This window comes from Crotalus tigris, unplaced genomic scaffold (genome assembly GCF_016545835.1).
Source record: "Crotalus tigris isolate CLP2741 ecotype Arizona unplaced genomic scaffold, ASM1654583v1 scf7180000018599.1079084, whole genome shotgun sequence".
NCBI classification, from domain to species: domain Eukaryota; kingdom Metazoa; phylum Chordata; class Lepidosauria; order Squamata; family Viperidae; genus Crotalus; species Crotalus tigris.
This window is the reverse complement of record NW_024097097.1, coordinates 754,545-1,042,902: the sequence shown is the minus strand read 5'-3', so window position 1 is coordinate 1,042,902 and position 288,358 is coordinate 754,545. Positions and strand designations below refer to the sequence as shown.

Here is a 288,358-nt window from a genome sequence, read left to right as displayed (position 1 = left end):
CCAGTTTTCAAGCATCTGAATGTAAGTCACACGACCACGAGGATATGGCAATGGCACAATTGTGAAAAATGGTCATAAGTCACTTTTTTCAATTGCTGTTTTAACTTTGGTCATTAAATGAACTATTGTAAGTCAAGGACCACCTGTACTCAGCTTTTCCGGCTGCACATGAAGAAAACTCATACTGTGATGTTTCAGAGCAACCTGCTACTCTGCTTACCTGCTCAGGCTGCTGTGCTGAATTTAGAACAATTTTGATAAGCAGAGAACAAATTGTTATGAGAAGTATTTTTTTTTTTGAGCCTGAACTCATTAATATGCAGTCTTGGGCTCAGACACTAATCTAGCGGATGAAGTGCAGAGTGTATTTGCTATATCATTTTCCATATCTAGGATGTTGGAGGAGAGATTCTTGGCTGAGCACTGGCCTTTTTCTCCACTTGGCCTAATGGAGTGGCAACGTACAATTCTTTTTAGCGAAGACAAAGTATATCACCATTTATGGGGTGATCGCTAATTTGGGATTGGCCTTCTGGTAAATGGATTTTTCCTTATTCCAGAGCTGTTTTTCTTAGATTTTTTTAGTGGCTAACAGAACTGAAGTTACAACAACATTTTAATAAGCTATCCACCTACACCAGTGGTGGGATTCGAATATGTGAACAACCGCTTCACTCCATGTGGATGCAGCTTCCGGAAGTCCATTCTGGGCCTGTGCACCAAAAAATTAGCTACCGGTTCTGCCGAAGTGGTGCGAACCGGCTGAATTCCACCACTGACCTACACTCAATAGCAACTAAAAAGAGAAAGATGCAAAACCTCTTACTAAGCATCTGTGAGCGAACGATCAAAATCTGATCAATAATAGAGGTCAGATGGGGAAGAACTTGTTTTTAAATGCATAACTTAAAAGATTCATTTCCTTGTGAAAAAAGCAGTTGCTAGGATTGACAACAAGAGAAGGGCGTGTAGGAGGGCAAAGTTTGATCTGTTTTTTACTAGTCATTAAGGTAAGAGATAGATCAAAAGATACAAGAGGACTCAGACAGGTTTAGCCAGGATCTGAGTGTGTTTGTCTGTGTTTGTCTTTGTGAGCACACACACACACACACACACACACACACACACACACACACACACACGTTGTATGGACACACTTACAGCTAAATGGCTTAAATCATTCTTTGAAGCTCTTGTATGTAAATATAAAATGTCTGTTTCGGTGTTAGAGTGTTTTTTATGGCTTGGTCTACTTTGCTTTCTCCCTCCCTCCCTCTCTCCCTCCCCCCACCCTCCCTCTCTCTCAAATTTTTCCTATTTTAAACTGAAATAATATTTTAGGACTAATTCCTATAATAAAACAGTGCAAAATCAAAAGATTAGATACTGTAAAACAAACATTAAGTGAACTAGGATCTAAAATGCACTTTCTTCAATCTCAACGTGCTTCTCACCTAATGGAACAAGATATTGATGCAACCTTTACACCAGCTGTCCTTTTTACACACAGTAAGCAGGTGAGTATACAATCTTCCATTCTCCTAATTCTGTTTCCCTGTCATAAAACAGTAGGAATATTTTCTTCATTCCCGGTCAACTTGGGCTGTGCTTGTTCAGTTCCTTATCCAGCCATTCTTAGACATTCACACAATATCATTTTTCTCCTGGATCCGAACATGAAAATCATACAAAGATAAAACAGAAAAGCCCTTGACAAAAGGAACTGAACTTCATCTTCCATCTGAATTGCCTGTCGACATCAACTGCCTGTCATATGTAACAGGAAGGCTTGTACAATAGCACAATCCTAAGTGATCCCTAGGATCACACATCCAGGAACCTTTGGAGCAGCACCTGCGAAAGTCTCCTAAGTGTTCCCGGATGACAATCACCACATATCCATCCCTGCCCTGGAGTCTCAGCTAATGCCATATCTGAAACCCTGCTGGAAACTTCTCCCAAAAGGCCAGCTCTCCTTCCAGTCCCAGCCAGGTCTCAATAATACAGGCCAGGTTGGCCCTCTCATCTGTGATTAAATGGGAAATGAGGGAGGCCATCTTACAGACAAACCTTCCATTTAGAAGTAGCAGCTGAAATCCAAGTTTCTAAAGGTCTGCTGACTAAGTACATGAGCTGAGACTGAGGAGATGGGATGCAAAACCAGTATAAGACATCACCCCCCCCCCATTCCTCTGTTTTTCTATCAATGACATTCAGGACTTCAAACAATTCCTGGTATTCTGATTTATATGTTCAAGATCATATTGTGGAAACTGGCTTTTTTTTTCACTTTAGCTTAACTTCAAACTTGCACATGAACATTTCATGATCTATTCCAATCAGCACATCATTCCTGTTACAACTCAGCTCTTATACCTTTTTATACCAATACAGTAGTCAATTCAATTTCTTGAATATTCCATCTAGTAATATCCCTATTTATTGGAATAACTTTCATTGTCTGAAGATTGTGCTAGCAATGAAAAATAATTGGATTGGCAGACTGATAAGTCATCCTGCTACTTCATTGTGATTTCTTAGACATGTTCCAATGACATTTTTCTCCTTGATATATGTCATTTTTGACAATTTGACATTCTAATCTCCATCCACAAACAGAACATGTTACTTGCAAGTTCTGTTGATTTCAAATTAAAGTTGATCATAAAACTCATCAGTCTCCTCTTCTTCTGCATTAATGGTTGGAACATAAACTTGTATAATCATTGTATTAGAGAGTTGTCTACAAAGTCTAATTAACATTATTCAGTCATTAGTTGAATTGTAGTCAAGTACTATTCTTGCTATATCCTTCTTAGCTATGGAATCACCCGTGTTCATTCTTTATTTTTCATCTCCTGAACAATAAGCATTCTGATTTTCTTATTGAAAGTGTCCAATTCCAGTCCATCTCAATTCACTGATACCTAAGGGGTCAGTGTGTAACTGATTTACTTCCTCTTTCAGTGAGCTGAGCTTTCCCATGCTTATGCTTTTTATATTCCATATCTGCACTGCAATTGTACCTTTGCAGTTTTGGAATTTTTTTCCTGCATGGTAACATCAATCCCAAAGGCTTTAATCTAGTTATATCATAAACACTGTTAATATTTCAGAAAATCCTACTTCTTCCTCAGTCACATATTCTAACCTGAGAGGGCCAGCATCCAACACTATATCATCAATCATTTGTATTTTCCATCTTGTGATTTTCTTGGTAAAATATAGGAGTGGTTGTCTTCTCCCATTCAGTAAAAAAAATGGTGCCTGTTGTTGATGCTAAAATGATCTCCCCCTCTATCATCTTCCTTTATTCCAGCGCAAGTGTTTGTTTGCTTTAACTAGTCAGTTGGGATGACCTTCATCTCTTGGGTGAGCCTGCTAGGATTATATGCTCGTGGCATACACTCCCAGTATTCTTTGCCCTCCTGTCCCAGGTATTCCTTGTCTCCTTGCGAACACCTGCAAGCATAAGGCATCTCAGTATATCACGGGATCCAACTCACAGCACATTGGAGAGAAATTATGTAAAGGAGCTTGGGGTTCTATCTGTGGCTGGGTCAGCCTATCAGAAGGCTAATTGTCCAAAAGTGGAACAGCTTCAAAGCTAGTATAGTGGGAGAAGCCAGCAGAAGAAAAGGTCAGGTTCAAAACCAGTCTGAACTTGGTTTGAGGCTGCAGAGAAGAACATCCCAGAAAAAAAAAATATCTCCCCTTGCTTTTCCATGGAAGAGGAAATTGGACAGCAACTCAGATGTTGCTGACTACTTCATTCTAAGCCCCTCCCTCTTTTTTCCAAGTCATGTGATTTCAGCAGAACATTTTTAGAATTCCAGAATCTCTCCCTGGTTACTTAGTTTCTTCTTCTCTCCATGTTTTCAGCATGGAAGCAGTATCTTCATAAAGTGTGGAAGGTAGACAGATCAGAAGTTGACTACAGAAACTGAGCCATCATGGCAACTTTTATGTTGTGTCTGCTCTAAAGAGCTGCTACAACTCTTTCTTGGGCTGTTTTCAGTTGGAGACTCTGTGGCATGTCAGGCAGATTTGTTTTCTAAATAACCTTTCCCCAATCTGATGTTCTCCAGCTTCCAATCTGGCTAAGAATGATAGATATTTATAGATATCCCACTTGTGCAACAGAGGAGGCATGCTGAGGGTCCCATCAGCCCGATTATTCTGGCTGGCTGTCCTCTGATGTTGCTCCTGCTCTCTGGAACATCTTGCCCCCCCCTCCCGATATGAGGTTGGTTGGCCCCAACCCTCCTATCCTTTTATAACAGCTGAAAGACATGGCTCTGCCATTTGACATGGGGCCCCAGTGGAGGAACAGGGGAGCAGAGGTGATTGATCGAGTAACAACAGATCCCACCTCCCCCACTCAACTCCTGTCCTCCCCACATGTCCTTAAATTTTAATGTTTGATTTTAATTTATTTGTATTTTAATGTTTGTGTGTGTTTGTGTGCATATGTATGTGCGTGTGTGTATGTGTATGTGTATGTGTATATATCTCTATCTCTATGTCTGTCTCTGTCTCTATATGACTGTAAGCCACCCAGAGATATCCTATGGTAAGATGGGTGACCAATACATTAAATAAGTAAATAAAAGAAAGAAAGAAAGGAAGGAAGGAAGGAAGGAAGGAAGGAAGGAAGGAAGGAAGGAAGGAAGGAAGGAAGGAAGGAAGGAAGGAAGGACAATGAATTGGGGAAAGGCACCAGTTTCAAAAAGATTCTTCTAAAAGCAGAAACATTAGCTTTTAATAGCAATAGCTCTTAGACTTCTATACCACTTCGCAGTGCTTTACAGCTCTCTCTAAGCGGTTTACAGACTCAGCATATTGCCCCCAACAATCTATCTTTAAGACAGGGCTGATAGGCTGCATCGACGATACTTAATCATTTATATCTTCATCCCCTATAGTGAAGGCAGAGGATTGTTTTAATTGACATTTGAACCTTCACAATGTAGCTTGTATTAGTCAGATGACTATCAATTATTCCTATATAATAACCATATTTCTCACCCAACAACAAAACTATTCTTTTGCGATATTACAAATCTTTAGTCACCGGGCAAAGGACTCTCCACCCAGAAAGTGATAGATTGTTAGCTTTTGTTTAACCTAGCAGTTCTCAACCTGTGGATCGCGACCCCTTTGGGGGTTGAACAACCCTTTCATAGGGGTCACCTAAGACCATTGGAAAACACATATTTCCGGTGGACTTAGGAGCCTGTCTCGCTTTTAACTCCCCCTAAAATTCTTCATTCAGGCAGGCTTCCAGAGTTCAGCCAGCAGGATGCAGGTAACCCCTCCCCCTGTCCTGCCGCCTCCCACGGCACCGCGCCGCTCCACGTCCTGCATCTCAAGCCTCCATGGCACAGAACTGCTGCTGTGGTCCCCAATAGCCGCTGACATGCTCCCCGCCGACGGCGACCATGCAAGCCCTGGCAATTGCTCTAGCCAAAGAAGTGGGTGGCTGGGATGCCGCTGCAGTGCCGATCTTCTGTGCCCGTCAGCTGGCGACCCCCTGAATGTGTGCGTGTCAGCTGGGAGGTCTGGCAATGGAGCTAGCCGGTGTGGAAGGCGATGGGGAGGTGGCAGCTCAGTGGGCGGGTTCCCACCTGCCGGCGAATGTCGGGCCCACGGGGCTCGACACAGAGTCGACGGTCCAACATAATTTCCCTCCTCGGATGAGAAAGAAGGAATCTCTCCCGCCCACGTCCCTTCCCCCCCTCAAGCAACAACAGGAAGTTGCAGACAACTAAGTCAGCAGGTGCAGGAAGTCTGGGAATGGCCAGTCCAGGGCACCTGGTTGCAGTGCTGGATGTTTTTTGCTCCTCCTAGAAGCCGGTGGCAAGAGAAAGAAGTCGTTCAAACTTCAAGCTAGCTACTGGACACCTATTCGCACTTTTTTTTTCCTTTTTCCTTTTTTTTGAGTACTTGTCTGCCAACCCACCCCATCTGTAAAAGAAAAAGTCTTCCACCCAAGCATAACTTTTAAGGATTTTAAGGATCTTTGAGAGGAAGAGAGGTAGAGAGAAATAGAGAGGGAGAGAAAGAGGGAAAGAGAAATAGAGAGAGGGAGAGAGAGAAAGAGAGAGGGAGAGAGAGAGAGAAAGAGAGATTGACAGGGAGAGAGAGAAAGAGAAAGAGGGAGAAAGGGAGAGAGAAAGAAAGGGAGACAGAGGGAGAGAAAGAGGGAGAGAGAAAGAAAGGGAGAGAGAAATAGAGGGAGAGAGAGAGGGAGACAAAGAGAGAGGGGGGAGGGAGAGAGAGGGGGAGAGAAAAAGGGAGAAAGAGAGGGAGAGAGAAATAGAGGGAGAGAGAAAGGAGAGAGAGAAAGAGGGAGAGAGAAAGGGAGAGGGAGGGAGAGAGAAAGAAAGAGGGAGAGAGGGAGAGAGAAATAGGGGGAGAGAGGGAGAGAAAGAAAGAGAGGGAGAGAGAGAGAAAGAAAGAGCGAGACAGAGAGAGGGGGGAGAGAGAAAGAAAGAGGGAGAGAGAGATTAAATTAGTAACATGGTTGTTAAGTGAATCTGGTTTCCCCCATTAACGTTGCTTGTCAGAAGGTTGCAAAAGGCAATCACATGACCCTGGAACAATGTGACCATCATAAATATGAATCAGTTGCCAAGCATTGAAATGTAAATCCTGGGGATGCTGCAACGGTCGTAAGTGTGAAAAATGGTCATAAGTCAAGGACTACCTATACTTTATCACTTTTTTCCATTTGTAACAATGAAAATACACCCTGCATATCAGATATTTACATTACGATTCATAACAGTAGCAAAATTACAGTTATGAAGTAGCAACGAAAATAATTTTATGTTTGGGGGTCACCACAACATGAGGAACTGTATTAAAGGGTCGCGGCATTAGGAAGGTTGAGAACCACTGGTTTAACCCAAACAACAGCAACAATCTTTAAGCTGGCAGGAGTCCATATCAATTCCTAGGCAATAATGTCAGCTCCTAATTGATGTTAATTTGCAAATGGACACACAGTACAGAATGGGACAATTTGCCACAGCCCACTTGCCACAGTCAACTCGTCCATGGACAATTCCCCATGGCCAACTCATTACAGCCAGCTCACCGTGGGACAACTCACTGCAGGAGAAATCAACAATTCAATTTAATTATTTAAAATAATTAAATTTTAATTTTTGTCATTGACATTTTATTTTGCCCCTGCTTTGGCATCCTTTTTTTAATATTCCATTTCTTAAATATTAGTGTTACTCTTGTCCCCACAGCAAGTTGTCCTGTGATGAGTTGCCCACAGTGAGTTGGATGCAGCAAGTTGTGATAGACCCCACGCAGTATTTGTTAATGGGCTGCAGAGAAGCCCTTCTCACACAAAGATGGCTAGATGGTGGCCCATGAGCTGAGCAGAGAGGCAAAAGTAAAGGACCCAGTGCAAATTCTTTTTCAAATTGGGTTGGGGGGGAGCCCTGCATGATAACAAAAAAACAGAGTTTTAGTCAGGACAACAGGACTTTGTGGCACACCCTTCATAGGCTTTGGGCAAGACGGATTACAATCCTGTAAGTACGCCATCCATCATGAATGTTATATCAACAGATGTGACACAATTTTTGTCCAGTTCCACATGTTCCTGTCCTGAGTAACCCCAGTGGAGGGGCAGTTCCAGTGATCCAGCTCTTGAATCATTCCTGAATCTTCAGTCTTTGTTTCCGACAGCAATAACTCAGATGCAAGTGCAGAAAAAACTTTTTTTTTTCCAGCCCAAACTCTTTGGAAAAAATTCAGAGAAGAGCAACTAAGATGATCAAAGGCCTAAAGGCTAAAACATATGAAGAACGGCTGCCAGACTTGGGTTTGGATAGTCTAAACTCTAAAGAAAAGAAGAAATAGGGAAAACATGATAGCAGTATTCCAGTATGTGAGGGGCTGCCACAAGGCAGAGGGAGTCAGGTTGTTCACCAGAGCACCAGAGGGAAGGAGGAGAAACAATGGTTGGAAACTGATCAAAGAGAGAAGCAACCTGGAATTAAGGAGAAACTTCCTGACAGTGAGGACAATCAACCAGTGGAACAGCTTACCCCCAGAAATCGTGGGTGCTCCATCACTGGAGATTTTTAAGAAAAGACTGGAAAATTACCTGTCCAAGATGTGTAGGTTCTCCTGCTTGAGCAGGAGGCTGGACTAGAAGACCTCCAGGGTCCCTTCCAGCTCTATTCTATTCTTTGACTGCAGCCTTCTACAAATGAGTCCAATGCCTTTGGAAGTTCCGTGCAGAGTCTGGAGGAAGTATCTCATTAAGCATAAAGGATCTTCTCAGTTGCTTTCTAGTAGTGCAGAAAGCCTGCTGAGCTCCTGATCAATTATTCAGCAGCTGAGCTGTAAAGTCAAGCAAGCTGAGTGCTGTCTAATGGGCCTCTCCGGTGCACCCCATGCCACTGATCAAGCAAGCAATTACCCCCAGGCTGCCTGCAATTCTCAAATCTGCCATTGCTAGGCTGTAAGGCAGCACCTTTGTCTCAATTCCTGGTGCTTTCCATTTCCTTTACCAGTTCCAGTACCTGGTCATTAGCAACATGTTTTCTCCATAGCTGCTGATGGGCTATACTGTATTGTGTTCATGAGTACAGTATTGCAAAATACAGGCCATGTGTGGACTTGGAAATTTCAGTATTCATAAACTCTTTTCTCCAAACATAATTCCAATCTTACCCCCGACTACTGAATTATTGGACCAAGGAGGGAAGAGGGAGTGGAAACCAGATTGGGAGGAAAGGCAAATAATGGGGAACATGATAAAATCTCTGCGATCCCGGAGGAAAAAAAATGTCCTTTTCCCAGAAAACATTGGATATTCATATCAGTAGGAGTTGATGATTCCAGTAAGATTAACTATCAGGAAATTTGGGGCAAAGTGTACATGTTTACATGTAGCAGAATTAAATGACGGTGTTTATTATCCCAATTTGTGGCCATACGTTAGTGTAGATAACGTTAAAGGGGGTTTAAATAACTAATAAATAAGATTATCAATAGCTACGGCTTGGTATAGTGATTAAGGCGCCAAGCTAGAAAAGGGGAGACTGTGAATTCTAATTCCCCCGTTAGGCCCAAAGCCAACTGGTTGGGACCAGTCCCTCCCTCTCAGCCCTAGGAAGGAGGCAAGAATAAAGCACTAATAAAATCTTACCAAGGAGACTGCAGGGATTACTTCAGGCAGGAGTCAACCTTGTCTTGAAGGTGCACACACTCACACATGAGAGGGAGAGGGAGAGGGAGAGGGAGAGGGAGAGAGAGAGAGAGAGAGAGAGAGAGAGAGAGAGAGAGAGAGAGAGAGAGAGAGAGAGAGAGAGAGAATGAGAGAGAGAATAGCTCTTCTATTACCCCCAGGTTCAAAAACAGCCTCCCTCTCCACATCTCTTGTATAGATCTATGCACTCCTCTTTTCCCTGTTGTCATCCAGGAGGAATATTATTATTGGCCAGGAAAGAGAATGCCGGTCTAGGTGGTCCTTAGATCTACTTCAGCAAAGCTGCTCTTATTTTCTTATTCTTTTACTCCATTTTTATTTTTTTCTCCAGTATCCTTCATTCTCATACATGCCTATTCATCTCATTTCTTCTTATCTGTCTTTTCGTTTCAAAGTGTTGAACGTAATTAGTTCTTCACATTCAAGGGACTCTTTCTCCTGTACACTCACAGGAAAGTGCAGTGTCCTCCGGAGAGCCGATATTGGAAGAGCCATGGAGATGCAGCGAGGGAAATTTTGGATCATTAATCCAACATTCAACGGTGCTGTGCCCGAATGAACAGCAGTGCCCAACTAAGCAGCGCTCAGTTCAGGTGAAGGGGCCAGCAGAGAGAGCTTGCACAGCTGATGGAGATAACCCAATCAGCCTGACTGGCTGGGAGAGGCAATTACCAGAACAGCAGTGACAGTGCTGCACTAAGCTGATTTTTCATCAATTGAATTATAGGCTATGAATTGGCCTTAAGGAGATTAGGTCTTTTTTCAAGATGAACCATTTATCAGGCTACGGTTCTTGATCTTAAGAGCCGAGCAAGAATATACACATACGCATGAGCTCTTTTAGATTATGGATTCACAAGGCTAAAATGATAAACTAGAAAACAACATAGTGTTTAAGATGGGCTTAGCACAAAGGTTCACTTATTGCCTGCCTGTGTAAGATGCATTCCTGTTTGCTATTCTCTCGTTTCTCCACTCTAAACCTGAGTGGAACCTTGTATTAGCTTTTTGCTAACCTATTGTAGCTTGTTGTAAGAATGCCTAGGGTCATTTCCTCAGCTTCTCAAACATTCCTCCATTATTAAACAAGTATTACCTATGTATTTAATGTTAATTAGAAGAAGAGGAGATTATGGTCAAAGTATCCATTTTTCTCTCCCTGTGCTCTCTCATCCTACCAGTTCCTCCCTCCATCAGCTTCTTAGGGAAAAAAAAACTAAGGAGTTACCGTATTGTAACAATACACTAGCACCACCATGTGGCTTCAGAGAGAATTGACAGATATATTGGTGTAGTTCGGATAAGAGTAAGCTAGAGCAGCAGCTCCCAACCTGTTGGGAACCAGGGAGCGATTCTGTGGAAAGAGGTTTTTCTGCTGATTGAAGGGTGTGTGGTTTTGTGTGTTGACTGCATCCCATGGGTGGGACTTCACTTATTTGTCCAGATCAGTTTCTGGCATGCCCAATGACCGGGGGTTAGAGACCCCTGTTATATAGTATGACTATGGCTAAAGTGCCATAACATTGTGGAATCTGAAAAACAGATAAGACTTTGGACTGCACTCTACGCAGAAGATAGATAATGGCAATTGTGAGATGACTAAGATAACGCTATGCAATTTTGTTTACTGATTTTAGAGTCCATGTTGACTTTGATTACATATAATTGATTACTTGTTCAAATAAGTCAGTAATTAACTTATATGATTTGATGAACAGAACAAGGTCATTCAGCATTCAGATGTCACTTAACTCAGGAGTAACAGAATCACTTGAAACAAGAGCTGCAGAAGAAGACTAGTTAGATTCAGGTGGGGGAGAAATGAGTCTCACTTTTGGCATTCTCTCGGGGCCTTTTCTTTGAGTGGCGCTTTCCTGAACAAATCGTGCAGTCCATCCGGCCACATGCACAAGCAGAAGGCAGGAGTTACTTTACGCCAGAGGAGAATCCATGACCTTTCTGATAGATGCTTCCATAGCAAGCAAAATGGCTCTTGGTACTTCTCTGTACCCATAAAATCACTGTTGGCTATTAGGAAGACAAAAACAGACAAGCAAATAAATAGCCCCATCCTATCTTCTGTTTCCTAGAAGAACCAGCCAGAGGCCTCAAGGAAATCCCCAAGTAAGGTTTGAAAGGCAATGCTGCTCATTTGTCTTTGGGCATTTTATACTTTGGATGTAAGTCCACTTCTGCGCAATATTTAGCAATCGTGAAAATTTTCTTCTTCCAGTGGTCCTTACAATTATCACAAGTAATTAGACTCCATGCACATGTGTGTGTGTGTGTGTGTGTGTGTGTGTGTGAGAGAGAGAGAGAGAGAGAGAGAGAGAGATCTGTTAATTAGCACTGGAAAAGTGACTAGCAAACCGCTGGTCCATTACATCCATTTCAGACCTTTTTATTAAATAAACCTGTGTACACAATGTTTGCGTTTGCAGTAAATGTCCTACAGTTGGAAGGCTCACCATACCTTTTTAAAATAAAAAAGGAAGAATTTTTCCTTCCCTTTATTAAACTTCTTCAGAAGTTGAGTGGAATCCAGCTGGCCTCCTAGAAGAAAGACACTTCCCTAGCCTTATCTTGAGATGGGACTCTGGATTGCTGGTGCTGAATAAGATAGCATAAACTTTATGTTACCCTTACCGTGACTGCTACTCTTGTGGCATTATTCCCATTAGCTGACACAGACAGCACTTCTGGAAGGCAGAAGTGGGAAAATCAACACTCTAGACAAGGGGTGGGGAACTATGGCCCTTTATGACTTGTGGCTCAGGAATTGAAGTTTACAAGTCATAAAGGGGCCACAGTTGCCCATCTCTGCTCTAGACAGTATCTAAAATCACTGAGCAAGCTAGCTTTATGCTGAACAAAATGTTATCAATATGGATCTTAAAGAATTTATTTAACAAATATATGTGCCCACCCAATTCATATCTGGTAACACTGGGCAGTGTACAGCATTAAAAATCCACAACATAAAACTTTGCCTCCCTACCTCCTCCAAGGCAGCAACCTGTATAATCACACAAGCCACTTGATCAGCTCCGTAGTAGTCTGGGCTCCACAGGCCTGCTGACAAAACCACATCTTCAGGGCCTTCCAGAAAAGTAACAAAGTGGAGGCCAATCTTATCTTGAAGGGAATTGTATTTCATGGGGAGGAAGCCACCACTAAGAAGGCCTCTTTTCTTGGTTTCACAAGAGTTTTTTTTTTCAATAGTTGGGACTTGCAAACATATCCTGTTTTTTTTCCCCTTGGTGAACTGGAGAGAGGCTGTCCTTCAGATAACCTGTCCCCTAGCCACGTGGGGCATTAAAAGTGATAACTAGCACCTTGAATTGTACCCAGAAGCAAATCAGCAACCAATGCATCTCTGGAAACAAAGATGACACATGCATGAATCTAGGTTTGCACAGGCTCTTTGAAGAGAAATGTAAACATTGCTTTTATCCAGAAGGTAAGAAAGAGGGGAGAATTATGATCCAAGGTTGATTTCTCATGGAATTAATTTCAAAACCAGGCTTTGTGGGACACACTAGGTACATTAGATGGTGGGGAGAAATGGGAGAATTAGGCCTCTGTGCTACAAGATCAGATCAGAATTTCTAAGAACAGCTCATGAAGAACTGCAGATGCCCTTGGACTTTGGTGCACCATAGTAAAAAAATAAAAATGTAAAAAATATCCTGCTAGCTTGATATCAGGCAATGAAATAAAACAGCCACTCCAAAGCCACAATATCTCTCCTATCCCAGGGCCCCTTCTAAACTTAGCATTAGCAGCTTGTGCTCTCTAAGTGCATGCCGTATCTAGCATCATTTCAATGATCATCTTTGAATGTTTTGAAGAGTTGTGTTTCTTTGCAGATTTGGAAAAAAACCCTAATCTGAATACAATACTGTCTGTACCATGTAGCATCAACAAAAAAAAACTTGATTAATACCTTGTAGTGCCCATGGTATTTTGGACACTAATAAAATCTCCATATGAAATCTTGTTTTTTAGACCCAGCTTAATTTCTTAGTGTTTTTATGTCGTAAGCACTGTGGTCAAAAGATTATTCCTGCATTATTATTCATGTGAATCTTCAACAAAATCTTGCAGTTTTTCATAGCGGTACATGAAATCTTCAGGCAGGACTATGATTTGTAGGCTAATTGCTCTTACAGTTAATGTCATAGGTATATATTTTACTTGTCAAGTCAGAGAAGTTGATGTTGAATGGAAATTGGCAATTGGAGAATACAGCAAGAAGGAACACGACGTAATTCCCTTCTCTTGGCTTATAGCAGTTGTCAAATGTGAGAAACAAAATGCTCGGCTAGAGAGACTTTGGTCAGTTCTCATAGGACTCTCCTGATATTCATGCTACATTTTGCTGGTTTCCAGTCCTGTATCAAGTAGAGGAATAAAGATGTGTGGAGAAGATCCCATTTTTAAATTTTAGGGACATTTATCAAGAATCCTTGCTATCTATCACAGTGGTTCTTAACCTTTTTGAACGAATCGCCCCCTTGAGCCAATGAGGAAGTTGTCATCGCCCCCCTCCCCCAACACAACCTCTCAATCACAACATAGGAAATAATTCTTCAATTTATGCAAACACTTTTTTTGTTTTTTTCTTTAAAATTGTCATCAGGACATATCGATGCAAATAATTTATTTCCAGTCTTTTTCCCATATCTCCCATATTCTGGCCAATGGCGCACCACTGTATGGGAAGAGGCTGCTGTGCAACGCGCATGAAGATAAGCGATGCGTATTCACATATGTATGGCGTTCTGTACTGAAGCTAGCTGGAAGAACATTTGAAAACACAATTCAATCCACTAATAGCGAGCGATCTGATGTTTTTGTACGACAGATATACAGAGATTCACTGTACGAAAAAGTCTCAAAAGTGTCCCCAAAACTTCTCGCTCCATCGCCCCCATATCGCCCCCTTTTCGTTCCTTCGCCCCCGCATCGCCCCTTTTCATTCCATCACCCCCCTGAAAAATGAAATCGCCCCCTGGGGGGCAATATCGCCCAGGTTAAGAACCACTGATCTATCAGACCAAACCTTTTGACTTGGCTATTCAGTATGCTTCCAAGTGGCAACAGCCTGCACTTATAAAATTTTATAAGGGATACAAGCATGTTCTCCAGTATGGAGATAACCTTCTCCTATTAAAAGTGGAACATTTAGAAATCATACCCAGTTGTCTTTATCTCCACTTTTCTTTCCCCTCTTAAAAAAATAGTGCAGCAGGTTTTTGCTCCCCATGGAGCTAATAGTATTTATGGATATAGGGGACCGTGTCATTGCTGGAAAAACATACTTTCAGAAATTCTTCATCCTCCCAGAAGTCATTTGGGGTTTCATGTTTCTTCTTCAATTCAATTTTTAAAGATCTGGAAGATCCTAATTATATCTTTCTGACCCCAGTTCTAATTTAGTTCTTGGTGAACATTTGACATCCAGGTTACATATTCTGACTCATCAAATGATAACTTGCATCTTACCAAATATGAGAAACTTCAGGATTTCTAAAGGTATTTTCCATGTTCTCTTTAAGATGAAGCCCAGGATTTGTGGGTAATTCACATTTACAGTACTCTTACAGAATGTCTAAACTACTAGCCTTTACATCAGGGGTCTTCAAACTTGGCCCTTTTATGACTTGTGGACTTCAACTCCCAGAATTCCTCAGCCAGCATGCCTGGTTGAGGAATTCTGGGAGTTGAAATCCACAAGTCATAAAAGGGCCAAGTTTGAAGACCCCTGCTTTATATTATTGTTTTAAAAGGGCATGCATGGTATCGGAGAATCGGTATAAGATATTTGGCTTGGAATAACAGTTGTATATGTTGTATGAACTCATCAGTTTGTTTTTACTTTATTTTACAATTGAATATTTGCAATTCTAACCATAGCTGAACAATTCCTTAGGTCACCATGGCAACTTCATTTCAACATACATCACAAATATGACATTCATGTAAAAAGAAAAAGGGCTTCAATTGCCTAGTGGCACCTGCCATTATGATGCCAAGACACATGAACACTACAGTTCTGCAGCAGACTTCCCAAATCGGGTACCTCCTGATATACTAAGACTACAACTCCCAGGATTCCTAGTTAGTCTGGAGTTTGCCTGGTTGGGGAAAGCTGGCTTTGGAAATTATACATGTGATGTTCTTTCCACTGCCCATAAGGGGCACTTATTGACTGTATATTCAACTGAGATTCACAAGAAGGAATTCTTGCCTAGGCAAGTTAGGAAAGATTTTGGCAATATTAAGTTTTGGAATGAAGAAAAGACAATTTGGTAAAACTGCTCTTGAAAACTAAAGTAGACCATATATATGCGAAGGCTGCAGCCAAAATGGAATATTTTATTAATCTTAGTTATAACAACAATTATCAAAAGTAGAAAACAAAACTCAGAAGTTACAAAAAATAACATAAATTTGGCTTTAAAATATGACAATGACTAATACTTTGCACACGTAGTACAATAGTAGGTAGCCTACCACAGCATCAGAAGAGATCAATAGCAACACAGTATAGAATGCATCTAAATGGCTCTTGCTCAGACCTGGCTTAACAGCATCCCAGCTAGCCACATCTGCCTCACCTGCACTGTGGTTTTGCCTTGAGAACAGAATAAGCAAGTAGCAATTTCTATGCCCAGAACATAATGAAACATCTCGAAAGATCACTTCTGCCCAATTATATTTGTAGAAATTCAGGCCTTGCTAGTCTACAGGATAAAAATCCTGTTGAGTTAATATTGCAGAACTATGTGATGGGAGAGTTGGAATTTGAGTGGAATAAACTCAAAATTTTCCTTACTGTCTCATCTGCAATAAGCTTTTTTTGAGGATTTTTTATCTGATTACAGTGGAGGCTGAAATGAAAGGCAGAATTAATTTTTCAGTAGGCAAGAATAGTTTGTGAAAACAACCTCCCTGTGCACAGGAGTTCAAGCTGACCTCCAAAAGCAAATGGGATATAAAGAGTGTTGATAGGAAAGATTTCAATTCTGGAACAGCAAGGAATGTTGTTGGATAAACTTGAGAAATATTTCTATCTTTAATCTGATCTGACCTCATTGGGAATTGGAAAACTTTCATAAAGTTTTGAGCAACTCAGAGGAAGGACAGATAAGCATCTGCCATATAACTAAGACCGTGAATAATTGTCATCCTATGTCCTCCATCATCTCAACAACCTCCAAATAGATCAGATTACAATATCCATAATTACTAGCACAGCCATTAACCTGCTTCCTGGATGTCATGGAGTTGGAGACCAATACAATTAAACAAGACGATGCAATAGTAGTGGAAGCTATCTTAGTATAAGGATCAATCATTTCTCTTGGTGATCTTCCTTGCATCTCTAAAGTAAGGATACTATTAACCCTGACAAGGGAAGAATAACACAAATACCATTTTCTGCAATTCCCAGTTCCTCCATAGACTTCCCATCCATCTGGACCCTGCAAACATTTGGGCTTCCATACTGTAGATGTAGCGATGAGCAATTTTGATCATGGAATAGTCCTATCTTGGAAATGGAATGATTCATCCAACATATTACTCATTATTTCTCACAAGCAGAAGCCAAGGAAGTACAGCCCCCAACAGAGCAACAGCAGAGATAAGAAAAACAGCCATCATAATAGGTGACTGGAAGCAACCCATTCCAGGACATGTTTGTGACGCCTCTGAGTCAGGAGCTTCTCCGGTGCTGTGATCTTGAGCTATGGTAATATAGTCCTCTTCAATCAGTGGCATTCCATACTGAGTAATAATGAAGATATGAGATTCACGTTCCAGGCCAGTGGGCCGTACAACGGAGTCCATGGTAGGATACCTCTGCAGACATTGATGTCTGTCATAAGTGTGCAGTGGAAAGAGAAAATGGCCAGGAACCACCAAAGTATTTGCAGAGCTGGGTGGCACTCCACAGGTGAGTGGCAATAAGGAAGGTGAGAGAGGCAACTCCAAAGAGGGCGGACTCAGGTCTGGCTTGGAAGGCAGGCAGTCCCTTTTATTACAGAGAAAAGTCACAAAGCGACAGATGGGACATGTAAGGGTATTTTGTAGAGGGCCTTCTTCATGTGACAGTAGACACTTGACCAAACAGTCATGACAAAATGTGTGGCCACAGCTCAGCATCCGGCGTGAGACTTTTGGAGACTGAAATGTTTCGTAACAAACAGGACACTCACCCGGGGTGGCGGCGGGAGCTTCTTTGCTAGTGTTGTTCTGAGACATCCCTGCCCTCTAAGATCACTTCTGTGAAGCAAGCTGGATGAAAAGCAGAGCATACAGATCTGTAATCAAACAGCTACAAATTGAAGAAGAAGAATATGTAAATGTAACACAAGGCTTGATTCCAAGCAGCTGGGAGGAGCTGCTGTCCCAAACCCAGAAGCTCCCTGTTCTATCCATGTGTGGATCCAAAGAGATGCTATTTAGACAAGGCTGTACAACCTAATGTAACCTGGGACAATATTTGGTCCCACAAAGCCTTTTATATGGCCCTTACAGCCCCACCAAACTGGCAAAACAGGGAAGTCATTAAAATTCATGGGAAGAAATCACATCAACTGTATTTCATTAATCTAATTTTAAATCCTGTTTGTGATTGTTAGATACAACACCCACACAAACACAAACACACAAACTTTTCTAACTCACTTTCCAGCCAAAATAGTTTCACTTAACCCATCTCTTCCTATATCCAAGTTAGCTAACAATCAAAACCAAAACCATATAATATAAATTATCACCACCACCTTCCAAATTGCAGCAAAATAAAAAAAAAATGCAGGATACCTGCATATAGCTACCCCCAATATATTCCTGCATTATTTGGTTGGTATGACACCAATGTGTTACACAGTTATGTACATACATTATCATAAGATGCTCAGATGTGATTCATCCATGGAGGTCATTTAAAGGAGATGGTTTTCTGAGGCTCCGGTGCTGTCCCATGAAGAATGCCGTCAGAAGTGTCTTCTTCCCGGGCACCAACCCTTTCCCAAGCACCTTTCCATGCACTCAATCATTCTAGGTCTGGTCTTCCCAGCACCCTAGAAATCAGCTTGCCTATATAATGAGAGATGGTTGCTGGGTGGCACACACACTAGAACTATGCTCTGTCTCTTGCATCACATCTTTAAGAGCTTAAAGGGTGGCTCCCAAGGAGTGAATGTGGAGGAACTTGTTTGTGAACTGAAGTTTTCTCCTTCTCTATTTGGGACTTGGGGCGGAGTCACCAGGAAGAGACCTTTTTTGGAGCCCTTCTGTGCCATGCCTATTAGATGAAATATACTGAAACTAAGTTACTTAGATCTATTGTACCTTAAATTTGTTTATTTCTGACTTATTGGAATGCCAGGCAGATTTGTTACTCTGCTATAACAGAGTAAGACTACCATCTCTGGGGTGCAAAAATTCAGTTGGAAGCAGATAAATCATTAATTTAATGAATTAACATTCATTAACCAACCTTGGGATTGGCTGGTGCCTTGATGTCCCTCCTCCCACCTTTTAGTTTTTAATTTTAATCATTCTGTTCCTGTTTTAATTGCCTTCTGAAAGAATATAATATTTATATGATTTCTATCTTTTAATTGTACACTGCCCAGAGTTGCTCTGTTGAGTGGGATGGGCAGTCTCCACATTTAATATATAAATAGATTTTCAGGATGTCATTGCTATTGCTTATATTGCTCATGGTCTGATAGTCTGATAGCATGCCGAAGAGCCCAGATACAAAATCAGAGATTTTCTAGTAGAGTTTGAAAATCTGCATGAATCCTCTGAAAGTGTATGATTATCGGTGTCAGCAATTTGGGGTTCAATATAAAGCAGATTACTGCATCGTTATATTGCCAGCAACCGTTCTAAAGACACTGATGAAGTTCATATGTAATGTGTTGGACCTGGCTTGGTGGGATATTCCAATAGAGTAGACTATCTGTAGCTCAAGGTTGACCTGTGAAATTCTTGGTATTCTCTGAGCTTGGTTGTTTACTTGCACACTTTTCATTACCCAACTAGGTAATAAGTTCAGTGCAGTGCTGATATTATCTAGTTGAGTTAATGAAATGTCTGCAAGCAAATAACCAAGCTTAATAGAATATATATGAAAGTGTGTGTGTATGTGTGTGTGTAAACCATAGGTTTGGCTGGCTTACTATTTTATGTAAATGTAGCCAATTATGACTGTTCAGTATATCATGGTTAAATAAACCATAGTTTGTCATGATGTACTAAATTGCATATATAGTTCAGGAACTTCAGTTGGTCAAGAATGCAGCAGCTCTTTGCCCAATTGATTGATTGATTGGTTCTGTGTTTACATAAGTAACATAATTGCCTGCACTTTTGAGTCTTAATAAATCCTTCTAAGTTAAGGAAGAATTACTGATTGGGAAACTTGAAAAAGATTTCATATTCAAAACTATAGATAAATCGGTTGAAGATTAGGAGGGTATCCCCTCCCATCTTGACATTAAATGAGAGCTGGATTCAAGTACTAGGCCATCTAGGTTTAGATTGGCATGTTCTAAGATGCGGTAAACACTATCATTTTCTTGCCAAGACCAAAAAATAAATTTTGACGATCCTGTCAATAGGATATTGGGAAGAGCACAGAATCCCCATCAAATAAATGGAGGGAATTTTTACATGGCACTACTCCATGTGCTTTTTATTTTTAAATTTGGTACTTCGGACATCACAATAAATAAAAGTTAACAGGAGTTTTCTTGGTAGATAGTTAGTCTCCTGGCCATAATAAATATGCTTTACCAGATGTAAAATTAAGATATTTAAGAACTAAATCCTTTCAATATTTAATTTTAATATTTTTTTACCCAGAGTGGCATTTGTACAAGCAAGGTTAATCTATTAGAAAAAGCAAAATCCAAAATTAGCTTTCCAGTTTTCTGCAGCAGCTGACAACAGTAATTGAATCCATTATTTGTATTCCCTTATTTTTTATACTTAGGAAAATGAATCATAAAGCAATAGCAGGACTTGATTGTGAAAGTCTGTTGAGTGATTTTCTTGATTTCCTCGTGAAGGATTTTCCAGAAGGAAGAATTAAATGGGCATTGTGACCAAAGAGGGCAATAAGTATTCATGTGTTTACAATCCCGCCAACACAATCTAGCCATGATCTTTTTCATAGTATTGTGACACTGCTAGGATTTTATAAATGTGATTCAGAAATGAATGACAATGAGGTAACTCGTTTTCCTCAACTGTCACTCTTTTCTGTTTCTTTCTGCTGAAAAGAAACATTGTCCCAATTTCTGCCCTCTAGGAAGATTTTTAAAGTGGGACAATAGTTTCTATTAAGCACACGTATCTTTGTGTTGCAATATTACTAAAATCTAAAAGCAGGAAGGGTCCAAAACAGAGTAGCACTCTAGATAGTAAAGGAAAGCAAAGTTGAATGAAGTCTTGGCAAACATCATCTGGCTCTTTTGTGTGGGTAAGATGTTTGCACAATGACAGAACTGTTTGTTGCGTGGTAGTGCCATCCTTCATCTAAGAACCAAAGTATATGATTTGACTCTGGATTATATTCATAGTTATATTTTTCTAGCTGATCTATTTTGATTTGTTAATTTTAATTAAATACGGATTGCGATTACCACTATGATTTGAGCAATGATACATGTGGAAAAGATATGTTCCCTGTGCTAGTTTTTACAGGTCTTATTTGCCATACTTCCTACTACTTTTAATCCTATTGAATAAAAATACTGTATCCATTTCCCCAGACCATACACTGAACATAGTGTACGCAGTATGTTGTTGTTGTTAGTTGCGAAGTCGTATCTGACCCATCGCGACCCCACGGACAATGTTCTTCCAGGCCTTCCTGTCCTCTATCATCTTCTGGAGTCCATTTAAGCTCACGCCTACTGCTTCAGTGACTCCATCCAGCCACCTCATTCTCTGTTGTCCCATTCTTCTATTGCCCTCAATCTTTCCCAGCATTAAGCCCTTCTCCAGTGAGTCCTTCCTTCTCATTATGTGGCCAAAGTATTTGAGTTTCAACTTCAGGATCTCTAAAGAGCAGTCAGGGCTGATCTCTTCTAGGACTGACTGGTTTGATCGCCTTGCAGTCCAGGAGACTCGCAGGAGTCTTCTCCAGCACCATAGTTCAAAGGTCTCAATTCTTTGGCATTCAGCCTTTCTTATGGTCCAACTTTCACAGCCATACATTGCAACTGGAAAAACCATGGCCTTGACTATACATATTTTTGTTGGCAGGGTGATGTCTCTGCTTTTTAGTATGCTGTCTAGATTTACCATAGCTTTTCTCCCCAGGAGCAAACGTCTTTTAATTTCTTAGCTGCAGTCCCCATCTGTGGTAATCTTGGAGCCCAGGAAGATAAAATCTGTCACTACCTCCATTTCTTCCCCATCCATTTGCCAGGAATAAGAGGGCCGGATGCCATGATCTTGGTTTTCTTAATGTTGAATTTCAAGCCAACTTTTGTACTCTCCTTCTTCACCCGCATCAAGAGGCTCTTTAGTTCCTCTTCACTTTCTGCCATTAGAGTGGTATCATCTGCATATCTTAGGTTGTTGATATTTCTCCCAGCAATCTTAATTCCAACTTTTGATTCATCTAGCCCTGCCTTTCTCATGATGTGCTCTCCATATAAGTTAAATAGGCAGGGCGACAGAATACAGCCGGACTTCTTTCCCAATTTTGAACCAATCAGTGATTCCATGTCCAGTTCTCACTGTTGCTTCTTATATACACAGTATAAATCTATTTTATTTTCTCAGTGCTTGCAGGAATAATGTTCGGTGTTCCCTTAACCAATTTGATATGAAAATATATTTCAAGAACAGTTTATAGCTCTGAAATATGACCAGAATGTAGTTTACTGTTCTCACATGGAACAGAGAAGAAGTTCAAATTACAAATTCTCATAGAGAAGAATCCTTCTCAGCTAATAATGTTTTTATATGTGCCAAATGTACACTATCCAATCATATTTTCACCCAGTCTCATGCTCACTCCTTCATGTGTATTATTTGCTACAGAAACAGAAACCTTATATTCATGTAGTATATATACCGGTAGTTGATTTAAGGTCTATATGTTAAGAGGGTGGGGGTAAGGGTGATGTGTCATCCAAATACATTCAGCACCAGAGAGACTTAGTTATTACCCAAAATATTGTTGAGGTTGTGTTGGTTTAAATTAACCCAAATTGAGATCACCTAGTGGGGAGATTCCAGGAGTTGAAGTCCACACAGCTTAAAACTGCCAAGTTTGGGAAAGACTGGTTTAAACTAACCTCCTTGTGTCAACTGTGTTTTCCAGACATGAGAGGAAAGAGAATGAATCCTCTCTTCCTGATGTCAGGAAAAAAATAAGTTCTAAACTAGCACATTCCCACAAAATCTGGAGTTCTCTATGAACTCTCAGAGTGGGTATAAAAATGAAAAAAATGAAAACACTCCATGTAGCTGAAGGTGGGGGATGAATGTGGGATAGGAAGAAGTGGGGATGAACATTCCTTCCCAACTCTACTGTAGCTCTGATCCCAGTGGTGCCACCACAGGAAATGACAACTTCACAGGGCTCTTTGTGGTGGCTGAACTTCCTGTAAAGGTGACCACTGCACATAAGAGTGCCACATCATCTTACAATGATTACCCTGGAACAGTGACAAGCAAGGTCAACTCTGGAGTGTGAGTGTATTTATTCATGCTGTGATGTCAATGAGTCATGTGCCAAATATAACTTTTTGGACCAGACTGGACCTGCTATTGTGAGGAAACAATTTCTGGTTGTTTCCCAGCAGGGCCAAAAGAGGAGTTGCCCTGAAAAATAAGCTTCCTTAGCACCTCCCACTTGAGAGCCTACATATAAGTATTATATGTTTAAATGCAGCCCACATTAACAGCATCCTAAAAGCTAATATCTGGAAAGGAAGGGCAATGTGTAAGTCTAGTATGGATTTATTCTTTCTCTTCACACAACTCTATTTATTTATTTGCGTATGCATTAAACAAATTTATATGCCTGGCCAACTCACACACAGGTGGCAGCTTATAACATTTAAAAATCAACCACATAAAAATATGCAGTCCTCCATGGCAGCAACAACACAATCAAATCAATCATTTGATTGGTTCCTTCTCCAAGCCCACAAAAAAACATGTTTTTAGGGTATTTTGAAAAAGCAACAGGATGGGGGCCAATCATATGCAGAGGAAATGTCTCATAGAGAAATGGAACTACCGAGAAGTCCCTTTTTTATGATCCTATCAAATGCACATTATGTTTACATGCATGTGACATTTTTATACGAAAAGCTAACAGGCTATCTCTCATCTATTGCTTGAAGTGATAAAATCCAGAAATGCCTGGATTACTGTTTGGGAGGTATCAGAAGAGATACTGCATAATTCTCGACTCCATTTATAGGAGAAACTAAAATGCACAGAAAGAAAAAACTCTGTCCTATACCGGCTATCCTTAGGTGAGAAATTGGATCCATCATGGCCTACTAAAATTTCAAATAATGTACAGAGCCAAGAAAAAGGCATATTCTACCCTAGCAAGAACTACATTGCTAAGTCACCTCATATTATGAATGTAATTCTTAGGCACAGCCTACTTATAATTTAAACGCCACTCAATTAGTAATCCAACTTTCAACTTCCAACTTTAATCCTACAAATACATTGGCCTGTGATGCAGTTTTACTGAAATTACAAGCAGCTGCGTGAATTGTCCTAAGTTATAGGTTCAAAAATGATAACATTCTTTCACAGGGTGAAAGTTTTTGTATGCCAAATTACTAGAGTCAAGAAAGAATAGAGGTTGGACCTTCTTCTCTTTCATTTTAAATTTGAAAGTAACTGGGAAGTAGTTAAAAATGCTTCTCCCGTGGTATTTTTCCTATATAAATTCCTTCCCCCCACCTTTCCCAGTCTCCCAATTTGTGCCACATACATACATACATACCTGCATATATACAATATACATAATCTTAAGGTGACCAATCGTCCTCCTTTAGGGAGGACAGTCCTCCATTTGTAAGTTCTGTCCTCCCTCGAAAAGTGTCCTCCTACATGTCCTCCTTTTCGATATTTGAAAACTAATCTGCAGGGCTTTTTTTTTTTTTCATAGAATGCTCAGAACGGCGTTCCGGCACCTTTTTTGATGATTTTTTTTCAACTTTTGCATGAGCTGTGCTACTCCCCCTATTGGCTTTCGAAAGCCAATAGGATTTGCTGCTGAGCACGCCAAAGCACCCGGCTGGCAAACTTTGCACATGCAAGTTATCTGTATTATTGTTGCAATGAATAAAATGTTTTTTTTTAAATCTACAATATTTTTTTCTTCAATTTATTTGTGTCCTCCTTTTCATTGTAAAAAAGTTGGTCACCTTAATAATCTGGCTCATAGAGAGCAAGGTTAAGGAATAGATTAGGTTAGAAACTTCCTCCCCACATACCAATTTTATATATCACTGGAATTGTTTTATATGAACAGGGCCAATGGTGTTTTAGTTTAGTAAATATAACTTGCAGTCTAAAATAGTGCAGTCCAGCTAAAGAACTACAACCCCCAGTGAGAACTGGGTCATCTAGAAATAATGAACTCACCTTCACAGCTATATATAGATTCTGGCCAAACAGGCCAATCAGCTCCTGCTACTCTATCAACAGTGGAAGCCCAGATGCTTTAGCAGGTCAAGCATGTACCACCTTGATTCATCTGCCTAGATGGGTTATGTTTCCATTCTCAGCAGTACGAATGTGTAGGCTCCACCTCCTTGGTAGCTAGCACATTTGCAACTCTGAGGGATACAATTAAATCAGACAAACAAGTTACTAATAATTAATCAGCTGACGTTATATTAACATATTTGCTCCAGCTTTCCCAGCCTGATATTTTTTTCAGATATGTTGGGACTACAAGCCCCCAAATCTGTAGACAACAAGAATGGGGATGATAGGGCATGTAATAAAAATATCTCTAGGAGAAGCGGGTTAGGAAAAATTCAAAATACTGTGCCTGTTTATGTCTTGCTAGGCACATTGTTTCATGGCACTGTCCTTAGCACATTTTTATGAGAGAGTTTGAAACTTCTTGTTTGAGTCTTAGGCATCTATAAAATAATGAGGAATATTCTTTAGAATGAAGGGATCCCTCAGATAAGAGTGAAACCTACTTCGCATATATGATTTTTTATAGTAGGCTTTGATAATCAGTGGTTCTCCAAATATTCCTGAATTCCTGGCAGCCAAACCAAGCATGGATTGTGATGCGACATATTGGGAGCCTAACAACATATGGAGAGTCACCATTTCCCCAACCTTAATTTACAGAATTCAAATTATATATGTTATATAAACAGGGCATTCAGCCAAGTATTCTATATCTGAGCATGGTTGACCCTAGTTCAGTGGTTCTCAACCTGTGGTCTGCAGACCTCTGGGGGGGGCATGATGTCTTCACAGGGGGGTATTCCAAAGCTTGAAGAAATGTTATGATTTAAATCTGAGTTAAGTCTTGGGGTATCCGTGCCATGGTCCATGGCCACAAAATGTATTTAAAGAGAGTCTGTGATGAAGAGAAAGTTGAGAACTATTACCCTAGTTAATTTTAGTCAGGCCTTAAGATAAATTTGGGCCAATTTACATGAGAGTTCTTTTATCAATATAATAAGGCTCAGATGTTTCTTAAGGCAATGTAGAACAAGGACTGTGGGCCATCCTTGTGTCTGACACATTTACCATCATAGGATAGGGTAGGATAGGATAGGGTAGGGTAGAGTAGAGTATTAGTTGTTTAGGAGAGTGATGGCATGAGGGGAAAAACTGTCCTTGTGTCTAGTTGTTTTGGTGTGTAATGCCCTATAGCATTGTCTTCAGGGAAGAATTTGAAACAGTTTATGTCCAGGATGTGAGGGGTCTGTAGATATTTTCACAGCCCTCTTTCTGGCTTGTACAGTATACAGGTCCTCAATGGAAGGCAGGCTGGTAGCAATGGTTTTTTCTGCAGTTCTAATTATCCATTGAAGTCTGTATCTGTCTTGTTTGATTGCAGTGCCAAACCAGACAGTTATCAAGGTGCAAATGACAGACTAAAATAGCAATAGCACTTAGACTTATATATTGCTTCACAGTGCTTTACAGTCTTCTCTAAGTGGTTTACAGAGTCAGCATCTTGCCCCCAACAATCTTGGCCCTCATTTTACCGACCTCGGAAGGATGGAAGGCTGAGTCAACCTTAAGCTGGTGATTTTCTTTATAGAACTGTATCAGCAGCTCTTTGGGCAATCTGAGCTTTCTAAGTTGGTGCAGAAAGAACATTTTTTGTTATGCTTTTTTGATGACATTTTTGATGTTAGGTTTCCATTTTAAGTCTTGAGATATCATAGAACCTAGAAACTTGAAGGTCTCTACTGTTGATACTGTGTTGTCTAGTATTGTAAGAGGTGGTAGAATAGGAGGGTTTCTTCTAAAATCTACTATCATTTCTACAGTTTTGAGTGTATTCAGTTCAAGATTGTTCCAGCTGCACCACAAGGCTAGTTGTTCAACTTCCCATCTGTATGCAGATTCATCATTGTCTCAAATGAGACCAATCACTGTTGTATCATCTGCAAACTTCAGTACTTTGACAGAGTACAGTACTTTGAGATGCAGTAGTTGGTATAGAGAGAGAAGTTTTTTTTTTTAATAATTTTTTATTTTTCCAAATTCTCCCCCATACATATACCGTAATACTTATCAGATATTAACATACATTCCCTCCACACTCACATACAGATACTTTTAACAAAATAAAATAAATACATACACATAACTTTTGATGTTGCTCGCCCATTTCCCCTTTCACCGTATCCACACTCCTTCTTCTCTACCTTCTTTCTCCCTTTCTTCTCTTCCCTACTTCCCTCTTCTTCCTCTCCTCTCCTTCACCACTCTCCTCCCCTTTCCTCTTAGAGAGAAGAGAAATTGAGAGAGCATACGGCCTTGGGGCGCCCCTGTGCTAATTGTACAGGTATACAATGTGATTTTGCCTAGCTTCAACTGCTGCTTCCTGTCTATTAGAAAGCTTATTATCCACTTACAAGTGTGGTCAGGCACACCTAGCTGAATCAGTTTAGTTAGAAGAATATCTGGAATGCTGACCTGAAGTCTACAAAAGGATCTTTGCATAGGTCCTTGGAGATTCAAGATGTTGTAGGATGTAGTGCAGAGCAATATTAACAGCATCATCTGCTGTTCTATTTGCTCAGTAGGCAAATTGCAGGAGGGTTAGCATCGGATACATGATGGTTTTCAGGTCGGCTATCATTAACCTTTCAAAGGTTTCATAACTACAAATGTCAGAGCAACCGGTCTGTAGATGTTCAGCTCCTTGATGGAGGGTTTCTTCGGCACTGGGATGATAATAGAGTATTTGAAGCAAGAAGGAATCCCCATCTAGCTTTGTGCCTGAAAGACCAAAGAAATGCCAGGATGTAGATAGGAGTATCAAACTGCCAGCCTGCAGGCCTGGTGCATCATAGTGAAATTGCACCATTGCTGGCAATGGCAAAAAAGTCGTGATACATCGCGATACGTCACTTGACATTGCGAGTTTGACACCCCTGATGTAGATGATGCACTATAAGAAAACACAATTTGTAACACTAACACTAGTCATTGTTATATGATTGTGGGATATGTTTAATAAGGTAATTAGCCTTAACTTCTCATATTCTGGCATATAAAATCTGAGATAAAATTAGCTAGTCTTAACTTTGGTCTTAAGTCAGTGAAGGCTTTTAATTACTGAGTATTTGAATTTCTCTAAGTCTGCCCCATCTGGCAGAAAGGGGATATAAACAATTACAAACTATTTTCTTCCATCAAATGGTCATTATTGTTACTCTGGTTTTAATTACACTTACAATGCTTATTATAGCCTAGATATGGGCAGCTGTAATTTATCTAGGTCACAGTTGAGAAGTGTGGTTCTCTAGATACTGCTGAATTGCAAATAACAGCTTCCCTCGCCATTAGTCTAGGGAAGACTCCTAGACTGCAGCAGTTAAGTGGTAAAATCTAACAGAAGTGTTACACCATTTATCTTTCTAAATTCTATACAGTGAAATCTACTTTTTTGAATAAGCAATGTTCCGACCAGATTATTTATTTATGTGGTAAATTTATTCATTGGGTAAATTTATGTAGCCTCACCCCATTTCTACAGAGCAATTATATCTGGGCTGCAAAAAAGATCTTTAGATATCAGCAAAAAAAAAAAATATTTTTCCATCTTTCCTGCCTTCTAGTTGTCTTCCAAATTTTAACAGTGGTAGCCTTAATTAATGACCATACTGAAAATCACCTCTAGCCTTTTGCTTCCCACCATGACATGAAAAATAACCTTCTGGAAGAAAGTGGGTTATTTTGATCCAGGATATTTATTTCCTAGTTTATGATTTCCAAAACAGTTCAAAAATAGGCTTCATTTTCTAGCTGGCACTATTCTTTACTAATACACTGTCTGGGCAGATTCTGAATGTCTATATTACCTTGATACACTTGAGCATGCTAGTGTGTTGATTGTGCCAATAGATTGTTATATCCATCAGTAGGAACTTCATTGCAAAGACTATAATAAGGTTGTTCTTCCTACATTTTTCTTCTTGATATTTAGTCCCTTGCTACAGATAGAACAGAAATGCACTGAACTTGTGCATCAAAAGGAGAAAAAATGCCTACCTAGTATGCATTGGATTGCAGAAAGTCCTCAACTTACAAACACAAGTGAGCCTGGAATTACGGTTGTAAGTTCTGTGAGTGATTAAGTGGGTCACCACGTGACCCCACCTGATTTTATGACCTTTTTTGTGAATGTTCATTGAGTGAACAAGGCAGTCATTAAGCAAAAAAACATTTTAACCAATAGGTATTTTTCCCAGAAACCAGAAGTAAACACTGGTGTCCAGCATGCATTATAAAGTGCAGTCACATGATTCAGGATGCTGCAAATGGCCGTAAAAGCGGGCTGATTGCCAAGCACCCAGAATGAGATCACGGGAACCGTGTGTGTGTGTGTGTGTGTGTGTGTGTGTGTGTGTGTGTGTGTGTGGCTATCAGAACTACAAAACTGAATTGTAAGTAGGTCAGGAGAAGCCCACCATCATTTTGAATAGTCGTTAAGTGATAGATTATAAGTCAAGGACTAGCGGTATAGCACTCTGAATTCCCAGGCAGCATAGCCAATAGCCATTTTACTGTTCGCTTAAGGAGTTTGTTAAAGATTTGACACCAACTGCTCCATTACTGTGAGTGATTTTGATCTAAAACAGTATGCATGCAATATTTTAATTTACTGTATATTAAGATGCAGTTAAGTCTACCATATTGCTGGACAAAATATAACTGAAAAACACTGTCTTTTTAAAAAAAACTTACAGAATCATTTTAAAGACTCAGTTTAATATATCAGGCTACCTACAGCATATCTGGGTATTTTTGAAAAAATTCCCAGCTCTGTTAAGCCATCCTAGACTATGACTGATTAGTCATAATGCATACCAATATAGCAAGAGGCAAAACAGGTCAACACCAGAACTGATGTTATGACCGAATTTTTTTTAAAAAAAAATCTTCTTGTGCATTCTTATAAAATGGGCTGCAAGCCAACAATAGTTGTTTCAGTTTTGAAATGGAAACCTTTCTAATAACAGAAGCTCCATGGAATGCCCTTGGTCACCTGCTTTGTTTCTAGCTTCCCTTTCTCAGTGTCTGGAACCTCCTTTGTTTCACAGAAACCCAATTCTTTCATATGAATATAGAACCAGCCTGACTTGTGACAGAACATAGAATAATAGAGTTGGAAGTAACCTTAGAAGTCTTCTATCTAGTCCAACCACCGTTCAAGCAGGAGACCCTGTATCATTTCAGATAAATGGTCTTGCTTTAATTTTCTTCCCCCTGTTCTCTTTGATCCACCAAGCCACAGCCAGCAGTTTTAAAATTATATTCATTGATGACAACCCAACTAGCATTGGTTAATATGTGATTTCACAATCACGTTGTTTGTACACAGTTCATTGAATAAACACATTACTTCCATGGTGATATTAGTGTTTATTCATGCATTTTTGGCATGAATAAATCTTACATATTGCCCCCATTTCCTTAAGCAGGTAAATGGAAAATAGTAGAAGAAAATGATTCACTTCCTTTAGTCAAATAACAGATTTAATAAAGCAAAACACCGGAAAATTAAAATATACATTTCATTGGGTTTTGTTATCTGATTTATCATCCCATTAAGCTGTACCCCCTTTTGGGCTCAGTGTTTATACCCCCTTAATTATAGTCAACCCAACAGGTCAAAAACACAGTTTTCTTCTACAATCAAACTGACATCTTAAAAACTAAAACAAACCTATCAGGCATGTCTAGTTGGAAAGAAGATCCCAGTTTGAGGAAAGCAAGGCATCTTCAATAGCCACTGTATAGCAATTCTAGTATAGCAGCAGGAAATAAAAAAAAATGAAGGAAAATGATGTTAGAAACAACCCAAGAATGATCTTAATTAAGATTGGGCAGATATCTGTCTCAAGTCTACCATGCTGATGACTGGGTAAACCAAGGTCTGATATAGTAGAATGATACTTGCATACATAACATTGCCAAAGGCATGAACCCTGAGTCACTTCTTTTGAAGTCAGAGCAATAGTCATATGCTATTCCAGGTTTCATCCATTCTTTCACTAATTGAAAAAAAAAGCTTGGAAAGTTCTCAGCACTATCAAAACTTTTGCCAGAAAGAAAAGTATTATTTCAATGCAGTTAGCTGGCTCAGCCTTTCCCTCCTTTTAAAAATCTCTTTTGGGGATAAGGCTATGTCCCCAATGTTTCCAATTTGTCTGCAAAGTAGGTCTTCTTGGATTAGCAATACTTATATAAAAAAAAATAACTTTACCCATGTTGGAGGTTGAAGAGTTCTGAGTGTGGACATCAGCATATATGAGAGCTGGAAGCTAACCTGAGCAATAATTAGTGAAGCAAGTTTTATCATTATTACATAAAGGGTATTTATTTCCAGAAACACATGATAGGCAAAGCATTGCACCTAATGACATTGCATTTAGAAAAGAGTCAAAAGATATATACTCTGAAAGCAAATGTCTGGGAAGAAAAGCAAAAGGAAGAAATGTCAGATTAGCAGTTTCTTAGAAGCTAGCAGAGTGATGGACAAAGAGAGACACAGAATATATCCTTTACTCTCTCAACACCTTACTGCCCCCTTGTGGTCAGAAGATCATGAAGTGCTAAAGAGTCAGTGTCTTTGCATTCATGCCTCCAAGAACTCAGGATTCTCCTCTTTTTCTCTCCATCACTAACCGAATTCCCTCAGGATACTTGCAGAGAGGGACTGAGATTTACCTCTCACTTGCAGGTCTTTTGATTATCCCAAAGAGAAAATCTTTTGACTTGTTTGAAGCCAGACCTACTCATTCCATTGTAGACGGGTCTAGGTCAATTCACTGCTGCCAACTTGCCATGGCCATCTTGCCACAGTCAACTTGCCACGGCCAACTCACCTCATTGCGGGACAAGAGTCGCACTAATATTGAAGAAATAGTGAAATAGAATCATTTAAAAAAGGATGCTAAATGAGGGACAAAATGCAACATGAATAACAAAAAATAAAATAATGTTTTAATTATTTTAAATAATTGAATTGAATTATTGAATTATCCTGTGACGAGTTGTCCTGTGGCAAGATGGCCATGGCAAATTGCAGTGGCAAGTTGTCTGCAGAGAGTTGTCCCATTCCATCATAGACCAACCTTGAGCCCTGCTAGTAGGCCCACCACCAGGCAGAAGCCTATCAGCTACTATACTGGATTTGCAGTATGGCTGCAAGAAGGTTGCTAGGTCTTATAGAAATTAAACCAACTTCCCTCTAGTACAGTTTCACCTTAGAGATTACAAGCATGGCCTACCACAGACATGTCAAACAAAAGGCCTGGGGGCCGGATGTGGCCCACGAAGTGGTTTCATGTGGCCCATGAAGCCATCCTGGAAACAGTGAGGGAATGACGCCCGCTGCCTTGGCCCTGGAAACGGCCTTGTGGCACTAAGGAGGAACCAGCTAAGAAGGAACCACTAAGGAGGAACCAGCCCCTGCCGTGCCGCCCCCCCCCCCCGGGTGCATGCTGGGGAGGTGTCACCCTTTGTGAGGAATGATGAAATGCACCATTGCATGGAAGTGGCCAACAAATGGCCCTGGCCTATTTCACATATTCGGCTTGATGGGCTTTGGGGGAGGGGTTTTGGCAGGCAGCAGGACACTCTCCTCACAGTACCGAGAAACTGAGCTGGGTGGCATGAATCTGATGAGAAGTGCAGTGCTACCTAGCCCCCAGCCTGCCCAGTTTCAGCAGGCAGCAAGGTAGAAAACTGGTGAGCTTCGCACCGCCTGGCTCAATCTCTCGGCACTATGAGGAGAGCGTCCTGCTGCCTGCCAAAACCCCTCCCCCAAAGCCCATCAAGCCATCACGACTGGGGGCTGGGTGGCGTCACTCTTCATTTCAGATTCATGCCGCCTGGCTCAGCCTCTCAGTGCTGTGAGGAGAGCGACCCGCTGCCTGCTGAGACCAGACAGACTGGGGGCTGGGTGGCGTCACGCTTCATTTCGGATTCATGCCACCTGGCTCAGCCTCTCAGTGCTGTGAGGAGAGCGACCCGCTGCCTGCCGAGACCAGGCAGGTTGGGGGCTGGGCGGCATTGCACAGGTAATGTTGACTCTCATGCTGCTCGTGGCATCCCTTCCCCCAGAGCACACCAAGCCAGATATGTGAAGTAGGTGAGGGCCATGTGATGGCCGCTTCCAGGCGATGGTCCATTTCTTCATTCCTCACAAAGGGTGACACCTCCCCAGCTGCGTTTCTTGCCTGTTTTTCTCCCTCCCTCATCTCAAATATTTTCTCACCACTTTGTTCTTAGGAAGGAAGGAAGGAAAGAAGGAAAGAAGGAGAGGGAGGGTCTGAGGGAAGTCCTGCCTTAGTCCTGCCCTGCTGCCCTTTCACCATCCCCTTGCCCCCTCCTCCTGGCCTATCCTGGGGTCTCCCATCCTATTGCTAAGGAAGCTTTGGATACAAAGCCAGGTCTCCTCCCATGGAGAGGGAATGGGCCTCCCTCTAACTTTGCCCTCGTACCTATCATGAACAACCTGGCTAAGGAGATCAAGCACAGCAGCAGCAGCCTTGAGGAGGAGGTAAGTGCAGCTGTGTACCCCCTTGGGGAAGTGGGGCCGGGCTTGGTGCCACGCGTACTCGAGGGCCAGGCTGGGCATTTGATCTCTGCTGCCCATGGCTCTGGACAGCCCGCACCACCAGACAGCCCCCCCCCACATGGCCTGAGAGGAACAGTGAGGCTCCTCCAGTGGACCATGCCTTGGCACTTGTTCTGGTCCCACCCCCTTCTGCCAGAGACCCTCAGATCTGTCCAACTCCTGCCCAGGCCCCCACAGGCACCATTGATGCAAACAAATGTAGAGCTGGCCACACCCACCCAGTAAGCCACACCCACTCCATCCACGCCCACCCAATAGGCCTCACCCACCCTGGCCACACCCACCCGGCCCCCTGAGGGCAACCGCAATGCTGATGCGGCCCTCAATGAAATTGAGTTTGACACTCCTGGCCTACCAGGTTCCCTGAAATGGCCTTGTTGTCTTGGGTTTCACGGGCTGGAAGAGACAGCCAGCTTCACCTGACTACTGAAATGATAGATCAATATCGGTCTTCAAACTGGTCTCGAACCTCAGTTCCAGGAGAACTGCAGCTTTAGGATACTAAATAATATTCCAAACAGACCTAGTGAAAGAGCATTGGTAATAGCAATTGACCAGAACCCACGTCTTTTTTCACCTTTAACTGCTGGAGAAGCCTTGTAACACTGACCTTTAATGACCAAAATTTGGTGCCCAGGCTGCAAAGGAAGGTAGGTCATTTTCCCTTTGCTCTCTCCCTTTTATTCTTCAATCCAGAAATATTCTATTTTTTTGTTTTCTGTTCCCAAGTGAACTATTTTCTGTGCAAAAGGTCTCTCTCTCTCTCTCTCTCTCTCTCTCTCTCTCTCTCTCTCTCTATTTATATATATATATATATATATATATATATATATATATATATATATATATATATATATCCTCTCTGTGTGTGCATGTGTGTGTGTGTACATCATCTAGTAAAATGTACGGGGGGGGGAGCTGTCAGGCTTTCAAGATTCTCTTACTGTCCTCATAACAATAGAGTTCCAGTAGTTCATGCAGTGTCTGTTTCCTGAGCTGATCTCCTCAAAAGGTTGACAGCCACTCTCTTAATTGCTTGCCTTCTTCTCACTGAACTCATTGTATTCAATTCTCCATAAGTTATGTGGAGGCAGGGAAAAGAATGGAAAAAGGTAACAGTAGTTGACAGCTTATCTAATAAATGGAAGCTTGGGCCAAAAATAGTTTCTTATACTAAAAAACTTCCACCTTAAATAATTCATTATAAATTATTTTTATTAAGCAAAAAATCAAGAACATGGGGGCTGAACCTTAAACTGACACGGGAAAGGGAAGTTCAAAAGGAATGTTAGAAAGTATTACTTCACAGAAGGAGTAGTGGAAGTTTGGAACCAACTTCTAATGGAAGTACAGTAGTGGATCAGTCATCAGTAACTGAGTTTAAACATGCTTGGGATAAACATGTCCATCATGCAATTTAAAAAAATGAAAAAAAAACCATAAAAAAACCCCTCAAAGGGCAGATTCAATGGACCACTAGGTCTTTTTCTGCTGTCAGTTTTCCATGTTTCTATGAAACTGTGGAAATCCTATTACAGTGTCCAAGATTCTGTGTTTATTTCTGCCATCAGCCGCTATATCCATATTGGGAGCATTTGGTTACAAGTAATCCCCGAGTTACGAGCGTTCACTTAATGCTTGTTCGAAGTTACGTGATCAGTACCCCCTAGTGTTTACAAGTAAGTCCACAAAGTTACGAATATTGCAGCACCACAGCAGTCGTTCACCCTTACGAGTGACTTCAGTGGCACTGCAACATTCACCCTATTCCCCTCCACACTCCTCACAACTGCTTCCCCTTCCCTTCCTGCCACACCAGACTCACTTACCTTGCAAAAGTCCTCTCTGCCACAGTTTCTTTCCCTTTGAGGGAGAGGAGAGTCAGCTTGGAAATGTTTTTCGTGCTGAGAATGGAAGTTTCTGGAGTCCGTGATTTCAGGCGAGTGTTTGAAGTTGCGCCAAATCACAGACTTCAGAAATGTTCATTCTCTATGCGAAAGGTGCCTGTCTCTTGCTCCTGCCCACAACACCTTTCTGCCTGAAGCCTTCAATTGAGGGAGAAGGCCAGGCCCATTGCACCCGCATCCAGCCTGCCGGAGCTCGCTGTGCTGGGGGAGAAAGTGACCCTGCTGTCCCCGGAGCCTCGGAGGCCTCTTCCAAGTGGCCCAGAACAGAGGCCGGGGGAGGCTTCCGCTTGCCTCTGGAGGTTGGATCCAGCCCTCGGAGGACTGCTTCAAGCTGCTGCCACCTGGAACAGAACTTTGAAGGGCTGGATCCAAGCCTCGGAGGGATCTTCCAGGCTGTTTGCGCCAGGAAAGAGGTTGGGGGGGGGGACTTTGGAAGCTCCTTTCTAGGCACAAAAGGTTTGGAGCAGTCCTCTGAGGCCTGGATCCAGCCCTCAGAAGCTCTGTTCCAGGTGGCAGCCAAGTGGCTCTGGAATTGGGGGGAAGCAGGAGGCAGGCACCACAAACAGCACGAGAATTCAGGCACCCATTCTCTGCAAAAGAGGATCAGTGCCTGAATTTGCACAATAATACGGCATCCAGAGGCTTCCATCAATTCTCCTGTCCCTCAAAAGTAGGAACCATGGCAGAGAGGAGACGGATTTTTTCAAGGTAAGTAATTCCGGCATGGCAGGAAGGGAAGGGGAAGCATGAGGTATCTTAGTGGGTCGAGGAGGCCTTGGGGGCCTGTTCCATCACTAGGCCCCCATGGCCTTCCCCACCCTGAGATACCTCATGTGCACTTAACGAGCCACGTGCGTTTTAACAAGCAAGGGAGTGATCTCATTCGAGGTACGAGATTCACTCTATGAGTTTTTGAGTTTCAAGTGGAATGAGCAGCCTCCATTACACTTGTAACTCACGACTACCTGTAATTACAGTATACACCTAGGTTTTAGGAGATAACATTTACTATATTTATTGCTATAATAAGTTGCTATATTTCTACTTTGTAATTTTTTTTTTGTTTTGGTCATAGACTATATTGCCTTATGCTCTATTACTATGTGAGAAGCATTGTGGGAAAGGAAAACAGATATTAGGTCCACATGGCTGGCAATGGAAGGAATGTTGGCACTGTTATTGCCCCAGGGCTTACCATAGGTATACAAAGTGTATTTTTCCAGGCCCCTCCTAAACCAAGAAACTGGCACGAAGGCAACCATAGAAGATGGATTACACTGAAAGGCAGCAATTGGCCTAAACTTTTCGTAAGAGTTTTTGGACTGAATGGGTGTTAATTCAAATATTTTAGTAGTGGAACACCCTGAGAGCTAACACTGGATTTCAGTGGGTTGGCAAGTTATGGTTAAATAGGCACTTCCAGCGGTTAAAAATGTTACATTTCTGCTTGCCCATCAGTCTATTTGTCCTTGGAAAATTTTGGGAGAATAATTAAGAGATAATGGAGAATGCTCATGATTGCTGTGTGCTGTCTTCCTCAGAATAAATACCTACAGATATAATTCCTGTTTCAACCCCTATTTCACTCCCAATTCTCAGAAACCTGCCTTTAAGCTTTCCAGAATTCTGCACAACACAAAATCTAGATTTATTTATCTTGAAAATAGGCTGGCTTGGCTTGGTCTGGCCTGCTATCTGTATCACATCTGCAGCTTCAAATACACCGAGGATGTCCTTGGGTTGGAACATTTCAGGAGGTGAATGGCTGGCCCTGTTCAATTATAAGTTTTCTACTTCTTCTGAAGCCCAAGTTTTCCCCTTATTCAATGAACACTCTTTTCTAGGCTTTTACACAAGATCTGACAGATAAAGTTTGATTTTTGTATGACAAAGTAATGAATCTAATTATATAAAATGCCAGTGAAATAAATGAAAATGTGATTCTTGCTTCATTACACACAAAGCTGATTAATTATTAAATTGGGATTTGTACAAATCCAGTTTTTTTAATCTGTTCTCTACTATACAAATGATACCACTCTAATGGCAGAAAGTGAAGAGGAACTAAAGAGCCTCTTGATGCGGGTAAAGAAGGAGAGTACAAAAGTTGGCTTGAAACTCAACATTAAGAAAACCAAAATCATGGCATCCGGCCGTCTTAATTCCTGGCAAATAGATGGGGAAGAAATGGAGGTAGTGACAGATTTTATCTTCCTGGGCTCCAAGATCACCACAGATGGGGACTGCAGCCAAGAAATTAAAAGACGCTTGCTCCTGGGGAGGAAAGCTATGGCAAATCTAGACAGCATATTAAAAAGCAGAGACATCACCCTGCCAACAAAAATACGTATAGTCAAGGCCATGGTTTTCCCAGTTGCAATGTATGGCTGTGAAAGCTGGACCATAAGAAAGGCTGAGCGCCAAAGAATTGAAGCCTTTGAACTACGGTGCTGGAGAAGACTCCTGCGAGTCCCCTGGAATGCAAGGCGATCAAAGCAGCCAGTCCTAGAAGATATCAACCCTGACTGCTCTTTAGAAGGCCAGATTCTGAAGTTGAAACTCAAATACTTTGGCCACCTAATGAGAAGGAAGGATTCACTGGAGAAGGGCCTAATGCTGGGAAAGATTGAGGGCAATAGAAGAAGGGGACGACAGAGAATGAAGTGGCTGGATGGAGTCACTGAAGCAGTAGGCGTGAGCTTAAATGGACTCCAGAAGATGGTAGAGGACAGGAAGGCCTGGAGGAACGTTGTCCATGGGGTCGCGAAGGGTCGGACACGACTTCGCAACTAACAACAACTACTACTTTATGAATTTGCAGCCACCACCTTCTTTCACTTCACTTTATATTACAGACCACAAGATGGCGCCACAGATTATCTTTTCTTATCCAGTGTTCACTTTTGAGCCCTGACAAATCCAGGACTTTACACTTATTGTAAAAACATTTGATGTAAAAATATTCAGTTTTTTAGTGATATTCTACAGTAAATAACAGCAGCAAGAATAACAACAATTTTGACTATATTTGACTCTTAAAAACTACCAGATGTCATAACTACTTTCAGAAATGTCAGGAAAAAAAAATGGCTTTTGCTTGGTATTAATGAAGATCTCTTTGAGCATTCTACAATTGAGACCCCACCAAAAGAAGCCTTTTGCCCAGATTATAAGGACCGCTATAAGAGGCCACCCTTGAATATCTTTATATTCCATGAAGTAAAGTATGAAGCTTTTAATGGTCCCAAACTAATTGGAACAAGAAAGAACTAGTGCAGGCAACATAACAAATTTCAAGTACAATCAGTTAGCTGTTTAGCAGCTCTTTTCTTAGCATTATTTCTCAGATTTCCCTCATAAGTTAACCAGTATAGAAGTTCCACTCAAGAATCTATGAATAACCAGATTATAGATATGTGACTTTATTTTGCACCAGTTCATTTAGAAATTCCTCTGTTCTGTGCAGGTAATAAAAGGAAATATTCTGGAATGTGTTCCAGGGTAGATAAATGCAAAGAACAAAGGTTCAGATAATTTGGAATGGAGGATGGGACTGTTCTCTACTTTTAGGACGGTTGTCAAACAGCAAGTATGACACAAATGCTGAAGACACAAGAAAGAAGTGTGTTCCAATTTTAAATATAGAATGTATTGTGTCATGGCGACGTTTTCTCATGCTAAACATCCTAATTTTAATTCCTGGTAATTTGTAGTTTTTCTGGGTAGAAAACCAGTAGTTGGACTAGAAGGGAATTTACCCTTCAGCTTTACAGGACAAAAATAATAATAATTTTCTCACTGAAATGTTGCACTAGTGACTAACTACCAAGACTGAACATTCTACATTGTAAATGTATGTTCCCGAAGCTTAGTTTCAAATTTAGTCTAGAGCCAGTGTGGGGAACTATGGCCCTTTTATGACTTGTGGACTTTAACTCCCAGAATTCAGGAGCCAGCCATACTGGCTCAGGAATTCTAGGAATTGAAGTCCACAACTCATAAAGAGGCCATTGTTCCCACCTCTGATTTAGAGCATGTGCTAATGCAGGGGTGTCAAACTGCTAGCCCACGGGCTGAATGGGTCATGGCAAAATCGTGCCCACCCCATTGCCGGCAATGGGGAAAAAGTCACGATACATCGCGATACGTCACATGACATTGCGAGTTTGACACCCCTGTGCCAATGCTTACTGCCTTCTTGAAAGTTCTGCAGAGAAAATGGAGGTTAGAGCTGGACTGATGTATAGTCTAGCATGGACTTCAATTAGAAGTACAGCTTCTGATGTTAAGCTTCTACAGTTCTGTTTTTCCTCTTTTGGGCGAAAAGCTTGAGGTCCGGATATGATGTTTCGTAATGTGCTGACTGGGATATTAAGCCATGATTTGTTTTAATCATGGTTTGTTGTACAAGTCACAACTGATTTTTTAATCTCTTGCCAAGGTTCTCATAACACACTAAGCCGCACTTAAAAAAAAAAAAGAAACCCTTAAGGCTTAGCACAGAGGTCTTCAAACATGGTCCTTTTATGACTTATGGATTTCAACTCCCAGAATTCCTCAGCCAGCGTGCCTGGCTGAGGAATTCTGGGAGTTGAAGTCCACAAGTCATAAAAGGGCCATGTTTGAAGACCTCTGGTTAGCATGTTGCAAATCCAAATCATGTCTACCATACTTGCCCTAGATTTAATATGAGATAAGACTCTGTGCCTGCATTGTTCTTTGATATGTGCTAATCTTCAGAATACCCAAAACAGGAATTTAGGTCATAGTAAGCATTTGGTATTTGCTATTCACTATTCTCTGTAATAATGAAATCTTAGCTGTAGGCAGTTATTATCAATGAGAGGCTGGTTTGATGGCCAGCTGTAACTAGATTGCATCACTCCAGTTAACTGCAATAGTAGAGAGCAGGAAGAGAGTAAGAAAGATAAAGAAGGTAGGAAAGAATAAGAAAGATAAAGATAGGGAAGAAGCAAAAGAAAATGTGATCTTGACGGAAGTCTTGTTTAGATTATGTGGATTTTGCATGTAGGTAGATATTAGTTATAGAGCTGGTTAGTTTGGTTTGTTGTTGTTTTAGTTTGATTTTGGCTTATAGAAGAGGTGGGCTTCCTGTCCAATTTAGATTCAGTTCCAGTTTAGGCATTAACCAAATCTGGTGAGATGATCAGTTGAGCAACCTTGAATCACTTTTGAACAAGTTCATCAGATATATTTGAGTAAAAAAGGTAGCTATCCATTTGTAACCATGATGACAAAAGGATAGCATTGTGTCAGATGTTCTGTTCTACTATAGTTATGTTGCAATGTTACACACATATGCAAGGCACATAACATTTCATCACCTCTACCGCCACTCTGTCCTCTGGATGCCTGTGGTAAAGATTCACCCACAATGAAAAATATGGATAATCCAATACTTATCTTGAAACCTTTCTCTGCCTGCTTGGGTGTCCAGCTAATGGTAACTTCAAATATAGTGACAGCACTGGGGACTACGGTACATTAAAGTGGAAGTAAATAGGCCTGTGACACATGGTGAGTGACAGTATGTTTCTGTGTACAAGATGCCAAGGATAAAATAGGACCTGGCTACAGTATCATGCTAATTGGAGTTGGCAGTCCTAGCAAATTGGATTCTTGTTGAAAAGCCAATTTGACAGGCGTTGTCTTATATAGCAAGACCATTTTTATCATGTTGTTGTTGTTGTTGCATTGATAGTGGGTTTTTCTTGTTTCTTGTCTCTTGGAATCCTAATGATCAAAGAATAGCTTAAAATCGTAATTTGAAGTTGCAGGTCTCTAGAAAATATAGGTCTCTATATCAACGCTAGAAAAAGTGTGGTTGTATGTAGTTTACTAGCATCTCTGTTGTTGCCTGCTCCCTGAAACATTTGATACATTATTATTATTATTATGGATCATCGCACAGTCAGCCAGATGTTCAGACTGGATTTGGCGTTTTGTCTACCTATTGAGTCCTTACCCAGAATCTGGGATAGGCAGTTGTGGATGTTTGATGGTATTACAGATATCGTCGCAGGATGGAAGCAGTTCCTAGTAAGGCCGCCTTTTGCAATTGACTAATGGCGAATCTGTAAATGCCAATGGTGTTCAAGTAGTGCTCCAATTATTATTATTATCAATCATCGCACAGTCAGCCAGATGTTCAGACTGGATTTGGCATTTTGTCTACCTATCGAGTCCTTACCCAGGACCTGGGATAGGCAGAAGTAGATGTTTGATGGTATTACAGGTATCGTCGCAGGATGAAGCAGTTCCTAATAAGGCCGCCTTTTGCAATTGACTAATAGCAAATTTGTCAATGCCAATGGTGTTCAAGTGGTGCTCCAGTTGTTTTGGGATTGCGCCCAAAGCCTATGACTATTGGTACTACCCTTGCTTGCTTTTGCCACAGTCTTTCTATTTCTATTTGTAGGTCTTTGTATTTTGTTATCTTCTCCAGTTCTTTCTCGTCTATTCTGCTGTCTCCAGGCACTGCCACGTCCACTATCCAGACTTTTTTGTCTTTCTTATCGACAATTGTTAAGTCTGGGTGTTATGTTGCAGGTGCTTGTCTGTTTGAATTCTGAAGTCCCAGAGCAGTTTAATTTTATCATTTTCTATGACTTTCTCTATTTTATGATCCCACCAGTTTTTGCTTACAGGCAAATGATATTTTTTGCAGATCTTCCAATGCACCATTGTTGCTACTTTGTCATGCTGCTGCTTGTAATCAGTTCTGTGCAATCTTCTTGCAACAGCTTACCAAGTGGTCCACTGTTTCTTCAGCTTCTTTGCATAGTGCGGCACTTACTGTCTGTTGCTGTCTTCTCAATTTTGACTTTGTATGCATTTGTTCCTTAAGGCTTGGTCTTGTGCAGCCAGAATTAGTCCCTCGGTCTCTTTCTTCAATTTTCCTGCTCTTAGCCATTGCCAGGTTTTATTATTATCTGCTTTCCCAGCTATTTTTTTCATGTATTGGCCATGTAGTGCTTTGTCTTCCCATGCCTCTATTCTGTTCTTCATTTGGTCTTTCTTGTAGGCCAGTTTGGTCTCTCCAGTAGTCAGTAAGCCTTCCTGATATACTAATTTCAGTGCATCTTCATCATTGTTCTTCAGATATTCTTCCAAAGCCATTTTTTCTTCTTCAACCATCTGATGTACTTGTAGCATTCCACGCCCACCTATTTGCCTTGGTAGATAAAGTCTATCAATGTCACTGCGTGGATGAAGGGCGTGATTCATTGTCATTATTTTTCTGGTCTGCCTATCCATTGCTTTTAGTTCTGCTTGAGTCCAGTCCACTATTCCAGCTGTGTACCTAATTACTGGAATTGCCCAGGTGTTGATTGCCTTTATGGTATTTGCTCCATTGAGTTTGGACTTTAAGATCTTCTTCACTCTCTTGATGTATTCACCTCTAATCTTTTTCTTGACTTCAGTGTGCTTGATGTTGTCAGCTTGAAGGATACCCAAGTATTTGTAGTATTCTTCCTCATCCAAACTCTTAATGTTATTTTCGTGGGGCATCTTGATTCCTTCAGTTTTCACTATTTTTCCTTGTTTGATAGTAAGTGTGGCACATTTGTCCAAGCCAAACTCCATTACAATATCTTGGCTATATATACGGACAGTGTTGAGCAGCGATTCTATTTCAGATGATGTTTTTCCATACAGCTTCAGATCATCCATGTAAAGGAGGTGGGATAGTCTGGCAGATGTTTTTGATGTTTGATAGCCATGTCCTGAGTTATTCAGTATTGTTGACAGAGGAAACAGTGCAATAACAAATAGTAATGGTGATAATGAATCTCCTTGAAATATTCCTCTCTTGATATTAACCTCTCCCAGCCTCTCACCATTGATCTGCAACTGTGTCTTCCATTGTGCCATCGATCTTTGCACAAATTTTCTGATGTTTCTACTGACTCCTGTTATTTCTAGGCACTTGATTATCCAGTCATGTGGCAGAGAGTCAAATGCCTTTTTGTAGTCAATCCATGCCACATTCAGGTTGGTCTTCCTTCTCTTGCAGTTTTCCAAGATCATTTTGTCTATTAGGAGTTGATCTTTTGTTCCTCTGCTATTGGGGCGGTTTCCTTTCTGCTCAGGTGGAAAGAGATTGTTTTCAACTAGATGCTGTTGTACTGCATCAGCTACCACACCAGTTAGTAATTTGAAAGTTGTTGGTAAGCAGGTAATTGGCCTGTAGTTACCTGGTGTTGCCCCTTTTGCTGGATTTTTCATTATTAGGTAGGTTTTCCCAGTTGTTAGCCACTTTTCAATTTCTCCTCCTTGTAGTATATTGTTGAACTGTTTGGCAATGAGTGGGTGTATAACAGTTAGATGTTTCAACCAAAACCCATGCAGTTCATCTTCACCTGGTGCTGACCAATTTTTGATTTTTGTTATGTCCCGAGCCTTGCAACCGGCTCGGGCGTTTGCAGGCAGTCCCGGGCAGGTGCAAAGCTGCCCGGGACCAGACAGGCTGTCGCCAGCGCCGTGCGCATGCGCGGGTGCTGGCGCGGGAAAAGTAACCCATTTACCCGGGAGTTGCCTATATAAGAGGCTGTGAGGCGTTTGGGCTGAGCTGAAGCCATCTTCCTGTAAGCTGAACGCTGAATAAAAGAACCTGAGAACTCCAGCTGCTTCTCGTGTCTGTTTTCCCGCCAAGGACGCAACACTGGCGACGAAGGTGGGATGCCTTGCACTACCTGGAAAGGAAAAAGTGTAAGCTTACCCAAGGAGTCCTGAGCGGCGGAAGAGGAACGGTGTTGACTCAGCAGCTGCCCGCCAATCCAGTGCGCATTCGGGGGTAGGCTGGCTGATAGACCCGTCTCCTGAAGATCCGAAGATGGCGAAAATCGGAAGGCTTGCGGAATTCGACGTCTCACATCCAGAGCGGTGGGAGTCCTACGTATCCAGAATGGAGAACTACTTCAAGGCAAACCAAGTGAGGGAAGATAGCTTGAAGGCTGCCACCCTGCTTTGCGCTTGCGGCCAAGACGCCTTCGAAATCGCAGAAAACCTTGCAGCACCTGTTCCAGTAGAGTCTGTAAGCTACGCAGACCTGAAGAAGCTGCTGAAGGACCACTTCCACCCCAAGGTGTCCGGTATCTCATGGCGCCACACCTTCGAGCAGAGGGATCAACGGTCCGGGGAGTCAGCCAAGGAGTACATCGCCGCGTTACGGAAGGCCGCCAAGCCCTGCGAGTTCAAGGACCTCGAGGAACGACTGAGGGACCGATTCGTGTGCGGGTTGAGGCATCGAGAGCTACAACAGAGACTTTTCGCTAAGGAAGAATTATCCTTCCAAGACGCTTTAAGGGAAGCCACCGCGGAAGAAGCAGCAGGCGGCGCCGTCAAGAACATGCGGCCGATCAGAAGCAGTGCAGAGGGTGCGTCCGTGCACCAAGAAGACGTCCGACGAAACTCCGAGGAGGATCCGGACGAAGAAGTCGACCGTCTACACCCCGCGAAGGGAGAAAATCAGAAGGAAAGCTCTTCAGCTCCGCTCAAGTGCATCGGCTGTGGAGGTCGCCACAGGAGAACCGACTGCAAGTTCCGCTCCGCTACCTGCCGGGCATGCGGCAAACAAGGGCACATTGCAGCTGTGTGTCTGGGCCGACGAAAGGCACAACCTCAAGAAGAACGCCTGAAGGGTACCAGAGTCCCCAGCCAGAATAGGGTAGGTTTTTGCGCTTCGCGTAGAAACATTTGTAGGACAGGCACACACAAGCCCATGAAGAAAAAGCTGTCACTCAACGTGAAGCTACAAGGGGTTCCATTATCTATGGAACTAGACACAGGGTCCGCCCTTTCCATCATTTCATTGCATACATTTAGGAAGATTTGTTCCAGTAGTGGGACTAAGGCCAAGTTAAGGCCTTCTGATATTGTATTAACTGATTTTCAGAACTCAAGAGTGTGTGTTAAGGGGGAGGCCACCCTTAACGTGCAATACAAGAGTTTTGAAGGTCCACTAGACTTGTTAGTAGTAGGGGGTGAAAGAACGAGTCTCATAGGACTCGATTGGTTTGAGGCCCTGGGGATACACGTCACAGGACTCAACAGCTTACAAACACTCGACCTACAGGAAGTCTGCAAGGAATTTGCAGATGTTTTCAGCCCCCAGCTGGGCACATTCAAAGGACCACCTGTGTCCTTAAAGCTAGACCCCACTGTCACTCCCATTAGGATTAAAGCAAGAAGGGTCCCTTTTGCTTTAAAAAGTAAGATTGACACTGAATTAGACAAACTAATCCAACAAGGAATCCTAGAACCTGTTGATTCCAGCCCATGGGAGACCCCCATTGTCACGCCTCTAAAGGCAAATGGGGACATTCGCATTTGTGCTGATTACAAATGCACACTCAATAAGGCATTGCAGCAACATGCCTATCCTGTTCCTGTGGTCAGTCACATCCTGGCCTCTCTCAAGGGGGGGCGTGTTTTTGCAAAGCTTGACCTAGCTCAAGCATATCAACAGCTGCCTGTTGATAATGATGCTGCCATAGCTCAGACTATTGTGACCCACAGGGGAGCCTTTAAGGTAAAAAGGCTGCAGTTTGGAGTGAATGTCGCTCCTGGGATTTTCCAAAGCGTAATGGAAAACACACTACGAGGTATACCAGGGGTCTGCCCCTACTTTGACGATGTCTTGATTGCAGGAGACTCCACACACATTCTAGCTGAAAGGCTTAGGGCTGTCCTGTTAAGATTCAGGAAATCAGGCCTTAAGCTCAGAAAAGACAAATGCAAGATTGGGGTGCCTTCTACTGAATTTCTGGGATTCAAAATTGATGCTGCTGGGATTCATCCTGCTGAATCCAAACTAACTGCTATTTTAGAAGCACCCAGGCCAAAGTCTAAGGCCGAACTTCAGGCCTTCTTAGGCCTCCTGAATTTCTACAATTCTTTTCTTCCACATAAAGCTAGTGTAGCTGAGCCTCTTCACAGGCTACTAGACAAACAAGCTGTGTGGCTGTGGTCACAAGCACATGAGGCTTGCTTTAAAGAAGTCAAGGCCTTGCTCACTTCTAACAGTGTTCTTGCACATTTCAACGAGTCTCTTCCTGTGTGCATCGCTTGTGATGCATCCCCCTACGGGGTTGGAGCTGTCCTGAGTCACCTCAGGTCTGATGGAACTCAGGTTCCTATTGCATACTACTCCAGAACATTGTCTTCTGCCGAGCGCAACTACGCTCAGATAGACAGGGAGGCTCTGGCTGTTGTTGCTGGAATTAAAAAATTCCACGATTTTCTATATGGCAGGCATTTCACGGTCTTCACTGACCATAAGCCTCTGCTGGGACTGTTTACCACACGTAAGCAGACTCCCCACATCATTTCCCCTAGAATGCTTAGGTGGTCTATTTTTTTGTCTGCATATGATTTTTCATTACTCCACAAGCCTGGGAAAGAAATGGGCCATGCTGATGGCCTCAGTAGGTTGCCTCTGCCAGTAGTAGAAGCTGACCCCGCGCCAGCTGTCAACATTCTATCAATCCAAGCCTTACCCGAGCTTCCTCTTAGTGCCAGGGATGTTACCGCTGAAACAGGTACAGATCACACACTTTCACGTGTCCGCTCCTGGGTCCTGTCCGGGTGGCCTGAGCACTGCCCTAGTCCTGAGTTTCAGAGTTTCTGGTCCAAAAGGAACGAATTGTCCCTTTCTCAGGGTTGTTTGCTTTGGGGAAACAGAGTTGTCATTCCCACCTCAATGAGGGCTAGGGTCTTAGAATCCCTCCACGAGGGTCATCCTGGCATTGTTCGTATGAAGGCTCTTGCACGCAGCCACTTGTGGTGGCCTGCTTTAGATAAAGATATTGAGGCTAAGGTACACGCATGCCACATGTGCCAACGATCTCGCCCAGAGATGCCCCAAGCTCCTGTGCATAAATGGGAGGAAACACAGTCCCCATGGTCTAGGGTGCACATTGACTACGCTGGGCCCTTTCAGGGCCAGTTCTTCTTGGTCCTTGTTGACAGCCATTCAAAATGGCTTGAGGTTGTGCCTGTCTCGTCCACCACCACTGCAAAGACTATTCAGGTACTGAGGGGGATTTTTGCTGCACACGGGCTGCCAGATGTCATTGTGTCTGACAACGGCCCTCAATTCACCTCCTCCGAATTCCAAGCTTTCTTACAGGCAAACCTGATTCGTCATGCCACATCTGCGCCTTTTCACCCATCCACCAACGGTATGGCTGAACGCATGGTGCGCATCGCAAAGGACGCCTTGAAGAGACTCACCTACGGGGACTGGCATCACAGGTTGGCTGACTTTCTCCTTTCTTATCGCACCACACCGTCCACTTCTACAGGGAGAAGTCCAGCTGAACTTCGTTGGGGGCGCCAACTTACTACGAGACTTGACCGGTTGCATCCGGACAGACTGCCTTCATCTACCTCACATCCTAGGGCACCTAGACAACTACTTGTGGGTGCCCCGGTTTGGGCTCGCAATTACGGGCCTGGTCATACATGGGTCCCCGCTTCTGTGTCCAGGATCACAGGTCCTCTCTCCTACGAGGTTGCCCTGGACAACGGTCGTGTCCTGCGTCGGCACATCGACCAACTCCGCTCTAGGCGGGACTTTTCTGCTGAAACTCCTGGGTCTTTTCCAGGGGGGGAGGGGGACCCTTTGGAGCAAAGGGAAGGGCAAGAGCTACTGCCCATCGCCACTGAGGGAGCCACAAACGGCTCGTCCCAAGGTTCTGCAATTGCTCCGAAAAGGAAGTCTTGGAGCTTACCCACACAACAGGCACTCACGCCTACTCCAGCCAGGGAGTTACCCCGGGGGCATACTCACTTTCCACACACAGCACACAGCACTCCAGCAACGGAGGATACCCGGGGGCATCCCAACAAATCATTCCCCGCAAGAGAGCTGGCACACAATGCCCAAGGTTGGCCTGACCTTACCCCAAATCCTACAGGGGGTCAAACATACACAGAGCTAGTCGAGGAACCAAGTCCCGACTACAACACCCCTAGCACAAATCAGGGGACACCTGAGTTTTGGGAGAGTACAGAAACCCACACGAGCCCAAACACAGAATGGGGTTCAGGGAATAGACAGCCTCCTGACAGGTCTTGGACTGACCTAGGGGGTTCTACAGAGACGCCCAGCAGTGGCTATCACTTCAAGGGGCCTGAGGGTCTACAGCTAGGTAGGACAACCAGGTCACAAAGCAACAGAAGCCCTGGCCTGACGAGCCCGGTGGGCAAGCAAGCAGGCCAGGCATCGGGGCACAGTCCTTGGAAGACACCAGGGCACAGTAGAGAGAACAGGCTCATGCCTCCCTCCAGTCAGGGGACTTATGCCAGTAACCCAGAGCTAAGAAGGTCACAGAGAGCAAAGAAATCTCCTAAGTACCTAGAAGATTACATAACATTGTTGGCAAGACAGAAGCCAGTAAACAGTGGGAACACTGGGGAGCAAATTGTCGTGTAAAATAAATGTTGTATGTTGATAGTAGTTTTAGCCCGGGGGAAAGGGGTGTTATGTCCCGAGCCTTGCAAACGGCTCGGGCGTTTGCAGGCAGTCCCGGGCAGGTGCAAAGCTGCCCGGGACCAGACAGGCTGTCGCCAGCGCCGTGCGCATGCGCGGGTGCTGGCGCGGGAAAAGTAACCCATTTACCCGGGAGTTGCCTATATAAGAGGCTGCGAGGCGTTTGGGCGAGGCTGAAGCCATCTTCCTGTAAGCTGAACGCTGAATAAAAGAAACTGAGAACTCCAGCTGCTTCTCGTGTCTGTTTTCCCGCCAAGGACGCAACAATTTTCTTTGCTCTTTTTTCTACCATTTTTGTTGTTATTACTAGTTCTTTCATTTCAACTTCTGTTTTATTTGCATCCACCTCTTTTAACCAAGCTGCATCCTTGTTGTATTTCTTTGGGTTATCCCATATCTGCTTCCAGAACTGCACTGTTTCTTCCTTGTCAGGTACTGACTGATTCCTTGCAGTTTCTCCATTGATGGATTGGTAGAAACGTTTCTGATTGGATTGAAATTGGAGGTTCTGCCTATAGTTTGCAATTCGAGCTTCATATCTACTGATTTTCCTGGCTATAGCTGTTATTTGTTGCTTTATTATTTCCAGTGCTTCCTTGATCTTCCTTGTTTCTAAGTGGTATTTCTTGATTAGGTATTCTTTGGTCTTCTTGTTCTTCAGCTTCTTTTCTTTCATCTGTTCTAGCTTGCTTGCATGTGATCTTAACTTGCTGATCTTATTTTCTAGTCTAACCTTCCATTTTTGTGGTGCACTGTTTGTTTGTTTTTCTTTTTGTTGATTTTACATCCCAGGTATTCTGTTATAACTGCAGCTGTGCTGTACATTAATTGGTTTGTTTCTTGCAGTGAATTGGTGCTTATACTTGCTATTGCAGTATTTGCATCTTTTAATGCTTGTGCTAGCTGTTTCTTTGGAACAAGCTTCAATGCAGGCAGCCTTATTCTGTTGTTTTTGTGCTGTTCTAGATGCTCAGTTATTCTTTGTTTCAATTCTTTTATTTCTTTAGTTAGAGGGTTTTGTTCTTCCTGAGGAAGAGGTGCCTGGTTTCCAAATGAGAACAGTTGTATATCTCTGCTGGATTCCTTCACTGCCAACTCCCCCTGGTTTGCCTCTACATTCTGAATTACTTCTTGTAAGGCTTTGATTTCTTTGCCCTGGGTAAACCTTTGCAGTTCGTCCAATTCTGTTTCTGTAAATACTTTATTTCGTGTTATAAATCGGCGTTGATCTGCTAGTCTCTGTTCTGTTATTTCTGATTCTGGATGTTGTTCTTTCCAGAATTGGTGCATTCGTTTTAGATATCCTCGCCTTGTTGGACTTGATCTGTAGTAACAGATCATTATTTCTTTGTTTTCCATCACTGTGTATCTGCGACGGGTAAACACCTTTTCTTCCAGTAGTTCTGCAGCTGCTGGCCCTGGTTGCTCAGCCAACAGTCCTGAGTCCTGTAACCCATTTTTCACCAGATATCCAGGAACTCCAATATCTATTGCGGACCTTGTTAACCCGGGCGACGTCCGAGCCGGTATGGCATTCTGAAATTTACGTCTCACCATATTTTTTATGGGAGAGACACTCTTTGTCTGACTCCTCTGATGAGACCTGTCCAGTATGGTTGAACCTCTGGCATAGCTCTCATCTTCCTCAGAGTACACAAGCCCCACAACCACGTCAAGGTAGTGCCTCACTGGGGGTTATTATTATTATTATTATTATTATTATTATTATTATTATTATGCATTTGAATGGGGCAGGCAGGGAAGAGAGAAAAAAATAGATGGCAAGATTTGTAGATTTTCAAGGCACATATTTTTCCTCTTAAAACACAGGAAACTTTTTTCTCAGGATGGTTCCTGGCCCCATTTTTTGGGGAGTATGCCTCTCCCTTGATAAAATTAGCCTCATATGTATTGATGAGGAGCAGAGAACATGTAAGACCACAGTAAATACTTGAGAGAGAGAAATTCCAGTTCTCTCCATTTTATCAAAAGTGTGTATCTTACCAAATGGAATAACTTTTGGTAGACAACCCATAATTTGCAGGTATCAACTTTGCAAGGTAGCTAAGACAAGAAGCACACCCAAAGGTACTGTAAGATTACACTAACAAAATCCTGCAGGTCTGGAAGTGCATTTCATGCCTTTATAGGCCCCTTCTGAGATGTTTGCTATGCCCACATTCCTGCTGTGAGCTAAGCTGCCTGCTATTTGACTGTTGTCTAAAATGCAGCTCTTCCCTCTGTCTCCCAATGTCATCCCCACATGCCATTATAGCAGACCATATTCATCTCTAGTGAATGTGGCCCCATTTGCCACATATACCAGTATCCCGAGATCATGCTGCTGAAATGTAGTCACAAAAAGGATGGTTTTTGAAGATGCAAAATTGTTCCTTAGCGCACTCTAACTGCTTCAGTCTGGCAGTAAAAAGAATATTTTGGTTTCATGCTTACTTCGAACTGTACAGTGGTAATTTCTGCTTCTTTTCCAAAACTCAATTTCCCTGGGTGCATTTGGTAAAGCCACATTCCTCAACGGCTTATTCCATTTTTGGAATTCAGTTATTTTTCTTTACCTTCTCTTCACGTATATTCCAGAACTTACTGTTGGAAGTTTGTTCTATTTATTTGTTTATTGTAGAATTGATGCCTGTGCAATCAACAAGAGACTCTCAATGGTTTACAGAATGAAGAACATAAAACAAGAATTTCCTACTAAAATATCCAGAATAGATAAATAAAGTATCTCATTCTTTACCCTATGGACCTATATCATTTAAATCTCTATTCTTCATTCCTATTATTGCCAAGTTTCATGGCATTTAGTATCATCTATAGTCTGAAACCTAAATGTCTGTCCATATCCATTTGAACTTTTTCCCCCCTGGAAACAATGATTGTCAACAAGTACATTCCCGTCAACAGTACATTAACTTGGCATACTTCAGGCTAATGTAATATTTTTACATGGATTTCTTCAATGAAAACTTTTAAGTGCTGAAAGCTATATCCCATCAACCTGTCAGTTACAAGAATAAATTCAGCCAAGACAAAAATAAGGAAAATCTATGATGTCTTTTTAAACACCGATAATTAAAATGCTCCTTTATTCTTAAATAAATATCCCTTTGTTTATATTTTAATATGTATTGCCTTGAAATTTGAGGGACTCTGATCCTCCCTTTTTATTTAAAATTCCTTTGCCAGATTATTTCATGCTTTAAAAGAGATTCATGCATACAACTTGGACTTAGGTGTTAAACAAGCTTTGAGTTGGAAATCTATTAAGACAGTAGATTCTTTACGGATTAACAGTGCATGTTCTCCAAAAACCATCACAATGAAAAGGGAGATTGGATGACAATTTAATCTTTAACCAAGCAGGAGAGATTTTATTAAGTTTTTGAGTTTTAAATTAAGCATGCAAAAATCCTGAGAGTTTGAGCTGTTATAAAAATCATCTCTGAATCAGCAGTAGAAAATATAAGAATACAGAAATGCTAACTCCAGAGCCACAAATCAAGAAGCTGTCTCTAAGAGGGCCTTTGTGCTATTGAACATGACATTGTATTAGATGACAGGATGAAATTTAAGTGGCATATTGTTCTTCTATTCTGAGGAGTGAAAGATGAGAAAGTTTTTGGAGAGTTTACAGAGTTATCTCAAATCAGGTACTTCTTCTGTAAAATTATGATCAAGCTTTAAAGGAAACTTCTAACTTACCTGCCTAGACATGAAAGCAAAGAGAATGAGTCATTTGAGAAAAATGATGGCGTCTCACTAAGGATCTACCTTATACCATATAGAACTTGCTATTGATGCCAGCTGGCATTTAGGGCTGGCAGAAAAAGGGAACCCCAGGGCTATCTTCATGCTACAGCAAATCCCTACAAAGTTAATAATACAGACACCTGTTTCCAGAGGCATCAACAATAGTTGCCCAGTGATTTTCAGATGTGTTCCTGTCTATTGCATGGGGTAAAAACAACTGAAAGACAAAATTTATGCCAGTCTTTGGCCTGGAATTTTACAGGACTCCATGCAGTGTTGACATGGGTGTTTCTGTCATTACTCCATGCATGCTACTCTTTTATATTGTGTATCTCTAGGGCTTTTCCAACAGGGAAGTACAAAGAAAAAGCTAATATGGAACAACTGCCAGGGGCTCTAGTTGTCCTTGTTGTTTACAGGCAAGCGTATTAAGCGGAGGGTTCATTTACTCATTTCCCCATGACACAGAGGGTGTATTTCACAATTCTTTCTGATCCTTCAGTCACCACTTGAAGAAGAATGCTTCTGGTTGTCCAGGAAAAATAACTGCTGTATAGCCCAACATTTTCTTTAGGAAGGTTTAGGTCAAGAAAGGTAAGAAAACATCAGCTAGGTAAAAATTATGCCCAGGTTGGCTAAATTTAAAAAAATGCAACCTTTTGCATGCAGATAGAATCATGATTGCTTCAAGAAGGAAAAGCCTCTGAAAACTATAGAAAAGTTAAAGCCAAGCCTGGTGTTTATATATGTCTGAGTCTGAGTATGAAAATAAAGTGAGAGAGCAAGAAGCCGAAGAATTTTATCTCAAAAGGCTATCCAACACCATGGTGATTGCATTACACACTTAAATACTTTAGCTATTACATAGATTAGCAAGCTTTTTCTGTTCATTACTGTGCAAAGTTATGGGATATGAATCCAGTTTCTCATTCCCCATTTGGAAAAAGAATGGTAGAATTATAGTAACATTTATAATCTTCACACATCCCCAATATCCCCAGTATCTTGAAGCAAAATAACAAAAACAAAAGGTAAATATTCCCTCAAATCAAGCTTGATTTTTAATAATAATATATACATTTCCATGTAGTTTTCTGGACAACAATATGGGGAAATGTCCAGGATCTTACATAACATCTTACATAACTTTGAGGTTTCCTGGCAGTCTCCATTCAAAGTAAAACACAGGGAAAATTCACGCTGGCAGAAGAATTTGGGGAGTTGAAGTCAGCATATGTTGAAGTTCCCAAGGTTGAGAAACACTGATGTATATAATACTGAGCAAAATAGTCCAATAATTTGGTTTTCTATTCCCTTCTCTCAGACTATGGGTCATTTAGGGGCTGGTTTCCCTAAAGGTTACTTCAGAAATGTTTTATAGCTGGTGGTGGTTCAATAGAAAACATGGCTATGTTAGATGTCAAATTAGGGCAGGATGTGGTTGCATAAGCTACCCAAAGCTACACTAGTAGTTGTTGCCTTGATCTAACCCCACATGTGCAAAATAAGACACGAAGAGCAGCATTTCATTGCAGCAAACGGAATGAGGCTGTTAGTTTACAAAAATCTCTGATGCTTTTCCTGAAACCCCAAATATCCTGCACGCACTTTCTCTCTATCTATAAAAACAAAATAGTATAAAAGCTTATTTTTTTCTGTACCTATAATAATAGAATAGAATAATAACTGCCTTACCCACCCAGAATGAATTGTTAGAGGGTGGGATTTATAGGTAGTCCTTGACTTACAAACACAATTGGGGCTAAAATTTCTGTGGCTAACCAATGAGGTAGTTACGTAAGTCATCACGTGATCCTGCCCAATTTTATCACCTCTTTTGCCGTGGTCATTAAACAAATCACATGGTTGTTAAGGGAATTTGGCTTCACTCATGGTCTTTGCTTGTCAGAAGTTGTCTGGGAAAGTTGCAGATGGTGATTATGAGACCCTGAGATCCCATAAATACAGGCCAATTGTCAAGCGCCTGATTGTTGATCATGTGATCTTAGGGACACTATGATGGTCATAAGTGCAAGGACCACTTATAAGTCACTTTTCCCAGCACTGTCATAATTTCAAATAGTCACTAAACAAATGGTCATGTCAAGTACCACCTTTGTAGGATTTGAAAAATCCCACACATTCATTTCTCTGACCTTGTGGCCTCCAGAGATGTTGTGCTATAACTCAGGGGTCTCCAACTCCCGGTCCATGGACCGGTACTGGGCTGTGGAATGCCAGCAACTGGTCCGCACAAACAAGCAAAGCCCATCCGTGGGATGCAGGCAGCAAACAAAACCACGCATTCTCCGGTCCGTGGAAAAGCCTTTCTCCACAGAACCGGTCCCTAGTGCCCAAAAGGTTGGGGACCTCTGCTATAATTCACATATGTTGAAGCCAGGGTAATTGTTCCCAATAAAGATGTTGATTCCTCCTTCTTTCTGGCTAAAGGAACTATACTCCTTCTATTCTTTTTTCCTTCTCTATCTATCCCTAATAAGACTTTTAAAAAAGATGAAAGCACAGTCTGCCTTTTTCTTAGTGCAGCGAGCTTTCTAGGAGGAAATAATTGTTCCAACAGCAGCACAGAAATACAGCAATCGCTTAAAATTTAGAAAAAGCGTTTTCTCCCTTTATGGTTAAAAAATTTGAAATAATCTAGGGAATTCTTTTAATATAAATTATGATAGTTTGCAAAGATTAATAAGTAAACAGAAGCATATACTATTCCCCACAGCAAGGAAAAGCAGAGTTGGTTAAATTGATTCCTTCATCCAAAGAAGAGAATATATTTAATTTTGTTTCTATTTGGAAATTGCTTCCAGATTTTGAGCTTGCAATGGGAAAAAAAATAAAACTTTGATTTTGTTTCTGATGGTTAGATGGGTTTGTTGTTATAGAAATGGCTAGTATATACTATTGTGTAAAGTTGAGGTTGTCATGTTATTATCTCCTACTGTGCTAAAGAGAGTTGGAAGTCAATGCCTTTTTCTTTCTTTTTCCCTCTTTCTTCCCTTCCCCCCTAATTTTCTATTACTTTTTTATTTCTCTTCATATTTTACATTTTAATAAATCAATAAAATGTGATTTAAAAAAAAAGAAATACAGTAATCACACATACATATAGAAGACCCCAGTCTAAGAAATCCTGACCTACAATTCTAAAAGGCTAAACTGGAGATTCAGATAATTGCATCAGATTGGAACTTACACTAAACCGAATGTTTCTGTGCTGTATAAAGATCCTGGTTTAATAATTGTGCCCCTCTTCCTTGTGGAATCCTGGGAATGAGGTTCCTGTGAAGAAAGCAGATAAGGACATCTTAAGAGAGTGTTCAGAATTCTTGAACCCGGGCTCCAAATTTACAGAAAAGAAAATTATTTTTGTTACTGAGAGGGAAGGGCAAGAGGCATTTCAGTAACTGAAGGGAAACAGCTACTCCTATAAGGGTTGAGTTAATCTGTAAATCCAGCATGCTAACTGTTGAGTCCTCAAATCAACAGCAAATGAATACAGCACATTCTGTAATTCCAACAGCCCTTTATTTGAAGTAGTTCTCTCTCTGTCACAGCTCTGAGGCTCGCAGGCCTCTCTGACTCCTTTAATAGCATCCCAGGGCAAAAAGGTAACATTTAGGTGTGCTTCCTCGCCTCGCGCATGCACGCGAAGCCGCGCCAGCCAGTCTGGTCCCGGGCAGCTTGCAACTGCCCGGGACCATTGCAACGTCCCGAGCCTGCCTTTGAAGGCTCAGGACACAACACCCCTTCCGGTTACTTTTTTTAGATAGTACAGTCACAGAATTGATGCTTATAGGTCTTTTATTTTATGTGGTCAGAGAAGAGGGCTTAATGCAAAGCTGATCCAATTGTCTGCTTTACTAGCCACCCCTAGCATATGCTTTAAGCAGCAGATGCTCCATACTTTTTGCTCTCTGAAATTCATGACATGGAAGGACTAATCTTTACTTATGCGATCTGGAGAGAAATCCAACCCCAGCCATCCCATAGCTACATCAGGCCACATTTATGTTTATTGATAATGTAATGGAGTACAAAGGAGTTTAGCCGTTCAAAATAAGACCGATTTTGTAAATTTGATAAAACCAGTTCTTTTCTCTCTTCCTCTTTGCAAAATAACATGAGTAGCTATATCTCTATGATTGGCCGATACCCTTTTATGACAACTAAGATTATACTTATCATTTATTTTATCTAATCTTATCTAATCTTATCAAATCAGGTTATACTATTGTTCATTTGGCCCCATTCAGCTAAATATGCAAATACATTAAGAATGCACATACCCACACATGCATAATTTGTACACACACAGTATGTACTGTGTCAAATTTATCCAGAATCACCAAAATGATCAAGTTCGGTTGCTTTTGGGCTTATAAATGCTTGTGTACCTGTATATGTAGCCATATGCATCCATTCAACCACACCCACATAAGAACAAAAATGAAGAATATACCAATCCAGTTGTTTAATCCATCAGCATCTGCTTTTCCAAACCCTGGCAGCTTACCCCTGGGCAGCACGCCTGTTGCTGCATGTTAGCTGAACAAGGCGAACAAGAATGTAGCATCTCCCTCCATTTTCTCACCTATAGTACTTTTTCTGGTGGGAATATTGCAAAAGTGGAGATGCTGCTGGTGAAGAAATAAAAAAAGCCAATGAAAACTAATGTGTTAACCAGCACACTAGAAGACAAAAAATAACATTTGTAATGATTTGGACCAACTTGAAAACTAGACTGAAAATTAAAAATGAAATTTACCAGTAATAGACACAAATGAAAAGCAGTATATTTAGAAAACAGAACTTGAGTGTACAGATATAGGATGGGGGATACCCCATGACTGTGAACATGTCTTCAGTATTGTGTGGTAATAGCAACAGGAGAATAATCAGATCATTGGATTTTCTCTGCAGCACCTCCCATATTCTTTCTATGAAGCAGGATATGTGATTAATTTGGTCCCATAATCTATCCTAGAATTATGTGTCATCTCAGGAGAACATCCACAAAAATGTAGATAAGGATTCTGGAAGAACTGGCAGCTTGACTGTCCCTCTTCCTGGTTTCCTTCTGGTCTCTTCCTTTGTACCTTTTTACTTCAGTGCACTCTCTAACATGGTCAACAAAATGAGTTTCTTTTCCCAAGGCTTAGATAGTATTATCCCTGATTATTTACCCAGAAAAGATAACTCCAGTTAAATCAGTATCCAGCTGAATACAATTAGGAGTCCCTCCAGAAACTCTAGTTATTTTTGCTACAGCAGCAAATGGGATTATTACTGGTGGCTGCCAAGAAGTTGATTGAAGAAGATTCACTCCACGGGGGACCCCTAGCATTAGATGCTTCCCTCAGCATCAAATAAATAACCAGTATTGTACTAGCCACTTCATAGAGATGTAGCACCCCAGCAGCATTTTTTAATGCTTGAGGACAGATTATAATAATAGAAGACAGGCTTCAGGGGAGTGATACAGATTCTTAGGATATTCATCCTGCTAATCCAGTGAGCTGGGGAAATTGAGACCTACAATTGTTCTTGGCACTGTTGCATCTTATGAAGGTTCATCTGCTTTCCAAATCTAAAAACAACTTCAGATAAATGTAATTGGCATTGCTTATCTTCTTTTTCCCCCCAAAGAATTCTGGGCTTTGTAGTTTAAGATACTGTAAAGATTAAACCTTTATCCTTATCATCCTTCCTCGGGAACAAATCACAACAACCAAACTAGTTTAGGGTAATTTTTAATAACCATATACTATCAGTAATAATGGCTAAAGCTATTGCTTATCCCATATACCTCTAAATTCCATTCATTTGCATCTTACATAGAAAACTTCATTGTAGGCAAGGAGAAAGGACCACATGCCTTGTTATCTGGGAGGAGTTCAACCTGGTTGTTCTTAAGGAAGTGGAGAGGGTCCTTGTGCTATGAGCTTGGCCACCTGTGTTTTGGATCTATGCCCTCCTGGATGGTTAAGGTCTCCTAAGAGATGGCATGTAGTGGGGGCCAAGAGATGATTAATGCCTATTTGGGGAAGGAGACGACACTGCTTCCCTGTAGAAGGCCGTATGCACCCGCTTCCCAAGAGAACTCCCTTTGAGCTTGGCCACCTGTGTTTTGGATCTATGCCCTCCTGGATGGTTAAGGTCTCCTAAGAGATGGCATGTAGTGGGGGCCAAGAGATGATTAATGCCTATTTGGGGAAGGAGACGACACTGCTTCCCTGTAGAAGGCCGTATGCACCCGCTTCCCAAGAGAACTCCCTTGGACCCCAGAGTACTGGACAATTTTTGTCCAGTATCCAATCTTTTTAGGGAAAATTGTTAAGAGGTTAGTGTACAGCTACAAAGGAGCTTGGATGAAGCAGATTATTTGGACCCTTTGCAGTCCAGTCCCAGGCAGAGCACTGAAACAGCATTGGTTGCACTTGTTGATGACCTCTGGCAAGCTTGGGGTAGAAGTGGTGCAGCTATTTTGGCCCTCCTGGACCTTTCAGTGGCTTTCAACACCATTGACCAGCTGTCCTTCTGGAACAGCTTCAGAGGTTGGGAGTGTGAGACAATGTTATGGTGGCTTTCCTTCTTCCTCCATGGCTAGTCAGTATTGGTAGGAGACGAGAAGTCAAGCCATAAGCCCCTGTAATGCGGGATGCCCCAGGGCTCGGGCCTTTTTTTGCTTCTTTTAAATATCTACATGAAACTTCTAGGGAAAACGTCTGTTGGTATATGGTCTGGAATTGTCAGTATGTTGATGATACCCAATTATATATATCCACCCCAAGTGATGCTGCGGTAGTGTTGACCAAGTGTCTGGAGGCTATAAGGGTCTGGCTTCAACTGAACCCTGGCAAGACGGAATGGCTATGGGGTTTTGGCCCTTTATGCCCAGTGATATCTGAATCTGGACAGGTTGGCACTTCCCTAGATGGAGTTGGTGAGCAATTTGGGGGCCACAGCTCTTGCTTGAGGAACACATGGCACCTATAGCTAGTGGTAGTCTTTTCACGGATTCCTCTACTGCATCAATTGCACTTTTTCCATGACCAAGAGGCCTTGCTCATAGTCACTCATGTCTTGATCACCTCCCATTTGGATTGCTGCAATGCACTTTACATGGGGCTACCCTTGAAGACCACTTATAAACTGGCCCAGACTATAGGTAACAGTGTGCACAGTGAGAGTTCCTCTTATTTTACCTATGTAATACCTGTGTTGCATGAGCTGCACTGACTTCAGTCTCCTTTTGGGTGCAATTTAAGGTGCTAGCCCATCACCTTTAAAGCCCTATCCAATCTACCTATCTACCTATCCAATCAGGTCAGATAAGAGGGGCATGTTCCTAATCCTTTCCCTTAAACATTGCCATTTGATGGGAACTAGGAAGCATGCCTTTTCTGAGGCAGCCCCTGCCCTATGGAACACCCTTTCCTTTAAGCAGCAGCCTCCACCCTTTTAGCCTTCCATAAAGCACTGAAGACTTGGCTGTTTCTCCCAAGTCCTGGGATAAGAGGAGGTGACTACATATTGGAAGCTTGACTTGGCATCAAGTATTTGTTCATAATGTGTTTGGTTTTTATAGTTTAAATGTGGTTTTAATTTTAGATTAGGAGCAGCCCAGAATTTGTTATAGCATGGGTGGCTACATACATGTTTTAAATAAATAAAGTGTAGAAAACAGCAGAAGCACATTTTAAAAGATACAAAGAATTCCATTATTTGGGCTACCTTTCAAAAACATCCTTCAACAGAAGTTCCCAGAATAATGTGTAAATTGCCAGAGAGGACTACTGGGGCCGCACTTCAATTATTTTAGTACAACCTAATTAAATACTTCCATTTCTGCTCAGAAAAGACACAAGGACTATTTTAATCTCTGTCTTTTGGGAATCAGTTGGGTCCTCTGTAGATCTGAAGAGATGAATCCAAACAGATTGGAGACTAGACTGCTGGGTCCCCACACCCCCTTACAGAAATTTTTACCCAGTAACAGGAAGGCTCATCTCTCTGGCAAAATTCCACAATCATTCCTGTGAACTGATTTGCATGTGAAAAGTGAGCTTCCTTCCATGGCTAGAATATCGGAGGGTTTTGAATCTATTATGCAAGCTCTTAAATATCTTTGCCTGGGAACTGGCATTCTATTACTCTAAGTTGGCCTGCGCTCATTGGTCCTAGAAGTAAGCGGCTCTCGTGCCATATGGTGGCACAGGAACCCCCCACCAGAGGGTACAATTAATTGTTTGTAGGCTTTTCCTTTATAGCAACGCTTCAGAAACTGCACCCACTGACTTTTCTCTCAAGGCCACGTGCTTAGGCACCACATCCAGCTGGCAGAAAGCCAACGGTATTGAGAATTCTGCAGCTTCCCCCATCTTCACTGGAAACCAAAGAAAATAAAACAGGCTGTGAGAAGTTTTGGTAGAAGCAGTTTCCTGTATGAAATTGAATCCTATACCTAATCAGGAATGTCATTCCATACAGACCTAATATGTCCAGTGAGATTTACTCTGCTGGGAACAAGAAAATTGTGTCTAGAATTTGCTTTGTGTAATACATATTGCATTCCAATTCATGAGCCTCAGTATTAAACATATATGCATAATTCACTAGAAATAATTTTTTTTAAAATAGATTATAGTTTTCATTTTACGATACATACTGCAAGCTATAAGGGAAAAAGGAAACGGTGGGAATTTACGTATGTTGCACATGTCTTGATTTCCATAAATTTGGCTTAATTAAGCAAATTGTTAAATATAGTAAACGTGAATATGAGACAGCAATTTCAGTTCAAACCACATTTCTGAATGTTGTATAAAGAGTTTTCAAAGGGGTTAAAAGAGACTTCAAAACACTGACATCCAAATTATAAAATTTGAATAATGATATTGTGCTTTTGGTAGTTATAAAATGTTGAACTTCGTAAAATAAGATTTTTCACCAGCGATGCAAAATTAGGCTTCACCTTATTTTAAATTGTTTATTGGAAAGTAAGCATTCTGAACTGATAATATTTATATCAAAACATGTTTTTTGTTCTGGCTTCTCATATAATGATTTCTTTATTCGACATCTCTGTAGACAAATTAATATTATGGTTTACTATTAACTAGGAGCAGATCCTTTTAATCTTTTTCCTTCATTTGCATTGGAGAGAAATAAATGTTTGGTCTGAAGTTAAATATTGTTTATTTTCAATTTTTAAGGAAGCTTTTTAGAATGTGGCCCCTATTTTCATACTTTATATCAGAGTTCCCTGACGTTTTCGGGTTTGAGGACTGGCGGGAGGGAGGGGATGGTTCCATGCGAGTGGCAGCTCTATTTGCACAAGCTGCGTGCATGTGTGTCTGCCGCTCATGCAAATGGGTTGACTGCACACACTCACCTGCTGCTCACATGAGCGGGGATGCACCTGCGCGCGCTCTCGCCGACTGTTTCCGCAGCTCAGTTGCAAACCCCTCATGGCCCACAGGTTGGAAACTCCTGCTTTATATGTATAAATGTTGTATCATTGTCGTATCTGCATCTTTGCAAACATATACAATCATTATGTGCAGTAGTATATATGAATGCTCCCGTTCAATTGGATGAATTAATACTTTTATTTGGCACTGATTTTACAACTTTATTTTTAGTTTGCAACTTTATTACTGTAAACCAATAATGCAATAATGTGCAGACGTATGATTTTACACTAACCGAAAATAGATTCAGGTGTCCTAATGGTAAGTGTCCATTAACAAAATGCATACCATGGATGAAATCTCCCTTTTTTCACCAACATCATCTTCCCTCATTATCTCTGGAGAATCAAGGCATTCATCAGAGCAGACACAGTAATAAACTGAAGGAGAAAATGAAAGTTCAATTCTTGAGTGACCCCAGAATGGATATGAAAGTTCACGGAAGTGCACTGGAAGAACGGAAGGGATAAAGAACTAAAACTTCCACTGCAAAAGCAAAACCCACCTGCTGAAACTGGAAAAGACTGATAGAATATTCCTGCCAACTTAAGATGTGGAAGTTTTGGAACAAATCCACTTTCTGGATTTTTCACAATGGAAAGTAGACCTGATTTGTTTCTGTTTGGTAGATTAACTAACACAAGCAGCCATCATGTAAATAGCTTCAGATCTTATAAAAATAATAAATATATAATTCCAGTACCTTTTATTGAGCTACTCCAAGAGCAGAAAGTGGAACCAGGAAACATTAGTAGGAGGAGCTGCAATCACTTCTCCAGCTTCCCAAATCTTTTAGAATACTAAATCAATAACCCACTATGATAACATTTCAAACAACCAATTTTTGCTCCATTTGGCTTCTGTACTAGAATGAGGGGATGGGCAGAATGCCCGTCCTTTGGTCTGAAATAAAATATTTGGGATTAGCTACATTATAAGAGACAGCACAGTAGTACAGATCTCCATTAGATGCATCACTGGAAGACCTGAAGGACTAAGTTGTGATTACTAAGAATTTACTCTGATTTGAAGCCACATAATCACTGATTTCTTTTACATCTTGGAGACCATATGAAAGCATTCCTAATATTGGTGCAGTATTCCTAGCTGTTGTCACAGATGAAATTTATGTATTGCTGTTCAAAATAATACCTTATAATACAAACATAACATTGTTCCCAGCATTTCTGACAATTCAAGAAAAAGAAAATACAGTGCACGTGACAACGGAAAAAGCAAATTTTATACATAACTTCCAAGAATGTTGCTGGCTTATCTAAACAATGAACTTTTTTGCATGGTAACTTCAAAACAGAAGATTGTGTACAAACTAGGAATCACTTTTTGTAGTTACAAATAGGCCCATTGTTGCTGTTTTGCAGCTTTCTAGTCTTAAGATGCTCACATATTTAAAATCTGGTTTGCGGTAATAAAGTTGCAAACTAAAAATAAAGTTGTAAAATCAGTCCTGAGGAAAAGCATTAAGCGTTCCTCAAAAGTAAAACATCTGTAAAGCATCAGTGAGAGTGCCAGCAGGCTCTGAAGGCATCATTTCCCACCAGGTTCAGTTCCTCAAGTAGACACCCATGAGAATGAAATAGAGGGAAAGAAAGCTTTGTAAGACTCCTGACCCCAAATTTCATGAGACACTCCTTCATTTCTGCTCTCAGGCTACTCTGCATTCCTATTCACCCCACCCCATGAGACTGATCTCACTTCAATACACTCCATTATGTCTCTTTTCTTTGGTCTCCTTTTCAGCGACTGACTTGGCTTTGCCTGGGAAGAACAGCCTCACCGTGGCTCCAAGGGAGCACTGGCTGCCTTGCGCAGGAAACAATTAATGCTAAGTGACTGTGCCTTTGTAAGCCCAAGGACTCAAAACCTGTTGAGAAGGCATGGGAACAACTGCAGATTGCAACAGGGGCAAGCAGAAGAAAATAAAAACCTTTCAAAACAAACATCGATTTTAAATCAGTGTTAACCAGACAGGCAGCCTCTATAAGGCCAGTCTGGAAAGGGAGGCCCTAACACTGTCTCTTTGTTAACACTATGAAAGCCCTGTCAGTATTGGACAAAGACAGATTTGCAAGGGATGTTGCCATGTGTCAGGTGCAATAGCTAAGTAGGGAATGCAGGGGAAAGAAAGTGAATATAACCTCAGAGGAAAGGGATGCATTACGTCAGTCCTGCCTTTCCTTAGCCGTAGCTCAGTTTACAGCTGGGCACAGGGCACAACTGCATTTGTACAATTTCCCATCTGGCAGGGACAACTATCAAGCACAGGAATGTAGTAAAAAAAAAAAAAAGGTAGGGATGTTCTTATAAACCTTAGAAACACTGTAAACAATTAATTGCCATTAATTAGGCTGGAACTTTTCAGATGCTTGGAATTAATTAAGCTTAGATAATTGATCAACAAGGAAATCACTGAGAATGCATCCTACAGCACACAAGGTTTATTAGATTGTTGCACAAAGGCTGAAGCAGGCGCTTCCATTAGCTCTCAAGTGCCATCGCAGCAGGTCTTGATTCCCAGGTAGTCCTCGACTTAACAAAAGTTCATTTTGTGACCTTTCGAAGGTACAATGACACCGAAAAAAACTGCCTTATGACTATTTTTCAACTTATGATCCATGTCATGTGATTTACATTCGGACGCTTGACAACTGGTTCATGGTTTAGGACGGTTGCCGTGTCCCACGGTTTTGCAACCTTCTTACAAGCAAAGTCAATGGGGAAGCCAGATTCACTTAATTTAACAACTGCAGGGATTCACTTAGCAAATGTGGCAAGAAAAGTTGTAAAATGTGGCAAAGGTCACTTAACAAATTTCTCACTTAGCAACATAAATTCTGGTCTCTGTCATCTGTCAAGGATAGGGATAGGCAACCTTGGCTCTTTTATGACTCATGGACTTCAACTCCCAGCATGGCTCAGCTTGGAAACCTCTCCCTTTCCCCTCAGCATGGCTGGCTCAGGAATTCTGGGAGTTGAAGTCCACGAGTCATAAAAGAGCCAAGGTTGCCTACCCCTGGTCAAGGACTACCTGGAATGCAACACTTTATCCTCTTATCTGAAGGAATGATAGCTGCTCGCAGAAAAAGATAGGATCAGGAGCTCCTCTGGGCAGGCAGTGTCCAGTTTGCAACTGCTTCTCGGCCTTCTCCTTGATCTCCTGATGACAAACCAGCCTTTGAGCAGGGTTTGGATTACAAGGCTTCTGCACTTGACTCTGCTGATCTTGAGTTTGATCCAGGCCACACTTGCACAATCCGTAGAAGAGGAAAGACCGCATGATAAATTAATTGTGGGGCACAAAGGAATAGCTGGTCTGCTAATCACCTGTTCAGCAACCAACGAAGAGGTGGCAATAATAGAACTGGTGATGTAGGCGAAGCCTGGAGGCATTGAAAGGGCTTTGGGGATAGGGCCTCAAATCCTTCCTGGTGGCGTGATGCCTGGTGGTGGTAAATTTATTTTAAAAAGGAAAACACTGGTGGGCCACATAGGAGTGCTCGGTGGGCTGCCTACCACCACTATGTTGTAAGGCTTGATCTAGTCAATGGGCTAGATAAAAATCCCAACTGGCTAAGCAGACAACCACAGGTAAATTTGAAGGCTTTATATCAGCTGGTAGAGTGGTCTTGGCCAGCCAAAGACCACTCTTTGGAACTCAGTCAGCTGTGATCCTCTAGGTTGCCCCCCCCCCCAGTTTGCCAGTTCAACCTGAATTGTGAGCTCTTTGTGATCAGTCAAATGGGCAGATATTAAAATGTCAGTTGTAGCTGCATAGATTGGAGCAACTGCTCTGCCTGAAATGTAAACTCTGCATGGAGACTCATGTGCACGAAACTCTGGATTTGTGGATGGCAAGTCTGTTTATGGCAAGACTGCTTTGGCAAGGAAAGTACAGCCAGAAAAAAACAACTCAGTAGCAATTCCTCTTCCTGCGCCCTAACCTCATAACAAACCTACTTTCCCACAACTCTTGTGCTAGAGCAGATGCTTCCCTTCTCAGTGTTCTCGCTCAGTGCTAAATACTGAACTCAAGCTGACCAGGCTTTCTTGGATAAAAGAAATATATATTGATCCTGAAAGCTGCATTTCCCCAGAAAATATTCCAGATGATTATGGCAGCAAGCCTTTGGAGTCTCCAGACCTGTCCAAAAACAGGTTCAGGAGACCAACTTAGGTTGTTTACTTGATGGTAGACAATGCTGTGTGGGAGGAGGAAAGGAAACAGGGATTCTGCCAATTACTGTCCCACATTGCATTATGTATAGTTATTCAGACAGTAATTATGAATGGGCCACATTGCCAGTGTGAGGTAAAGGCAGATTGCAGAGACAATATTTTTCATATCAACATACTTTTCTTTTGATTGAAGAATAGAAAGAAAATACATTATGCCAGACAAGCTCTGAATGTGACAAATTAAATGGCCTGTATGAATGGAATTTAAGCAAAACATGTTTGTAAAGATGTAAAGACAACATGAATCGGGTATATGTTTGTATGATAGATCAGAATGGAATATGTAATTATGAGAAAACAAAGTGTACACTGTGTGTGCATATATGTGGAGTTTGAGAGAAAATGTGCGAAAGAACAGCGAACATATATGCTACATAGACCTGTATGTGGGGGGAAAGTATTTTGTAGTGCAATGTCTTCACTGCCATTGTTTTCATATTTACTCAAGTTACTCTGTCGCACAACAATTCCATTCCATTTTAAGGCATGAAGCACTGGTGAGTTCTCAAGGAAACTACTGGTGGTCCTCAACTTACAACCACAATTGAGCCCAAAATTTCTGTTGCTGAGTGAGGCAGTTGTTAAGTGAATTTTGTCCCATTTTACAACTTTTCTTGACACAGTTGTTAAGTGAATTACTGTAGCTGTTATATTAGTAATACGGTTGATAAGTGACTCTGGCTTTCCTATGGACTTTGCTTGTCAGAAGGTTGCAAAAACTGATCAAATGACCCCAGGACATCATTATAGATATGTGTCAGTTTCCAAGCCTCTGAATTTTCATTACATGACCATGGGGATGCTGCAATGGTTGTGTGAAAAATGGTCACAAGTCAGTTTTTTCTGTGATATGGTAACTTCGGATGGTCACTAAATGAACTATTGTAAGTCAAGGACTACCTGTACAAAATTGGGGAATATTAGCTCTTTGCTACTGAACAGGGATTCTGGCCATCTATTCTGTAAATCTTCATTCTATGTCAGGGGTGTCAAACTCAATTTCACTGAGGGCCGTATCAGCATTGCGGTTGCCCTTGGGGGGGCAGGTGGGTGTGGCCAGGGTGAGTGTGGTTTATTGGGTGGGCATGGATGGAGTGGGTGTGGCCTATTGGCTGGGCGTGGCCAGCTCTACATTGTTCGTGTCAAGGGTGCCTGTGGGGGCTTGGGCAGGAGTGGGACAGATCTGAGGGTCTCTGGCAGAAGGGGGTGGGACCAGGGCAAGTGCCAAGGCATGGTCCACTGGAGGAGCCTCACTGTTCCTCTCAGGCCATGCGGGGGGAACTGGATAGTGGCACAGGCTGCCTGGAGCCCTGGGCAGCAGAGGTCAAATGCCCAGCCTGGCCCTCAAGCACCTGCGGCACCAAGCCGTTTCCAGATGGTCTTGTGGAGCTAAGACTGAATGTGTTTCAGCATAGATGGCCACCACAAAATTATACATTGGCTCCCGGCTGGCCTGGGCCAGGGCCAAGACAGCAGGGGCTATTCCCTCATTGTTTCCAGAATGGCTTCGTGGGCCACATGAAACCACTTTGCGGGCTGCATCCGGTCCACGGGCCTTGTGTTTGACATGTCTGTTCTATGTCAAACAGAGTTCGAACAACTGCATAAAGTACATTGAAAAGGATTAGAAAACAGAGTAGGATTAATTGCCAATAAAAGAAGGCCAAAGAAGAAAATGTTTAGTTGGCAAACAGGAATCACAATTGTGCAATAAAAATCAAATAAAACTATCAATCTAACAATGTTAGGAACAATGATAATGGAAGAAAAGGTAGGGAATCTTACATTCAAAAGTACCTCCCCCCTTAACTCTCCCCAAATTTAGTCAATTTATCCCACTCTTGCTAAATATCTTTCTTAAATAAATTGCTACAGAAGAATTGGTGAAACCAAAGGACTTTTCCATTCCAAAATAAATGAGATTTAAACATTTATGTATTCATTCAATTTAGGTGCTACCCCAGACCAAATCTACTGGGCAGCTTATTATATAAAAACAGAATTAAAATATACAACTGAAATGGAAAACACTACACAAGACAGCAAAGCTGGTCAATGGTGGGAAAACATACATCACCCACCCATCCTGGGCCAGAACCAAAAGAAGAAGCTGGACTTTAAGGTTCTCCAGAATGCTTATAAAGAGGAGATCAGAGACAGGAGAAAATTTATCTATTTATCCAAGGAGGGCCTCATGAGAAGGACAAGCACCTCCTTTAAAGCTGGAGGCACCACCTTCTTCCTCAGAGGGCAACACCATCACATGGATCCAGCTAGAGGTCAGCTCCCTGGTCCATTTTTATGACTTAGGACTGGAATTGGAATCTAGTTCAAGGCCTCAGTCACCTGCCCATTCCAAATGACAATTAGTGTTTGGCTGAACATCCATCAAATCCTTGGGGAAAATCTCACAGTCTCTTAGATAGCCCATTGCGTTCATCAATCACTTCTTGTGGGTTGATCAATCCATCATTCTGTGGAAGATTGTGGTAAAATGACACATAACCACCCACCCACCCATAAAGAACTGAATTAGCATAAGCCCCCAAATCCAGTTTATCGGTCATTGTATTTGAACAAATGCCTTTTCTTGATCTCTTTTATTTTTGATGTGCATAGCATAGCACTTTATATCACTCTCAGGAAAACTTTGCTGCATTCAAGAATTCTTGAGAGGGGCACACTTACAAAATATTTTTTAGTCTGTTTCCTGTACTCCTTCCGGTCTTAACTTCCTGTGAACAAATCAGCTCTCCCACACAGATAAGCTTGATCCATTTCCCCCTTTGCCACATTCACTGCTCTCTTGTGATGATGTATACTCCTTTCTCTTTGTAGAGAATCCCCAGACCTGCATGCTAAAGCATTATCTTTTACTTCCAGCCCATATAGCTAATTCAGAATAATATGACACTTTAAGGAGACATTGCTCTTTAGAAAAATCGGAGTTGTGAGACTTATAGTTATGCATATTTATTTCTGTGTTATTTAATATACAATAAAAACATCAAGGATTCATTGCAGGACATCTTCAAATATAAATGTCGTTACACAGATCTGAAAAACAACTAATGACCAAGCTTAAGAGTGTAAAAAAATAACTTGATGCCATCACTAAGGTCTACAAGTAGTCCTCAATTTACGACCACATTTCAGCCCAGAATTTATGTTGCTAAGTGAGAAATTTGTTAAGTGAGTTTTGCCCTATTTTACAACTTTTCTTGCCACATTTGTTATGTGAACCACTGCAGTTGTTAATAGCAAGAGAAGCTGGCTTTCCCATTGACTTTGCTTGTCAGAAGGTTATAAAAGATTATATGACCTCAGGAAACTGTAATCATTATAAATATGAATCAGTTGTCAAGCATCCTAATGTAAATCACATGACTATGGGGATGTTGCAAAGGTCATAAGTCTGAAAAATAGTCATAAGTCACTTTGTTCAGTGCCGTTATAACTTCAAAGTCACTAAATGAACTGTTGTAAGTCGAGAACTACCTGTAATCCTCAACATACAATCATTCATTTAGCAACCATTTGAAGCACTAAAACAGTGTTGAAAAAAGTGACTTATTACCAGTCCTCATAAAAGTTACTGTAGGGTTTCCTGCCTGAGCAGGGGGTTGGACTCGATGACCTCCAAAGTCCCCTCCAACTTTATTATTATTATTATTATTATTATTATTATTATTATTATTATTATTATTACTATTATTATTAACTAACACATTCATTGCATCCTTAACTTTTCTCATTGTAAAATCTGTACCAAAAACTCTACATCCAGATGTAGTTAAACACATGCTTTTCGAAGGGCAAGCAGGCACAATAAGGAACCACATTTTGCAGGCTTATTCCCAATAAAAGTCCATTCATTTATATTTCGCATCTTCCCAAATATCAGTCCACCGACAAACAGCATTCCCAAACAGCCAGCAGAGGACTAAAAAACATCTCGCGAGACGCGAAACAACTGCACAAACACACACGTCGTGTCACTCAAGTACGCTGCCCCGCCTTTAAAGGGGTTGTTCTCGTCTCGTTTGTGGCCTCGCCCTCTCTGTGACGTGTTTTTTTGCCGGTGAATGCCCGGATGAGGTAGGGTTCGGAGCTGTGTCAGCGAGTAAGGAGATGCAGCTACGTTGGCGGCCGAAGTCGTGACAGAACACTGGACGGGTAAGGAACAGCGCGAGGAATAAAGGCGGGGGAGGGGGCGCGCGGAAGGTATGGCGTCTCTCCAGGTACGTGCCCGGTGCGTTCCTAGCTCAAAGCAGGCTGAGGCACCATAGGAACCAAGTGACTCCCCACCCCTCCTTTCTCCCCCCCCCCTCACCACAAGCCCACGAGTTCGGCCGCTTCACTCCCTCTCCGCGAGCTGACGCCGGATTGGCTGCGAACTGACAACGGGGCAGATTTCGCCCGTCGGCTGGTTTTCTATTAGTCAGAGCGGGAGCCCCTGAGCGGCGGCGACTGGCTGTTGACTGTGCGTGTCACTCAGCGCGTAAGGAGCGGCGGGGCGGGTCAGGATCTCCACCCCCCCCGAAGGAGCGAGGGAGACGCGTTGCTCTTCTCCTCTGTGGTCGTTGGGCGGGTGAGGAAAAGGGCAGAAATTGTAGATCTTTTCGGGAGAGGGTCGCTGTGTCTAAGCTCTTTCGCTCCCACCCCTCGGCCAGCGCCGCCCGGTGACACTTTTCGGCGTCTTCTCCGGATCTGCCCTTCTTCAGGACCTGCATAATCCGCCCTAGGTGTCTGCTAATGCTGAAGATTTCCGGCCGTTACCCCCGTGACTCGCCTCAGGGCCCAGGTCTGTTTTTCCTCCATTCGCCCTTAACCTCCGATAAAGCCGGTTTTCGTCTTTTCCCTGCTTCACAGTATCGTCAAAGCTGCTTATCTAGCGCTGGGGCGAGGCATCCTGCTAACCTCTGTTTATGTCGGCATGCTCTCCTGACAGGCTGCTCCCTTTTAAACCCATCCTGTATCGAGTGTGGGTGTTGGGTTTTTTTTTCACCTCGTCTTTTGCTTCCTTGGGGCTAACGAAATTTGGAAATAGCCCACGTAAACCAGCATTCTGTTTTCCACAGATGTTGGGTTGGTTTAAGAAGCAGTCCCTGGTTTACAGGTGCTCAACTACACTTTCCCACTCCTCTTGTTGAACAGTAGGAATTGAACAGTGTGGGTAGCGCCTCTGGTGCTGTAGGGTCTGTTTTGTAAAGTCATCATGGCTAGTAACCATTGCTTCTAACATTTTCCTGCATGAAAATGGCCAATTCAGTTTTGAGCCTGGTCAGATAGGTTATCAGCTTAATTGTATATCCTGTGAAGTAACTCTCATATGTGCGTATCAAATCTTAGGCGGCTTAAATTCCTTCCGGTATTGAAGCCTGCTTGCATGACTAATTTTGAATGTGGTTTCCTATGAGTAACATGCCAGAAAAGAGAAGCTTTTTTTTACAGTTAAGGGGACATGACTAGAAAAAACATATAGTATTTATGCTTTTTTATTATAGTTTTAAACTTTGACTTTATATTTTTAGAATCAAACACAGTAAGAACACCCTCATTTGTTGACATATTTTGCTCCGTTTATGTCTGAAGGCATATATGGTGTTTGTAACAGATACCAGAGCTATAACTTCCTTTTAAATTTCAAAAGCTAGAGATCTAGGTTTTGTTCCACAGAGCTCTTCCATCTTTTGCTCTGAAAGGTAGATTTCACTTTCATTGTTCATTATATGTGATTGGGTCAGAGAGCAACAAACATGGCTGCTCCTATCACATTTGATTGAATTGCAAGCATACCATTTTCATCATTCTTACTTGTATCTTCCAATCTCTTTATATTCCTCTCCCAAGTAAAAGGGAAATCAAATGGCATGTAAATTAGAATAGGCCTGTATTTTTCATGAGTATCTGCAGGGGGCACAAGGGGCAGATGAAGAAATGTACATGAAAATAGCATGCAAATGCTATTTATATACTTGCATCATCAGATGTTGGGACACAATATATTATAGTGGCATTTATTTGATAATATCATTGCATACATGTTGTCATTTTGGTGTCATTGCAGTTGTGTGGACACTAAGTCTAAAGTACCATTGTTTCTGATGCCTAATAATTGCTTTCTAGGACCAACTTGTTGATACTTAAAATCCTCATAACAATATTCTGTCATGCTGGGAAAATGAAAAGTGTTTTGCTGTCAGATGGTTGCTAAGATACACAAATATACTGCTGATGTCAGAAGTCTTATGTTTCCCCTGAGTCACTGAAACAATTTCAATTGCTTAGGAGGAAGAAGTGGCAGGTACAGTATTGTTCGATACTAAGTTGCTAGAAGGTGATTATGAGAAATGCTTATGATGCAAAATAGACATCAGCAAAAAACTAAATTAACCTGAATATTCACTTTTCCTTAAAGATCTTGACCTTTGTTGAGATACACTCAGCAACACTGTTTGAAAAACTATCAAGTAATTTCTAGAATATCCAGAAAAATATTCCTCACTGATAATTTTAATAATAAATCTTTAATATGTCATAAATCTATTACTTTTTTACTTTTGAAAGAAAAATTGTTACTTTTTAAAAAAGAATGCTTGAATTTCCTAAATGAATTTAGTGGAAGTTTTTTATGGTTGAAGAATCTATGTGACCCTGTAAGCATACTGAATGTGTCCTATAGATTTCATACAAAGAATAAGCTGAATATTTTGAAAATAGTGGAAAAGAAGTAGTGATATCTGTTAATTGTGTGGCTGTACTCAAAACCTATATTCTAATTATCCATCTTAAGATGGATGAACAATAGACCTATAATTATGGTCTGCCACAATAAAAGTTGGATTGAAAAATATTGATATTTCAGTTTTAAAACCAGCTTTTACATGCTTGTTTAAAAGTAGCAGTGTTTGTCAGGCTGGGGAGACGTGCTTCTGCTTTGAACCGATTACAAGCAAAAGTATTCACTGAAAACTCAGTATCATCTTTCTGGCAAAACCAATAAGAACAAAAATTCTAAACATGTATCTCTTATATAGGCTGAGTTAGCATTACTGTATAGTAGTGATTTTAAAGAAAAATGGCTCTCATGAAAAATCCTCAATTGTTTTATTTAGCATACTCATACTCCACCTTTCTTCTGCCATTGAATGAGTTTATCCACTTTTTATTGCCACCCCACTGGTTGCTTTTCATTTCTTAAAGTCTGTATAAACATGTTTAGCTTTTAGTATGTAGTTTATAGTAGCTATTTCAGCATCCTGTACATTTTAAAAAGTGCAGGGTTTTCTAAGATATACTTAAAAATGTCAGAGGTCATTCTTTTAACTTGCTGCTTGGAAATAATTAGAGCAAGCCGGGAAGAGTACCTGGCTCATTCTGATGTTTACTCAAGAGGGAATGAGTCTCTGTAGATCTGAGGTCACATGAATTAAACTTGCATCATTCACAGAAAATCTGTTTTGCTAGTATTACTTACATCTGTATTATTCTTCTGTATTATAACAATTTGGGATTGCTGTGTGAGAATCCAATACATTATGGGCTCTTCTGTTTGAATGCTACTGAACTGCACGTTGCCTACCTGTGTTAATTCTGAGCACGAAAACATAATGACAGGAGTATGGAAATTGGTTAATTTCTTGTAACTGGAAGACGTTGCCCAGTTAGATTCTTGAGCCAAGAATAGTTTTTCTGCTTGGCTGCTTTTCAGCAGCTATTTTCCATGCAAGAGAATATACATACACTGGCCAGTGAACAGTGTTAGATCTATACTTTATTTAAATAATAAATAGAAGAAATTCAACAAACACGCTAAAAGGATTCTTAAGAGTTTTCATAGATGCAGGTACATATGCGGGTGTTCTTGGCCAATATTAATCACTCAGGTGAAATGGACTGTAGAAATTTAACAAATACAGTTTTTGGGGAAATCACAATATTTGAATATGCAGTATTGCTGTTTTCAGTTTTGATTGATGCTACAAGAAATCTTTGTAGAGAATGAAACATAGTAATAACTCTTATTTTGGTATATCAATTTTATTCTTTTCTGTATGTACAGTATTTAATAGTTCTTTGATAAATGTACTTGAAAGGGGAGATGTCAGATACTTGAACTCTTTATTTTGTGACATCCAGAACTCAAGCAGTTTTTAACCAAAGATTATTATTTATTTATTTATTTGCTCAATTGTAGCAGTCCCTGAAGTGGTTATTTAAAGAGTGAACTTTAGAGAAATTATTTTAGTATGTCTTCTAGGTTTATAGGTTAGCATTTTTCTTTTAATGAACACCCACTATTATTGTTACTCCCTGATTACTTAGAATGAATCTCTTCAATGAATCAAGATAGTGATTATTCTTTTTGTTTTGCCCCAAACCTATTTTCAACTATGTTTCCTAAAATGTAACATATGTTCCTTTTGGTTTGTCAATTTCATGCTATTTTTTTAAAATACTTTCAAAAAAATAGTTTAAGAGACCCCATAGTAATATTTCTTCATTAATTACATTGACTAATATGCAAGGGAGTGGTAAGAAAAAGAAAGCACTATTTTATTTGAAATTTTTAGTTTAAGCCATGATTTTTTTGGATTTTAACCTAAGCAGTGTTAATATGACTTCTCTCTCATTCAGATTTTATTGTCATCATTTTCATTTTTAGGGTGTAATATTTAACTAATTGTGTTATTTCCAGACACTGTGATTGAGTTTATATTTTTTGCTAAGCCATAGCTTAATGAATGAATATTTTTCATATTTTTAGCTGTAATCCACAGTTGACCGATGACTTTATCTAGGCTCAAATAATATCCTGTGTTGTGGTTTGTTTGATTTTGTTCAGCACAGTATGCAAACCTATTTTTAGATGCTTTATTGAAAGCAAATTAATGTTGCACTACTTAACTGTATTATTTTGGAGTTTTTCTGTGTTACTGACTTGGTACTGACTTTTTTTTTAATTGCAAAGTCAAGTAAAGACCTTAGTGATAAAAGCAGAACTATAGTGATTTAGAAGCGCTGTCAGTAGTTTGTTTTTAATATGGTGCAAATTGCTTTAAATAGCACTTGGACTAAGAAGCACTGATATTATTACAGTAATAGGGAGGTAAGATTTTTCAAGTCCAAAGCTTCCACTGAACAATTAGAACTTTCCCTGATATCTGTTTACCTGCAAAGTTTCTGTGTCCTCTCAAAGAAAGATTTGTGTTCTAGTTCAGGGAGTTTATGTTGGTTTGCTTAGACCATGTACAGTGTATGGTTGGAAGGAAAATGGCAAAACACAAACAGTAGTTCATTCATTATTTCTTTTCATTGTTTATCTGAAGGCTATTTAATTACACTGAGTTCAAAAACTACTGTACTGTTTTTTGTTACAGTTTCAACTTTCCTTTTTTGCTTGTTTGGGGGGAGGGGCTTGGACATTTCTCTATTGTACATGACACTGTTCAGTCATGTACAATAGAGTATCTAGTGTTTGTCCTTCATTGCTTGAATAAAAAATATGGGTCACAGAACTGAAAAGTGCTAGATTTTCTGTCTGAAGGGGAAATGGCTGATGGTTATCAGAAATCACTGTTCTTTTTTAGCTGATAGCTTTACATGTGAGATCTGAGGAAGTCTGTAATTCTCTGAAAATTTAAGGTGAATCTAATTTATTTTTGTTTATGTTAAAAATAGAAAGAATATTTAGGAAAACAAATAATAGTGTTACAGTGTAAGATCTGTTTTGTTTTTTTTTATTCCACTGCTAGTATTCATTTAGCGAACCTTGGGATTTGCACAATTCTGTGGCAAGAAGCAATTAGCAATGTACTAATTATTTGACTGATTTACTTTACAAGCTGGTCTAAGAATATGATTGAAGGGCAGTGGAACAATTATAATAAATTAAAAGGACGAGTTGCTGCTTAATATGATTGGAAATGAGATTAGTGTGAGATATCTATGGACCCTCCTCCCAAAGATCCATAATTTAAAAGTTTCTCCAGTTGATACATGTCTTGTAAAAGGAAATTTTTGGTTCTAATTTTTGAAAAACTAATAGGAACCTGATTGAAACTGGGGAAATAATTGATGCCCCTCTTTGGATATTGTGACTCTGATTTAATTCTTTCAGATATTCATATGCATGCATCCAAAAGATTTTGTTTTAATTTGGCTGAAGATGAAAAAAAATAATAATACTTCTGACCTTCATTAAAAAAAGTTGGATTTGCTGGTTAGTTATTTCTGGAAATGGAAACTAGTACAACTATATTCATGTGAGGCCAGGAATAGAAGATGTGCCTTGTAGCTTTCAAAAACTGACCAGAGAGTTTCTGTGTCCTCTCAAAGAAAGATTTGTGTTCTAGTTCAGGGAGTTTATGTTGGTTTGCTGAGACCATGTACAGTGCATGGCTGGAAGGAAAATGGCAATGCTTTTATTAACTAAATAATAAAATAACAAAATATTAACTAAATAATGTGTCCCTAATTTTTATAGGTAATTCTTAACATGGATTGTGAAGAAATCCCAGAGTTTTCAACTTCAGAGGAAGAAGCTGCATACTGGAAAGAGCTGACTTTAAAATATAAACAAAGGTATAGTTCTGATACTGGGTTATTATGAGTTTTATTCTGATATATGACTGCATTAACAATGTTCTCTTTGTGATCCAGAAGCCTGCAGATGGAAGCTAAGTATCTCAAAAATAGCATTATATTGAATTGACTAGACTTAATTCTCTAGGATACATGAATAGAATCTCTATTGGAAGTGACCTTGCCCTATATGGAATCTCTTTTTGCAAACAGTGGGGCCCTTATCACTTCAGAAACACTGCTAATTCAGACTCTTGTGACACTTGTCTATTTTACTGGATACAGTGGGGCAAAAAAGTATTTAGTCAGCCACCAATTGTGCAAGTTCTCCCACTTAAAAAGATGAGAGAGTCCTGTAATTGTCATCATAGGTAGACCTCAACTATGAGAGACAAAATGAGAAAACAAATCCAGACAATCACATTGTTTGATTTGGAAATAATTTATTTGCAAATTATGGTGGAAAATAAGTATATGGTCAATATCAAAAGTTCATCTCAATACTTTGTTATATATTCTTTGTTGGCAATGACAGAGGTCAAACGTTTTCTGTAAGTCTTCACAAGGTTGGCACACACTGTTGCTGGTATGTTGGCCCATTCCTCCATGCAGATCTCCTCTAGAGCAGTGATGTTTTGGGCTGTCGCTGGGCAACACGGACTTTCAACTCCCTCCAAAAGTTTTCTATGGGGTTGAGATCTGGAGACTGGCTAGGCCACTCCAGGACCTTGAAATGCTTCTTACGAAGCCACTCCTTCGTTGCCTGGGCGGTATATTTGGGATCATTGTCATGCTGAAAGACCCAGCCACATTTCATCTTCAATGGCCTTGCTGATGGAAGGAGGTTTGCACTCAAAATCTCACAATACATGGCCCCATTCATTCTTTCCTGTACATAGATTAGTTGTCCTGGTCCCTTTGCAGAGAAACAGCCCCAAAGCATGATGTTGCCACCCCCATGCTTCACAGTAGGTATGGTGTTCTTTGGATGCAACTCAGCATTCTCTCTCCTCCAAACACGACGAGTTGTGTTTCTACCAAACAGTTCTACTTTGGTTTCATCTGACCATATGACATTCTCCCAATCCTCTTCTGGATCATCCAAATGCTCTCTAGCAAACTTCAGATGGGCCCGGACATGTACTGGCTTAAGCAGGAGGACACGTCTGGCACTGCAGGATCTGAGTCCCTGGCGGCGTAGTGTGTTACTGATGGTTGCCTTTGTTACATTGGTCCCAGCTCTCTGCAGGTCATTCACTAGGTCCCCCCGTGTGGTTCTGGGATTTTTGCTCACCGTTCTTGTGATCATGTTGACCCCACGGGGTGAGATCTTGCGTGGAGCCCCAGATCGAGAGATTATCAGTGGTCTTGTATGTCTTCCATTTTCTAATTATTGCTCCCACAGTTGATTTCTTCACACCAAGCTGCTTGCCTATTGCAGATTCAGTCTTCCCAGCCTGGTGCAGGTCTACAATTTTGTTTCTGGTGTCCTTCGACAGCTCTTTGGTCTTCACCATAGTGGAGTTTGGAGTGTGACTGTTTGAGGTTGTGGACAGGTGTCTTTTATACTGATAACAAGTTCAAACAGGTGCCATTAATACAGGTAATGAGTGGAGGACAGAGGAGCCTCTTAAAGAAGAAGTTACAGGTCTGTGAGAGCCAGAAATCTTGCTTGTTTGTAGGTGACCACATACTTATTTTCCACCATAATTTGCAAATAAATTCTTTCCAAATCAGACAATGTGATTGTCTGGATTTGTTTTCTCATTTTGTCTCTCATAGTTGAGGTCTACCTATGATGACAATTACAGGCCTCTCTCATCTTTTTAAGTGGGAGAACTTGCACAATTGGTGGCTGACTAAATACTTTTTTGCCCCACTGTATATTCTTTTCTAAAAGTTATGCTTTTATTGAAGTATGGTTTTACTTCCAAGGCTATCTAATTTTGATAAACTCATTCTTAGGTAGTTGAGAGACTTTGCCTCTGTCTTAAAGGCAGCTGGGAGAATCAGCATTATAAAACACTCCATGTCTATCTTCTAGTATAGATTTCCACTAAATAGCCAAGGTGGGTTCATCTCCAACCACTCTTGGAGACATCTGCTTGGATTTAATTTGTTCAGAATTATCTCTTTTAACATGACTTTACAAAATTTCACTAGTGTCAGCCTCTTAGATAAATGGCAAAGGACTTTCAAAAGAACTAATTTTACATTGTATATATGAAAAGTTATATATGTAAAGTTCTGATCAGCTTTAATAAAAATTGTTGCAATTGATAGAGAAATGCAGTGCTTACTAATATTTTGACAAGTAGAGATATGTAGCTATTTGAATTCAAAGTCTAATAGATACTTCAGAGGAAAGTGGATGCATTGGCAGCATCTGTTGGTACTGCCATAAAGAACTATGCCTTTTCCTGGCTTGCCAGCAGCCTTGAAAATGTGCACTAGAGTTAAAGATACAGTATGCCAATAGAATGTGACACGGTCATTATACCCTCTCACTATTGTCTTTATTCCCTTGCAAGTTGGGAAAAAGATGCACCTTCATTAAGAAGATGCCAATATGTGTAGTGTGGGTGCTCATGTCCCCTCAAAAATAATTCTTCTGCTTTAGAACTAAATGGCCTCATATCTCTAATAAAAGCATTTTCCTGGAAAAAAAAATCTCTACTCACTACTATTATTCCTGTTATAGTTTTCAAGAAGCCCATGAAGAGCTGGCAGAATTTCAGGAAGGCAGCAGAGAATTGGAAGCAGAATTAGAGGCCCAACTGGTACAGGCTGAACAAAGAAACCGAGATTTACAAGCAGACAACCAAAGATTAAAACAGGAAGTGGAAACCTTAAAGGTATGGCTTGGGAAGGAAAAATGTCTTCTGCTGTAGAACAATTTTTGCTGTAGAACAGAGCACTTAGATTGTATATCTAAGTGCATTTCACTCTTGTTTTAGGATTTTTGCAGTCTTTGATTGATAAAATTGGAAGTTGTCTAATTTCAGTCCAAACAGGGTTGTTGAAGAAGTGACATTTCCTAGGTTGTGTTTTGTAATCTTAAGAGGTCCAGTTAACGGTTTCCTCTTCAGTTCAACTGTTGTTAACCTGAATATTTCATGCTAAGTCCAACAATTGTTTATAGCCTGAATCTTCCAGAGCAAATTTTTTCTATGAGTTCTAAAGCATAGCTATATTTGGACAGTAGCATAGAAATGTATTTAAACTACTTGGATTAATTTCAGTGGTATAGAATTGTTCATATCCTATATTTTCAGGAAAAACTTGAACACCAGTATGCACAAAATTATAAGCAAGTGTCTTTATTGGAAGATGACTTGAGCCAGACTCGGGCAATTAAAGATCAATTGCATAAATATGTGAGAGAGCTAGAACAAGCCAATGATGATCTTGAGCGTGCTAAAAGGTAAGGAATGTTGGTGGTTGCCAGTTATCTGACTGAAGAAAGCATTTATTGCTCAGGATTTTATTTCTTTAGTGCTATAAACAGTTACTTAATATTGATGCAGTTCTGTAACTACAACAATTATAGGGTTTGTCAGATTCCAGAAACCACTTTCATTTGTTATATTTTCTGCTGAATTAATGTTAAAAAAGTAAGCATCACATTTTCATTATACAAATTCTCCTACATAGTTTTTATTTAACAAAGCTTAATAATTGAGTAGACAGCAATGATTATGGGCGATATTAGAGTACTTTCTCCTAACTAATATTCAGAACATTTTTAAGAAAACTAGTCAATTGGTTTAGTCTTCTAAACTATGGGAGCAGATTTTATATCATACATAGTAAGGTATAACTTTGACTACTTTATTATCTAAAATAGCATCTCGCAAGTAGGTATGTGTGTACGTATTTGATATATAGATATTAAGAATAAGATTAAGATAATGGCTTGAAACAATTTTTGAATTCACTGTATACTTATTACAGGCTTAGAGATCTGCCATCTTGTTCTGCATTATCTTTATCTACCCAGCTAGATCCTGGGATGACTTACGTTTTGTTTAATAATTTTCTGTATTGACAGATATTGAATCCTCTGTTTCTTTATCTCCCATAGCTAAATGTCTACCAAAGAGTTTTTTTCTTCTGATTTTTTTTTTAATTTCTAGGGCCACAATTGTTTCTTTAGAAGATTTTGAACAAAGGCTGAATCAAGCCATAGAGAGAAATGCTTTTTTGGAAAGTGAACTGGATGACAAGGAATCTCTGCTAGTTTCTGTACAAAGACTGAAAGATGAAGCCAGAGGTACTACTTAATATATAGCTTCTGATTAATGTTGTAATAATGGTGAACTCTGATTTTCTAGGTTATAAGAACATTGCAAGATAATTTCTAGTTTTGAAGCACAGCTTAAGTTCATATAATGTATTCATATTTTATGCCTATTTCATGAACTGTGTCAAACAAGCATATATCTCATTGACAAGAAGCATATTCATTTAGGCTTATTTGACATCAGATCATGGGATCAGTCCATCCTTATCCCTGCTTAGGTTGTGAAATCAAGTCAAGCAACTCCAAGGCCTCCAATTTGGTCTTGTTGACCTTTTGTAAGGCATAGGAGTGTCTCAGGAATGAGCAGAATAGTAGAATGCATGGACTGGGAAAAGAAGAAGGATTTTTATACTCATAGCTAAAATACTCAAATTTTCCAATTTTTTTCTTAAAATTCACAGATTTAAGGCAAGAACTAGCAGTACGAGAAAGACAACAAGAAGTAACTAGGAAATCTGCTCCTAGCTCCCCTACCTTGGATTGTGAAAAGATGGATTCAGCAGTCCAAGCTTCACTGTCATTGCCAGCAACACCTGTTGGGAAAAGCTGTGAAAACAGCTTTCCCTCTCCAAAAGGTAGAACATATACATGTATATTTTCTGAAATACTGAATGCTTATATTACAAGTTGAAATTGAGCCAGATTTAATTATTTATATCCCCATATATAGCTGTTTTTTGTTCTCAAAACATTGGGTCAGAGAACATTTGAGTAACATAAGGAAACAAATCCATTTTATCTATAACATTTTTCCCTTTGTCTTCTTCAGCTATAAAATCTGACTTATCTAACAGCAATGTGGGTTAGGAGTTTAGAACACTTAACAGTAAGAATTTGATGACAAAAAAGCCGAGAGATGCCCACCCTTAAAAGGTGGCAAATTGCAATCATGTGGCCACAGGACGCTGCAAATGGTCCTGAATATGAGCCAGTTGCTAAGTCCCCAAATTGCGATCACATGAACACAAGGGTAATTTCACAGTCATAAGTGCGAGTACTGGTTGTAAGTAACTTTTTAACCAAGGCCCTTGTAACTTTGAACTGTCATTAAATGTACAATCATAAGTCAAGGACTACCTGTGTTTTTACCCTTGAATTACACTGGGTAATATGCATGTTCAAGCTTAGAGGAAGGTGTGGGAAGTGATTTTTTTTGGAAATAAGATTTTATATAAATCAGTGTTGTATATAGAATTGTTTCATACCTGACCATCATGATAACTTCAGACAAAATATATTGCTGCAGTACTTATTCATTGAAATACAAAGGATCCTGGTATGGGGTTGCTCTTTGTTCCTTTTGCTGTTGTTGTTTTAATGCTTGAGTTTTGGACATTGTAATTATGTGACTATTCTGTTGTTTTTGTGGGCTCATTGCAGCTATTCCCAATGGCTTTGGTACCAGCCCCCTTACTCCATCTGCCCGAATATCAGCTCTCAACATTGTAGGTGATCTTCTAAGGAAAGTGGGGGTAAGAACTATGCTCTGCATCATACTATCTTGCTATGGCTGTTTCTAGATGCTGACTATGTGACATACAGAGCAATTCCTCACATGCATTGAAATCAGTTGAAACACTAGTGGATTTATTTCATCACTGTAAACAAATGTTTCTGTACTATTATACTAAGGAGAAATGAACTCACTGGGGCTTATTTTAGAGAAATTTAGAATTGTGCTATTTGCATAGATTGAATGACTACATGGAGCGGAAAATTTGTATATACAAAGGAGGAAGGGATTATATATGTTTATTGGAAAGAACTGGCCTGGGAACCAAGCATGTACTGCTAGATCAATAGCTGTGTGGTTTCGTGTAGGGAGAAATGACAATAAAATCTAGCATAGTATGATTAATATTATTTATAGGGTTCAGCATCTTAAATCTTAGCTTTTACTAATTCTTTTTAAAATAGTTCATGGCTGTGTTAAAAGGTGAACAATAGGTACATATTGTATGAAATTTTACAAATGTTATATCTTACGATCAATAAAGAGAGGTGCATATATTTTCAACACTCCACTCCCAATTCCTGCACTGCAAATACTTGTACAATACAACTTTATTAGCTATTATAATTTTTTTTTTGTTTTCTTAAAGTATACAAATTGCAGTTTCCCACTACTAAAGATGTTGATGGATAGTAAATAACTGGTTGCTGTTTAGAGAATTTCTCTGTAGAAGAATATTTTAAAGCCAGTTTCAATTAATGAGCATATTTTTAAACTGGGTTCTTAACTAAAAATTTATGTTAAGAGCACTTGTATTTAATTTGCCCCAAGTGATTCTTTGTACTTTTCATTGTGATATGGCTCCTGATGATTCTACTGCCTCTAATCTTTCACCCAGACTGATAATAGATTCTGTTCTTTTCATTCCTTCTCAGGCTTTAGAATCCAAATTAGCTGCTTGTAGGAACTTCGCAAAGGACCAGGCGTCACGTAAATCATATGTTGCAGGAAACATAAATAGCAGTATGATCAACAGCAATGGCATGAAGTTCTGTCATCCAGGACATACAACATTTTATGACAAGGCGTAAGTTTCATTTTTACATGAAGTTTTAGAGAGTTGCTTTGCATACGTTTTCCCACTTTGATTCATAAACATCTTTATTTTTTTTTTATTTTTTTTTGTTCAAACAAATTTTGACTCATATAGTGACTAGTCTCTTCAGTTTTCCTAGCAAGATTTACACACATGGTTTGCAATTGCCTCCTTAGGACTGAGAGTGAATGACTGGGCCAAGATCACCCAGTTAGCTTTGGGCCTAAAACAGGACTACAACTTATGGTCTCCCGGTTTTTAGCCTGATGCCTTACCTACTGCACCAAACTGGCTCTCTATCTTTTTTTTGGCATAGGCTCAAACTTAGCTTGTTATACCTTTTCCTTATGAATGAAAAATGGGAATTTGTACATCTTCCACTTGACAGCATTGCAAGAAAGATGACAAGACAGCCCAAAGCAACTTTATATTTTGACTTTGAACATTTTTACGAATAGGAGAAATGTTCCTAACAATAAGAGTTATCTCCTATCAAAAGAAATCAGAATTACTATACTTTACATTTGGCTTCCAAATATAAGTAATAGTTAAAAGTGAATAACCCTGAAGTCTTCAACTGCCATTCATTAAAATTGTAGAATACTATTTTCATCTTTCCAAAAAATGTACTATTAGACACAAGGCTTAAAAGGTTCTGTGGCTGTGCCACTTTCCTTATTTGAATTGATGGTTTCCTGTATTTCTTTTTTTTATTCTTACTTCAGAATCAGTATTTCTGAAAGAGCTTATTGAAAAATAAATTAGCTTTGGATGATTCCTAATTATAATCATCCAAATAATTAAATATATTACAGAAGTAATATAAATTAGAGTGCAATCTGAACCTTTGCAATTACTTGCAAATAGTGAGCAATGCAAGTACTGTTTAAAGATTGACCCTCACAGAGTACATAAAAGCAGTAACTTTGGCATGAATACCTATCTAGGGCTGATGAATAATAAATCCATATTAAAAATTGAGTTCTTCAAAATATTATGAAGAAATTGGAGAGAAGTCTCTGTAGGCTCCTTTTATGCCTACCCAAATGTCTGTGCAACTTGCAGAATAAGGATACGTCTTAGCTATTTGCACATGGGCAGGATAGCAATGATTTATTCATATGATTACTGTTGAAGTCAATACCAATTCCAGCAATTCAAACTAGCAAAGTTTCCAATTTTGAATTTTGAAGCACACTTTTTAATAACTAAAAGTTTTTTTTCCCTTGAACCATGATATATCAATATAAGTGAATTATAAGCTAGGAAACTCTCATTCTTATCAGTGACTCCTAAAATCTGTTTGATTTTTTTTCATCAAAATTAATCAAGGGACAATAGATGCATCAGAAGCATTCAAAACATAGATGTATTTCATATTGCTCCTTTGCTACAGCCTTTTTATTTAATCATCCTTTCCCTTCATTCTGCATAAATATCTATTTATTGTCATGACCCTTATGCTTTCAACAATGTTGGTTAGTCTGGTTTCTTCCAGATCTCACTCTGTCCCCTTTTGAAAACTTGTCTCCCTTAACTTGGAGCCTACACTTCTGCAACCAGTAAACATCTTTCAGTCTGTCAGTAATCAGTCCTTTTTCTTATTTACTCTTGATGTAGCATACAAAAACTTTGTGTTTATCAATGGCATAAATTTAGAGTAAAAAAATGTACATTGCACTAAAAAATTACGGTTTTCACTAAACAATAGTTCAGACCTCACATAGTAAGCAGAGATTATTTAAATACATTTAAAATTAAAATAGCAGCAACTAAGTATTGTAAACATCTTGCTATTTAAGTGATCCGGAAGCATCAACACCCATTTTCTCTGCACTGCTTCTGCTTTTTAGTTAGTGTTGTTGACATGTCAAGGTATTGTGTATCGTGTAGCTCTTCCTGTGCTGCTTCCACTTAACTTCCTCTCTATCTGCTGTCTCCACTCCCAGCCCAGAATCTGTACTTAAATTTGAGCATCCAAATATGAACGGGTGAAAATCACTGCCTAGGGCTGAACTTCTTACAACATGGAAAGTGAGCTGAGGCACACCCGTTCTTCTCCTCCTTCCTTTTCTTTCTTTCTCTCTATAGCCCCTGTAGTGTTCTCCCTGCCCCCAATTGTCGCTGGATCCTGAATCAGCCACGTTTGCTTGTGGACCCGACCCAATCTGCTGCTGCTGCTGCCTTATGAATGGCCTATAGTTGGGTGGTGGGACTGACTGAGGTAATTTGCTCATTGCTGTACTGCAGCCTTTGCTGCTATTGTGTTATTTGCTTTGAATTCTCTGTTGGCTTTCTGTGGAGTTACATGTTAGCTAATTCAGCATGATAAGACGTATACTAAGCTGATGTCAGATTTACAAGCAGAATACATCGCTTGCATAGAAAGTTTATTGAAGATGATGTCAGAGCTGTAGAGGCTTTGGAACTAAGAAAATTGTGGAGGAATTTAAGGTACACATTTGAATTAATGGATGGTAGCTGAGTCACAATGAACTTGCTTTTTAGACTTTGTTGTGAAAAAAATAAAATTGGGTGTTTGCTTTGGTCTTAACCCAAGACAGAATTGTTATCTTCTAATAGCTTGGCATTATTGTACCAGTTACTTATATTCCAAACAATTATCTTGATAACTTCATTTAACTGTTGCTGAAAATTCATTTGAATAGGCCTTCTCCAAAGAATTAACTAGGGATATATAAATGTACACAGATGTAAGCAAAAACAGCTTACACTGAATGGCACAACCAACTAGCTGGCATTGTTTACAGGAACATCTGCACAATGTATGGTGCTCTAAGTGCAAGAGCATGGAAAATAAGAGAGTTAAGATCCTGTGGGACTTCCAGATCCAGACAGGTAGGCAGGTACTAGCCCGTCAGACATTGTGGTAATTGACAAGTAGGAGAAGACAGTGGTGGTGATAGATGGAATGGTGCTAAGTGACAGCCACATCAAGAAGGAGGAATGTGAAAAACTGGAGAAACACCATGCTCAAACAGATCCCAGGAACAATGTCAGAGCTCTCTGTCCAGAAGACTCTGCAGTGTTAGGAACAGCTAAGATATTGCAGAACCCTCAAACATCGAGGTGTCTGTAGAGGACATGAGCTTGAACACTCCATTCATGAACATCTATAGCAGGGGTAGTCAACCTTGGCTCTTTTATGACTCGTGGACTTCAATTCCCAGAATTCCTGAGCCAGCTTAGCTGGCTCAGGAATTCTGGGAGTTGAAGTCCACGAGTCATAAAAGAGCCAAGGTTGACTACACCTGATCTATAGGCACAACTGCTATACACTATCAGCAAAAATTCTTTCTCTGTTCTCAAAGTAAAAGGCAGACATATAGATGATGAATGTGCCTGAATATAGACAACTCTAAGAATTCCATGTTAGAATATGGAAAGCAAGTCCTCCTTTCATGACTGAAAAACTGGGTTCTAAAACAAAACTTCCTGGGCATTTGTGAAATGAAATTCATTTCCAACTTCCAGCAGTCATGTTTTGGACAAAAAGTATATATTAAAGTATTTTTCTATCTCTCCCATATGTTTAGGTCAGATTCCCTACGTATCTCATGGGTAATTGTGCCTGGTTTGGTGTGATGAGGTTGTCTTCGTGCTTGGAGATTATGTTTATGTGTATTGTCCATAATGGATTTGGAATTGACATTATTAGTCTAATAGCCTCTCTTTGAATTTAATTTTCTAATATTTATGAGTTTCAGTAATAAGTTGTACTTTTCTCTTGATCCTTTCTATGCATGTTACTTGAATGGAACACATGGTATACATTGGATTGAACTGTTTTGGGAGCCATAACAATCTGCTCCTTTTCTTCAAAAGGGAAAGTGGAAATTCTGTTGCAAAATAAATTCTTATTACACATTTTAACCTTGAAAAATGCACATCCTATAAATTCATATAATTCATATAAATTGGTGCTTAAGCTTGACAAATGTTATATAAATTTTATATAGAATTCAGGAATTGAATAATGAAAGACTGATTCATTGGTTTTTAATTATAGTCTTGTTTTCTCTTCTGCCCCCTTGAAATAAGACAAAAATGAAATTTAAAACAAATACCAAGGATTTTATGATAAAATATTTTATTACTTGATCTGAAACCATCTATTTTATACAATCAGCACTACTAAAGCAATATTTCAAAAAATCCAGTACTACAAGTAAAAGTGACTGAACACTGTCCATATTACAAAGAATAATCTCTTTTACAAGCTGATTCAAAACTGTCTTCAAAAGACAATGTTAGTTGAAGGCCCAGCCATGAATAAGATTATTATTTTATAGTGGCATTGAATTGCTTAGTTACTATCATTTATTTATTCATTCAATTTAAGCACAACCCAACTCCAGACTAACACTGGGCAAGTTGCAATAAAATTAAGCAGACTGAATGTATAAGATAAATACAGAAAAAAAAATTACAAAGAAAAATAAAGAACAAAATGGCAAGTCCAGCCAACAGTATCCATGCATACAAACATCTGACAGGGCCCCAGCTGCTCTAACTCAAGGCCTGGGAGAACAAGTAGGTCTTTAGGGCATTCTGGAATGCCATTAGTATAGAGCCGCATGGATCTCCAGCAGAATTTCACTTCAGAGGGCAGATTCTACAACAGAGAAGGGCATGCTTCCTGGGTCCCAATATGTAACACTGTTTAATTGAAGGGATCTGAATCTTGCCAGCCTTATCAGCTCTCATCAGCCATAGAAGATAGGCAGTCCCTCAAGTAAAACAGACCCTAGATCAGTGGTTCTCAACCTGTGGGTCGGGACCCCATTTGGGGTCGAATGACCATTTCACGGGGGTCATCAAACAATGCAGTCTGCCATTTTTCCCCCCTTTTCCTTAGCTGTGCTACTCCCTTTTATTCTATTGGCTTTTGGAAGCCAATAGAATAGACTCTCTTGAATAGAGTCTAATTCTTTCAAAAGCCAATAGGAATTGTCCAGGTTGTCTCTGCCCTGCTGAGCCTGCCAAAAGTCCCATTCTGCAAACAGTGCTGTACCAGTTGAGTGGTCCTCGACTTACGACCGGTTGGGGGTCGCGGCATTAAAAAGGTTGAGAATCACTGCCCTAGACCATGTAGGGCTTTATAGATCATAACAGCAGCTTGAATCACTCCCACAAGCATACTGGTACAGTTTGTGGAACAGGAGTGGCACATGGCCATACTGAGGCATGTTCTTCACTGCCCACTCCACTGCATTCTGGAGCAGTTGGAGCTTCCAAGTGACCTTCAAGGGCAGCCCCATGTAGACACAGAATTGTCATAGTCAAGCTGCAAATTAACTAGGGCCTAAGTAAGTGTCAGGCATGTGGGAAGCTCATGTAACTGATTATTGGGCACTTAAGTAAAATGAAACATTTGTTCTTTGCCTTTGCATGTTTTGCTTGTTTCTTGATATAATCTGTACATTTCCTAACATACGTTGCTTTGTCACTAGTTGCAAAAGATGTAGTGATCTAAACAAACTTTTGAGAGTTTTATAACTGCTTGCAGCACAATTTTTTTTTATAGGTTACTAAATTATAAAAGAGTATAAGGCGTGACCAGATCAACTTTAAAACATTTCATTCATTCTAGAAGAAAATAATTCAAAAGGATTCCTTTTCAGTTTTCCCCAAAATGACATAAATTCCACTGAATAAATTGGAGATCTGGGGGACCATTTGTTCTGTCTTCTTTCTGATACCATACCTTGTGTTACTAGCAGTCTTTATTAGTACTATTGCCTTCCATGAGTTGATTGGTATGGAATCTACAGTGTAGGTGTTTTCAGTTGCAGTTTTTTATTTGTACTTTTCTTTCCTTTTTTGTTTGTGTTTCGGTTCTTGACAATTTGTATTGCTTAACAGTGTGGTTTTCGCATTGTTTAATAGTAAGAATAGGTCTTTTTATTTTTCTCAGGGTAGCTTTAAGGTACCAGCAAGATAGAAAAAAAAATCTCCAAGGTTTGTGTCACTATCATTTAGCTTATTCTAGAAAAACCCAGCTGCTCTTGGATTTCATTATTATGTTTGCTTAGATTTGATGACTTATACAGTAGCTGGTGAATCAGAGCTGATGAATTGTACAACTGATAATGCAGGCTAACAGTTTTGATTCTACTCCAACAATACCTTATGAATTTCCTTACTTGAGATATAGCTTATAACTGAAATCTTGATGAGAATAGATAGGGTCCAGTTAATGTAATGTTACTGGGAAAATGTTTTTTGTCAGAATTTCATTTCAGTGATACACTTATATTTTTGTTATGTAATTGGGCAACGCATTTTAAGATTTTAAATCAATCTTAAACCTAAAAATAATACCAGATATAAAAGAATTGCACAAACTATTAGTTGTTTGGACTACGTCAGACTGAGATCCTGGAACTTAATAGTATAATCATGCTGGAACTTTGGAATCCATTTTCTAGACAAAAATCTCACATCTTTGTTTCTGTTTTTGAAAATATAGTATAAAAATTAGTTATTCTGAAAAGAGAAAATAAAAAGTTAGACAAAAGGCTGTTTATGCTGATTTGTTTGAAATATATAAGAGTTAGAGAATATAATATACTTTTTCATAACACTACAATTTTTTTTGAAAGGTCTCAATTCATCTTCCTTAGCATAGCTTGCTTCAACTGTATATATGCAAACTGGTTTTTGCATCAAGTAAACATTTTACTTATTCTGCAATCCTTCAGTTATAGCTTTTATCTACAACTCTGTAAATGGTTGATTATGAGCATCTTACAGTAGTATCCTGATAGTCTTTTTAAATAATGTTTTTATATTGTCAGCCAGAATTGCAGTAAAAGAGGTTGTCACATTCACAGGTAGGCTAGCTTTGGGACATGTAGCAGTCACTATGTCAAGTTTGTGTGTCATCATTATCAAATTGAATCTTGATAAAGCAATGGCAACAGAAGCTGGTTTGGCTACTAGGAGGCCAAGATTTCTAAGGAAGATGCTAAACATACTAAAGCAAGTTAGAATATTTGGGTTGTGACTGGATGACCAGGCAGCAATATTTCTTGATGAGCCAAGTGTTTATGTATTTCACATGTTCACAATAAAGCAGCCCCAAATATTAACATCTTTTTTTAAAACGGCTTTTTTATTTGTGTGGAGCATTATTCTTTACTGTTGTTCTCTCTCTAGACAACTTGCAGTATATGGATGGTTTTGTTGCTTGACTTTTGGAAGTTAATCAATTTTCCTTGCTGTCATTATAGGACTGACATAATCCTGTTAGAGAGGAGGTGTAATTTGTCAATGCTACTTGTTAACCACTTTTTTTATTGTCTTGTAGGGCAGTCAACGGGTTTGACCAAGGCCCGCCACCAGGTCTAGGAGCATCCAGACCATCATCTGCACCTGGCATGCTCCCTCTGAGCGTATGAATGGATTGCAAAGCTATGATGGGACTTGGGTTTGGTTCTTGAAGGAATAAGAAAAAAGCTGCTTGTGATAGTTTTCTGTTGGCACCCCCTCCTGGAGCTGAGTGGGTGTTGCAGAATGCAGAAACTGCCCAGAAAACCAAGCACATATAGAGCACTCCTTGTTAATACAGTCTATTTTCTTCTATTTCCATCATGGACATTCTTAAAATGGTCACCACTGATGTCTCTCTCACAGATTGCAGGAGTTGCACTTGCCCAAACCACTTCCTTTTTTCCATCTCCTCTGTTTTGTGTGTTGGCTAGCTAGGGACTGCTTTGATGCTGGGTATCCTACATCTTTCACATTGTACACAAGACCCCTGGGCTCTCCCCCCACTTTTATTTTCAGTATAAATCAATTCATTTTCAAGGGAAGGTTTCGAAACCTTCTGGCCAGTGGATGGATTTGGAACGAATTTTTAACAGGTTTCTATGAGGGGTCTTTGTACCTAGCAGCACCCTGCAAAATATTTGGGTTGTGGTCATGAAGAATATATGTGGCATCTCCCTATGGAGCATAATACATTATGCAAATATGCCAAAGTTGCTCTTTTCTAAAATGGAGACATACCCTCAGTTCAGCAATTCCTTGGCAGTCAGCTTTATCCTATTAAGTTGGCTTTCCCTATTTTTATTTCAAGAAAACTGTGGATTGGACTTTAGTTGTTTGGTGACAATTGCCCAAAAGCAAAGGAAGGAGAAAGGAATCAAAGCCAAGAAAGACTAGGGGCACATTGCTGCTCATAGCTTGAATTTTGTCATCCCTTTCCTGTGTCCCCTTTGCTGCGTTAATTGTTTACATTTGTTTTATTGTACATAGATTTGTAAACATATTTGCCTAAGATATTTGTATATAACTTGGGCTTTCTAACTTTATTTATTAAGACTTCTGAGGCATGTTTCCCCTAGGACAGTATGTCAACTTTATGTGGTGACTGCCATCCTGTGGTTTCACAAGAGAGATGGTCCTAAAATAAAGATCTTTTAATGTGGACATATTTGCTTTTCAGAAAAAATGCTTCTCCTTTGCTTTGTTTATGGTCTTGTACTTCGATTCTTGAAATTTTGCTTTGTAACTGCACATACACAAAAACCTAATTTGTATCATTATCCTGATGAACAAATCGTGGGGCACTGGATATCCACATTTTTTGTTGTTGTTGATACATGCGTTTCACAATATAAAAAAGAAATGAAAAGTTTTCTCCTGATACGTCTGGCTGCAAGTTGAAAACAAATGTGGAAGTGATTGTGCCAGCTGAATAGGCAGAAAAAAGCTGCATCATACTTGCCAGGTTGAGAATAAAACTGGTTGGTGGGGAAAAGAACTTAATTGTCCTTAACCGTAAGTAGTGAGCTGCAGTTTTAGAGCTAATATTTGGGCTTCATGTTTTTGGCACTTACATTACCTCTGCTGTATTAAGTAGAAAATCCAAAACTTTTCCCCATTAATGACCATCAGCCCAGTAGTGATTTGAATCCACCATAACAATCAAGGAGGTTTCAGCATTTCTTTTCTGTTCATGAAGATAAACAGACTTAATGTGAACTGTCTTTCTGCTTTCTGGAACATGGATTTGAAAGGAAAAGGTTATCTTTCCTTTTAAGGAAACCCCTCCCACTCATCCCTGGTTGCCTTTGGTTAAGTATGGTTCAACTCCTTTTATTTATGTTAGTAGTAAACTTAACAACTGGTAAGACATGTGGAAACAGGAGAACAATGTACATAACACTACCTTGTATCTTGATCATTTAGATATAATTTATAATTTAGAGAATATGTAAATATTCTTTTATTTATTTCCCCTCCCAAATATGATGGGTGTGTTGTGTCCATCTTCTAGTGACCAAAAAGGTGTTTCATATAAGTCCAACTATACTTCCTTGTCACTGAAGATGTAGCTTTCAGAAAAGCATAGTAGTATGTTCAAGCCTGATCAGTGTAACAGTTCGTAGCACTCTAGGTGACTCAGTTTAGCCAAAGCCTCTATCGAGGAGAGAACCCTATCTCTTTTATAATGTTTTCTATTTATTCGTGGTTCTGCCATTCAAACCGAGAGCTATATAGAGTTACCTATCTACAGAGAGCTTTGTGATTTGCTGTTATGAATCCCAGGATAATTCACCATTCCCCTATATTATCTGTTAATTATAGAGTTGGAAACTTTCCTCCCGTGGTTTCTTCTTCGGAGACAAACTATCAGTCCTTCTACCCCTCAATTATATATTTGAAGTAGATAGAGCTCTGAGCACATCCAGCTTGAGCCAGGCGCATTCTCAGGTGGGGTGGGACCTGACAGCAGTTAGGTCATCATCTTGTGTTCAATGGAATTTAGAAATAAAGTGTATAAAGTAAGGATCTAAGCACTCTTACTCTAGCCCGCTAACTCGAGGCTTCCAGGTAAGAATACTGATGAGACATTTGAGCTAGAGAGTAATAGTAAATTAAAACCTGAAGTTCTAATGATAAATCTTACATAACAATGTACAGGGAAGTGAGTGGTGTCCCCCCCAAGAGCATATACAAATGGCTTGATAGGACTGCTCAACCCAATTTCTGGTGCAGTTATAGCTACTCTAGGACTTGAAGCAGTAATGGATCTTGTCACGATGATGGGACACTCAGAACCACACACACCCTTTTAGAAAATTGGGTGCCACCTTGAATAGATTGCCAAAGACAGGAATAGATTTATCCTATCAGGGTATCAATATCTTCTGCTCTGTTGGAATTGAGAGAAGTAGGTCTTCGCCTGCTACCCACTGTCACAGACAGGCATCCTTGTCTTCTTGTAAGTCTTATTAAAACTGAATGGAGAACTCATTCTTCCTGTGATAGTGATTTAACCAGCCATGGCAGTCAGCATTCTCCCATGCATACTCCACTGATTTTAACAGGAGGCATTTCTCTACCCATGTCTTCAGATATGCGGACTCTGAAGTCACTTTGGTCAGTTTTTGCCTTTGAATTAAAAAGAATTTATTGTAATCTTGGAACCTTTTTCTGAAAATGATTTTAGGACCAGCCATATTGTTCCAATACAGTTGGCTGATCAGCTGTGTTCATAAAAACTAGTGTTTCCACTGTTTTCACTGCTATGTGACTGTCCAGACATGTACTTTATTCTACTCTGATAAGTGCATCCTGTAAAAATAATCTATATGCTACTGAAATTCTTTCCTATAACTTAAGTGGGCAAAATGGTGCACCACAGGGCAAAATGTTTTCAACTAAGGTACCTCAAATAGGCTAACTTACAAAATATGTTCCAAATATGGGTCCTGTAATTAAAATTTTGCAAAATTGTTTAAAACTTTTTATGATATAAAATTACCATAAAATAGTTTGAATGTATCCCAACTTTTCCAGGAAGATAGTACATTAGAAGCTCTGTCACTGTTAAAGGCATTGAAGAATCTGGTAAGGAAATAATTTGAAAGTATGAGCCAGGCATCATGGTGTCCACTAGATGAAAAATTTGATACAAAGATAATGTCTCTCAGGAAGGTGTAGTGGATGGGCAGGAAGTAAAATGATTGCTAGCAGGAAAAGAAGAGATAATTAAGACTGAACCAGACTTTGGAAAAAGAGAAGTCTAGCACACCGTCTTGGACTTGGCAACTTTAGAACAATTGAATACTTAATGGTTCTACAGCACACTCAAATCCATTGTACTATATCAGAGTTACCCAAGGGAAGACTGGTAAAGAACTTCAGTGTGTGTCCCAAAGACTGCAAACAGATGGAGATGGGAGGAGATGTGTGAAGGGATTTTGTTTCACATGAAAATCAAGGAAAAGTACCTGCCAGCATGAGAAATTGCCAACAAAATGCCCTTGCTTACATTGGGAGATTTTTAAGAAATACCAATTACCTATATATAGTTGCAAAATTAAGTTATATTGCAAGTAATGAAAAAAATTGAAAATTATTCTGAAACATTGGAAAGGTATATAACAATAGCACTTAGGACTTATATATCGTTTCATAGTATTTTACAGCCCCCAACAAGCTGGGTCCTCATTTTACCGACCTTGGAAGGATGGAAGGCTGAGTCAATCTTGAGCCGTTGAGAATCAAACTACTGGCAGTCTGCAGAATTAGCCTGCAATACGCTGTATCACCACAAGATAATTGTTTTAGTTCCCATTTATCAGAAAAGCTGCAGGAAGGCAGAATGGGATGAACTATTGTTCAAAAAATTTAGCAAAGTATGGTTAAATGTTTCTTTTAGCAACATCATTTTCCTTATGTTACGTATATTACCCATAAAAGGAAAGATAGATTTGGGTGCTGAGAATCTGATCATTTCTTGAGATGATATTCCTTGCTTTATTTTAGAAGAAGCATCCAATCCCGGTAGACTGTCATCTAATGTCACTTAGCTCTCTGAGTGATATTCCATGTGTCTAATAGGCTAAACTAGCTGCTGATGGAAAAACTGCATTTATCTGCTTGCATAGGGTCCCAGTGCTGCCCTACAGATGGGAATGAATTAATGAACAAAAGGAAGTTGAAATAGTTGATTGTCTATAAAGAAAGATTGCCTATAGTGGTAGTCCTTGACTTGTGTCCACAATTAGGATTGGTATTGCCACTGTTAAGTCTGTATGGTTATAAAGCAAGATGTCACATGACCACAACTATTTACAATGCAACCCTCTCCCCGCCTCCCCAGGAAGTCATTATTAACCAATTGTTAGTTGTTAAGTGAGTACTCACCCCAATCCAAGCCATTCTGGATTTGGTCACCACCAGCCCTGAGTTTCAACAAGTTAAGGAAGTGGCTCCAACACATACACACACACACCCCAGGCCACCTATCTTCCATCCATACCCTTCCGAATACCCTGTATTCTGACCTGCAGAGCAGAAAGCAGCCCCAGAACTACACAGCTGCTTGCCATGCCCCAGGAAGCCTCAGCCACCCCAGCAAGCATTCATTTGCCCAGCTGCTAACTTACAAAATGCATCCAACTTGATCACAATTCAGAGGCTTGACAGCCCCACCCGCACTTGTAATCACAGGGGTGCTTCAACTCCCAGCCACCTAACTCGCCCATCTCTGGGCCAGCTTGCATTCCACTGCCTCTGCCAGCTCTGGGCTTCCCTAGCCTTACACTCCACTCATCCTATTGCCCTATTGCTTTGACTTCCACAACCTCGCAAGAAACATACATGCAATTTGGACTAGGCCATGAGGATGGCCTCAGGAAGAAAGGTTGGTATGCCCAGTAACTACTTTTGTGGAGGGCTAGGCTGGATGTGCCTCGTCAAGTAGCAGGAAGACAGCAAAGATTAGCTGGGGGTTGCAAAGCAAGCAGAGCATGGGGCTGGCTGAGTGCAGGGCTGCCAAAAAGACAGAGATGATGAGGGAGTTGAACAGGAGGAAGTTTCTTACCAAGGCTTGGAAGGGACCAAGCTGGGAATAAGTTCTCACCTAACATCTGGTGGGATTTGGCTAACAGTGGTGACAGAGACTATCAGGATAGCCATCACTAAGTAATGTGGTCATATGACATTGCAGCGAATGATCGCATTGCTTAACATTGGAAATTCCAGTCCTACTTATCATAGCAACCTGAGGACTAGCTGTATTCAAGTTATGTAATATATCAGTCATTTGTATCTCTGCTTTACAACATACTTCTATACATTTATGACTGTCTCCTCCAGTGTGTTGATTTTCAAATAAATTCACTTTCTCATGTTAACAAATAATTTAGAAATGGAATTATAAAAATAACAGATTTGAGTTAAATTCAGTAATTACTTGTTAGAGAAGATGTCACCTCTGAATTGCATGAAACAAACTTCAGAGTGTTGGGTATTGTTTAAGGGCATTTTTATTTAAAAAAAACAAAACCAAAGAAACATTTATGAGTCTCTAGAATGAATAAATTTATTGTCTTTACAAAAAAGTATTGTCTAAAAATATGAGGATACAAAGAAACAAGGTATTTGCAGTCAGATGTCTGGTGATCAACGGCCAGTTTGAATAAGAAATATCCAAATGCACAAAAACAAAAGCTTTGTAACATATGTTAAAGCTTTTAACCAAAGAAAAATATTGTTTCAAGCATGTTGCAAGAGTTCAAGATTCTGTAGTCAACACTGATTTCATTCTTATCACTGGAGATTGATAATACCACTTGTAATAGGAGATGCAGCATGATATGATCAAAAATCAATACACTGAATCATCGTTATAGGCAAATTATATATGAAACATTGTCTTAGTACTGCAGTGTCTAAGGCACTTTCTGTAAATGTCAATTCTTAGCTAGGACAAAAACAATACTAGCTAAATCCATTTCACCCAAGTGAAAGCTGAAAATGGGGAGAGGGTGGCTCCACAGGTGTGTTCATTTACAGGCAGTGTCCCTTTGCTACCTCTAGCAAATATATACTGATGGGAACCAAGAAAGCTGGCAGCAACTTCAACTAGCACTCCTATCCCCAGCCTTTCAGGAAGAAAACAGTTGCTTCTGGGAGGTGTCATTCAACTTCCATGTTGAGGCTTTCCAACTTATATGGAATATTACTTCAGAAACAGAATCATCAGCATCCTATCCAGATCAACCGACTACTCATGATGTCCGGAGCAGGAAGACATCAGATTGCCAAGGTGGGCAACTGCCTGTTAAGTAGAACAAGCAGCTGGCTAGTTATAGTGTGAACTAAAGCTCCTCAGGACATTTTCAAAGTCAGGTGACCTTGGGTCAGCCACAAGGTCTTGCAAATAAGTAGGGAAGAGAAAACCAACAGAAAGGGAGTGCCACTGCTAGGTAGCTATGCATGCATAGCAAAAAGGCATAGGCAGCTGCCAGAGTTTCTGCCTGGGACAGAAGGCAGACCCGCTTATCATTCAGTGCCTTAGAAAAATGGCTTTACAATGGATACCTTGAAACAAAAAGCACTGAACAGAGATATTTTAATACATATAAGTAGTGGTACCTATATCCAAAAGTTTACAATATGGCAAAGCCAGACAGCAATAATGCTTTGACTGACCTGCAATACATGACCTAATGCTATGCCAGTTTTGCCTAAGGCAGATCTAGTTGGCCACAAAGCAATCTGATGGCCAGTTAAGTTCTTCTTTCAAATGTATGGAAAGAAGTCGCACTGTAGGGAATGTTGGCAGTTTAACACAGCGGGGACACTCTACTCGGTTTGGACAGCTTGAGGTTCGTTGATATCACTCCCCTTACTCTCTGCGTCATCGTCTGAAAGTTCCAGGGAAGCTCCTTCAATGTGCAGTTGGCGCCTTCCAGATCGGCTGGAGGAAAAGGTAATTGGGCCGCCTCTCCTGCAAGAAGATACAGTTAAGTGACTGCCGCAACACAAAGTCCCCCCCCCTCTTTTTTTAAAGGAGAAAAGCTCTGAAAAACTGCTGTAAAAATTGACCATACGCTAAGCTCTCCTCAGCATAGATCGACCCTCTCCCGCAACTAATTTTGTTATTAATCACAACTGTGTGCTCCTACATAAAGATCATAGCACTAGGGTAAGATGGAGCTAAAGCTACACAATCTTCATCTGTGCTTATAAATAGCCAAGGACGTGTTATGTCACTTAGTGAGCAGCTAACTTCCAGCATATGGAACAGCACAAGCTAATTAACAAAACTTTGGAAGCATGACACCCCCTTCTCATGAATGAAGGCGAATATATGTGTCCAAGGATAATGCTGCAGGATCCAATCTGGGTTGGTCACCAGGACCAGAAGTTTTGTCTTCCGAGCTTCTGGTTTACTAACTAGCTATTTTAAGTCAAGTACTGAGAGAGAGGAGCAACTGGAAATGAGGATTAACCTAGCCTTTTGCAGCCATTCATTTCTGATTCATCTTGTTCTGAAGTTACACACTGGTATACACCCAAACTCCTCTACTCTTTCTTTTGCATAACTCACCTTAGTCTGTTCTTCAGAGTGCTGACCTCTCGGTTAAGGCCTTCGTTGGCTTCAGTAGCATCATCTAATTCACGCTGAAGTTTACGACGTGATGCATTAGCACGCGTGGCTTCCTCCTCTGCTTCTTCTAGCTGGCGCTTGAGCTGTTTCATCCTAGCGTTAGCTTTCTCCATCTAGAGAAGATCACCAAAACAAGGGATTAATGAGTCACCGAATAATGGTTCAACTACTTGTCATGCCATTCAACCAACTAAGTGACCTGAACTCTTCAAGATTAGGAACTTTTTGATCTGTAATTTTCATGTCATGTTTTTAGGGATTTAAAGTGACTATTCTGATGACACGGGCTGCTCATTTAGTAATGGCAGGAAAAGTTACCTCCATTTCAGGTAATGTTTGGGAGGAGCTGCACATCAATTTGATACATTTCACTGCTAACAGTCCTAGCTGTAATATCCACATATAGCCAGATGGAAAAACATTCTGGTGTCTAACCTAGCTCCTTCACTTTTCAATAAAACTTACAAACAAGACTCTTGCTTCTGACAGAATTGGCTGCCAAGAATTTGACCCTAGCTTTCCTGCAAATTTTGTGGAAGAATCAAACTAAAAAAGTTATAGCCATGCATGCTTTTCCATGCAATATTACAAACAAACCAAACTCCATTTCTTTTCCAAATTCTCACTCCTGATCTGTGTTAGATCCATATGAATCAGGCCATTTCCACAGTTCTGGATCAGATGGCCTCTGGCCATGCCTTAAAAAGGTGCTTCAAATATAGCTTACTAAATATCTCTTTTTGCATAACGAGCAATGAAATGTAAGCTTTTTAGTAGCTGTGGTTCTAAGCAGAGCAGGCAGCATCTGACCTGTTCCTTGTATTGGTCTGCATGTCGGCGTTCATCTTCCACCTGCATAAATACCTCCTTCAGCTTCTTCTCTGTGCGGCGTACTAGCTTATTGGCCGCTGCCCTCTCCCTAAATAAATTAACAAAAGCAGAAATAACACTTTTAAGAGTAATTAAGTTATCGGATTTCATGGCTATCCACAGAAAAGGTTTGTGCTTAAATAATCCTTAAATATGAAAATAATAAATCTTATCTTTGGAGGGGGGGAAAGGGGTTGTGCAACTTTTTTGACCACAGGTATATAATTATGCAGTCTCCTCTTATTTAATGTTGATCTTTTCACTTTTCTACAAATACAGGTAGTCCTCGAGTTACAACAATTTATTTAATGACCCCGGCACTGAAGAAAGTGACTTATGACCATTTTTCATAATTACGACCATTGTAGCATCCCCAGGGCCATGTGATCAAAATTTGGATGCTTGGCAACTGTCACATGATCCCCTTTTGCAACGTCCTGACAAGCAAAGTCAATGGAGAAGCAAGATACACTTAACAGTGTTACTAACTTAACAACTGCAGGGATTCACTTAAAAACTGTCTCACATAGCAACAGAAATTTTGGGCTCAACTGGTATCGTAAGTCGAGGACTACCTGTATTAGTAATGGAAAAGCTTAAAAGAAGTCAGGATCAAAGTAACCCTTATATCAAACACCTATGTTCCCTGTTGGAAATTTGTTTTAATTAATTTGTGGGAAGAGGAAGAAATCAGTGTTGATAGATAAAAGTATCTCCACAATTATGTCCCTCTGAAGTGAAAAAAAACCTCATTGGTTTCCTATTTTAAGCAAAGAGGGGATAAAATCCACAATATATATTTCCACAAAAATAAAGGAACAAAAGTGATTCAAAATTCTAATCCCATCATCAAAACTTTGACAACGTATCTGGTGAATCATCTAGCTTACTTAAAAAGATGTTGAGCAGTAGAACCACATATATTTGTCCTAATTTGAACAAGTTACTTTCTATTAATCATAGTTCCTTCTTCTGAAAGCACCCCTTTTTTGTAAACACTACTTACTTTGCCTCCTGCTCCAGCTGTTCTTCCAGTTGCCCAATCTTTGCTTCTAGTGCTGAAATGGTTGCCTTGAACTTGGATTTGACGGAGCCTTCCAACTCCTGAAGCTTAGCTTTCAATTCTTTGTTGTGCCGTTCTAACTGCTGGCGAGCATTCTCGCTCTTCTGGGCGGCGCTTCGCTCGGCAGCCAGCTCAGAATTCAATGTGTCGATCTTTAGGAAGACAGGCACAGTTATTTAGATATTATCGTCCCTTAACTGGAGAAACAAACAAGATGTTCGACCAAGACTTGCAACCAAAGAGAGCACCTGTAGAGTGGTTTTGCGGAAACGGTCATTGAGGAGCTCCATGTTGCTTTGCTCCTCCTCCAGTTCCTCTTCCAATTGTGCGATTCGGGCTTCCAAGCGACGCTTCTCATCAAGTAAGGCAGACCTATAGAGACATGGAAGCAATAGAAGGAACTACACATTTAAGCTAGGAATTATCCCACTATAATCAATTCTTACACTGCAACAGGTATCAACATACATTATTTAGGGTCTGTGGTTGGTGAAATGTTCATCTAAACCAACTTACTTTCCAGAGGCACTGTTGGCAATTTCATCGGCCAGCTCATCTCTCTCTTGCTCTGCATGTCGTCTGCCTCGTTCTGAAGCTGCAAGTTCCTGAAAAGATAGTTATTTGCATCTCAGAAACCTTGGCAAGAAAGGGCTTTTTCAGGCATTTGATAGAGAGCTACTGTAGTATATACTCAATAGCTCAAAATCCAATATAATTACTGACACCCTTCTCCAGTGCTTAACTATCACAAACATCCTGTGCAACTGGGAACTAGTTCCTTGAAAAATGATCCAATGTATTTTAACATGGCTACTACCTCATAGTTCCCTTCGTCCGGTTAGATCCCACAGGTTGGGCTTCCTTCAGGTCCCGTCGGCCAAGCAATGCCATTTGGCGGGGCCGTGGGGGAGGGCTTTCTCTGTGACGGCGCCCACGTCTTGGAACCAGCTCCCCCCGGAGATTAGGACCGCTCCCACCCTGTTGGTTTTCTGCAAGCTGCTTAAGACCTGACTTTTCCGGCAGGCTTGGGTTTATAAAATCTGACCCCTGGATGAATGTTACTGTATCGTTTGTCTTGTTAAGTTATATTGTGTTTTTATTGTTAGCCACCCGGAGTCCTGCGGGAATGGGGCGGTCTATAAATTTTAATAATAATAATAATAACATGTATTATTATAATTCAACAGACTTTCTGCATCTTCCAAATTTTAAATATTCCTATCTGAATTGTAGAAATATGTTCCTTTCCCCCCTCCCAGAATTCTATCTTACAGAATAGGTACTCTAAGAATTAGCAATTTTTCCAGAATGAAGCACTTAACTTCATACCTCTTGAAGTTGAAGAATTTCTGCTTCGAGACCTTTGAGCTTCTTTTCATTTTCCTTTGACTGAGCAAAAATTTCATCTCGAGATGCGCGAGCTTCTTCTAGTTCACGTTGATAATCTTTCATTTGAGCCTGGAAGGTTTAAAAAAAAAAGGGTTTTTTTCCCCCTGAATCTTGAGAAGCTAACTACATTGCCTCAGTCTAATCTATAACACCCAGAGTATAGTATCTATTATTATCACAAAGTATATTCACCTAATTTCTCCCTTTTATTAAATAAAGATTGATAAATTCTGCAGAGAACATATTCATAAATTTAGAGACAAGCTCCCTTGTCTTTTCAGATTTTAAGAGTTGCTTTGTTTACCTGAAGTTTGCGCAACTGCCTGATGGCTTCATCGCGGGCCTTATTTGCTGCCTCAATTTGAGCTTCCAAATCTTTCAAATCTGCTTCCATTTTCTTCTTGGATGCCACAGCCAAAGCCCGCTGCTTTCTTTCATCTTCCAATTCTGCTTCCAGTTCCCGGACCTACAAAATTAAGGACACATGGCAAGATAAAATTTCTGAATTCAAGATTAACCATTAGTTGAAATCAATTAAAATGAAGGATGAAGTTCCAGAAATATATCCCTGAACTTAACTGTGCAGTTAAATATCAACTGTAAGTTCCTTGATGCTCTGTAAGAAACTGTATAAAGGTGGAAAAAAATAACATTTTAGGAATCTATATTACTTTTTAAGGAAAATAGCCTGCCAAAATAAAAACTTATTAAAATTGTATTTAAGCAAAACTATCAGCCATAATTGTTAACTTCATATTGAGGTCAATATAGCTTGTTTGTTCATGATACACCTGCTTTCAAATCAAGACAATGAGGCCTTGTATCATCCTATTCATTCTTCCAAGAAAAACTAAATGTATGATCAATTATGCAAAAAACAAAACCCCTAGTCAAGCAATGATAATGGTTTAATAACATAACTGCAGTTAAAGTTTCTGAACTGTTTTGAGCCCATGAATGTAAAGGCATTGTTAAGGGCTATTCTAATTTCTCAAAATCAGAAGCTGAGGGGTCTAATCCATTAAATTGCTAACCTTAAGAGCCAAAAGGCAATCAACTACTTGAGCTTGTGTACCTAGCCCAGGGGTTTTCAAACTCAGCCCTTTTATGACTCATGGACTTCAATTCCCAGAATTTCTCAGCCAGGGCTGAGTTTGAAGACCCCGGGCTTAGCCTTTTGAAGAGCAAGGATGATAATGATCCTAAATGATCCATGCCTGTGGCTGGGCTACTTAAGAACAGCTGCCGGAGAATGGACATCTGCTGGAAACAGTTCACCAAGGTTAGGCCTGCATTGTTGTATCCCTGCTTCATGCTCTGCTCCTAGCTGCTAAGCAATACTATCTAAGCTGACTTACAGTATTATTGGTGAATTCCTAAACTACTGCTGACCATGTCTGCTTTTCTTCTTTTTTCCTAAACCCTCACGACCCTTTCTTGCCCCATAGCTCGTCTCCTTTGGAATGACTGCACTGGATTCTGTGCTACTGTACATGCTGCACCCAGCTAACACACGCAACTTCCCATATATATTCCCTAAGATGCAACTCAACAATCAATTGAATATAACTCACTTTGTTCTGTTTTTCAGGCTGGAACAGGATAGCTATGGCCAATACACTGCTTATTCAATTCAGTTCTGACTTGTTCAGAAAAAGAGTGCAGGTAGTATAAAGATTAAGGTTGATAAAAGGACTCTCAAGGCTACTGCAGATGCCTGGACATTCTGAGGGTGAATAGAGCACACCCACCTGTTTCTGCGATGCAAAACTTCATACAGACTATATAACTATAGAATCTATATAGATATACAGAATCTCTAACCTATTTATTACTTTTCTGGACTATATTTCAAATTAGGGGTGTTCACATATAGCACTCAAACATATGCTAGATACCATGCTTCTAAGTGCCTCACAAGAACATCTTCTGCCAGATACCGTGCTTCTAAATGCCTCACAAGATACACCCCCTTAAATTCTTCCATGGAACTTCTTTGGCATTAAAAGGGATTTGTCATACATCTGGCTGGGGAGCACATGTCACTTCAGAGATAGGCAAAATATTGTTGGCAAGCATCTCAAAAATGTAAGCTCTCTTAGAGATATCTCACTTTGTCACTGAAATTCATGTTTTAAGACCTATAATATGTGGCATATGTATGACACTCTCTTCTTCTTTTTGGGATGTTTTTTTCTGGGTGTCTGATTTTTATAAAGAATGTTATGAATTCTTTATTTTCTAGATCAAAACAATATAGCTTTTGAGCAGTTGCCAGCAGAAACTCTGTAGCAGAATGTGACTTGTAGATGAAACAGGAATCTCCACTTATTTTATAAATTTAACTAAAATGAACAATGTATTCATGAATTCATATTAAATTGTATGTATCTTAATTCACCTCAGATATAGATAACATGCTATATGATGCATTAAATAAAATCTCGCAAATGTGTATATATCTGGTAGGATTTGAATGAAAACAGATTATCACAAGCATCTAACAAGTATACATACAATATGAATGCATATAAAAAAAGCAAGATTATATGCCACGCCATCCATTCCATCTCATAGAATTTCTGATACAAACAGAACATAAGTTGCTCTCTCAGAAAGACTTTTGTAAAGGTGTCTCATCAAAATTGATTTCATGGACATTTATAATTATCAGAATTTCTAGTCAGTTAAGATTTTAAGACAAATTAAGATATGCAACTATTTGTTTTTCTTCAAAAGTGGATAAAATAACAGGTGAACTGCGAAAGTTTGGAATCTGGAGGTTTTAATTATTGCTCGTTCAAAGGAATGGACTAATGATACGTATACATGGGAAACATGACTGAATACAAATGTTAAACTACATGTTGGTAGCAGGGGAACTGTTGCTTCTAAAAATTAGTAGATAAAAGACCAATTTTAAGTTTAACAAAACCCTAGTGATGATTCAATAAATCAGAAAGGTGCATATGGTTCACCTGAGCCTCCGATCAACACCAAATTTATACTTTACTACTTAAAGCCTTACTTGTTTTACTAAGAGTCTCTTCTTCTCCTCATTCTGCTCATCCCTTGCTTGAAGATCCCTCTCAAACTGTGCTTTCATGGCTTGCATGTTCACTTCCAGGCGCAGTTTGGCATCTTCGGTGGCTTGCAGTTCATCCTCTAGTTCTTCTAACTGTGTTCGCATTTCTTCCACTTGCTGCTCCAATGTACGTTTGGATTTTTCCAACTCATGAACCTACAAAGCAAAACATATCCACCTTTGATATTACCTTGATAATGGCAACAAAATCGATGCAAATGAGAGAGAAAATCCTACAAATCCCACTCCTAACAATTACAAATTGCGTAAGTTTACTCGGGATGAAATGCAACGCAGCTACTAAATCACACACACAAATGCTTTACAATGGCCCCTGTCGCATTTCTCGGCCTTCAGGAAGCACACACACACAAACACTCAAATGGAAAAGAATCTGATGGCTCTATGAATAAAGTGAAAGATAAAAAATGTCAAATGCACACATGCTTAACATCAAGACAAACACTTTAGCTGTAAGCAGTTTACAATGCAGGCAGTTGTTGACACCTTTTATTGTCAACACTTCAAACTCCAGATTAACATATGCTATTAAAGTAATTTCCCCCCCAAAGCTTCAATATTATTTCTGATACTGCAAACCATAATTAGACAACTCACATTTTTGCCAACATCATCTTTGGAGCTCATCAGATCCTCCATTTCTGTTCTGAGTTGCTTGTTTTGTCTCTCAAACTCTTCCTTAGCCTCCAGAGCCTCCTCCAGGGCTCGTGCCAGAGACAGTGCTTTGGTCTCTTTTTCTCGTGCCTCAGCTTCAGCACGGTCCCTTTCTTCCGCATAACGAGCAGATATATTCTTTTCTTCTGCCAGCATCTATTGATTTCAATAGGCCAAACAAGAAAATTTGAAATACTTACAACATATAGTCTTAATCCCGTGGAAATCCAAGCTGTGGTAGTAGGTTGGTATTTTGGCTTTCAGCTGCACTAAGTCCTTTGCTTTGAGGCATCCACGCACAGAGTGGCACCTATTCTCAATCTACCATAATGGTCAATGCTTGGTCAAAGTTATCTCTGCTTTTATGAACAAAATATATCCATACTTCACAGGTGGATAATGAAAAGTACCCACCCTGTTAGACAGTACATTATAGAAGTACACTTTTAATACTTGCAAATATGAAAAGCTGATCAGGAAATAATGAACTGCCACATTCTGCAGCAACATTTAAATAGTAGCATACCTGATCAAATTTCTTCTGCTTCTTCTCCAGGTTGGAAACAATTTGACGTTGATGATCAAGGTCCACCATTAAGTCATCCAGTTCTTGTTGAAGGCGGTTTTTGGTTTTTTCCAACTTATCAAATGCCAATGCTTTTTCTTCTAAACGTTGGGTGAGAATTTCCATGTCCTTCAACAGTTTCTTCTTACTCTCCTCCAGCCCTTCAATAGTTCCTAGGTCATCATCAACCTTCTTTTTGGCATCAGCTAACTACAATACAAATTTTTTTAAATATTTTTTTTAATAAAATTGGTAAACTAACTTTATGGCTGCAGAACACAGTCTAATTCACCCTAAGTGGTTGGTCCAGTAATCCATACTAAACCTCTACTACCATACAGAAAACGAGAAAGTGTCTAGACTAGAATCATTCCTTTTAATATATCACTTTTCAAGAGGTGGAAAGATATATTTCAAAAGTCTATTTTCATGATGTGATAAAGTACTCAAATATTCAGGTCCTTAAAGAAAGTCTCAAATGATACAAATATACACACATTAGCTAAAATAGCATAGTCCCAAATTTATGTTCAAATATATACTACGTTATTGATGAGACAAGCTTGACTTCCCAAGGAAAGTTGCTCTATTTTTTGTTATCAACTGGTAACCTTCAGCAAGGGTTCAACTTTATTATCCTGTGAAAATTTAAAAAGTAATTTGTCAAACCCTATCAAAAGTTTACAGATGATTTGTGATTACTACTATATTGGAAAATAGTAAGAAACTACTAGGGAAAAGCAATTGCAATTTCAACTAATCTCGCATAAGCCCAGGTCAGAATGAAACGCTATACAAAATGATACTTATGGTTTTGCCTGTCATGGCTTCTCACCTGAGACTGCAGAGTTATTACATGCTTTTCCAAAATCTTCCTTGCTTCTTCCTCTTCTTCCTGCTGCTCTTGAAGATTGTTCTTCTCTTCTTCCAACTGCCGAATCCTGCTACTCAAATTCAGTTTCTGGCGTGTCTCTTCTTGCAACAGTTCCTGTTATAGAAATAACAATTGTACACACGTTTTACCACTTGGTCTGAAATAAGTTTGAACTTAGTCCACTACATCTATTTTTTCAATAGGATATTTGTTTGCTGTGAAGAGATCTTAAGCTGAGTAAGCACAGTTCATCCTGGTTGACCTGAAGACATTAAGTCATTCTACTATAATTTGATAATGATACATCATGCCAGATCTTAAAGCAGTTAATTAAAAGCTAGTACTAAATTTAGAAAGGTCAACTTGTCAAATAGAAAATGCCTCAGACATCAAGTTATTATGAACAAACAATATGGTATTAATATGTTTAACAGTAGTAATCCCAGAAAAGATGAAAGAGCATCTTAAAATCAGCAAAATTGGTTACAATTTCACCGCCCGCCATCGGAGAATTAGCCATTATTACTACTTATTATTAGCCAAAGATTAAAAAAACCTCAAAAGCAGGTTGAAAGTGTGAGCATAAAAGCGTCATACCAATCTCATGACATAAAGGAGCTTTTAGGTATCAGGAATTTTGTGAACAAACTATTGCAAAAAAACCAAGGGGGGGACTTTTTCATGTGTACATTAGAAACATTATCCACTCCTCTTAAAAAAAGAGAGATTACAACCAGTAATTTCTTCCCTAGAATTTAAACTAAAATTAAGTAAGGTATTAATGTTAAGAAACCACCCAAATAGCAAAAGATTAATGAAAACCATGTTGGCAGACAAATCTGTGATGAAAACTATTGATCAAATGGAAGAAACAAACTATTATTTGAAACATGAAGCTAATTTATAAACATATATTTAGATACCTTGAAGATCTGTTAGGGTGTCCAAGGATAAAATATAAGTATTTTAAAGACTACATCCCAAAATTGTAGCTATACCTGGGTATCTTGTAGCTGAGAGTCTAAATTTGCAGCATCTTTGGCAAATTTTATGCCTTTTTTCTCTGCTTCTTCCAAGAGACTTGAAACATTGTCCAGTTCATTCTGAAATTCAAAGAATCTAGATATCACACCCATATTTAGCATATAAGGATGAGTATTTTTTAGAGATGTAAACAAAAACTCAAGATATCCACAGTAGTGTTATGGGACTTTAAGGAGATTTTGAAAATGCTGGCTATTGCTATTTAGTAATTTCTATAGTTATTTCTATGGGACTCAACTTGAGAAAAAAGGAATGTTTGCAATTTTCAGTTTTTTCCCATGGTGTTTCTCAGTATTTAAATTCGCTGCATTGTTTTGACCCTTAAAAGAAAGACCAACAGATCTTTTTATGCTGCTATTTTATAATTATCCATTTGAAGGCACTCACGTTTTAGGCACATTTGCTTCAGATTCTGCAAGGTTTTCCATTCATAATTCACCACAAAATAGAATATTTTAATTATGCATATCATATTTAGAATGGAAGGATTCCAATTTAATTACAATACACAGTATTGTAAGTATCTTCCACTTAACTGCTATTCGTATATTCTATGAAGGTTACAGCTTCAAACTTAAATTGACAATGACTTTTCAAAAAATAAAATCATACTAGGAAAAAATAATGTATTCCTTTGATATATTTATAGAAAAACCTAAAGATTTTACAGAATTTTTTTTAAGTTCTCCTCCTATTGTTAGCTTATCAATTATACAGATTTGTGTCTGCAGAGTTTCTTGCAATCATGACTTAATTCTCCAATATTTTTATTGGTACTATATTTCCTAATAAGTGTATATGATTAGAAGAGAATGCACCATTTGGGATAAATGCTATTCACAAAATAGCACAATTAGCACTATTTATACATATTTTTAAATACTCCTTCATTTTAAAAGCCTGTACAAACAATCTCTATATCAAAAATGGGGTGTATTTTAAACATATTTTTATAATTTTAAAGTCAGATAACTATATCAGCAGAATGCAACATTATTCTCACTCTAATTTATTGAAATGCTTTTTCAAAACTCCATTGTTGTTTATTTAGTGCAGGAAAGAAGGCAGATTATGGCATATATTGAGAATGTGGTCTACTACGGTGCTATTCCCAGTGTTAGATTCAAAGGATTTTGTTTGGCACTTCATTTGCTTTCCAGTTTCAAGAACCCTACTAAGGAAGAACACACATTTTGGAGCCAAAAATCTGCATTCTCCAATATTCCCAATGCAAAACTGTCACTAGCAGCCTGCATTCCCTTAATTCTGAAACTGCCACTTCAAATAAAACACTGTCATTTAAAATATATATGCAGTAATCAAACAAAATGATTTCAGAAGAATATGCACAGCAACATATTTTCCAATGAACTTTTAATAAGTTATTACATTATACCAGGGGGTAGGCAACCTTGGCTCTTTTATGACTCGTAGACTTCAATTCCCAGAATTCCTGAGCCAGCATGGCTGGCTCAGGAATTCTGGGAGTTGAAGTCTACGAGTCATAAAAGAGCCAAGGTTGCCTACCCCTCCATTATACCAAAGAGTTGCAAATTTAAATCTTTACCTGAAGTTTGTTTGCTTTTTCTGCCAGTTCTGTCCTCAGCCTCTCTCCTTCTGCGACTTTGGCCTGCAGTTCTTGTACCTGACCATCTAGCTTCTTCCTCTTGTGTTCTGCCTCAGATCTAACCTGCTGCAAAACTTTCACCTCACAGGCCAGCTCTTTGTTATCTGTTTCCAGACACTGTTTGTTCTTTTCAAGATTTGCTTTGAACTAAAGAAGCAAGAAAGCCAGTTTAGTGCATTTCATCAGAGCTAATATCAGAAACATAATATGGCAACTAAGCTACGACAAATTGCATTCAAAATGCTATATATTAAACTTTCACACATTCCATTCTTGCATCTGTCATGGTTTTAGCTCTTTTTTCATGTAGAAAAGTTGCATATGGGGCATTGCAACTTAAGTATAAATCTGTACTAAGAAATATCAACAGAAAATTGTTAGTGCTTCAGGAGTTTTGAAATTTAAAATAGTTGTACGATTAAAGCTAGCACAATAAAACACTTATAACAATATCCTAGAATTGCAAGTTTGAAAACTATAGTGCAGCTTTTTCTCAATTAAGAAGTGCACCTAGGCAGTTTAAAATGTACTATATTCCATATACTGTATATATTGTATTTTGAGTGTTTCACATTCCAAAAGATGTGAGGGGGGAAAAGTATATTTCAATTTAATATGATAAATCATGTGTTTCATTATTTTCTACTTTTCTTACATAAAAAAAAATCTATTTTAGTAAGTTTCCAATTCAAAGTCTCTGGAGACTTCACTGGAAGCTTTCATGGGCTGAGGCTTCCAGTTGTGCATCTCCAGTAATCTATCTGATCAAAATTAGTTGTTGTTCACAATGACTATAAATCACTATTCAAATACAGGGTACATTACAAAAAACTTTCCTTCAGATATATAATTTAGAGGCACAGTACAGGCTGTAAATAAATATGGAGATCTATGGTGAAAAGTCATTTTGAAAGGTTAATTGTAACTAGAAAAGTTTCAAATTTGAACCGTTTCAAATTAAGAAGTGTCTGAAATACAATTTGTGTTTAAAATTCAGAATTTTGAAAGTGCTTTTAAAACAAGAAGCAATCAAAGCAGTCTGTTTTGAACACAAAATGGATCCTTCAAACTTGAAATGGCTTGAGTTTGAAGCACTCTGCTTACAGCTAGTTATAAATTATGCTCTTTTTATACTGATGTCCTGTTTTGCTTCAGTAGATTTTCACACCTACATAAGATTCATGGGGATTTTCCCATTCATATGAACTTCCTCATGCTTAAGTGAATGTTCCACTCACTCTTTTGGCCTGTTCAAGCTGTTCTGAGAGCTCTTCCAAGGCTGTTGCATGCCTTTGTCTAATATCCTGAATTTGGGCTTCATGATTCTTTGTTTCTTCCTCAAGGGCTTTCTTCAGTTCAGCAACTTCCTGCTCACGCTTTGTCCTAAGAGGCAGCCAGCAAGACAAAATTAGCTTTCAGCTTTCTATCATTTTAAAATGGAAAATAAAAATATAAACCACAGTAACATTCTGAACTAATACTAGAAAGAATCCAGTTTGGAAAAAATATCTAGGTTTGGCTGTTTCACTATATTCCTTTTCCCAAGAGTTTCATTATAAGGGAGACACATGAATATTTTTAGACAAATGTAAACTACTAATGCCACTTTGATTCAATGTAAATTTTAAGCAGTTTTTGCTTTGATTCCAATTTTCAAGAGGAAGCTAAAATTTTCAGTTTACCAAGACAGAACATTGCTTGTTTTGGAAAATCCATTGCATCTCTCTTCACTAACCTGAGCTCTTGCTGAGCTGCAGTAGTGTCCAAGGTGTCTTCCAACTCTGTCTTCAGTGCTTCTAACTCCTCACTCAGGTCTCTCTTCTGCTTCTCCGCCTTATTGCGTGAAGCCTTTTCTGATTCAAGATCCTCTTGCAGCTCTGCAATTTGGGCTTGCAATTCTCGGATTAGTTTGAGTGCATTGTTTTTTTGCATCACTTCTTCATCCCCTCTGAAAGCAACACAGAGTTTAAAGATAACAGGGAAGTAAAGTGTGAAGTGAGTACAAAAAAGCTATCCTTGAAGTAGTGAGTGAGAAGAAACGTTCTAGGTATCCATGTTTTCACAAAAGTATTAATTAGGATTGGTGATATGGGTGAAATCAAATCATCTTATCCTGGAATAATTTGTCACAGCACAATTGCCCAATCAATGAGTAACTAACAAAACAATTACACAATTAGCATAATTGGATATACAGTAGTAGACACCAGAAGACTCCTTTGTAAATTACAGAGTCTAGAATTATAGTCCTCAAAGCCCAATATCCTAAAGGCTGCCATAATTCTAAACATATCCAACATTTCAAAACAGTATTTCTGATGTTTATATATTTAACATCTGCCATGCCTTGGTTATTTTTTCATGTAGCAATTGTATTTGAAACATATGTTGATATGATGCATCTACTCCAAGAACAGCTCAATAGTAGACTCACAAACTACATGGAAAAGCATAATAATTAAAAATGAAGACAGATGATCTATGACACGTGCTTTGATTTCTATCATACCAGATATTGATTCAAGCCATAAGGATTCTGGTTTCAAGCTTCCAAAATACTTAGCAAGATATGATAAAAGCAGAGTAACTTAACTAATTTTACTAAGAAAAATCCCAGCTTCCTAGATTTTCAAAATTAGAATTATTCATAACAGTGAAATGAAAGGGCTGCATGAACTCTCTAGAACTCTGTACCTTAATGACAGCTAATTGACAGCTGTTCCTTTTCCCAATTTTTTAAAAAGAGGAGGAGTTGGAAAAGGCACAGGAAAAAAAGATGCTCCAGAAGATTCAGTTAGAGGGTACAAGATTTAAGGGACTAGTAGGGGAAAGGGAAAGCAGAATATCCATTTAAATGGGATTTAACAAACCTCTTCTGCCCAATCCAACCCAACCAGAAGCAGCCCCACTAAAATTGAGCAATCAATTTCTTCCCTAGATGGAAACACGCAGACCCACAACCTTCCCCTCAAAAACAAAACATGCAGACACCTAGCAAGGAAACAACTTCAAATATCCCTAAAAAAGTCACCTCAAACATCCCTAAAAAAGTCACATCAACAAACACACCAGAGATAAACAGAAAAAATAAACAGACTGCAGCCTCCCCCCCCCCAAAAGAAGGCAAGTGTTGATAATAGGGAGATTCTATTCTCAAAGGAACGGAATCATCCATCTGCAGACCGGACATACAATCCAGGGAGCAAAAAACTAAGTGTGGCTGAGAACCTAACCAAAATAATTAGGCCTACTGATTACTACCCCTTCCTCTTCCTCCACATTGGGACGAATGACACAACAAAGAACCTGAGTACAATAGTGAGTGACTACAAACAACTAAGCAATAAAGTTAAGAAGCTAGGAGCACAAGTAGTGTTCTCATCCGTACTCCCAACAAAAGGCCAACAGCCATTGAGGGAAAAAAGAATTCTAGAAATAAACCACTGGCTAAAAGGGTTGGTGTTACCAAGAAAACTTTGGTTTCCTGGATCACAGACTGCATTTCCTTTGCAAAGGACTCTTGGCAAGTGATGGGCTGCACCTCACGAAATCAGGAAAAAATGTACTCAGAAAAAGACTGGCCCAACTCATCAGGAGGGCTTTAAACTAAAACTGAGGGGGAAGGATGATCAATCTTCAGAATCTCTAGAACCCAAAACTAATCATAAATCCCAAGAAAACAAATCAAACAATGAGTGAGCAGAGATGAAAAAAAAAGAAAAACGCAAACAACATTCAGGAGGTGCAGGAAACATACCCATGCACAGGCACAAAAGCCTTAAATGCTTATATACAAATGCTCAAAGCTTGGGGAACAAACAGGGCGAACTAGAAGCAATAGTACACGAGGGAGGGTATGACATGTATTACAGAAACCTGGTGGGACAAAATTCATGAATGGAATGGATGGATACAAATTATTCAAAAGAAACAAGTCTACAAAAAGAGGAGAGGGAGTTGCACTATATGTAAAAGAACACTACATATCTACAGAAATACACATGATCAAAGATAAAATCTCTCCAGAATGTATGTGGGTCAATATAAAAGAGAAAAAAAGTGACATTATCATAGGTGTATATTACAGGCCACCCAACCAATTAGACCAGTGGTTCTCAACCTGTGGGTCGGGACCCCATTTGGGGTCGAACGACCATTTCACGGGGGTCGCCAAACAACGCAGTTCGCCATTTTTTCCCCTTTTCCTTAGCTGTGCTACTCCCTTTAGAATAGACTCTCTTGAATAGAGTCTAATTCTATTGGCTTTTAAAAGCCAATAGAAATTGTCCAGGCTGTCTCTGCCCTGCTGAGCCTGCCAAAAGTCCCATTCTGCAAACGGTGCTGCAAGTTGTCTGCAGTGAAGGTGAGCTGTCTGGAAGTTTCCACCCCTCCCTGCTGAGCAACTACTAAAAATGTAAATAAAAGAGGGCCAGGGGTGGGAGATCGGTGGGCACAGGGAGGATTGCTGGCGCGCGTGGGGCCTGGTGGGTCCCTTACCTCCCTTGGGCTGGGCCAGCTGGTGGCCCAGCCGGTGGTCGGCCTGCACAATCTCTGCCACTTGCCAGCTACGCCTCGGCTAGCACAGGGGGCGGCACCACGCATGCGCGGCGCTCCCGGGCAGGGACAGTCCTCGACTTACGACCGGTTGGGCAGTCCTTGACTTACGACCAGTTGGGTAGTCCTCGACTTATGACCGGTTGGGGTCACGGCATTAAAAAGGTTGAGAACCACTGAATTAGACGAAGTAGATGAACTCTTTGTATATAGGAAGCATACAATAGTAATGGGAGACTTCAACTATCCAGATATCAACTGGGAAGACAAACTCTGCAGCGAGCGGGAGATCAAACAGAATCCTAACCAACCTAGCCAACAACTTTGTCATCCAAAAGGTGGAGGAGGGAACTAGATATAAAGCCATACTGGACTTAATTCTAATCAATAGAAAAGAAGTGATAGAGGGAGTTGAAGTTGCTGGAACCTTGGGCGAAAGTGACCATGTCATACTGGAATTTAATATAACACAAACACTAGCAACAGAAAATAATCCAACCAGTGTCTTGAACTTCAAAAGAGCCGCCTTTAACAAACTCAGAGAGAACCTAGGAAAGATCCCATGAATGAAAATCCTAAAGCGGAAAACAACCCAAGAAGCGTGCGATCATAAAAGCCCAGACCAGCACAGTACCACTGAAAAAGAAAAACTAGAAATTCAAGAAGAAATCAGCATGGCTGTATAAAGATGTCTCTTTCAAAATGAAAGACAAAAAGGACAAATACAAAAAATGGAAAGAGGGGCACATAACTAAGGCCGATTATCAGCAGACAGCCAGAATATGCAAAGATGAAGTCAGGAAAGCAAAGGCTCAGAATGAACAAAGACTTGCAACAGAAATTATGGATAACAAAAAAAGTTTCTTCCAACATATTAACAACAAGAAAAAAGTCAAGGAAATTGTAGGTCCACTAAAGAGAGAAGATGGCAAGGAAATAACAGGCAACAGAGAGAAAGCAGAGCTGCTTAACTCATACTTTAAATCAATCTTCACACAAAAAGAAACCATAGCCCAACATACCAAAAAACCACTGCAAAAGACAAATTAGAAACAAAAATTAAAATAAGCAAGAAAATGATAAGAGAACACCTATCCGACCTTGACGAATATAAATCACCGGGGTCTGACAGATTACATCCTAGAGTTCTGAAGGAGCTGGCAGATGTTATCTCAGAACCACTGCACCACATCTTTAAAAAATCCTGGAGCACAGATGAAGTACCTGAGGATTGGAAAAGGGCTGATGTGGTTCCCATCTTCAAGAAAGGGAAAAAAAAAAACAGACCTAGGAAACTACAGACCAATTAGTTTAACATCAATACCTGGGAAGATCCTAGAAAAGATAATCAAAGACCAGCAAAATACTGTGGACATAGCACACTTAAGACTTCAGTAAGACATTTGATAAAGTAGACCACAACCTACTCCTTGGTATGCTAGAAAAAGGTGGAATAGATAACATCACCACCAGATGGATCTGTAGCTGGCTGGCAATCCAAAATCAATGAGTAGTCATCAACAGCACTACATCCACATGGAGAGAAGTAAGCAGTGGGGTACCACAAGGCCCAGTACTCTTCAATATCTTCATCAATGACTTAGATGAGGGAATTGAAGGGGAACTTATCAAATTTGCAGATGACACCAAACTGGCAGAAGTAGCCAACACCTCAGAAGATCAACTAAGGATCCAAAAAGATCTTGACAAACTTGAACATTGGGCCCTATCCAACAAAATGAGTTTCAATGTGGAGAAAAGCACATTTTACACTTAGGCAGGAAAAATCAAAGGTATAAGTACAGATTGGGCTTAAAAACAGTAATTGTGAGAGGGACCTTGGAGTCCTAGTGGATGATCACTTAACTATGAGCCAGCAGTGTGCAGCAGCAGCCAAAAAAGCTAATACAACCCTGGGTTATATAAACAGAGGTATAGAATCAAGATCATGCGAGGTATTAGTACCACTTTATAAAACCATAGTAAGACCACACCTGGAATACTGCAGCCAATTTTGGTCACCATAACACACAAAAAGATGTTGACAGTTTGGAAAAAAATCAGAGAAGAGCAACTAAGATGATCAAAGGCCTAGAGACTAAAACATATGAAGAACGGTTGCCGGACTTGGGTTTGGCTAGTCTAAAAAAAAGAAGAAATAGGGGAGACACGATAGCAGTATTCTAGTATTTGAGGGGCTGCCATAAAGAAGAGGGGGTCACATTATTCACCAAAGCAACAGAGGGCAAGATAAGAAACAAGGATTGGAAACTGATCAAAGAGAGAAGCAGCCTAGAATTAAGGAGAAACTTCCTGACAGTGAGGACAATTAACCAGTGGAATAGCTTGCTCCCAGAAATCGTGGGCACTCCATCACTGGAGATTTTTAAAAAGAGGCTAGACAGTTACTTGTCTGAGATGGTATAGGTTCTCTGCTTGAGCAGGGGGATGGACTAGAAGTCCTCCAAGGTCCCTTCCAGCTCTATTCTATTCTATTCTATTCTATTCTATTCTATTCTATTCTATTCTATTCTATTCTATTCTATTCTATTCTATTCTATTCTATTCTATTCTAGGCATGTTCATTTTATGTATTTTACATCTTTGAAATAAATGCTGAAAGTAAGAGGAATGCAGGTAACAAAATATTCAGAAATCTTACTCATGTCATCTAATACTGTTGAAATAATCAGCAAAGTTGTACAGGTAGTCCTCAACTTATGACCATAACTGGAATTGGAATTTCCATCATTAAGTGAATGACACAATTGTTAAGCAATTATGCATTGAGTGGTTTTTGCTGGGAATTGGCAAAGAAAGTCACAAAGCTGGATTACATGACTGTTGGAGACTGCAACTGTGATAAGTGTGAGCTGGTTGCCAAAAACCCAAATTGCAAAACATGCGACAAGGGTCCTGCAACACTCATAAGTGTGAGTGTAGGTCATAAATCACTTTTTCCAAGACCGTAATAACTTTGAACTCTCATCAAAAGAAGGGTCGTGAGTTGAGAAATAACTATATGTAATGGAATTTTATTTATTTTATTTTACCTGGCAAGGGCAGCCTGCAGTTCTTCCTCTTTCTTGGCAAGTTGGATTTTTAATTCCTCTATTTGGGCCTGCAGTTCTGCAATTTGGTCTTGTAAATCAGTGGTTTCTCCATCAAGCTTCCTTTTTGCTTTTTCTAGCTCTTGGCGAGTCTTTTCTTCTTTTTTCAAGCGCTCTTTAAAGAAACAATAATGATATGGAGGATTTATTTACTAGATGTATAGCCTGCTATAATCATAAAAGGTTCTTGATGGCACGCAACAGTAAACAAAACACAATATATCAAGAAGAAAAAACATTATAAATACATTTTAAAAATCTCAAAACAATACATGATGTCAGACCCCAAATGACCTCTGAAAAAGCAGTTTTCAGTTTTTTTCAAAAGGCAAATAATGTTAAGGAAAATAAATCTCCAGCAGGAGGCCATTTAAGAAGGCTAGCCTCCATCACACACACACAAAAACAGTGGTTCTAGGCTTTGCGCCCTATCTCTCCAAAATGGGGGACAACCAGCTGTTTCCCTCAAGCAATTGGGCCAGAACACACTGTGCAAATGCAATACGTGAAGATAAATTTAGGATCAACCTGCTAAAAATGAAGTAATCAAATAAATTGCTATTTTATAATTTAGAGACAGAGTAACATCAATTCCAAATGAAGAAGTTAATGAATGCTATCTTTCTTCAAAACTGTATGTTCCCAATAGTTACTGTATTACAACTACCACAACTGCAGATCATTGGTCATGATGGGATCATTGTTTAACAACCTAAAGCATATCCCATGGGGAATACCAGAGTACACATCTGGATTATCTAAGAGGAATTTTAAAAATCAATGCAGAGATTATCAAAATAGGTATTTTGTGGAATTTTTAGTGATAAGTGATCCTTAAAGACAAGCTAATTCCATTTTCTCTTTTAAAATCCTATACATTTCTCTTCTCTTCAAAGCCCACCAAACCGGAATCAAAATGGTATCTCTAGATTCACTAGGTGGAATGCAGCAAATTAAAAAGGAAACAAAATATCAATTAATGAATTTTGATTTTATAATACTAGGGCAGCAGTTTGGATTTCTACATGAGAGACCATGACATCCTGAACTATTAATCTGCAGAACTGGAGAGAGGAGGCTTTACTTCTTGAGACAGTTATTACTGTCTCAAGCTATAGTTATTACTATCGAAACTACACCTTGATATAATTGGCATGCAAAATTATATTCTAAAACAAAAAATTTTGTTTTTTCCTGCTATCTTTGATGAAACAGAATTTCACCCATTTCAAAAAATAATTGTTCAGTGAATCATATTCAGTATCCACTCTACTTAAATATTTCTGTTCTAAAATCATGCAGGAGGGGGATGAGAGTAAAACTTGAATATTTGGCATGCATACAGCACTGTACCCTCTAAGCACAATCTCAGTCTTTGAATCCAGTTTTATTTCCTCATGTTAGGTTCATGCTTTCAATTAAACATCCTATAAAGCACACGGTCTTTTTTTACCACCCTAGGCTCCCATCTTCCTCTCCAAACACATACACATAAAAACAAGAAAATCATCTGCTAAATGTATAATACCTAATCTTTTTCTAGAGAAAAACCAGCTTACTTTTCCCTTGGAAGTCTGCCCAGTCCTGACCCCAGGTCCTTCCTGCTTCCCCCGCCTCCTGGCATATTTCCTTCTCCAATTTCCTAAGAGTGCAGCAGTTTCCAATCTGGTTTATTTTGTTTTCTTCAACACACTTTGACAGGTGACTGAACAGTATTCGAGTATACTCATGCCTCGTTACCTTTCTCCTTTCCAATTAATGACAAGAAGAGCTTAGATAGGGCTTCTTTGCTTTTTGGTCTTACTAGGTTGTTGTTGTTTTTTTATTTCCCTTTTTAAATTGGAGATTCAGGCCCCTGCCAGACATTTAGATGCAATGCGGTATCCATATATTAAAGCACGGGTGTCAAACTCGATTGCGTCACGTAACATATCATGACGTAGCATGACGTAGCATGACGTTTTTTGCCTTTGTGGAGCCAGGATAGGTGTGGCCTGCGTGACACATCCGGCCAGTAGGCTGCCAGTTTGACACCCATGTGTTAGAGGATAGATATTCTTTACCTAATAAAGCCAAACATAGCATCATATTTGTGTTTAAATCACTGGTTTTCAATAAGGGAACTCATAAAAGAAGCTGAAATGGGAATGAGGAAAAGCCTACTTCTTATACCGCTGGAGTAGAATCTGGAAGACAAGTTTTAGCATTCCTGATTTTGCTTTTCTTGATGCCTCAAAAAAATATGATCACATTCTGAAAAATATTGGATTCCTTTCTTATTTTTATTTCCTATAAATTGGCAAGGGAATATAAGATAGTTTATTCCTATCTTAACGTCTTTCTATATTTTTGTATTTTTAGAAAGTATGGGCTCATGCCAGTTGTTATTCAGTTTTAGCCTATTTGGCTGGAAATCCTAAATAGAAATATTTAAGCAATTAAGTCATTTGCTCATAATTCTGGCCAACAGAATAACTATTCCCAAATTAGGGAACAAAAGTCCGTGAACACATAAAATTAATATTTTAACTATTAAATTAGAATTCCAAGTTACATGTTACATAGCCAAAAATTGTGCATCTAAATCCAAGAGAGGGGGGAGGGTGTTATGTGCATAGTTGATATGTAAATATTTGGAGAAATATTTCTTCTCAAAACATGATTTATAGGATAGTGCCAAGAGCAGCAGGGAATTGTTATAAACAGTAGGACTAAGAAAAAGAACTCTATTCTATAATACATGAAGTTTTAACTTTTTTTCTGATCTAGAAAAAAACTTAGCATCATTTTAGTATTTATCATAAATATAACCTATATGGCATTTTTAAATGCCAGCTTTGGAGAAGAACAGAGAAGGAGGTTATCAGGTAAATGAGGGCAGATATGATATTGTTGCCATTACGGAAACATGGTGGGATGAAACCAACAAATGGAACACACAGCTAGAAGGATTTAAATTACTTAAAAGAAACAGACCAAATAAAAGAGGAGGTGGAGTTGCTCTCTCTATAAGAAATAACTACATCTCTACAGAAATAGAGCACAACAATGATGAAATCTGTCTTGAATGCATTTGGGTCAATATAAAAGGGGGGGGGATGACATTGCCATAGGTGTATACTACAGACCACCCAACCAAACAGAGGAAATAGATGAACTTTTTGCTAGTCAGCTAACTAAGGTATGTAGGAAGCACATCACAATAGTAATGGGGGACTTTAATTACCCTGACATCGACTGGGAGACAAACTCTGCACCAAGTGGAAGATCAAACAGATTCCTGACAAACTAGCAGACAACTTTGTCTCCCGAAAAGTAGAGAAGGAAACTAGGGGATTAGCTATATTGGATCTAATCCTCACTAACAGAGATGAAATGATAGAAGGTGTTGAAGCCCCGGAATCTTAGGGGGGAAGTGATCATGCAATATTGGAATTCAACATTCTGGAAGCACAAGCAATAGAGCACAGTCAAACTAGAGTCTTGGACTTTAAGAGAGCTAATTTCAATAAACTTAAGAGACAGCTTGGGAAGGATTCTATGGATGAGAATCCTCAAGGGAAAAACAATTCAAAAAGCTTGGGAAATTTTGAAAAGTGAGATAATAAAAGCCCAGTCTAGCACAATACAAACAAAGAAGAAAAATAACAGCTCTCAAAAGAAACCAGCACGGCTGCATAAAGAACTCTCTGATAAATTGAAAGATAAAAAGTGGAAAGAGGAGCACATAACTAAGGCAGAATATCAGCAAATAGCCCGTGCCTGCAAAGATGAAGTGAGGAAAGCTAAGGCTCAAAATGAACTAAGGTTTGCGACCAAAGTCAAAAATAACCAAAAAAAAAAAAAAAAAGCTTCTTTCAACATGTAAAAAACAAGAAAAAAGTTAAGGAAACGATTGGTCCATTAGTGGGGGAAAATGGCAAGAAGGTGACAAGCAAAAGGGAGAAAGCAGAACTATTTAACTTGTTTTTTGCATCTGTCTTTACACAAAGGGAAAAAACAGACCAACCTACCAAAAACAGTACCATGAAAAACAGATTAGAAACACAAGTTAAGATAGGCAAGAAAATGGTAAGTGAGCACCTGTCCAGCCTAGACAAGTTCAAATCCCCAGGACCAGATGGATAACACCCCAAGGTTCTCAAGGAACTGGCACTTGTGATCTCAGAACCACTGAACTATATTTTTCAAAAATCCTGGAGCACTGGGGAAGTATCAGAGGACTGGAAAAGAGCTGATGTAATTCCCATCTTCAAAAAAGGGAAAAAAATGGATTCAGGAAACTACAGACCTATCAGCCTGACCTCAATACCTGGGAAGATTCTGGAAAAGATAATCAAACAATGAATCAACGAACACCTAGAGGGTTCTAGGGATCTTTGCAGCAAGATTTTGCCCCCTGTGGGACAAATCTTTGCCCACTGGCTGTTTAAAGTAATCAAAGAATAATACCTCATTGAGGGAGGAGCCTTTTTCCCACCTAGACTCAACTCTGAGCCCAATCCCCAGACTGCCCTCTTTAGGCAAGGCTTTGGAGAAAATGATAGGACAGTTACTTTACTTCCTCAGTGCTAGTACATGAGAAAGGCCAATGGCTGAATAGCAATCATGGGAAAATAAATTGCCCCGATGAACAATTCATGAGTTTTGAAGATTGTACAAAAGGAAAATAGACAAAACTCAAACTATGATTAGCTTCAGGACTGAAAGAGCTATTGCTATAGAGTTTGAAAACAAACTGAATAAGTTTGATGGACTGGTATTCCCACCAAACAATTCTGTAAACTGAGGATATAGGAATCTGCATAAACACTTTAACCCATATGTGTAAATCACAAGACCACAATGAAGAATCATTATTTGACTACTCGCATGACCCTGGACAGAAAAAAATAATCTAGGTTGGCCACAAGACAGAAGAGAGAACAAATGGAATGAAAGTGTGTTCCAACATAACAATAAATGAAAACTATTCTATGAACATATTGACTGAAATCTTATCCAATGTTCATAATTAATGTTTAGTTTTACAATGCTTACTGTATGGGAAAAAAGTTACCTAATACATACTTTTTGAAGTTAGAATTAGATACTGATCTCTTTCTGAGTACAATTTCATAGGGAAAAAATGGGGGGGGGATCCTCTTGATTTGTTACTTTTGGTCTTAAACAGCTAGAGAACTGAGTAAGTGAAATTCATCTTTTTTTCCATTTAATGTTATTAAGTTAATTTTTTGATTGCTTAAAACATCGGAAATTAAAAGACTACCCTTGACATATTGAGGCAATTATCTTAAAGAAAGACTCATAAATCCATCATATTAGAGCAATCCAGGACCCAATCCTATTCTGATAAGGAATTTGATATTCTTAATGAACGCTCTTGCTCATTTGAACATAGGCACCCAAGTAACTTATTAAGGCAGCTTCTCAACTGTGGTATTTTTCAATGAAAACTGAGGAACATTTTAGCTGCTTGGGCATTCTAATATATTTATCAGAGCTGATTTTAGGTACATGCTTTATGATTTATATTGGAATCTACTGATTTCTTGCAACCTTTTATCTCTGCAATATTAAATCAATTTTTATTGTTATTATTTTTACTTGCATATGAGTATTTGAATAAAAATGTTATCGTGTTAGTGTATACTGTATAGTAAAGGATGATTCTAGTGCAGGAGTAGGCAACCTTGGCTCTTTTATGACTTGTGGACTTCAACTCCCAGAATTCCTGAGCCAGCATGTCATAGAACAGCCAAGATTGCCTACCCCTGTTCTAGTGAATTTGTCATTTTAGGAGTACATCTTGTCTAATTTAATGTCCCACAATAACAGTTTCAAAACTGACATTACAATTATCTTTTGATTTGGATAAAACAATATGCACTTATTTTTACACTCTGTGTAGGAAGCTAAAACTTGCTTCTGTTATTTGGTATTAGGATACTTTTGGTTTGTCCTATGATTAGCCCCATACAGCAAATTTTGAAACTGCTAACCTTCCAGATCTGTGATTACCATTTCTTGTTTGTTTCTCAGCTTTGCTAAATTTTTAGCTTTTTCTTCTTCTTCAGCCAGCTGTGAAGTACATTCTGCAATTCTGTCCTCCATTAATTTCTTTTCCTAATTGAATAAAAAAGCAAGAATGAAGTAATATATACTTGGGAGTCAAAGAATAAAATACAAACTGTGCAGCTGTCATTCCAACCAACCCAATTATAAAGTATGGTTATAACAAAGTAAGATTCTCCAGTTTTAAAATATTTTGATCCTCCTCACGTTTTTAGAGCAACTGTTACAGGTTCACAGAAAATGTATTTTACATTTAGTTGTTAACAAACATCTAAAAATATGTTTTATGTTCTATATTTAGCAGATGCAAAATATATCGATAACAAAACTTCCAGCATGTATTTTATCTCAATCTAATTGCTATCACTAACCTGATTCTTTCTGGATGAATTGAGGCTTTGTATCATGCTGGTTAGGAAGGCTAGTTTTTTAATCCAATTTGAAGAGTCTAAGGTTGGAGAGTCTCAGATCAACAAAATAATTTCCTGGGTTTTCATTAAATCTTGTCCCACCAGTAAATTGGTATGTTTGAGGCATTCCAAGCTACAGCTAGTCATCTTGAAGGTTTTTAAATTATCTGCCATTTGTTTTGAACAATCCATTAAAGTTTTGAATAGAATCAGTAATATTAATACATTACAAAGCCTCAATTCATCTGGAAAGGATCAGGTTAGTGATAGCAATTGGACTGAGACAGTCATTACCATAAAAAGTCCTTAATTCCACATGCTGCACCAATTATAAAACTTGGTCAAAAACAAACAGCAAGAATAATTATTTGTATGATTTTTGGTATCACTGTCTGAAGGGTAATGACACTTGATAAGGATGATATATGGTTCTAAACATCAAATATCAGCAATCAGGTATTAAATTTAGGCTATAAGCTCACAAAAAAGAGAGGGAAGAAAGTGTAGTGTATAGTGTAGTGTAGTAGAACAGGACAGGACAGGACACTTTACTGGGAGAGTGTGAGTGGACACAGAAGGAATTTCCTTTGGTGCATCAGCTCTCAGTGTACATACCAACAATGAAGTAATATAATCATAAGATATCAATAGGAGAAGGTAGTAGGAAATATGAAAAGGACTTATTGCGTTACATGCCTAATAAGGTTTCCTAATATCGTTGGTTTGGGGGATGAGAGAAGATAATGTAATAGTGATAGAATCCTGGAATAGTTTGACCATTCTTGTTGTAAGTTATCTTCATACGGCCATGGCTATTATAGAAAAGCATATTTGTGAATGTCTATGGAGATTTTCAGTCATCCAGGTCATGGTGGTCCCAAAGGTACTTTTTCTTCCGAAAAGGCAACCTTTTTTTGGGAGGGGAGCACATTTGGGACATATTTGTGAATGTACAAGATAGATTACTGGAAATAATCAAGTGAAAGTTTAATTCCCTTCACCATTGCCTTTATTAGCACAATAGTTTTAAATAGTTGCTATCTGTGAAACTTTTCACTGATGATGTAATGGATTCACATACAGGAAAAAGTCAGGAATCAGTCTACAGACATATATTTAATACACAGTTCTTTTACTGGAGCAAATTCCCTCTTAAATGTAATGGCCAAACCAAAACGAACTTTCTTTCAAAAAACATAAAGCTACCTGTATTTAGCTTGTGGATTTTGGAGTTCCCTTTATCTATTAAATACAGTAAACATGCCAGATTTTAATGTTTCAGACAGGAGAGGGTAATGTAATAAAACAAATTTATGTCTAATCATTGCAGGCTACTTTTCTCAATCTTAAAAATGGCCAGAGATAGCATGTTATCTATAGTTACCATTGTTCATTTACTAGCCAATTTTGGCCACACTGATGCACAGGAGAGGAATACCCGGGGTTTTTTTTTTCTCACCTTAAGAAATTTGGAGTTCTGGTCCTCCAATAATATGATTTCTTCCTCCATTTTCTTTATTTTTGCTTCAGCTGTTACCTTCTCAAGCTGTAGCTTCTGTCGAGCTCCTTCTTCCTCATCAAGTTGCTCCTCTAGATCCTGAAAAACAGAAAAAAGGTCATAATTGTATTGGGTTAATGGAAGAGGCTAATATTCCCAATGTTTAGGCAGAGTTTCTAATAATCCCATCATCGCTCCATTGAGCAACACCTGTATGTGTGACTGCATTTTTTTCTTTTCATTCTGAAGCACTTGATTCCGTTCCTCCTCCTCTTCTACCCTGGATTCCAAATCATGCAGAATTTCTTCTAACTCTTGCTTCTTGGCAGCCAGGCGAGCTCTCATCTCTTCAGCCTCAGCAAAGAGTTCTGTCTCCGCTTGCAATTGTTCGGCAAGAATGTTCTTCTCTTCTACCAACTACAAACACAATAAGAAAACTCTTTCAATCTTTTAGCGTGCTGTCAACAAGCTGAACAATTTGAGGAGTCCTTGATTCTCTCTGAGCTTTCTTGTTTTCTTGCAGATGTTTCATACCAAAACTAGGTAAACATCATCCGTGCTAGTAGCTGGAATGTCTGCAAGGAAACAAGAAAGCTCAGAGAGCACCCAGGACCCCTCAAATCAACTCTGACTTATAAATATTCTCAACAATCTATCAGAATTTACCAGCTATTGGAATTTGACATAGTTTTCCATATTGCAAAAATGATATCAACAGCTCTTAACTTAACATGTGATAATAATTTTGCTTAATTGGACAATCAGCCTATAAAGCCAATTAAAGTTGTAAAAACCTATTTGTCACAAAAAATATTTTCTCTGCTGTAACTTTTGTTCAAATCACATTTGCACTTAAGATATGGATGATTAGCACTGTATAAATCAGACTGTATATAATGACCTGCTGATGCTTTCTTTCCATCTCTTCTAGTTCTGCTTCCACTTTACTCTGTTTTTCTTTCACCTTTACCAGTTCCTCATCTTTAGCCTGAAGTTCTTCCTCCTGACGAGTAACCTGAAGCAGAGGCTTCACCTACACAATTAATCAAAAGCCACAAGGCCAGAAGTTAATATCAGTTCTCTGCCATTAAGAATTCCATCACATAATTTAGAGATGAAGAACAACCATCTACCTTTGTGAACACTCTCCACCACTGCCAGTGCCTTAACTTCAAATATGCTGCACAATTTCTTTGTAAAACTTTCAATGCACTCAGTTGCTGCTGCTTCTTAGCAAAAGCTCTGAAGACAAATCAAGAAACCTTTTTTTAATAAAACAGTTGAAAATTTCTGCATTTTGTCAATTAGCTCAAAATATTGGCTTGATAACAAAGCCTGATTAAAGTACGAAGTGATAATAACACTTCTAAATGGAAGGAACTATAGCTAAGCAATCAATGAACAAATCATGCACATTACTTTAAATGTAGTACTTTTGGTTAACCTAAATCCTTTAAAGGATTTCACCAAATCTTGTCCATAAGGATTAAAATAATATTACTACATTAACTTACTTTCTGGCCAAGTATCCCCTACAAACAGCTTGGAAGAATATAATGATGTCTGTTATCTTCAAATCTCTTTCTTCTTCTAGATGCGCCAAAACTCCAGCTCGGAAAAAAATCTTGCTTTGACCAATTCTATACAGGTTAGGATCCAATTCCAGTGCTCTGATCTATGCAAGAGTCAAATCCATTTGTTTAACATAAGGAGAAAATAAATGATGAATCTTTTTAGATGTGTTATATTTGTATATAATAGCTCACCATTCTTTCACAAGCTTGCTTTCCATCCATAAAACCCTTAGGAATTGCATTTGGAGTCAGGATCTCATACCTATGAACAGAAAACAAGTAGATGTTGGTAAAGTCACAGAGATCTAATCTTCCTGGGAAAAAGGACTAAATGTTAATAAACAACAAAAACAAAGTTACTTGGAGAAAGTGTATTAGATGTATTGAAGTACCTCTGTCTAAATTCTTGGAACACTATCCTGTTTGGAAATCCCTGTCGACAAATCCGTATTCCTTCGAGAACACCATTGCAACGGAGCTGGTCTAGAACAAGATGGGGATCCAGCTTTCCAGCCTAAATACACAGACATTCCTTTTAGCATTTTTTTCACTAAAGAAATATTAATGGCTAATCACTCAAAAATCAAAGTGCTCTTCAGTAGCCATATACAACATGAAACCGAAATGTTTCGATATCGGCAAATAAAGATACATAGTATGACCCCAAAACACACAAGGGGCAATTATTCTATCTAAGTCAAATACAATCCCTGTAACAATACTTACCCTCTTCTCATGATTTGGAATTATGCAGCGAACAAAATTTGGGTTAGTATTTCGTAGTGTGGCCATCAGTTTGGTGAGTGATTCTTTGTATAGCTGCCCTACTGTACGGAACATCCCCTTCTTGGTCTTATAAGCTGAGCCAAATGCCGTCTCTGTTATTCCAGTGACTTGATCTAAGCCCACAATACGGTCCACTGCAGGCAGCAAGAATGAACAGTTAATTGGTCCACAGAGGATTCAGATAAAAAGACAATACATATAAATAAAAGATGCAATAAATGTTTTGTGAGACAATATTGAAAGGGGCCATCTGTGCCAAAGCAAATAGGTATGTATGGAAGTAGCCATACTGAAAGCAATGCGCAAGGCAAAAATACTGTAGCTTCGACAATTATGAACTAGAAAGAACAAAACGTTACTATTTTATTTTTAGTTGCACTACAGCCATTCCCTTTTTATAATTAAAATAAATTTTTTGACGAGAATCAAGTGCGAGCACAGAATGAATAATGTTGGAAAAATTATTATATAGCCAAAGCAAATGACTAAATGGATTAAACTCTGCATTAAAGACAAAATATTACCATCCTCCCAGAGTATCTTTGCTTGAAATAAAGTACAGTATTTCCTATAAAACTGCAACATAAAATATGGGTTTCAGCTTTTTCATTATATTTTCCTATTATATCACAAAAATACTAGTTATATGGTGTCATATTGACATTAATTCAGCTGAAATATCATTAGTTTTCTATGAAGAATAAAACTGAGGAAAATTTGATTTAATTAGTTCATTCTAATAAAATTAACCCTAAAGACAACTTCTACTCTGAGGAAAAATATCAAGCAACCAGAGATATATATTTTGGCCCAGAAATAATGCAGAAATGAAATAAAGTAGCTGGGGTGGGGCCCGTAACACTGTCATTCTAAAGAACTGAACATACTTCAATCTTTTAACATTCCCAGTCACAAAAATATGTGCAGTTAAATCAAAATGTACTTAACATGTTTCCTAAATAGAATTAAGAGTTAAGTATCTCTCCTTAATCCGTGAAATGCATTTGTTGTAAATGATTAAAAGAAATGAAGGGGGAAGTAAATTACAGTTAGAAAAAACTAAAATTTATATATCCTAAATATAATAGTTATGCTGACAGAGATGGCAATTCATGGTACTAAAGAAATTTATTCTATAACTTTAAAAAAATCCTGTCTGATTTCAAATCTATCAATGCTATGTTTAATCATGGGAAAAATCAATTCTGCAGTAGCAAGTTAACCAAAACTCAAATTAACTAACTGTCATGGTTCCAACAGATGAAACCCTTCCAAAGAAGGGTTAGCAGCGTTAACACTAACAACTGAGAATTGTAAATGTATATAATCATTTCAAGTTTAATAAAATATATGATTTGTTTTGTGTGGAGATTTCAGAGGGCATAGCAATTTCAAGGCAGTACTACACATAAGCAGGTGTCACAATCCCATACTTCATTTTGGATCTGTAATAATAATTTAATGCAATAATAATACATTCAAGTGTATTTACGTTCTTTATAAAATAGATTACAAGAAGACTACTATAAAATATTTAAGAAGATTTGTAAAGAGTTATAGTGCTAAGGCAGTTTTTTAAATACTAATTTTTATTTAAATTTAGATATTCCAGTTTGAGAATAATATAGGTAAATGAAAGTTATAAGTATAGAATTCAAGCAGGCTATGAGAGGAGAGCCAGAACACTTCATGGGGCAGTTCTAGAGCTAATGGCATGAAATTTTTATTGCCCAGGAAGGAAAGGATCATATGACCCACACTTCTAGTAATAGCAAGCCTCTAAGCTAGCTATTACTAATCCAGCATGTTCTGCCCAACTGCTGACTTTCATACAGAGCACAGCCAGAGGAATGCATACATTAGAATAAGTGTTAATTCACTTTCCAGATGGTCTAGCGGAAACATCAGTGGAAGAAGGGTGTCAATATATCTCTGGTTCCCAATTGTGCTGATCAACTGGACTGTGACCAGCACCTTTGGTATAACAAAGCAGGAGGAAACCTCATAGCAAATATCAAATTTTACTGAGTTACTGAAGGATTGAAGGAACTTTGCCAGGCACCCTGTCCATGAGTCCAGATAATAAACGTTATCACCAATGTATCTGAACCACATAAAAAAAAAAATCTCTTGGGATAGGAGATGAGGAGGCACCATGCTGTAATAAATAGCTTTAAAGATACTGATATTCACCTACTTAGACATAGAGTAGTATTTCAACTTCCTCATCAAGGAAGAATGGGAAAGATTTTTTTTTGATAGGAATATTCAATCTGAGGAAAAATAGATTCAGCCTTTATTTAAGTTCTGAGAAGCTGCTAAGAGACAGAAGACTATAGTTTAAAATAGTGCTGACAATCGATAGACAGCACCCAGTTTACAAATCTCATTTATAAATCCTAGAGATTTCATTAACAAAACTGAGGCAAACTATCAAATAAAACTATCAATTTTCAAAGGAAAAGGAAAGGAAAAAGTGGATTTAAAACATTCAGTTGGAAAAACCCACAAAAATGTTAAAAAATACATATAAAAGTCTAAAATCCTGGTTTGGCCCGCTTGTATAACATCATATTCATACCATGAGTATACCATATGTCACAACATCAAACCATTTTACAGGAATATATGTGATAAGCACATTCACAAAAATGGGATTAGAATGAAGATGGGGACATTAGAACAAAGCTACCCTATAACAGCCAAGAAAGTTGAATATCAGAGTCTTGAAGAAGCAGGAGCAATTGATTTCACAGAATCAGAAATTAGAAAAGATTATGAGAATCATAAGTCTCTACAATGTGTGTGAAAACCAAACAAACCATTTGCAAGAAGCAACTACTTAGCTTCTTATTAAAAACTTCCAGAAGCGAACAACCTTCAGATGTAGACAGTTCTACTATTATATGCATTTTGAAGAAACCTAACTTTCTATGCTTTTTTGGAAAAACTTGTCTTTGGGATATATTTCACATGGTAAGAAGTACACCAAATACCTTTAATAAACGTTTTGTAACCACTAAAACTTGTATCTCTATTAGGCATTACAATATACATGTGTGATAATCAGGTATGATGAAACCTCAAATATTCTCATCCTAAATTGAAATCTAATACAGTAGTGAGAAAAAATATTTAACTGTGCCTCGCTGCTCGGTTTTGAATGAGTGAGGAGAAATATAGGTAGCTAGGCTCCATTTTGGTTTGTTTTAAAGAAGTAAATATATTCATTCCTAAGAAGGATAACTGGTTACTTTATGGAGTCTTATTTTCTCTTCACTGAAGCTCTACTTCAAGAAAAATTTATTCTACTTAAGTTTGACATATACTGTATATCCTGAATTTCCAGCATTCCTCATCCTGTCACTAGAACTACAATCAGAATTAGAATCAGAATAGAGCTGGTAGAGACCTTGGAGGTCTTCTAGTCCACCCCACTGCTCAAGGAGGAGTCCCTATATCATTTCAGACAAATGGCTGTCCAGTCTCTTCTTAAAAACCTCGAGTGATGAAGCACCCACAATGTTTGAAAGCTGTTCCACTGGTTAATTGTCCTCACCATTAAGAAGTTTTTCCTTAATTCCAGGCTGCTTCTCTCTTTGATTAGTTTCCACCAATTATTTCTTGCCTTACTTTCTGTTGCTTTGGAAAAATACTACTTCAGTGATCCTAAAATTTTGGGGGGACTCAGAAATGATATGTATTGGACCTAAAAGACATGACCTTTCTCATGTCCCCTAATGTTCTAGCATCAAGGTTCTTCTGTCAACCAAGACTGGAATGTTAATTTACAGCCAAGTCAAAATTTATTTATTTATTTAAAACATTTATAGTGACAGTGTCATGGGCATCAACACATTTTCAACACCCACTGACCTTATTCATGGAAATATTTTTTATTAGAATCCACATATGTGGACATATACACATATATCAGTGGCCCCCAAGCTTAACGGCCCAGTGGGGGGGAGGGGAATTGGGCTGTGCGAGCAGTGAGCTCCGGCACATGTGCATGTGCAGCTTGACTTGTGCAAGCAGCAGGCCGGCGCGCAGACACACATGCACTTGCAATTTGTGCAAGTAGCAGGCCGGTGTGCATGCACAAGCACACACTGCTCAACTTGCACAAGTTGAGCTTCGCATCTGTGTGCAGGCACGCCACCCACTGCTCATGCAAGTTGAACTGTGTGTGCATGCCGGCCCACCACTCATACAGGCCAGTTCCAAACAGCCCACAACCTGATAGTGGGCCGTGGCCCAGTGATTAGGGACCCCTGACACACACAGATGGCCAAAACTTTACAAGATGGCGAAACAGTATTTTTTTGGTATCTTTGCAATGAATCATAGGAGGCTTCAGATAGAAACATCAATATTTCATGAGATTATAACTTTCACACTAAAGGTTACATGATGTCTTGAGAAGTGAAAGCTGATATTTCATGAAATTTGGAACTTTTACCAAATCTCAGGCATCTACTTCTTTCTCCCTGTTTTTAATCATTGGTTCCCACAGCTGAAATGCTATTAGCCTCCTGAGTAGAGATTTTATTTTTTTTGCACAAATAAAGCGTTTGTTGGTATTCTCCACAGGAATCAATACCTGTGATCAATTGGTGATCAAAAACGCCTGCTTATTCAATGTTTCAGATTTAGCAAAATACTTTTGTTCTTTAGAATAAACAATAAAAGAATTCAAAATATTTTTAAGCAACGATGAACAGAAAGCTAAATCATTTAAGGAAGAAATAAAAATTAAGAACGTATGGATTAGCAGTAGAGTACAAAAAGACAGAATGAGATAGAAAAAAACAGCCAAGTAGCATCAGGTATAGAGATAAAAATGTAAATCACATGATTTTCCCCTTCCTGGATAATAGAGATTAATCTACTGTTGATGAACCTACTGTTCATTTCAAACTGAGTACATAATATTTTACTGCACTTCTATTAGTAGTCCTTCATGAATTTTCCTGGTAGCAATGGAAGGCAGCAGGATAATGTAGCTTTCATTTTAATTTTCCAGAATTCCTCAAAGCAGGGATTCCCACTGTGATTCATAATCCAGAGAGTTATGAGCAATAGGATACCATTTTTAAAAATCCAGATTATATTTTGCAGACAGTTTAAACACAGTCAAAATGTGTTCCAGCTTTGTCCATGCAAGGCTCAAAAGATTGACAACTCTGGTGATACATAGATTAAAATTTAAAATTATTAGCTTTGTTAATGAAAGGAGGGATGAGTACAATATCAGGGGTCAAAATAGCAAACTTTTGACATAATGGCTTGTGAAATTAAAACCTGTTTGCTGTATAGCACCAAATTTTCAAATGTAGCATATCACATAAAGACAAATAAAGCTGTTTTATTTGTATAAATACAACATGGACAAAAATTAGGCCAACAACACTTCTAAATTGAAATATCCAAAATTATCAAATGTGTCAGAAAAGCAAGCTCATGTTTTAAAATGCAGCTACTCACTTGCAAAGCTTTTTAAAAGTAGAAAAAAATGAGACTATTTGATGCAGTAGCAACTGAATAGTAGGCACACAAGAACACATGCCTTGTGCAGATAACACTAAGACTAGGATGAAATGAAAAGTTCATGCTGGCCTATAAGCAAAAGGAAAAAAAAACAACAAGATTTTTCCTATAGGTTCCAAGTCCTGCTTTTAGGAGCCCCGTTTATTTTTTCATACATTCACCTGGTGCATCAGGAAAACCAGGAACATTGTCATAGAAAGAGGCTCTCTGAATATTGTGAATGTCTGTGGCACAGAAACAGCAAAAATAAAAAGCAGATATAGAAGACAATCCAGTTAGTAAAAAACCACCACTCAGAATTTCAATGAAGCTTTAACAATATACTGTATATAGTCTATTATGGGTATTAGGAATGGTGTATTCATTTCAGAACTCAAAAGACTAATAGCTGGTTGCAGCAGCAATTAGATATGAGTAAACATTAGTCTGTATAAAATAGTCACCTCAGCTGTTTATCGATAAAGGGTTTAGTGCAAAATATCCACATATACTCAGAATTAATTCACAGGTCTTCAACATGAAATATTGTTAACACAATGAGGCATTTAGACCAGCATCCTATGCTTACAACATGACATGGTGATACATGAATGCATGCAACATTCATGTACTATCAAAGAAATGGGAAGATAACACCAAATGAATTATAGAATTCATCATATATCCATGACAAGTACAAATATGTTGGCTATTTCTAACATACAAAATCTTTCTAAATGGCTGTTCAAATGAAAAATGCTATGCTATAATTATTAGATATTCATCAACCCACCTTCTTAAATCCATGTGTTCAAAAGCAATCTTTGGTGTGTTTATCTGGCACAATGTTTTAATAAATATATGATGCGGGAGCAGAGTATGCAACACTGTATATACCATTTTGGTCACATCTCAAAAAGATATCGCAGAAATGGGCACTATCCTTTTTTGTACACAGTTATCAAGAGACTAGAATTACCTTATAGAGAAAGATTTCAACTTTTCCTGTTGGAAAGTAAAGTAAGCAATACAATAGAGGCTTACAAAAGCCCAAACTAAGGAAAATATGAAAGAAATCTCTTCCCCAATCATACTAGAGGTTGGGGTTATTTCATTAATTTGAGTAAGAATGATACAGATCTAAGAAAAGAAAATATCTCACATAGCATAATTAACCTCTGAAATTCAGCATCACAGAATGAATTATCAGTTACTAACCCAAATAGATAGAAAAGGATTTAGTCAAAAATCATGAAGGGTTAACAATTTCACACATGATATGCTAAACTACCTTGAATATCAGAAGAAGCATACAATACTCCCTTGTTTTCATATCTTTATACCTGGACAATTGATAAGGAGGACAGTTGATAGTGGTTATTATGAGAAGGATATTAGAAAGATTTGTGGCTGATATAATAATTGTTGTACTATTAATGCAACATAAAAGTAAGTAGTAAAGTGGTAACTGATACTCTCACATTATTTTATTCTAAAAACTCTTTTCAAAGCATGCTTGTGTTAATCAAGTTCATTACGTTAGTGATTTGCAAAAACTATCTTGCAGCCCAATAACTTAGAGAGTTAAATAAAAACACAGCTTGCAGCCATCTCGTTTTATGGAAAAACCAGACTACCTTTTAATTAATAGTGGCTGAAACCACAGCTTTAATTTTTGTGATTGTTATAAAGGAGCAAAGCTGTTTTATTTGTAATGGAATCTCTCAAGATTAATCTGAAATAGTGAGCAATTCTATTCAATTGCACAATTATCTAGCAGTCTGATTCATGAACAAAAAAATGCAGCTAACCATAATGACACAAGTATAAATGAAATATTTGTATGGTATAGCAGAGTATCTGATTACAGGTAGTCCTTGATTTACAACTATTCATTCAGCGATCATGGTTACAAAGGCATTGAAAAAAGTGGCTTATATATGTTTCAACATATTTACGATCCCTGAAACATCCCTGTAGTCAGGTGTTGCAATCTGGGTACTTGGCAACCAGCATGTATTTATAATGTCACCTTATTGGGTGAGCTGGGTGGCATATAAATTTAATAAATAAATGATAGTTGTAGTGTCCAGGGGTCACATGATCACCATCTGCAACCTTCCCAGCTGGCTTCTAACAAGCAAAATCAATGGGGAAAGCTAGATTTGTTTACCCACTGTATGATTCATTTAACAACCATAGCAAAAAAGACAGTAAAATTGGGATGGTCACATGATGACTCTCTTAAGAATCGCACTGCTTAGTGATGAAAGTCCTGATCCCAATTATGATCCTAATTAACGACTATCTGTACAAATTTTGGTAAGCAATATTTGAGCAATCACATAGCAGTTTGGCTACATAGAATTATATCTTTCCTGAGTTTGGAGCAGATTCTTACCATCTTTCCAAAGTTCTGCAACAAATCTGTCAGAAGACTGGTGCAGAAGAGTTGCCACATTATCATTCAGTGGGTCCATATTTTTCATTAGCCATTCATCTGCCTTGTAATCCACCTGGAATGAAGGGGAACTTAGTGAATCCCCTGAAAACTAAACTGTTTCTGCTCACATCAGTAGCTTCAAATGCCTCTATTCATTGGAGTCATTTTCAATGAAATCCTTTTAGATTAATAATAAATGCTTGGCTATCAACAAGGTCAACGGAGGGAGAACAGCTATTAGACAGAGTTCCATCATCACACATTATTAAATATAGTAACTGACATTCCAAAGATTATTGACTTTAACAGAAACAATTTGTTGCAGCAGATCTAGAAATCTTTGTCAACCACATTTATTTAGATCCTTTTTAAAAAAACGTTTTAGTTACTTTTTATAATCATGATTATGTATGAAAATTAGAAGTCAAAATAGTTAAGGACTCTATTATATCTAAATTCCAATTATCTCTTCAAATGGAAAGTCTGAAGAATAGTTACACTTTACAATGGTTATTTCTTACCCTTCCTGCATAATGGATAATGCAGAAGTCTGCCTTGTCCTTCAGCTGCCGAGGTTTTTGGAATTTGGAATGAGTACCTTGTTCTTGGACCAGTTTTTCTACAAAAGTCTTGTCAGTTGCTTTAGGGAACCAGCATTCTTCATCCAGCAAAGCCAATACACCAGGAGGGTTAGCCTAATTAAAAAAAAAATACATTATTACTATTTATTTCCTTCTCATATTCACCAAATAATATGGGAAAATACAGCTAAAGCAGAACAAGTTGTACGTATGAAAATCAGAAAGATTTCTATTTTAACAGGTGGTTAAAAACAAAATAAGGTTAAAAATAAGAGAAAATAAGAAAATAAAATGGCTTTATTCTAATTTTCTCTTTATCGCCTGTTAAAATAGAAACTCCAAGGAGCTCACTCACAATTTATTGTAACTGTTATTATAGCTATAACAATATTTGTTATGATGTATGATACATAATTAAAACTGTCAGAACATAAATGGTTTCATTAATGCTTCATAAAAGACGAGTAGTGCATAAAATATATTATTGTGGGAATCAGACTCAATTTTACAAATGATACTTTGTAAATATTAAACCAAGTGTAAAAAGACTGCACACTAGAATAGCTACATTTTGGATCAACAGTCACCAAGTTTTCTGGCTTGGTGGTCCGGAGGGGTGGGGGGAGAGGGGATAGTTCCCTATGAGTGGTAGGTGGGCATACGCAAGCGTGCGCAGCTCCATTTTTGTGAGCAGTAGACAAATGTGCTCACCGCTCACATGAAGGGAGCTTTGTGTGTGAGGGCAAGCAGCCGCTGTTTGCGTGAGGGGAGCTTTGCGCACAAGGGCAAGCCCTGTTCCGAACAAGCCAGATTTGACATAAGTTTAGTTTATGTTGTTTCATAAACCACTATGAAATGTTCATTTTGAATTAAACAATCTGAATAAGTTAAAACATTATAGTAGTCCAAGAGGTAGGATTGCTAATTTGCTAATCAGAAAATAAGGGAAATGGGGGGGAGGGGGAACTTTGGTAGAAATAACCTATAGGGTTCAGTTCAGCAAGTGGGAATATCTTGTCTGAGAAAACTACCAGCTGAAAAAGAAAGGTATGGATATAAGAACTTACAGGTCGTTCAATTAAATCAATGCAGGGTTGTAGATCTAGTCCAAAGTCAATAAAATTCCATTCTATGCCCTCCCTTTGGTATTCTTCTTGTTCCAAGATAAACATGGTATGGTTGAATAACTGCTGCAGTTTCTCATTGGTGTAATTGATGCACAGTTGTTCGAAAGAGTTTAACTGGGAAAGCAATCAAGAGAAGTAAATTTTAATTGTACAGCTTTGATATTTACTATATTGTAAGAATATCTTAGAGAGCAGATTATTTATTAAGTGTTTTAACCAAACATCAGATGGAGGAGTATGCATCAAGAAAATGTCAGGCATGTAAGCATGCACGCCCATCTCACTGAGATTTCCTAAGTCAGCATACGAGCCAGATCAAACTTCAAGCCTCTAAGAAATGTAATCACAGATGGCATGCAGACTTTAATGGTATATTGCAGTTCTGATTCAGTTCACTATCTTTTAGCATAAAGAATTCTTGCAGAAATTTATAATACGATATACACAACTGATACTATGGATGGATAATGTTTGGCACCGCAGGTTAACAATAACATTTGATACGCAGCGTAAGTGTTCGGTTCTGCTTTGCTTACCTCGAAGATTTCAAATCCAGCAATATCCAAGATGCCAATGAAGGAAGCTCCCTGCCGTTTAGTTCTATCCAAAGCTTTGTTAATACGGTGAACAAGCCAACGGAAAAGACGTTCATATGTAGCTTTTGCCAATGCCTCTACAGCAAAGTCTGCCTTTAGAAGGGAAGGAGGAAAAATCATAGCTTATAACATACGAAGACGAGAAGTAATGCTTTACTGCAAAAAAAAAATCAAGCACAATAATTCTGGAATACAAAAGGTACAAAGGAATTAAGTTGCGCTGAGCAAAAAAAAGATAAAAGTATGAACTTTAGGAAAAATGTTGTCTAGTTTTGTTATCTGTATAGCTTTTATAGAAAGTAATTGCTTTGGATAAATTCAGAATCAATACTGGATTACTTTGAAGCTGTTCTTGTTCAGCAATTGTTTCAACTTAGACAGTGCTGAACAAGAGGTAATTACAACCGGGTCGTACTTAGTTCTTGTACTTATGGCTGTCGTAGCTTCCCTGTGATCATATGAGTGATCCCTGCTAGCTTCTGACAAGCAAAGTCAACGGAGAAGCTGGCAGGAAGTTGCAAGCTATTGTCACATGAGATCCTCACTTAACGACGACAACCAGGATTGATGGAATTGCTGCTTACACATTTGACTGTGTCGCTAAATGATGGAGTTTCTGGTCCCAGTTAACATTATTAAGTGAGGGCTATCTGTTCATGGTACTGCCCAAACTTGCTCATTTATGTGATGTTCTAATGAGCGCATAAAACCTGAAGCATTTTATCAACAGCTATTGGCAAAGGGAAAGGAAGAGTGCTAAAGATAGTGCCAAACTGAAATGTATAAATGGGAAAATGTATATGAGCTCCAGACAGCAGAGCTGGGAAAGCAGAGCAGAATAGTTTTGCCCCTTCTATTGGTTAATGTAAATTACAATATGCAGCTACGTGCTTTTGAAAGTAAGGAAGGCACAATCGCTTTGTCTGAAGTAACATAAGGGGAACCGTCTGTGTGAAAGAATGCATACCTGGACGTGCATAATGAGTTTATTATGATAAAAATAGCCTCCACCATAGCAGAATGAAAGGATCCATTTCCTATCCTTAAAATCTCTTCTTTCAGCAAACTTTTTGAAAGAGAAGCTATGCATTAAAAGTAGATGTAAAGATTTTTTAAACAACCAGAACTATATTACTTTTCATGCCAATGGTAAACATTACAGTCATCTGACATAATATTGCATTATGAATCAGGTTTCTTAGTTCTACCCAAATGCCCTTTAAAACATTCTCAACTGAATAAACTTCCATCAATACTAGATTTAAAATGCTCTTAAGAGCTGCATATTTATAAATCTTGCCTTCACTATTCAGTCCCTCTATCCAAAACTGCTTATGTTCAGTTATGCCTATACCAAAATTCAACACAGAGGCACTGTTGGAGAAGTAAGCTAACAGCTACTTCTGGAACACAAAGCAAAACTTTAGAGCTCAAGAACAGAAACCTGATACAGTCTTACTATAATGTAAAGTATGTCCATCATCAAAGTTCCAGATATGTTAGCTGAAAGCAGACGGGTAGAATAAGATCTATCATTCCGTATTTTGGCTTACTTGTTCTTTGGTTTGGGCTTTTTGGACATAATCCCTGCCAACTTTAATGCGTGGAGTAAGTATTGCTCGAGTAAATTCCATTACATTCATTCCCAACAGATGGCAGAGCTTCTGTGCAACTACAAATGAAAGCAATGAAGTCAGTTATCACAATTCTCCTTCAGCTACTGCTTGTGCAATTTATATATTTAAAAAAATAACTGTTTTCAGATTATCTAGCACTGGGAAAATATTTTCAAGTAAAAATGAAATCTATATCTCTGCTGTGAAATGTTTGTATGTTGCAAGACTGAATTTTCTCCGTGATCTACATTTGGGTCAATTGGGCTTCAATGTCAGCCTGTATATATCAAAAGGGCATCCACCATGCATCTAGCATTTCCCTTGAACTGTACTTTGCATATATTCTTTTAGCAGCAGTATGTAACTTGGCTTTCAGAAAAGCCTTTTTCCCTATTACTGACATTTTCAGTGGGATATTCAAACAATTGAGGAATCCCATGATTAGCCACCATTTGAAACGTACCTCACTAAATCAAGTCCAGAATAACAGTAAACCTTGTAGTCCAACAAGCAAAAAAAAAAAAAGCCTTGGAAAATGTGATAATTTTAACCACACTCATCCATTAGTATATTTTAACAGTTTCACAAGTCTTTAATTACTAAATTATTTGCAGAAATAGTATTTCTGAGAACTGGTGGCCCTGGTAGCTTCAACTATGAAAAAGTTAAAAAAGAGAGGGAGATCAAATGGTAGCATGAGTAAAATGCTTCAATCCCTCCTCCTTAATAATCCCAATGCATGACGGACTAGCTACGGGGAAGCGAATTGTGGAAAACCAAATAAAAGTACATGTTCATGGAAATACTTTTTTATGTATTTATCTATATTTATTCCTCAACTCATGACCATAACTGAGCCTAAAATGTCCCCGCGTTTCTGGCAGCTGAAAGCCTCATGCTGCAAGCGCTCCATGCAAAAATCTTGCTTGGATTTTGGGACAAATCTTTTTCTACTATCCCACAGAACCCAGAGAAGTCCCCTTGGCAGGCAGCAGCAGCTTGCATCCTTCCCTGCTGGTTTCCCTGTTGACTTTCTGAGGAAAATCCCAAATGGCAATCACATAATGCCAGGCCCTTGGCAACTTGTCATAAGTGAGAGTGGGTTGCCAAGTGCCATGTGACTGTGGCAATGCTGTAATGGCCATACGTTTGGGCACAGAGAAATCTCTTTGTTCGTCACTGTTGTAATTTCAAACAATTGCTCAATGAATGATCCTTACACGAGGACTACCTGTACATATGAATTTGTTATGCTTTCCAAACCACTACCAAAGATATTTTTTCCTATGTCCTTTCAGTCGAAACACCACTTCAACACCATTCATGCCACTGATACTTTCCTCTCTTATATCTAAAGACATGAAGTCCGAAGCCAGTACAAAATACAGGGCTTTTTAAGAACGTGAGGCATTTTTGCTACTAGAAATTGAAACAATAATTTAGAAGAAAGAATAATTTAAAATTCTTATTATAAATCTATAGCATTTTTCTTTGAGTGGTTGAACAGATACAATCTATCAATTCACCATTATTCACCGTTCTATAATTTCAATCATCAGTCTAATCTAATATAGAGAGAGACATAATTATATCTATTCTCATTTTAAAAAAGAAAACCACCAGAAACTGGTTAATTAAAAAGCTGAAACTCATGCAGTTACACATCCCATTTTTACTTGTATTTTAGAAACTTTGCTGATTAGTCTTCCATGAGATCATAGTTCAAATACTTTTTCAGAGAACAACTGCCTTGATATCAGAATTGAAAAATCAACTTTGAAAGATATTATACAGGCATGCTAACGGAGTATAAAAATTGTACTTTGTATTCAAACACTTGATATTATTGTACCACCAAAATTGCTTCTAGCAGTAATTCAAATGATGCTTAGTAAATTATTTATTCTATTAAATATCAATAAGATATACCGTATATTCCGGCGTATAAGATGACTTTTGAGAGTGTCAAAACAGCCTCCGAACTCGTCTTATATGCCAAATCGTCTTATACGCCAACAATAAGGTAGTTTCTGGCGTATAAGATGACTTTCTAGACATGCAACTCGGCATCGATCGTCTTATACGCCAGAAATAACGTAGTTTCCGGAGTATAAGATGACTTTCTAGGCATGCGACTCGGCGTCAATCGTCTTATACGCCAGAAATACCGCTAGTTTCTGGCGTATAAGACGACTTCCTAGGCATGCGACTCGGCATCGATCGTCTTGTGACCCGGCGTCGAACTAGGGGTTCGTCTTATACGCCGGGTCGCCCTATACGCCAGAATATCCGGTATTATATGTCTTATAATAATAATACATAATAAAATAAGGATATCCTTTGCCTGTAAATACTTTTACCTGTATTTTCTGGCATAGATGCCTGATCGGTGTTTCTCTCTTTTTTGAAGGAAATATTCCCAAACTGTAGTACTGAGGATACCACTTTCAACATAGCTAAGACATAAAACAAAATATAAAACAAAATAAGTCAAGAGAAAGAGAAAGATGGCTTTAAGAACTGACATAAACGATAGGAACGTGTGGATTTATATACAGACTACAAGCCAAACTAACTGAAACACTTCATATGGCAAATGGATGTATTCCTAGGCAATGTATTTATCCCAGTTGCCATATATTCTGTAGCTGGACCAAAGTGAAAATATACAGAAAGATAATGTCAAGTGTGGGAAATCAGGAGTCCAGAGAGTTCAAATGAATATATAGGTTTATTGCAAACTTAAGCTCTCTACAAGAATCTGAACTACTAATGGTCCAAGCAAACTGGTGGTAAATAAGAGACAATTCAAGGTGGGCGGGACTTAGAACTCTTGTTGGGCAAAGGGACTTGAGACTTATGGCCTGTTTGGCCCCTCCCTTAGGCTCATCCTGGTCATCTCCTACAGATAAGGACATACAAGAGCCCAGAGCATTGCACTGGTATGACCATACCTTTGGAGGTAGAATCAATATATATTCCCCTATACTCCCCTAATTAATTAGTTATCTACAATCTTCAAAAGCTCATCTTTGGTACCTTAAGACAAAATTTATTTTTGAAATTAAGATGCTTAAGATGTTAAATTCAGCATTCAGAATGCCACATATTCTTAGGTATGATAATTTTATTCTATTTTAAAAAATTCAAGTACAGGCAGTCCTCGACTTATGACCACAATTGAGCCCATCATTTCTGTTACTAAGCAAGGCAGTTAAGGGAGTCACATCCCCTTTCACAACCTTTTTTTTGCCCCAGTTGTTAAGGGAATTATATGGTCATTAAGCAAATCTGACTTTCCCCATTGACCTTGTCAGAAGCCGGCTGGGAAGGTCACAAGTGATGATTGTGGGGTCCCTGGAAGCTGCAACCTTTATAAATACATGCCAGTTGCCAAAAGCCTGAATTTTCAAAACATAATCATGGGAATGCCACAATGGCTGTTAAGTATGAGAAGCAGTCATACCTCAATTTTTGGAAGTCGAGAACTACCTATATATATTTAGGCATCAGAAAAGTAATAGCCTTTTAAAACATACCTAGTATTTCATCATGAGAAAAGCCCATGATATGCATGGCCTCCATTGTCTCCTGGAAGTTATCTTTATCTTGCTGGCCAGGAATGGGTATGTAGCCATTGGACAGAAATCGGTAGTTGTTAAACCCTTCAAGGAGCAAATCAGCTGTGATAGAGGGGGGGAAAGTGAGTTTTTTCTGTCCACAAAAAACAACTGGTACTAGTAGCTGTTGATTTACTCATGTTTAAATGAAGAGCAAATTATTCACTTCCTAGCAATCGTAAACAAATCCTCACTGTTGAAGTTTTCAAAAAAATCTTGAAGCACATTGTTTTAATATTAAACCAGGTTTACTGAATGAATTGGAATAAGCAAAGAATTTTCAAGAAAGCAATTCCTAGTAAATACATGCATCTCTTTATATATTCAAGCTGATGTATCTAAATATATCACAGTACAATACCATCGATTACAAGAATTGCATCACCATACAACCTTAAAGGTATTCAGATTGGCTATTCAAACCAAACTGAAACAAAGAGAATGTCCTTTGGATATTCAAATTTGCATACAGTAGATTTGCATGTGGTGTTTGTGTGTATTACTCTCTCCATACCTTGAGAAGGGAAAAACTGTTCCTATTTTAAACAGCAGCTGCCTGGTACCGTTCCCAGCTACAGTGTTCTTTTGTCTAGTGTGGGTACAGCAACTGTAGTCCTACTGTGTTAAATTCAGCTTTAGTTTAAATGCTACATTAATCATCCAAACTCTATACATATTAACTCACCTTTCAAATGTTCACCAGCCCCGGCTAGAAGCTGATAGAAAATGTGAAAAGTCCGTTCATCTTTGGCTTGACGAACTGCACGTGATTTTTCTAATAAATCTGAGCCAGAGCAGTTAAGAATTTAATGAGCAACTGTTTATCTTATCATGTAATTGAAACTATATGTTTTTTGGGGGAAAAAACCAGCACTGAATGGCTGTTCCTAATAATGGAACACAAATTGTCAAAGTAGAATCAATAAAGTTGTCAAGGGTCCAATCATTTCTCCATCTATAACAACTTCCACAGACCAGTTTATTTAGACATCAAGCTATCTAGCCTTAATTATTTCTTTGGGTCTTAAAAATCTCCCAAGTAGAACAATGCTAACATATAAAAAACAAATTCCAATTGAAACTGACACCAAATTGTGAGCCAGATAGAAAAAATGCTGTCATAATTTAATAACATGTAATACAGAGGGAGGCAAATAACTGATAAAAAATAGGGCTAAATGCAACTGGTGAGCTTCCTGCCCATGATTCATAATTGTATCAAGTAAAACTAAATTAAAAATGTAATTCTTTTCTGTCAAGATGGCCTGTCCCATTTTTGGAGAGCAGCCCACCTATGGATAGGTACTCTCTAAAGTATTTTAATCAAGCTATCATTATAGATTTCAAATTGGATCAGAGCTTATCACAATGCTGAAAAAAAAAGGATACATGTTTCAATGTTGGCCCCAACAATATAGCCAGTAACATCAAAATTTATTCTGATGAACTTGCCCTGAAGAGAAAAAAAATCAAAATTTAAAAAATAATTTTTAGAATATACAAATTATGCACAATCCAAAATATTTTAAACTGAACATTTTCTACTGTTAGGATAGCAAAAAAAACCTAACCATGTATGTTAAACAAAGATAATTTAACAATTATTTCAATTAGATTCAGAGTACAAATCTTAATTTTAAATGATTGGGAAAAATATAAAGTTTAACCACTGCTGTATTCATTAAATTAATAAGTTAATGCATTTTAGGATAGCACCATACTTCAATCTGATAAAAATTCATATTACATTAGGGAACAATCCATCTCCTATTTAGTCCAAAAGTTAAAATCTTTACTACTAGAGATTTCTTTTATGCATAAAGAAACTACCATCTGGATCATATTAAAGTATTCATTACAAAACTAGTGCCAAAGCACTTGAAGTGATTCTGTTTACAACATCAGTGCAGATTTAAAGAAAAATGTAACAAGAAACAGATGCAGAAATCCTTAACAGAAAAAAATGTTCACATAATTCATGTAATAGAATTGAACAAAACCAAATTCTGAACAAAGGACTTATAAAGTTAACAAATAAGCTACTTATGGAAGTTTGAAAAAGTGTGGCTGAGAGCTGCCCAAATTCTTGCCATACCATAATATCCTATTATTTTGATAGTTCTTGGATTTCACCCTCTCTTGTTGAAAGCTTATCTTTCTCTTTAAAATCCTGCTCAGAAAAATTTCAAACTATATTGTTTGAAATATACAACAACCATTTTAAGATTTTCATTTGCATGTGAAACACAGATTAAAATAACTGCAATTGAGATTTTTTTTTTTTTTTTGCTCTTTCCCCTACTTTTGTGTAACTGAGAAATATTCTATGCATGACAGCTACATTCAAGTAGCAATCCCCAAACCAAAACACACATCTGGATATTTTGTTCCATGGTTTTGTGCTCTTTTGGGCAGAAGTAGGTCAGAGCAAAAAGAAGAGTGGGGTCAAACAAATAAGAACCTTTATTAGGGATTACCTTGTATCAATAAGAGCAGCAAAACATACTTATTTGTTGCTATTATTGTGTATGCGGGCAACCAACCAGCAAATCTATCACATACTTGGTCCTTTCTGAGGCTAGGAGAAGCTCTGCAGGGTCATTTTGAGGACTATTCTAGGCATTTGTCAGATAAAGTTCCACAGTTTTGCTTGGAGAGCTGGATGGGCAGGTCCTATATGTATAGTTTTGTCTGGTTATCTGGAGAGAGTTTTTGCCTGTTAGTACTGATACAGGATACTGCAGGGGCTTTGAGTCCTGCCATCTTTATTTTAGATCCATGTGCCTCCTGACTGTTTAAGACCTCTGGGGAGATTTGATCGGAATCACCTGTTGGTGAATGTTTTCTTGTGGGAGAGGAAGATACTGCCTACTTTGCAAGAAAGTTATAGTTCTCTCTTCAAAAAGCCAACAGTGGATCCAACAAGACTGGACAATTTTCATCAATACCAACCTTTTGTTTCAATCAATGCACTTTTCAGGGGATGTACTGATTGTGTTTGGGGATGACCTCTGATGGCTCAGGACAGCATAATCCTAGCCCTTCTTGGTATTTTACTATCCTTCAATGACATCAGTTCTGGTATCCTTCTAAAGCAGTTTATGAATTTGGGAATGGGTGGCACAATGTTGCAGTGGTTCCCTCCTTCCTCTGAGACTAGTTACAACAGTTGATGGGAAAGGGCTGCCTCAGAGCTAAATTGTCTCCCCATTTCTTTTTAACACTTATATGAGTTCTAGGTTGCTTGACTCTGGAGATCTTCTATCTTTAACTGCAGATGCAGTACAACTTCCCCAGACAGAGTTAGCACATGGTGCCTGCTCAAGGAATATGTGCAGTTGTGGTCAGAAAGAACTTTGAAAAATCAATTTTTTGCATCAGTTGCACCCATTCCTGCATTAGAAGAGTCTGCTCACAATCTCTCATGTCTTAATCATTCCTAGTGGACTACTGCTATAGATTTTACATGAATCTATCTTTAAAAAGCATTCAGAAGCTGCAGCTGGCATGGAAATGCAGTAGTGCATGCAATTTTTGGTGCCCCAAGATATATCCAAGCAATATTATGGTTGCATGAATTGCATGGCTTCCAGTAGGCTTCAAAGTATAATTCAAACTACTGATTGCTACATTTAAAAGCATGCTTGGCACAAGGCCAGTACTTATGTCTTATTATACTGTCCATGTATTGTCTATTAAACATCAATTATATCCTATGCAACCCACCCCATACTGTATGTTCAGCCATCCATGGATAACTATAAATTTGTACTTCAGCTTTCTAAAATTCATACATACAGATATGAAGGCTTTTGATAAAAGTTTTTAATCGCTTTTTTTCTTCCAAAACATACCCATCCAGACCTTTAACAGCTTAATTTATTTTTCCCAAGGCCTCCAAATTTATATACCAATTCAAAGAAGACTGATGATCTAGATTTTAATTGGTACCTATAAGCACTTAAGAACAGGGAATGAGTGAATGGAAAATCCAGACAATAGTCTAAACTCTAGAGTTATATATATGAATCAAAATAATTTAGTTGTATATAAAATTGATCAGTAAAAACACCTGAGTTTCAAAATTAATGCCAATTTCAGCAATTTCATCATAAAAAATTATCTATGAATAATGAATTAATAATTAAATAATTGAAACCCATACTTACAAAGCGGGAGGAATTATCATTTTTCACAGTTTTCGCATTTCCAAAGGATTCCAGAATAGGATTGGCTTGTAGAAGCTGACGCTCTAGTTCACCCTGAAACATCCACAGAAATATGAAGTTATGTCAACTTAATTTAAAAGCAATAGAGATCCCCAGTGCAATTTTTAGTTATTCTGACTCTATCTTTCTCTCCAGTACACTATCTTCAGAAATGACTTAATGTTGTTCAGCTGAGATTAATGAGCTATAAAAAATAAAGGTTAAAGAATGCCATTGCTACAAAAAATAGTAATTATTCATTAAAGTTAGGATTCATGATTAAACAGCAACTGTCAACTTACACATAAAATGCATTTAATTATGTATGCCTTGTTCTCCCACTGCTATTATTGCCCTCAGAGATTTTATCTGATATTTATCGTATCAGTAGCTTGATGTGAATCAGAGATAAAGGAAAATACAAAGTGTGAATTTAATATTTTACTTCACAAATGCATAAAGCAGTATAATCAGCAATTCCTGCTGTTAAAGAAAGATTTCTGCTTTCATACCTAATAAGCCACTCTAACCCTATATTACTGGTTTGGGTTTAAATGACCAGCTTTGTAGAATACAGAAGTCCATCTCTTGCTCAAGTATTATTCTCTAGTTAGAGTTAAGAATTTGCCAATTTTGTAAGCTGATTTTAAAACTTTCAACCTCAGAAAAAGTGTCTGAATTATCAGACAATTTAGATCACAGGTCTCCATAGTTCTCAATTCATGGCAGCCTTGCTGCCTCAGTTATTTTTTAGAGTGCCCCAGCTCAAAACTATGAACTACATCAAACTACCGGTTTGCATGATGTTGGACAGATGCTGTTATCACTGTTTCCTACTTCAAAATTTAAAATATGTTGTGCCTCTCTGAGGCAACACAGCATATAACTTAGGAATCATTTGGGAGTTAGGAAAATATCTTATGCCATCATAGCCCATCTTAACATTTGTGTGTATCCATTAGCCCACTGAGGAGAGAAAGTGCTCGAAGATATTTCAATTTTGTATGGAACTGTAAGGGTGTCGATGAAGTGGAATGAATGATAAATAAAACATAATTGCAAAATGCAAGCTCGAATATATCTGTTTTTTTTTCAGACAATCTTATTTACAAAACACATCAATTTTAGAAATGTTCCATATGAGATTTTATTCATAAGATTCGTGTCAACTGCTTCCAAATGCCCTTGAATATTTTGTAATAAATTTTGTCTGATCATAGCTACAGAGACCTTAAAGAGTTTACTTACTACATTTTATTTCTGTGCAAAAAATTCTAAAGTGTTTTTTATTTTGTTGCTATGCTCTGAGAGCTTAAGGGAAGGTGGATATAATATTCTGTTACCTACTATATATCCCTTCCTGTAATCATTGAATACCAGGACTTGGATACTGTAGCTCCTAAAACTAATGCATGGTATATAGTACATCTAAAGTGCGAAGATCTGTAAGTTCAATTCCCTTTAAAGCAGGGGTATCAAAGAGCAGGCCCACGGACTGGACATGTCACGTGGAAGCCGCGCCCACCCCATTGCCAGTCCCAATACGTCGTGTGACGTCACGAGTTTGACATGTCTTCCTTAGAGTGTTTGAATCCTTAGAATAGCATCTGGCTATCTGATGACGCCCAAAAAGACATGCATCCTAGTGATCAAAGTAAATGAATTCCTTCTCAGCCATTTAAACTCACTGGACTTCGTTCACTGGAATGGAAGTAATTTCAACATTCACATTTATGGAGCTTAAGAACGTTTAACATTCAACAGACTGTGCTGTTTATAAATAGCAATATAGTAAAAATATGTAACTTTGAAGTGATCCGTCTTAATTTTTACTAGGTTTTCAAGCATCTTTTAGTGCAATTTATATAATGCCTTTCTTGTTTTGCTTGAACACCTAAAGCAGCATACATATTAAAACAAGCAAAAAACCCCTCACACAAGTAATAAAACTTGAAAAAAATGTATTTGTCAAGATTGACAAAATCTTATTATTAAAAAAAACCCTTCCAATAACAAACTCGTTATTTCATTTAGAAATTTAATTCTGTGCAGCTTACTGCCAGCTCTAGATTTCTCACAAAGTCTGAAAAAAAAATTATGGTGGAATCAAGTCCTAACCAAACAAGTTTGTTCATGTGAAAATTTAGAGACTCAGCTGCATAAAAAGGTCTAGTTTAATAAACAGAAACCATTTTCAATGTTTTACAAACAATATAAATTTTAATGGTGAATATAGATGTACTACAAGAGTCTAAGGTATCGGTCAAGAATACGAAAGAACTTAGTTTGGATAATTCCAAATATCTAAAAAGTCCCATCAGACTTTATTTGTAAAAGAAACTCATTTGCCCCTCTAGATTCTTAAGTATAAAGTTACAATTTTATCTATTTATGATTTTTATTCTATGAAATGATTCCTTGAAATGCATGGAATTACTTAAACATTCATTAAAATATGTTTGTATTTAATTTCTACTAACAGGGCCTCACGATGTCCAGCATATTTTTTTAAGGCATTAAATATCACAGATCCATTTGTGAAGTATTCTATTCTGTAATATTTCAAAGACACTTTAAACTGAAGGCAAGATTTACATTAATTTGCATATAAATTCAAGATGATTTTGAAAAAGGCATCCAAAGTAATGTGAAGGTGTGACAACATGCAATCTATTCATGCAAATCAATTATGTAATGACAGATTAAAAAGAAAGGTAGTGCCCTCAGCATCCCTGTGATTTGTCTCATTGTGAGTCAGCAAGGTGACAAACTACAAGAACTATGTGCTACTCACATACAATGGGGATCCACTCTGCAGTTAAAAAATGACAATGAAACAATGTTAATAGTTATGAATTTATGAAATCACCAGAAACACAGTGGGATTACAATCAAAGGTCTTAATATTTATTAATTTAATACATCTTCTTTTCCTAATAAAGAAAGTTGGCTCCTACAGGATAATTCATATATCATTTTCTTAGAACTGAAACATAGTTGTACTCTCAAATTTATTAAATCAGCCTAATTATTACAATAGCAATCTTGAGAAATATAAATGCATTGCCCAAGTGCCGTACAGCCAATATCCATCAATTTGGCTTTGCTTCTGTGCCAGTACTAGGCAATCTCAACGCCCTGCAGATGTGAGGCATTTTTAACAAGACCACTGGGAAGAAATGTAGGAATGTTTGGAAGGCATCAGGTTGCTCTATGCTCCTAATGTTTTTTGCTGCCTATTGACAATTAATCTACATCTATCATAATGATTATATATAATGATTTCCACATCTCCACATGAGTTTTGCAAAAGAATTATAAAATAAAAATTGTTGCTCCTGTGTGTGTGTGTGTGCATGCATGTGTGCATATGAATGAAGTGGGCAGAAATAATAGAGATAATTGACTTTGGATCACATATTGGATTAAAAAGTGCACTAATTTATCACCTGGCAAATCATGGACCACTCCATCTTCTACTACTTAACACTCCAGTATTAAGCCTATTTGCTTTTCCATTACATCAGCACAACAGCTGATTAGAAAATAAGAAATATTGGGAAATTCATAACTCCCTACTTTTCAAATAACTTGAGAAATATGGCCATAAAGCTATTTTGTCTTTCTTTCTGTATTAATCCAAAATAAAATTTCACCATTAGTTGCCTGCCTGTACTATCTTTATACAGCGTGTTGAGAATAAATAGACATTTTCCTGGTGCTTCACCAATTTAGCTGATTGTTGCAAACAAATAAATTTACATGTTAACAAATATAACCTTTTCTCCTCTTCACCCATTTCTGTTTCACTCACATTTACGTTATTTTATGATGCTTTGATTCAAACTTCTCCATGAATTAATATTAAAGCGGAAAGTGCTAATCTGGATAGATAGATCTTTTATTGCACTGGGATGGATGGACACGCACATGCATGAGTAGGCAATACCCAAACAATGCATTTGAGCCCTGAGGCTCCATCAGTGCCAGTTAAACTGCATATTATCTGACCCTGGAGTTGTGTTCTGTCTCCAACCTCAACAATGTTCCCAAATTCAGTACAACTTTTCAGCCAGTCATTTCCAACAAAACCCACCTCACAAGATTCTTGTTATAGGAAAATAGAAGGTAGGACCATTATGTACATATGTCACTTTAAGATGACCAAACATAAAGGCATGATAAAACTAAACAATCAGTCTGTATATCTATATGCAGGTCAAGAAGCAATAGTGAGAACTGGATACGGAACCACTGATTGGTTCAAAATTGGAAAAGGAGTCCGGCAAGGCTGTATACTGTCGCCCTGCCTATTTAACTTATATGCAGAGCACATCATGAGAAAGGCAGGGCTAGATGAAACAAAAGTTGGAATTAAGATTGCCGGGAGAAATATCAACAACCTAAGATATGCAGATGATACCACTCTAATGGCAAAAAGTGAAGAGGAACTAAAGAGCCTCTTCATGCGGGTGAAGAAGGAGAGTGCAAAAGTTGGCTTGAAACTCAACATTAAGAAAACCAAAATCATGGCATCCGGCCCTCTTATTCCTGGCAAATAGATAGGGAAGAAATGGAGGTAGTGACAGATTTTATTTTTCTGGGCTCAAAGATCACCTCAGATGGGGACTGCAGCCAAGAAATTAAAAGACGATTGCTCCTGGGGAGGAAAGCTATGGCAAATCTAGACAGCATACTAAAAAGCAGAGACATCACCCTGCCAACAAAAGTGCGTATAGTCCAGGCCATGGTTTTCCCAGTTGCAATGTATGGCTGTGAAAGTTGGACCATAAGAAAGGCTGAGCGCCAAAGAATTGAGGCCTTTGAACTATGGTGCTAGAGAAGACTCCTGCGAGTCCCTTGGACTGCAAGGCGTTCAAACCGGTCAGTCCTAGAAGAGATCAACCCCAACTGCTCTTTAGAAGGCCATATCCTGAAGTTGAAACTCAAATACTTTGGCCACCTAATGAGAAGAAAGGACTCACTGGAGAAGGGCCTAATACTGGGAAAGTTTGAGGGCAATAGAAGAATGGGACGACAGAGAATGAGATGGCTGGATGGAGTCACTGAAGCAGTAGGTGTGAACTTAAATGGACTCCAGAAGTTGGTGGAGGACAGGAAGACCTGGAGGAACGTTGTCCATGGGGTCGCAGTGGGTCGGACACGACTTCGCAATTAACAACAACAATGGGAGGAAAAAAACTCTCAAGATATACTCAAGTCTTACATCTGGGTAATGAGAGATTTTTAAAAATGAATTTTATGACCTTCTCATATATGCATCATTTTGCATTAGATTTTCTCTCAGAGAATACAAACAGAAGCATTTAAAATCTGAGAAAACTCTCCAAATTGGCTGCCATGATTCCCAGTTTGTTATGTCATGCAAACTGCAGAATCCTAGGAGCTTGTAAAAATGCTGAAAAGTTGACAAAGATTTGAAGAAAAGAAGCAATTTCTAAAAGGCTTTTAAGTTTTCTTTAATTCCCAGCTACATAATTACAACTTTATACTGATATAATGGAGTGATGACTTAAGATATGTAACACAGGATCACTTCAGATCTGCTTCTGTATATCATAAGAAACCTTTTGCTAATAGAAAAATAATCTGAAGACATTTTAATAATCAGGAAAATACAGGCATGGGGTAGTGGGTTTGAAAAGAAAAAATATTTCAATAATATATAAAGGTAATTTGTTTTATACATGCAAGCTCTGATTAAAAATTCACAACATCAAGAAGATGTACTGAATTTCACAGAAATTTTATTGTATCAGCTTTATATCAGCTTTCCCAGCAGCACCTTCAATAAGGCAAACACAAGTGCCTGCAAATTATTTCCCAAATTTAAATGACCAATATTTCAACCACAGTTTTATATGAAATGATTTAGAGCTGACATTTTAACATATTATCATACTTATTTGCAATCTTTAATAAAAACAGATACTTAAACATGCTAAATGAGATACTGAAACTTACAGGAATATTGTGGTCCTTTCTTCCTTTATGTGAGGAAGCAACATGTGCAAGATACTGAATAACTTTCTTAGTATTTTCTGTTTTCCCAGCACCTGATTCACCTCTGCAAAACATAAATTATTGGTGTTAAATAGATGGAAAAAAAATAATCAAGACAAAATAATCAAAATCAATGAAAACAAGACAAATATTGCATGGAATGTACTTTTAACATTAGGCAGCAATAAAACTCTTAATATTGGACAACAGCAAAATAAACTGGTTTCAATATCAGAAAAATGCGGAGTTGGCTGTTGGAATAAAAAGTTCTACAATATTACTTAAAATAAAAGCAATACTAAAACCAAATTATTTAACATTGTGCGTATAGATCATGGGGTGCAATGGCTCAGCTGTTAAAGCCTCTGGGCCAGTGTTTCTCAACCTTGACAACTTTAAGGCATGTGGAATTCTGGGAGTTGAAGTCCACATGCCTTAAAATTGTCAAGGTTGAGAAACACTGCTCTGGGCTTATCAGCTGGAGAGCTGACAGCCCGGGTTCAAGACCCAAGCTCCGTGCCATGGGATTAGCTCTCATTACTTGCCCCAGCTCCTATCCATTTAGCAGTTTGAAAGCATGCAAATGCAAGTAGATTAATAGGTATCACTTCGGTGGGAAGATAACAGTGTTCTCTGCACCTGTGGTGTAATAGCCATGCTGGCCACAGGACCACAGAAAATGTCTTCAGGACAATGCTGGCTCTCTCAGCCAAGAAATGGAGACAAGCATCATGCCATAGAATCAGGCATGACTGAAGGGAAACCTTTACCTTTTTTTGCTTGTAGGTCATTCAGAATTATTTCAAATTAAATAAAGTATTTTTACTCTCATCCCATTTAATACAAAATGATGTAACAGAGAAAGAAAGCAATGATTTTATCATTAGTTAGCCCATTAAAATCCCATTTATACAATTTTTAGTGCTTTAAAATTGCATTGCTTTAAAGTCTTTACTGTCTATTCTCATGTTAATCCTTTTAAATAGTTTACAGTAGTACATGTCTACTGACTTCTTTAGATAGTTAACATATGATAATCACTTTCCCAAATCTGCTCATTCAGTTGACAGCCCATAAAATTTCCAGATCCAAATTTGCAAATCCTGCATAGTATAATCTATGCAGAAGAATATGTTAATAATTTAAAGCATGTGTATTTCTATCCCATGTTATTTTTCTATTCTACTACTATATGTTAGATATTTTAGCCAAAGATGGGAAGATAAAACTTACAGAACTCTATTCAAGAGCGCTCAGTCTTATACAATCTATCTGAATACATCTTACACAACTTTCTTTTGGAATAAGACAGTTAGGAAAAGGACTAAAAATCAGTCACACATTTTATTTAAAGACAATCCCAATTTTTTATATAAACATAATCTCCAGCATTTTTACATACTGAAAAAAAATCCTCTTTAAAACTTTACAAAGCTGCTGTCACTCAATGTATAAGAAACTAAACTGAATCAATAATACTTATGAGTTTATAAGGAAGCTTCCCAAATGTTTTACATTCTTAAATACTAGCCTGAGCAGACGAAACATATTTTTAAGAGCTCAATATCAGTCTAATTTTAAAACCGGGACTTTGGAACTCTTCCTAACTGCATACAGTGAAATAATTTTCCCTGTGGTTAAAGCTATTTTTGGAATCTACCAAACATTTAATGTCACACATGTAATAATGTGAAACAGATTAAAACAAATCAGAATCAAAACAAACAGCGTAAATGTTCTTGACTCCATTGATCTGACTCTGGAAATAGAAGCCAAAGTAAATAAAAGACTTTACACATTCTCATAAAGTTATATATAAGGCTCAGCCTTCAAGTTTTTGGAAAGAGTATGATTTTTTTTAAAAAAAAATTGTATCAAGAGCAGACTCTGGGATGATATGGAAAACTTTAAGAAACATCAGCGCTGATACACAATTTTTCTGAATTGTGAGAGGAAATTTCAATTTGCTCACAAGTGTGAGGTCTGTTCTGCCGAAAACAGACGTTCTCATACCCACCTCAGCACTTCTTTCACCCTGCACTTATCAATTTGTTTCTTAGTAAAGCAAAATAAATAAATAAATCTCATGCATTCAATTTTAATAGTATTCATTCATCCAGAGAAAATAAAAAATAAAATCATTTCACCTACTTTTAAAATCTTGCATTTCTCTTATACAGGACCACCTCTGTGGCACGTGCATGGATAAGGGGTCATTTTTTTTCTGAAACCCTTAAATCTAATGGAATGAAACAGGTAGTTTCATGTCTTTCTCTTTCCAGTATAATAATAACATACATGCTAGTGTACAGGTGTAAACAGGAGGCTGGTTCTCTGTATTGTCACGTGCACATTATCTGTCCATGATATAAAAGTACAGCGCAGAAGATTTTATGTTTCTAAGTTTGACGGGAAGGCTGTATTTGGGCACCTGCCTCCAAAAATGCCAATACCCCACTGGGTTTAAATAATGTTCCTGAATTTATTCATATGAAAACCGGCAGTCTTGCTCTCCTGCAAAGTTAATATAATGGATTAAGCATTAAAAAATCTAGAGTTTCTTCTCTGCACAAGGATCAACGCTCCTACAAATTTATTTAATTTTGTTCAAGAAAAAAAGCTGAGAGAAATATTTGATTTCCAGTTACAGCCCACAGGAGGTAGCCAATTTTTTTATAATAGATTTGTTCCCCCAATTAAAACTGAAGCAAACTGTGTGGCTAATGAAAAGAATGCAAGGCAAATAAAAAGCTAGGACTAACAAATGTCTCAAATTCAATTTGCCAAAATCATGGATAAATGCATGGACTCTGAAACAGTAACCATCATCTTATTGTTTCAAAATTTGAAGGGAATACACAGTAAGCTTTTTATGACACCACTACCGATTGAAATGGCATGATTGCACCCTAATTTTTCAGAAGGATTTATTGATACATACAACTACTTGAAGCACAATTCAAATCTGGAAACATCAGCCAAAATGTAGCAGATTTAGTCAGTTACAATGAAGACAACTCTTCAGGTTTTTTAACACCTAACAAATTATGATACAATAATCAATTCTGAAAGATTATGCCATAACAAATTAATCAAACTTTAGCAAGAAGACATCGCCACTTCGTTTATTAAAATACATGCTTTTAGACATCTCATTCTTTTATTCCTCCTGCTTCTTGTGGTCTCTTCTTCTGCCTCCTCCTCTTCCTGCTTCCTGTCCTCCTGCTACTTTTTCTTCCTCCTCCTCTTCTTCCTCACTTTCCTCCTCTCCCCCTCCTGGCACCCTAGCTGGGCTCGTGCTCCCTTCGCACAAGTCTCCAAGTTTGCAAGGCAAGCGCACGCGGGGACTTCCCCAAAACTTTGTTGGAGAGGGACCCCCCCCCCAAGGTATGTGTTTGTGAAGGTGCTTTCTTAGGGTGCAAATAGGGGCAAGGAGAAGCTACCTTTCACTTTAAGCACTCTGTCTTCAAAGGAATATATCTCTCTCTCTCTTCCCCTCCCTCCCTCCTTTTCACGATTTTGTGTGTGTGTGTGTGTGTGTGTGTGTGTTCATGCTTTCTTTGTGCAGCTCTCAAGTTTGCAAGCCAAGGGTGCTCCTACCCGGCTTGCAATGGGGAAGGAGAGAAGCTACATTTCCCCTTATTTCCCCTTAAGCACTGTGTCTCCAAGGGAATCCCTCTCTCATCTGCACCTTTTCGAAGGCTGCTGGGCTTGCGCAGTGCCCCCCCCCTCTTTTTGAATGGTTTTCTTAGCACTCCCTCAACATGCTGGGTCTTTGGTTTGTTTTCCTGAAAGACTGAGTTTAGGATTGTTTCTCTTCCTTCCCAGTTTCTTAGAAGCAGAAAACCACCGGTCTAATCTAATACAATGTAATAATAATAGAAATAAAGTGCATTATTTGTTTGTTTATTTAGAAAATTTAGAATAAATATAATGAATCATTCTGAAACCTTTCTCCCCCCTCTCTCCCCAATCCATGGAAAATTGTCTTCCATGAAACCGGTCACTGGTGCCAAAAAGGTTGCCAAACACTCTGTTCTAGAGTGTTTACTGTATCTACTACCCAAGCCAGTACTGTGTCACCTGCAAATCTGTAAGCTTTTCCTCCAGTTCCTTATCTGAGTCATTAATACAATGTTTAGGAGTACTGGGCTTAGATCCAAGCCCTGGGGCACCTCACTTAATATCCCACCATTCAAGCATGTATGAATCTATGTAACAGAGATTTCATCCAAGCTATGCGTAACTAGCTTGCTAAGCAAAATGTCATGAGATACTTTGTCAAATACTTTGCTGAAGGCAAAGTATATTTTCTCCACAGCATCCCACAGCCTACTAAGGAAGATAACATTTTGAAAAGGAAGCCAATGTAGGTGATTCATTGCATGCAAACATAGGCAATGTTCTAATTTGAAAGATCAGTTCTATACACTGAACGTAAAAGGTGGCTGGACAACTAAATATGAAATTAATTTCTCCATAAAACCTTATTAGTGCCTGATGACTATGCAATGTTCCAGGGAATATTAGTGTGTGATGAAAGTAACAAGCCTCTCTAAATCATTTTATAATTAATCTAGATTTTCACATTTCACTGCCAAACAGATCTGAGATTCACTGGAAATTTACAGTTATTATTATTATTAATTATACATAGAAACAACAGTATTTTTAGTGTTGGAAAAATCTGTCAAGTTTGGAAAAATAATAACCTGAAAACATCACTTCCAAATTTATTTTGGAAATGGATTTTGGAATATACTTGCAACCCAGGTTTTATTTATTAAAAAATGTGAATTGGGGAAATTTTCATTAAAATATGAAACTAATTTTTCATGCATCCCTATTTTTCTCTAGAACTTTATTACCTGTTTTATTATTAATTAAACTGTCAACTCATTTGTAAATGAAAAACTGCAAGACTGAGAGAAGATAGCAATGATATAAAACAGTTGAAAACAGCTTGCCTGAAAAGCATAAATGTCAGTTGACTTTACTGTGCTGTTTTGTAATTATTAAATTTTGATTATAAATTGTCTTACTGCTAGACAATCTTGAAGGTTTGAAACTGGGCTGGAGATAAAGCAAAACACGGAATAGAGAAGGATGTTTTATAGAATCTGATTATTCTACTGTTAATTCTTCTCTGCTGCTGTTGAAAATAAATATGAGCATTAAAAGTATAATGGAACACTATAGTTCACCAGAACAGGATCATTAATGTCTGGAAAACCACTATCTGCAAAAGAGCTAGAAGGTAATTGAAAGTGTTATATCATAACTCTGTATCCAAATATCTCTTTGCATTTGATACAAATCAAGACAACAATGATGGCTAAATGATATCAGTTGTTCAATATTAAAAAAGATAATCAGGTTTTTTTTAGGTTAAGCAACCTACTAGAAGAATTATGACCTTGAGCTGAAAAAGATTTCAACCTCAATTTAAGCTTGAACATACTTGAAAATTGCATTTAATTCTTTCTACACATTGTTCTAAAAAACTTCTTACATTATGATTTACACATTTCTACATTTCTCCAGTACTATTAAATATCACAAGCTGCCAGGGCAGGAAAGCAATAGACATTATAACATCACAAGTGAAAATTCTATTAAGTAGAATTGTATAAGCATTATAAAGAGTTAAAGAACAGTTGCATATTTATTATAATACTAGACTTAGCCCTAAAAATCAGACTCCCTCTTAAAAGAGTAAAGCTTAAAAAGCACTATAAAAATTATTATTCTAGAACAGCTGAGAAAAAGAGAGTAAATTATTTTGTGAATGAAAAATAGTCTCTATGTGTTTTCAAATATCAAGTGATTCTTTCTAAGGGGTAAACGTGTCAAAACGGTTTCAATATTTACCGTAAATGCCGGCGTATAAGACGACTTCCGCGAGCGCTGAAATCGGCGCCAAAGACGGGGGTCGTCTTATACGCCGAGTCGTTTTATATGCTGGAAATACTGGTAGTTTCCGACGTATAAGACGATGTTCTAGGAATGTGGCCTGGCTATAAAGACGGGGGTCGTCTTATACGCCGAGTCGCCTAATACGCCGGCATATACGGTAATAGCAATAATCTGTTTATGAATGTTAAAAAAATTTAAAAAAAATTTTTTTTCAGAAGAAATATTCAAACTGAGTTGAAAAGCTAGCAGTAGCCCTTGTCACATGCAATAATCTAAAAAAACTGCAAATCAAAATATATTTACTTACGTGCAAAGAATTGATTGGTCCTCACGATCTATAAAACAAAACAAAAAAATTTACAGTTCTGCATGTCAACTACAGAGAAACCAAAATGTCATTCTTTCCATAGTATCTGTTAAAAATCTTCATCTTTAAAACAAGGACAAACACATATTGAACTTGTGTTTTCAGATATAGCTTTTTAAAAATTGAGCTTGATAGTTTCCTAGTAGAAAAATACTGAACAAATCTTGTGAATTTAATCTAGTTTTCTCTATCCCTCTCCAGTCATTCAAATGGAATTGATATCTAGAAACAGAAATATACACTGTAAGTTCCCTATATAAGATGTTTTGCCTGAAGATTAAGATTAAGAGCAATTTAAAACCATTTGTCTTGGTTTGTTAGTAACTTTTTATCAACAAGAATGAATTGATTAGGGAATACAAATGACCAAGTGTCTTAATTCATACACTTTTACATTTAGCATATGTTGCACAGAAAAAAACCAAAAGAACAGTAAAAAAAAAGAAACTGGTTTACAGTTCTGCTCACAGAGCAGCTGCCCTAGGTAAGCATTATTTTTTTGAATCTTACAGCTACTTTACCACCTCCGACCCCCATCCCCTACACAGGATCCAGTTGGAAAAGGATTATTTCCTCCTCTCCTGCACTGACCCAAAACACACACACAAACAGGATCAGACAATAGTACTAAATTGAATCAAAATTCACAGACATAAGAGGAAAAGAAGGATTTATACTTCCTAACTGCCCAGATCAAGTCTCCAGGAAATTAGTATTTTCCCATTGCTCACCTGATGACTATTAATAAACTTCTTTTAGCTATGATAAAGTACATCCATATTGCTTACATGTAGCCATTTCTGGCAGGACTTTCATACTCACAAGAGTCTTCTAAAATGTTTTTTGAAAATAATAGATTTTTCTATGGACAGCAAACAACTGCTTTGTAAATAGTGGCTAGTTACATAAACCCAATTTACTTGTGTTCTACTGCAACAGAAAGTTCAAGACATTCTACATACATCTAAAGCAGCAGCCCCCCAACCTTTTGGGCACCAGGAACTAGTTCCGTGGAGAGAGGTTTTTCTGTGGACTGAAGGGAGTGTGGTTTCATGTGCTGCCTGGATCCTGTGGATGGGGCTTTGTTTGCGTGGCCCGGTTCCTGGCATGTGTGAACCAGTGCTACTTCACGGGCCAGGGTTTGGGGACCCCTGATCTGTGAGAAATACTTGTTCCCAATTGATGTCCCTTTTTAATTTTTTTTTTAAAAAAAGATGTATCTGACAGAATATTGTGCACTTGCTAAAAGCTAGCAGATCAAAAACTAGCATTTTTAGGCAGTTTTATAGTTTCTTCTTTTTTAGAACAGAAAGTTGCCACCCTCTAGAACAGGGGTCTCCAGCCCACAGGCCGTGACCCAGTACTGGGTTGTGGCTCATTGGAACCAGGGCCGTGGAAGTGGTAGACAAATGTGTGTGGGCAGCCCCTCTTGCGTGAACGGCAGGCAAGCATGCCCTCTGCTTGCACAAATTGAGCTGTGTGTGTGTGTGTGTGTGTGAGCTCACCCACCGCTCTCATTACCCACAAGTCTGCAAATCTGGAAAGGTTGAGAAACGCTGCTTTAGAATATATTATAATGTGCAGAACAGCCGTTAAGCCTGTAATCAGAGTTCTACATATCACTAAAAATGCTTAATTGGGATATTATAGCATAGCAGTTACAATGTTTTGCTTTGACTTGGACCTAATGCAAGATATATTTCTATTCAGTAAAGGATGGCCTGATTTTTGGCTATAAGGCAAGGCTTAGATTTTTGCCACCCGATGAAAGCCAGCTTTCCTCTTCTGCCCTCTACTGAAAAGGTTTTTATCTCTTGGCTACATTTGGACTGGAGAAAAACATTAAAAGAAGAAAAATAATAGAAAAGTGAGTAAAAAAAAAGCAAAGAGAAATCTTGCAATTGTGACTTAAAAATCTGTCTCCTTTCAATAAAGAGCTCCACCACTCAAGAGTTCACAGGGGGCCACAAGCCACACCAATCCAAGCTGCAGTAATCAGGCCCAAGTATCAGGAAAGAGCTCCTCTGAAAATGCAAATCTATCCATCCATCCTCTGCTAAAAGTAGAAGGTTCTGCCCACACTACAAGCCCTACAAAAGCCTGCATTGTTAACCGTAGTGCCAGCTCCACTGAGTGGGCTGTTACAGGAAGGGAGGGTGCTTGACAAAGGCTCAGCAAGCTGACATACTCCCTGACATCTCACTTAATATTGTAGGCTATGTAATTCTTTCCCTAATAATCATATCACTTATGGACAGGTGTAATAGCTCTCCAGTCATCTAAAGAAGATAAAAATAGTTTCTTAGTATCCTGTGCACAGCAAGATCTCCTGCATTTAGAATCCAACATACAATCCACCTCATATTCCTTTTCCCCAATTAGCAGAACCAGTGGGGTAGAGGAAAGTCTGTACACAAGGGATAAGGAGGAACTTCCTGCATAAGGAGAGAACAATGAAAAACTATGTTTACTTTCACTGAAATGAGCAATTGCAAGTGGAAAGCTCCTGAGTTGAATCCATGTATGACAGAGAAGGGGCCAATAAATATCAAGTGTAGTTTTTATATGGACATGAGGAAGGTAAAAATTTAGTGGAAAACAACAATCTCTGTGTAAATCTGCTATACATTTGTATTCAACTTGGCAAAATTGAACTGTTCTTTCAAGGGGAGCTGTGCCACGTATCTCTCTCTCTCTCTCATAGAAAATCAGGATCTTATAGGACCACAGAAGCAGGAGATTTATAGAGCAAGCAGTAAGGATTATATCCCTAAACTGCTTGAAAGGAAAACCCCAATCAAAAATGCAGAGAGTTGTTATACACAAATTCTGGAAACAAGAACAAATCAAGCCAGTTGTCCTGCTGACAGGAAAAATAACAATGCAGAAACTGTTGCAGTGTAGAATTAGTCTAGACCTGTACAACATATGTGAGACCCATCAAATAGCCTTGCACAGCTCACCAGTTTTGTTTTGTTTTTTTGAAAATTCAACAAATTCACTGATGCCAGAAAGGATCTGCCACTGCCAGCTAGTTTTTTTACAGCCACTTTTGCCTTGAAAAGTCATGCTGCCAACAGCCTTCAACACCTCCAAGTCTCACCAACACTGCCAGCTGTATCAGTGCTGCCAAACCGATAGTTATTAAATAGCTATTCCTTTGTGGCCTGCAATTATTTTTAATGGAATAATGTGGCTTTTTCCCATCAGTTGTGTTGAATTACCTTAGTCTTTTTTTATTCCCCCATTCAATTTCAGGTGATAAGACAGCAGCAAATAATTATGAATATTTGTTAAATGGAACATGAGCAGAGAGTCCCAATGTAATCTCTGACGACTAAGCCCCTGCACTGAAAAATGTAGTCAAGAGAGAATTTTGTACTCTCCAGAGCAGACGATAGCTCCTTGCATGGAATAAAATGAGGCCTCTGGGTGACCTGGTCTGTAACCAACAAAATGGTCGTGTAACCTTATACATCTGAAAGAGATGTGTAATAAAATCCATGGAAACTGTGTCTCATAGTCCAGAGGGAGACAGGAGTAGTTACAGAGAACCGGCAGCAACAGCTTTGGCCTAGCCATAGATGTCTTCTGTCATCCTTGACTATCCTGAAGAAAAGGTGCAGCTTTTTTAACACTCCCCCATGACTTGTATTTCATTGTCATGACAGAATTGCAATACACCTTCCTTGAAAAGAAGAGGAAGAAATAAGTCACCACCATAAAACAGCTGTCCTTCACTCACAAAAGCAAAGAATTTGCATGCAATATTTCCCTGAGGTCATCCATCTGATCTGTGATATGGATTTTTTGACCTTTTTTTGACAGCAGGGCATCAGAATTTCATTTTAATGTGCTTTTGTGTATACAGGTAAATGACAATAAAGACCTGTATACAGGTAAATGACAATAAATGACATTAAAAATTATCTTATCAAAGAGAGAAGCAACCTGGAATTAAGGAGAAACTTCCTAACAATGAGGACAATTAACCAGTGAAACAGCTTGCCTTCAGAAATCGTAGGCACTCCATTACTGGAGGTTTTTAAGAAGAGGCTAGACAGTCACTTGTCTGAAATGCTTGAGCAGGAGGCTGGACTAGAAGACCTCCAAGGTCCCTTTCAGCTCTATTCTATTCATATTATCTTACTGTAGGTAAATCCTATTAAGAGATCTACTGCCAGCTCCCTGACACTAGTTTCTCTGGAGTTTCCTTCTACAAGACAAAATTATCAGAAGTCAAGTTCAGGGTAGGGTGGAATAGACAAGGAATGTCAAATTAGGTCTTACACAATAAGGCATCTGGAAATTTATTTTGTGTGCTGGGAACATAGGTGATATAAAAATTGAAGTGAGAGAAAAACTATGTCCCACCTGATCTAATATTAATTTAAGGTCAGTTCCTCCTGCAGGTGCTCCAGATACTTGTGATCTGTCCATCCTCTCCAAGAAATGCCATTATTGAAATGCTTTATTTTAATTTATTTAACTAATGTATATAGTTACTTTTCTACTCATGGAATTCTGGATGGTGAACAGAAATAAATATAACCAAACTACAAAACTCCAGTTTAAAATAAATTGGGCTGATGCCCTTAAATGTTTTATTATTGACATATCAAATAAAAATAGAGCCTTGGTCTGATCTATAGGAAATTTTGTTGGCCTGCCATCATGAACAATTCATTCTAAGCACTGAAAGTCAGGAATTGAACTTGAGTCCTGCCCCCAAGATGGAATTTGGTCTTGAGAACAAAGTCACACTGGCTATGCAGCTGTCACATGTTCCGACTAATGAAGCACTTCAAAGAACTTTCAGGCATGTTGCCTAAAATCTTTATTGCAGAGCTACAGTTTTGCCGGTTGCCATGATGGACTGGTTGATGCCAGAATCTGAACTTCCTTTCGCTGGCATCAAGCTTTCCTTGCTAAACCCCTCCCTTCTCATGCAGTCACAGGTCACATTATCCAATTAGTGAGAAGGTCAAAAGTTTGCTTCCTCTTTCTTTCCCCGGGCTTTTTCCACCGCCCAGTCTAAGCTAAGTATTAACCCAATAAATGCCAGACAGTTTTGCATATTGTCAAAGCAAGAATATACAGTATTTGCAGCATTGACAGCAGCAACTTGTGGGGCCACTTTCAGCTAAGGCATGGCTTGATCCCAATTCTTTATCATACCACTGTATAGGTTTTATATCTGTGTATACTGTTGATGCTGCAACATTGACAGTGTCCTGTCTACTTCTTCTGCAGACAGTGGGATACCTTGAAACTTTGTTACTAGATTCTATTTTAGACCTAGAAGGCGAGACACAATATCTTTCTTATGAGAGAGTAGTGTCACTGTCACTGTTAAAGGCATTGAGGAAACTGATAAGGAAATATTTCTGAAATGATGGACCACAGGTTATCTAGTTACTATACTAGTTATTAAAGCTAAACAATTGTAAAACTTCTAAAGATTTATGTGAACTCAGTTCATTTCTAACTATTGACTTGAATGAGAACTTTACAATGATTTCTGATCATGATATAATGCAGGGGTGTCAAATTGCCAGCCCGCGGTCCGGACACATCATCCGGAAGCCACGCCCATCCTATTGCCAGCAATGGCAAAACCCTCCCGATACATTGCGTGACGTCACATGACGTCGCGAGTTTGACATGTCTGATATGTGTACCAAAACGCATATAAGAATGCATAAATCTGCAATTTGAATTATGAATTAGTCAAATGCTATTTATTTTTTAAAACTTCTATAACTTAAGAACTTGAGAATTTTAACATATTAATTCTGTCTTGAGAAATCCAAAAACAGTATAGATTGTTCAAGAGAGCAAATTCTTCACATAATGTGTCCAAGGTGTAATTTGAGTCTGGTCATTTGTGCCTTAAATAAGAATCATGGATTGATTTTTTCTATGAGTGAATCATAGAAAAATCATGGTATTCTCAAAAATCTTCTCCAACACCAAAGTTCAAAAGCATAAATATACTCACTTTCCTTATTTTTCAAAGTCTAACTTTCATCCATGTAATGTCATAGGGGAAACCATTGCCAGAATAATTCTGATCTTTATATCCCAGCAATGAATTATCTTTTCGAAGGCCTACCTGCAAGTCTTGGATATTTGTCTCACCTGCTAGTTAACACACTGTTAATTCTCCTTTCTTTGATAACCAACCTCTTCCTATCCATTGGCCCATGTCATTCCCCAGACTGGCTGCCATGTTTTGGTTAGAACCTCACAGATTCTTTTTCCATTATTGTTCGTTATATTTCTGTATATATTCCATAAATCGCTGTAGTCTTTTGATTTGAAATGACCTCAGTACTGATCTAACTTCATCTTCTAGAGATTTTTGTAAATAGGAAGTATTTTCTAAAGTTGGATGCTGACATCTCTAATGCACAAAATTTTCATTATGCATTTCCCTTTGTTCGATCTTTGAATCAGTTACTAGCTGCCCATTGGCATACTTTATAATAACAATTCAAGGTTGGAATCTTCTTTAAACTATAGAGATCTTTTGAAAGCCCTTTGTTGCTTTGATTTAGCTACTCTATACAACAAGATGTTATTAGGATTAAAACTGCTAATACTGATCTGAATTCAATTTCCTGCCTTATAGGCAAGGTCTCTGAGAAAAAAAAAACAACCAAGACAATGTTGCTTCAATGGAATTGTGTACCGACATCCAGTTTAAGCAAACACTTGGGAAATTTGATAGAAATTTCTCCTACCCATGCAGGCTGCACACTGCTGCCATAGAAATTTAAGATACCAGGCTGCCTACGATTGTGGTAAAGTGAGGGAGAAGGAAAAACGGGGAGAAAAGGCTCAGGTAGAACTTTGGAGTACAGCTATGTTGTCATGATGGCAGACGGCTACTCTGGTTGTGAGCCAGAATTGTTATAGGGCAGCTAAAAAGACAGCATTCTTATTGGCTAAGTCTAGTATATAGGTATTGAGGATTAAAGCCCTGGAGGGAAACCCATTTTCTATAAAACATGCTACTAATTTGAGCTGTAAAGTGAGAAACAAAAGGGTTGGGGTTAACAGAGGGGTTAGGCTTAAGTAAAGGAGTTGCAATGTTTGAGTCCATGCTGTTTTGAGGCATCAAGTCAGAAAAAGCTTTTGAACACAATGTGCGTGAATTTAGGGAATGGAGACAGACATTGCTATGCAGGTATTCCACTGGAATGTGCAGGTGTCATTTTTCCACTGGAATGTGCAGGTATCATGGTCCCAATGGGAGAAGAGGGTGAAGGGGCGTTGACTTACCTGAACGCCTTTTCTCAGCACGGAGATGGATAATCCACGCAGTGGGTTGAGACTGTATTCCTGGCCAATCAGATCAGTCAGCCAAAGTTGCCACGCCCCGTCTTGGACCATGATCCTTTAGTCTTGACTCGAGCGCAGCCATTGACTGACAGTAAGACGTTTTGGCTCCACTAAATATACCCTATTATTCTAGTCTATAAGGGTGGGTGTGGATTATCCATCTCCGTGCTGAGAAAAGGCGTTCAGGTAAGTCAACGCCCCTTCTCCAGCACTGGAGATGGATAATCCACGCAGTGGGACATACCAAAGCCTATTGTCCCTTGGGTTGGGGAATAGACTGGTCCCGTGTGCAACTTTGGTCTAGCACCTGCTGGAGAACCCTCCTACCGAAGGAGGCCTCTGCAGAGGAGTACCTGTCGATTTTGTAATGACGAATGAATGGAGAGGGCGAGGCCCAAGTGGCTGCCCTGCATACCTCTTCAATAGAAGCCTGCATGGCCCATGCTGCTGAGGTGGCAGCACTCCTTGTGGAATGGCCCGTGATATGCTTGGGGACTTGCAAGGACTCCGCCTGGTATGCCCCAGTGATGTATGCCCTAATCCACCTACCGATGGTAGAGGACGAGACCTTCCGGCCCCTAGTAGCGGGGTGGAAGGATATGAAAAGCGCTTCCGAGCGTCGGAATTCCGCTGTGCGTGAAATGTAATGTCTTAGTGCCCTGCGTACGTCCAAGGTGTGCCATTGTTGCTCCAGGGGATGAGCTGGGTTTGGACAGAAGTCTGGTAGGACTATTTCCTGTGATCTGTGAAAAAGGGAGTTGACCTTTGGAATGAATGAAGGGTCTATTCTTAGGACTACCTTGTCCCTGTGAAAATGGCACAGGTCCTTCCTCATTGAGAGAGAAGCTAACTCGGATATCCGCCGAGCTGACGTGATGGCTACCAAGAATGCTACCTTATGGGTCAGATAGCGAATGTCACATGTTTTGAGTGGTTCGAAGGGCACTCTGGTAAGAGCTTGTAGTACTCGTGGTAGTTCCCACGATGGATACCTGTGCACGGTTGGCGGTCTGATGTTCACAGCCCCCTTGAGGAAGGATCGTATTAAGGGATGCTTGCCCAAGGATTCACCGGGGCTGGCAGAAAGTATAGTTGAGAGGGCGGCGATTTGCCTGCGCAGTGTGTTTGGCGAGAGGTCCCTCTCTAGGCCATCTAGTAAAAATTCTAGGATCTTGGGAATTGTGATCCCTTCGAGTAACAATTCCTGTTTAGAGCACCATGATTGGAAGCTTCTCCACGTGGCCTCGTAGATACGGTTCGCGGAGGGGCGCCTTGATGCCTGTATGACCCTAATTACACCCTGTGAGCAAGCCCCCTTGGCTAAAATTGACCGTTCAAGAGCCAGACGGCTAGTTGTAGCCATTGTGGCTCTGGGTGGGAGATCTCCCCCTGCTTGAGGGAGATCCTCTCCGGAGGAATCCGCCATGGATTCGTGCGGGAGAGACTCCTCAAGTCTGCGAACCAAGGTCTCCTTAGCCAATAAGGGGCCACAAGGATTACCTCGGCCCTTTACCGCAGAATCTTGCGTACTACCGCCGGAAGGAGAGGTAAGGGTGGAAACGCGTACAGGAGCCCCCTTGGCCATGGGCTCCGTAACGCGTCCGTCTGCTCTGCTCCCTTGGATGGGAATCGGGAGAAGAAGCGAGTTAGGTGGGCATTGGAAGGAGAGGCAAAAAGGTCCACCTGGGGAAGCCCGAAGCGGTGACAGACCTCCCTGAAGATCCTCGGGTGTAGTTGCCACTCCGAGTGATCTATTGTTGATCTGCTCAACAGATCTGCTTGGATGTTGGCCTCCCCCGATATGTGGTCGGCCTTTATGGAGGCCAGATTTTGTTCCGCCCAGGCCCCCAGTAGGAGGGCCTCGGCCGAGAGTGAGCGAGAGTGTGTGCCCCCCTGACGGTTTATGTGGGCCTTGGCTGTCACGTTGTCCGTCAGGACCAGTACGTGCCTGCCTTTTATGCTGCTGTGAAAATGCCTTAACGCTAGGTGAATAGCCCGCAGCTCGAGCCAGTTTATGTTGTGTCGGAGATCCACCGCTGACCAGCGGCCCTGTGTCCACTTGGTCCCCAAGTGGCCTCCCCAGCCGAATAAGCTCGCATCTGTTGTGACTACTACTCTGTCTGGTTCCCTGAAGGGGGACCCCCTGAGGAGAGCTGGAGATAGCCACCACCTGAGGGAGTGTCGTACTCTCAGAGGTATGCCTACCCTCTTCCGGGATGCACTGATTTGTTGTCTCTGAAACGGGAGCATGAACCACTGCAGTTCTCTTGAGTGCAGCCTTGCCCAAGGAACTATTGCTATGGTCGATATCATCTTCCCTAGCAGCTGGGAGAGGCAGACCAGCGTCACTGACTGACCGCGGCTTACCTGTTTTACGGCTTTCTTTATGCTGCTGAGGCGTTCCTGTGATAGGTACACCTTGCATTCCTTTGTGTCTATGACCGCTCCCAGATGGAGTATTCTCGTAGTTGGGGTTAGATGGCTCTTTGGAAAGTTCACCGAGAAGCCGTGGTCCTGCAGCATTTTTATCACTAACTTTAGGTCCGCCCGAGACTGCTGGGCGGACGATGACTGGATTAGAATATCGTCCAGGTAGCACTGGACTCTGACTGGTACGTTTCTTAGGTGTGCTGCCAGAACCGCCAGAATCTTGGTGAACACCCTGGGCGCTGATGACAGGCCGAATGGAAGTGCCCTGTATTGAAAATGGTGCCCCCTGTAGGCAAACCGTAGAAAGCGGCGGTGAGCCAGAGAGATAGGGATGTGCAAGTATGCCTCCGTGAGGTCGATCGATGCCAGAAAATCCCCTTTCCTTACGCTTCCAAGGATGGAGCGTAGTGTCTGCATTTTGAATTTGCGGTATTTTATGTAGAAATTTAGCCTTTTCAAATCCAAAACGGCTCTCCAACCCCCCGAGGGTTTTGGGACCACGAAGAGGATAGAATAAAACCCCTGGTCTCTCTGGTTCATAGGCACCGGCTCTACGGCCCGTATGTTTAGAAGGTGCTGAACGGCCTCGTTCATGAGCCTTCTCTTTGTTGGGTTTGTGGGACAGGGGCACGGGCGGAAGCGGTTCGGGGGCTTTGAGAGAAATTCTAGAGATAGACCATGACGTATGGTGTTCCTGACCCATACGTCCGTGGTGGTCTCTTCCCACTGGGGAGCAAACCCTGCTAGTCTGCCCCCTATGGGAAGGTCTGGGCGGGAGTCATCTGGTACGGCGGAAGGGGCGGTTGTTCCCCCGAAAGGGCCGTCTTCCCTGTGTTTGCCTATGTCTTGTGTTCTGTCTGTCCCCCTGTCTTTCCCTATCCTGTCTAGCTTGGAAGGGTTGGGAATTTTGAAAGTAGTTGACCCTGGCTTCCGTACGAAAGGATTGTTTCCTTCCCCAGGAGCCGGGTCTCTTGTCCTGCCTTTTAAGCATGTGTTTAAGGACCTTGCGCTTGTCCTTGTTCTCTGTCAGGTATGGCGTTAGTGCCTCACCAAACAGCTTTGCCCCTTGGTACGGAGCCGAAGCCAATTTCCACTTGGATTTGGTATCCGCCTGCCAGTTCTTTAGCCAGAGGATGCGCCTGCTCGTGTTGTTTGCCGCCATTGCCTTGGCTGAAAACTTGGTCGCTAAAAGTGTTGCGTCCAACGCATATTCCGTGGCCGCTACCATTTTGCTGAATTCCTGGTGAGTGCGTATATCTTCCATGGGAACCCGGCCCTGTAACTCACGGAGCCAACAAAGTGTGGCTCTGGTGGAAAAGGACGCGGAGGTAGACGCCCTGGTAGCCCAAGCTATTGCCTGGTGCGTTCTCCTGTAGTTGGACTCACTCTTTCGGTCCTCGGCTTTAAGAGCCTCAGCAAAATCTCCTGATATGGCCATGTCCGATATCAGGGGACCTATGGGTTCGTCCACCACCGGCACCTCCAATGTTCCCTCTAGCTCCCTTGCTACGTTAAATAGCTTCCTCTCCGCATTGCTAGGAAGCGGTAGGGAGGTTGGCGCTGCCCACTGTTTCCTTATTGTGTTTAGGAACATGGTCGGGCATGGTATGCGGTGTTGAGTGGTTACCTTTTCGGCGAACGTCGGCTCAGCCTCCGTGTCAACTGTGACAGGCTCCGCTGGTGTCCCATGCCCCAGATGGGCTGTGGCCTCAGCCTTGCGCAGAATAGTAACAAAAAGAGAAGGGTTAAACAGGCCGCTGAAGGACGGCCCTTGAGGTGAGGTGTCCTCCTCCTCCTCAGACATTTGAATCCCTTGTGACGTACCTGGCTGGTCCAGGTAAGCTTCCTCAGAGACCGACGAGTCTGAGACGGAGGAGAGGTCCTGATGGTCCTCCGTTTCCTCCCGATGCCTCATTCTAAGTCCTAGAGGCTTGGTTTTTGAAGTTTGAGCCCTGGCCTCAAATGCACGGTCCACTGCCTGTGCTATTAGGGTAGCTAGCAGATCCCCCGTCAATGCAGGAGGAGTGACCATTGCCTGCGACCCTGCAGGTGCTGTGGTTAGCATGGTCCTCGGGGTTTCCTGTAACCTCCGTGGGGAGGGGGATCGGGAGAGCGATGAGAATTCGCCTATCCCACCCTCTGTTTGGGACTGTGATGAGCTCCCTAATGACCAAATGGCCCGTGGGGATGAAGGGAGACCCAGCGGTAGATCAGGACCTATTCCCCCATTCTGCCTATTTTCAATTCTGGCCCTTTTCTGGGCTCTGTCGAACTCTTTTTCTAGGGCTTGGTGTCTTCTGATTGCCTGTTTGTCAGCCTTCTTTGATGACTTCCTTGCAGCCTTTCTAGGGGCTGCAGAGGATTCCGAATCCTCTGAAGCAGGTGCTCCAGAGGATGAAGGCGGGGCTCCAGTGGAGGGAATGATTGCTTCCTCCATTCTCCACTAACGCTGGGCCGCGATAGGGGGGACCCAGGTAGTAGGAGAGCTCCAACTTTGAGTAAGGACAGGCGCACTACTGGGGGCGTCTGGAACTCAGGAGCAGACTCTGCAAAATTGTCAGAGTTAGTCACTGTGCACGGATAAGAACAGGCACGCTAATGGGAATGCCTGGAACCCGGCTTGACTATGGTGGGTAAGGACAGGCACGCGACTGGGGATGCCTGGAACCCACCACTAAATCCAGAGGCGTACGGGCCACTAATGGGGGACCCGAAGTCTGGAAGGAGCCAAAGGCAACTAAACACAGTTAGTTATGAAAGGTTCTTATTTACTTTAGGTAGAAGACACCAAGTCCTGGAACCAGTAGCTATGTGTCTGATTTGAATGTCTCTGAATGAATAATAGATGCTTTAGTACCCCAGTACTGCTTGCCTATTAATTCACTCCAGCGGCTGAACCTAGCTTTCTCAGTGAGCTTTAACTCCCCTGTTTGGACAAAAAATATGGCCGCCGCTGCCAGGAGGCTACTGCGCATGTGTTAACAAGGCTGCCTATGCCACGTGCGGTTGTAACAAAGAGCTGCGCGTGCTTCCAGCTGTGCAGACAATGGCGCCTCGTTTAAAAAATCCTGAGCAGCCTGGAGTGAAAAGACTGTTCCTTCGCACGCCAGCTGTTTCCCTTAATCAATCTCCCTCCCAGCATGCATCCCCTTTGTCCTCCGCTTCCCTCGCTAACTGATTGCCTTTCTGTCTTTTTTGTTTTGTTTGTTTTAAACGCGAGGGGTTGCCCGAGCCTCCCCGTTTGTTTAAGGGGCTGCCGGCTGCTGGAAGGTGGCTGGGGTTTTTGGGTTAGGGAGGGGAGTTAGGGATTTCCCCATTTTAAGTGGGGGTGGTTTCCCCTGTAGGAATCTGACTTCCTGAGTCTTACAATTTAGCAAGGAAATTTTTGAGTGATCAATTAAATTGAATTAAATTATCTCTAATTAACTTTTAAACTAAGCAATTTCAGCTACTAGAAAAAATCCCCCCTAATGGAAAGGAACTATACCTGCCCAGGAGCCAAAAGTTGTAGGTGTCTCTGTATGGCCAGATCAGTCAAGACTAAGGATCATGGCCCAAGACAGGGCGTGGCAACTTTGGCTGACTGATCTGATTGGCCAGGAATACAGTCTCAACCCACTGCGTGGATTATCCATCTCCAGTGCTGGAGAAGATGTCAGCTGGAAGCTTTCCTGAAGCCAGACAGGACACACTACACTTCAAACCCACAACAGACAGGACAAAGGGAGGCAGCTGCCTGCAGACTTTGGGGAAGCCCCAAAATGGGATGTGTTGGGCAAAAGCCCCAAAGGGACATACATCACATAAAAATTATGCAGAAAGACATCTGGCAAGATCCAAAAATGTATAACGAAAGTTTTTAAAGACACTCCAAAATAACTTAGCCAATCCCCTTCCTATCTCCCTTGCTTGATGAAATACTGAGGGGAGGGAGGAGGAAAAAGAGGAGTTGGTAGTTATACAGTAGAATGAGTAGTTGCTAGCAAATAACCATGGAAGAGGTAAAGAAAATTAAAAATTGGAAAGAAACTTTGTTGTAAAAAAATTTTTTTCCACTAATTCCTGTAAATATGTTTGTACATAGTAAGAAACAAAAAAGTTTTCACTGCCTTTCTCTGTGAAGCCCTTGTCCTCCTTAAAGGCACTCCCCCTCCAGTATAAAAGAGCCTTAAGGCATACTGTAACAATTATAACTTTTGTCAGATGATTTTTTTATTGCACTTCAGTTCATCAGTGTCCCATAAAACAAAAGATTCTACAAATGGCCAGATTCAGAGGGAAATGTTGACTTCTCAATTAGAGAAAAAGCATATACTCAAATGAACTAGAAGACAGCACACATTACAGCACATTTTTGTTAAACACTGGGTACAGCTGTTTAACATTATGAAAAGATGGTTTGTATGCATTCCCATAAGGAGTTAAGCTGGTAAAAGTAGAACAGTTCTTAACCCTGAGAGGACTGTTATTGGAACAAATTCCAGTTACCTTTTCATGGCCTTCACAAGGATAGTGAACATGAAAAAACAGGAAGGAAAAGTCTAGGATTTAAACTTAGGATCACAGGCCTATAAAAAGGAGTTGTAATAATGTAGATAAGATTTTCTGTTGCACTTTATTTCATACTTCTTTACATAAAATATCCAGTTAAACTATGTCTTGTCCATGAGTCCGTTGCCAAATAAACTAATTTTTGAATCAGACCAGCTTTACCTTGTACCAAGCTGAAGGATAATAGCTCTCTTGCACTGAGAAGCACCTCTACCAGAAGCAATGCACAATCCTATCCTACATGTGGGTTATGCTATATCATTGACTTTCCAGGCGTAATAGCCACAGCTTGTTCTTCTACGTTAATATTAAAAAGAGACAATTCTTCTGACATTTGCCAGTTCTTTCCTACATATTTAAGAAGCTTCTCTAGTTCCAATCCACATTAATATTTAACTGAATCTTTGAGACAGGTTCATTTACTCCCACAGCAGTCAAAATCCCATCAGTTGAAGTGAATGATAGTCTGGTAGTTTGACAGACTCACAGTTGCAACTTACTCTCCTCAAAGCTAAAGAAGCATAAAGAGAATAACTGAAGAGTTAAAAGAAAAATAGCAAAATAATTAAGGATATTGAAAGATATTGGAATGGTTTTTTTTACTATTACATTCTTTAAAAATGTGAAGTGCCTGTCTAGCCACACATTACATTAAAAAGAGAAAATCTAACATCCATCTAAAGTCTCAACTAGACTTCCAGATTTCCTGAAACTAACTATACTGACTGCAGTTTATGGAATTGAGGTGCAAAATATCTTAAAATTCATTTCACAACCCAAGGCCATTTACCATCTAAGAATTGAAACCAATTAGATTTCTAATAACCGACGTGTATAGAGCTAATGACATTTATTATGATGTTACAATCTTTAATGTTAATCTTCTATTTACTTGTAATTCTAAAATGCTAGGCACAATGTCAGTGTACAACTTACAAATAAGAGTCTTACCTTGCAACATGCATCTATATGCAGATTCTGATATTGCATAAATATGTGGAGGCATTTCATGACGTTTCTTTCCCCTGTACATCTCAATGATGTTTTCAGAGTAAATTGGAAGGTTCTTGTATGGATTTATTACTACACAGAAGAGTCCAGAGTAGGTCTACAGCAAGAAAAAAAGCTGTTTAGTCTTCCTGTTTCACAATCAAGAGATTTTCTCCAGAAATAATTCCATTGAACTGGAGACTTAAATATTTTAATGCACGTTTGGTAAAATCAACACCAGTGAGCTACTTCTGAACAAAATCCTGGTTCCAAAGGGATATATCAGAGTACAGCAGTTGACAACCTGGTGACACAGATGATAATGGAATTTTCAGCTACAGTGAAAACTGTTGTCAAAAATCCACTAGGGATGAGATTTATCTTCCAACTATTTTCTTTTAAAAATACTGCTGAGACAACTAATGAGTAATTAAAAGAACTAAAATAAAGGTTAAAAAAAATAGTAGTATGTCATTTGGTGTAAATAAGTTCAAACGGCCATAAAGAAGTTTGGTTGTTTAAAATAAATCACCAGGCTCCAAAATGTAAATCTATTCAAGGTAAAAAGTTCAAAAGACTACAGTGTTAATGCCTGCTTTTTCAATAACACAAAAATAGAGCTAATAAGTAAATGAGCATGTAGGATTTCTCTGAACTTTTCTTCCCAGCCTGGCTCTTCAAATTTAACATCATTTAATCAAGATGAAGCCTCTGAATCAGTGTTTCTCAACCTTGACAATTTTAAGGCATGTGGACTTCAACTCCCAGAATTCCACAGCCAGCAATGCTGGCTGTGGAATTCTGGGAGTTGAAGTCCACATGCCTTAAAATTGTCAAGGTTGAGAAACACTGCTCTGAATGATCAAGAGAAGAAATTGGCTTGAAAGAAGAATGACAGAGAAGTTCCCCCTTCTCTGGTCACTGCCTCAAAGCTGCTCTTCATTAAAAAAAAAAAAAAAAAAACCAAAGAAGAATCTGTTAGCAAAGAACATAGAAGATTCTACCTGTGACATATGGTTCGGCTATTAGAATTCTTGCAACACTGGAAATGCTACCTAAAGTTGCTAATTTCTATACCATGGTAAATTGTCAGCACTAAATTTCAAACAGAAAGGGGGAAGGGGGGTTGGAATAAAATGTACAGTTGTCACCCAAGATTTAAATTTGGATCCCATGGCTGTCCTGTTAGTGTTAAAAATGCATATTGACACTATTATCACATCAATTGTCTTCCACCCTACACTGTGTTTTATGGATAGTTTGCTGCAGCATGAAGTAATCAAGTAATTTTTCATATTTTGTACTATAAAACAAATAGAAACATGCAGGGCTGCTGTTTATAAAAGCAGATATCTAGCATTTAATTAAAAATAAGATGTAATGGCTTTGTTCAATTATTATATACTACTCAAAAAAAATAAAGGGAGCACAAAATTATAGGATGTCTTATTTTTGTGTTCCCTTTATTTTTTTGAGCAGTATATAATACTATACAATTTGACCCAACTGACATTCTACCTACAGGTATCCTAAACTTATGACATTTCATTTAGCAACCATTCAAAGGTACAACAATACTTAAAACTGTTGCAGCATCCTTGCGGCTCAATGACCATGATGCTGGCCTTGGCAACCAACTCGCACGCTTCTAGTGTCCTACAATCATGTGATCACCATTAGTGACTTTTCCAGCCAGCTTCTGACAAGCAAAGTCAATGGAAATGCTGGCAAGGAAAGTCACAACTCATGGTCATGTGATGTCCTGTTTAACAATTGCAGCAAAAAAATTTGTAAAATGAGGAACAGTCACATGATGCCTCACTTAATGACTCAACCTTACCAAACTTCCCAGTCCCAATTTTGATCATAAGTCTAGGACTATCTGTATTAAAATATCCTAAAGTATTCTTAGATGTTATAAAAATGGCAATATTTATTTTATTTTTCTCCATCAGGTCAGAAATTTTACTTTTTGTGTATGGCCAAGGACAGAGTGGGAACTTTGTTGTTGTTAATTGCGAAGTCGTGTCCGACCCATCGCGACCCCATGGACAACGTTCCTCCAGGTTTTGCCTTTTAGTACTGTCCATGGGGTTTTCATGGCAAAAATACTGGAGTGGTTTGCCATTTCCTTCTCCACTGGATCACATTTTGTCAGAACTCTCTGCTATGACCTGTCCGTCTTGGGTGGCCCTGCACAGCATAGCTTATAGCTTCATTGAGTTACACAAGCCCCTTCGCCACGACAAGGCAGTAATCCATAAAGGGGAGAGTGGGAACTAATGGGTGTGTTCTCAAGAATTTAAGGAAGCCATTCCTTTTTATTTTCTTGCAGCTACTTCCCAGAGGGAAGTAAAGCTTGCTGTAACACTCTATAACCTTTGTAAGATGCCGTAACCATTCTGTACTTGTTGCAACTCAACTTGTACAACTAAAACTTTCCCTTTATCAATGAGACATCATATAAACATGCTTAAAATCAGCCATTTTTTCTGTTTTCCTAATATTTGTTCCTTAAGTAGCTCACTGGAATGGGACACTAATTTTTTTTATTTTAGATATTGCATCTCATTCACAGAGCGACTCCATCATATTCAATTATACTGAGTAAAAGGTGCATCTTCTGGGAAAGACAGCTTCTTTTGTGTGTGTGTGTGTGTGCATGCGCGCGCACACACACAGAGAGAGAGAGAGAGAGAGAGAGAGAGAGAGAGAGAGAGAGAGAGAGAGAGAGAGAGAGAGAGAGAGAAATTGTAACATACTCTTTATAGCATTTTAGCTTCTATTTTAAAATAAATGAATCAGCATGGAAACAAAATTCATGCTTCAGCATCACTTGAAGCCAAGGTTTCTAAGTAGTACTTAACTGTCCCCATTTTATCTCTTCAGCAAACTGAAATATGTCATACAGTTGAAAATCCACTGAAATTATAATTACAGTAGCTATACTGTATCATGAGAGTAGTCTAGGGCTGGCTATTATCAATCTACATGCTGAAAAATACTACATTCCAGTACCATATGTCTCAATATGTGATACAAAGCTTAAAATATTGATGATTTTTAAAGCTAAAGAAACCCAATGTAGGTAATCTTTGGTTAACAATATTAACTGGGACCAGAATGAGCAATGCTAAGTGATGCAGTCGTGAAGCACAATGTCATACAATTATACATTTAGTAATAGCAATTCTGGCACTTCCTATTGCTATCATTAAGGGAATCACCCCGGGTCATTAAGCAAGGATGTCACATGGCCACCATTTGCAACTTCCTACCATTGATTTCGCTGCTGGAAGCCAGCAAAGGTGGTCACAAATGGTGACCATCAATAAAAGACATTGTAATTGTGAGCCAGGTGATGAACACCCAATTCACACCACATGGCCACTGCAATGGCCAAAATTCCAGGGATCTGTAAGTACCACTTGTTCAGCATTGTCACAAGTTCAAATGATCATTGAATGAGTGGTTGTTAAATGATGACCACATGTAATCTAGAAAGTCTCAAAATAGATGCTTAAATATATTTATTTTATTTCACAAGTAAAGTAACACATATTCACAGGGTAAGCAATGTAACCTCAGAGACTTCCCTTAGTATCTACTAGAAAACATCTCACAAATTACTTTAAGAAAATCCTGTTTTATATGCTACACCACTCAGAGTCTAATGGAATTGAATAACTTTTTAAAGCTAATCAATGGATCCTTAGATCCTCTCTGTCATAATATATCAGCCTTGTGTGGACAGAAGAAAGTACAAGCTATATTGTTTTTATAACTCAAATCAGTGCAAGACTCCACATTTTAGCCTGTATTAGATAAGAAAATATAGCAGTTATTAAATACCAAAGGTTAAAGAACAAAATAAAAAACATATAGCACCTACAATTTACTAAACAAAATTTCTAACCCATTCCAGTCCTAATAGATTTGACAATAACTTTTTAACAATAAATAACTAATAAAAAAATGTGAGCTAAGGATTCCAGTGTTTTAGATTTAGTCATAAATCATAGTGATCACTGACATGGACAAATTTGTTATAAAATATAATTTAGGAAAATTGCAGCAAAAATAAGATAGTTACAGTAATAGTTCCAAAACAATCTCTACGTTTGCTACTAATCTAAACAGTTGTGAAATTTATGAAATGCATATGGCCACCCATCTCACATAAAGTGATTCTGGGCAGCATGCAACAATTATCTACACTGCTATTTAGATTAAAAATGCAAGACAATGTAAACATTTATAAAATAAAAGTTATAAAGATAAAACTGATTAAAAGACAAACTTAAAATTGAAATTTAAAAAGGAAAAACCTGATGGATTAAAAAGTTATTTCCTTAGTTTCCAAAAGACAACAGAATAGATAACATGGGGATACTCTAAAAAAAAGACATACCATAACTGAGGAACTATTCAGAAGACCTATTCCAAAACAGCCAAACACTCTACTTCAGTAAATATGACAATCAAAAGTATCAAAGGTCAGAGAAATAGCAAATACAACATAATTTGGTGATCAGAATTAAAATCATAGTATTAATAACCAAGCTTACATTTTAAAATCAGTCTACAGACTAAAAAGCAGCATTTCCTTTTGGAACATTGCAACCAATAAAGTTGATTTTTTGGTTAGCACATGTCAGCCAAATAATTATTACTTACATAAATGAGCCCAGAATAGTATCGATCCTTCAAATTATGAAGAACAGAGGCTTCATTTAAGCAGGTCAATTCTGCCATATCTTCTACTTTAGAAAATTTGGGAGGATTCATTTTTTGAATATCATCTTTGTTGACAACGGCTTTCTTTCCATTCTCAGCCAATTCAACCAACACTTCATCTCCCCTCTCTTCTTTGATGCTGGCAGCTTCAAAGCCATGACGTTCTGATGGAATCCAGACTAATTTTTTAGCTGTCCAGTCAGCCTGGGTAGCAGGGTTGTAGATTACTGCTCTGTCCACAAAAAGGTACCTCTCAGGATCTTCTTGCAAAGTCCTCTGAGCCATTTTTAGAGAACTATCCCACAACAGGAACCTAGTAAATGCAAAAGCAGAATTATTAGCTACCAATAATCAATCATTATTTATTTTTTAGAGTATGATGAGAACATGATAAAAGAGAAGTAATTTACATATTATATACAAAACATCTATCCATACCCACTGATTCACAGTAGAGGTACTGTTCAATTTCAACCAGATTCTGTTCAATTTCAACCAGATAAAGCAGTGGTCTCCAATCTTGGTGGCTTGGTGGCTCAGTTGGGGAAGGGTGAGGGGGTAACAGGGCTGCGCGAGTGGTGGACTAGCTCGCACGCACACAGCTTCACTCAGGCAAGAGAGAAGCCTTTGGGGCATGGTTTCGTGCTCCTTTAGATTTCTCCACACCAAAAGCTTTTGCAAAGGTTGGCAGGCCTGAAGCAGCACAAAAGCCTTTCGTCCATTTGCAAATGTTTTTGGCACAGAGAAGCCATTGGGGACACAGTCTCATACTCCTTCAGACTCACCGAGGCTGCCCGACATTCCAAAAGCGGATCCAGGTGTCCTCCGTTGGCAGCCTCAGTGAGTCAGCGAAACAGAGCAAGCCCTGCTTGTCTAACTAAGTCTTTGCTCTCTCCACTCTACTTTTGAAACATCTGAAGGAGGCGGCTTGATAGCCTGGCTGGAGGGGGAGAGGGGAACTGGGCCATGTGAGAGGCAGGTCAGTGCACACATGCAGCTCCACTCACACAAAACAGAAGAGAAGTCTTTGGGGTGCTGCTTGCATTAGTGGAGCTGCACTTGCGCACTGGCCCACCTCTCACACGGCCCAGTTCCAAATGGGCCACAGCCCGGTGGTTGGAGACCCTTGAGATAGAGTAAGGCGGGTCAAAACCAGGTGGTTTGGTAGAGGGATCACTGATGATCAGGCCACAAGAAAGTACCATGGACCATTCCACTCTCTAGGCATTCTCGAGTTAAATTAGGTCGATGTTAAGTGAATAGCTGTTTTCCATGCTAGCCTATGGGATTTCAATCTTGTGGTGGGCTGTGTATGTTCTGGTGAATAGGGAGGGCCTTGTTGTTCAGCATCCTTGACCATAGCCTAGTGAGAGCTTGTTGTCTTCTAATGCGAGATGGTACGATACTGCTAAGTACTGGTAACCAGTGCACAGGAGTGGGATGCAATGTGCAAAGATGATATGCATTGTCTGGTGGAGTTGGACATCAACCATTTGGGTGTGGACACTGTTAAGCCACACAACAATTTTGACTTTAGTTTATTCCACAGCTAAATATTGTGACAGCATGTGGCTTACCAGCACCCTCATCAATAAACAGAAACTATTTAGGACAGCGGTTCCCAACCTTTTCTATACCACGCACCCCTAGAACGCTTCTGATATATTCTCGCACCCCTTACAAAAGTTCAAAATAATGGCACGAATTATGCATATACACTGTAATTTTGAAAACCCAAGTTTTTGCACCCCCTGGAATATTGTCTCGCACCCCTAGGGGGTGCAAGCACCCCGAATGGGCACCCCTAATTTAGGATAAGAATGTTGGACTAGGATCTGAGATACCCAATTTAAATATTTACTCAGCTATTAATTTTCTTGGGTAATTTTTCCTAGGTCAGCATTTCTCAGTACAGCATCTTACAGAGTTACTCTAAGGCATGCTGGCTGTGGAATTCTGGGAGTTGAAGTCCACATGCCTTAAAATTGTCAAGGTTGAGAAACACTGCTCTAAGGACAAATTTGGAAGATGAATAAGAAGCACATCACCTTGAGAATTTACAATAAAAACAAACTAGTAATTAATTCTGAGATTGAAGCTCTTTGACAATTTAGAGGAACCTAGACAATTAAAATTACTGTGGAATAAAAACAGGCTACAGATGAAGTTTTAGAGCAGTGGTTCTCAACCTTTTTAATGCCACGACCCCCAACAGGTCGTAAGTCGACGACTACTCAACTGGTGCAGCACCGTTTGCAGAATGGGACTTTTGGCAGGCTCAGCAGGGCAGAGACAGCCTGGACAATTCCTATTGGCTTTTGAAAGCCAATAGAATTAGACTCTATTCAAGAGAGTCTATTCTATTGGCTTTCAAAAGCCAATAGAATAAAAGGGAGTAACACAGCTAAGGAAAAGGGGGAAAAAGGCAGACTACGTTGTTTAGCGACCCCCATGAAATGGTCGTTCGACCCCAAATGGGGTCCCAACCCACAGGTTGAGAATCACTGTTTTAGAGTGTAATCTTTAACTCCTTCCAGAATGCTTTGTTGCCGAGATATAAACATATCAATCCTATACCCGTATCCCTAAAATCTAATCTGTTATTTTCAACCATGATTAATCTCATTTAAAGGCTCACAACTATATCTTCTTCTACATCAAAAAATAACTGTTTCTGTATAGAATTTTACTTTATATGAAATACATTTTCTATTAAGCAATCTGCACTTATTGCAGGAAAAAGTAGCTGTGAAACTATTTTAGCTTCTTGCCCATAGAATACTCATCATAAAGCACATTGCTAGACCTAACAGCTTTCCAGGAACAAAGCACTGAAGCTGAAATGTGACAAAGTGCTAGATACATGGCCAATGTCTGATTGAAAAATAGAATAGGAATATTCCTGCCTTTGGCAAGAACTTGAGGATTGAATCTTGCAAACAGTTTCTGAAAACTAATTCAACCAGAATATGCTAGAAGATGAAAATAAAGAAAACCACTTATTAAAAAAACCAAGTTTAAAAATGCAAAATAGGATGTCGTCTCAGCATCACTCAGGACTGTAATAGGAAGGAAAGTTATTTGTTGTATTTAAATTTATTCATCCCCTCCGCCCCCCATTTGCCTGTCCCCACAAGTGCAAGTGTTTTTGTTGCGCTAAGACTATTAGAACCTCATTCTTAGGGATCTGATTTATGGTCTTCAGAAAGTATATATTTATAAATATGGCTGCAATTTAATGTATGCACAAAGTTTGTAGTATAAGAGGACATATATTTTTCTTAAGAGAAAAATATTGACAAAACAGTATTTGGCAAATATTTAAAGTCTTACTAATGTAAATTCCCATTTAAAAATACATCCTAGGAAGGCGTCACCTCAAGTAGGTAAATCACAAGTATTCAACTCTTTTGCTAAATTAGTTTTAAGGTACTAGCATAATTTTTGCCGTGGCACAGTATATACCAAAAGCTATTTACTATTAAGATATCAAATTCATCAAATCTATAAAATGACCAGCAATGAGCTCAGGAATTTAATTAGTCTTTGAACTTTGAACTTTCTGTGACAAACAATTAGTTATATCCTGAGCAGGGTTTTTTAAAAAAAAAAAAAAAAAATCTAAGCTTAATAAAAGTGTTTCTTTCATTGGGTAACTTTTATCCAAACCCCTCCCCCAAAAAGTTGATAAGTTACAATAAGAAAGTTTTTTTTCTTTTGAAAGATAAATAACATTACAGCTATGTTATGTGACAATTTCTATATTCAGCAGTTTGCTAAGGTATTGTCATACAAAATCATTTTACTATAGAAAAAACATATAAAATATTAACTTTTATACTGGAAATTTCTTAAAACAATCATTTTACTGCTTAGAAAATAAAACCAGATCTGGACATTCAGATTATTACTTGGATCATTATGTGACAGACTAGTTATCAGCCTGCCAAAATATTACCCACCAGTATTAAACACCTATCCAGATAGTGAACAATTCTCAATACCTGTAATAATACAGATTCCCCACATATAGGACATTTTAAGAACTATGCATTTAAATGGCTACCCTCTTTCAAACAATCATTATGTTACAGTATCTACATTGACATGCTAGCCCAATAATTAAAGCTTAACAAACATAAAGCAAGCATGAAGTCATTCATTCCACCAGAGGGCCATAAAGCCTGCTTCACTTTTTTCAGACTATAACTGTAGTAGCTAAATTCACATTACAGCATTAAGAGTATTGGCTGGCTACAGAAAGCACAGCTAAAACAGACTAGGAGTCAAGGAAGGGAAGTAACATGTATGAAGTTTTTTCCCCCCTCAACTAAATACAGTACCTCGGACAATACTGAGAAACATGAGGCAGTTACTCTAAGACAGTGTTTCCCAAACTTGACAATTTTAAGGCATGAGGACTTCAACTCCCAGAATTCCACAGCCAGCAACACTGGCTGTGGAATTCTGGGAGTTGAAGTTCACATGCCTTAAAATTGTCAAGTTTGGGAAACACTGCTCTAAGACAGCATATATGCAAACTAACCTGGAATCAAGGTAAAATCTTCAAGACCTAATGATTTCTACAGCATCTTTTTTTTTCTCATATATTTTGTACATGTAGTTGTTTAGTATATGTTTGTTGTTTATAAACAGTTATTTGGCCTTCCTTTTCTCTTTATCTCCAAGTGTTATTCTAATGCAAGGCAGCTGACTCCCAGAATGCTAGATCTGCAACGCAAGCAGCATAGTTGAGAAATATGTTCGGGCCCAGCATTAAGGTCTGGAAGAGTATAGGTAGCTGGTTTCATTTTTTTTTTTAACATTTCACTAAATTACCTAATTTGCTTTAGCTTATGCACGTTACTCCTAAGGGACTCGGCATTTAATTAGACATCGTTCCCCTAATCAAAGAAAGATCACTTATCGAGGTGCGTTTTTCATTTCACATTCCAGGAGCAACTGGAATGCAAAAAATGCAACGCTAACAATATTTAGAGGCCTTTCCTACCCACTGCAATAACATGCAGCATCCCACATATACCTAGATATCGCATATGGAACAATGCGATGACAACCGGCCGAAAGGTTAACATTTATCTCGCGGTTTAAGAGGAACTGGGCAGAAGATCCGTTGCGATCGCCAAGTCTGAAACCAGTTTTAACCCAAGTGAAAGACAAGAGAATGCATTGCACCTAATCGGGAGACAACTTCCAATCCTCGTGTAAGAGAGGAACCTTAATAGAAATCGCCAACATCTTCCTACGGCAGGGAGACAGATGATCGCTGGGAGGATGGGGACCAGCAGGCGAAGCAGATCCTGGAGATTCCGCACAAAGGGCTCGGAATGGGCGAGCGGCAGCTCCACCGCACACTGCCCACGGGGTGATAGCACAGCCCCGTTCCCAGGCAAGTCAAAAGGGCGCCTCTGCTTCCTTCGCTCGCCCCCTCCCCATTCATCCGACAACCTCACCCCTTAAACAAAGAGACACGTGGGCTCTGCTGTTACCCGGCCACAGGACCCCCTCAGCCCCTGCGGTAGACCAAGTCTAGCGGCGTTCTCTGCGAGCAGCAGTGAAGGAGACCCACCAGCACGCCAGTCAACCCCTCGCCCAGGCAAAGGAGGAGCCACTCCTTTCACGCGTTTCGCAGGGCTTTCTTAAGGGCGGGAGGAGCACGAACCGGGGGCAATTGGAAGATATGGCCGAGGGTCCAAGGAGACTCTCCAGCCCGAGTCGAGGCCCTGCGCGACCTTCCTTCCCGCTGACCGCCCACCCTCCTTCTTCCCCAGACAAGGCGGGAAATAGAAGGTGGGGGGGGCAGAGGCAGAGCTCCTCGCCTCTTCCTTCGTCTCACCTGAATCCAGCCAGCGCTGGATAAAGCACCTCGATAAACCGCCCGGTTGGCCGATGCTGCTGCTACTGCTGCTGTTCGGCGCGGAGCCGCTTTTCCCAGCACGCGCTCGAACTGAATCCGCACTAGCCGCCCCGCCCCCGCTCGCGGCGCCTTTAGCGCCACACCGAGCACTCCCCGCTGGTCCCGCCTTCCCCTCCCCAAATCCCTGCCAGGCTTCCACTGGTCGTTCAGCCGGCCCATCGGGGTCCACTCTCGCCACCTATTGGCCCTTTGCCGCTCCGCCCCAAGCCAGCCTCATAGCAACCTTCTCAAGCTTCGCCACCGAAAACGCCCCCTTCTTTTATTTTTTCTTTTTGCCGGGCTTGCGATTGGCTGGCTGCGCCTGCCTGTCTAGGGACGGCTCTCCTTTCAATGGCGCTTTCGTGGCGTCCGTAGAGTGAGGCGGGAGAGAGGGGTTGAGGTGCACAGCTGCAGTCTTTCTGCTCCCTTTCTTTTTTCGAGCTTGCCCGGGGCGTTGTGAAAGGTAGTCCTGGGGTCAGTGGTGGCACGTGAAGCCCCGGGTGGCGTTCGGGTTATAAAACAGTGGCGGGGTACATCGAAATGCGTTTGGAGTCTCTCGAGCGTAGCCTGCAAAACCACGCCCCTTTATACGGTGTGTAACTGAACCGCAGTAATCGATAGCTCCTCTTCTCTGTTGCGTGGTAACATAATTAGGACGTTTACTGCTACCAGTATTTAGTTGGATACGGGAGATGCATTGCCCATCAAAAAAAGTGCATCTACCCCTGGGGCAGAGTAAAACTTGCTAAGTTGTGTATGCTGAATGCTGCATTCAAGCAGGCCCTTTTCACTCTCTACTTTCTTCATAGAGTGCCTATACCCTTAAAAATATATGGCTACTACAAATACTTTAATATAAATACTTCATTGCATTCTATAGATTGGATAGCTGGACTCTCTCTCTCTCTCTCTCTCTCCCTCTCTCTCTCTCTCTCCCTCTCCCTCTCCCTCCCCCTCCCTACAACATATTTGCTTTTGGACAGGTCATGAGTCCTGGTACTGGATAGAAGAATTTAAGTTATTGAGCTCAATTTACTATCCACCCCGTTGTCTGTAATGTATCTTTAGTTATTGTGCAAAATATTCTATAAATTGAACACTTTTATTTAGAGCTACTATCCATGTACTAATAAAACTCTGTCATGACCTTTAGCTGGGCAAAAGCATACATTGTAGGGCAACATGGTCTAAGTTACAGAATGTACGTAAAATCTGTGATCCAAAACCACAGGTACTGCTGTGGTTGGGCGGCTTCTGCAATCACTGTCATGTGAACATTTTGTAACAATTTCCCAGGCATTCTTGCAATTCCTTGCTCCCTCCCCTACTCAATAGCAGACAATTATCCTGTTGGGACAGAAAGGGATCCCCATGCACACTTACCGGCTGGTGCCACAACCCATGGTCTTTGACCTGCACTACCCTAACTACCACCTCCTATGTCTTGCACATCCACACATGCACTCTTCAACCCACATCTGTTCCCCAACCCTTTTGGCATCTCTTACGTCCTCTTCCATGCACCATACTGATGAATCTTTTGACTTGCATTTATGTTGACTTGCACCCTACTTGACCCATATGCTACCTCTTAAATACCTTCATGACCCCCACATACTATCCTTTATCCCTACACTCCTTCTTGTCATGTACATCCAGGCACCCTTCCCTTCCAAAGCCACATGGCATCTGTGGCTCACACCTATACACCCTTCCCAATCTACATGGTATCTATTGTGGACCTCCTTATACCATTCCTGACCCATAGCCCGTACATCCCTTCAATCCTCCACCCCTCCCATCCAGTAACTGCCTCTTACCTGCCTCCTAGTCCTGACCTTCAGTTTCCTACAGCTTCTCTATAAGTCTTCTCCCTTCATGCTTCCCACAAGCAAGATAAATAGGAGAAGAGGCAGAAATTGGAGACTTGGAAGGAAGAATAGTGAGGGAGGGTTGGAAAAGGCAAGGGAGGAAGGAAAGGAATGCAGGAAAATGCTCCAAATTCAATGTCAAGGAAAATCAGAATTTTCTACGTGCTAGTAATGTACTTAATAGAATCTGTCATGAGAATATATATATAAATATATATGTGTGTGTGTGTGTGTAAAGTTATATATATGTGTGTGTGTGTGTGTGTAAAGTACTAAGCACACTATTCTTGGAATCGTCACCAGAAGCTCTCAATCTGCTTTCTAAATTTCTCACACATTTTCACATTTGCTTTTGCAAACATATGTGTATGGATTTGCAGAAAGAGTCATTCCATTTGTAGGGGTAGATAATTGGAAGGAAGAATTAAAAGCCCACCTTCTCATTACTATATAGAAGATTAGGATTATTCAAGAACAAACATTTGCAGTTTTAGAGCTACCTATAATGTATGGTAGTATCCCTCTCCAACAGAAAATGCTTACGCTAATCATAGTATATACTACCTTTTTCCCAAGCTATCAAATGTGACTTTAATTTAAATGTCTTAATTTCTTCATGCTGTTTCTACATTAGCAAATGCAAACAAAAAAATACTATATGTGAGTTTTAAACATTACGTTGTTGAAATCTTAGCCTCCTAGAGAATTGATTGAGAGGAATCAGTCAAGGCATGAACAAAACAAACATAGCCAGACCACAAAAAGCCTATCTAATCTGAGAACTGGTAATGTGGAGTAGCTAAAGTAACAAATCTAAAACACATATTTATATGTGATGAAAGCATCACTGTAAGATTACAACCTACAGCCAAGATTTTGCTGGGAAGCTATAAGAAAGTCCAAAAGAGTTGCTAGTTGAAGAGAGAGGGTAAGAGCAGAATGATAATACTGCCAGAAGCTCCACCTTAGATCTTCTGCAGGTGAAGGTCTGCCAGGAACAGAGGTGCAGAAACAAGATGTATTCAAAATTACACTGTATGTCCAGTCAAGAATACATTACTTCTTTAAAACAGCCAGAAAGGGTCCCAAACTACACCAGCCTTGTTGCAAGGGCTAGTAATTTCTACTGGAATCGGAATAAGAGCCAAGATGTTTATCCATAGTTGCTGGCTGCAGTAAGTCAAAAGGGCTTTGAAAAGAGCAATAAAGCAACTACAGCTTCTCCTAGTCAAATACGCTTCAGAGTTACTCTGTGAGGAACCTGGCTACTAATAAGGAAAGTCCTGCTTTTAATGAAGAGTGAATAGATTAGAGCTGGTGAATTGATAGCCCCCTATGTGCTTCTGAGCCACAACTCCGAGCATGGTCAGAGATGAGGAATATTTGGATTCATACTGTAGTTCAGCAGTGATCTTAGAATATAGTACAGTATGACTGAGTTTACATTTTTTTTAATTTAAGCCAAATTGTTCTGTGTATAGCATGTTGCATTAACTTCACATATCATTTTAATATGCCAATAAACCAAATTATACTGTGCTATCTGAACTGACCAGCACACTCCCTTTCTATAACATGGTCATAATGCTGGTTACAGTATAGGTCAGGGGTAGGCAACCCAAAACACTTAAAGAGCCACTTGGACCCGTTTCCCACCAAAAACAAAACACTGGGAGCCGCAAAACCCTTTTGATATCTAAAATGAAGATACTGCATATATCCTTTTTTACCTTTATTATAGGTGTGTGTATGTGTGTGTGTGTGTGTGTATGTGTATGTGTATATGTGTATATGTGTATATATATACACACACACACACACACACGCACACACACAGACACATAGACACATATACACATTAAAAATAAAAGTAAAAATATGACTCTTGGGAATATCCATACTATTAAAACAATGATCACCAAGAGAATGCTTTAAGAGAATAAAATTACATACACACATAGGTAAAAAAAGGATATATGCAGTGTTATCTTCATTTTAGATGTCAAAAGGGTCTCTCCTTCCCTCCCTCTCTATCTGCCCTTGGTCTGCCACTCCTCTTCCCCCACTCTCTCTCTCTCCCTCTCTCTCTCTTTCTCTCTCTCTCTTTCTCCCCCCCCCCCTCCTATCTGCTGCTCACCTGGCAAGCTTCAAGCTGTGGTCCAACCTCCGGGGTAGGCAACCTCGTCTCTTTTATGACTCATGGACTTCAACTCCCAGAATTCCTGAGTCAGCCTAGCTGGGCTAGCTAGCTCTCTCCTGCCCTTCCTGCTTCCTGCAGAGACGCAGCAAAGGGAGGAGCTCCGCCCAGTAAGCTTTTCAGCTCCTCGGAGAACACTGTGAGTGCACTCTCTTTTACACATACACACATACACACAAAACACACACACACACACACATACACACACACACCCAGACACACACAGAGAGAGAGAGACAGAGAAGCAGGGAAGTGCAATTGCCTCTCTCTGTCTCTCTCTGCAAAGGCAGAGGAGGCTGGGAGCCCCAGGGGAAGGCTCAAAGAGCCATATGCGGCTCCGGAGCCGCAGGTTGCCGACCTGTGGTATAGGTCTTATGCAAGAATTATACTGTGAGCACTATTCTTATTAATTCTATTAATAACCTTGTGTTTTCTTTGCATATCTATAAATCTCAGAATGATTTTTGACTGAAATTATTGTTGATAAAGCAATGGAAAATAAGCAAAGTAATAAAATAAGAACAAGTTATTTTTATAATTGTTTGAAAAGCAAAGAAAAGAGATGAGGCAAGGGCTATGCTTTTCCATTTTTATTTGCTTTTGACTGACATATTTTCTTAATTTTTTGAAGGAGTTTTCTCTCTTCTCCAGTTGGAAAAGAAGCCAACTGAATTAAGTAGACCAATCAGGATTAAACAGAGGAGGCAGAATGAATTTATTATTTCCTTTTAGAAATGGGTTTTTGATTATATTTATACAGCATCACCATGGATTTAATTTTAGGCAAGATGAAATAATTTTCTGTTTTGGCTTTTGACCTCCTCAATTTATGGGAAAGCTATGATTTCTTTAAGCCTAGTTCTTGAAATAAAAATCAGTAGATTTAAGTTTTTTTATATAAAAGTGGTAATGTAAAATACTACTTATGGACTGAGCTTTGATTTTCCATTTCCCCTAGAAAGTATTTATTTTTAATTTTATTTGTCTAAACTCTCTTGAAGGAAATAGTTTTGTCAACTACATTACTAAATTTTGGAGAATATTCTGAAACCTGCCCTCCTTTTTATATAAACCTTTGTTTATAAATTTCAGCAGTTGAGGTCACTAAACATGCTGGGTTAAGCCCAAAGAGATCATATACTGGTTTAGTTGGATATGCAGACCAGTTCTTGAATGGAATTTTCTCTGTAGGATGCCAAATTAGTTTGAGCATCAAGCTATTTTGGTGCTTGGGGAAAGAATGTTTGTTTGTCCTCTGTGAACATGTTTTGGGCTAGTCGTCCCTGAAACTGTTTATGAGGAAATTAACCAAATGTCTCTTCCAATTTACCAGTGGATGCACATTTCCTTATCACATTTTAGTGTCAAAACATCCTGGAATATAGTGGAAATAAAAAATTTAGAAAAGCATGAAGTCATCAAGTTTTATTATATGTCTTGTGTTGAATTATAATAATGTTTGCAAAATTTGCTTTATGGAGCAGCCAAAACTCAACCCATAAACTCTGCAGATGTATTCCCAACTGCAATACTCTGCTTGTACGTGCTTGCTTTGTCCATATTTTTTTTTTACAAATGCTTAGTCAAACATAAATAGTGATATCAGTATTTCCCAGAAAGGAATAGACATTATACAAGGAGAACCATGTTGTCAAAAACCACTTATATTTGCTGAGACCTGAGATTGTCTGAAATCTTTTAATGTATGTGACACATTCACCAATTTTTCACTCAGTGGTGCTGTTTAATTCACAATAATAATCTTATTTCACCCAAAATCTTCCACTTTGAAGTCTGCTTTGAAGTGTTCCTGAGGGGGTTGAAATTCGTTCATATTACTTTGTTCTTCTTTTGAGTCCGGATGCCAAGCTTCTGTTAATTCCATTAATATACAATGCTACATATTACATTGTATACAAGTGGACATCATCTGCTAGTAATCCCCCTCTGGTTTCTACAAAGGACAAATGGAACGAACTTTGCACAAAAGAATTAATAAACATAAATTGGGGTAGATTTTAACATATCACAATTGTTAATTCTTAAGGGGTTTGTAATGTATCTTGCTTATAACTTACATCAGCATAGTCAATTTCTCTTCCCCTCCTTTTCCCCTCATACTTCATCCCAATATAAATTTTACATTGGTTTAGCCACTCCATTCATCTGATAAAACATGCTACAGCTCCCAAAAGCATATGGCTTTTAATAAAGTCTGTTAACCAGAAAAGATGCTGATTTTTTTTTTTTTGCCAGAGAGGAATAAAACAGAGTAATGATCCAGGAAGGTCTAAAATATTAGTATTAATATTAGTATTAGTATAATGTTTCTCATCCAAGAACATTCTTAAGAACTAAAGAAGCAAAACATTTTCAAGGGGGAAAAAAATACCAAGGCAGTCCAGCTGCCTTTTGGAAAAACACCTTTGGGACAACCATGCCCTGAATGATTGAGAATCTCCATTGACCAAAGGAGCAGATGGAGCTTCCTATTGATGCTGTTAAGATCACTGCCTCTTGAGATATTATTCAGAAATGTACCACACCACTTTTTCCTTCTATTCTAAAGTATGGTGCCATTTAAAGATTTAGTAGCATAGGAGTTTCTGAATTCTTTTTTAAAAAGGAATTATGGATTTGGCAATAAGACAATGATCACAAAGGAGACTATTATAACAACAATAAAATATATAATAGACCAAATATCAATAAAAACTTGAAATAACTAATTGGCTTGTAAAAGGGATCAAATAGAGGTAAAAACCATTGTCCAAAAAATAGCATCAAAATTGTTGTCTTCCTACTCTAATTTTCCCTGAAAAATAATAATAGACCAAGATGTGAACAAGTAGTCCATTCCCTTCCCTACCTCCTCCTTTTACACCTGTTGCTACAATATCTAAATCCAGATAATAATTCTGCTTATTAAGAAAGACAGGCTTTATAAACTGAGGGTTCCTGTTGACTTCTATATTCTGGCTTGTTTACAGTGGGCTTCCATGGTTGGTGTCAATCAAGCAGTGATGAGCTTTCAGACTAAATAATCAGGGTGCAGTTTTCTGATGTTCTGACATTTCATCGGGAGTTTTGGCTGCCACCTTCAGAGGCAGAGCGCAATTCTTATAGTTAAATTTGTTTTGTGAAAAAGCTACCCCTACAGTGAGCAAGGCCTGCTGTTTTTCTTTCTTAATATGAACAGTAGCTCATGACACAAATGTTTCCCCTAACATCATATGCAAAGCCATGCAGAGTCATGCTCTTCAGACCTTGTCAAACAACTAAAATAACCCAGTGGAAATAACTCTGGAACTCAACAGGCACAAACTGTCAATAGGGCATTGTAGTTGGGGCTTCTGCGGAGGTCACAAATAGACCAAGGGAGTCAGGATGCTTAGTTGTAGCCTTACACCTTGTCCTCTATATGAGTCTATGCGAGTCATCTCATGTGTCTGTTCAGGAGCAGTTCTCTCTTCCTGGGATATTGAATCATGAATGTTAATTCAAAAACTATGCATGAAGTATTGGAATGTTTCTTTGATAGTGATTCTATTTTTAATGATTAAACACTTCATAGTCGTGCTTATCCTAGGCAAAGTCTGAATGGCCATTTTTGGCTTCTGAAGTACACTGGTTACAAAAAGTGATAGAGAAGCTAGACACTCATGTTTTTGTTATTGGTAAAAGCATATACATATATACATATACATACATACATATACAGTCATATACATATACATACATATACATATATGTCTTTTAAAATGCTAAAAATGCGAATCCTGGGCATCATGTTAACCGAATAAGAAAGAAAAACGAACACCAGGATATAATAAACCAAACTGCTTAATATAAACAAGCCTGTGGTTAAAAAGAGTCACTAAGCTTTCGTCAGGCCAAACTCCCGACATCATCAGAGTTGAAGTAAAAGGAGATCAGGAAGGCAATTCATATAACCTCCTGCCCGGCTTTTTGAGCGCGTCATTGGCCCGTTGAGTGTCTTACTCCATACCGTGCAGAGTTGTTCCACATCAGGCAAACTGTCCTTGGCTCCGCTAGTTGTTTTACGATCCTCAAGTGCTCTTTTAGAGTGTGTGCAAGCACTTGGAGGGTGGCTGTCAACTGGTCCCTGCACCCAGTCTCCATCCCTCCCAGGGCCATTATCCTCCCCCACCCCCAAGGCCATTGTTGTCTCCCCCGTAATTCCTCCACCCCAGTCCTGCAAAAAGCAGCTGTTCTGGCATTCCTGCTCTGCGTCTTCCCCCTCCCTCCCCCTCCTTCCAGATCACCTCTGCCCATTCATCCCTGGCTTAGGGCCATTTGGTCCATCATCTCCGCCCATGGGAGTCGTGGTCACCTCACCTGTAGAGCCATCGTCCCAGTTATGCAAGATGCTGTCCCATTGTTTCAGTCTCTGGTTTTTCCCTTTAATAATCGTCCTCCTTAGGGATCGTGCCCATCTCATCCATCATTCTACCACCCTAATCCTGCGAAGGAAGAATTGAGTGTCTTTTCAGAAGACCGTGGTGTTGTCTTTCCCATCCCCTAAGAGTCTGATAAGCCGACAAAAGATCTATATGCCAGTTGATGGAATTTTCATCAGAAAGCCAGGCTTCCTTGAGTAGGCGGCCACCCTTGGTAGTCTCACGAGCTATAACCTCTGCATTAGCTAGATCGAACGTGTGGCCAAAGCTGGACATATGGGCCCACACTTGTGAGCGTTGTTGCTCCTGCCTTCTAATAGCCAGTTCATGTTCATGTACCCTGGTCCTCAGCCTTTTAGTAGTTTCCCCAATGTAATTGCTCGCACAGTCCTTGCAATTGATTCTGTAAACTACAGACAATCTTTGACCATTGGGGAGCGGCTCTTTTGGATTCATGATCTTGGACCTTAGTGTCTGCTTGGGCCTATGGGCAACGCTCACATTGTAGGGGGCCAACAGCCGTGCCGTGGCCTCAGAGACACCATGGATGTAAGGGAGGGTTGTCCGTGTGGCCGGCGTTGCTGTCACATTGGAGCGTGAGTCCCTATGATTCCGATGTGGTCTACTATGCTGTCTCACAAACCCCATGGGATAGCCATTGCGCCTAAAGATGTGATGGAGATGTTTTTTCTCCTCAACTTTGGCTCTGCCTGTGCTACAGTGGGAATTGACCCGTTTAAATAGCGTCATTGGCCTTGATACGTTGGATGGTAGGCTCAATTGCCCGTGCATCCATTAGGTGACATTTGGGTGAGAAAGAGCATGGCTGGGTTCACATTAATTTATGACTTTTTAAGAAAGCATTTTTTTCTTTTTTCTTGATACATCATGTTATTTCAATACAGTGTTACTTATTTGGTGTAATTACATTTTTGATATTCTGTTATTTAGTTACCTCAAAGTATTGGAAATAAAGAAGAACAAAAGTATATATTCTATCAATATTAATTACAATTTATGTTGTTATATTATGAACATTATAATTTTTAATACAAATTTAAATATAGCAGAGATAAACAGAGATAACCAGCTGTGACATACATTGGGATATTTGTTATGTAATAAAGATTTCAGAAGCTAAATTACTTGATATTGAAATCTCCATTGTATTGTTTCTTGGTATATTTGTTGGCATGTATAAATCTGCATGTATTGTTTGCCCAACATCAAACAATATGATCATTTATCATAGTATGGGAACCAGACTGTATGTGTTCCTAGCCTGTATTAAATCATAATGTAAGTTGGTTTGTTTAGTTTGATGTTTGGAATTTAAGCTTCATGTGTCTGGAATGAAAAAGAGAAACAGAATTTAAAGTCATAGGTTTGGAAAGAGTGAAATGCATCAAAATTTTCCAACCTCCGCAATTAAAAGATTCCCAAGATAAACCTAAAAACTATTAACTCTGATGGACGAATGTCTGATATCACAGGTTATATTAAAGTAAATTACTCTTGGTTATCATTCCTTTAATTCCATAAATTACACATCTTGAGATTAGTTTTAGGCTATGTATCAAGACACACATTTTTTTAGGTGATCTCTTAGATCTTGTAGGACAATGTGTCTGTCTGAAAAGATTGCTTCAGCTGCTGAAAGTTTGTACAGTACTGCAGCTCCAGCAGGCGTGAACACTGTGATTCTCATTTAACCCAAAACTTGCACAATAGCAGCCGGGCAAAACTGAGGTCAGATCAGCAAAAATAGCTCACGGTGCAAGTGGAGAGTGAGTCAGGATAGAAGCAGCAGGGGCCAGAGTTAGGAATTTCATTGGAGTTATTTTGTCTGTAGCAAAAGCAGTTGCCCAGTGTTAGAGATCAGCTGCCCAGAGTTGAAGATAAATGCCCAGTTGAAGTCAATTCCTAGTGACACATTCACAACTGATGAAGTATGCTACTAGCATGCAGAACTCTGAAACTAACCTTTTTCTTATGCTGTCACAGACAAGATAAATGGTCACCAGCTCCTGGGCCATAGATGTCCCACTCTGCACAGTTCAATTATGTGAACTGATTAGATAAGGACTCCCCAGATAGCTCAGACAAAGATAAGCCACCCAATTTTAAATTTAATATAGGTTACATAATTGATTCATGGATAGTCGCTTGCCCCCAAAGCCTTATTAAAGAGTCACTATAGATCATTTGTTCTGAAATAGTGTTATTGCTGCTAGGTTAACCTTGATTAGATTTACAATATTAGGTCACTGATACACTTTTTTTATATGTGAGCTGGTCTCTCCTGATATGTTTCCTCAATATATAGCTTGATCAATATTATTTCATAAAGTCAGAATTTAATGAAAAATTAAGCTGAATGATTTTCTATATGTAATATGTATTATTCTCTTTTTGTCCCAAGTGTGTTGGGCCTTGGTATTTTTTCTTATTTTAATTTTTTATAATGTGGTGACTAAAACTGGATGCAGTATGCCAGGTGTGGTGTTACTAAGGCTTTGTAAAGCGATACTAATACTTCCTGTGATCTTGCTTCTGTCTCTTTGTTAATGCATCCTAGAATTGTATTGGATTTTTTGGCTGCTGTGACACAATGGTGGCTCATATTTAAATGATTGTCTACTAGGACTCCATGATCCCTCTCACAGTTACTGCTATTGAGCCAGATTTAACATAATCTATACCTGTACTTTTGGTTTTTCTTTCCCAAGTGTAAGACCTTACTTTGCTCTACACTGAATTTCATTTTGTTGGCTATTTATATTGGTTTCTAAGGTAGTTATCAAAATTTTTAATCATTTGAAAAATTGCAGGTCATATTAATCAATTTCTGTGATCACAACCATGTGTGATAGTGGTGGTATATACATATAGATTCATCTGATTTGTGGGATGTAAGTTATATAAAGCCCTTATGCAATGAATTAATTGACTGTTGTACCACTATAATGGTATCCATCTGTGACAGGGATTTTTCCCTCTCCTTCCAAGCATTCCTGATTTCCGCTATAGGAGACATGGGCGAAACATTCCGGAGCACATTTGGGGTACCTGCAGGAAAAAAGGAAGTAAAGAGCCAGATCTCACTGGAAATCTCCTTGCATAAAATTCCATGAGGCCAGCCTTTCATGCTGTTAATCTTTCTAAAGCTATTTTTTTTTTAAAGAAAATAGCTGTATGAGCAAGAATATTAGTTTGAAAACAGGTTTTAAATATGAGGTAATCTGTCAGTGACATAAACATTCTAAAAAGAAATTAAATAGAAAGCCTGAAATAAAGTGGTTTTGAGAATCATTTCTGTAAAAAGGAATCATTCTTTAATAAAAAAATAAAAACGAAATTACATTAATTTTTAAAAAGTTGTTGCCATTGGCTTTAAAAAACAAACACAATAACATTATTTTTAAAAATAGTTGCCTCTTGAAATATTATACTGTTCTGCATTTCCAGGTAGGAAATGGGCTTCTTATTTCTGACTAAAATGAGGAAAGAAAAGCGGGTGGTAGGGTATTGCAATGTGACAGACGGATAATGCTCAATAGGCACGAACATTTGTCTTACAGATATTTGAATCATATCTGTGGGATATCTGTCTATATTTTCCAACTGTAACCCTTTTTATGATGTTATTACAATCAAAACACACTATATGGAATAAAATATGAGGTGTTTTATTTTTCTACACCTATACAAAGTATTTGTACCTATCTGTACCTACCTATACAAATGAGTAGCCAACACCCCAGAAGACAGGCTCAAGGTCCAGATGGATCTCAATAGACTAGTTCCCTGGGCCCTATCCAACAATAGAAAAAGTGAGGTTTTACACTTAGGCAAGAAAAATCAAAAGTGCAGGTACAGACTAGGTGAAACCTGGCTCAACACTAATAACAGCAAGAGGGATCTTGGAGTCCTAGTAGGCAACCATCTAAACGTGAGCCAACAGCATGCGGCAGCAACCAAACAAGCCAGGGCAACCCTAGGTTGCATTAACAGAGGGATAGAATCAAGATCACATAAAGCACTAGTACCGTTCTACAAAGCCTTGGTAAGACCACACTTAGAATATTGCATCCAGTTTTGGTCACCCCAGTACAAAAAAGATATTGAGACTTTGGAAAGAGTTCAGAGAAGAGGAGCCTAGAAACTCAAAAGAGTTAAAAAATGATTAGGGGGCCTAGAAACTAAAACATATGAAGAATGATGGCAGGGACTGGGTATACTTAGTCTAGTGAAAAGATGGACCCGGGGGGACATGACAATACTTGGAGAGCTGCCACAAGGAAGAGGGGCCAAATTATTTACCAAAGCACCTGTAAGCAGGACAAGAAACAATGGATGGAAAACTAACCAAGGAGAGATGCAGCCTAGAACTAAGGAGAGAATTCCTAACAGAACAATTAACCAGTGGAACAAATTGCCTTTGGAAGTTGTGCGTGCTTCATTACTGGATGCTTTTAAGGAGAGATTGGATAGCCATTTATCAGAAATAGTATAGGTCTCCTACAAGAGCAGGGGGTTGGATTAGATGTCCTCCAAGGTCCCTTCCTACTCTGTTACTGTTACTGATTTCCCTCAAAACTATCTGTGAGAGATTTCATGTAATCCTTAAATAGGTAACCAGCCATTTTACTTTATCCACCAATTCTTCCATACCAAATTCAGTGTTTGCAGTGGATGGTCCATCATAACTACACACCGGAGTTAAGCATCCCAGAAATAATGACATAGTGATATTTTTCTTGTTTTAAAGTTGGAAATTGGTATGCATTGGCCCTTTTCATCTTTTTTTTTCTGAGAATAGGCATGCTATTGAACCCAATCTCTTTGCTGGAACGTATCTTTAAACTCTTAAATAGCATGAGAGCCAAATTTATGAAGAAATATTTTCCTCCCTATTTGCCTGTCTGTGCATTAAAATAAACCAGGGAAGCCCTATACTTAGTTCCATTGTCATGAGTTCTGCATTCATGGAGGACAGGGCCTTTTCTGGGAAGCCTGCTGTACAGAGAGCTACAACTAGCATCTGTTGTTTTTTGCTCAAACATTTTAAATTCTTTATAGCTGGATGAAAAATCTTTGGTTTTTGCCTCTGCATTACAATATATTGTGATCAGTAAAGCTTGATCCAATACTTCAGTATTAAATTACTGTAAATTACATAAAATATTATTTGTTAGATTTCTGTGACTACCTTTGTTTTAAATGTTATTTTAATATCAATTATTGGATTTTTGTTTATCTCCCTGAAATCTACTTTGGATAAAGGCACAGCATGGTGGTAAGTAAAGTGAATAATAGATCTTTTTTTTATTTTTATTTTTCTTCTCAGGCATTGCTAGAAAGATTAGTGCATACTTAAATTGGGTGTTCTTTTTAGTCATTTGCCAGGTCCTTTAAAAAAAGAAAGGAATGTAGCTAAACATAACAAGTCCATTCCAGGAAAAAAAATCCAGCTAAGAGATGAGGCATAGGATCTTCTCAAGTGGTATAACAGAAGACTTTTACAAATTCAATTCAATTACAGAATTTTAATTAGTTAAACTGATGTGTTGCGACATTTTCTGGGCCATTCATATAAGGCAAAACTGAACCAGCAGAATCTTTAACTGGACTGTTTGAAATGTGAGATTTCCTTTAATTCGGTTTAATTATTGACTAAAAAAAAATCTATTAATTTTTAGCTAAGCAGTATTTGGCTCTCAGCTGCTCATTGGCTATAGCATGGTTTAGATCAGTAATAGCAATTGAGAAACAGAATCAAACTTTATTTTACTACCCAAGAACACTAAAGAATTCAGCCTCAAACATTTGAGCCTATACATTTTTCTTTCAGACTGAACTATGAAAGGGTTGGCCATAAAGCAAAATTTCTTAATTTAGGTCAAGACCCATGGCCAAATGATCTAAGAGCAAAGAAAGTGATTTCTACACCAAAATATATAGTGAGTTTGAACAGTTCTGCCACAAAGGAGAAATATAAACTTAATGACTTTATCATGTTACCTTATAGTCTTTGTGATTGGAAATACAAACGCAAATAATGGAGTTAAGTTGAATTGCCAGCAGGTTTTGATTAGTGTAGTTAATGAATCTCCCAAAATGGTTGCATTATTTGAATTTGCATTATTCATAGTGATACTTCTATGGAAAATATCGTAATTGGTTCCAGTTCAACATAAAAAGGAAATGAACATTTTAAAACATAAATTGTTATATGGATATTAATGAAACATTGTAGTAAAGGATGAAAAGAATATACTTATAATTTAAATGCATGGTTAACTAAATCAGAGCGTAGTTATAGAAAAGAAAAGAAAAGAAATTCAGGCATTCCAACATCTTGTCCTATTTTAAGGTTGCTATAACCCTGTTCATATTGGTCAATTATATCAAATTTTTGCTCTAATGTAATAACGAGCCTCTTCTTTTTTAAACTTACACAGTTTTCCTCTGAAGATCCCCTAAATCTTCCTTTTCATCATTTTGTGCACACTCAAATTGCACACTCATTTAGCAGAGTCTAAAATTGCAACTGCTAGCCTCAATTCTGCACAAGTTAATCTTACATTAATTGAATTTGAGGTTGCACTAAAGGCGACCTGGTTTCAGTTTTCAAATTCACGCTAACTCAAATATTGCATTCAAATGTGCACTAACCATGATCTACCTGTGACAAAGTTTTGTTTTATTTTTATTTTATTTTATTCCACTTTGACATCATCTGACGCCAAACAACTTTGGGTGATTCACAGCAAATCTAGCATCAATCTAGCATCAATCTAGCAGGGCACACCAACCCTGCTAGATTGAATTGGCCAGGCTGATAACGTAGGAAATGGCTCCTCAAGTAACCAGCGCCTATGCCATGTAGGACTTTACAGACCACAATCAGAAGGGTCAATAAAAAAGCAGAGAGAGAGAGAGAGAGAGAGAGAGAAATGAGATGAGTTTTTAGTCATCAGATTTCCAATATACCAGGTTTCTAGTACCCACAAAGAATTGGAAAAGAGTCCAGAAGCTTGGTCAAGAGTCAAATCTCCCATTCCAGCCCTGCTTTACCAGGCAGAGCCCAATCATCCCATTGATCAGCTATCTTAGTGTTAGGTTTTGACAGATGGCTAAATCCATAGATCCAGCCATCTGTCAAAGCGTGCATCCTCCCCCATCCCCATCCTATGTTAAGAAGTGATTGGGGAGGGGAACCAGGGGGAATCAACTAATCCCTTTCTATAGCTTGACTTACACACAGTGGATAAGGAGATGAAGAGAACTGGGACACAATCCTGAACTCGTGTCCCTGTTCAAAGAATAGGTAGCAGCCATGATAAGAGGGCTTTTGCAGAACATTTTGTGCACCAGTTCCACTCCTTTCTGGACTGGGGAGCATTGCTCAGAGCGAGTCACGCCTTATTCACCTCCTGAGTCAAATGGTGCAATATGCTCCACATAGCGTTATTCTTGAAGACCATCCAGAAACTGCAACTTGTTCAAAATGTGACACTATAGGAAGCTATTACCCCCATGTTATACCTTTGCTCTGTGAGATGCAGTGGCTTCCATTTTGCTTCTGGATGGATTTCAAGTTGCTGGCTTTCCCTTTAAAGCTCTTCTTTCCATGGGGCCAGGTTACACGAGTGCCTCTTTTAAATTGTTTCTACGTATCCCACCATGTTTGATAGGAGGGCTTGCTCCACCTAATGGGACAGAGGGAGCAGGTCTTTTCTGTCACAACATCTGAACTCTGGTTCATTGTACCTCTCAAGATGAGATTGGCCCTGACTCTGATGATTTTTCATAAAATACTGAAGACGTGGATGTGCTCCAGAGTATGAAGTTTTGGGGTCAGTTGGCCTGTCCCCAGGGATCGTTTTGCTGATTGCTTTGGGTTTGTTCTTGATGTAGATTCATTATGTTTCATGGATATTTTAAAACATTGTTTTTAAGGTATCATGAGCTGTCCAGAATCTCATCTGTGACATGGGCAGCTATATAAATCAAATAAATAAATAAATGTTGAAAGTGTTGTTGTCACAGAATAACATAGTCATTGTGGATAGGTAATGGGATCAGTAAATATTAAGCTAAAGAAGCTTTATATCAGAAAGGATGCTTGGAAGAGCTCAATGAGATGTGTACAACTATGCGTACAACTATGCGTACAACTATGGCTTTTTCTGTGGTATTCTCAAAGCTGTTAATGCATCTTTATCATCCAGTTACCGTATTTTCTGGTGTATAAGGCGACCCGGTGTATAAGAGACCCCTGACTTCGGCACCGATTTCCATGCCTAGAAAGTCTTATCCGCCAGAACCTACTGTAATTTCCAGCGTATAAGATGACTCGGCATATAAGATGACCCCTGACTTCAGCACCGATTTCCACGCTTTAGAAAGTTGTCTTATATGCCGGAAAATACGGTATTTACTACATTAGTGGGGGGAGGGTTGTTGTTAACTGAAAATGATAGCATGATGAAGACAGTCGCCTTGTGGTAAGATGAGTGGCAAACAATTTTAATAAATGAAGAAAATAAATAAGCCATCAGCAGCAATTACATAGTTCTTACAACAGACCTTGTCCTACTTTAGCATAACATTTATCATTATAGCTGAGTATCAAAAAACATAACTATTGATCTTTGTTAGAAGAAATCAGTGGCATTTCTTTTTAATATCCTCAGGTCTCTCAGGAATGTTATTTTCCCAGTTTTATGAAATTTAATTTAAATTCTCTGTAAGGGTCCTGAAAAGCCATCCTTAACTGAGCGTAAATAAGATCTGCAAGGAATTACTACTGAAAACTATAGCTAGCCATTTTCTGGTAACATTAGGGCTTGGCTGTAGTCCAGATCCTGACTCCTAGACAGGGACAGCTAAACTCTGACAGTAGTTTAAGATACAACAGGAGACCTCTGAGACTGAAACAAGTTTGGGGAGATACCTAAGCAGCAACATCTGTGCCCAGGAGTCAGATTATCTTCCTACAGGAAAGATCCATGTGAACAATGCCATTTCCCAGCCCTATGTGGCGAGATAACCAAAAAAACAGGAAGATCCTGGACATTGTGGTAAAGCCTGAAGGGGCATCAAGGAATAATCATCCATAGTCCATAACCATCTTTGTCTTGTAGACAAGCAGGGTTTTTTTCAACCTTTTTTTTTCTTTTTGTGTATATTTGAATGATGAGAATCCCTTTCTTCTCTACAAATATTACAGAAGCAGAAAAATGGTTGTAAGTAGATGAATCTGACTTTACACAGTGGTGGGCAAATTGCCACACACAGAGCTCCTTTTCTACAATCCTCCCTCCTCCCCCCACAACTATGTTCCTTTGCTGACTAAAATTGGTCAGCAAAAATGCTAAAAATTAGTTTAGTGATTGTTATTTTCTCTGGAGGGTTTTTCTACATAAACAAACAAACAAAAAATAGCTGAATTAAACCTACACAGAATGAGGCTACATTTCGTGTGGTGGTTAAGGTACCAGGGTAGAAAAGCATGAAACTGCCTTAAGCACAAAGCCAGCTGGATGACTTTGGACCAGTCACTCTCTCTCAGCCCTAGGAAGAAGGCAAGGCAAACCACTTGTTGCCAAGAAAACTGAATAAACTTGTCTAGGCAGTCACCTGGAGTTAAGACTGAAACCAAGATACACGCTCAAGTCTAAAAAGGCTGAAGACATCTATTTTGCTTTAAAATAAATTCAGTACAATAAGCCAACTTGCCCCCAAGTATGCCTGCCTCAGAAATATCAGCATCTCAACACTATTTGCCCTGTACTGCTAAAAGATAAAAGAGAGAGGGAGGGAGGGAGGGAGGGAGGGAGGGAGGGAGGGAGGGAGGGAGGGAGAGAGAGAATGATTGCAGAAGGGATATTTATGTTGGATATTAAACTTTGGAAGTTCTATTTGAAATCAACTGATGGCAGTTCCACAGAACAGATTATGTGACTTTACAAAAGGACTGAATAACTGTGTAGCTCTGTGTGAAGCAAGAACTAATGGACTAAACCAGTTGGTTGAGGAATTCTGGGAACTGAAGATCTTAAAAATCTTAAAATTGCTCCTTTGAAAAACGCTGGACTAGACAATTCCATTCATATTACTGCCCAGTTTCAATTCTCCATATGCCAAGGAAAGGGCCAGGTTAAGGCCATTGTTTCTTATGGTGCTCAATTCCTTCCTGCGTGGAAGGAATTTTTAATATAAAGAAACGGAATGTGTGTAGACTCCTTGGTGGCTATGCAGGAGTGTTCATAAGGCATGATCAAAAAGGTCAGAATGGCAGCTGTAGAGGTGCAGTCAAAGTTCTGCCTGTTTTTTATACGCATCACACATGGAATTAGAGTCTTGACTGTACCATCACAACTGCCATCTGGACTTCTTTTTTTTTACTACTGTATACTCTGCTGACACACCTGTGGCTATGTGTCCCATTTTATCAGGCAGATTGTAAGGTGAACTCATTGGTACAAAAAAACAAGAAATAAGAGTACATTTTAGCACATTTTTGCCAGAATGTCTGCTACAATGGGTTTTCTGTAGGAACAAGCGTAAATCCTTTGATTTCTTTGATCCCTAATTTTCTTTTCAAACAAATGGAATGCTACATAGCCCCATCTTAATAAGAAATGGAAAATAAGACTACCAAATTCATACATCCAAAGCCCTGCTAAATCCATAGTAAGAGTTTGAGGTGCTCTACCAATCACGTATTCCATGTCATCCACAGTGATCCACAAAAGTTTGTCACAAAATCATTTATAAGTTATTGGAGCATGTTGACCCAAAGAACCCATATTTTATACCCATTTGTAGGCTTTGCAATATTTGCAAATATAGCTTGCTTGGTTACAACTCTCCCTCTCTTAAACAGTGACACACCACTGTTGGTCATTTTATTTTCAGATAATCCTGTTATCACACTTCCTCTCTGAATGCAGCCACTTTTCTTTATGTAGTAGTTAGGACAGCACCCAGAAAGCAGTGCATAGCTCCTAACTCTCTTAATGTGGCAGTAAGGACCAGGTCTACTGCTCCATGAATAAATATTTGCCATTTCGCATCCCTGTTCAAGGTCAGCTGCCATCAAGCGCCTCTGTCAACGTGCAATTACTCCAAATTCCAGCCTGATTAACGGCTGGTCTCCTTTGTCTTGGGAAAAGCCAGCTGCTTAACCCTTCAGAGATCAGCTATAGCAAAGGCGCAAAGTACTGGTCCTAAGAAAGGTTACAGGGAGGGGCACAATATTGAAGGGGTTAACTCTGAAACTGATTTGCCAGTAAAAATGAATTGAGGACTTCCCATTTATTACTGAAGAAACATTACAGAGCCAGGTACAGCCCCAGACCAGTGTAGAGCAGGCGGCAACGGAGGATCCTACCAAATCTTTTGCTATACTGAAAAGCCTTCACATACATTCCAAAGTTGAGATCTTATTTGGGAAAGCAAAACAGCCGACTTTAACTGTCCCAAGTCAATCTACTTGTTCAGCACGAGCTTCCAGTTTGCCTAGTTTCTGTTGTTAGAAGAATCTCATGCAGTTTATTTACATAACATCAGAAATGGACTTTAAAAGAACAAAGAAACAGCCCTGGGATTTTTTATGCTCTGCCAACTTGGTTTAAATTTACAAAGATGAACCGCATATTCAGGATGTCTCAGTAGTTTAGGAATATCTGATCTAAGCCATCTCCTCATCATACCCTCTTCCTTGAGAAACCAAGAATTGGTCTGAATTGGTTTGAATTGAATCCCTCTAATATATACCAGATATTAAGTGGTCTCTTGATATTAATCATTGGCCTAATCTAACTTGAACTGAAGAGTTTTTGTTGCTAAACGTCATAGCGTAAGAATGTTCTCTCAGGGACAGTTTACCCGGTGCCTATTTTGCGTTCCTTTTGGTGCCAGGCTGGGAATATTTTTATTCTCCCACGCCTGTTTAATACTTGCTATTTCAATAAAATGAATGATGGTTTTAGGACTATTTTTTTAAAAAAAGTTTTCTTACTTTTATTGTAATGATATTCTTTTTTTAAAATCCTTTTTTTTTAATAATGTCTTAAGGGTTTTATATGAGAATCTGATTAGTAATAAAAACAGTAATGCTAGATATCATACTAGATGATTTTTAACCAGGATAATTTGAACATGAATAGAACAATAATTGGATTGTGTTGGTACTCGTACATTTGAGATTTCTTTAAAAAATGCAGTTGGTTGAAGCAGTTTAAATTTTAACAGCTGCCTAATAGTATTTTTTTCAGTGTAAGTATTTGATATTATTGTCTTGCTGTATTATTGTTTTTCCAATGTAACATTTGGAAATAGTAGCCAGAGATATCTTATATTTCTAGGCTGCTTCATGCCAGGTTTGTTTAATAATAATAATAGTAATAATAATAATAATAGTAATAATAAAGTTGGAAGGAACCTTGGAAGTCATCTAGTCCAACCCCCTGCTCAGGCAGGAAACCCTATACCATTTTGGATGAATGGTTGTCCAGTCTCTTCTTAAAGACTTCCAGTGTTGGAGCATTCACCGCTTCTGGAGGCAAGTTGTTCCACTGGTTAATTGTTCTAACTATCAGGAAGTTTCTCCTTAGTTTTAGGTTGCTTCTTTCCTTGATTAGTTTCCATCCATTGCTTCTTGTCCTGTCTTCAGGCGCTTTGGAAAATAGCTTGATTCCCTCTTCTTTGTGGCAGCCCCTGAGATATTGGAACACTGCTATCATGTCACCCCTCGTCCTTCTCTTCGTTAAATTAGACATACCCAATTCCAGCAGCCGTTCCTTATATGCTTTAGCCTCCAGTCCCTTAATGTTTATGTACACGTCAATATAAAACGTCTGTGCTGCAAAAAGACAGGGTAGCAAAAGGATACAGAAAAAATCTAGCTTTTTGCAATCATCCAGTAGTTTTCTAGATTTCTGCATTGTATATACTGTATGATTGCCCTAACCTGTATGATCATGTATGTTAAAGGCATAGGGAAAGGAGTGAGTGGCATTGGAGATCTTTTGCTTTCAGATTTAAGGCAGTCACCTCCCTTGCCTTCACTATATTTATGATATACTTCAGTGAGTCACATATAATACAACTGAAAACATATTTGTTCTGTATATACTATAGTCTTACAGGTATACATTACTTTTTTTGCTGCCTTTGTATTGAGTTGCCTTGATTCCTGGCAATTGCCTCAACTAGTCCTTGCAGTTTTCTTGGCAAGATTTTTTAGAAGTAATTTGCCCTTACCTGCTTCCTAAGGCTAAGAGAGAGGGAGGGAGGGAGGGAGGGAGGGAGGGAGGGAGTGGGGAGAGAGAGTAGCTCAATATTAACACATTAAGTATTAACTCATAAACACAATATACTGGGGGGGTATCATGATGTGATCTTTATATTTGTTATAAAATCACATGCCATAATAATCCATTAGGATTATTGGTCTCCCAATCTATAGAGCATGTCTTTATTTTAATCTGAATTTCTATACATACATTCTTGAATCTCTTAAAGGTTTATTATTTAGCTACTAAATCTAGATTCACTTTCTTAGGAATCTCTGGCCGACTCAGCAAAATGCAGACCAGAGTGCTATCCCTTTCATTTTGGTATGGTTCCAAAGTTCATTTCTTTTCACCTCCTCTTAAGTTTTGGAGTCTCTTTGGTTGTGAGGAATAAGGAGACCAAAGTTGTCCTTTGCCTTGGGCAAAGTAATACAGAAACATGGAGTGTTCTCCAATTCCTTTGTGTACTCTTCCAGGTATTTGTTCACTGCTCTAATATCTCAAACTTAGAACATAGAATAATGGGGTTGGATGGGATCTTGGAGGTCTTTTAGTCCAATCCCTACTCAAGCAGGAGACCCTATCATTCCAGACAAATGGCTGTCCAGTTTCTTCTTGAAAACCTTCAGTGATAGAACACTAACAACTTCTGGAGTAAGTTGTTCCATTGATTAACTGTTCTCATTGTCAGGAAGTTTCTCCTTAGTTCTAGATTTGATCTCTCTTTAATGATCCTCCACCCATTTTGTCCTACCCCTGGGTGCTTTGGAGAATAGGTTGACCACTTCTCTGTGATGGTCCCTCAAGTACTAGAACACTGCTATTATGTCCTTCTCTAGACTAGACATACATAGTTCCCTCAATCGTTCATCATGTGGTTTAGTCTCCAGACCCCTTATCATCTTTGTTGCTCTTTTCTGCACTCTTTTCTTGTCCTATTTGAGAGGAATGGAGATTAGATTTAGCAGATTCTGGTGTTGATCATTGCTTTGGTTCCCAGAAAATGGGAGATAGAATGCTTGACAATTGCACACGCATATGACAGAAAGAGAGATCTCTTGCCCATTTTTTTTAAAGCTAGTGACATGGGTGCGTGTGGAATAATTAATGGCCATCTTTCCAAAAAGTTCTCATTGGTAGGGGTTTTTTTTCAACAGAGTAGATGGGCACTATCATATGAAATTCCACATTTCCTTCAAAGGAATCATATGCATAGGTTTAAATATGGGAGAAAAGAAGAACCCAGCTTTTTAAAATAATGATATGGCTTCAATGCAGGTCAAGCAACTAGTTCATTCTGGGTGATCTTGAACAAACTAAACAAAGTTATAACTCATGATTATTTGGATTGAAAGCACTAGAAAAATCTGAGGGAGGAATGCCAGGCTGGGAACTTGAAAAATATGATGTCATGAAAATTACACACTAGGTTCATGTAATCTTGAGCAGCTGAACTTGACTTGAAAGAGATTACCTTTTTTAGTCTAAATGATGGAAGTTTTCAATAAAACATGGGATGAGATAATGTGACTTTTTGATAGATGAGCACACTTCAAGAATAGTCTGGCTCCACAGTCACTCTTGCCTTTTTCTCTCCATATTCCTTTTTGTTTTTGATTTCACCTTTTAATTATCAAAAGAAAAGCTTTGTGATCAAGACATCACCCAGGGCATGAAAGCCTTATCACTCTCATATACTAGAGCTAAGTGGAAGATAGCAGGTGAAGTACCAGCTGAAAGATAGATGGGATCAATGGAAACTAAAGTAGAAGGTGGGTCAATGAACATAGAACTAAGGAGAAATTTCCTGACAGTTAGAACAATTAATCAGTGGAATGACTTGCCTTCATAAGTAGTGGGTGCTCCAACAATAGAGGTTTTAAAGAAGGGATTCGACAACCATTTTGTCTGAAATGGTATAAGGTTTCCTGCTTGAGCAGGGATTGGACTAGAAGACCTCCAAGGTCCCTTCCAACTCTGTTATTCTATTATTCATGGTATGAAGATTTCTGAGAGAAGTAACATGAGAAAAGGGAACTTGTTTCCTGATTTACCTTAGTCATGCATAAGTTTCTCAAGCTGTGGGTGATGGGCACATTTTATTGTTTGTAGTTTTCAAGCACATCTCGGGAATCTCTATGGAGATTTTCATTCATCCAGGTCATGATTGTCCCAAAGATGTTTTTCCGAAAAGGCAACTGGACTATCTTGTTTTTTCCTTTGAGAAGCTTCTGAATGTTTTCAAAGGAAAAACCAAGGCAGTCCAGTTGCCTTTTGGAAAAAGCACCTTTGAGAGACATCTTGGAAAGTTCTTACCACATTTCATACTGTATATTCTGATGATAAACTCCCTTTTCATGATTTTGTAATGCAAAACATGGAAATAATTTTTCACTTTCAAAAATAAACCAGTCCCAATGTTGGGACAATGGGTAGCTATTTCCTCAACTCTCTTGGTATTTTTGTATCCCTTCTTTGTGTTTCATAAATGTCTCCATGTTATAATGGGGCTCAGCCCTGCTCCTATGGTAGAGAACACACAGGAGTGGAGAAATATTGCCCCTTTGTTCTCATTAGGTCAGGAGGACACTTCAGTTTTGATTGAGTCCAGATGTGCATTCTTTTCCTCAGACTATTGTAGCAAGTCAAAAGAGTATTTTTCAAGAGGCACCTATAATAACTGAAATCATACAAAGTAGACAGTGTATTTGACAAGGGAGTTTCCTGTTAGGTCGGATCTCTTTCTTCTAGCTCAGCCAGAGAAATCAAGAGATTTAAGGGGTCTTCGTTTCACATACAGGAATGCACAAGAATTTCCCTGGGGCCTTGAAGATCCAAGCTTTCAAAATATCAGTATCAAACTTTTGTCAAAGTTTTGAAATAGATTATGGCAACATGCTACTACCTCCACTTCCTCATAATTGTGTGTAAAATATACATGGACTGCATGTTTGGAAAGAAAAGCAATACTTCACTATCACTCTTCTACTCCAGTTGACATATTCTGCAGGTGTGGAGCACTGCCTCATGGGATCCAAGTATGCTTTTCTGGCATTAAATATTCTCCTAGAAGGAAATCAGATATCCCTGTGATTAAAAAAATATTTGAGATCTAGGAATATTGTAGTGGATTTAAGTGAAAAAAAGTGACAATTCTATAACGTTAGTTTTACTCTCTTTTTTAAATAGTTCCAGAAAAATGAAATCAAACCAGAGTCCTGAACAGTGGTTTGAATTCTGTTCTCATTTGTGGCATTATCCTGGACGCATTGTCAATATATATGATTCAGAGTTGCTTTTTTCCAGTTTGGTGTTATCTTACTCTTGGAAATGTACATACAGTACTTACCTGGGAGGGCAATGCCTTGATCACAAAGTATACCATTAAGTGGATTAATCACAGCTTTCAGGAAACCCACCTGAGACATAAGTAGCGCCTGTCAGCACATCCTTATAAATGTTGTTTAGATCGATTCATCTCATTATCTGGCTGCAGAAGCTGCTGAAATTTTGCAGAAGCAGGTTTATTTGTTTGTTTAAAACTTTGGACTCCCCAACTCCAGTGGACTCTGAGCAGTATATGGAACTAAAACTACATAAAAACAGAGTGAAACAGATTCAAATACTCTGCTAACAAAACAAAAAGAAAAGAAAACAAGGGACCATTAAACAATGACAACATCAACTCAAGGCCTGGGACCAGAGTTACATTTTCAAGGCTTTCCAGAAGCTCAGGAGAGAGGTCATCCTCCTTATCTCCAAAAGGATGCTATTCCAGAAAGTGAGGCCACAGCAGAGAAGGCCTGGTTCATAGGTCCCATAAGCAGCAATATTTAATGAAAGGGACCAGGAGCACACCCATTCTGCTAGAATGCACTGGGCGGGCAGAACTGATTAGAGACAAGTAGTCTCTCAGATATCCAGTACAAATGTGGTACAAGTGAAATTGCTGGAAACCTTTGGGAAGTTCTTATTTCTTCTTTTGACCCCAACATCTCAGAGATACCCAAGTCAAATTTAAATAGGAGCTAGTAATGAAATGTTTACATTACTATTAATTCCTATATAAAATATACTACAAATTGGTGAGTATCATCACCTATTCTATTATAAACTGAAGTGGTAAAAATCAGAATTAAATACTTTGCATGGTATGGGGAGTCCTAAATCTCTTGTCTTTCCAATTATATCCTATACTGTTTATTAAAAGTAAGGCTATCTGAGCCGCAACAATTGGATTGGACAGCAGAAAAATAAAGAAAATTCTTTGCTCCCAACTAGTGGTTATCTGAATTTTTGCAGCATAATGTACATATACATATACATACACACATACCCCCCTATTAAAAGAATGTAGTGCTTGATTATGACATAGTGTGGGTGAGAACAAATTCCTTAAGATAATGCAGAATCATGTCAAAGCAAATATCAGAGGGTAATATGGTTTTGAACATTAGCATAGAATATGAAGTAGTGCAGGAACTATTATCCATTGAAATGCCACAATGTTCCATTTATAGGTAAAATGCTTGCCTTGGAAATAACTAAATATTCTTATGAGACAACTAGTGGTTTACAGATTAATTGAAATTGCAGACATGCAAATGACTTAGGTCTGCCTTCTGACAAACTAGCCATGTCAACTTTGTCCCATTCAAGATAATAATCCCAATCGTAACTGAAAGTATCTGTGCAGGATGAAGAGCCAATGATTACATTTTTATATATTTTTCTTTTTATACTTTTTCTTTTATTACTTTTTTGTTTTTTTATATTTTTAGTTTTATCAGTTTTTTTCCCAAAGAAGCACAGAGCAACACATAAAACAATGCACACAAATTATTAAATAAAACTATGCAAACATTGAACATAACATGTCAATACTGTAAAAAGAGTATAAGAATACAACAATTGAAACAATGACCTGGAAAAAGCAAAATTGTAGGAAAGTGGTCTCTGGTATGCTTTAATTGAGAACTTGTCAGGCATGACCATTTGGGGGGGAAAGTTTAGCTTTTGCAAAAAATAATTGCCCAACTTCAAAAGAAGAGAGAAATGGAACTATATTAATCATCCTAGAGGTTGGTGGGTTTATCCCAGAATGTGGGCCCCTAGGCAATATTTTCATTCTAATCTAATACATTCTGGGGAGAGATTTATTACATGTAGAAGGCATTAAATATAGTTTGTGATACAAGTACTGACTTGAATCGGGATATGCGATACTTTTTGCACATCAGATGATCCAGACTACCAGGATTGCTTTATAGAAATACTTGAAATGAGTGTCATAATAATAGAACATAGATTTTGAATATAGCACAGTCAGCAACTTAGGCATAACATATGGTTATAATCATAGGCTTGGAGCTGAACAACCTGATTGTTCTATAGGCTGAGATTTTTACCTGCAACTTCAGTGTAATGGTGCATGATTTAACAAGTATCAAGGGCAATTACACAATAAAGCAGAAAGTCTCACTTTATTCAGGCAAGTGAGCACAGGATTCCTACTTGAACAAAACACTATTTCATTCTCTGTAAGAACCCTATAAACATATTAGGCATTCTAGCTTCAGGGAAACTACAATCCTGATCACTTGGGTGGGGACTAGGAATTAGATTTCCCACCTTTCCAAGCAATAGTGTGGAGAGTTTGGAGAACTGACACAGTATATGAATAGACCATGCATGTATGCACATGCAAACCATCAGGCACAATATATAATGGCCTTGGGGCTCAAGCAAGTGCCAGCCCTTGTTCACATAGATGTTAAGAAAATTTGTTTGCAAGCTATCAAGCCAGACTACATAAAAAAAAATTAGAATTATGCATCACTAGTATCCAATGTGGTTTTACTGGGGGATGTTTTTCCCCTCCAAAGGACAAAACCAACCCCTCCCCCAATCTTTCCATCTCCATCTCCATCTTGGACTGCAAGCATTTTGGAACAGAACCCTATCAAAGTCCTTCACTCCCTATGGAGGCATGTAACAGCAAAGACCAACCCCAACTGCTCTTTAGATTAGAAGAGATCAACCCCGACTGCTCTTTAGAAGGCCAGATCCTGAAGTTGAAACTCAAGTACTTTGGCCACCTAATGAGAAGGAAGGATTCACTGGAGAAGAGCCTAATGCTGGGAAAGATTGAGGGCAATAGAAGAAGGGACGACAGAGAATGAGATGGCTGGATGGAGTCACTGAAGCAGTAGGTGTGAATTTGAATGGACTCCAGAAGATGGTAGAGGACAGGAAGACCTGGAGGAACGTTGTCCATGGGGTCGCGATGGGTCGGACACGACTTCGCAATTAACAACAACAGCAAAGTCAATGGTCCCAGAAGACACAGTGTCTTCCTTAGATACATTTATTAATTTTATTTATAATAATAATAATAGTAATAGTAAAGTTGGAAGGGACCTTGGAGGTCATCTAGTCTAACCCCCTGCTCAGGCAGGAAACCCTACACCATTTCAGACAAATGGCTGTCCAGTCTCTTCTTAAAAACTTCCAGTGTTGGAGCATTTACTGCTTCTGGAGGCAGGCTGTTCCACTGATTAATTGTTCTCACTGTCAGGAAGTTTCTCCTTAGTTCTAGGTTGCTTCTCTCCTTGATTAGTTTCCACCCGTTGCTTCTTGTCCTGCCTTCAGGTGCTTTGGAAAATAGCTTAATTCCCTCTTCTTTATGGCAGCCCCTGAGATATTGGAATACTGCTATCATGTCCCCCCTTGTCCTTCTCTTCGTTAAACTAGACATACCCAATTCCATTAAATAGTTATAACAGAAGAAATTACTGATAAAATCTCTTTCTCTTCTCCCCCCCTCATAATTTGTTGGCTTAAATAAGTTTTTATTTGATCTTAACTACAGCAGGAGAAAAAATCAGTTCAGCTATCTAGATCTCCGCATACCCATGGACAGAAGAAAAAAAGTAATGCTTATGTCATTCATGTACATTATCATTTTCCAACAGGAATGCTCAGCATTTTTTCTCTTCATCTCTCTTTTAAAGATTTTTATAGTATTTTCTAAAGACAAGAAGTATTTGAGAAGATTACTTTGTAAAATATTCTCCAGTTTGGTGGCATTGATTTTTATTCTTTTTAAATCTGTTCGTGTAGGAGAAGGACTGGAACCTGAAGGCAGAGTGAAAAGGGGGATCAGCCTAGAATTATTACATAATGACAAGTGAATTAAGTCCAAATCCCCCTTGAGTACCTTTGGCCCTTATCAACTCTAACCAAGTGTTGACCATTAGTTGAGAAGATTCCTGTGCATAGGCTCTAGCAATAAATCAGTTTAATTGAACTTCCCATGTGGACCTGGTCTTTTGTCCTGACAGTTTGTTAATAGACTGACTGTAGGAAAGTAAACTCCAGTGAGAAGCTACTAGACAACAGCTTTGCTGTTTTTGTAAACCTCAAGTTAATGGAGAGAAATGGAAAATATCAGAAGTGGTGGTCATATTATAAATGAGGAGGATCAGCATATTCATTGAAAAATATAGGGTGAAGGCATAGTACCCAAAACCTTTCATGCTCTCTGACTAACATTACCAGATCTGTAAGAAGCCATCTGACCACTGGGTGGCACTGGCAATAAAGGGATGCAGATATCTTTAACTCTTTGCCACCATCCAGTGGCCACCATGATTTTAACAGGCCATACAGTACTTGCCCTTCCCTTGGGAACATCCTCAGAAGATTTTTCTCCATTACTCCAATTGCAAGGTCTGCCCTGGTTTACCAGATCTGTAAGAAGCCATCTGACCACTGGGTGGCATTGGCAATAAAGGGATGCAGACATCGTTAACTCTTTGCCACCATCCAGTGGCCACCATGATTTTAACAGGCCATACAGTACTTGCCCTTCCCTTGGGAACATCCTGAGAAGATTTTTCTCCATTACTCCAATTGCAAGGTCTGCCCTGGTTTTGCCACATTACACTGGAAGGGCTGATGCTCTGACAATGTCTGCACAGGCCCAATATCTCTGGAACTCATTCTCTTTAATTGCAAGAGACAGCCAAATGCTCCAGGGCCAAGAATGGGAACAACCTCATCTAGTGAGTCCTGGAAGCTCAGAAGGGGAAATGAAGGAAGGTGGAGTGAGGGTTACAGCAGCCCTGGCTTGTGATAACCAGCGTATTGCTGCAGGAGGCATATGCTCAATATTGTGGCTGCTTCCCCTTGGAACTAGAAAAAGAGAAATTTTATCCCATTTTATGACAGCTGCTTTCCTGGTCCCCTAGTTTCTTCTTGAGACAAATTCATTGAAGGGTTTAATAGAACGTGAGAGGAAAAAGATCAGAAGTAGATTGAATTTCCAGAATATGAAAACAGAAATAAAAATAGGGCACTAGCTCCTCAAATCCCACTTTAGATGTTACTTAAGGCATCAGAAATCTCTTTTTCATCTTCTTCCTTTCCAATGAAACCAAACCCTACAATACATACACAGTGTCATCAGGCAAATGCTTTTTCCAAAGCCAACTCCTAATTTCAGAAATGGTGGTTACCAATGCTGGAATCTAAGCAGGTTCAGAGAACATTTCCTTTATAAAAAAAACAAGCTGCTTCTGGTCTATAGACTAAACGAGAGAAAGAGTCTCTCCAACCACAGGGCTATCACTATTACTTCTGCACAGACCTGTTCCCAGTGAAATCACCAAGTTTAAGAAGATTCCCACAATATCAGCATTTCTCCTTCCATCCTCCATCTCTGGATGAGGTCTCTATTTAAAAATTAAAAAGAAGCCTCTTTTCTCCCTTCCTTGTGCTAATGGATTAAAATAAAATGATTTTACTGTTGAAGCAAGACATGTTCAACTTCTCTGGCCCATTTGTGCTTGATCTCGGACATTTGGCTGGCTTTGGAATCCTGAATATCATGATATTAAAAAAAAAGTAGAAAGGCTCCAATTTGCTGAGAGGACTGTCTATGTTTAATTTTAGCAGTACACTGTTTCTATCATCCCCCTTTCACCTAAACAGGACTCTGTCTTCCTAAACAACTTGCCTAGACAAGTCTTGTTCTCCCGGAGACCTCAAAGTCTGAACAGATAGGGGTACAGGTGGCAGACTCTCAATAGAAAGCTTATTCATTTTTTCAAATGCTATAGTGGTTGTGAATGTGCTATGAATCTTAACGTATCTTAATATTTTACAGATTGAAAATGGCTATTTTAGATGCTATTTTTTCAGCTGCCTTCAGATGAACTTGTCCTACAACTTAAAAAGGGTTAAAGACTTGAGGAGAAAGGAAGACAGACACAGTTTTACCTCAGATTCTGCTGCTAATTTTCACAGGGGAAACATTTGACTGGTAGACTTGTCCTTGGTCTGTGTATTCATTGCACAAAGATAGCACAAGGGGAGGTGAGTATTCTAGTCACAGAATAACCAAAGGGCAGCAAATGTCTCTTATTGAATTCATTTATGGATAATGTGATTTATGACCACAATGGAGCCCTGAATTCCTGTAAATCATCTAACAGTCATAAATTGAGGCATCCATGTGACCAGACCCGATTTTACAACTTACTTTGCAGAGGTTGTTAAGTGAATCCATGTAGTTCTATGGGTTTTTCCTGGAAAGTGGCTGAAAAGCCAGAAACTGCAAAACAGTTGTAAATCACAGTCATGTGACCACTGAACCCTGCTGTAAAGGTGAGCCCATTGCCAACTTTTTGTTGTCATGTGAATGTGGGAGAGATGTGTGAAGCTCTTGAACTCTGAATCCCAGTTATAAGTAGCTTCTGGTGGGTCCTTCATAACTTCAAACAGTCGCTAAACAACCAATCATTAAGCAAAGAGTATCTGTACTGTTGTTGTTGTTATTGTTGTTTTGGTAATATAGGGAAGCTTAGCTTTTCTGCTTCAGACAATGAAATGTCTGTTTCCATTTGAATTACATGATTCCTGGATTTGGACTAAAGCAAGAATGTTCACGCTAACAGTAAAAATATATTTTCTCCATCTGTATTTACAGCCTTCTGTTGAGGCAACTGTCCAGGAGGATTCCAGACACTGAAAATATATAGGATACTTATGTCAAAGTTTAATGATTTTTTTAAAAATGTATTTTCAGCAAACAAAGTAGAAAAGCTTCACAATTTTTATGTTTGTCAGAATTTAAGCTTGATTTAAGTTTAAATAAACAAGCCTATATGCAAAATGTAGACAGTGGAAATTTGTTTCTCACTTTATCTTAAACATTCTCATAAGACAGCTGTTAAATATAATTCAGTTGAGTCAGTTAAAAAAAAAGGAAGATGGAAACACCACACTGGAGGTGGTGCCATAGAAAATCCCGCCAAATGTGAAGAAACCAAAGGAGTACTGCTAGTAAAGTTCATGGAGCATGGTTCGACCATCAATTCAGAAGTCTACTGTGAAACATTACAAAAACTCAGATGAGCCATCCACAACTAGCATCAGGGCATGGTGACTTCCAGTGTGGTGTTGATTCATAATAATGCTTACCCGCACACCGCTAGACACACCCAAGAACTTTTGAAGAAGTTCTGTTGCGATGTTTTTGATCACACACACCCCCATAGCCCAAATTTGGTGCCGAGCGACTATTACTAAGGAATTTAAACCTTGTAAGACGTTATGACAAGTGCCTCAATTTGAATGGCAATTATGTCAAAAAGTAATGTAATGTCATAGTTTTCTAATGTGTATAATAAAAGTTCTGTATCTGCGAGTGTCTGTCATTGATAACCAAATGGAGGTTTATTTCCGAATTGCCCTCGTAATCAATCTTCTGTTCATATTAATCAACATACCCCCAACTGAAATAGCTTGTGCACCAAGTTGGACAAAACAGGTATTTGGGAATTTTCAGACCATTGCTTACAATGTTGATCTTTCCAACTTTCTTTTTCAACCCAATCTTCTTTCATTTGTCAAAATCTCTGTTTTTATTAATCAGCTAGAAAGCTGACAGAGGGTGATGGAAATCAGTTGAGTTGTAAGCAATGTATTTCCAATTCCAATTGATGATGGAAGCTGTCAATGTTATTGTATGGGTGCATTTATTTGAAAGTAGCCTTGATACATATAGAAATGAAGATTAAAGCCAGCAAGAACATTTCATAGTTTACAAGCTAAATCTGAAAGTCTATAGAGAAATGAAGAAATCATCAAAACTTGGCTGGAACAGCTCTTGATCCCAGCTTCAAACTTAACAAAAAATTTTGGGCAGACTTTCTAACATTATATCAGGTCAGTCTTAGATTTATGGCAAAGCTAAGAATAGCATTCACATTGTCTGAATGCCACACTAGCCCTCTATAATGCTGTCCCACCCTTCTCTGACCACTGATTCTTGATAAGCAGATTGCCTCTATGGCCCCTTGGCTTCAGTACAATATCCTGGTGCCTTTGGCTTAGTTACTTTTTATCAAATAACCCTTCCTTTCTCTTCCCTTCTTGGTTGTGTTGCGCGTTTCCAAAAAGCATTTCTGATAAGCTCCCCTGCAAAAATCTTCAGCAAAATAACAGCTTACTGTGAGAGTTGTTAAGTCAAAGAGGTTATAACAAGCGGCCATAATGTTCTTTTATTGGGGCCAGAAAGTCTGAAAGGAAGAAATAAATTCAAAGATATTGATGGAAAAGTGAAAGGATATAAGATTGGCAAAGGGGTCTTTTTCTTATCTCAGGAGACAAGAAAGTGGTAAAGACTTTGACTAATAACAGCCCATTGGCGTCTTTTGGGAGCAACATCCTCTGCATGCAAGATTTGTGTTTTCCAGGGGACAGCCTGGAGGAATTCAGAAGAGGGGTACCATGTTGAGCACATGCTGAAACGCATTTCAGAGGTGAAAACAAAGTCTGACCAAGTCAGTTCTGGCTGAGTTGCATATTTAAAATCTACTATAAGGCCACTTTCCCACTAGTGCCTTATGGTATCTTTAAGAGTCATCCAACCATTGTGCTGCAAAAGAGCATCAGTGAGGATGGACTTCATGGTGTTAATAAGCCACCCTAGGCCACTAGTAGAGAAATAGCACAAGTTGGTTGGGTAGCTGCTTTTTTTTTTGCTTCTCTCTGGTCATGTCCTAACCATATTCTCTTTGTAAATTGACTAAATTGTTTATTTGCTACTTCCTTACTTATTCTCATCTACTGGGTCTTCTCCTGCCCACAGATACTGTCATCTGCTTATCAGAAGAAGGAAAGCTATCAGTCAAAATCACCCTTTGTTCTTATTAGTGATCTAGTAATTTTTATTCTTCGTTGTGTACTTCTGATTGTTTCTGTCTATTCCTAGAGTCCCTTGCCAACTTTTTGAACCAAAGAACCTGCCAAGAACCTTGAATGAAACCCATCTTGTCCTTATGGTAGTTTATCTCAGTATATAACAGAACCACAGTAGCTAGACCAACTTTCTGGTACAGTATAAGGATTTATTTTCTTTTATACCTCAAAACCTCTCTCTTCATTTTTTTATGTATATTTTTATTTAAAAAAAAACATTGAGCTATCAGTGAATTTTTATGCACTTTTAAAGAATCACTCTCCCCCACCCTAAGATTACATAGAAATATTTTTCTGTGCTTAGTTAAATTTGCTTCAGAGCAGGCTGGATTGTTCTTTCATTCCCCACCAGTTTGGTTATCTTGCAGTTTTGGAGACTCATTTGTGCCAGGATCAGAGGAAATGGGGTGGGCAGAATTCCTCACTATTTTAATTTCCTGTCATATTTTGCAAGGAGGTTACAGAATGGAGGGAAAGAGACTGAATTTCTGCCATTACAGGAACACTGTTGAAGTATGCAAGTGCTTTATATTACTTTGCTGGAGACTGTCTTTCTATTTGAACATCAGTCTAGTTTAAAGCTTAAGAAAAAATAAAGGCCTTGAAGTTATCACTCAATAATAGTTGAGCAGGGAATGCCACTCCTTTGATCAGTGTTTCCACTGATGACACTACTATGATCATTTATTAGACTTAGAAAGCACATATCATCGATTCCATTTAGATTTATGGTAGCACACAAACAAAAATTTAAAGTTCCCTGGTTCAGTATCACTATAAGAATCAAATAAGTATAAACAATAAAACTACTATAACCAAATATTAAAGTATATATGGTAAACTCTAATAAAAACTCAATTAATACTTTTAAATAATATAATTAAAATCAGAAAGTGTAACTCTCTATAATCACATAAGACCATCAGCAAGCAACCCTCAACCACTGAAGACCCTCCAAAATAACTTGGTCTTTAATGCTTTCCAGAAGACTCTCATGTTAAGTCCACTGGAAGGAAGTTGTTCCATAATGTCAGAGGCATGACCCAAAAACCAGTCTTGTGAATTCATCTCTCCTTATTTTGTAGAAATATGAGCTCAATAAATGTACAGAACAGATTGGCAGTGAGGGTACCTAGGTGGTTAAACCATGTAGGGCTTTATGGAACAAAACTAGCACTTCGCATTGCATTCAAAAACCTGTTAGCTATCAATGAAGCATAACTGTGATATGTTGGTGGTTGTTAGAACTTGCCAGCAACCGGGTTGTTGCATTTTATATCCGTTATAACTTCTGGGTGGTCTTATTACAAGGATTTCACAGTCCAAGTAAAGGCCAAAGCTGAGTGAGTTTTCTCACCACACAGCCTCCACCGGCCTGTCCACCTGGATTCAGTGACAGCAACAGCAAGCAGTGTGTTTGACAGTTACATCTAGAATGCCAGGCCATTCCAGGGTTGCTCATATCTGATAACAGTTATCTAAGCCGTGGTTACATCTTGACTTGATTACCACAATGAATTCTATATGGGCTGACCATAGGAGAATGGCAGGAAACTTCAGCTGGTGAAAATGTGGCAGCCAAACTGCTAACCAATATACAGTGCTGCAAAAGGTATTAGGTGCATGTTGGAAAAAAACTGCACAAGTTCTCATTTCTTCTCCAGACCCAATTTAAAATGTTGGGATTCACTTTTGAAGTCCTAAAATTCTTGGAATCTGTCTATCTGAATGGCTTCTTACAATATCTGAAACGGCAAAATCTTAACACGGCCTTCAGTTTCCGGAGGCTGTTTATGGGACACATGGGAGAGGACCTTCTCATTGCTCCCGAATGATGGAATGTACTTCCACAGGCATTGCATCCAGTTCCCACCTCTTTTGCTTTTAGGAAAAATGTCATGATTTTGTTCTTAGTCAAGCTTTTATCAGTTTAAAGCAGTTAATATGACTTCTGTTTTTAATCAGATTTTCTCTGTTTACTTTTTATTTTTTTTATAAGTATTACTATCAGCTGCTTTGAGTGTCTCTTGAATGGAAAGGTAGAATAACATTTCTGTACATAAACAAATAATCAAAGTCAAAGTCCTTAAAAGAATGAAAGACACTCACAAAGCTAACTGGATTTAAGAGAGAGAGAGAGAGAGAGAGAGAGAGAGAGAGAGAGAGATCCACTTCATCCCAAAATGATTTCAAGGAAGATGAGAGAGCAAGCTCATCAGCAGAGAGAGTGTTTTTTCAAGACCAAAAAAAAAAAAAAAAAAATCAAGTTTGTGTGTCAGAAAGCAAAATAAAAATGTTTTACATATTTTTAGAGTAGAAAATGGGGATAAAAATATTTGAAGCAACCAAATAAATAACCTATCTTTCTGATCGTCCTGTATATTCACTTGAGATGGAAAGAGCAATACCAAGAATTGTAGCTGGACCTGCACCAATGGCTGCACAGGTCATGAATCTGGTTCAGGTGTGTGGTGTTCTGGCACCTGACATGTACCTGAGGCCATCTCGAAGGTGTTTTTTCTTCAGAAGGCAACTGGACTGTTTCTTCCTTGAGGAAGAAAAAGAAGAAAACATTTTGCTTCTCATCCAAGAAGTTTCATCACTTCTGGATTCATTCAAGAAGCTCCATGGATGAGAAGCAAAAAAATTTCTTCTTCCTCCTCAAAAAAACAACACCACACCACCACGGTCAAGTTGTCTATTGAAGAAAAAAGCACCTTTGAAACAACTACAGTATGACTTGGATGACTGAGAATCTCCACAGACATTTATCTGAGGCCATGTAGCAAGTCATGAGAGAATTTGGAGAACTTGGTGAAATTTGCCCAAGCCTTCCAACATTATCTAAGAAAAAACATCCACAAAGTGATTGTTTGGAAAATCAGATATTCTTTTTTCCTTTGTTTAACCTGAATTTTGTGAGCTATTTTTCACAGAATGAGCAAGAATGTCTGCAAGATCTACCCCTCTGTACTTTTTCATTTACTCTGCTGCCTGCATCCATTTGAAGGCAGTATTGTATCCCACATAAGAATTAGATCTGAAACCTGCAATTTTACTATTCAAATGATAACTCAATACTATTCCTGTTTTCTTACCATTCTAAATAATCTTGCTATTTATGGTTTCTCGGTCTAAAGGCATTCAGCTTGTGGATACATTGGGAATGCAGATGACATTTCCTGTTATTTTGTAGATAGTGCAAACAAAAAAAAAATAGATGGTAAAATTGAAGGAATATATACAGAGTAATAAGATAAAAACATTTTGGGGCTTAGCTAAGGGAGACAGCTGTTAATAAGAGATGATTCCAAGGTATCTGGGATGTGCAGAACACTCTGGGATGTCCTCAGATCAGCTTGCTCCAAGACACAGTGCATTGTCAGAAGATTTTAGAATTTAAGTGGCTGTGGTGTGGTTACAGTCAAACTATATATGTTAGGATAGGCTAGATTTAAGGATCTGAATGATATGTTGCTTGATTCCCTTGTGTACGGGTAGTCCTCAACTTATGACCACAATTGAGCCCCAAATTTTTGTTGCTAAGTGAGAAATTTGTTAAGTGAGTTTTGCGCCATTTTACAACTTTTCTTTCCACATTTGTTAAGTGTATCCCTATAGTTCTTAAATTAGTAACACTGTTGTGAAGTGAATCTGGCTTCCCCATTGACTTTGCTTGTCAGAAGGTCGGAAAAATTGATCATATGACCCTAGGACGCTGCAACGATCATAAATATAAGCCAGTTGCCAAGCGTCTGAATGTAAATCACATGACCACGAGGATGCTGCAATGGATGTGTGAAAAACAGTCATAAGTCCCTTTTTTTGATGCCGTTATAACTTCAAACGGTCACTAAATGAATTGTTGTAAGTCGAGGACTATCTGTAAACCATCTGGAATCGAAGCTGATTTAAGAATTCCCTTTCTGGATTTCAACTCTTCTGCGTGATCCATGTCAATCATCTGATATTGGGTTAGCCTGTTATTTATCACAGCCCCGGACTGGCAGACCCCCTGTCTTCTTTACCCCTCCCATCCATGCTGGGACAGCAAGCTCCTGTTATTTTCTTTTCATTGTTGAGCTTTTGAGGACATGTTGTTGTTGTTGTTAATTGCGAAGTCGTGTCCGACCCATCGCGACCCCATGGACAACGTTCCTCCAGGTCTTCCTGTCCTCTACCATCTTCTGGAGTCCATTTAAATTCACATCTACTGCTTCAGTGACTCCATCCAGCCATCTCATTCTCTGTCGTCCCCTTCTTCTATTGCCCTCAATCTTTCCCACCATTAGGCTCTTCTCCAGTGAGTCCTTCCTTCTCATTAGGTGGCCAAAGTATTTGAGTTTCAACTTCAGGATCTGGCCTTCTAAAGAGCAGTCGGGGTTGATCTCTTCTAGGACTGACCGGTTTGAACGCCATGCAGTCCAAGGGACTCACAGAAGTCTTCTCCAGCACCATAGTTCAAAGGCCTCAATTCTTTGGCGCTCAGCCTTTCTTATGGTCCAACTTTCACAGCCATACATTGCAACTGGGAAAACCATGGCCTGGGCTATACGCACTTTTGTTGGCAGGGTGATGTCTCTGCTTTTTAGTATGCTGTCTAGATTTGCCATAGCTTTCCTCCCCAGGAGCAAGCGTCTTTTAATTTCTTGGCTGCAGTCCCATCTGAGGTGATCCTGGAGCCCAGAAAAATAAAATCTGTCACTACCTCCATTTCTTCCCCATCTTTTTGCCAGGAATTGAGAGGGCCGGATGCCATGATTTTGGTTTTCTTAATGTTGAGTTTCAAGCCAACTTTTGTACTCTCCTTCTTCACCCGCATCAAGAGGCTCTTTAGTTCCTCTTCACTTTCTGCCATCAGAGTGGTATCATCTGCATATCTTAGGTTGTTGATATTTCTCCCGGCAATCTTAATTTGAGGACATAGAGCACCCATTGGTAGATTTTTTGTGAGAGCTGCTTGGTGGATAGTCTTCTTGCTCAATACCTTTCTCTCTATTGCAGCCACTGGTGGATTAGTTATAAACAAATATAACCCCGCCCCCAACGGTTGATCATTTCTTCCTCGTGTTTTTTAATAGGTGACGTTTTCACTTGAGTTGGAAGGGAAAGACAGCAGGACTCTTGTTGGTTTTCCTCATTTAACAAAAGGAGGAGTAAAAGTTAGCCTTTGTTCTGTCCATGAACTTGCAAAGAACTCCCCCCTCCAGCTTTTCACTGCTCTACTGGTAAATTTATTTTTTTTTTAAAAAAAAAAAGTGCTGCAGAGGCAGCAAGCAGTGACCATAGAGAAGAAGGCAATCTTGCCACAGCGGTGAGGAACCAATCCGAGCAAAAGGTGAAACGAAGTGCAACCAGCAAACCAGACGGTCCTGCTTCCAGAACAATTCCGAAAACACTATTTTTGGTGCATAGCAGTAAAAGAGGAGGGGTCCACCTTCCACCTATCCACCTTCCAAGTGGGCTCGGAGAGGTAGATGGATAGAGCATGAAGTTGTGCATTTCTGCTCACACTGGGGCAAGTTACTCGTATAGACCAGCCAGAAAAAGCAGGCAGCCATTCACAACATCTGTGAGCAAGCCAAACATTTAGTGTAGGTGTAATCCAGATGGATTTGCCTGATCTCTTTGAAGAAACTCAGACTGGATTTAGCAGTCTCTTTCTTTAACCAAAGAACAGTGCTGGGCTTCCCCCCTCCCCCCCAACCACTATGGAGCAATCCAGCCAACATCTGTGTTGTGGCTTCTCAATCCCTTTCCCTCAGAGAGGAATGCAGCTTTGCCAAAGGAAGGCCAGAGTTCTGTAAGAAATAGCCTTTTTGTAACTGTGTTTTCTGCTCTGGCCATTTTGAATTAATTAGGGAATGTGATAGAGACTATAAATACCTCCCTCCTATATGATTGATGGTCTATTTGTGCTGGATTGGAATGTGCCTAATCTCTAATTGGGAGCCCACCATCTGGTTCTATTGATTTGCCTGCCAGAAGTCCAATTGTTCTCTCTGCCCATATAAGGGAAAATTAGGTACATGGAAGGCCAGCCAGACCTTCTGCCTACTGTGACATCACTACTTGGCCCAGGCAACTGAGAGTTTGTCTGCAGCCTTCGGGTGGAATTCTGTTTACTGATTGTGTGAAACTTTAACTTCCACTTCCAGGCCAGCCCTTCCCTCCCCCTTGTTCGCTGGAGCCTCTCCTGTGTCAGTCACTCATAAACCCACACTGGGAAAGCAGAAGCTGTCTGACTTCCTGACTCTGCTGAAACAAATCAATGGGCTGCAAAGAGTCTTAATGGATGAAACCTCTTAATGGATGAAACAGGGTTTTCTTGATTTAGGGCATCCTAAACTACAGGCAACATGGGATGATTCCTGATCAAAGACTCTATTTTGATATGAATGGAATTGGATCAATCCAGACAGGAGAGACAGAGTCCCTAATGGATTAAAGACATGGTGGAAATATAGTGCAATGCACCAATAAAGAATGTATTGCTGAACAATGCTGGAAAATGGTACTTTTAAAATAAAAAGATGGTCCCTTCTGTGTCTTTTGAGCAGACCCCTTGATGTGAGTTGTGAAGAACGAGCTAGTAAATCTCCATCTTCCTGTTGGAATAGGCAATTGCTTTCTTTCAGTGTCCCCAGCACTCCCGTTTTGCAGTCCTTTCAATAGCACTGCCAAATTTCAATTCTGAAATGGGAAACAAATGGAGCATAGGCTCAGACAAGCTTTAGAATGATAAACGTAAAAGGAACCCCACCCCCCACCCCCGAACTTGGGAGGGTGAGAACAGAAATGCCTGCCTTCAGCTATTTATCAAACTTCCACCCATTCTGCATCATTGTCAACTTTAGCCACCCTCACCCCAACAAAATTTAAGCCAAGGAAAAACAAAATCTATTTGTGCTCTTGCAGACATATCATCACTTCCAGTATCAACTGTGAAAAATAAAATGCCTGGAGACCTAAGAGGAACTTAGAACAAATATTTTCAAAAGAAAAGAAATAGTTTAAACTATTAAGTACCCTGCCCTAACATGAAGAGTGATTGTAGTTTTCTTGGCAACAAAAAGAAAGCAGTTTCCCATTGCTGCCTTCAACTTTCCATTCTCATCCACAGACTTGGAATTTCTTAGTGGTCTCCTCTCTGAATAGAACCCAAATTGATGAATAGTTCAACTGCTTAGTTTTTCAAAATCAACCAAGGTCGGGGTCCAGTAGATGTTGCCCCTGCTCTAGGAGTCTTGAGTTGCAGGAACTTGGATGTTCAAAAATGTCACTGACAGTTTGGCTAAGGTTCCTTGGACGATCAAGAGCATCCTGTCATATTGCATTACAGTCTGATTTAGAAGTGTCACTGCTTCAGACAGGAAGGCAGTGCAGAGAGTGGTGAGGATGGCTGAAAAGATTATTGGCAGTTCCCTCCCTTCCATCCAGGATATAGCACATAAGCGTTGCTTGAGCAGGGTCCGCAAGATTGTCCGCAAGATTGTCATCCTCTTCACGACCTGTTTTCCTTGTTACCTTCTGGGAGGAGGCTCCATGGTATCCGAAGCAGAACATCCAGATTCAGTCACAGTTTTGTTCCATACAGTATTAACCTTGTGAACTCTAAAGCTTCTTCCTTCCGTTATGTATTCAAGATGGACAGTGATTAATATTTATATATTTCTTATATGTAAGGGTGTGGTCTATACATATATTGTATATAGTATGTTTAAATGTGTGTTATGTATGTTTACACTTTGAGAGCAAGCAACTAAATTTCATTTTTAATGTGTGCCATTTTTCCCACAGTAAAAAATGACAATAAAGTTTGTCTGTCTGTCTGTCTGTCTGTCTGTCTGTCTGTCTGTCTGTCTGTCTGTCTATCTATCTATCTATCTATCTATCTATCTATCTATCTATCTATCTATCTATCTATCTATCTGCAATAGAATCAAAGAAAATACCCCATGTGTTTTGCCAAACATGGAGAGCGAAAGGACCTGCCCTTCCTATTTAAAATCAGGCTTTGAGCATAACTACAGGGATAATCAATTTTTCGTTCTCTGTGAGCGAAGAACTGCATTATTTTCTTTTAGATGAGATGTGGGAGTCTTGGGCAAGTATTAAATGAATCTGAGTGGTTTTGTCTCATTGGTTTTTCTGGCCTGGTATTTGTGAACCCTTGAACTTAATGTGGAATATGGCTGATGGTGTTTTGTTGGTTGAAGGAGCCTAACTATGGCTTTGAAAAAACTAAAAATAGGAAATGTGCACCATATCATAGTATAAACTCTCTTTACTACAGCTGGCACAAATGTATCAATAAGAAATTAGCCTTGCAGCACCGGGATCGGGATAAACACAAGAAGCAGAATGGCATCACAGTTCACTTGCTGAGAATTATTGATGCAATACCTGCAGTAGAATATATCGAACTGGGACGAGCTCTTTAGCCACTTGATAAAATACACATCAAATAGTTGCATGTACACAGGTGTGGGATTGCAAGTCATTCTTTTAAGAAGACAAATGTGCTGGCTCTCTCCAGCTTCTCAGATGCTAATTATAAAGCTGGGGTGTAGCAGGGACACCTCAGGGGTAGGAGATTTCTTTAAAAAAATATTTTCTGTAGTAATTGTAATAAAGGGAGGAAAGAACAAAGTCTAGGATCATAGTAATGAACTATGGTTTCTAGCCTGTCTCCCTGGATGATATAATGCACAGTATTTGATATAAAAATTGAGATCAACAATTTACCCATTCATAAATTTGGCCTATCAATACATTTAATGCAGGGCAAAAAATGTAAACGGGAATGGTCTTCAGCTCTCACAAGCACTGCTAAATACCTCACCGTCAGCAGCTCCCATTTGGTCTGTTTCCTGCTTCATAAGATGGGGCTGGCAATTCTTCACTGAAGCTGAACAGAAATTGTGCAGCTTTTTCCCAGGTGATGAGCCTGGGAGATGAAGCATGGAATCTATGTAATCATTGCCAAAGGCTGTCCAGCACCATCTAGCACTTCACCAAGGTCACCCACCCAATCCCTCCCTTGAAATCAACCATTCCCTCTGCTTTATTCCCACATTGCCTGGCAAACGTACTTTAGGTGTGACAATAACTTTGTCATTTAGAAATTCAGTTTTGCCCATAGGTGCTAGAAAGTCCCGTTGACCCATAAGAAACAAACACTGAGAAAATGTGAAGGCCAAGGGAAAGTTTTTGAACCTCAGCTATATTTTTGGAATTAGCAGGTATAAAATACACTGTTTTTACTGATAGTTGACTGAAGAGAATGAACCTGTTAAATTCCTCTGGGCGCGGCAAGATTTGAAGCATCCCGTTAAGGAGTTTCTGGTCATATTCTTCTCTTTTAAGGATAAATCTACCTCTTTCTCTCTTTATCATAAGGCACTGCACAGCAGGGGCTTGAATATATGCTAGAAACAATATATGTGGTTAGGACTAAAGCCAGAAAAATATATCAGAATAGTGAAAGAATCTATTCAATATTCCCAGAGTTCAGAAGGGTTTATTATTCCATGAAACAAAGTGAAGCAACTACATCAGATGGCAAATGTAGAGGATCCTTAGCAGTGGCCTGCCAATTCTCAACCTCCAGCCATTCTCCTCTATTGGAGAGCTCTATATCTAGCACACATTGCCTGGTGCCCTTCATCATGATGGAGGACATTGCTTCATTGCCAGTATTAAATAAACTCTCTCAGTTCAGATTGTTTCTCTGTATAGTTTGATAGTTAGAGAATATCATGCTTTGTCTAAAACATGCCAAAACCAAATTTTTAAGTGTTTGATGGACTGAATCTACAGGGGCCCTTCATGCTCCTTGAAGTGCCTAGTTCTTTCTATCAGATTTTGCTAAGCATATGTTAGGGGATGTATTCCTTCCCCAAACATATTTACTTTTGATTTATGAGAAAGAAACCTTTGTAAACTGACCTTTGGTAATCTTGGCTCCTATTCTGTGGGCAAATAGCCAACCTGAACCCATGTTTAATTGTGATGCCCTGTCCTTGTGCTCAGAGATCACACTGTCCTTTCATGAGCCTGTCCATCTGAACTAGGCCCAGAATGGGCATCCATCCCCATACTAGTATTTTTCCATTTGCCCTGGCATTGCTAATATTTGCCAAGCCTTCTTCATTGCTCAAATACTTCAGTGATTTCTGCTGACATGACAAGAGATAGAAACAGAAAGATGAAGGAAAGTTTTATGGCATTTTCTGTGGAGTCCTAGTGACACAGAGAGGTGACTGGCCCTTGCTGTAGTAAGGTGCAGTGGCATGCAATGTACAAAAATGAAGATCTACACACTGTGCACTGTGTATGTACACGGAAGTGGGTTTCAGCTGTTGCAAAGGTGTCCAGGAGATTGCTAATCAGTGCAATAGATCAATTATACCTTTCAACCTATAGAACTTTTTAGTACAGTGGTCACTGAGTCATTTAATTATGTGACATTAACCTTAACCCTTCTGCAGCAGAGCTGAAAGGAAATTACCAAAGCAATCTATTATTACTTGTCCCTCATTTTATCTTCATTTTAGATTGTAGTTCAGAATAATCCATCTATTAGAAAAAAGAGAAGACAGGCTATTGATACACCCAGCTTCAAAGATACATTCATTTTTGTCAATCATTTCTAGGGAACTTATGGTCCACATACCAGATCTAAATTTGATCAAATCCATTCCACCAGATCATGCCCTTCTCCTGTCCCTTTACTACAATGATCACTTGATAAAGAAAGAATATTGGAAATGGGACATTTTTGACTTTTGTACATATAAAGGAAAACAAAAGGAGAGATCTACCGTAGTCATTTATGTTCCTCAATGTCCACAAAGAAAGAAATACTCTTGTTTTATGTGGGGGATGGGAGGGAGGGATGCGCTGCTTGGTCCAATATCACACTAACCTCCAATCAAAGAAGGTACCTTAAAATTTAAGAGCCAGTTTGGTCTAGTGGTTAAAGCACTAGGCTAGAAAGTAGGAGATTGTGAGTTTAAATCCCCACTTTAGCCATGAAAGCCAATTGGATGACCTTGGGCCAGTCATTCTCTCTCAGCCAAATCCACCTCACAAGGTTGTTGTTGTGGGAAAAATAGGAGGAGGAAGGTGTGTTGAACATGTTCACCACTTTGAGTTATTTGTACAAATAATAAAGGAGAGTTACCAATAAATAAAAATAAATAATACAATGTTTGAACCCAGCCTATATCTACAACTGCACTTTCTTACACTAGAATAATATTATTTAAGTGGAGGAAAAGAATGACTAAAAATGACAGCAGAGATTTCGTTTGTTTGAAGGCAAAACATTTGTATTTAAAAATTAGCAATTAGAGATATTAATCAGATGTATAAAAGAAGTAAACATTCCTTAAATGCAAATGGATTCCCTACATACTATTTATTACCCAGCAAGACAAAAATAAGTATTTAAAGTATAGTTTTAATGGAAAAATAATTGACTAAAAAGTGAAATCAGACACAAACACAAAAAAATAAATGTCTATAAATATTGTACATTAATCAGAATTTGACAAATGAGAACTTAGAAACCAATATTTGTGTTTTAGTAGGATTTTTTTCTGTCTTTGCATTTTTAAATAACAGATAATGGAGATTTTGGCACTAGCTTAGAGATTTTCATTCTAAATTATATTGTTAAAATAATTTAATCTACATAAATATAATTTGATGTCAATGGTTAACTTCTAATCAAAGATATATCGAGCACTAATGGTATAACCTTAGTAATTTCTTTGTCCCCAGCTATTGTATATCTGTACCACTTCCCCCTTCTTTTCCTTTCACTTTTTCCTTCTAAAAAATAACTAATGATATTGGTTTTAAAAAGGAAAAAAGAAACAAACATCCCTACTACAAATGCTCTTTCATGAACTTTCTTAAACTATTCTGATGTTCCGATCAGTTTGGGCTTTCTGAAAGTTCAGGTTCAATGCATTACACTCATGCGTGCTTATACAGCGGTACAGGTAGTCCTTGACTTACAACCACATTGGAACCCAAAATTTCTGTCGCTAAGTGAAACACTTATTAAATGAATTTGCCTCATTTTACAACCTTCCTTGCCACAGTTGTTAAGTGGATCACTGCAGTTGTTAAGTTAGTAACACGATTGTTCAGCGAATCTGACTTCCCCATGGACTTTGCTTGTCAGAAGGCTGCAAAAGGGGATCACATGACGCCGGGACACTCTTAAATATGAGTCGGTTGCCAAGCACCTGAATTTTGTTCACATGACCATGGGGATGCTGTAATGGCCTTAGGTATGAGAAACGGTTATAAATCACTTTTTTCAGTACCATTGCAACTTTGAATGGTCACTAAACAAAACGTAAGTTGAGGATTTACCTGTACTGCTGGCCGTTGTGCTACTGTTGGGGGCAAACATTGATCTCCCTGCCTCCTAGTTAAGATCCTGCTATTCTACTCCTGTCACTCAGCTGCTTCAGAAGCACTGAATCTCTGCGGTAGCAGATTAACAGAGAGCAGTGAGAGATCATTATAAATTGCCAGATTTTTTTCCCCTCAGTGAGGAGTGGACTGTAGCTTATCCACTGACCCCAAGAAATGGGGACTAAAGTCAGAGGCAGTGCATAAAATTGCTGGAGGGAAAAGGAGATGCATCTGTACAAAAACCTGACAGCTGAACGAGGCATTTTTCATTCATAATATCATGGAAATAGATTCTGATTAGGCTGTTGGAGAATTACCTACAGGAATTCAGGTGAAGCTAGATTCCAAGGAACAGAAGTGTTGATTTTCATGTACCAGAGGTGGCACTTGTGGGATTCCCTTCTTCAGTCTCCTCTGACCTTGAAGACATTGGGCTTCCTTCCTTCTCCTGCTTCCTGGAGAAGACAGGAAGTTTACAATGTGGGGATTGTATCCTGTGTCTGAAGAAAGCTTATTATGTGGAGTAATCCAGGTGTTTCCTGATTGCTTCATCGAAGAGTTGATGTTAAGTCTCTTTTAGTTATGCACTGGGAACGTATTATATAACTTGAAGATACATAAGCATGCCCTAATTGAGAAGATAAGATGACATGTTACATTAGGGATGTTACACTGTACATCAGACATGTCAAACTCGCGACATCACATGACATCACGCAACGTATCGGGACGGTTTTGCAATTGCCGGCAATGGGGTGGGTGCTGCTTCCAGATGATGCGTGGGCTGGCAGTTTGACACCCCTGCTGTACATACACTTACTCAGGGGCTTCTGTGTATCATGTGGCATTGCAAAAATATGTATAATCTCCTGAACTTCAGCTGTTGCCATGCCTTTTCCCTCTTGTATAGAGCAATGTTCTGTAATGAGAAGTTGCTATTTATTTAGGGCTAGATTTAGATCTAGTGTGCAAGAATCCAGATAGCTATTTGATGGTAGCAAAGAGGCCCACAAAGCTCTCTTTATTGTATTTAGACTTCTGCAACCTGAAGCTTATCTTTTCATTCACAAAATTTTTATCTTGTAGAAGAACAAGAATCCAAACCTCCTGAATTAGAAGACTTGGCCCTTTGCTTTGCGACACACTTGTTTTCCATTCGATGGTTTTTTAAAATAAAAATAATTTAATGCCAAGTAAATCCAGGCACTTGATAGGCATGTCTGAGGGCACATGGGTATTCCAGGGCACTATTGTTGGTGATTGCAGCCATAGGAAGAACAAATAAAAAGCACAGAATAATGGAAAAGATATAGCTAATGCAACAAATACTTTTTCTCAGCCTTCAACCAGCAGCTGCTAAGAAAACAGAGGCTCAGGCTTATACCTACATTCCACGACAAAGCTGTTAAAACAGGCCTCAGGTGAGATTCCCCAGCTGTTTTCTAGTTCTTTTTTCCCCTTGATTTTCTTAAAATCAAAATCTGAATTATTCCTATTGTTTGTTTCCCCCTCTCCACTTCCTGAGTAAATAAATGTTTGGCAAGTGCTCTTGGCTATCATTAACATTTTGATTCAAAGTTTCATAATATCTTTGCTAATTAAAAAAATTATGTGCAAATGGCCACTTAAAAAGGCTTAGATAAAGCCAATCATTTTACCCAGCTAAATGGACTACAGTTTACTTCTGAGCTAAATAATACGTTTGTTCAAAACTTGAAACATTCTTAATTTCTTTTGTTAGTTAAATTCTTCAGTGTCTTTCTAAGGACTATCTTATTTTGTTATGTGTCCTTTCAGATGAAGAGTATGCCCTTCAAGCACTCTAATGATCCTGGATGAACACCCAAAGTATCCTATAGGAACATGTGAGTCCTCTGTCAATTATAGATGAGTGCCCCAGTCAGCAATTTGTTAACAATCTCTGCTGTGTTGAATATGAGTAATTCAAGGGATGAGATTTATAAAATAGAAATATAATTTATGCTTCTTCTCTGTTAAGTGGTATAGAGTATTACCAAGACCCAAACTATTCGAAGGAATATGAATTAAGAACCAGAGGAGCAAAGAAAAAAGTTGAAAGAGAGCAGAAGCAACAAACAAATTCTATCTATCATCTGTCTGTCTGTCTGCCAATTGATGAGAGTTGGACACCCCCTCCCCAGCCCAACTAAGAAATAATCTAGGAACACCCCAACTAAACTGGGTCAACAGCAGCCTGAGGCTAAAACAGCAAACACTTGACACACACAATGAGGAACCAGCTAGCAGCAATCAGGACACAACAATAAAAGTAATTAACACCTTTTAGGCAAGAAAAAGGAACTAACAATAGTCACAAACCAGCAAATCAAGAAAGACAAATTTTAACTCACCAATTAGAAATGGTAAGTTTGTTACCAATCAGAAATGACAAGTTTGGAAACCACAAAAGGGTATAAAAACCCCTGTTTAAAGATCACTCTGTCTAGCTAGCCGGGGACTCGAGCTGAATTGTCACTCAATGCTGATCCTCGAAATAAAACCTCTTTCTGGTAGCTGGCTTCACGATCTATTTCTTCTGCACTGCGCTGTCAAGGAGAATCCCGGCTGGAAGAACCGAACGGGGGAATTCCTCCCAACAATCTGGCGACCACGAAGGGACTCCCAGCTCACCCAGCCACCGGACCGGGCCCGGAAGAGTCATCACCCAGCCGGCAGCGGACACTTTGATCCGTGGGGAAGCCTCCTCGGACCCTGCCCGGTCGGCATCGGGTAGCAAAGGGAGTTTTTGAGTCTTATGCTCGAACAGCTACCAGGAAAGAGGGTAAGTGCCACCAAATTTAAATATATTAGGTTAAAGGGTCTGGGGGAACAAAAGGAAGAATGCATGAGTGTGTATGTGAGGCATCCTCCTCTTAGAATCAGCTGGAGCTCGCTCCCTCCGTGTGCCCTCTAGCCGCACCCCAACCTGCTGCTAGCTCTAGTAGAGCCGTGACCAGTGGAATTCGGGAAAGCAAGGGGGGGGCACCGGAGCGTGAGACCTTCTGGTGAGAGAGGAGGACCGAGCGGGCAGAGAAAGAGAGAGAAAACTCTATTCTGGGCAAGCCAGGACCCCTTCTGCCAGTAAATATTAAAGCAGTAGCCCCGAGCAGAGGTGGCCGCTCACCTCCGAGAATCTGTATTGGGAAAGAATCTCGCAAGGAGACTTCGACTGTGTATTGGGAAAGAAGTCTCGCAAGGAGACTTCGACTGTGTATTGGGAAAGAAGTCTCGCAAGGAGACTTCGACTGTGTATTGGGAAAGAAGTCTCGCAAGGAGACTTCGACTGTGTATTGGGAAAGAAGTCTCGCAAGGAGACTTCGACTGTGTATTGGGAAAGAAGTCTCGCAAGGAGACTTCGACTGTATTAGGAGAAAGAAGTCTCGCAAGGAGACTTCGACTGTATTAGGAGAAAGAAGTCTCGCAAGGAGACTTCGACTGTTAGTGCCCTTTAACATTGAAAGGAAAATCCCGTTATAAAAGAATGGGGAGTTCCAATTCAAGGGCTGAAGTGGGTTTAAAACCCCGTTATAAAAGGTTGGGGAGTTCCAATTCAAGGGCCGAAGTGGGTTTCCCAGTTGAGAGCTTGCTCGAAGCCTGGGACAGGAATCAGCTTCCTGTCTAGGCTGGAATGAAGAAGAAGCGATTAGGGGAATTATGTAGGAAATGGGCTTTGCTTAAAGATGACCGCGGGAGACAAATTTGGCCCGAAGGTGGCACCCTAGAAATCAGAATACTAAAAGAACTTAGGTCAAGGATAGAGCCAACCCAACTACCGTACTGGTATTGCTGGGTCGAACTGTCCAGACAGAGGAACCCGACCCAAGTCAACTTGGACCCCCAGCCTCCCTTAGATAACCCTGAACCGACCTTCATGGCCCCGAGGGGCCAGACAGGACACATTTTAACCCACACCCCTTTCTCCCCGTCCGATTTGGTTGTTTGGAAAAAGGATACTGCCACCTTTCGTGCGGATCCTCAAACCGTTATAGAGACCATAAAGTCTATTGTAGACACTCACAATTGGATTTTGCTGCTTCTGGTCTTTCCTAGACGCAGAAAGGATCTGTTTAATTGGCAGAACCTGGAAAGCATGGGGGTTGGCCAGAGCACAGAACCTTTTGTTAGGGAAAAGGGAGAGAATGTGTGAAAATGAAATGGAATGAGTGAATGAAAGAATTGGATTTGGGCAACTAGCTGGTAAGGCCCTGTAAGCAATGCAAAGTTAGGAAAGAAGTCTCACAAGGAGACTTCGACTGTGTAGTGTATGAAAGAAAGACTTTGCTTAGGGCCTTGCTGGGAAACCAATTTGGCTAAATAAAGGTACTTAAAAGGGAAAATAAGAAATAGTGACTCTCTCTGTCTCTCTCTCTCTCTCTCTCTCTCTCTCTCTCTCTCTTCTCTATGCAACCACGTGGTATGTTTAAAATATGTGCCTTCCCTAACTTGAGTTATCTGAAATTTATGGTGGGAATGACTAGGATGTGTAAAACTAAGACTTCTGTTCGCTTGTCTTTGTGTATATGTTTGTCAAAGTCTGTGCGTGAGAGGTAAATGTGACTATTAACTGTTTCAAATCCAAAGAAAAAAGAATTTTAAATTCTGCTAGAAATTATGCTTAAAAATAAGCCACAAAAAGGAAATACCTCACTCTGTTTGTCTGGCCAACAAACAGAGTGAAGAAAAAGAATGGTGTTTGTTTGTTTGTTTGTTTTCCTCTTTCTCTCTGTGTACGCTCAAGAACAGCCTTAAGTTACCAGGAGGGATTGTTTTTAGTTTATCTGTTGGAAAAGTTTCACTTGCATTTACTGTATGTGTTTTATCTTTCCTTTTCCTGAAAAATGTGTGTCTATCTACAAGAGCCTTTTGAAACTCAAGTCTGCTTGTGTGGGGAAATAATTTTTTAAAGTTACTTTTCTTATCCTATCACTTACTGGTGAAACTACTATGAAGCTTTCTGAAACATAAGCATTTCTCAATCTCTAAAATGATGTGGTCTATTTTAGAATAAATGTTCTCCTACCTCTGGAAAGTTGCACACCTTAAAATATTAGGCTTTTAAAATTATTTGGAGTTTTCAGCATTTTCAAACTGCCTGCAAGTTACCCCCCTTCCAATTCTTTTCCTGCCCTTTGTTCTCCATACCTTTTGTCTGCCTCTCCTGGTAGAGTCCACCCAGAAAGCGGGGGGGGGGAGACCTTGTTCTTGTATCTTTCAGCCCTGAAACCCTCTCCAAGCCTTTGGAAGCAGAACACACAGACCCAGATGCTGCCTCCATCCATTTGAGCCATGGAATTGGGTTTTGAATCCAGCCATCCACTAAAAAGCCACCATGCAATCTGAGTGGGGAACATCTTCCCAAGTCCTACCATTTACCCAGATGCCTGTAAGAGCTGCAGAAGGAAGGTGGTGCCATGTGAAGCCTCAGAAGAGAAAATTAAGACTGTGGGGGGAGGGTGGAAACTCATTGTAAACTTTTCTTTCTTGCCCCATTTGTATTGTAACAAGCCAGTTGAATGTATTAGTGGAGAGATGGCACTTGGGAATAGGTGGCAGAACAAGTACTGAACACCTTAGACTTCTATCTGGTGGGAGGGAAAACTTTTCCAGAATGTTTGTATTGCCTGTTTTGTAGAAATAGCTGCATATGCACACATACACCATTCACACCATTCAGAGTCTATCCCCTCCACCTACCTTTAGTAAAGTTCCTCAGGCTGATTTTTGCTCTATTGCACCAAAGCTTTGTGGGACCAACTTCCAACAGATTCCAAGGGGGAGGGAACCAAGCCCCCTCAGGTAATTTGCAATTCATATGCCCTGACTAAGGAAGCAACAGGAAAGATCCCAAACTTCAGCCCTGAATATCTTGCACGGTGAGCCCAGATTGGGATTCCTAGAGCTCAGTATGTGCAATTTAAAGACAATTTAATAGCCTGGCAATTGGGCATTACAAACCTGGATGCACTGAATTAAGAGCTAAGGCAGGAAACAACCCTTGAAACTGGGCAGCCAGTGGTCATGTACTAAGGAGAACCATGGCTGTGAAGAATTTTGGGGGGTATGCAAACCTGACTGGAAGCTAAAGGTGATATCCAACATTTGAAAATGATTGGCACAGAATATTGGACACTATAAATTTCTATCTAACAAAATTTTGCCCTGACTTTTAGAACTTTATGGGTGCAAGCTCCCCTTTTGGGAGCCACTAAAGGGATCTTTTTCTGCTGCCTCCATTAATGTCTTATTATTATTATTATTTTGCTTAACAGTTTAAAAGCTTGTCTACCAAGTCTCCCTGACCAGATCAATTTTAATGTTGTGCCAATAAGTGTGTCATAAATACACACTTAAGGCACAAAGCGGGGGATTGATGAAAGTTAGCCCAGAAGGAAATATTAAAAAGGGCAGAAAAATATATTTTTCCTCAAAAGGACTTTTTAAAACCAAACTTGGCCCCAAATCTATCTCTCTGCCCCAAGCAAAACTTTAGCCCTATACAAATGCAAATGTAAAACCATCAGAAAGTTGGAGCTAGAGCAATCAAGAAGACAAAAGAGAAGATCTGCATACCCCACCCAAACTCTAGGAGTCAGCCCCATCACCTGGGAAGCAGGATATGATAACAGAATTAAACCACAGATATCAAGGCCTAGACAAACACTCAGAAACAGTCTCAAGGTTCATGCCACAGGAACAGGAAACTATTCCAAACAAAAGGCTAGGGGGGGTATAAAACCTACTGCCCATGTGCTCAATCTCTCTCTGTGCCCTTTTGCTCTCTTCTTCTCTCCTCTGCACTTTCCTGAAGACCATCTTTCTGCAATAAACTGTAACCTTCTTCCCAAAGCAGTCACCATGTTTGCTTATTTATTCCCGGCTTGGATGAACCAGGATGAAGACTTTACTTCTAACACTATCTATCTATCTATCTATCTATCTATCTATCTATCTATCTATCTATCTATCTATCTATCTATCTATCTATCTATCTATCTACTTTATGTGGACACCTACTCTCAGTGACCCAGAGTGGCTTACAAATAATAACAAGCCCAATATAAAAGAATAAAAATTAGTAAACCCCCAACTTAGTGGTGCAATTATATTGCTATTTTGGGAGACAAATGCACTGCACTTTTGCTGATTAATCTTGGCCAGGAACTTGCCATAATGTAAGGGGAATCAATATCTCTCCTGTTTATCTCTATGCTAATCACAGAAGGACTGAATTCCAATCCATTTATTGTGTGCACTGACATCATCCTACTTTTTTCCATCAGGCTCATTTTTTCCATTCACTAAATACTGATACATGGAAACCTGGTTGAGACAACTATATAGAAATCCAGTGCATAACCTCAAATATGCCTGAAGCAGTCATTCACTGTGGATTACTTCTAGACAAGGCCAGCCTAAAATGCCATAATTTTCAATATGATACATTAGGCTCTTACCCCAGACAAAGAAGGCTCCTAAATAAAATTTGAGGAAATCATTTCCCATCAGACACTCGGCTACCTTAGATGGAATTTCCATCTCCTGTCTGTATGAAATTGATTTCTTTTAAGAAAGCAGAAAGATTCACCGGCCAACGTTAAAGACACAGCCATTGGAGTTTCCTCATCTTGAACCACATAGAAAGCTATAATGACTTGGTTATGATCCTGTTGTATGTTTTTCATTTGGCAGAGAGTTCTTAAACCAATTTCCTCTTGGCATGGCAAAAGGTTCTTGGCTTCTCATGGATTACAGTATGTAATATACAATGTATGTCTTGCTCTTTGTGTAATTGTTCAGATATTACCAAGCAATATCTATGCCTCAGTTTCAGCAGTACCCTGCAGGGGAGAGAAGGTACTTGCTTGTGAGTAGTACAACTTTCATCTTCTAACCCAATTGAAATAGTAATTCTTTCTTTTGTTCCTGCTAGACAAGCCAGCAAAGTAACATGAATGATTCAATTTGAAAAATTGAATATAAAAAAATTGTCATACACTGTGTCATAATAGACAAAGCAAAATGATGATGATGGATGGATAAAAATGTACATGTAGTTTCCCTCTAGATTTTTGTTTTTCACTGATATTGCCACCGTTTTAACTCTTTCCATGTGCAAAGCACATGCTAGTCTCCACAATGCCCTGGCACTGGTAACCATCTGGGAAATCAGAACCAATAAACTCTGTAGCTTATGAACTTGGCTCTTGTTACAGAGAAGACACTCTGGTGATGTTTTGCAAGGTTTTAAAGCTGTGAGGCACTTGCCTGTTCATGAGAACTCCCACTTTTGGGTATCTGGTAAATGAGGAGGTAGCAAAGACCACAGGGAAGTATTCCCTCACCTCCCCCACCTTTCCTGGAACACGGTGAGGTGAAAATTGAATACAATGATGGGGCACTGGTTGCCTCAGTTTTAGTATTCCTTCCATTGCTTGGTTGGAAAAAAAATTCTGACTGGGGACCACGAAGGATGGAAAGGTGAACATAGCTGAGGATACCACAAAATGCTTATTACATTGAGGAGAGCCTTGGGGCCCAATGGGCAATGAATGCTGTTATGTCCTGGGCCTGAGCAAGCAGGCTCAGGGCATTGCAAACGGTCCCAGGCAGGTGCAGGGTGCCCGGGACCAGACAGGCTGTCGCCAGTACGTGTGCGCATGCGCGGGTGCTGGCGCGCCAAAAGTAGCAGATTGACCCGGGAAAGGCCTATAAAAGGAGGCTGAGAGTTTTGGGCGTTGCCGCCATATTCCAATGTAAGCTGAACTGAAGAATAAAGGTTTCCTGAGAACTACAACTGCTTCTCGTGTCTTACCATTTCGCGATGGACTCAACACTGGCGACGAAGGTGGGATTGCCTTACATTGAAGAAGAAAGGTGTAAGCTTACCCGAGTGAGTCCGGAGCGGCAGGAACGGCGTTGACTCGGCAGCTACCCGCCAATCCAGCGTGCATTCGGGGGTAGGCTGGCTGATAGACCCTTCCTGATACGAAATGGCGAAGATTGGAAGGTTTTCGGAATTCGACGTCTCACATCCAGAGAGGTGGGAGTCCTACGTATCCAGGGTGGAAAACTACCTCAAAGTGAACCAGGTGAGGGAAGAGAGCTTGAAGGCTGCCACCCTGCTGTGCGTTTGCAGTCAAGACGCATTCAAAATCACTGAGAACCTCACAGCACCTGTTCCTTTAGAGTCTGTCAGCTACGCAGATCTAAAGAAGTTACTGAAGGAGCACTTCCAACCTAAGATGTCCGTCATCGCGTGGCGCCACACCTTCGAGCAGAGGGATCAACGACCCGGAGAATTGGCCAAGGAGTACATTGCCGCACTGAGGAAAGCCGCCAAACATTGCGAGTTCAAGGACCTCGAAGAACGACTGAGGGACCGATTTGTGTGCGGGCTAAGGCATCGAGAGTTGCAACAGAGACTTTTCGCCAAGGAGGACTTGTCTTTCCAAGATGCCTTGAGAGAGGTCACCGCAGAAGAAGCAGCGGGCGGCGCCATCAAGAACATGCGGCCGATCAGAAACAGTCCAGATGCTGCATCCGTGCACCAGGAAGAAGTCCAAAGAAACTCCGAGGAGGATCCGGACGAGGAAGTGGACCGTCTCCACCCCACAAAGGAAGGAAAACCAAGAGGAAGCTCTTCAGCTCTCCCCAAGTGCATCGGTTGTGGAGGTCGCCACAAGAGAGCCGACTGCAAGTTCCACTCCGCTATCTGCCGGGCGTGCGGAAAACAAGGACACATTGCAGCTGTGTGCCTGGGCCGTCAGAAGGTACAACCTCAGGAAGAATTGCACCTGAAAGGTACCAGGGTCCCCAGCCAGAATAGGGTGAGGTTTTGTGCTTCGCGAAGAAGCATCTACAGGACAGGCACACACAAGCCCATTAAGAAAAAGCTGTCACTTAAGGTGAAGCTACAAGGGGTTCCATTAACTATGGAACTGGACACGGGGTCTGCACTTTCGATCATTTCTATGCACACATTTAGGAAGATTTGTTCCGGCAGCAGAACCCAGGCCAAGTTGAGGCCTTCTGACATTGTGCTAACGGATTTTCAAAACTCTAGAGTGTGTGTTAAGGGGGAGGCCACCCTTAACATACAGTATAAGGATTTTGAGGGTCCACTAGACCTACTAGTAGTAGAGGGTGAACGAACGAGTCTCATAGGACTCGAGTGGTTTGAGGCCTTGGGGATACACGTCACAGGGCTCAACAGCCTACAAACACTCGACCTACAGGAAGTCTGCAAAGAATTTGCAGACGTTTTCAGCCCTCAGCTGGGCACATTCAAAGGACCCCCTGTGTCATTAAAGTTAGACCCCATGGTCACTCCCATTAGAATTAAAGCAAGAAGGGTCCCTTTTGCTTTAAAGAGTAAAATTGACACTGAGTTGGACAAACTGATCCAACAAGGAATTCTAGAACCTGTTGACTCCAGTCCATGGGAGACCCCCATTGTCACGCCTCTTAAGGCAAATGGGGACATTCGCATCTGTGCTGATTACAAATGCACTCTAAATAAGGCATTGCAGCAACATGCCTATCCTGTTCCTGTGGTCAGTCATATCCTGGCCTCCCTCAAGGGGGGGTGCGTTTTTGCAAAGCTTGACCTAGCTCAAGCATATCAACAGCTGCCTGTTGATGATGACGCTGCTATAGCTCAGACTATTGTGACCCACAGAGGGGCTTTCAAGGTAAAGAGACTTCAATTTGGAGTAAATGTCGCTCCTGGGATTTTCCAAAGCGTAATGGAAAACACACTATGGGGTATACCAGGGGTTTGCCCCTATTTTGATGATGTCTTAATTGCAGGAGACTCCACACACATTCTAGCTGAAAGGCTAAGGGCTGCCTGTTAAGGTTCAGGAAAACGGGACTCAGGCTCAAGAAGGACAAATGTAAAATTGGGGTACCTTCTACTGAGTTTCTGGGGTTCAAAATTGATGCTGCTGGGATTCATCCTGCTGAATCCAAACTAAAAGCCATTATGCAAGCCCCTAGGCCAAAGTCTAAGGCCGAACTACAGGCTTTTCTGGGCCTTCTGAATTTCTACAATTCCTTTCTTCCACATAAGGCTAGTGTAGCTGAGCCTCTTCACAGGCTATTAGATAAACAGGCAGTGTGGCAGTGGTCACAAACACATGAGGCTAGTTTCAATGAGGTCAAGGCCTTGCTCACTTCTAACAATGTACTTGCTCACTTCAATGAGTCCCTTCCTGTGTGCATCGCTTGTGATGCTTCCCCTTATGGGGTGGGTGCTGTACTGAGCCACCTCAGGGCTGATGGAACTCAGGTTCCTGTTGCATATTACTCCAGGAAATTGTCTTCAGCTGAGCGCAACTATGCTCAAATAGACAGGGAGGCCTTAGCTGTTGTTGCTGGAATTAAAAAATTCCATGATTTTTTGTATGGAAGGCAAAGACCATAAGCCTTTGTTGGGACTGTTTACCACACGTAAACAAACTCCCCAAATCATCTCCCCCAGGATGCTCAGGTGGTCTATCTTTTTGTCTGCATATGATTTTTCCCTACTTCACAAGCCTGGGAAGGAAATGGGCCATGCTGATGGCCTCAGTAGATTACCCCTGCCGGTAATAGAGGCTGACCCCGCGCCAGCCATCAATATTCTCTCCATTCAAGCCTTGCCCGAGTCCCCCCTGAATGCCAGGGATGTAGCCGCTGAATCAGGCACAGATCACACACTTTCACGTGTCCTTTCTTGGGTTTTGTCTGGATGGCCTGAGCACTGTCCTAGTCCTGAGTTTCAGAGTTTCTGGTCTAAAAGGAACGAGTTGTCCACCTCTCAGGGTTGTCTGCTTTGGGGAAGCAGAGTTGTCATTCCCACCTCAATGAGGACTAGGGTCTTAGATTCCCTCCACGAGGGTCATCCTGGCATTGTACGAATGAAGGCTCTTGCACGCAGCCACTTGTGGTGGCCAGGGGTAGACAAAGACATAGAAACTAAGGTGCATGCTTGCCACCTTTGTCAATGTTCACACCCTGAAATGCCCCAAGCTCCTGTGCATAGATGGGAGGAAACACAGTCTCCATGGTCTAGGGTGCACATTGACTACGCTGGGCCCTTTCAGGGTCAATTCTTCTTGGTCCTCGTTGACAGCCATTCAAAATGGCTTGAGGTTGTATCTGTCTCTTTCACCACCATTGCAAAGACTATTCAGGTACTGAGGGGGATTTTTGCTGCACACGGGCTTCCAGACGTCATTGTGTCTGACAACGGCCCTCAATTCACTTCCTCCGAATTCCAAGCTTTCTTGCAGGCTAACATGATTCATCATGCCACTTCTGCACCTTTCCACCCGTCCACCAACGGTATGGCTGAACGCATGGTTCGCATCACCAAGGACACCTTGAAGAGGCTCACCTACGGGGACTGGCATCACAGGTTGGCTGACTTCCTCCTTTCTTATCGCACCATACCGTCCACTTCTACAGGGAGAAGCCCAGCTGAACTTCATTGGGGGCACAAACTGACTACCAAGCTTGACCGGTTGCATCCCGACAGACTGCCTCCTTCTGTCTCATACCCCAGGGCACCTAGGCAACTACTTGTGGGTGCCCCGGTTTGGACTCGTAATTACGGGCCTGGTCATACATAGGTCCCCACATCTATATCCAGGGTCACAGGTTCTCTATCCTACGAGGTATCCCTGGACAACGGTCATGTCCTGCGTTGGCACGTTGACCAACTTCGCCCTAGACGGGACCTTCCCGCTGAGACTCCTGGGTCTTTTCCAGGGGGGGAGGGGGAACCCCTTGGGCAAAGGGAAGGGCAAGGGCTGATGCCCATTAGCAATGGGGAAGCCATAAACGGCCCATTTCAAGATTCCGCGAGTGCTCCGAACAGGAATTCATGGAGCCCAACTAGATTCCAGGCATCAATGCCTACTCCAGCCAGGGAGTCACCCCGGGGGCATGATCACTTCTCACCCACACCACTCAGCACTCCAGTCAGAGAGAATAGCCGGGAGCATCCCAACAATCCATTCCCCGCAAGAGAGCTGGCACACACTCCTTCTAGTTGGCCAGACACTACCCCTGTCTCTAGAAGGGGGCAAACACACAGGGAGGTGGTCGAGGAACCAAATCCCGACTACAACACCTCTGACTACACTCAGGGGACAACTGAGTTTTGGGACAGTACTGAAACCCACACAAGCCCGGACACAGAACAGGATTCAGGGGATAGACAGCCTCCTGACAGGTCTTGGATGGACCTAGGAGGTTCTACAGAAATGCCCAACAGTGACAGTCACTTAGAAGGGCCAGAGAGCCTACAGCTAGGCGGGACAACCAGGTCATACACTGGAAGAAGCCCTGGCCTGACGAGCCCGGTGGGCAAGCAACAGGCCAGGCATTGGAGCACAGTCCTTGGGGGTCACCAAGGCATAATGGAGGGAACAGGCACACGTCACCCTTCAGTCAGGGAGTACCTGGCAAGCACCCAGAGCTTAGGAGGTCACAGAGAGCAAGGAAATCTCCTAAGTACTTAGAAGATTACATAACACTATTGGCAAAACAGAGCCAGTAACAATAGAGGCACAGAGACCGATGGTCACGGGAGTAGAGCACTGCATTAAAATGGGTTGTGTGTTATTATGGCATTGGTCGTAGTTTTAGCCCGGGGGGAAGGGGTGTTATGTCCTGGGCCTGAGCAAGCAGGCTCAGGGCATTGCAAACGGTCCCGGGCAGGTGCAGGATGCCCGGGACCAGACAGGCTGTCGCCAGTACGTGTGCGCATGCGCGGGTGCTGGCGCGCCAAAAGTAGCAGATTGACCCGGGAAAGGCCTATAAAAGGAGGTTTTGGGCGTTGCCGCCATATTCCAATGTAAGCTGAACTGAAGAATAAAGGTTTCCTGAGAACTACAACTGCTTCTCGTGTCTTACCATTTCGCGACGGACTCAACAAATGCTGTCAATTTTAATATCTGCCTAGCTGAATCCTTTCTCAGTGAAGCTTAATTTTCAAAGGAATTCTTGCCCAGTCCACAATATTCTAATTTTGTCATGCAAGGTTTTGTGGTTTTTTTTTTTTAAAAAAAGAAGAATGGGCCTGTTTATCTTCATCTGTAGAAGAATCTTTGTAAGCTGGGACTCTGCACACACCAAGATTTATTGAGCCAACAGACTTATTTTGAAGATAAAAATCACAGACTTGGATGCCCTATTTCTACTCTACAGGAAGAGGCCTATTAAAATAATTTGCAAGGTCAAAGAAAGCAAAGGAGGATGTACATTTTCCTTTTGTGAATTGTCAGCACAGATAGAGATGATTTCTAATGATAGGATTCAACTATGTTAAGTAATAAACTGTGTTTATTACAACGTTTACTAGGCATATTTGCATCAGGTCTTGGTTGAGGGTTATGTTGCCCTTTTATAAATTGTTAAGGACTGTTTCATGATTACTGCTGCAGAAAAGATTCTGGTTTTTTTTTCATTTTTTTAAAAAAAGTGATCTGTCATACTTCCTGAATGGAATGTAAAGCAACGAAGAAGATGTTTGAGATATCTAAAACACAAATGGATTTATTGTGGCATAAACTTTGAGGGTTCGGGGTCATCGGAGAGATGCTAGCCCACAAAAGTTTATATCACACCAATCTGTTATTATTTAAGATTGCTCTGCTACTGAAAAGGTCATGCTAACTCTCTGAACTAAAGTGAATGAAAACTGAACAGCACCACCTCCAGGATGTTCAAGAGTAAAAACGAAACAGTTTTCTCCTTCTTTCTTCCCTTTTCACTATGTCCTAGTAAATATTTTTTAGAGGAAGTTGAAATCGGTCCTTCTAATTGCTGTGGACTGTGGGTGTATACATGGTGTGTTGTCAGCTTGGAGAAGCCATCCTATACGTAGGCCCACCTCCCTACTGAACATACCGCATTTCCAGATCAGGCAGTGTGTAAATCAATTCTAAGCGTGTTTACAAATATTGTAGAATAAGGCAACATATATCACATAGGTTGAGAACTTGTACTCAGTGAAACATCTTGCCTGGTCTTCAATCCCCCACCTAAGAGTTAACAGGTAATCCTCAACTTAAAACAATTAATTTAGTGACCATTAAAAGTTATAAAGGCACTGAAAAAAAGTGACCTATGACTGTTTTTCACACTTATAACAGTTACAACATCCCCATGGTCATGTGATCAAAATCCGGACACTTGGCAACTGACTCATACTTATGATGGTTGCAGTGTCCTGGGAGTCACGTTATCACCTTTTGTGACCTTCTGGCAAGCAAAATCAATGGGGAAGCCAGATTCACTTAACAACTGTGTTACTAATGTAACAGCTGCAGTGATTCACTTACCAACTGTGACACGAAAGGTCATAAAATAGGGCAAAAATCACTTAACAAATGTTTCACTTAGCAACATAATTTTTGGATTCAGTTATGGTCATAAGTCAAAGACTATCTGTATTCTGCCTCCTCCATAGCTGTGCAAAATGTATAAGAGTCTGTGTAAAATGTCAGTACTCTGATAAATTAGCTATCCCTAGGGCTAGGAGCAATAACTAAGGCATAGTGGAGAGTGCTGCTCTCTGTGCTTAGGGCTGGACTGAACAAGCACAAAGTTTCTAGGGGTCACATATGCTTCTTCCAGGGAATTTGGGGGGAAAAGGTCACAGGACAAGAATAGATTCTGAAGGAAGTTGTGTTTAGTTTATTAAATATTGGCTGAATGTTTGTGGCCTGCTTCATGGGTCTTGTTTATTTTGTGCCTTGCAATTTTAAATTCCAGTTTACATCCTCTCCTTGTGATATTTTGAAGCAAAACATCAACTGACCATTAGGGAAAAAAGATTTCATTATTTTCCATTTTTCCATACTGCCTGCATCCTGGAAATAGCAAGGCTATTCCTTTGTAGGAGAGCAGGAAGGCGATGAGAGGCAAAAGGGTTTATTGTATTGGCCACTCGTAGCCAAAAAAAGTTTTAAACTATTCAGTTGTTCATACACTGGTGTTTGCAGGTGTATAATAAGCACAAGCAAGGCCTGAAATGCTCTTTGCTCAGTGAAGTGTGGCCAGGCTTTAAGTAAGAAAGCTCTTTCTAAAAGGGGCAAGTGGTCCAGCTAACCCAAGATGAAATGGCTGTGGATGGAAGCTACTAGGGAGGAGAAGAGGCATGCCCACAATGGCATTCTCTAGCCAATTGGAGTGGAGGCATTCTCTACAGTGAAATGAAGCATCACAGAGAGATTGCATAGCACTACTTGTGCTAGCAGAGGGCAGAGAACACTACTTTTGATACAAGGCAAGGAAAGCCCTTCTGATGGGTTGGGGAAATGGGTTTGTGGCAATACAATGCATCCAGGTCCTCAAAAAACAAACAGTCATCACACTGGTAAGCAGGATGAGCAGATGAGTCCTGAGACAATTTGGTAAAGGAGATGGGAGGGGCACCCATAGCCTTCTATCTAAGAGCCTGGCTATGACATAGCTCAGGGGTGTCAAACTGCCGGCCCACGGGCCGGATGCATCATGCGGAAGCTGCACCCACTCCATTGCCGGCAATGGCAAAACTGTCCAGATACGTTGCACGTCACATGACGTCACGAGTTTTACATGTCTGACATAGCTCATTTAGTCAACCCATAGGAAATGGGAACAACCCAGTGCTTGCTGGTTACTTCAGGTGGTATGAGCTGTTCCCTGTCCTCGGGCCTAAGCATTTCATCTGCTGTGTTTTTTTCCCCAGATAAAAAGAACTGCAGAAAGCTGTTAGGTGTGCCAATACTAAGAGCTCTTGCAATGCACCAGACAGCTAATCAGTGGGCTGGAGAAGTGCTCAGCCAAATCCCTCCCCAGCTTTCTCATGCAACTTCCCAGCCACAGCTCAGCTGTCCAGCAGACTGTGGAGGAGGAGAATTCCTGGGTTTGGGAACAGCCAATTCTCCTGTTTACCATGTAATTCCCCAGCTGCCTTTTCCTGCTTTAATCAATGTGGGAAAGCAGGCTAAACAGATAAATCATCTCCCCTAAGCCCTCTTTCCATGCCAATCCTACTTTTGGATGGATGGATGGATAGAAGGATATCATGTCAGCTGATGATGCCCAGAAATTGGAACAGAGGATTTCACCACTTTTCACCAAATGCTTTGATTAATATATTCTGTATCCCTGTAATCTCAATACTAACATTTGGTGGTGAGGCAAAACAATAATAATAGATACAGGATACTGAAAATATTGTGCCATTACAGTTTTTGTCAAGAACAAATAGACAGTGCTTTCACTCAACAATGGGTTAAAGTGCTAACATGTTTCCTAAATGACTTTGTCAGTGAAACAGATTACAACGTAGATAAGCTGTTAGGAGAATGTCTCTAAATAAACAGATTCAGTCCAGTGAGAAAATTTTGCATAATGGTTAAGGAAGCAGTTCCCAACCTTTTCTATATCCTGCACCCCTAGTACGCTTCTGATATATCCTCACACCCCTTACAAAAGTTTGAAATAATGGCAATGAATTATGCATATACACTATAATTTTGAAACCCCAAGTTTTTGCATGCCCTGGAATATTGTCTCGTACCCCCAGGGGGTGTGAGCACCCCTGATTGGGAACCCCTGGATTAAGATATCAGACCAGAAATCAGGACAACTATAACCTCTTTTTTTTGTATTTTTATCATACTGTGTACATTTTTTGGATCAAAACAAGCCCATTATCTTTCCTTGTCATGAATTGGAGTGGTTATTGAAGTGATTTGTGTCACATTTCACATTTAGAAATAGTTATTTCTTGTCACAGTAGGTAAAGTCTGTTGTGTTCTATATGTGCAATTCTTCCATCAAATGTTCATTAGTGGCACTTCAGTCTCTCTAAGTTATGCATGCATGGCCGCATATGTGAGTGAATATATATGCCACAGAAGGAACTTGTGTATGGGTGTCAAAACAAATAAGATTGTGAATGTGGCTTTGTGGTCCAATGATTGCAGCATGATCCCTTTTGTATGTGCCTTAGTTCCACAGACACATAGCAAGAGGGCAAGATTTGGACTGTGATGCTGTGACTGTCACCTGGCCAATTCTGACTGCCTCCTGCAGACGCCTTTATATCTCTGGTCTCAAAGCATTGAAAACTTGGAAGGGAAACTTAAATTCCCATTCCTTGCATCTAGTCTTTAAGCTGTTTAGTACACCATTTTCCCAAATTGTGGTTGTTCTTCCTCCTTCTTTTCCTGAAGACTCAAAAAATTTAGCTTCTGCAACTGCAGCTGAGCATTCCAGGACTTCGGTTGGCATCATCAAAATGCCCAAGACTTTGCATATAGACTACACGTGACAAGAACCTGCCTAAATCAAGCTTCAGATGTCAGCCTTTGCCTTTGTTTGTATAAGGGATCTGAATCTGCCTCCATGATTGAAAGCACAAGGTCTCGTATGGCCTTTATAAACATGTCTCTTTGCTAGAGGTGACATTCCTAGGCACTTATAGCTAACATTCAGATCTGTCTGAACTGTTAGTAATTTCAGATGCTTTTTTTGAATGATTATCTGCTTCCAAATGCTGGAATTTGGACCTATTTGTAGCCAAGAGTCATGTCATGTATAACTCTTATTTTCCACCAGTGCTATAAACCTGTCTCTGTTCTTCCTGTTTCACATATGGGGAACAGAGCTGAATAGAGTTTATTCAAGGTTATAGTTTATTTACTCAGTTTCTCAACATGGTTCTGTCAGTATTGTAATTATTTTAGGATGATTGTATATACAGTGTGGAAAAACAGAGGTGGGCCATTTATGCCCCAAATTCTTCCTTTCCCATATTTAAATGGATAGTAAGAGCACTATAGACTGATGAGTGGTTTATTGCCAATCTGTGACAGCAGCATATGTGAAAGCTACCTTGAGAATCCTTCCAAACAGAAATACGGTATCTGCCTCATTAATATTATTTCAAGGCTAGACAAAGTTTCAAGAGTGAACATCAATTCACTGTCTGTGAAGCCACCCTTGGAAGATACTTCAAAAAGCAGTTTCTCACATCTTCCGAAAGTATAGTGAAGTGGCAGCATTTATTTTGCTCACCTGAGGTTTCCTCCAGTACTTCCCCAAAACTAGAAAAGGCTCCCCATAGCTACTAAAAATGAAAGAAGAGGCTTCAATGGCACACAAAATACCTTGCTGAGAAGGATTTCTCAATTTGAAGAGGGATATTACATCCCTTCTGTAGCACAAAATTGCTCTTTGAGGCACAGTTATGCTGCTGTACCCATGTAAGCAAGATAAGACTGTTTACACCTATTGCAGAATATTTCCCATGCATTCACAAGGTCCAGTTAAGTTGGTTTTCTTCATACAAGCAACAATAATCACTGATATTGTGTTAGTGTTTCACAACCTCGGCAACTTTTTAAGATGTGTGGACATGCTGGCTAGGGAATGGTAGGAGTCGAAGTCCACAGAACTTAAAGTTGCCAAGGTTAAGAAACACTACTGTACGTATTGCTGATGTGTTATGCTGCTGTATTTACTGCTATTTATTCACTTTATGTTTCTGCATTTAATAGGGTGCTGGTTTGTAAACTGCCTTCAGTTTATTTCACTTCTTGAAAGGAAGAATATTAATTTCCAATCAAATAAGCAAAGAAATGACATTTTCATTTAGGTAGAGGGTTACATAAGCAGATTTCACACATCTCTGGTTTGTGGTTTAGCATCCTTGTGCATAGTCAAGAGGGTTTGGAAAACCTCAGTTATCACTTAGCACAATGTGTAAACCTGGATAGTTGTGGCTTATTAAGCCCAAACCATGGCAGAAGGTAATATGGGAAGTGAGCACAGAGTTGTCAGTTGTTTTTATAAGCCTCTGTAGCTCTGCTTTTAATAACAACTGGTTAATGAGAAATGTGATAATCAGGCTGTTGCCCATGTGTCAGTAAACACTTATTATCTTACACCTGCAACTGATATACCGGGAAGTTTACAAGTTCTGAAAATTGATAAAACTTCTAGTTTCTATCCCTTTTGGACTTTCTGCCGCCCCCTCCCCAAATGAAATTACGATAAAAAAAAATTAGAAAAAAATGTAAGTTATGTATAACTAGAGAATAAGAGTTTAATTTACAATATAACTATTGTAAAATAGTTTATTTTCCTGCACTTTTGGCTTTGTTCTTCCTTCCTTCCTTTCTTTATCTGAAATATTAATTTTTATTTTTCTCGTTTAAATATCTAATGTAGTTATTACAAAAAAGAGATAAACTTCTAGTTTCTATCTATTTTTAAAAACAATTTCCTGGCCAGGTGGGTATGGTATCCTTAAAATTTATGTCATTGTCTTCTATATATATCTGAATATGGGGGTGTGGGTGAAAATAAGCAATGTTTAAAAAGTCAAGTTGCTGCTGACTGATAAACAGCAGAGGGCAGCAGAGCTAGCACCTTCATTCTCAGGAAAAGAAACCGCAACACAAACCTCATTCAGAAAGATAACTCTGATCAAGCCAGGCTGTGCTGGCTGCTGAATGAAATTTGTACCAGCCAACTCTTGTCTTTGGGTAGGAAAAAGGAATGCAAGTTCTCTGAAACAATTTTTGTTTGGATTTGCAGCTTATGCTTGTTAGGAGATAATATGTGGGTATCCTATCATCTGTTTAGCACTAGAAGTCAAATTCTTCTTTTTGTCATTACTTGCTGTGGTAAGGGAAAAGAGTTAGTAATTATATGAGTCACAGCTTAGCCCAAGCAAAAGGTCTCCAGTGACTTGTGGAGCATGGGTTTGGTAGTTTATTTGGGAACGGTTCTCCCTTATTTTCTCCTTCGGCTATGGGCTATGTGAAACGGAGCATCATCTGGGGAGGACTTTATTACTGCTGATTCTCCAAGCATCTTCAATAGTGGATGTCACAGAAAATTCTCAAGGCTCCAAAGCCTTCATGACCAAAGTAGAAAAGTAAACAAGGATCCTGAAAGATGCTTTCCTCTGCCTTTGCCACTTTGAGAATCAAAGACAGGAGACACAGAATTTCAAGCAGGATTCACCTGATCCTCCAGATTAGGGGTCTTCAAACTTGGCCACTTTAAGACTTGTGCACTTCAACTCCCAGAATTCCTCAGCCAGCCAGCCCACAAGTCTTAAAGTGGCCAAATCTGAAGACCCTTGCTCCAGATCTTCGGTACCGTCACACTTTCAGGACCACTACAGGTAGTCCTCGACTTACAACAGTTCATTGAGTGACTGTTCAAAGTTACAACGGCACTGAAAAAAGTGACTTATGACCATTTTTCACACTTACGACCAGTGCATCATCCCCATAGTCATGTGATCAAAATTCAGATGCTTGGCAACTGACACATATTTATGATGGTTGCAGAGCCTTAGGGTCATGTGATCACCTATTGCAAACTTCTGACAAGCAAAGTCAATGAGGAAGCAAGATTCATTTAACAACCATATTACTAACTTAATAACTGCAGTGATTCACTTAACAACTCTGGCAAGAAAGGTTGTAAAGTGGGACAAAACTCACTTAACAAATGTTTCGCTTAGCAATATAAATTTTGGCCTAAACTGTGGTCATAAGTCAAGGATTACATGTATTAGCCAGGCTGATTGGGATTAAGGGGAGCCACCCTTCCAAACATTTAGAACAGGCAAGTCAAACTCGCGACGTCACGTGACGTTGCGTGATGTATCGGAGCTTTTTCTCCATTGCCGGCAATGGGGTGGGCACGGTTTTGGGATGACATGTCCGGCCCATGGGCTGGCAGTTTAACACCCCTGATTTAGAGGACCTCACATTCCTCGTGTAGCACCCAGTTTACATAGCCAAGGGAAGAAAGAAAATACCATCAACCTACAATAGGAGGAGGAAGGAGTATTAATCTTGTTCACTGCCTAGAGATGTTTATAAAACTAATAAAAGTAGGATAAAAATAAAATAAATAAAATAAAAAATGTGATTGTATATGAGAATGCGAATGTGGTTGAAAAACTGTGGTAAAACAAAACAATCTCTATGTGGTTTTGCTGCTATTGCTTGGCCTATGTTTTATACCTCTTAGAAACTGAAGAAGGTAAATGAAAAGCCACAAAAGATAAAACAGCAATAGAGATAAAAAAAAAGCTGCCAAATTGTTTTTTAACAAATGAATGAAAAGCTTAAAGTACTGGCATTAAGACCCTCACCTTTTCACCCCTCTCTACTTGCACCAGCTTATATTGACTGACAGCGTCATGATCTCAGGACACTGCAACAGGACATGGGTTGATTTTTTTTAAAAAAAGCTCAAGGTTTAATGTTATCCTTTGCAATTTCATAAGATCTGGCATTGTGTTCATAATCAGTGGTGGGATTCAGCCAGTTTGCACCATTTCGGCAGAACCGGTAGCTAATTTTTTGTTGCCCAGACCCAGAATGCACTTCCGGAACCAGCATCCACATAGAGTACTGGTTGTTCACATATTTGAATCCCACCATTGTTCGTAATACTTAGAACCTGATGTATCTGGGTTTAGGACAAGGCTATGTCTGCAGCAGGATATGATGGTGGAAAGCTAGCAGATAAGGAAACCTCATTTATTTCAGTGAACTATTATATTAAAAGCCTTCTGAAAATAGGAAATGAAGAGATTTTTTTTTAAAAAAAAAAACTGGGGATGGTCTGAATTATTTTTCATCTGAGCAAGCACTCCATCTACTGTTCATATAGAAACTGGCCTTGACCATTTTGCTACCTCAGAAATTTGTGGCTTCCTTTTCACCCAATTACAAATGGCCACTCATTATAAAGCTAACCTCCTCACATCATCCCATGTCTTTGACGGGGTCAAGATGCTGAAACACGTCAACATAATTATACCTAAAAGAGTCTTGCTGCATCAGGTCACATACTCCATCCCAGAATTTATAGTTGGGGAATATATGGTCAGCCAGCAAGCTTGCCAGTTATGGTACTTTCAGTCCCCTGCGAGAGACACCATTAGATCGGGACTCCAGATGTGTGAAGAAAAAAACATTCCTTTTGTATGTGGATAAACCAAAAGGAGTTTATGGGACCTGGCTTTAAGCCAAAAATTTGGTTATCCTCTCGGTGAACCTTTCCCTGTGTTGAGGGTCCTGCCTTTATGAGAAAGTCTGTCAACCGTGGAGAAGGGAGGACATTCCTTAGCTTGCTGGAACTAGCTAAAGCTGTCATTCAGACCCCAAGGAATGCAAATTATCCCCAGCTTCATATTCTGACTGGCCCTTTGCCAAGACAGAGATAAAAAAGCCATACGTCTTATTGTTTCATGAATCTGGAGAATATAAAATGTCACCTTTATCTGACCAGCTGCTATGGAAACTGGGTGAAGAAATCTTTAGGCAGGTCCTTAAAAAAAATCCAGTCCAAAAGACAAAAGCTTGGCCAAAACAAATTAATGGCTTTGGTTTTTTACCAGCCCACTGTAGGCTGCTTCATTATTTTTGAATCAGCAAGGTCAGTATCTTGAACATGGAACAAACCATCTTCTGCAGGTTTTCTGTTCTGAAAGAATATGCACAACTGACAACAGAAAAGAGGCAATTTCTGTTTCTGTTATCGATCTCAAACTGGAGAGAGAAAAACACAGACCAGACTTCTTGAATGAGAGAATAGAAAATTGTAAATAGGCCAATAGGTGTTATGGAACCTATCCTCACATTGGAACAACTAATACTGTACTTTGTTGGGAAATTTTGATTACATTTTCATTTCAGCAGAGTTTTATGAAATGATTTAATCTGAAGGAGGGACCTTGAAGGAAAAGAGCTAACATGCTGTTAACTATTCATGATTTGGGAAATTCCAGTAGGAAAGAGGACATGAATGGCTAGAAATATGTGTTTTCAGAAATTCCAGTAACATTAGGGTCATTCTGCTGTCATCTGATAGTCATTTTTAATATATATATATATATATATATATATATATATATATATATATATATATATATATATATGAATGATGCAATCTTCGATCTCCAGGAAGAGTATACTCCAGTTATTTATTGTTAAAACAACATTTAAAACAATAAAAACAGTTATACACAAGATTAAAACAACTTAGCTTTCGCTGGTCCTCTGCCAGCGTCCTCAGAGTGGGGCTTAGGGGGTGGGAAAGTTCTTTTTATCCCCTTGCTGATCCAATTGCCTACTCATTGCCCTCGTGACAGGGCCATTCTTCCTGATTGCCTGTGACTGGGGAGACAGCACAAGGATGACAGAGCAGAAAAATACAATGTTAGAGTGCAAAAAAGAGAGAGTGGAACAGTTAAGGCAGTCACAGGCAATCAGGAAGAGTGGCCCTGTCATGATGGCAATGAGTAGGCAATTGGATCAGCAAGGGGATAAAAAGAACTTTCCCACCCCCTAAGCCCCACTCTGAGGACGCTGGCAGAGGACCAGCGAAAGCTAAGTTGTTTTAATCTTGTATATAACTGTTTTTATTGTTTTAAATGTTGTTTTAACAATAAATAACTGGAGTATACTCTTCCCGGAGATCGAAGATTGCATCATTGAACAAATATGCCCGGGATTCGTATTTTTATAACCATTAAGGATCTATCTATCTATCTATCTATCTATCTATCTATCTATCTATCTATCTATCTATCTATCTATCTATCTTTCTATCTCATTCAGGCTTGTGCGGTGCTGCCACCGGTTCAGCTCATTCCCCTCCCCCGCTACCATTTTTCTAGGATGGTCAAGTACCACAGGTGGTACCCGTACCACTGGTTGAAAAGCCTTGGTTTACATGTGCTCCTATCATCTTTTCTAGCCACCAATGTAGTTTTGACCAATAGTTGTTTGCTTTAGGGCAGTGATGGTGAATCTTTTAGAGACCGAGTGCCCAAACTGCAACCCAAAACCCACTTATGTATCATCGGGTGCCATGTGGGCATGGCCCATTGTGTGGGTGTGGCTCATTGTGTGGGTGTGGCCCATTGGGTGCAGTGGTAACGGCAGACTGGGTGGGACAAAAAAGTTCAATCAATCAATTCCAACTTTGCGAGATCTTTTTTTCCCCGCGAGAAGTTGAAATTGATTGTTTGAACCTTTTTTTTTGCACATGGCAGCAGAGGCCTGAAGCGAAAAGGTTTTATAAAACCCAGCTGAAGGCCTAGGACTGGGGCGATGGCACATGTGCCCACAGAGAGGGCTCTGTGTGCCACCTGTGGCACACGTGCCATAGGTTTGCCACCACAGCTTTAGGGCATGTCCACCAAAGATGATAATACATGCCTGGATTTTGTCTGCATTTCCAACAATTGCTAGACATATTTTTAAACATTTTTGCTAGACTTAGATGGAAAATGCCATCTCTAGAACATTTTATATAAATTTTCTTTATAAGTAGCTGCACTTGTTATTTTGTAGTTTCTTTCCCATAAGTTTTGCCATTTTTCTAACTCTACATTGTGCCCAAAGTCTTTTGCGCAGCTTATCGATGTTTCTTTAACTTGTTCATCTTCCATCTTTAAATTTAACAGAGAGCTGTACAGTTTTTTAATCAATTTCTCATCTGATGACAATAGTATCTGGTCTAACACTGTCTGGTCTTTGTAAAAACCATATATTTTTGCATCTTTCTCATATCTCATTTGCATTTGCAGGTGTGGCCACCATAATAGCTCAATGTCCTGTTCTTCCAATTATTGTTTAGTTTTTAGTTTTCCATCAGTATTCAAAATATTTTTATAAGTCACAGGTTTTGGGTGTACGAACGCCTCCATTGTTGAAATCCATCCTGGTATTTTCATGTAAATTCTTGATTTTACCTTTTCCTATGTCAAAAGCAGTGCATTTCTTACGTAGTGGTTTTGAAAGTATTTATGAATTTTGTTGTTTTCATACCATAGAAACATGTAACTCCTTTGAATATGTAGACACAAATACAGGTAGTCCTTGAGTTAAGACCACAACTGAGCCCAATATTTCTGTTACTAAGTGAGACATTTGTTAACTGAGTTTTGCCCCATTTTACTCCCTTTCTTGCCACAGTTGTTAAGTGAGACACTGCCATTGTTAAGTTAGTAACACGGATGTTAAGTGAATCTTCCCCATGGACTTTGCTTGTCAAAAGTTGCAAAAAGCGATCACATGACTTTGGCACACCGCAACAGTCATAAGTATGAACCAGTCGCCAAGCATCTGAATTTTGATCATATGATCACGGGGATGCTGCAAAGGTTGTAAGTGTGAAAAATGGTCATAATTCCCTGTTTTCAGTGCTGTTGTAACTTTGATTGGTCACTAAATGAACTGCTGTAAGTCGAGGACTGCCTGTATACCTTTAGCTCTTGCTGGTTTTGAGTATCCACCACTGTTAATTTTTAAATATATATAATTTGTTGGGTTTTTTCATTATTGCACCTAAGTTGTATCTGTGTTTTGTCTGTGTCCATCACATGGAGTCTATTTGGATTGGGGTAGTTTATATATATTGCTCAGTAACACAAAGCACTTAGGACAGTCTGAGAAATAACTATTTGCCTTAGCACACAGACTGCTACACACTCAATAATTTCCACAATCAGAGTTCACAATATTCAGTGGGATGTGTCTGATTATTGTCTGTGAAGATATTTCTCTCTCATTCTTTCAAATGTATGCTGGCTGGGGGACACACATCCAATATAAAAAAAGTAAGTGAAAAAAGTAAGGTTCTACATTTAGGCAAGAAAAACCAAATGTACAGGTTTAGTATAGGGGGTACCTTGCTCAATAGTAGTAACTGTGAGAGGGACCTCAGAGTCCTAGTGGACAATCACTTAAATATGAGCCAGCAATGTGCTGCAGCTGCCAAAAAGGCCAATACAGTGCTGGGCTGCGTTAATAGAGGGATAGAATCAAGATCACGTGAAGTATTAATACCACTTTACAATGTCTTGGAAAGGCCATACTTGGAATACTGCATCCAGTTTTGGTCACCACAATGTAAAAAAGATGTTGAGACTATAGAAAGAGTACAGAGAAGAGCAACAAAGATGATTAGGAGACTGGAGGCTAAAGCAGAGAAGGAAAGGCTACTGGAATTGGGTATGTCTAGTTTAACGAAGAGAAGGACGAGGGGGAACATGATAGCAGTATTCCAATATCTCAGGGGCTGCCACAAAGAAGAGGGAGTCAAGCTATTCTCCAAAGCACCTGAAGGCAGGACAAGAAGCAACTGATGGAAACTAATCAAGGAGAGAAGCAACCTAGAACTAAGGAAAAACTTCCTGACAGAACAATTAATCAGTGGAACAACCTGCCTCCAGAAATGGTGAATGCTTCAACATTGGAAGTTTTTAAGAAGAGACTGGACAGCCATTTGTCTGAAATGGTATAGGGTTTCCTGCCTGAGCAGGGGATTGGACTAGATGACCTCCAAGATCCCTTCCAACTTTATTATTATTATTATTATATTGGCAGGTTTCACTATTGTTGTCAGTTAATGAATTTCACGGCATGAATTTCTATAAGCTTCATGAATGCTGTGGACAGAATAACTATAAGAGAAAACAAACTTTATATCTGCCTACCTGATTCAAACAATTTACTTTTTAAAGATGCTGAAGTTATGACATTGCAGCTCCACACAGGATATAATGTTGACATTACTTATTCCTCCGCACTGATTATAAATTTAATTGCATGTTCTTATTTAATATCTTTAGCAGAAAAGCAGAAAGGGCTTTTCTGGTAAAGATATTAGCAGCATTTGAGATGGGTGGAGGGCATGCTTTGTAATTTCAACCAATAGTTACATCTCTGACTGGCTTCCAACAAAAACATTCTCATCTAATGCCTTTTTATTTTCAAGATAAAGCAAATTATAGCAGCATTTATTTAGATTTAGATGAGAGAAGTCCTAGTTCATGGAGTCATCATTAAAGGAATTTAAATAACATAGAACTTAAACAACTAGGATCCTACTTTCTTAATAGTACATATTACAGAAATTTTAAAGGAAAATTAACATACTCTTTGCCTTTATTTCTGTTTTTAATGATTTTTAATTTTTTTTCTTAAGCAAGCTTTAAAGGCTTGCTGCGGTCTGCATGTTGTCTAACCCCACAATTTCAGAAAAGGGACAAATTAAACTTCATTAATACATTTTGGATCAGCTTGATGAAGCCTTCCATAGGAAAAGCAATAAAGCAGGATGATATCAGAGAGAATTATAAATGTTCTGGGATTGTTATACATGCTCTTCTGTGTCTTAGGTTCTCAACGAGAGAGATCAATAATTTTGGATCCATTTAGATATAAATGTATCTAACATTTGGAAGAGAAACACAAAGTTGCCCTTTGTTTAGTTCTTTGATTTTAGCTCTTTCTACTGGACATATGCTGTAGGATTATTTACAAAATAATTTGCATTTCACACTTAGATTGAATTAGAAATTATTTGCTGGGAAGAAAGTTCTTGGGGTAGGTAGTTCTCGATCTACAAAAGTTACAAAAATTACAAAAGTTCATTTAGTGACCAAAGGCACTGAAAAATGACTGTTACAACCATTTTCACACTTACGACCATTGCAGCATCCCCATGGTCACATGATCAAAATTTAGATGGTTCATATTTATGATGGTTGCAGTGTCCCGGGATGACATGATCACCTTTTGTGACTTTCTCACAAGCAAAGTCAATGGGGGAGCCTGATTCATTTAACAACCATGTGACTAACTTAACAATAGCAATGTCTCACTTAACAACTGTGGCAAGAAGGGGAGTAAAATGGGGCAAAACTCACTTAACAAATGTCTCACTTAGTAACAGAAATATTGAGCTCAGTTGTGGTCTTAACTCAAAGACTACTTGTATTTGTATCTACATATTCAAAGGAGTTATAAAAAAGAATCCTGACCACTTTCCACAAACTACAATTCTTAAATTTGGGGAGGGGGGTAGAAATATGGTAGCAAATTGATAAGAAATTATAGTTATTTGGTTTGCATACTAAATTATGGTTTATAGAGTAAATCACAGTTGGCTGATCTGGCATAACTCACCAAACTACTATATATACCATAATTTGCAAACTATTGCATGCTGTGACATTGATTAGTCTAATCTATGGTACCTGCCAGTATGTGTTTAATGTAAAGTATGTCCAAGAAAGTAATTAATTTTAGGACTCTGCTATCTGGAGATTTATTTATTTATTTATGAGACTTATATACCACTTTAAGTGCAAGCACTCTCTAAGCAATGTACACCAGTAAGCAATGTATATATATATTTACATTGCCCCCAAAATCTGGGTCCTCATTTTACCTACCTCGGAAGGATGAAAGGCTGAGTCAACCTTGAGCCGGTGAGATTTGAACCGCTGACCTGCTGAACACAGTCAGCTAAAGTGGCCTTGTTTCTGCTGGACCTAAGGAAGTGGCAGGGTATTCTAGAGGGCAAATGCCACCACCTATGAGTTAGAGCTATGTCCCTCCTGGCTGATCAAGGCCACCTAGGAGGTATCATGTGGATAGGTCCAAGTAATAGTGAATTCCTCCTTGATGGAGGGGGTGTTTCTGGATCCTTTTAAAGAGACATCTGGTGCACCCTCTCCTTAAAAATCCATTGCTAGATCCCAGTGTTCTAGACAATGTTTATTCAGTCTTTCACCTTTCCTTTTTAGGTGTTGGTGTTGCCTCTCTGGAGGATCTTTGATTGCACTTTTAAATGATCTCCGATGGTAATGGGATGGAGGTAGTGCATCCATCCTTGCTCTTCTTGACCTTTCAGTGGCTTTCAATACTATTGACCATGGTATCCTTTGGGGCCAGCTTAGGGAGTTGGGGGTGGAGTTACAGTTTTATACAGCTTCACTTCTTTCCTCTGAGAGCAGTCCCAATCGGTGCTGATACCAAAAGGTCCAGCCCTTGGCCCCTAGTTTATGGGGTGCCACAGAACTCAATGCTCTCTTTTTAACATCTATATGAAACCTCTGGGTTTGATCATCCATCATCACGGGAAGAGGTATGCTGATGATTATATATCTTTGTCTGGGAGAATTAAGTGATACTGTGGGTGGGCATTGCTTTGCGATGCCTGGAGACTGTGGAGGTCTGGATAGGGAACAACAGAATTCAGCTGAACCTTGGTAATTTGGATGGCAGGGGGGTGGGCGGGCTCCTCCTTGGTCTTGGATGGAGTTGCACTATCCCAGACAAACTTGGTGTATAATTTGGGGGTCCTCCTGGACTCACAGCTCCTGCTTGAAGAGCAGGTTGCAGTCCTGACTAGGAGGGCCTTTGCTCAACTGCATTGTGTTACTTCCCTTCTCTCAGTGGCTTGGACCCTGGTAATCTCCCATCTGGATTATCACAATATGCGTACATGGGGCTACCCTTGAAAAGTATCCAGAAACTTCAGCTGGTACGGAATGCAGCCATGTTAGAAATTTTGGGAGTCCCATGGATGCTACATGTAACACCTCTACTGCACAAGCTGCATTGGATGCCGGTTTGCTTCCAGGTGCAATTCAAGGTGTTGGTGATGACCTTTAAAATGTTGCATGGCATGGGTCAAGTGTGGAATTATGTTCTCCTCACTACATCGACCTTTCCCACTTTGGTCAGGCAGGGAATGTATGTCAAAGAACCATCTTTAAAGAAGTCGGTTAAAGAGATCCTTCTCTGCTGTCACCCCTGCCTTTTTAGAATATTCCCTACACACAGAGAGAGAAGTGAGGCAGGGCCCCACCCTCCTGGCCTTTTGGAAGAGTTTGAAGACCTAGCTCTGCCATCTTGCGTGGGGCTTGCAGAGGAGCACACACCCTTGTGGTTGCCTAATACCTTGAAGGCTCGTCCACTGCCTTTATAACTTTAATTATTTCATTTCGATTCTAACCGCCTCCTATTAAAATATATTTATATGGTTTTTATGTTTTGAATTGTACATCATCCAGTCACTCTGTGAGTGAGATGGGTGGTCTATAAAAATAAATAAAAATAGAACACCTGGTGGTGTTTTTATCTTACCACCTAAGTGACTGGAGATATTTGCTGAATGTGACTCACTTTGCCATGGAATCCAGATGAATGGGAAGTTTCTCATTCTTTTTAAAAGGTGTCCTTCAAGTTGCATTATCATCTGTTTGCTGATGTTTTTCACTTCCTGAAGGTGTGTAGTGATCCCTAAACCTCCAAATGAATGAGGCAAGCTGGCATGAGTCACCGGGGCCTCCAGAGATGTGATACGTTTCTGCTCTACGCATCCTGGCTGAATCTGCGTCATCAGTGCCACCTGATTGCACTGCAGAGCTGAGCAATGACGGCAGCAGAATTCATTCAGTGCTTCTGCTCTTTGCTGCATTCTGAATACTGTGTTTGGGATAAGTGAGCTGCTAGAAAAGCTTTTGTGCTTCTCATGTTCTAATCATCCTAGCTGTCTTTGCTCAAGTCAAAGCACTGGGCATGGTAGAGAACTGTGATTCAGGCAGTGAGGAAATTGCTTTGTGCTTTGCTCTTTTGGCTCTGCAAAAATTGCTTGCCCATTGCAGCTGCCTTGAGTTGGCTTCTTCGGTACTTCAGCAGACCTCCCGCACTGGGAAATGCTCCAGAGGTCAGCCATTCTCTGCTGGGCTATTAGCCAAAAGGTTAAGGAACCGTGCCAATATCTAGTTGTATTCTCCTCTCATTTAATATGGGGCCTTCCTTTTGCTTCCGCTTTCCTCCAAGCCTCCGAACACCAGCTGGCTTGGCGTTCTCAGAATCAGAAAATATTTTCAGCCAGAAAGACTCATTCTTTTATACTACGGTAAAAGTTCTAAGTTTTTGCATTCATCAGATCCATTTCAGCCAGATCTATTTATACACATTCACAGACACTAATACTCCTGCATGCATTTTTTATACATGGCAAAGGAATGCATTGGGCCTTTCTATTCAGCAAATCAGATTTTTTTTTATATAAAAACCTGCTTTTATGAAACTAATCATACATTAGTATTATTAATTTTTTTTTCTAACAATTAGAATTGTAAATTTTCTCTTTGGTTCCAAATGGAAAGTTTTTTTCACATTGCTTTTCAGGGAAAAACAGTGTCAGAGAATACAAATATAGCTTTCTTTATTGTCAATATATGGTGCTGGTGCAGTCCTTTGGACTGCAAGGCGTTCAAACCAGTCAGTCCTAGAAGAGATCAACCCCGACTGCTCTTTAGAAGGCCAGATCCTGAAGTTGAAACTCAAGTACTTTGGCCACCTGATGAGAAGGATGGACTCACTGGAGAAGGGCCTAATGCTGGGAAAGATTGAGGGCAATAGAAGAAGGGGACGACAGAAAATGAGGTGGCTGGATGGAGTCACTGAAGCAGTAGGCGTGAGCTTAAATGGATTCCAGAAGATGGTAGAGGACAGGAAGGCCTGGAGGAACGTTGTCTATGGGGTCGCGATGGGTCGGACACGACTTCACAATTAACAACAACATTGTCAATACAGCTAGTTCTCGATTTACGATCACAATTGAGCCCAAAATTGTTGTTGCTAAGTGAGACATTTGTTAAGGGAGTTTTGCCCCATTTTACGACCTTTCTTGCCACAGCTATTAAGTGAATCACTGCAGTTGTTAAGTTAGTAACACGATTGTTAAGTGAATCTGGCTTCCCCATTGCTGATCAGAAGGTAGCAAAAGGTGATCACATGATCCTGGGACCCTGCAACCATCATAAATGAGAGTCAGTTAACAAGCGTCTGGATCTTGACCATGGGGATGCTGCAACAGTCATAAGGATGAAAAATAGTCATAAGTCACTTTTTTCAGTGCCGTTGTAACTTTGAATGATCACTAAATAAACTCTTGTAAGTCGAGGATGACCTGTAGTAATTTTATTTTAAAAACTAACGCAAACTAAAAGACAAGAATAAAAAGACAAAATAGAAGGTGCAGAAAAGAAACCTAATAACACAGTAAAGAAAAAGAAAAGAAAAATATATTAAGAAATGACTCCCCCTTCATCATGTATAAACAATCTTAGTAACTTAAGATGACTTGATAAACTTACGATAACTTAATAACTTATCATCTTCTCTTATAATACAATAAATGATGTCTTCTTCCCATACCCCATCTTTTATCCATAAACAATTCCTTAAAACCTGTCAGCCTTCTCAGATAGACTATACAGGAAATACGAGTTAATTCTATTTTATTGTAAGGTTACATTAACAGAATCTTGCAAGTCTGAAACTACAAATCTCCCACTGTCTCCTTCTCTTGCTCCACCCACTATCCAGCTGTGGGCTCTCCCCCTTTCACCCTGTTTGTGATCTTATTTGACCATTCCCTAGACAGCATCTCTTTGCCCTGTCTCCCAAGCTCTTTCCCACATACCATAACAAAACCTTCTTGTTTCAGTCCTGATCAGCAAAAGTCCATTAAGGGTCACAGAGATAACAACATTTCTATTTTAACCTTGATCAAATAAACCAACTTCATATTCTTTTCTTTTACTTTTAACAATTTTGATCTTTAGTACCTTCAAATAATAGAACTTGATTTTTCATTTTTTTTCTTTGTCCCTTCCCACGAAATTCTTCCAAGTTTTAACAATCTACTTCTGTATATAGGATAATTTTATAGGAAAATTATCCAGGTCACTCTCTTAGTTTGTTATTTGTAGTAAATGGCCTTTCCACCCCAAACTGCAATCTCCAGTGATTCCCTCCCCTCCTCCTCCTTTTTTTTTTTTAAGAAATGAAAGGTTCTTACCATTTGTGTTCAACTGGAAGTTGATTCATTACTAATTTTGTTTGGAGGAGGTTTCTATTCATTATTTTATTTATCCTAAAGTGTAGACAACATACGACAACAGGTTTGTTTTACTTCATTTATCAAAAAGCTGGCAAACTGGGAAATGTTTGAAGTCCTGAAAAACAGTTAATTGTGATCCATATCATGTTTCCCCTGCCATTCTGATCATTAGTAGTCCTTCTTTCAAAGGACTGATCTTCAGAATGCTTGTGCTAGGTTTATGTTAGGAAGCTGAAGTAAATACGGAGCAGTCAAACACAGTTGAGAAACCAAAGTTTTATTTGCAAAATATACTCTTGTTTTGTATGAAAGAAAGTAAAGTGGCTTTGATAATTATACTATAATAAATAAGACATAATCTCTCCCCAAATTTAACAAACATAGGATGAGCTGGGGAATAAGCTGTGTAAAGCTTTAGACAGCTTTCCTCTACATTTCCCTGGGAAACCCTATTAATGATCGATTTTGATCTTTCTTCTTCACTTCTGCCCAGATGTCTGACAAATCTTGGATAAACTGCTGGATCTGAGAGCAAGGAAGAGGAAGGTCAGATTTGTACAATAAGAGGTGACTTCCTAAGAGCACAAGATTGAATTTACAGCTGCTTTAGAACTTCTGGTATGGCAGATATCACTTAGGGAGGAGAGGCAAGAAGCATTTGTCTCCAAATGCAAATAGTCATCATTTAATGGTCACAATTGTGAGTGGCAATTTGGTTATTAAACCAAGTAGTCACTAAGTGAAACTGTGATTGTGACTGTGCTTACAGCCTTACTTCAGTTTTCGTTTTACAGATCTGTGAAGTTCACAAATGCAAGGATTGGTCATAAAGTTACTTTTTCATTACCAACCCTTTCCAGCTGACCACCGGACTTCTGTGGCCATTTCTCTTTGACTGCCGGAACTCTGCTTGAATCAATTAAGCTTTGGGGCTGCACTAGTCAGGCCCTGAAGCTTTTACAGAGATGATATCAGGAACTGATGCTTTGTTGTCTTTCTGACACCTTATGTGCAGTTCTGCTTTCTGAGGGTTTGGGATAGGTAGCTGAGATACCCAGACTGGAGCAAAAACTGACAAAATCCTGTACAGACCAGGTTATGTGCTAAGTCTACTCCTAAGACCAAAGGGATTCCAGGTCCAAAGAGAGCTTTTCTGGACCACAGGCAAAACATGCTTTCGCCCCCCCCCCCAAATTTGGATAGTGTGGTAGAAGAAGAAAGAGAGGTCATCATCCATGCATACCATATCCAGCTGTCTGTGAGTATCTTCCAGAGGCACCATTAAAGCCTCCTTCATCTGCTTGTTTACACTCTGGTAAAGATTCAGTGTCGCCATCTTGATAGTGCCCAGCATCAGGGTTTTCTTTGCAGCAGTGTTCTGGATATGAGCCCAGCGGGACTCCTATGGAGGAGACAGAGGCAGCAAAGAAAACGTTGAGCCGAATTTTGATCAACTAATTTCTACTTGTATTATAAAATGGTCCCCAAATACCATCTGAGGGACATGGCACAGCAAGCAAAGCAACCAGCCTAGAGAGATTCTCTAAGCCTACTTTTCAAAGGAAAGCATCTTCATAAATGGCATTCGGTGGCTCCTCTGGTAAACAGAACAGTCTAAGCCATTTGTGGTTTGCCCGCTCTCTGAGCATGGCGCTCTGCCTTCTATCCCTCTTAATAAACCAGTGTTGACAGCAATAGATTGTTCCTGCTTTCCGAGCCTATGGTTTGCTCACAGGTTTCCCTGAGAAAGAAAGAAGTACAGGTAGCCCTCCACTTACGACCACAATTGAGCCCAAAATTTATGTTGCTATGTGAGACATTTGGTAAGTGAGTTTTGCCCCATTTTATGACCTTTCTTGTCACAGCTGTTAAGAGTATCACTGCAGCTGTTAAGCCAGTGGTTCTCAACCTGTGGGTCAGGACCCCATTTGGGGTCAAACGACCATTTCATGGGGGTCGCCAAACCACGCTGTCCGCCATTTTTTTCCCCTTTTCCCTAGCTGTCCTACTCTCTCTTATTGGTGGCCACACTCACTTGGGGGTCACCACAACATGGGGAACTGTATTATGGGGTCACGGCATTAGAAAGGTTGAGAACCACTGTGTTAAGCTATAGCAAGTTTGTTAAGTGAATCTAGCTTCCCCCTTGACTTTGCTTGTCAGAAGGTCATAAAAGGTGATCACATGATCCCAGGACACTGCAAAGATCATAAATAAGAGTCGGTTGCCAAGGGCCTTGAATTTTGATCACATGACGATGGGCGATGCTGCAACAGTCGTAAGTGTGAAAAATGGTCATAAGTCATTATTCAGTGATAATGTAACTTTGAACTGTCACTAAATGAACTATTGTAAGTGGAGGACCACCTGTATCCTCACCCCACCTGCTTACCCAGGCAATGACGTCACTACGGGCATGGTCAAAGCGCAGCTGCAAGCGGGCCAGCTCATTGTTGTGTTGCAGAATCTCATCGTCTTTTTCCTCTTTGTAGCGGGCCAGGCGCACCTTGGCTTGTTCAATCAACTCCAGCCCCTCCTGGGCCGACTGCAGCAGATCCCGGTGCATCCCAACTAGAGTTTTATAGCGTCCAATGACTTCCCGGATTTCTTCAAACTGCAGACGATGCCTTAGGTTACAACTATCCTGGGATGGCAATCCTTTTTTAACTGACAATCAAGGAAGGATAACAACTAAATGATAATAACTTAGACGCCCTGGTGTCAGGTAGGGAATCTTTACTAAGGCATAAAGTTGATTAGGTTCAGAGAAGTGTACAGCCAGAGATGAGCTTGTTTATCACTCCTTCATACTGGATGCAGTTGAATTAAGCTGTACTTTGCACATATGCAATACACACAGGGGAAAAAAAAAATCTTCAGGATAAAAATTTACCAGCAGTGCTCATGTAATCTTACAGATCCTGAGATGGGATACTTTTCCATGACCTATTCTGTAATTCAGACTTTGCTGCTTAATAATATATCATTGGCAAAGCAATGTTAAATGAACTATGAGTTTCTGGTGATGTGCTGTGGGGAGAATCAATTGCTACTAGACGTTCTGTACTGACCTACACTTGGTTGACCCCAGGGCTTTTTTTCTCATAGAATGCCCAGAACGGAATTCCAGCACCTTTTTTGGATGAAACCTTGTAGGGTAGGCAAGGTGGGTTGTATGATGTGTGTGAGTTCCGGCACCTTTTTTTTTTTTTTTTTTTTTTTTACAAAAAAAGCACTGGTTGACCCAAGCATTAAAGATCGCTGATCTAAGACAATTTTTCCCAATCTAATGATTTTTACATTTGTTGGAGATCGAATCTTTGCCATATGGGGTTGTAATTATGGAGGTTAAGTACACTGGGAGAATATCAGGTTGGAGAAACTACTCCTAAGACTTTCCTTAGCAACTCTTATCATTCTTATGCGTACCTCAGAGACTTGCACCACACTCTCCAAGTACTTGTTGAAGATTGAGTATTGCTGTAGCTTGTTGTAGAGCTTTTGGTGCTGCTGTTTCAGAGCAGCGATCTCTAACTTGACCTTGGCGAGCTCCTTCACCCGCTGCTTCTTCAGCTCTCGTTCCTTGTTGGCTTTTTTCAGAGCTCTGATCCGTTTCTGGTCATTCTCCTAATAATCCCCATATTGAATACAGCTCCCACACCCAGATGACCCAGACAAAGACAAATAACAAAGGCAAGAAGCAAAAGGGGGAGGGGGAGGGAAAAGGTAATTGGAAATGTTATGGTCTCCATGGAATATATGCGAATGACAGTGTTATATAAAAAAATTGCCTTAAATCAGGTCAGGATAATGGCTTAATAATGAATCTCCAGGACCTCAAGAAAAAAAAATGCCCTAACTTTTTTTTACTTTATCCTTTTATTGGAGAGCAGTGGTTAGATGCAGTGGTTAGAATGAAGTATTGCAGGCTAAAGCAGTGATTAGAATGAAGTATTGCAGGCTAACTCTGCCCATAGTCTGAAGTTCAATCCTAACCAGCTCAAGGTTGACTCAGCCTTCCATCCTTCCGAGGTCAATAAAATGAAGATCCAGATTGTTGGGGGCAATATGCTGTAAACCGCTTAAAGAGGGCTGCAAAGCACAACAAACAGCATATAAGTCCAAGTGCTATTGCTATTGCTGTTGGAGATGAAATTAAACCTGCAGCCTTTTGTATACAAAGCCATTTTTTTTCTGACTAAATATGGCACCACAGTGGTCCACTAGTTTGGGGATCCCATGGAAGCCTGGAACCCATTAAATAGCTAGTATAAGTTTAGATTGCATTGCTCCTGTCTTTTTGTTCTTATCATTTTTAAATTGTTTTAAATTATTTTTAATGGATAAATTATGCTGATTATTTAGTTTTAATTGCATATGGCACCCAGAGTGAGATGGATAGCTGTATAAATTATAAGTCTATAAATCAGTCAAATCCTTGGCTGGCCCTAGTGTGGCTCAAAACTTAAAACAGGTCCCTTCTAAATTAAGGTGGCCCCTTCTTTGTTGATTTTTCTAAAATTACTAAAACCCAGAGATTTCAGAGCATTTCTCTGATTTGGAGTTTCTCTTTATTTTTTATTTTTCTCATATAATATTATTGTGGTTCTATTTATCTTGCTCATTGTTATTGCTTTTTATTTATGACTAAAGAATGAAGAACTGAGCTGCCTAGGCCAGGGATAGGCAACCTTGGCTCTTTTATGACTTGTGGACTTCAACTCCCAGAATTCCTGAGCCAGCATGGCTCAGCTTGGAAACCTCTCCCTTTCCCCTCAGCATGGCTGGCTCAGGAATTCTGGGAGTAGAAGTCCACGAGACATAAAAGAGCCAAAGTTGTCTACCCCTGGACTAGGCTATTACCCAGGTCCATAAAACTTGCCATCATCATCATCATAAAAAAGAGATGTGGCATCGTTCAATGACTGAATCTATTTTGCTGAGTTGGGTCGTGATCGTAGTACCAAAGAGGACCTGCAAAAGCTCCACTCTGCCTGGTCCATTGGCAACAGAGAGAAAACTTTCAGGAGCAACATCTCACTAGAGATGCATAACCCGGCCATGTTTAAAATGTTTTTAACAGCCATGGGGTAAGGCTGGATGGTGAGCCTCATATAAGATTCTGTATTCTGATTTGGATTTTTTTTTCTTCCTGTTTTTGATATGCACTGTCATTTTATCTGTGTACTGGTCGTCCTCGACTTACAACAGTTCGTTTAGTGACCATTCAAAGTTATAATGGCTCTGAAAAAAGTGACTTCTGACCAGTGGTGGGATTCAAATACGTGAACAACTGGTTCTCTGTGTGGATGCCGCTTCCGAAAGTCCATTCTGGGCCTGGGCAACAAAAAATTAGCTACTGCTTCTGCCGAACTAGTGTGAACCGGCTGAATCCCACCACTGCTTATGACCATTTTTCATACTTATGACCGTTGCAGCATCTCCACGGTCACGTGATCAAAATTCAAACGCTTAACAACTGACTCACATTTATGATGGCTGCCGGGTCTCCGGAATTGCGCGATCCCCTTTTGCGAACTTCTGACCAGCAAAGTCAATGGGGACAGCCAGATTCACTTAACATCCGTGTCAGTAACTTAACAGCTGCAGTGATTCACTTAATAATTGTGGCAAGAAAGAGGGTAAAATGGGGCAAAATTCCCTTAACAATGTCTCACTTCACAACAGAAATTGTGATTGTAAGTCAAGGCCTACCTGTATATAGTTTCTAGCTGTTCAGAATGGGATGATGGCCTTATACAGGTGATAAACGAATGGATGAATAAACAAACTACTAGATTATTATTGTGGGAACATATTTATGCCATTGTTAAAAGAGGAAATAATTTTAATTGAACAGGTATGGATTTTATTACATATGTCTTGCCTGTTTTGTTTCCTTTTCCAAGTTGACCCTACTATGCAATCTTTATTACTATGCCTGAGGGGGTGGGGAAACAATTAGTATATAATGTAAATGACTTCAAGAGAACCACAAGTGAATACTGCAGTCATTAAACAAATTATACGTCATTAAATGAATTACATGGTTGTTAAGCAAATCTGGCTGTTTCTACTGACTTTGCCTGCTGCAAACTGGCAGGGAAGGTCACGGATCTCAGTCATATGACCACAGGATGCTGCAACTCTCCTAAATGCAAACTGGTTGTCAAGTACTCAAATTGCAATCACATGACTGCAGGGGTGGTGTGCCACTTAAAACTTTAGGTCATAAGTCACTTCAGTGCCATCATAACTTTGGATTGTTGTTAAACAAATGGACATAAGTCAGAGACTACCTGTAGGATGGAGGAGCCATTACTGTTCAAAGAAGGTGTTGGAAAGCTATAAAGAATCTGTACCTGAATGAATTGCTCAAATTTCTTAATATATGCTTTCAGTTGGACTTCTTTTGTACCAAGCTCTTCCCACCTGTTGTTTAGGGATTCCATTCTTGTTTTAAATGCCTAAAAAATACACAGAGAGAAGCTGCTAATAAGTCACTTAATTATGACAGACCTTTTCTTCTGTGGGTAGTATGAACACAGTTAACTTCCATCAGGATCCAAACTGGATCCTAGATGGGATCTAACTTTATTATGGTGACAATGGACAAATGAAAATGATATAACAGAATATATAACAGAATTGGAAGGGACCTTGGAGGTTTAGTCCAATCCCCTGCCCAAGGGAGGATGGAAGGTGTCTGGCCCGGAAGTATTCATTCTGCGTATTTCAAGGGGTAAAGTAATAGGATAGATGTGTTGTTCTCTAGTGCAGGGCTTTTCAACCAGTGGTACAGGTACCACCTGTGGTACATTGGCACCTGGCAGGTGGTATGCAACCAGCCTAGAAAAGTGGTAATGGGGGAGGGGAATGAGAACGCCGCCAGGCGGGCAGGCAGGTGTCTTGCTCGGCTGTGCCTTGAGGGGCACTTTTTTCAGTGCCATTGTAATTTCGAACAGTCACTAAGCGAACTGTTGTAAGTTGAGGACTACCTGTACTTTATCACTTTTTTTTTTTTTGGTCATCAAGTTTTTGACACCTTGCTAGGCGACTGGTGGTACTCGGATATTGCCATATCCTAAAAGTGGTACAATGGGTGAAAAGGTTGAAAAGCCCTGCTCTAGTCTTCCTTCCTTCCTTCCTTCCTTCCTTCCTTCCTTCCTTCCTTCCTTCCTTCCTTCCTTCCTCCCTCCCTCCCTCCCTCCCTCCCTCCCTCTCTCTCTCTCTCTCTCTCTTTCTTTCTTTCTTTCTTTCTTTCTTTCTTTCTTTCTTTCTTTCTTTCTTTCTTGTTTTTATCTTTTTAATTTAAAAAAATTGAATACATTAATCTTAAGAGAGAGAGAGAGAGAGAACTCACCTCCTTTTGAGCTTCCATGGCCTGATGCACCAATTTGGCTTCTTTCTTTTTCTCCAGCAGTCGAATGGAAGGAGATGGAGACTGCTCCTCTGACACTGGGAATTTCCTAATCAAAGAGAACAAATATTTCCAATGAATAGCAAAGGCCTAATATGTCATAGGACCTATAACGGCTGTTCAAATACCTTCACATGGCAAGGGCAGAGTTCTAACAGAATAACATGGACTGCATTTGTCCCCAAATTAACTTTCATTCAGAAAAGAGTCTACAGCTGTGATCTAAGTAGAGATAACATGCCCAGTTAATCAACAGATTTTGGGAGAAAGATCTGAAGAGTTAAGGATACTCATGGACTAAAATATGGAATATAAAAGCAATAAAGGATGTATTGTAGAAGACAGAGAAACCTATGAGGAAAGGCAAGTCAATAGGTAGCTTAGTCCATAGGAACAAATACAGTCTTTAAATTACACTTTGATAGTGATTAATGTCCAGCATCTAAGATATAGTGTAATGGTTGCTGATTAGTCAACATGATCCAATTCATCTGTGGATAAAAAACAGCTGAATTTCAAAGAGAGAATATTTTTTAAAATCTTAAAAAATAAGATTTTTTTTGCCCTTAACTAAACAAACTCCCAAGATAGACTTGAAAGAGTGTGAAAAAGTCCATGAGAGCATGATCCTGGCTAGACAACAAGATTTAGGAAACTATAAAAAAACAAAACTTCTTTTCCTAAAAAAGTAGAATCTTGTCTAAAAGTTAAAATTATAGATCTACCCACTTTATCAGTAACAAGGTAAATTAAAGCTAGAATATTTAACACCGTGTCTGAAAGGTGTTTACTGAAGGTTTAGCTTGTGTTTTATCCAGGGAAATCTTGAGGTGTTTTTTTTTAGAATGTATGAATCTTTGTACATATGTATGTATTGTATTTATTTATTTGTATTTATTTATTTACTTACTTTCACAGTTACTCATTTAGAGCTTATATGTTGTTCCAATCAACAGAAAATCTGAGAAGATTCCAAAATCCTCTTCACTAAGAGGTTTAAAATAAAACAGAAGCAAAATGAAAGAAGCAAATAGTATTACAACAAACAGAGGAATAATCAAACACAAAACATATTGTTTGGATACTGGTTAGAGATCCTCTAATATACAGGTAGTTCACGACTTACAACACTTCATTTAATGACCGTTCAAAGTTACAACAGCACTGGAAAAAGTGACTTATGACTGTTTTTTACATTTACAATGGTTGCAGCGTCCCCACGGTCATGTGAACAAAATTCAGATGCTTGGCAACTGATTCATATTTATGACGGTTGCAGTGTCCCAAGTCACATGATCCCCTTTTGTGACTTTTTGACAAGTCAATGGGGAAGCCAGATTCGCTTAACAACCATGTGACTAACTTAATTGCTGCAATGATCCGCTTAACAACTATGGAAAGAAGGTAATAAAATGGGGCAAAGCTTACTTAAAACTGCCTCAGTTAGCAACAGAAATTTTGGACTCAATTGTTGTGGTAAGTCAAGGACTACTTGTATTGTATCTCCAGTCACAAGGATGCCATATCTGTAACCTTCCTATGAGAGTTAGTTTTGTTTACAGATGATCCAATTGATTATTACATATTAAATCTTTAAAAATTGTTCCACAATGTCTTTTCTAAAATGCATATCATGCTGTTTTAAAAAAACATATTAATAGTAACAAGATGAAGGGAGTCAGATTACGGGTACAGCACTGAAGAATAAATGAATTATCCCTGCATCTCTCCATCTGGTTTCATACAAAAGCAACCTGATTTCCTATTGTGTGACACTGGATTTTAAGCTGGAGGAAACCTTGATCTGATCTAATAGATGTCTTCTATTAAATGTGTGTTTGGTTGGTTTTGCGAGGAAGGATTCAGAGGGGAAAAGATTCCAGAAATGAGAGAGAGAGTGTGTTCAGAAAGGGGAAAGCAGAAAAAAAGTTTTGGTGAGACAGACAATTATTTCAAGGAATTGAACAGAAACAATGGAAGGAAAAACAGGTAACTTACATCAACAGTTTCAACAATTTCTGTCCATACTGCATGCGGAAATACTCGCTTAGATCCTCTTCGTCCATGGTAGTCATGATGGCTACCCACTTGCCAGGCACGTCCTGACTTGTCCAACCAGGCACCCTTTTCACCTCCTTATCTGAGCTTGGGAGTGAAGCAAACAGATTTGAAAAGCTGCCAGAATCTGATGCAGTTGGAGCCCTGGAACCTTCAGAAGATGATATGGAAGATGCAAATGGTTGCTTAGCAGCAGTAGGGATTGCTGCATTGGGAAAGATGAAAGCCCTTTGGGAAGTCATGATTCGCTCTGTAGAGGATAGAACTTAGTAAGACTCCCAAATTCAACTGCCCTGTTTTTCCCATTTGGTTTCAACTGGGACAACCAGAGATAGTACAAAATGTTGTGATTTAGTGGTTTGCTGCTTTAGAATTGCAAAAATAGAGGAAGGGCAGCTGCCATTTGTGCTAAATTAATGTCAAACTCCAAAGAATCATATTTATTTGTGTGTTTATACAGTATGTGCACATGTGTATATATGTAAAATCATTCTAGAATCCACAATCAGAAGGTTACAAAAATCTGCTTTGCCCTTTCTTTTTTAAATCAATAGCAATTTTCAAAGAAAATATAATTGAGGCAAACAGATCCAAGGCCAAACTAATTTTTTTCACCAAACTTATACTATATGTACTATTATCTCTTTCTTGCCACAGTGCATCATAAGAAAAATATATACAAAATGTCTGAGTGGGTAGTAGCAGCCTTCAGGCCAATCTAATAATTAGAAAACTCATCAATAAGTTTTCAAAATCTACAATTCTATTTATCTTAAAAGCAAGGTGATACAAAAAGGAAATTGGGCTGGACAGAGACAAAGGGAATTAAAGGAAGCTAGCTTTTTTCTTAATTAATGAAAATGGTTTGTACTTTGAGATAAGGTTCAAATGCCTGATAAATTACTCCAGGGTTTCTGTAGATAATCCCTGCCCGTTTAGCTTTTATGGATTTTTTCTTAGTTAAAAATTAAATCTCCATTTGCATGCACATGAGCATGTGCAACTTCATTTGTACAAGTAGTGGGTGCCCACTGCTTGCGCAAATGGAGCTTCATGTGCGAGTTTGAGCACCCGCCACCCATGCAAGTAGAGCTGCACGCATACTCGCACTTGCATAGCCCGGTTCCGAATGGATTGCATTGGGCCATAGCTCAGGAGTTGGGGACCCCTTTTTTAAAGGACACTAAGTTTGCAAACCTGAGTTTTTAATCAGTTTCAGAAATTGCTATGTAACTGCTTCTAAGCTATTAAAGAACTTCAGAGAGACAAATTTGAAAACACCGGGAAAATCTGCATTCAGTCCTGAATAAAAGAAAAATATTAATCATGAGCTTTAAAATGTAACAAATCTGAAATAAACAGCAAAAAAGAAAACTGAATAAGATTTCAGTCTTAGGAAGTTATAAACTAAGGATCCTGATAAAATTAGAATATTGAAACTTTTACAAAAATATTTTGGAATTAATTTTAAAGAACAAACAGCTTCTTATGGGAAATACTGTAGATCTAGTTTTGGGTTTTACAAGACATAACATAAAGAAGCAATTTTATGATTTCAAACACTATAACAGGACTAAAGATTTCAGGTAGAGGAAAGATATATAGACCTGTAAAATGTTGTAAAATGTTATAGAAAGGATACAAGACTTTTTAGGAATAGAATAAGAAAATAACAGCCACAATATCAACAATGTCATTTATGAGGTTTGCTTCTATGGATAGATTAAGTCCAAAAGATGTTATGAAGAAATGTTATTAAGCCAGATATACAAAAAATGTATCTGACAAGATAGAGATGATATTGAAAGGGGATTTACAACTGACTGTCTTAGAAAAGAATGTTTCTCTGGATCTATGAACAATGCTGGCTGAGGGTTTAAGATTCAAAGGGGGAACACAAATGGCAAACCAATAGAGTAAACTATATATATTTTTTCCTATTGGGTTTATAAAAGAGGCTTGTTAAAGCTTTGAAGAACTCTGTGTGACGTGACCAAGAAGAAATGAAGAGAAAACAAATCCTACAACAATATTTGAATGAACTAAAGATTAAGACTGTTAGAATTAAAAGAAATACCAGTAAATATAAAGTTGGTTTATTTGTTGAAGGTTGAAAGAAAATAAGTTGTTACTTCTGGCAACCTTTTATGGACTTTGTGCTGACACCAGAATTGAAAAGATGTCTTATAGATTTGTTTATAGATAAAAGATGGGACATGGGATGAAGAGAGAAATGTTGGTAACCTTAGAGGCAGTGAAGAGTCACTAAATTCATGTATACCTGTGATGGTCAGAAATAACTTCTTTATATATTTCTTTTCTCTTTCTGTATTATGTTCTTACTTTTCTCTTTTCTCTTATTCTTTGCACTTTTTAATCTTTTCTATTTTCTGTAAGTTTAGTTTGTGCTAGACTTAATTTATAATCAAATGTAGATACAGATAGATATAAATAAAAACCAAAGACAATGGGGGCTGTTACCAATTTCTGAAAGGTATCAGTGAGGGAATGGAATGGAAAAGGATAACACAGGGCAGAGGCCACCAACGCCATTAACTTGTCTGATCCTTCTTGTTGGGCGCTTTCAGAAAAAGGGATTGCATCCCAAATCAGAAGACATTGTGTTAACTACTCCATGTTTTAACTTTTTTTCTGAATATAAAAAATAACCTCTCCAAACTTATATTTAATAGTGAATTGATCAGTTTGACTGCAAATTTTACCTCCAGAAAAATTCTGTGAATGAAGTAATAAATGTCTCATTTGGAAGCATCCTTATTCTGGGCATAAAGCTATGTTTTGTGTAATTAATGGAAACAAATTTTAGACAGAATGAAGACAAAGCATATTTTTCTGACCGCTTTCAGAAAGAAGGCACAGCCTTTGGAGGAGTTGCATTTATCACTGCTGAATGCCAGGGTGCACTTGACAAACTTTCTTTATCTCATCCAAGGTTCCAGATGCGGCCATAAAATCTTGTGAAGCATTTCCCAGCCATGTGTTTTCTCTTGTGGGATCGTTCTGCAGGCCCTGATTTAATTATAGCTAGACTACAGGTAGGAAAGTAAGATTTTGTATTTGTATTTTTGTATTGCTGAAGGCTCAGCAATGTTAGCTTTGTAACAAAGCCATGTTTTCTGTTCTCATTTGTTTCCCCTGAGAGGGAAGTTAATCTGTTATGGTCAAACTAGATGTGCAGTTAGCCTTTCTATCTTTTTTTTTAAAAATACATTATAGATGTAACCATGCTGAATCTATCATATGAAGAACAGGGTTTTTAAATCTTTCTCCCAAAACTTGCCATTTGTTCTTGTCAGCCATTTGCTTACAATTTCACCGGCTGTGCTGCAAATGAGGGCAATGTTGCCTGCTCAGTACTCTTCTCTCCATTTTCAGTATTGTAAGAATCTCAGTTTCGGGGCGGGGGGGAGGGGAGAAGATAAAAACTCCAATTTTAACTGGATTTCTTGCAAAAATGAAATGGACAAAATGCTTCTTCTTTAGAATTATAATGACAAAACTACCCCCTGAATGACCTGTTTGTCCCCTTTGCCACTGTATTAGACTTGAATAATCTATTTCACATATATAATACATCTTAGTTATTTCATTTGTTAGATTTATACCCTGTCTTTCTTCCAGAATAACAGGTAATATGTCCAATAGAGGTACTGGACTGTCACTTAGAAGATTCAAGTCATCCCCAGCCATAGAAGTGAGTTTTGGCCAAATCACCCCCTTTCAGGATAATCTACCTGATTGCTGTGGAAAAATAAGAGGAAAAAAAATGACACCTTCTGTCTTAAGCTCTTGATTAAACAGCAGGATATAAATCTAACAAATCTGTGAATATTTCTTATTGATTGTTGTTATGATATTCTGAACAATGTCAACAAGTCAGCCAAAATTAAGGAGAAGATAAATAAAAGCGGCTAAAATATTAAAAATGAAGAGAAACTTATTTGACCTCCCTCTGAGCCACTAATGGAATCTGAAACTGCAAGTGCTGAAGAAACATGTTGCTTAGAGTGATTAAAATGAATAGATCGGACCTGTTCATCCACTGAAGCTGTTTTTTTCCATTCAGGGACTTAGTTTCTATTAATACCTTTAGAATCATCATTAATGCCTCAGAAAACACATTCTTCTGTTCTCCTTGACCTTCAGTTTGAAAGTGGATTCAGGTTTCATGTACCTAATTGTTGCCTAGGAATTGATTGCTAAAAGTATTTGGTTCTTTGTTAGTTGAGCGTTTATTTCTGAATGTCTTGCCCCTTTATCATGAAAAGATAAAAGGATGGTACACATGCTTGTTTATTAAAAATCTCAATCCCAATGCATTTTGCAAAAAAATAATTTCCATCTTTGTTGAAAGAATATTTATTTTATCAAATTTATATAGTCAGTCCTCTCAATTAAATAACTCCACAACAACTGGAATTTGGGATGTCACAAAATTGGAAAAAGCAGTGCAAATCAACCACTCCGATGTATGCAAGATGGCTCACGATGAAGCAGAGTGGAGCTTCATTAAAGAAGAGCTTTAAGTGGCAGATGTCTTTGGACTGAGAGTGGCTGAAGGTCAACTATGTAGATTTGCAGATGGTGGAGAATGTGGCAGCCAGATAGCTGAGCAGAGTTACGCTGTTGATAGAGCATATGACCATCAGCTACATAGCCAGCTTCAGGATTTTAATATTGACATATAAGGCCTTTATATGCTGTGGTGCTGTGGTGTCCAAGAAACCTGACAAGTTGCTTTCAGCATTATCAGCTATTATTGTGAGAGTTGGTGTTCCTGAGTATGCAGAGAATTGTAGATCATCCTGGTGATGGCATTTTCACTCTAGAATGCTGTCCTGACATTTGTATGGCACAAATTAAATCTTTTAGGCATCTGTTAAAAATCTCCCCTTTCCTTGTCTGAATGTTAAATGAATGGTTTTGGATTTTGTTCCCCTCTTTTCCTTCATTTTTATTGCTTCAGATTCAATGGTATGTAGGAAAGAAATTATGTTAGGAGCTCCAGGCGCTGTCTTCTGCCCTTCTGTCAGGATAATAAACCTTCTGAAAATCAAACACAACGGAGCAATTTTTTAGTAGCTGTGTGGAGGAGAATCCAGCAAAAGGAATATCAAGTTTAAAAGGGATAAGATTTGGCCAGAGTCTGCGAAGGAAAAAATTCTGCATGGCATCCCTATGGAACAAGAGCTGGGTAGCAATTCAAAATGCCACCATTCTTTCCTGGCCATGTGACTCAGAGGGGAGCAAATATTACTATAAACCAGCTTTGTTTAAACTGAGCAGAGGATTTGTTCTATTTTAATCTATTGTTTGTATTTCATATTTTAATGGTTGTTTATAAACAGTTTTGAGATTTGTAGGAATGGTAAATCTTATATGCACCTAAAGAGAAATACATGAAGATGTGCATTTAAAGAACTTTGGGCTAGAAAAACAATAGGATGCTTCCCATTGCTCCTAGTCACAGATTCAAATTAATTTGTCCCAATATTTTCAGAGATGGCACACTAGATGAAGTATAAAAGTTTTTAAAAAACCGTGGTGGTGCCGTGGTTAGAATGCAATATTGCAGGTTACCAATTGCCAGGAGTTTGATCCTGACCGGCTCAAAGTTAAGTCAGTCTTCCATCCTTCTGAGGTCGGTAAAATGAGGACCCAGATTGTTGGGGGGAATATGCTGTAAACCACTTAGAGGGGGGTGTAAATCACTGTGAAGTGGTATATAAGTCTAAGTACTATTGCTAGTGCTATTCAAACTTTGGTGGCTGCAGCCAGATCAGGGGGCCAATACCATCTGCATATCTCAATTGTTTATAATAATCATAAATAGGTAATAGCAGTTTAAATAGATAAATGGGTATATATCAGTCATGTTGCTGTCAGATGTTGAATTCCAATTTCACCAGCATTGATATAGCCATTGGTGAGGAATAATGGAAGATGCTGACATCTGAAAACATCAGGTGTCTTACTTATTGCCCATGCCAAATTCAAATAAAATATGAAGTGGCTGGAAATGATGTAGGGAGGGATCAGCTGGAAGACTGGTGGATCCTCAGATGGATCAATGAAGGGGAAGGAATATAGAAAAGACTAACTCAGTGTCTTAAGAAGCCTCTGTCTTTCTGTAGCTTTGCACTGCAGATTAAGCTATGGACTTGATTCAAAGTTCTGATTTGGAAAATTTACTGTGATTATGTTCTTGTGGGGAATGGCATCAAGTTGGCAACCCCATGGCAGGTCTGTGTGCAGCCCTCCCCCCCCCACACATATGGCAAGAGTTCTGCAGGTGTTTATTCAAACTCCCCAAATACTCCTTCAAAAGCACTCCTGTTGCACAGGTCCAGATTTCAAGCTCAGTACAGCAAGAGTCCAATGTAACAGAGTCCAATGTGCACACAAAAATTCCAGGAAAGCAGTTCAAGAATCAAACAGCCCAGGATACAAGGCATGAGCACCCAACACTCAAGTCCTCAGGGTGAAGCTCTACAGTCTGGAAGCAGTTCTTGCTTTCTTCAGATTTGGTGGTTTCGTTGATAGAATGCCAGCATTCCCTGAGGAAGTGGTAGCATTTCTCAGCAGGTCCTACAATCCTAACAATTTGGAAAGATGTCCTCTTCTAGCATGATTAAAGGCAAAGGTTTTCCCTTCCCAATGGTGTTCAACTCTAGGGTGCGGTGCTCACCTCCGTTTCTTAGTGGAGGGAGCCATGTGACTAGCATGACTATATGCCGAGGTACACAGAATGCTGTTACCTTCCCACCGAAGTGACACCTATTTATCTATTTGTATACTTTCAAACCACTTAGGTGTGCAGGAGCTGGGGCAAGTAATCTGCTCACCCCATCATGGTGCATTTGGGTCTTAAATCTGGGCTGTCAGCTTTCCAACTGACAAGCTTGGCTTCTTAACCACTGAGCCCCCTTCTAGCATGATTAGTACTGGCCAACATTGAATACTTGGGAATGCTGGCCCACAACATGTTGAGGTTGTCATCCTCAACCCAACTATGGAATGTGGAAGTCTGAACTAATGTCAATCTACCCTGTGGCTATCCTCTGATATAATTTTGCTGTAGTTCTGGATCTCATTTTGCTGATCCTGAATTTCCCTGAAGTAAATGATGGAAAGGATTTCAGTCAACTTTCATTCACATAATAGCATCCACAAACAGAGATAAAGCTATTGCCATTTAGTCTTAATTTATGATTTTCTTTTTTCCTCTCCCTTTAGCTTTATCTCTGCTTCCTCACTGAATGTCTATCTCCTCAATATATTCAGGGTGCATTTTTAAAAGCTTGGGGTTTTTTTCCCCTCTTACATTCTCCATGGCAACTGTATCAGCTATCCATGAATAAATTACTTCTGAGCTCTGACACAGCATCACTTATTAAAACAGAGGAAAATGCCAATTCTGAGTCACATTTTTCTGACAGAGAGTTTACTGATGTTGTTCCCTCCATCATCCCACCCCAGAGTTTCTCTGCCTGACCAGTGTGACAAAAATATGAGAATGGCATTATCTCTGGCAAGCATAAAGCACCTCTCAGGGACCCAGATGAAGCTCTATTCATACTTCTTCCAGGCTATTAAGGAGGGAGCACAGGGCACATGCGAGCACTGCCTGACTGAAGGGTCTTTGCTAGATGAGGCTTTTATGGGGGCTGCTTAACCTAAATCAATTCCACTTTACAACGCTTGCAGTTCATGTTCCCTCTCCGGGTTGACCTGCTGAAGTATTATAGGGAAACAGATGTTTTATTCCAAAGACTAAATCTTAAGGTCATGATGAACCTTCTTCTATGAGCTGACTGAGCCAACAAATAAATAAGCCATATTTATTTAATAATAATAATAAAGTTGGAAGGGACCTTGGATGTCTTCTAGTCCAACCCCCTGCTCAGGCAGGAATCCCTATACCATTTCAGATAAATGGCTGCCCAGTCTCTTTTTAAAAACTTCCAGTGTTGGAGCATACACAGCTTCTGGAGGCAGATTGTTCCACTGGTTAATTGTTCTAACTGTCATCTATCTATCTATCTATCTATCTATCTATCTATCTATCTATCTATCTATCTATCTCTCTATCTCTCTCTCTCTCTCTCTCTCTCTCTCTCTCTATCCATCCATCCATCCATCCATCCATCCATCCATCTATCACATTTATATGCCACTCATGGTGCAAGGTGACACTGAGTGACTTATAACATAATAAAACATATGGAAATAAAAACCATTATAAAAATTATAATTGTAAATTATAATTATAAAAATTATAAATGATAAAAATAGATTTAAATTACAGGAGATTAAACAAAAAAAATGTGTTTAGAGCAGAAAGGTGATGGTGGATTCTCTGTTACTACACTAAGCCACCTCTAGCAAACAGATTCCCCTTCAGGGCCTCATAGCCAAATTTTAAGGCCTTTCCCAAAGGCCAAAAGGGAGGGGGACAGGTCTCACTCCTGCAGCAAAATGTTCCAAATGGCAGAAAAAGCTCTTTTCCTAGACTCTGCCAGATGTGATTCCTTGGCTAATGGGATCCGCAGTAGACTTTTTCTGCCAGCATGACTGGGGTGGGCCAATCCCATTGGAGCAAGATGGTTCCTCAGATGTCCTGGACCTATGCCATGAAGAACTTTAATAGATAATGACCAACACCTTAAATTAGACCTGGAAGCAAATTAGCAGCCAGTGCAGATAGTGTAACAGTGGAATTACATGCACCCTTCTGGGGACCTCCAAAACTGTATGCACTGCTGAGCCAATTGTAGTTTCCAAATACTCTTCAAGAGTAGCCCCACGTAGAGCACATTACAATAATGCAAATGGGAGATGACCAGAGCATGAGTGATTGAGTGCAGAATCTCACAGTCCAGAAAAGGGCACAGTTGCAACACAACTCAAAGTTATGCAAAGGCTCTCCTAACCATGCCAAGCAAGAGTCAAGAGTCTAGGAGAACATCCAAGTTGTGCACCAGGTTTGTCTGGCGTGTGCAACATTATCATTATATTGACAATGGGAAAGTGCCTTGCACCATATCTGAGGGACCAGGCTAGTTTGGATGATTCAAGAAAATTATGTTACATGCAAAGCTTCCCCCCTCCAAAGATGACAGTAGCTGGTTTTCAAAAGAAACAGCCAAGAGATGACTAATATTGCTTACCAGAATTTGTTCTCTGAGGTAACAACTTCTCCCTTCTAGTGAAAGGTGCAAGTGTACAAGAAGCTCCACTGATGCTCTTCATGCATCCCCCTTCAATCCATCCCATTAGTCTTTTTATAATGACTATTTGGGTAGGAGCTTAGAAAATTGTACATATCTGCAAATTCCACAGTTCACTTCCAGCACCAATTAGGGATTATTCCATATTCAAATTCTACCTCAGCAACATCTGAATGGGACAGTTGCATATACATTAGCATTTATTTTCAGAGCTTATTCTCCTGTGAGTTGAAAATCCCAGAAAAAATGAAGAGGAGGAAAATAGAAGGAAATCTTGCAGTTCTAAGGATTAAAAGAGCACTTCAATAATTGAGCATAATTAACCACAATCTCTAAGGAATGGAAAGTAAGGAAGGGAGGCCTGCATAGTTTGAATCTTAAGCTTCAGGAAGACAAATCAATGTTTATTTAAAAACTGAGCATATTGGTTAAATGTAAAAGAGTGTGCTGGGATGTGTTCTTTTTTGAGCAGAAGCAGGGTAGGTGGGTGAGGAAAATAGAAACCATAGTGTGATTCCCTGAGGAACATGGCTATGTCTCCCACCTCCAAGGCTCAACTCTATTCATGAGTAGGAAGGGGGAAACTCTTGAAGTTAAGCTTTGGAAAAATCACTTTTTCCCTCATTGTGCATTTGCTTTACCCATTAAATCAATGCTAATTATGGGAAGAAAGGCAAGGGAGCCTTCAATAAAACTCACCAGGCTTTCTAGAGAAAAATGACTAAGAGGTTGTTTTTGAAAAGTTCCCTCTCTGCGTTCTCTGTAATTCAAAAGTCACTTAAGTCTGCTCCACTCATTAGTGCAGATCTGAATTTGGATTTGGATATTTCCATTTGTAAATAATTCCTTAATGTCTTTCTGTATTCATGATCAAACAAATGTGGGAGGTAAGGTGATAGAAGCTGTGACCTTTGCAGTAGATAAATACTCAATAAAACTGTAACACAGGAAAGCATACAGTATACTGGGTTTATGCTACAACAATCATCCTGTCCTTCATTAAAAATATTTACTGTGGGTGGAATCTATGTTATATTCCATGACATTACACTGTAATAACTAGAACATTTAATATAATATGTAACTTTCCATGTTAGGAGAACAAGTACTTTTCTACATCAGTCCAGAAAATGAAGAAATATTTGCAGATTATAAAGAAAATGGCATTCTGAGGTGAAGAAAAGACACAAAAATAGAGATAAGCAAATGGATAGATTGGGATGAGACATTGTTTTCTGTGTTCTGACAAATATAAATATGTATTTTTTAAATTAATAGTCATTGATGACAGTTCCTAAAACTCAAGACAAGATTGTATAATTCCCATTGTTCTACAGATACTAGGGTAAGCTTAATAATTTGTGATATGTGCTCCAGAAATGAGCTCCATATGATTAAAAAAAAACTCTATTGACATAGCCCTTAATGGGCATGCAAGGTGTAGAATCAGTAACTGTAATCAAATCCTTCAAAGCATAATGTAAGAAATTTTAAAACTGCAGTAGATAGATGAATGGCAAGCAAGTGGAGTAGACCACACACAAAGATTGTGACAACATTCTAAAGAACTACTTCCACAGTACATTCTTAGAATCAGTACAGACACCCCAATTTGCCTTTGAATTACCCATAATTTCTCTCCAAATTCTTAACACAAAAATTATGTGTGGAGACATAGCAGGTGTCATTGAATTACTAAAGATTGCAGCTGCCCTGATCCTTGAGGTTCTGTTGAAGGTATTCCCATTATTTATAAAAATACCACACATGTTCATCAGGACAGTGTCCAGTCCAGGACTTGTCTTTTTCTCTCCTTCAGAGCATCTCCTTCAGATGCTTTAAATGACCAATGACCAATCCCATGATCACATGCTACTGATGTTAATGCAAGTTGAAGTCCAAAACATCATGGTAGTTACCCCAGGTTTAACTGTTAGGTTTAAAATAAAATTAAAACCTCTATAAAGGAAGTGAACTCTTCAGAGGTGACTAGTTAGTTTCTCTAAGTTAAACAGACGCAAATAAATGATGGTCCAACTAGCTTGGTCCTAAACATGGTTCTATTATTTCCTGAAGAAATAAAAATAATGTCTAAGAGTCATGTCTCATATAATGCCACAAGATGGAGCTATTGAAAACATAGCATTGATTGGTTGTAATACTTACAGAAAAAAATATACTGTCAATAAAAATATTGACCAGGGTTGAATTGTTGAGAGATACAAAAAAAATTAATGGTGATTGAGGTGCTTCAATATGATGGGAGTTGCCATTTTCAAGATGTATATCTTAGCTCATCTAATCCAGGAGCAACAAATCTTATGTTTTTATAATTTTGATAATTTTTAGGTAGAGGGCTTCCTAAATCATGAACATTATTTCGAGGGTTCCTCTAGAATAAATGTTTGAGAAAAGCTTATTTAAGATATTCATAGATCTGAGTGCTATTGCTTATTCTAAGATACATCCAAGTAAAGAGAAGAATACCAGTGTACCTAACAAATAAATCACCACAATTCAGAAGCAAGCCAGAACAGAGAAAATTAAGAGTTAGTTAGGGACTGACAGTGGCAATGGCAATGACATTTTATGCCAGTATAGTTTTCATTTGAATAAATAGCACATTCATTCAACAGCTGGGAAAGAACCTGAATGTGTATAATTAATAATAGATAGTAAAATGGATGGATCAATTTTCACAGACATGGCTTTTCCTCAATGC

The 288,358-nt window shown here is 39.4% G+C and overlaps 5 protein-coding genes across 20 annotated transcripts; 1 reads left to right on the top strand and 4 right to left on the bottom strand.

The window, feature by feature from the left end:
- Positions 1 to 15,318: 15,318 nt before the first annotated feature.
- RNF222 (ring finger protein 222) lies at positions 15,319 to 18,390 on the bottom strand. Of its 2 annotated transcripts, none has more exons than XM_039355073.1 (2): positions 18,156 to 18,390; positions 15,319 to 17,585 (listed from the first exon to the last, which is right to left on the bottom strand). In XM_039355073.1, the coding sequence occupies exon 2, from the start codon at positions 17,510 to 17,512 to the stop codon at positions 16,829 to 16,831; it is 684 nt and encodes a 227-aa protein (XP_039211007.1). In that variant the 5' UTR covers positions 17,513 to 17,585; positions 18,156 to 18,390; the 3' UTR covers positions 15,319 to 16,828. The 2 variants fall into 2 exon arrangements, with proteins under 2 accessions (XP_039211007.1, XP_039211006.1); XM_039355072.1 differs by having other exon boundaries at positions 15,319 to 17,545.
- A 52,197-nt stretch (positions 18,391 to 70,587) lies between these two features.
- NDEL1 (nudE neurodevelopment protein 1 like 1) lies at positions 70,588 to 92,476 on the top strand. Of its 9 annotated transcripts, XR_005558114.1 has the most exons (13): positions 70,605 to 70,741; positions 70,905 to 71,066; positions 71,239 to 71,369; positions 77,055 to 77,152; positions 79,854 to 80,007; positions 80,428 to 80,576; positions 81,289 to 81,425; positions 81,857 to 82,030; positions 82,836 to 82,927; positions 83,844 to 83,995; positions 86,096 to 86,228; positions 87,562 to 87,586; positions 91,338 to 92,476. XR_005558114.1 is itself a non-coding variant. In XM_039355116.1 (10 exons), the coding sequence occupies exons 2-9, from the start codon at positions 77,067 to 77,069 to the stop codon at positions 86,193 to 86,195; spliced, it is 1,044 nt and encodes a 347-aa protein (XP_039211050.1). In that variant the 5' UTR covers positions 71,083 to 71,369; positions 77,055 to 77,066; the 3' UTR covers positions 86,196 to 86,228; positions 91,338 to 92,476. The 9 variants fall into 9 exon arrangements, 3 of the variants coding, with proteins under 3 accessions (XP_039211050.1, XP_039211052.1, XP_039211051.1); XR_005558115.1 differs by lacking the exon at positions 70,905 to 71,066 and having other exon boundaries at positions 70,601 to 70,741; XR_005558118.1 differs by lacking the exons at positions 70,905 to 71,066; positions 71,239 to 71,369 and adding an exon at positions 72,695 to 72,872 and having other exon boundaries at positions 70,611 to 70,741.
- A 4,868-nt stretch (positions 92,477 to 97,344) lies between these two features.
- On the bottom strand, positions 97,345 to 186,731 carry MYH10 (myosin heavy chain 10). 2 transcript variants are annotated; one of them, XM_039355114.1, is made up of 42 exons: positions 186,582 to 186,731; positions 180,665 to 181,037; positions 175,949 to 176,105; positions 160,610 to 160,637; positions 154,348 to 154,450; positions 151,157 to 151,174; positions 148,324 to 148,416; positions 145,544 to 145,607; positions 144,840 to 144,938; positions 144,074 to 144,217; positions 142,895 to 142,990; positions 140,472 to 140,590; positions 138,859 to 139,011; positions 138,263 to 138,436; positions 137,136 to 137,309; positions 136,573 to 136,687; positions 128,583 to 128,776; positions 128,249 to 128,370; positions 128,049 to 128,118; positions 127,797 to 127,957; positions 127,416 to 127,524; positions 127,184 to 127,315; positions 126,493 to 126,699; positions 126,244 to 126,381; positions 124,302 to 124,425; positions 118,243 to 118,414; positions 112,371 to 112,583; positions 111,874 to 112,018; positions 110,576 to 110,782; positions 108,963 to 109,067; positions 107,926 to 108,078; positions 107,052 to 107,300; positions 106,469 to 106,681; positions 105,794 to 106,006; positions 103,070 to 103,231; positions 102,706 to 102,834; positions 101,893 to 101,981; positions 101,625 to 101,748; positions 101,320 to 101,528; positions 100,254 to 100,362; positions 99,384 to 99,556; positions 97,345 to 98,780 (listed from the first exon to the last, which is right to left on the bottom strand). In XM_039355114.1, exons 2-42 carry the CDS (start codon positions 181,007 to 181,009, stop codon positions 98,636 to 98,638), a joined length of 5,949 nt encoding a protein of 1,982 aa, XP_039211048.1. In that variant the 5' UTR covers positions 181,010 to 181,037; positions 186,582 to 186,731; the 3' UTR covers positions 97,345 to 98,635. The 2 variants fall into 2 exon arrangements, with proteins under 2 accessions (XP_039211048.1, XP_039211049.1); XM_039355115.1 differs by lacking the exons at positions 151,157 to 151,174; positions 186,582 to 186,731 and having other exon boundaries at positions 98,636 to 98,780; positions 180,665 to 181,009.
- Positions 186,732 to 195,005: 8,274 nt separating this feature from the next.
- Positions 195,006 to 233,768, bottom strand: LOC120313319. 4 transcript variants are annotated; one of them, XM_039355113.1, is made up of 4 exons: positions 233,467 to 233,768; positions 198,867 to 198,944; positions 198,090 to 198,199; positions 195,006 to 196,477 (listed from the first exon to the last, which is right to left on the bottom strand). In XM_039355113.1, exons 1-4 carry the CDS (start codon positions 233,514 to 233,516, stop codon positions 196,470 to 196,472), a joined length of 246 nt encoding a protein of 81 aa, XP_039211047.1. In that variant the 5' UTR covers positions 233,517 to 233,768; the 3' UTR covers positions 195,006 to 196,469. The 4 variants fall into 4 exon arrangements, with proteins under 4 accessions (XP_039211047.1, XP_039211045.1, XP_039211043.1 ...); XM_039355111.1 differs by having other exon boundaries at positions 195,006 to 195,193; XM_039355110.1 differs by lacking the exon at positions 195,006 to 196,477 and having other exon boundaries at positions 197,725 to 198,199.
- On the bottom strand, positions 211,882 to 276,642 carry CCDC42 (coiled-coil domain containing 42). Of its 3 annotated transcripts, XR_005558112.1 has the most exons (8): positions 276,326 to 276,642; positions 274,271 to 274,376; positions 273,270 to 273,374; positions 270,337 to 270,534; positions 269,300 to 269,521; positions 268,151 to 268,309; positions 266,866 to 267,022; positions 211,882 to 212,032 (listed from the first exon to the last, which is right to left on the bottom strand). XR_005558112.1 is itself a non-coding variant. In XM_039355108.1 (7 exons), exons 1-7 carry the CDS (start codon positions 276,625 to 276,627, stop codon positions 266,981 to 266,983), a joined length of 1,134 nt encoding a protein of 377 aa, XP_039211042.1. In that variant the 5' UTR covers positions 276,628 to 276,642; the 3' UTR covers positions 266,061 to 266,980. The 3 variants fall into 3 exon arrangements, 2 of the variants coding, with proteins under 2 accessions (XP_039211042.1, XP_039211040.1); XM_039355108.1 differs by lacking the exon at positions 211,882 to 212,032 and having other exon boundaries at positions 266,061 to 267,022; XM_039355106.1 differs by lacking the exons at positions 211,882 to 212,032; positions 266,866 to 267,022 and adding an exon at positions 267,168 to 267,432.
- Positions 276,643 to 288,358: the final 11,716 nt, after the last annotated feature.

Coding starts and splice junctions, on each gene's coding strand:
- LOC120313319 (XM_039355109.1), bottom strand. CDS start 195,922: ATGCACGGGCAATTGAGCCTACCATCCAACGTATCAAGGCCAATGACG.
- RNF222 (XM_039355073.1), bottom strand. CDS start 17,512: ATGTCTCAGAACAACACTAGCAAAGAAGCTCCCGCCGCCACCCCGGGT.
- CCDC42 (XM_039355106.1), bottom strand. CDS start 276,627: ATGACTTCCCAAAGGGCTTTCATCTTTCCCAATGCAGCAATCCCTACT. Junction 273,375..274,270: donor CCATGGAAGCTCAAAAGGAG/GTGAGTTCTCTC, acceptor TGTATTTTTTAG/GCATTTAAAACAAGAATGGA. Junction 269,522..270,336: donor GTGTGGTGCAAGTCTCTGAG/GTACGCATAAGA, acceptor CATCGTCTGCAG/TTTGAAGAAATCCGGGAAGT.
- NDEL1 (XM_039355116.1), top strand. CDS start 77,067: ATGGATTGTGAAGAAATCCCAGAGTTTTCAACTTCAGAGGAAGAAGCT. Junction 80,008..80,427: donor AGGAAGTGGAAACCTTAAAG/GTATGGCTTGGG, acceptor CTATATTTTCAG/GAAAAACTTGAACACCAGTA. Junction 83,996..86,095: donor ACAACATTTTATGACAAGGC/GTAAGTTTCATT, acceptor TTCTCTCTATAG/CCCCTGTAGTGTTCTCCCTG.
- MYH10 (XM_039355114.1), bottom strand. CDS start 181,009: ATGGCTCAGAGGACTTTGCAAGAAGATCCTGAGAGGTACCTTTTTGTG. Junction 142,991..144,073: donor TTCTCATGATGAAATACTAG/GTATGTTTTAAA, acceptor TTTATGTCTTAG/CTATGTTGAAAGTGGTATCC. Junction 124,426..126,243: donor AGAACTCCAAATTTCTTAAG/GTGAGAAAAAAA, acceptor TTATTCAATTAG/GAAAAGAAATTAATGGAGGA.